Source organism: Triturus cristatus, chromosome 10 (assembly GCF_964204655.1).
Source record: "Triturus cristatus chromosome 10, aTriCri1.1, whole genome shotgun sequence".
NCBI lineage: Eukaryota > Metazoa > Chordata > Amphibia > Caudata > Salamandridae > Triturus > Triturus cristatus.
The window spans coordinates 1,070,851,664-1,071,140,021 of NC_140593.1; positions in this window are offsets into that span (position 1 = coordinate 1,070,851,664).

A 288,358-nucleotide genomic window follows, 5' to 3' on the forward strand; every position below is an offset into this window, starting at 1 on the left:
GGGCCCCAGGCTGGGGTCCGGAGAGCACCAGCACCCCCGGTGGGGCGTGTGCTTCCCGCGGCCCAGCGCCACTACTGAGGTGCTGCGTATGCTGGAGGTGGGAGAGTGACTTGCCCGGCCTGGAGTACGCTTCACCAGGCCTGCAGACGTGACGGGGAGGCCCTTGCGGGAGGACTGCTGCTGCACTGTTCATCCTGACCAGCAGCAGGCAGCATGCTGCCTGGCCCTCAGCCGCATCCTCCTGTACCCACGAAGAGAGGGTAGTTGGACTTGGGTAGCCCAAACAACTATTAAATGCCGCAACCAGCCGCTGCTGCCAGAGGGGACTTTGTGTCCAGGACACACTTGTTTGCCCTATAGGAGGAGGGTCCGCAGCCACTGAGGCTGAGCTATAATGTCTGCTCCCTGGACTCTGAGGAATTGGTGGTTTAAATTTAAGTTTCACCCATTTGGGACTATTAGTCATATCCAATATCCTGTAATATCGAAATAGCTAAAATGTAACATCTTGCAGCCTCAGAACAAGTGGTGTTGCAGCTGTTTTATCTGTTACAGCTCTTGTATTTTAATTGATGGCAAAAAGAAAGGCGACGGAGGGAGGGGATGGGGGACACGCAGGGAGTAACTGTGTCCTGGATGGTATAGATAGTATTCTGGTTGAATGTGAGGGAATTTTAGAAATAGAGGCAGAAGGGGTAGAGGCTGCTGTTTGTGCTTCCAATAGTCCATACAAGCTCTGGTACAATACACACCATTCCAAAGATGTTCTCAAAGTCGAGGGCTAAGACGAAGGTAAAGAGTAACTTGGCACCTACGACAAAAGTGATAAAATCATACTTAGAATCAGCAGTTACATTTTACTCTGATACACATTTGCAAAACATGACCGATCCGATAATTGTATGTAGCAATCGTTTTGCTCCTCTGCAGAGCCCTAATGAAATAGGCGAGTGTTGCGCTGATGATTCCCCCTCTATCCAAACGAATAATATTCCAGTGTGTACCCAAGCATGTATGACTCTGTTAGCGATTTTATAAAAGAGGTCAATGTTTTGAAATCTATGATTGGTGACCTTATGGGAATGTTGAAGGAGTTATTGGCAATTAATAAACTGGCCTCGTGCATCCTGAAGTCCAGACTAGCCTGTTAAATACACGCGCTGTCAGGGAAAAACATGACCAAATTTTGTGTGGCTTCAGGAGGTTCCAGTTACAGCAACAAGTTCTAAGCAGCACAGGAGCAAAAGTGTCTAGCATATAGGGTCAGGAATGAGGCTTGCCGGTCCAATTCTAGAAACCCAATTGTGCCGGGTGGGGGGTATTATGGCAGGCAGGGGAGGGGCAAGTTCGCGGAATCTCAGAAAAGCACTGACGTAGAGCACAGACCCCCCCAATCTGGTATCCAAGATCTAAAAACCCCGGGAAAGTGTTAATGACCAATGTTTCAAAATTAGCTCCACGAAAAGGTTATGAGGGTGAGGATTCTGTGAAGAATAAGGTGACCCAATGGATACGGCAGGTGAGAGGATGTAGGTCCCTAATTAGAGAGGATATCATTAGAATCAGAAGACGTGTGGTTCCACATTCCCCCGCTGATTGCATAGAGTTGATCCTGGTCAATGAAAGGCTGGCTGAGAACTTGATAGCCTTAAAGTTTAGAACCTGTCCCCCTGCTCCTTCAGCTATACCATTTAGGCACAGTCCACCACCTGAAGATCAGTCTCAAGTGGCTAATAGCCAACTAAAGCGATTGGCACTTGAGTTACTCTTGGGAGAAATTGATTGACTCGCAGGGCGAAGTGGATGGCTTGCTGGCGACTTGCAGAGTACCAACAAAGAAACATCATTAGAACCCTGCATGCTACCACTGGCCACCTTAAACTCTCTAGAGCAACTGGGAATGGATAGTTCCATCTGGACAAAAATAATATGAAGTTGCACTTAGGTCAGGCCAGTTCCACCTCAGAAAATGTATTATCAAACAATCCATATAGAGCTTGCAGCCCTGAAGGTAATATTGCAGAGAGCCACATATTGCAAACCTCCAATAATTTATTGCAAAGGGTAACAACACCACAACTCTCGATGATCTCATCGAACAACCCAGATGTCATGGGAATTCACCTCAAGAACCACACTGACAACACCATTGAAATGTATGATGTCTACGTGAGAGGTACCAGGGGGGAGACCCTCAGTGACTATTGCAAAACTGGAGGAGGTTCTGGGTAAGAGGAACCCTATTCCCTTCCTAATAATAGCAGGTGATTTTAACTTTATATTCAAACAGCTTGATGGGGAAGAGATAGATGAAGTGCAGGAGGAAGAAAAGCAGTGGATGGTCCCCATATTGGACATGAAACCAGTAAAAAGGTGGACACAAATAGTACTCCAAGTCAAAGCCATGACTATGGTGTTTAGTCTTAGGGCAGCAAATGGCAGGACCAAATCCGATAAATTGGGTGCAAATACGTTTGATAGACTAGGGGGCCAAAGCTATATCGATTACATCCTGCTGGACTTGAGGCTCTGGCAAAAGGTAATAAATATGGCTGTAGGAGAAACAATTGATGACCACCATAATACCCTCTGCCTAACAATGCTATCATTGAGGGGTGTAGCACCTGCAATGCCAAAGACCCAGTGGTTGGCAACTAAAGAGGTACGGCCAACTAATGACATGCGCCGCCTAAAATGGCATAAATTAACCACCGATCGTGATAAGCTCCAGAGCCTACAGAGTGAGCTGTCGGCTGCTACAGTAGAAGTTGCAGCACTAGAGGCAACCAAGGAAGGGAGGTTGGCAGAAATGATCACTCATTGACGCCTTTTTATCACTACTTTACAGTTGCAAAACATAAGAAGAACCCATTGCCCACCAAATAGAGTGCACAGACATGGTATAACAAGGCTTGCAGGTACTCCAGATCCTTATTAATATGAGCAGTTAAACAAGGGGACATAAAGGGAATGAAAAAAACTAGAAAAGCATACAAATTACAACTTAGGAAAGCTAAGAGGGACTGGGACGAAGATAGGTGGCAGTCCCTTAAGGAAGCATGCTAGGCTAAGGACAGCAAAATGTTTTGGTCAATGGTGGTGTGGGGTAACCAGACAGGTCCTTTAGAATTAGAAAATCATATCTCTTCCTCAGTTTGGTATACCCACTTTCCACACTGTACACTGACCAAGAAGCTTCAAATTCTGTGGCCTCACAACCTAGAAGACATACCCAAACCAACAGGTTTTTTTTTCACTATGAAGGACATATTGACTGCAATCAGCACAATATTTCCAGTTCAAAGCACCAGGCCCTGATGGGATACCTGGTGATCTTTTACTTTGGGATACTCCAGGTTGGACGCAATATATGTACATATTATTTAATGATATAGCCAAACGTGGAGATGAGTGGAAGTTGTGCCATTGGTCAAAAAGGTGATACGTCCTCCCCTTGCAGTCATAGGCCAAGCAGCTTAATAGATTTGATTCAGAAAGTCTTCAGCAGGGCACTCCTACACAAAATACAGGCATGGGCCAATGAAATAGAAATCTTATCCCCACACCATGCATGTTTTAGAGAGAAAACAGGGACCGTTGATCAGGTGTCCGTTTTATCTTACTTTGTTGGAAAGTAGTGATAATTGGGAACAGTAGTTTGTATGGTACCTTTATAGATCTTAAGACGGCATTTGACCTTGTCCCTAGGCAGAACTTGTGGCAAACCCTACCCTCAGGGACTTAGATATGCCAGAGGAAATTGTATCTTTGTTGATTCGTCTGCATAAAGGAAATTTTGCCAGGGTACGCTGGGGTTTGCAAGGTCAGCTCACTGACCCATTCGCTGTTAATAGAGGTGTGCGTCAAGATTGTATCCAGGCTTCTATGCTTTTTTTCCCTATTTATTAATAATGTTGTGCAATTTCTCACAGCAAAATCAACAGACACACCTTTGCTGGGGGGGAGTAGTAGCTCTCCTTTTTGCAGATGACACATTGCTGGTGTTGAAAAAACACAGAAAGGGCTACAACGGCTTCTAAACCATTTCAAATAATTTTGTGATGCCAAAGGTTTAATAATAAATACAACTAAAACCAAGTCCATGGCCTTGAACCCCCACAAATCTTATCGGGTTTATCCCAGGCTTGGAGGAACGCAGCTTGAGAGAGTTCGCGATTTTGATTACTTAGGCCTAAAGTTATCAGATAATCTGGCATAGAAATCTCACATTTCTAAGATGGTTCTGAAACATAAGCAGTTGATTGGGAATTTGGGAAGAGAACACCGTTTATCCCACACTAAACCGATTGTGCCGGCTTTGCAAGTCTATGAGGCCAACATAGAGAGTTCTCTGATGTATGGGGCAGAACTAAGGGCCCTGGACCATGTAGAGGAGCTCAGTAGCTCAGATGCTAAATTTCTTAGGAGCCTAGGAATGCTACCCCAGAGTACTCCTCTCCATCCGCTTATGCTAGACAAGGGCAGACACTCTTTTGTTTCGAAAGCTAGATTGTGCCCCTTGCTGTTTTGGTTAAGGATTAAGTCGACTCCTGAAATGTTGCCATATGCCCATGCTTTGGAGGATGTAAAATGCAGGGATACTGCCAATAAAATCAGTTGGTTAAGAGGCTTTAAGAACTTGTTCACAGCTATTGGTTTGGGGAATTAAATGACCCCTTTTTACTCCCCTGGAAATTTGAAGTAAAGGATGACTACTGGGAGTATGTAATTCAGGGGGAATTGAGCAGTAGGGTATGGGGTAAGCTTGCCCTAGATTTTATGGCCCAGAAACTGGATCGCTCCCTGGATGGTTATCTGGATTTTATAGAACATCTCATGGACTGGACATTATACATCCAGTTTAGGTTTGTCACCCGGCCCCTGCATGATTTTACTAGAAAATGGAATAGTGGTACTGAGACGACACACAGTTGCCTGGGCTGTAAAAATCAACATGAGACTATAGCCCATGTAATGTTTGCATGTCCACTGTGCGTGTTGCCAAGAAAAAACTGGCCTACTCCTATTTGCAAGTAAGTGGGAACTGACAACTACAGGACTGCACTCAGGATCTTGAAGTCCGATGCCAGGCTGTTGTTCGTATGTGTGGTGGCAAAGTTCCTGGGTCAAATGTGGGGCATCAGAAGCAGGGCTCAGAGGGTGAATGACAATTGATCCCATACAATGATCTTTAACAGTCAGAGGACCCCTAGCAATGGAGGGAGGTGGTTTTTATGGACAGATTGGAAGTATTCTGCTGTAGCTTTTCTATCACTATTTTGTATACAAAATTTCTGATTACCATGATGTTACACAGCTGGGGGGTATTGGAGAACGGAAGTTAATAAGTGTGAAACCCAATATATTTATTATAAAATGTTTTATTGATTGAATATATATCTTACGTATGGCCACTAACTTAAATAATACTGCTGCTCATTTGTATTGATTTTATTAGGCTCGCAATTAATATATGCGCTTTATTGAATTTTTGTATGACACAATTTTTATATTGCAATGGAACTTTTATGACAAGATGTCAAAATAAAGTATTACTAATGCTACATTATGTGAATTTGAGTATATGACAGTCTTACAATGGTGGTGTGATGCTACATCACTGGCATTTGCTAGAGACTTTATAAAAGAAGAAACCCCAAAGGAGGGACAATGCCATACTTTTCTTTTTTCCTTGCGAGAGGATGCTATACTGATTGGTTACTGAGTTTTTGTCCTACTTTGGACTGCCTTGCTGATGCTACAGTCGGTAGCTGATGGACTGAAACCTTCTTTGCCGAACCGTTTTCATTCTTAATTTCCTCCATTTCCTTGTCTTCTGCTAATGGATTCACCCATAATGGACTTTAAATCTGAACCTTTCCCCTTCAGTGTAGGATTTAAGTTGTTAGACAAACTATCTATCCTTCTGCCTTAATGGTAGTGGGACTCTGTAACTCTGTGTAACTGATCTTTATAATCATCTAATAAAGCCTTGCCTAAATGTTAGGTGCTTTAATACAAGCAGTGATATTCTTAAATTAAATTCTCGAAAGGCTCTTTAATAAATAACATAATTAATCTAATATATGTCTGAGTCTATTATGAAGTCCTGTTGGTTCTCCCATTTAAACTGTGCTATTTTACAAATGTTTTAAATGTATTGTGAGGAGAATCAGCGAGCTCTGTCAGAGCATCAAGTATTACTTCTTTCGTTCTGTGTTGCTATTGCAGAGCGTTCGGTCTACATAAGTCTTGCTTGACTCAACTTCTTCAGGAGCTTGAGTCTTCCCGTTGCTATTCATTATTTCTACAGCATGGTTTTAAGAACGATGTACCTAAATCTGATCTCACATTTATGAGTTGGGTGTCAATTAATGGTCCTCATTGGAAAGCTAACATGGTGATTTGGCTACCCTAATTTCCACCCCTCCTATTGGCGGAGAAAGATTCATCAGAGTATCATTGACTCTGTAGTGAATGGGAATGCTGCAGATTGTCTAATCATAAAGGGCCAGGACGTTTAGATTAGTAAGGAGAGTGAGGGTATAACAAAGTTTTTACCACGCTTGTGCTGCAACACTTACCATGCGTGGTAAAGGTATGAGTGTTAGAGACCATGTGGAAAAAGGCATGTGAGGTAAAGGCATGCATTGTATCGTCATACAACCATACTGCTGGTCACAATAATACACCTACTGTTTCACAAAAAATTTGAATCAGCTAGGACATCAAAGTGCAAGTCAGAAGCACATGAAAACAGCAAACCTCACACTGTTATACTCAAAGTAAACACAGGTTTATGGAAATCACAATGCGCATCATATGGAAGAATAGGGGAACGAAAATAGGGCACATGCAGAATGAGCAGTACAATACAGAAACCCACAGATTACAGGACTCATGCTGATTGGGTATATCGTGTATGACTCCATACACCTCAGCAAAGAGCACCTCAAGCAGAAATACCCTACTGTTTTCAGAGAAGATGATGTGCATGTTTAGTACAACCAACTGGTGTGAAAGACGAAAGAGAGCGAAGGTGACTGGTGGTGAAAGTAGACTTCAGCACCAGACATCTTGGTGACATGGTGAAAAAAGGTCTCCATCGAGGCTTTTCAGATAAATATTGTTAAACTGAACTGATATCATAGAGATTGGGGTTCTACCATGTGTATCAAAATATTAATTGCTGTCACACAAATCCTAATTTTGGCATGTGTAACAGCACACCAAAACAATTCAATTATAAAGCGGCAGAGATTGCTCTTTTAGTAAATTACCATTTGTTAACATTGGTAGGATTGTTTCTGAATTTATCATCAACTCACAATAGGTTTCCCACCCAAGTTCAGATTGCCCACAGTACTTAAATCGGTGTAATTTACAGTTTTCCGCATATGGGAGGTAGAGTGCAGTGCAGTTTTTTTCGTTGAAGTAATGTACACCTGACCATGTACACCACTGGGCCTATAACTGGTGGCCAGGTTTTCTCAAATGTAAGCGAGCCAAGTACACATAAAGCCTGTATCCGGTTTCTGGTGCCCTGTGATCTATTTTGCGAATACAGAGTAGTCAAAGGCAGGACAAAATCCATATGAAGAACATTTCTCTGGTTAAAGTTTCAGTGTTGTGTTCTAGCAGGACCAACATCCTCGCAGAGACCCAGAAACAGAAAATGGGGGGGGGGGGGGGGGGTGTCAAAAATTAGTTCCTACTGTCGGACCAATAGAGGTGGACTAATTGAAATTCAATGGCTATACCATAAAATGGGGCCGTAGACCTGCTTGACCACCCGGTGGATGAGGAATTTCTTTTACTCTTTTGGTCTGCCCACCACTATCAACCGAATAGGAATATTTCATTCTGCGAGCTGGAAGTAAATATTGCATAATGTTTGACATTACAATTCTATAGATAAACACAAGATCCACCTTCAAGATGGCCGGTCATGCTCCGACAAGAAATCAAGGTCACCTTAATAACTTCTTCATTTCATTAGGTATGCTTGAAATCAAGAATTTATGGGGAAAAGATCGATCCTTTTAATTTTCAGCAGTTGTCGGGGTGTGGCTTACACAGAGAAATTATTGGTAAGTTATAAAGGGCTGAATGTGGCTGGTCGGCAATGAACTATGCTGTTTAGCAAACTACCCGTTGAAAGATTGGTTTATTTATTTAATGATGATTTTGTGTAAAACATACATCACATACGTTTTGGCTACCCAGCAGCTTTTATTCCTATACCGTACCTCTAACTGTGGAAATATTTTCTTTTAACTTTGAAATAACATAGGTCCTATGAGACTAATCGAAAAAATAGGTTCTTTCATAAACTTTAGTTTTGTTCTTTTAGACAGTTTATTAAATCTCTGAGATAATTCAGAACGCATGGTAGTGTGGTGAATGGAAGCTTTGAAAATATATCATTTTTGTAATATTGACAGAAGTACATCCTGACTCCCCCATGTTACCGCATCAATTTGCCTACAGTCTTCTCTGGGTTTCTGAAGTGTTTCAAGGTTGTACCGTTTCCACACCCATTCATTCCTTGCTCCCTGTGTTGGAATTGCATAACATTAGGTATAATGGCGTTTTTTGCTAATTGAACCCCTAACCACAATATTGAGGACTAGCTCATTTCAAAATGCCATCTCTCAACCAAAAGGCTAGAAAGATTTAAATCATTAAGAGTTGCTCTGGCGGAAGATCTCCTGATTCACTGTGGCTCTGCTGCTCCTAAGCAAGGAAGATTGATCGAAAGGCTGATTCCAATCACTCAAGCAGAGATCAATGCTGCCTCTGGATGTTCAGAAGCGATCAGGTTTGGCGACACCTTCAAGGTGCCAAAATCATTCATAGCTCGCCTTAATCACCTTTTGCTCTGATGTTGGTGCTGACTGCTTGGATGACTTCAATAATGGGACAGGCAGTATAAAAATACAGTCTATTCCAAAGAGGATCAATATCAGAGCTCTCAAGCTTTCCTGATTACTTTTCAGTAGTTCACACTGTCTAAGTTTTGAATTCTGGGTGTTGTAGCACTGAGTTTTTAATGGGATAATTAGGACTGCAGGCATTAGAATGTGCAGAAAAAATCTGGACCGAGGGTGCTACTCGCCCATGGAATTGGGAACTTGACCACCCTGTAATGTTTAGATTACTGTGAACATACTGAGGACAGGTCAAGCTGAAGTTAGCTGTTGAGGAACGGCTTTCTTATTACAAACAGACAACATTGCAGTAGTCCAAGCTAACAAATGCAACAAAGAAGACACTCCTTTCCTCTACATGAAGAAAGAGAATTTCAAAGTAACCATGTCTACTGTTCATATGAAAATCTTGAAGGAGAGCTATTTATGTATGCAGATAAACTAAAGGTCTTACTTGAATTCTACTGCTTGCATATTAAAAGATGACCTCAAAGTGTGTATGTACAATGACAGCAATAAAACAGATGTGCACTGCCACTGCCCTTATCTCTCTAACTTAATTATGTTTACATGGAAAACTGCATGTAAAATTCCACCTCTTACATATGATTTTTCCCTGGAGAATCTTCACGTTTCCTAGAGAGTTTGCAGACCAAATGGAACTAAATCCCTCACGAGAACCAGCAGCTCTTAAAGCATATCTAGTGGCTAGAGATAAATACATATTAAGGGGCTCATTACCATGGCAGGCGGTAGTGTTCGACCGCCATGCATGCGGCGGTCCTGCATACACAATTATGATGGGACCGCCACCGCTGTGGTCGGATTCCGCACCCTGAACATTGCGGCGGTGGCTGCTGACAGCAGCACCGCCGCAATGTGAAAAAGAGCATGTTGTGCATTTGACTGCACTACGTGGCAGGCACTACACTGTGCCTGCTCTTGGTGCAGTTAATTGTAGGGGGCCAGTGCACCCACACCTCCCCCCAACACAAGGGGGGCCCGCAACAGGCCCCGTAAGACATTCTCCGCCAGCCTTTCAAAGGCGGTTCAACCGCCACGGAAAGGCTGGCTTCCGCCAGCATCATAATTGTGCCGGCGGAGCTTGCTAGGCTCCGCCCCCATTGTGAGCATGCTGACCACTCTGCCAGTCAATCATGACGATTGCTACCGGCGAAAAAGCGTCGGATGGAACTTTCCGTCCGCCGCGATACCCACCGCCATCATAATGTGGCGGGGGTAAATCTCATGACGATGGTGGAACGATCGCCACTGCCGGCCCGGCAAATTGGGTTTGCACTTGACTTTAAAAATTGTTTCTTCAAGATGGAATAGCTATTTCTACCTTCAATACAAATTTGAAATGGTAAAATGCTCTACCTTGTAATAATACTTTGGCAGTGTCAACACTACTAAGATCGCTTTTCCCAAAGGATACAGGAACCCATCATGGTGATGTTGTAATTGCGCAGTGTCTCTGTAACAATTATGACATGACCCTGAGGAAACTAGATGATTACTTCTCATATAGGCACCCCCATTTAATATATTTTTCTTTTGCCAACCATTGTCACTAAGTACTTCACTTGAATTGGTTTAATTGAGTTTTCCTGCAACTCTGAGTCGCCATCCAGTTGTCAAAAGAATGCCGAGGACTAACGAACAGTGTGCCACGTGATGTTAAGTCATTTGTTAGACTTAAACAAGCTGGGGAATATCATAGACTAGTGCGGGCCTTTAATTTAAGATTGAGCTTAGAAGTTCTCTCCAGTTATTTAAGACTGCAATCATTAAGCATAGTAATAACTGATTGCTTTTATTGGTCCTTTCCAACTAAGCCACCACATGTTGTCAACATTGGAACACACTCATTGTATCAACCACAAAAAACACGACAAATTAATTGACCACGCTTGGGTGAGCAAATTAGGATGATGCACCTCTCTGCAAGGAGGTGTACCAACCAACTGAGCAACCAGTGACATCAACTCGCAAAGTGCAGCAGCACTACATGACATTCATTACACACAATATTAATACACACATGAACACACAGCACACTACACAATAACACAGGGGCATGTGCCATCTAATCCACTTTGATTTCAATGACTTGACAGGAGGAGTACCATCACCAGTGAACCTCATTACAAAAATGTGAGCTTTGATGAAACAAAAGCAAAGGTACCAAAGTCAATAAAATGTTAGTAAGCACAGTCCTGGGCACACACGGTGAGGGTATTTGCAATATAACATTCAGTATCGATGCGTTATATAAATGCAGTGGTCTACATCAGTATAAGTTCAAAAATGTTTTTTTATATTTCAACAACAACTATGTTGAACACAATAAACCAGCCGACACGTGTTTCGTCACTGGGAGAGGTCCTGTGACTCATCAGGGCTATACAGCGATAGCATCTGGAGATGTACTGGACCCCAGAAACCAGTGATACTTCCAACTAGGTTGGGGGCGAGCGGGAGACGGGAGCAACTAGGCAGACAGGTGCTGGATAATGCGCCATGCTGGAATCGAGGGTAGGAAGTGGGGGGCCACGGGCTGTGGGTGAGCCGACAGCGTATATGACGCTAAGGCTAGGGCGAGTACGCCACAGCGCTTGGAAGGTGGATGGAACCTCGTGTAACAGGAGGAGGCTGTCCAGTGTCCGGTGGTGTTGTAGGTAGCAAGGAGCTGAGCAAGCGGTGGGTGGGGTGCGAAAAGTAGCCCGGGCAGGTGCCTGAGGTCCGGATCGATGAGTGTTGAGACACGGCTCCAGTGTCCCCTCAACACTCATCGATCTGGACCTCAGGCGCCTGAATTATCCTGCAAGCGTACGACCCGGCATCGCCCAACGTTTCCCGCACCCGGGCTACTTTTCGCACCCCGCCCGCCGCTTGCTCGGCTCCTTGCTACCTACTACACCGCCAGGCACTGGACAGCCTCCTCCTGTTACACCAGGTTCCATCCACCTTCCAAGCACCGTGGCGTACCTGCCCCAGCCTTAGCTTCATATACGCCGTCGGCTCACCCACAGCCTGCGACCCCCCACTTCCTACTCTCGATTCCAGCGTGGCACATTATCCAGCGCCTGTCTGCCTAGTTGCTCCCGTCTCCTGCTCGCCCCCAACCGGGTTGGAAGTATCACCGGTTTCTGGGGTCCAGCACATCTCCAGATGCTATCGCTTTATAGCCCTGATGAGTCACGGGACCTCTCCCAGTGACAAAACACGTGCCGGCTGGTTTATTGTGTTCAACATAGTCGTTGTTGAAATATAAAAAAACTTTTTTGAACTAATACTGATGTCGACCACTGCATTTATATAACGCATCAATACTGAATGTTTTATTGCAAATACCCATACCGCGTGTGCCTAGGACTGTGCTTACTTTACATTGTGGATCCTGCGATTCACACATTCCCCGGGGGTTATCGGGTTACTCCCCTGACCTGGTAGCACCGCACCAATACAGGTCTATAGTTAGTAAACGCAATAGCCTGAGCGCCACTTTCCTGACTTAACTAAAACCCCCAGCCTAACCTTCAAAATGTCATTTTTAGTTGCCAACCAAACATACAAACTATGGCGGGTATATCAGGGTCACAGTTCTAAGTTGCTGGGGGCACAGGTTCATATGGCCATGTATTGCCATTAAATGCCTAGTGCAGCTTCATACTCACAGATTCAGCCTCATGTGTCAAATTACAGCCACAGTATGCCCAAATATAGCCATAAAACACCTCACAGTTTGCGCAAAGAAACCAGTCCCAGCAAATGCACAAATGGATGTTTTTGAGTAACCACAGTCTTTCTTGTTAGAGACTTTCTGCTGCAATGATGGCCCCCAGGAAAAGCATGTCTCAGGCCAGTCTTTCCCCGGGAGATTTTGTGCTGGGAAAACAAGACATGGGTGGGGATAGGCATGTGGGAGAAGGGGCGGGGTTTTTGGGATTAGGTTATAAGGGTCAGGAGAGGCATAGTCTGCCTCTTTCAGACTCTCTGCATCACCGGGGGAGGGAGTAAAAGGGGGAAAAAAATTGTCTTACCTGCTTGGGCCCGGTGAGCCCTGCCTGCTCCTTCCGACTTTGTTGCTGAATAGCAGGCATTAGGCAGTGCTTGGGATGCACGTCTATCCTGATAGTGTGTCGGTGCGGGCGCTTTGCTGTCTGCCGCAGAGGTAAGGACTGCGCTGCATACATTAGGAGCAGCCGGCCATCAGGATCTTTTGCGGCCCAGGGTTTTAGCGGAAGCGTGGGTGGGGGTGCAGAGACAGAATATCGAATCACAAATATCGAGTTGTGCAAATATCGAGTAGTAAATATCGTGGGTCAGAAATATCGACAGCAGGAATATCGTGGTCAAAAATATCGACTTAAGGTAAGTAATATCGATTTTTAAAATATCAAAGTGTTTAATATCGTTTGCCAAAATATCGTTTTTAAAAATATTGTTTGTTTATTAATGTTATGTATTTTAGTACATATTTTATATGTATGTGTTGTATTTGTTTTGTATAAGAATGTTTTGTATTTTAATATATGTGTTACATTTTTAGTAGTTATTAAATATTTGTTTATTTGAATTTTGCATTTTTAGTTCTGTAGTGGGTTGTGGGTTTTTCGGGGAATAGGGTGGGAAGGAATTTAATTATATTAAATGTATTGATTATTTTTTATTTATTAATACTTGTTTAGTTGAGATGTTATAGTGTTAAATGTGTCAAGTAATTTATTATTAATTAATTCATAATTGGTTGTTAATTAATTTTACTTAATTAACTGGTAATTGATTATGGTAATTGTGTAATTAATTTTAGGTGCGTATTGTGGTGTTTATAGGTGTTAAGGGTGGGAAGTAATTTATTTTTATTTGATGAATTAATAATGTGATGCTAATTCATTTTAATTAATTAATTGGTAATTAATTATGGTACTTGTGTAATTAATTTTAGATGTGTGTTTTGGTGTTTATAGCAGTAATGGGTGGGAAGTAATTTTTATTTATTTAATTAATATATAGTTGTCAATTAATGTTAATTATTTGAAATGTATTTTGGGTAATTGTTTATTTTTTGTCTGTTGTTTTTACTTTTAAAGGAGTAAAGAGTGGGCATTAAATACATTTTAATTACTTTATCATTAGTTGGTAATAGTAATAGTTTTTAATTTATAAATACGTTTTAATTGCGTTTTATTATTGTAAAGTTTAATTTTGATGTGTTGTGGATATCATAGTGTTAAAGTGTGTGTAGTCAATTAATGTTTATAAGTTTATTTATTAATAATATTTTTAACATTGATTATTAATAATGTTAATTTGGGGGGGAAATTATTAACATGTTGAAGTGTTTTGTTATGGGTGTGGTGTTAAAGGGTAGGAAATATAATAAATACATTTACGTATTCATTAATTTATTTGTTTGTAAATATTTTCTAGTTTAAAAGATGTTTTTTAAATAAATGTATTTATTATTTTATATTGTATATTATTTGTAGTTTTTTATATGTAATTAATATTATAGTATTTTTTCATTTTATATATTTAATACATATGATTTTTCATTTCGAAATATTATTTATTTATTTTTATGATTTTTTTTGTAATTTTTAATGTTTTTTATTTTTATTTTAACAGTGTGAATAGTAATTTTTGTTACTTCGCTATCCAACACTTTCCCTAATGTTGCACTCACTAGAGTGGTAATAGTAATTTTTAACCTCTTAGGTATCCAGTACTTTCCCTATGGTTGCACTCACTGGAGTGGGAGTAGTAATTTTTGCCTCTCCGCTATCCAAAACTTTCTCTACTGTTGCACTCACTGGCCTGGGAATAGTAATTTTTGCCCCTCCGGTATCCAACACTTTCCCTACTGTTGCACTCACTGGAGTTGGAATAGTGATTTTTATACCTCTGCTATCCAACACTTTCCCTACTGTTGCACACTTTTGGAGTGGGCATAGTATTTTTTTCCCCACCGCTATATAACACTTTCCCTACTGTTGCTCTTCCTGGAGTGGGAATAGTATTTATTTTGTACCCCTCTGCTATCCAACACTTTCTCTATTGTTGCATTCAGTGGAGAGGTAATAGTAATTTTTACCCCTCCACTATCCAACACTTTCCCTACTGTTGCACTCTTTGGAGTGGGAATAGTCATTTCCCCCCCTCCTCTATTCAACACTTTCCCTACTGTTGCTCTGCCTGGAGTGGCAATAGTATTTTTTACCCCTCTACTAGCCAACACTTTCCCTACTGTTGCACCCTTTGGAGTGGGAATAGTAATTTGTACTCCTCCGCTATCCAACACTTTCCCTACTGCTGCATTCTTTGGAGTGGGATTAGTTATTTTTCTCCCCTCCACTATCCAACACTTTCTCTACTGTTGCTCTCACTGGAGTGGCAATAGTAATTTTTACCCCTCGGCTATCCAAAACTTTCCCTACTGTTGCACTCACTGGAGTTGGAATAGTAAATTTAATTATGTTGTTATCCAACACTTTACTTACTGTTGCAGGAAATGTATGTGTCAATATTTTTTAATAGTTTAATGTTTTAATTTATGATAGTATTTTTTTATATTTTAAATTATTGATATATATATATATCTTATTTTGTATAATTTTGAAGTTTTAAAATAAATGAAAGAAAATATCCTATTAATTATTTTAAAGCAAATATATATACATATATATATATGTCTAAATTATTATGTTTGTGTGTTTATCTTTTTTTAATTAAGTTTATTTGTTATATTTTGTTAAAATGTATATTAAGGTGCCGATTCCGATCCGTTAAAAAATATTTCCGGCCGACTCAAATCTGTATTTTTTCCGTACGGATCGTACAAGTCACGTCCGACCCGTGAAGTACGATTCGTACGGGAAAAAGTATGTACAGATCGGCCCGCTCCGTACGAATCGTAGCGGTAAAAGTTGTACGAGACGTACCCGGACACTTTTGCGTACGATTCGTAAAATGACAGTCCGAACGTGCAAGTACGATCCGGACCGGCTATCCGATTTACGAATCGTACGGAAAACAGCCCGTACACAGGGAATGACTTCACCCGCTACGAGGCGAAGTTTGTACGACTCGTAGCCCGGGAAAAGTTGTTCCCGGGGTACGAGTTGTACAGGCCCCCCCGTATGTATGCACCGTACCCCCACCCCCGTATATATGTACCGTACCCCCACCCCCCGTATGTACGCACCGTACCCCCACCCTCATATGTACGCACCGTACCCCCACCCCTGTATGTACGCACCATACCCCCACCCCCCGTATGTACGCACCGTACCCGCACCCCCGTATGTAAGCACCGTACCCCCACCACCCCCACCCCCTGTATGTACGCACCGTACCCCCACCCCCGTATGTACGCACTGTACCCCCACCCACGTATGTACGCACCGTACCCCCAGCACTACGCGGTGGGGGTACGGTGCATACATACGTGGGTGGGGGTACAGTGCGTACATACGGGGGGTGGGGGTATGGTGCGTACATACGGGGGGTGTGGGTATGGTGCATACATATGGGGTGGGGGTACGGTGCGTACATACGGGGGTGGGGGTACGGTGCGTACATACGGGGGTGGGGGTACGGTGCGTACATACGGGGGTGGGGGTACGGTGCGTATATACGGGGGTGGGGGTATGGTGCGTACATATGAGGGGTGAGGGTACCGTGCCTACATACTAGGGTGGGGGTACGGTGAGTACATACGGGGGGTGGGGGTACGTTGCGTACATACGGGAGTGGGGGTGGGGGGGCTATATGACTCGTACCCCTGGGGAATCAGCTTTTACAGCGGTTTTTGGCTCCCGTAAAAAAAGAGCCGGACGGAGTGCCGTAGGGACGGATCGTACTTGCTGGTCCTTAAAACACTGCCTGACTCCATACGGACGTCGCGTACGCGCGGTCCAGGATCAAAATAGTAGGTATTTTTTTGCCGTACAGTGTTTTGTACGAATCGTACGGAAATGCTATTTCTGTACGAATCGTACTTGCTGGTTTGTACGGTGGATTTCCCGGGTACGAGTCGTATGGAGAATACGCTCCGTACGACCATTCGTACCCGGGTTTTACAGGATTGGAATCAGCACCTAAATGTAATTTATTTTGTTAAAATTAATATTTAATATATTGAATATATTTTATTTTATTTTATATATATATTTAAATCGATATATTTTACATCTATATTTTTTACATCAATATTTTTGATTCAATATTTTTTTACTTAACAGTTTAGGTATGGGAGTTGATACTCTGGTAGTCTATATATTTTTTCAATATTTTGAACATCGATATTTATGTCATTGATATTCTATCAGTGAACCGTGGGTGGGCCTAGCGGTGTGGGAGCTGCCGTCGCGGCATGCCTCCTCTATCTGGGCAGTGTAGGCAAGGGTGGCGCTGGAAGCGCCAGAGCGCAGGTCTAATTACGTGCGTGGAGCAGCAGCGTCCCAGCTCGGCTGCAGGTTTCAGCATCCACTGGCCCAATGACGTCTCAGGTGGGACAGGCCAATTTGTAGAGAGCCCAAGGGGGAGGACAGAGACACAGCCCGGCAGGGCAAGGTTGCAGACCAGCTGGACCTGCCCAAAAATGTTGCTGGGAGGGAGGGACCAGAGACAGAGGTCCCTTCAGAACCTGTTCTAGGGACACCGATGGGACCCAGGGCCAAGGGCCCCACCCCCAAAAAATTAAAGAGCACATCGGGTGCCCCCCCCAGGAGAGTGAAGGGGGCAGTGTGGAGGTCGACGCTCCCGTGGAAGTGCCTGCCTCGGGGGCAAGGGGCATTTGAGGACTGGGACACAGGCCAGCAGATGGGCAACTGTGGACATTGAGGCCCAGATAAGAGAACAGCGCCGTTTCACTCAGGAGACGGGTGCCTGCTGGGAAAAGATGTGCAGGGAGCGCAAAGGGAAGAGTTGTCCAGGGAGCGGGTGCAGATGGGCAAGAATGGTGGTGGGCTGAAGGCAGGACCAGTGCGGGTTGCGTGCCACTGGTTATGAGTTCCAGCAGTGGGGGCCGAGAGGGAGGACTGGCAGCCAGCTTTTGCGGCTTAGGGGCCCGGTGATGCACACAACTCTCCTGATTAGTGCAGCCAGGGGGGGACTAGCACGGTTGGCGACAGAGACTGACAGACAGGAGGCAATACCAGAGATGAGGGTCAGAAGAGGCGGGGGTCAGCTGCAGCCAACCCTACCCCGAGGGATCACACACCTTGACCCACTCAGGCCTATGGGTTTCCACAGACCACTGATGCGTGTGGGCGAACCAAAGTGGATGGAGTGTGACAGGCTGAGTGCAATGAGGTTGACTTCGAGGATGCTCTGTGTTGGATTATTATGAGAGTGACGAGTGGAAGGAAGATGAGTAGTGTGAGGATTAGGAGGTGGGCAGGCTGGAGACTAGCGGCATGAGCAAAGGGCTTGCAACCTGTATGTCAGTTGTCTTGCAGCAGTCAAGAGCAGACAAGAGAGGCGCCAAAGTGAAGAGCAGTGATGGAAAACGCCGGAAGGAAAAAGTAGGGGTGGAGACATTGCCTTCAGGTACAGGGGAATGGTGGTCTGTGTGGGGTTCTGGAGAGTCACAGAAGGGGGCGCCAAAGTGGTGGTCTGTGAGAGATGGTGACGGGTGGTTACAGAAGGGAAGAACAAAGTGAAGAAGGCTTTGCAAGGGAAGGAGTCATGCAAACGCGTGAGTGGGAGGAAGGCCGCTGAAAAGAAAAGGTGGCTGTCAGATAGTTCAGCAGAGTCTGAAGGGGGTAAGGGTTATACGGGTTCAGAGGATGATGAGCACAAGAGACTCCCATACATGGGGCTGGCGATGCCACTTGGGTCCCGTTTGTTCGACGAGACTAAGAACAGAATATAGAAACACGAATATGTAGATATTTTTAAACTTTTGCATAGGGACATTACGGCTAAAGAGGGATCTAAGGAAGAGGAATGGCAACTTACGAGACGTCCCAGAGTACCAATTAACATGGAGAACTGGACGTCGACTTTTCTGATCTATGAAATTATTTATTGTGAGAAGCATGGAGAAAGGGTGGTAGCCTGGTTCAAATATATGGACATAATTAGAAAGGCCCAAATGCATTTCAGGGGTTTCGCATGGCTTAGCTACGACAAAGAGTTACGGGCGAGGCTGAACCTAAACCTGGACAATCCCTGGGAGAGGTGGACTCTGAACTCTGGATGCAGTGGATGTTGTCCACTCAGTTTTCAACTTCCACACATACGGCTAGTAGATTACCTGTTACATATCGGCCTTTTCAGTCCAAGCCCACCCCGCAGGGGGCAGGTAACACCCCAAAACAATCAGGAACCAATGTTGGGGCGTGTTGAAATTATAACAAGGGGTTCTGTTCTCGTCACCCATGCAAGATTAAGCACAAGTGTTTTAAATGTTGGGGCAGACACCCAGCCAACAGTGGAAGGGGTCCCGGGGGAGGGGCCAGCAGAGGCACCCTGTAACAAAAGGCAACTACTCCCATTAAAGTCGAATCTTTAAAGTCTTGGCTTTCGATCTGTCTAGAGCAGGGGGATGCCTTGCGGCTTGAATTGGGGTTCATGGAGGGTTTTCAGATTGGGTATCAAAGTCCTAGGGGAGGCAGGTAGGATGACAATTTGCAGTCAGCCAGGGATTTCCTGGAAGCTGTGGCATCTAAGCTGGCCAAGGAGGTGGCGGAGGGGAGGATATCAGGACCTTATACTGAATGGCCAATGGCGGAATTTATTGTCTGAGTTGGCAAAATACGACATCAAGGGGCCGATTCCGATCCTGTATTTATTTTTTTTCGTACGACTCGTATCCGTAATTTTTTCCGTACGAATCGTACAAGTCCCGTCCGACCCGTGAAGTACGATTCATACGGAAAAAATACATACAGATCGTCCCGATCCGTACGAATCGGATCGGGAAAAGTTGTACGAGATGGACCCGGACACTTTTCCGTACGAATCGTAAAAATACAGTCCGACCGCACAAGTACGATCCGGACCGGCTTTCCAATTTTCGATTCGTACGGAAAACGTCCCGTACACGGGGAATGCCTTTACCCGCTACGAAGCGAACTTTGTACCACTCGTATCCCGGGAAAAGTTGTTCCCCGGGTGCGAGTCGTACAGGGGTATGAGTCGTACAGGCCCCCAATGCATATGTACGCACCTTACAACAACATCGCGTATGTACGGTGCATACTCCAACATCGCATATGTACGCACCTTACAACAACATCGCATATGTACGCACCGTACATATGCACTGTTGGTACGCACCGTACACACGCACTGTTGGTACGCACCATACATACGCACTGTTGGGGTACGCACCGTACATACGCACTTTTGGGGTACGCACCGTACATACACAACGCATGGGGGTGTATGCCTGTATGACTCATACCCCTGGGGACTCTGCTTTTACGGCTGTTTTTGGCTCCCGTAAGAAAAGAGCCATACGGAGTGCCATAGGGACAAATCGTACTTGCTGGACTGGAAACCGCTGCTTAAATACGTCTGGACGTCGCGTACAGGCTGTTATGGGTCATATTATTATTTTTTTTTTACTCTTACGGTCTTTTGTACGATTCGTACAGAAATAGGCTTCCTAGGTTGTACGGAAAGTTTACCGGGTACGAGTCGTACGAAGAAAACGCTCCGTACAACGATTCGTACAGCCTTTTTCCAGGATTGGAATCGGCCCCCAAGTTGGTATTTTGTTTACTACCCATACACCCTGAGGATTTTCAGTTGTTGGGCATGTAGTTTGGAGGGGCTCTCTACATGGACAAGGTGTTGCCGATGGGTTGTGCTATCTCCTGTGCACTGTTTGAAGCTTTCAGTACATTCCTGCAATGGGCTTTTAAGAAATGTAGAGGCCATAGGGAGGTGTCGCACTATCTGGATGATTTTCTGTTTGAGGGACGGAAGGATTCGGGTGAGTATCTGAAGGTGCTGCAACATTTCCAAACGATGGCCTACTGGTTTGGGGTGCCTTTGGCACGTGAAAAGACAGAGGGTCCACTGGTGGTGTTGACTTTTCTGGGCATTGAATTGGATACGGTTCAGATGGTAGCAAGATTGCCATAGGCTAAGGTATGGGGGATTCAGCGTTTCTTGTTGGAGGTGATGGGCGAGCGCAGGATTGAGCTCTGGGAAGTACGGAAGTTGCTTGGGTTTTTTAATTTTGCTAGCCGTGTTGTATATGCGGGTCAGACTTTTTGCAGGTGTCTGGGCATGGCCATGTCTGGGGTAATTTTGCCCCACCACATGATTAGGATTCCCATGGCAGTCAAGGCTGACTTGGGGGTGTGGATGAAATGTTTGGAATACTCATATATTTCCTGGATGAGAACACAGTTTGGCAGATTTAGATATTTTCTGATGGGGCTGGTGCGTACGGTGTTGGTCTCTTTTGGGATGGACGATGGTGTGCTGAGTGCTGGCCTGAGCATTGGTTGAGTCAAGGGCGCAGCACCTTTTTGAACTTTTTTCCTATGCTGGTTGCACTGCAGGTGTGGGCGGGTAGCTGGCAAACAGGGCAGTGCTTTTTCCCATTGGCAACATGACGGTAGTGGAGTTAGTTAACAGGCAAAGGGCAAGGGTCCTTTGGTGCTGTGTTTGTTGAGACGTTTTATGCTGACATTATCTTCAAGGCTAAGCATGTATCGGGAGTGCAGAGTGGCAGTGTGGATTCTTCATCTCGTTTTCAGTGGCAACACTTCCGAACCTTGGCGCCTGGGGCGGATACCGTCAAGACGCCGATGCCAGAAGATGTTTGGGAGATGGGCAAGTGAGGGTCCTCAGTCTGGTTGTGGGATCATTGGCTGCATCCACCAAGAAGAGTTACGGGATGGCATGGAGCGAGTTCTGGGCTTTCGAAAGAAATGTGCCACAAGGCTGTGACAAGGACCGAGAGGAGGTTTAAAGGAGAGTGTGACACTTTGTTCTTTTCTGTATTGACAAGGATTTGTTGCCAAGGTCGGATTGGGATCACAATTTGGGCCGGGCACTGACGAAAAAAGCGTCCCACAATCGCAGGGCGCGGGCCACATTCACAGGGCGTGGCCCACATCTGTGAGTGTACCCTTTAATTAAATACACAAGGAATGTTTGTGGGAGGATATTGTTCTTGGGAAGGACACAGGGCAAAGGTGACAATGTCCTACAAGCTGAGCAACTAAAAAACAGCGAGGCCCCTTTCTATTACAAAATTATTCCCCAGCCCTCCAGCGCAGGAGCACCTGAAAAGCAGCGAGGCCCCTTTCTACAAAAAAATTATTCCCCAGCCCTCCAGCGCAGGAGCACCTGAAAAACAGTGAGTCCCCTTTCTATTAAAAAATTATTCCTCAGACCTCCAGCGCAGGAGCACTTGAAAAGCAGCGAGGCCCCTTTCTATTAAAAAATTATTCCCCAGCCCTCCAGGGCAGGAGCACCTGAAAAACAGCGATGCCCCTTTCTACTACAAAATTGCTCCCCAGCCCTCCAGCGCAGGAGCATCTGAAAACAGTGAGGTCTCTTTCTATTAAAAAAATGATTCCCCAGCCCTCCAGCGCAGGAGCATCTGAAAACAGAGAGGCCCCTTTCTACTACAAAATGATTCCCCAGCCCTCCAGCGCAGGAGCATCTGAAAACAGTGAGGCCCCTTTCTACTACAAAATTAAGCCCCAGCCCTCCAGCACAGGAGCACCTGAAAAACAGTGAGGCCCCTTTCTACTACAAAATTACTCCCCAGCCCTCCAGCGCAGGACCACCCAAAAAGCAGCAAGGCCCCTTTCTATTAAAAAAAGTATTCCCCAGCCCTCCAGGGCAGGAGCATCTGAAAACAGTGAGGCCCTTTTCTACTACAAAATGATTCCCCAGTCCTCCAGGGCAGGAGCACCTGAAAAACAGTGATGCCCCTTTCTATTAAAAAGATTATTCCCCAGCCCTCCAGGGCAGGAGCATCTGAAAACAGTGAGGCCCTTTTCTACTACAAAATGATTCCCCAGCCCTCCAGGGCAGGAGCACCTGAAAAACAGCGAGGCCCCCAACTCTTTGTAAATTACTCAGCCCTCCCCAGCCCTTCACTGCCTCAGAGCAATGGCCTGACAGGAGAGGGGATGAAGCAAAAAACACAGCTGCTGGGCCATCCTTGGGGATGGTGGGAGGCTAAGGTGAAGATGGTGCGAGTTCCCAACATCACCTGGCCCCCACAGCAAGACCCATTCTTCCTTGCCCACTATGCCCTGAATGAGAAGGGCCGTGGGCGAGGTGTTAATGCAAACACTGTTTCAGGGCTGTGTCGGCCCCAGGGGGGCCGAAGTGAAAATGGTTCAATGGCCTGAGCAACAGCTGCACCCCTGGGAGGCCGATTCTTGCACAGACTCACCCCTCCCCAGCCCATCATCAGCGTGATTGCTTGGCAGGGCAGGGGGTCAAGGAGAGGCCACAGCTGGTAATCGCTGAATGGCCGCCCAGCAAAGCTGCTTTCCTCTCCCTGTCAGTGCTCTCTGTGGACTGGTAAGGGGGGAAAAATGGCCCACAGAGTGCACTGAGACACCAACCCTTCAGCCCATGCCCGAGTGCCCACATTGCCAATCCGCCGCTGTTTGTCGCCTACCACTATCGGGGCAAGTTAGCTGGGGTTTCATTCTATGGCAAGCTGCATTGGGGTTTTGACCCTGCAGGAGATGAGATTTTAGGCCGGATGTTGCAAGGCTGGGGCATACAAAGGGGTGGGGGGAGGGTGGCATCGAGGGATGCTATCATGTTTGACTTGTTTGGGGATCTGTTGGTGATTTTGCTTGCCTGTTGTTACAGGGTATTTGAGGTGGCTGTTTTTTGGCTTTGCATGGTTTGGATGCTCTTTTTTGGGGGTTTTCGAGTTTCAGAGTTGTTGGGGTCACCGAGGGCGGTGAAGTATTGCACAATGAAGTATGCTCTGATCCAGGGCTGTTGGGGATATAGTTGCGCAGATCTTAGATCAATCAGCAGGGTAGGGGAGATGGATGTGGTTTTGTAAAGTGGGAGTGAGACAGTGTGCCCTGTTCAGGAGTGGCAACGTTTACAGGCTTGGCAATGGTACAAGGGGGCAGACCTAAGTCTGCTTTTTAGCTATTGGCGGTGCTGCATATGGGGTTGCGTCAGCTCAGGAAAGACCCTGCTGCCTTTGGGACACACTCCTTTCGGATAGGAGCAGCGACTGCGGCAGCGAATCTGGGGTGGGACTGGGATCGGATACATAGGATCGCAGGTGGAGGTCAATTTGTTGTAAGCCCTATGTTGGGAAATAAATTCAGTTTTGCTGTGTAACTTGTCAAGGGGGGGGGTGTATTGACAGTGGTCTGTGTGGATGCCAGACCTAATGTTTTTTCTCTTTCGATGCTGGTTGTGTGAGCGGCCCAGGGTCCAAGACTGTGACCTGGATTATGAGATATTCCTTTGTGCGTTGGGCAGCCAAGTATGCGGACCAACACATATACAGCAGGAATTTGGGCTTGCACAGCATCTGGCATGAAGTGTTGTGGTGGGGGAAAAGTGGAATGCGATGGGGTAATTTGCTGCCTTGGTTAATGAAATTGGTTCTGCAGAGGGGCAGTCCGGATATGCTTTGGATTCACTTTGGGGAAAACGATCTGGTGCAGTTCTTAAAACACATGCAGCTGGATCTTGAAGCCATCAAACAGAACTTTGCTGACACTTGTAGTGCGTGGACTGAATTTGTGCCACGCCAGGTCTGGCGGGGGGCGTTAAGGCATGCAGCAATATATTAGGCTCGCCATAAGCTTAACAGAGCGATGAGAGTTTGCTGCATGGGGATGAAGAGTTACGGTGATCTCATTGGGGCATTCAAGAAGAGAAGACATGTTTGTTTTGGGACGGTGGAGAGTCACGTGCGGGCTTATCCAGATCCTTGGGGAAGAAGAGCAGAGCACAGGTGAAAACTCAGTGTGCGGTACCTTGTCGAGTGAGGAGAGAGTTCACGGAAGGGTGTTTGGGAGATGAAAGAAAGAGAGCCTGGGGAGACAGCAAGAATGTAATGATTGGATCAGGGAAGGATGGAACACGGTATGACGTTTTGGGGGAATGGAAGTTGGTTTAAGATGCGAATGGCCGTGGGATATATATGTGGGACATGGCGTGTTTGCAACGTTGATGTTATTGTTGAATAAAGTTTAATGAGTTTGCAACCATGTCCTAAAAAATTGCGTTTTACGCTAATGATGGGTCATGAGTGTTTTGTTAATGCACAACGAACTACTGAGCTGAGTGCAAAAAATAATTATAAATGTCTTTCTTGGATATGTGAAAGAGGAGCTGTAAGAGGGTGAGGCAGGCAGCCAGAGCAGAGCAATTTTTGATTTCCCTGTTTGTATCATTAACGGGTGAATTAATGAGGGGGCTTTTCCAGGAATCAAAAGCACATATCCATCAGAACACATTTAACAAAACTGATAGCAAAACAGAACTAATGGATACCAAAATACATTTAATAATAGACATAGTGATAACAACTTCTAACTAACACCATCTGTAGACCGTCATGTTGGTGATTTAACTAGACAAACATAGCGCCTTCTTATTGTCTGTTTCATTAATTGAGATCTGCAATTTTTAAGAATCTGAGCACTGCAGAGAGATCTTATTCCGCAGTAATTAATGGATTTCAATGGCAGCCATTTTGTGAAATTATTTTGTTACAGAATATGCAGTTACCGTGTTTGTTCATTATTTCTTCATATGTTGACAGGCAAGCCCTGGTCATTAACTTTGGCATTTTCTGGTCACGCTTCGCTTTTTCTCATTATCTCTTTCAGTTCAAGATGGTTGACAGTGCCTCATCATTAGTTCGCAGTGATAATAGCAGCAGTGTAGATAGAATTGTTCAAAGGGCAGGGCTTGGACAAAGTGACCAATCTAAAATTACTCGGTTCACATAATGAACATAAACCTTTAGGCAAGTGCACAGGGATACCAATAAATCAGATTCATTAGCACTATTGCCTTTACCAGAATGGCCTTCTCATTTGCAGCAATTGTAGCAAAAATATGCTTCCTCTGGGCTTTCATAGAACAGCCCAGTGCATTATGGGAGTGATACTGCTGGCTTGCATTTATGATAACTGATTGTTTGAAGTTAAAAAGCAAAACTCATCAGCTGTCTCATCAAAAGTACTGTTCTAATTTCCCGGTGGTGGTAATGGTAGGGAGTCGGGCTGTTTTCTGGCACCCTTGTAAGAAAGACATTAGTGTATATCGAGCCCCATAGGTAGAGCTTGAAGTGTTTCAAAATCTCAAAAACGCTTATGCTTTGTGGGTAGCAAGAGGAATGGGTTACAATTCTTGGGCTGTGAGTTATAGCACCTCAAAGATAAATTGCATGTTATGGAATGCAACCAGTTACAGCACTAGTTTTGCAAATCCCGGCATGCACACTCTCAACAAGCGTTGTCATGTAAATCAACAGGCTCTTTCTTTTGCATGAGTTCACTGGCTAAACTGCCTGTCTATACTGGATATCAACCTCACCAAAAACCAGTGTGGGTCTTAAAGAGGGGAGCAATGAGTTGACGCTACAGTTCTATTAAACACAAAAGTCTCAGTTTCCTCAAGCTTCCGGTTCTTTGCCCCTCTGTGTCATTATCAGTTAGATATAAGCCTCAATGCCATTATTCATCAATAACTGAATTGATAACTGAAGAGTAATTAAAAATGTAATGAGCATCTATCTGCTTGTTATATGACGTGGAATTATTTAAAATCTTGAATCATACAATTGCTCTAAAAAACTATTTTTAGCATGCCAAGGAAATCGAATTTGGTCTACATCTTCAGAAACATTCCTACCTTACTAGTAGAAGAGTAAAAAGAAAATGAAAGGGACAACTAAGAAGTAAACTGTCTATCGTGGTTGACACTCAAATATGTGGTCAACCTGAGGAAGTGTAAATACAGTGGGAAACATCTAACCACTAAAGCCTTGAAAACTGATGAAACTCTTAATTAATAGTGCAACCAGAGTTTGTCTATAAATGAATGTTGATGATACTCAAGTCCGCATCTGTTTGGACAACTCAGAGTCACACCAACATTCCAAAATGACTTAACCACACATTCCATTGGATGGAAGAACATTTCCTCTGTTTGAATGGAGTTAAAACAGAGATCCAGGTATTAGGTGGACAGGGCCATTATTACATCTCGTTTTAATACCCCAAGAGCCTGGGTTCCCTGCCATTCACTTATCAGAAAGTAAGAAAAGTAAGGACATGTTTTAATTCAGACCTATAAGTTGCTTCACAAGCAAGTTAACAATCTAGATAATTGTCTTAGCCTTCACATGTCCATGGTCAGGAAGGTCCTGCAGTAATGTAGACGAATCTTTGAGTGAAAGTGACAAAGTTCCCATTAATCAGAATGTTGGACTACTGTATTGTTACACCTGTGCAATGCTCTTAGCAGAGGTGACTAGCTTTCAGGTTAAGATGGTGCTCTCATTGCACAAACCAAAGCATTACAAGCATACATTAGATGATTGATCAAATAGATCCAATTAAGGGAATCAAGCAAAGTAAAAAACAAACAAAATAATAGAAAATAGTGAATAGTAAGCTGTGTGCTCAGTGCTGAGATTCTAATGAAATATTTGTATACATTAATGTACGTGTACAGTTTTTTAAGGCCAATAGTATATTGTAATCCAAATCATCAGCAGTTGTTTCAGTGATGATTTTCAACAGAAAGATTACATTTCCAGCAAACAGTTGAATACAATTTCCTTGTAGGTCACATAGACATTTGTTTCATCAAAAATGCGGAAATTATTTCCAACAATGTTTCTGAGCACAGACCTCAAATTATTGAACAACAAAGCTGTTAAGTGGTTGTTCTCAATAATACAAGGTCTATTCCAGTGATATTTAGTTAAATATGTTTTTGAATTTCAAGGACTGTACACTTACATTAGTATTTTTTTAATTAGATTATTAGATTACTTGCAGTCAGAATGCCTCTTATTTGTTACCATTTTCTATTATTTTGTTTGGTTTTGATTTTGATTGATTCCCTTCATTCGATCTATTCGACCAATCAACTAATGTATGTACGAGAGGTTATCTAAATCAGCTTTTTCAGGATTTTTTGTTTTCTTGAATTATGTACCTATCTCCTCAGGGAATATTAAGTTGTCCTATTGTGTGTTAAATTCTGGTCAGTTCAGAACTTTCTGCTTAAGGTTGCCCATCCAAAATTTGTCAAGTTGTTTCTTGTGATGTGAGTTCCTTTTTGGATCATATATAGTAAAGGCATTTACAACACATTGTAATGTATTTGTTCCGTTATTTTGTGGTGTGGTCAGTGTCAGTGGCTACTAATTTTGTCCCTGATGTTTGCTTCTTGTAGTTGGAATTCCATTGGCTCTCCTGCTGGTTGTCTTTGCTTAGCTCTTCTTCCACCCACAATGACAGGGAAGGTTTGGTGGCTTGCTCATCTACTTCTTCTTAATATTTGTGTTCAAACAACACCTTTAAATTTGGAAAGAAGCTTTTTGACTTATGTGTCTTTTTCCTCTTAAAAGGGACACTGTTAGGGAGACACATAACATAATGTAATAATAAGTGCAGAGTGGGACTATGGCCAATGGGAGGAGTTGCCCTTTCTCCAAGCCATCAAGACAGTAACTTGATAGGCCTTCACAGTGTCCAGTCCTTGACAGTGATGTGGTCTATACAGGGTTCCAAGAAAGATAACTGACTGATTGAAGCCAAACCCCTCCTTTACTTCTACAAACGTGCATGTGGGGCTGTCCTTGCAAACTCCCCACTAACATCGATTGTAATCCCAAATTAAAATCAAAATCACAAGACATATTAGACCAAGTCAAGTCAAGTCAAGTCAAAACCACTTTATTCGATTAGTTAAAATCATAAAAGTGTGCTACACAAGTATATATATAAAATCTTACAAATCACAAATATAAATAAAAACATTCCAGTTAAAAAATTTCATGGTCGACCATAATCATCTTAATTACTTAGTGCAGGTTCAGTTTCCTAATGTTAGATGGGGTCCACATCTTGTAATAATTTTAATCTAACCCTCCTTTCTCTGACAGCTGCTACTAAAAAGCTGGCAACACAAAACATGGTTAAAGGACACTCGTGCAAGCTTAAAAACAATAAAGCAGGCTTATACTGTGTAAAATTCCTACTTTTTAACAGAGGAATAATATACTTTTTCCTGGCGTATTTAAAAAATGGGCAAAAGAGCATAAAGTGCGTAGTGTCTTGCGGAGAAAAGTCATCAACACTTGCACGGGGCAACATCTTCTAATCTATTCCAACCAACCACATCCCATAGTACTATATGTATTTGGTTGAACCGCAGTTTGGTCAACAGCCATCTATGAAAAGGATTGGAAACTATTGTAAGGTATAATGACAACCCTGAAGACTGGGATACCAGGACATGTCCCCTAACAGAGGGTTTACGAAGTTCATCTTCTTCCCGCTCGGCCTCCCTTAATTTCTTAAAATTAGTTTTTACCCACTCAAGATCTGCCTTACATAAAGTTTCTGGGTTAAAAAAGATTTCAGGTCTCCCAATGTAGGCAGATAACGACTCTATATTAGACAACCATTTAATTTTATTCATGTTGTCGAGTCGAGTACAGTCCTTTAGGATTTTACGATTTAAAGTAAGATTCGGGTTTAGCCATATTTTAATCCATAGCAGCAGAGGGGCTAATTTGATCATATCTGCTATGTAACCAATCCCGAGTTCCAAATGGACTGAGTAAGAAGCGGTTGATTGAGGGAGGCCAAGGAGAGAGCGCAAAAATTTATTTTCCTCCGTTTGGATCACGTCGTGTTTAATGTAACCCCAGATTGACGCCCCATACCTTACAATGGAAATAGTTTTAGCTTTATAGACTGTTAGTATTGCCTCTGTCGGCTTTCCTCCCAGCCTCTTTGCAAACCCAAGTACTGCCGCAGATGAATTTATCGCGGAGTTTACCTTTATTGAGAGCTGAGGGGTCCATGAGCCTTTATCATCAAAGACTACTCCCAAGTAAGTGAATGCCTTCACTCTTGAGATTTCAGCTCCCTTGCAGAAAAAAGGCTTAACTTTATTTTTTGCTTGCCCTAACGACATAACATGAGATTTGCCGTTGTTAACCACCAAATCCAGGTTATGCATAAAGTCCCCAAATGAGTCCAACAGTCTTTGAAGTGCCAGGGGGGTCCTGGCCAGCAGGACAGCATCATCCGCGTATAGGAGGACCGGAATCGGGGTACCTCCCATACGCGGAATGTCCTGCGTTGCTGCCAGCAGGTTTTGCTCCAAGTCATTTATGTATAAGGTGAACAACATGGGAGCTAAAATGCATCCCTGTCGAACCCCTCTGCTGGACTTAAAACTAGACGTACACTTCCCATCAGTCGACATCCTTATCGATGCGTTCAGATCTTTGTGTAGCTCTGAAAGAAAATACACAAGTGGTGGATCAAGTCCCTTCTCCAGGAGCATTGTCCACAGCTTTGACCTATTTACAAGATCAAAGGCCGTGGACAAATCCATAAATCCCAGATAAATGGAGCCCCCGGCCGCCCTAGTATATTTAGCTGTTATTAATAGGAGGTTCAAACACTGATCCTCCGTGCTCCGGCCGGCTCTAAAACCGTATTGTGCGTCTGACAGGATGTTATTATCCGAGGCCCACTTCGTAATCCTAGCAAGTATAACCTTCCCCAGGATTTTATGGAGGAGTCTATCAGGGATATGGGCCTGTAGCATCTAGGGTCAGCCCTTTGGCCTTTCTTGAACACCGGTATTAAAATGGAACGAGACCAGGATTTAGGGAAACCCACACTAGCCGAGGTATTAAATACGTTAGTTAGTATATTGGCCCAAAACACCGGATTGGCCTTATACAAATCGGTGGGTACTCCGTCAGGGCCAGGAGCCTTCTTTCCTGCGGAGTCTTCAATCGCTTTAATAACCTCTCCTATGTAAAACCTGACTGGTGTAATGGTGGAACCCGGGGCGAGCCCAGCAAAGGTTTCTAAGTCGAGGTGGCTACCATATATGTTTTTAAAATGACTCAACCAGTCCTCCTCTGCTATATTAGTTTCCAACATGCCATTTTTAATGTTGGAAAAAAGAGGGGTATTGATAATTGACCAAAATTTCGCACTATCTTTTAAGGTTGCTTTATCCATAAGATCGGCCCAGGCATTTTGTTTAATTTCTTTTTTCCGCACCAGCAGTGCTTTTTTATAGTCGCTTCTTAACTGCGACACCAGGATTTTATTCCTCGGACAAGCCTGAAGCGCTTTTTTGAGATTATTATGAGCTTTGGTACAATTGTGATCAAACCAGCCAACAACTACATTCTACTAATTTTGTCCCTGATGTTTGCTTCTTGTAGTCGGAATTCCATTGGCTCTCCTGCTGGTTGTCTTTGCTTAGCTCTTCTTCCACCCACAATGACAGGGAAGGTTTGGTGGCTTGCTCATCTACTTCTTCTTAATATTTGTGTTCAAACAACACCTTTAAATTTGGAAAGAAGCTTTTTGACTTATGTGTCTTTTTCCTCTTAAAAGGGACACTGTTAGGGAGACACATAACATAATGTAATAATAAGTGCAGAGTGGGACTATGGCCAATGGGAGGAGTTGCCCTTTCTCCAAGCCATCAAGACAGTAACTTGATAGGCCTTCACAGTGTCCAGTCCTTGACAGTGATGTGGTCTATACAGGGTTCCAAGAAAGATAACTGACTGATTGAAGCCAAACCCCTCCTTTACTTCTACAAACGTGCATGTGGGGCTGTCCTTGCAAACTCCCCACTAACATCGATTGTAATCCCAAATTAAAATCAAAATCACAAGACATATTAGACCAAAAGTTATAATGACCTTCATAACTTTGCCCTACGTTTCGTTCCGGCAAGAAACCTTCCATTGTCAAATATGCAACTTATCCAGCCACAAAAACGTTTCACAACAAAAGCATGGAGGTATGGCCGGGGCATCCACGCCCCAAACTCTAGGATGCCTTTAACCCTCAACTGAAAGCAGTGTTGCCACATACTTTTTAGAAAGCTCATGAAAATGGACTCTTTGGAATGGAAATATTTAATATCTGGTTTCGTGAAGAACAGTGTTAGGGTAATAAAAAATAGGGGTACTTTATCCCAACTTCAAATCAGTTGGACAGTATCTTCTCTATCAACTCCTGTAAGGACATTCACGCTTCCTTCAGTGCTCTGTAGTACCTCGAGTACTTTTCAAAACTCCTAAATAAAAAAATAAACTAAACATTTGGTCTTCACCCAACATCATCTCAACCTCCTTTCTCCCCTCTTACTCAACCATGCAATCACTCATCCCCTGATGAGATATGTTTTTATATTTTTTTCGTAAAGGACTTAATGGCATATATGAATGTAAAAATAAAAAACCTTTATCAAAGAATCCATTGTGGTAGTGTTCTGTTTCAGATCAAGCTAAGGTGGCTTAGAAGATACTAAAATAGTTAGAACAAAGTACCTCGGAACTTAGGGGGTCATTAGCATTGCAGGCTCCCTTTTCCGCCCGGTAGGCAATCCGACTGGCGGAAAAGCGGAGGACGGTCTTTCCGCCTGCCAAATGCCCCTGTTGGACCCCCGCCACATTAGCATGGCGAGGGGCACCGCGGCGGACGTAAAGACCGTCGGACGCTTTTCTGCCGGTCGGAAAAGGGAGCTAATATGGTGAGGGTGCCTTGCAGGCACCGCCATCCATATTAGCATGGGCAACCTTAAAGGCCTTTCCATGGCAGCGATGCCACCATGGAAAGGCCGGCGGAGATTGCTTTGGGGGCCCGTTACGGGTCCCCGGGGGATTGAGGGGGGTGTGTTGGGTTGCACTTGGGCGGTACCTATGTTACCCCCCTACATTGGAATACACAAGGTGGCAGGCACCGCGCGGTGCCTGTCATGTTGTGCATGCCAATGCACAACATGCATCTTGAACATTGTGGCGGGTGCTGCTTGAAGCACCGCCCACCACAATGTTCAAAATGCGGGATGCGACCACCAGGGTGGTGGTCGCATCCTAATAGGCACAGAGGGACTGCCGCACCCCTGGCAGTTGGTCCCGCATACCGTTACGGTGGCGGGCGGACTTTGTCCACCCGCCATCGTAATGGTGCCCTTCATTTTTTATCCCTTTGGCAGAAACAAAGATGTCTTGTGTTTTTTCCACTATAAGAAAAAGTCCTCCTGGTTCTTCCTCTCACAATGAACTGCCTTTCCAGATTCTAAGGTAGTCATTCAAAGTACTGCAGTAATTCCAGGTACAAAAAATCCTGGTACAAATTACATCAGTGCTTGTGCTTTGCAGTAGTTTTGCTTCAAATTTACTGATCAGCGCGTAAAATATATAAATATAAGTATTTGCGCCGCTGTTTTGTTTGACTTTTTTCTAACTTTTGCACATTTGTTGATAAATGAGAGCACAATGTGTGCAAGCACAACTTGCACTCTGTTTTAAATTGGGGTAGTGGAAAAATTTGCATAAAATCTTTTGCACTCACTTTGGTCCTTCTTTGCGGCTCAACCTAAAGTCCCAGGTCACTAGAAATATATTATCCAAAAAGATAATCTATGGGCACATGGATATAAAGAGGTGTGATCAGAAGTAGTGGAGATGCCTTATCTATCTTATAATGAATAAAATAAAAAAAACATAACTTTACCATTTAATCTAAGCAAAATTACCTAATCCCCTTTTAAAGAACAGAGAATTGATGAAGTAAGTAAAACATGGGGGATTGAGGAAAATGGACAAGGGGGCACTGGGGCAAGGGGGTAGGAATTATAAACAGGGGAGATTAAAGGAGACGGGGAAAGGAACCACTGTGGCCTTGAAAAAAATGTGAGGAGAATGGGAAGTGCAACTCGGAGGTAGGGGAGGGGCAGGAGAAGGGATTGAGTAAAAATGTTAAAAAAATTAAAGAGATGCATGCAGGATGGTGTATGAGGGCTCCATGGCAGGGGGTCTGCGGTACAGGTGATATTAAGAGAGAAGTTGAAATGAACCATAACAAGTTAATAAAAAGAGAAAGGGGTGTGAGGGCTTGGGAGGAAAGCACCTAATTAAAACAAAGAAAGAGAGCTCAGAGGGTGAGCCAGCAGATAAAAGCAAAAAATAGGAGAGAGGCAGGATGCTGATAAACACAGATGAAAAAATTATCTTACAGCAAGAAGGACTTTTACCTTGATCGGTTAGTCAGCCAAGTAAATACTATTCAAGTTTGGAAGTTAGATTAAATTTCTTACACCCAAAGGGTTAGTCAGAACTGGCTTAGTCAGGTTTAGTTTCATATATATTCAAGCTGCCACCTACAAATACCTTCAGGTAGGAGATATGAAGGTTTTACCTAATGCAAACAATAGGATGGCAATGGTCGGAGGCACACCAACTAATTGACAAAGCTTTTGCTAATAATCGACTAATCTACACATGTATGCTGACTATACATCACAATTGTCATTATCTGTCGAAGAAATGGACTAAACACAATCAGCACATTTTTATTGGTGTGACAGCACCCCCACAAATATTAATGAGGAGTTCATTCCCACTCATCCGTGGTTATTGATATGTTATCAATGGTTTATGAGGTTTTGACCATAATAATACATTGTGCTTTTAACTCCATGCATACATTACACACACATGTTGTGACCAATTCACAAAGATTCTATTATGTGTTAATTGCACTTACTCATAGCACAATGCTTGTAAAATGGGCCCATAGACACTAACTTTACGTCCACACTCGGAAATTCCAGCCCAGAGGCGGAGCTTCCGGGCCGGAGGTGGGGATTCCGGCCAGTGGCGGAGATTTAGCCATGGCCAAAATCTCCACCTCTGGGCCGGAAGCTCCGCCTCTGGCCCGGAAGCCCCACCTCCAGCCCGGAAGCTCCGCCTCCCGGCCGGAATTTCCGGCCCAAGTGCGGACGTAAAGTTAGTAGTCGTAAATCCATTCTGTGAATACCAAAAGTGGTAAGTGCATTCTGTGAATACCAAAAGCAGTAAGTGCATTCTGTGAATACCAAAATGGTAGTAAGTTTGGGATTTTGTCTTAAGTTAGTTCTGTGAATCGGGCCCTAGGATTTTAACTTCATCCACACATGGTTATTGAGGTTTTGACATCCCAAATTGATGTGTTTTGGGAATTTAGCCTCATTCACAAATTTCCATGTAGTTTAAAGGTCTACCACTGATTCACTGTTGGATAAATGTGTTATCTGGTTCACAGAGAAAGGGTTGCAGCCATAGGATTGTATCAAAGAACGAATTGATTCGTCTCTATGTAGGATTTTACGAGATGCTACTGAAAGATAATTGTGACAGTTATTACTCTCTAATTGGTGCACTGTTTTTAATATTGTTAATGAGCCCTAGTAAGCATATCAGTAGTTGTAGTAAATCTATTTTATTCCAGCTCCAGAAATATCCACAATAAAAGCTCAAAGTGTAATGACCAAAAGTCATCAGCTTCACATATAGCAAGTATTTCTGGTAGAAATGCTGACAGGATGTATGCCAATTCCTTGTACAATTTCCAGAAATTAAGATTCAGCTGAATAAGTTAAATAGGGTTACTTACCATAGATCTATAAGCCACCTCCTTCCTGTTCATAAGGTAACTCTCTAGTAGACTTCTCTCCCCAAAGTATAAATCTGTAAAACTTAAAGTTTCTTTTGATGTTGATCTCTGCTTTGTACCACAAGTCTACACAACAAGAATGCTTGCTACCTTCTACACTTCAGGCTCCTTCTATGTGTACTCTCTTGAGAAAGACACAGCAAATATTTGCATTAGTTTGTGCATTTTGCTTATCTATGCTTAATTTGGCCTCAAATCCAAGTCTGAACTGGTTTCTGGGCCAGTACTAGCTCCAGTAACCCAAAACTGTGCATCTGCTGCAACAGCACCTTAAAGACGTGAGGCACTGTTTCCCATGTCAAGGAAAGTATACAGAGCCAAAGTATCATCTTGGTTTTTGGATCTTGTGTTTTCCAGACCAGATGACCACTATTCCAACTCAACAACTCCCACTCTGCCGACTGGCATTGCCTTCCATCCACACTCATGTTTATATCCATTGTCAAGATAGATCCAATGACCATCATGATTCCTTTCTTTGGAAGCACCGGAGTCTGTACCTTTACAATGAACCAGACCGTAGGAAGGTCACCCCCTCCTTTCCCGCTCAGTGTGTGGGCTCTAGACTACAGAACATGCTTAAAACGTGTTTGCACACTCCATCACATCTTCCCTTCTTCTCCTTTTCTCTCATACCCTTCAGGACTCTCTTTGAAGCCATCTTGTGGTGGAGCAGGAACCATATGACTTCACCAATGCATTAGTGAATGAATAAACAGTATTACTTGCAGCGAAGTGGCATCTTGCATAGAACTTCTGTGAAAGTTTTGCTCAGTAAAGACGTTTGCAAGGAACCTGCTCATTCACTGGGTAAAAATAGCAGAAACTACCTATTTGGCTTAAACCACAACAAAGTGTACTTGTCTTTCAACAGTGATGTCAGTGCATTAGTTGAATGTGGCACCTCTGGGCAGAAGCTGTTAACAGCGAAGCTATCGACATGCAGTTAACAAATGACATGCAATTAACAGATCCATGATTACTGAGGCACAGTATTTCTACCAGTTACCAAAAGCAACCATTAACCTGAAAAAGAGACTGAAGTGACCACTACATCAATCCTCAATGCATTAGAAGGGCAAAACGATAAATCTCAGTTTAGAAGAATAAAAATGAGAAAGTATTTTTCGATGATGCTCAGCCACAATTGTTTTCTTTGGGCAAGTCTTAAAATGTCTAGTATTTGTAATTACAGTAGTGCCTTGCAATTTTCCCTCGTGCATTCTGTCAGGTCAGTCCTTTACCGGAGGGAAATATGGGGTAAAGGTCCAGTATATACAGAATAAACATGTGATTCCCCATTTTGAAGTTATGCTTATTTTCACTTAAATCCCCAACTGTACCGACTAGGACTTAATCACTATACGAAATGTGAAAATATATTTTATAGAAGATTTCTATTTAGACCAAGGTGCCAATTACGATCCGGTAAAAAATGTCCCCGTACGACTCGTATCCGGTCTTTCTACCGTACGAATCGTACAAGTGCCGTACGAACTGGCAATCACGATTCGCATGGTAAAAAGTCCATACGAACCGCACTGGGAATCATTCCCCACACGTCCTCGGGTCGGAAAATGTGTCCGACACGTCATCGGACGATTTACCTTACAAACGTGAAAAGCCAAGTCCGACCGAGGAATCACGATCCATCCCGTGCGTCCGAGCTTACAACCGTATGGAAAAAACACCGTCCGCACCGAACTCCTATAACAACCATGGAGACATGTGCCCGCATACGCGCCCAACACTCCCCCCAGCCCCCGTACGTCCGACACGTACCCCCGTGTATGTATACCCCCACCCGTCTAGGTACACCCCAGTACGTTCGAGTCGTACCCCCACCCCTGTACGTGTCGTACCACCGTCTATGTACACCCCAGTACGTTCGAGTCCTACCCCCACCCCTGTACGTGTCGCACCACCGTGTACCTACACCCCAGTACGTTCCAGTCGTACCCCCACCCCAGTACGTGTCGTACCACCGTCTATGTACACCCCAGTACGTTCCAGTCGTACCCCCACCCCTGTACGTGTCATACCCCTGTGTACCTACACCCCAGCACGTTCCAGTCGTACCCCCACCCCAGTACGTGTCGTACCACCGTCTATGTACACCCCAGTACGTTCGAGTCCTACCCCCACCCCAGTACGTGTCGTACCACCGTCTATGTACACCCCAGTACGTTCCAGTCGTACCCCCACCCCTGTACGTGTCATACCCCCGTGTACCTACACCCCAGTACGTTCCAGTCGTACCCCCACCCCAGTACGTTCCAGTCGTACCCCCACCCCAGTACGTGTCGTACCACCGTCTATGTACACCCCAGTACGTTCGAGTCCTACCCCCACCCCAGTACGTGTCGTACCATCGTCTATGTACACCCCAGTACGTTCGAGTCCTACCCCCACCCCTGTATGTGTCGCACCACCGTGTACCTACACCCCAGTACGTTCCAGTCGTACCCCCACCCCAGTACGTGTCGTACCACCGTCTATGTACACCCCTGTACGTTCCAGTCGTACCCCCACCCCAGTACGTGTCGTACCACTGTCTATGTACACCCCAGTACGTTCCAGTCGTACCCCCACCCCAGTAGGTGTCGTACCACCGTCTATGTACACCCCAGTACATTCCAGTCGTACCCCCACCCCAGTACGTGTCGTACCACCGTCTATGTACACCCCAGTACGTTCGAGTCCTACCCCCACCCCTGTACGTGTCGCACCACCGTCTATGTACACCCCAGTACGTTCCGGTCCTACCCCCAACACAACCTCCTAAGTACGGAGCGCACCCCAGGCCCCAACATCACAACCGCATGTACGAGTCGTACCAACCCACACACAAGGACAGCACCGTACAACCAAATGGCCCATCTACACACCGTACACACGCTCAAAACGCACGTACACAACCAGGACAAAACAAAACAACACAAGAAGACACTATTCGAATGGCACAAAGCCACTAAACATGGCCAACAAACACTACAAATACACCTTCACTGACCTGCAACTGCCAAAGACAAACAGAGGGCCAAAACACCACCACTACTTATAACACACCCACCCAAAATTCAAACACTGCCACACCCACCCATGGACCAATAAAAAGGGCCCACACACACAAACCATGAGCCTTTGCAACAGACTCACTGCTGCCAGACACCACAGAACCATACAACAAGCTACACCACACCTTACACTTGCACACCTTCACACAACCACCCTCACAAACACCCCCTCATCACATTCACACACACACACACACAACCATCCACACACCCCCCCCAACATCCACACCCCCCCCCCACCATCCCCACCCACACCCCTCACCATGCCCACTACCAAGAATCCAAAGTTCAGTAACCGAGAGTTGGAGGTCCTTGTTGATCAAATCCTCAGAGTCGAGCCACAGATCTTTGGAACATTGGTCAGAAACACCAGCCTGGCAGCAAAAACAGCCATGTGGCAGACCATCGTCGATGCTGTGAATGCTGTTGCGGACACCAGAAGGACCAGGCAGGAATGCCAGAACAGGTGGTACGATCTGCGGAGGAGGGTCAGAGCCAAGAGGCAGGGGGAACACGACCAGGCCAACGCCACCGGAGGAGGGCCCTCCCGCAGACCCATACAGTACCATCCCTGGGAGGAGAGGGTGATGGCCATACTGCCGGTGGAGGCAGTCGAAGGATTAGAAGGACTCCGAGACCCGGGTGAGTACACAAACAACGCACCTCACATGGGGGGAACGGTATCCACAACAAAAATCACTAACAGGCACGCAACCACCACAAGCCATCGCATTACTCAACCACACTCCATGAGCACGCACATGCCACTGCTGCCACCATGCCCCATGCACCCAGCTGGACAATGTCAAGTCACAGAAGACAACAACACATGACACGGTAACCCGGATGGCGGGAGGCTGGGCCCCAAAAATCACATAGTGCGACTCCGAAGCAGACAACAATGCACTCTGCCCATATGGCCTAGGTCACAGCCAGACAAACAGTGTGTCCCAACACAGGAATGACTTGCCAGCAAATGGCGGACGCCTTGCATCAACACATGGGGGTGAAGGCACTGTTTTGCACATGACAGCAGCTAATGAACAGCCAACATTGTGAAAGAGTGGCAGCACACACCACCACAGCAGCAGCGCACAGACACACATCACACCCAATGGGTGCCTGGAGATCAGAAACAAACTCACATCAACAAGCCAAGGGCCACTCAAAGATCTGCTAACAGTGTGTGCCCAGGAAGCTGGGCTGAGGTGACAGAGGGTGACACACAGAGGGAGGGAGAGGGGGACAGAGAGGGAGGGAGAGGGGGACAGAGAGGGAGGGAGAGGGGGACAGAGAGGGAGGGAGACACAGGGAGACGGACAGAGGGAGGAGGCTGACACACAGAGGGAGGGAGAGGGTGACAGAGAGGGAGGGAGAGGGGGACAGAGAGGGAGGGAGAGGGGGACAGAGAGGGAGGGAGACACAGGGAGACGGACAGAGGGAGGAGGCTGACACACAGAGGGAGGGAGAGGGTGACAGAGAGGGAGGGAGAGGGGGACAGAGAGGGAGGAAGAGGGGGACAGAGAGGGAGGGAGACACAGGGAGAGCAAATCAGCCGTGTGGTGTGTGGGAATGTCTGCTCGTCAGCAGGTAGACTGCGTGCATGTAGCCAAGGGTGGCCCGTGCCAGAACCCCCCCTCTTCTCCATGGCAAAACACAGGGCCATGTCACAACCTGTGCACGAGCACAATGACAGCTACCTGCATCACATAAGTGTGTGGAACAACTCCATGTGCACATGTACAGTGCTACACGGAAGGCGCCAATGCATGGCTCGCAACACCTGCCCACTCCACTGCTGACTGCAGTCACACTTGACGCAGCAAGTAAGACTGTGCCACACATAGTTAAAGGGGCCAAAGTGGTGCCCAAGGGACACACCCATGCACAAGTGCACTGTGAGTGGAATGCAAGACAGATCCTAATTCCAAGAGGAAATGTGCCAACTTTGGAAATGATGAAACATGGATGTTGCATGGACCAAAATTAACATTGTCTCTCTCACACACAGGTCAACGTCGTTGTGCACCCCCCAACACTGGGGGGGAACACTCACAGGACCCGGATCTGCAGGAGCCCGATCCCACCGGCAGCGACCACTCTCACCACTCTGTGGACGACCCCGACCGACCTGGCCCCTCTGGTGTCCAACCGCCTGCAGCACCTGCGTCAGGTACAACTGTGCCAACCACCACCCCCACTCCTGCCACATCCCAGGAGACACCCAGGATCCCTGCCCCAACACCACAATGCAGCCAGGCTGGCCAGGAGGGACACGGTGTCCCGGGCACCCAGGAGGAGGCAGGCGACAACGCCAATGCCACCCCTCAGGGGTCCCGGAGACCCGATGTGCCCACAAGGGCAGGCCAGGCGCAAGTGGGCAGGGGTGGTGGGAGTGGAGGACGGCGGAGGCACGAGCCTGACCAGTTGGCTGGGGATCCGGTATTTTCCCATGTCCGTAACATCCTGGACTCATACCGGCAGGACACCACGGGCATGGCCCAGGTTGTGTCCACCCTCAATGAGATCAAGGGGAGCCTCGATGAGATAAAGACCCAGCAGGCCCAGCAACATGCGGAGCTACATGCCTGTCTACTGGTACACCAACGGAGGATGGAGGACAGACAGGCTGAGCAAGTGACGGCATTCCAGGGGATTCACGCTACACTCCGTCGGATGGCCGACAACATGGCCGACCCTCCCTGTGCCAGAAGGCGGAGAACATCACCACCCACAGGGAGGGATCAGGAGGAGGAGGAGGAGGAAACATCCGACGGAGCATCCCAGATGTCGTCACGGCCTGCTGCTGAGGTTCCCCGCAGGAGGCCGGGTCGTCCACGGAAAGGACCGTGAGGGTCGGCGCTACATCACCATCTCCCAGGACACCTGGCCTGGCACCTGGCCCACTGGAGCAACAGCATCACAGCATCAAGAGACATTCTCTGTCACATGGCCCTGCTGGTCACTGGCTGACCAATGTTGACAAAGACTGTGGCATGGACTCTGAGGACATCCAATGGCAAGGACACCAACTCCCCTACTGAACTTTGGATTCCAAATTCCCGGAAAGACACTCACTTTGTTGTCCCCCCCCCCCCAATAATAAATCACACTATGAAGAGTAGATGCCTGCTGGTAGCATTATTACCTAACATGTGTCTTGTAAAGTCAAAACATGCCTGAGTCATCTTTTGTCTTCAACCACCCACACCCTGGGGCCTGAGTCTGGCACAGGACACATGGGTCACAGTGTATTAGGCAAGACAGACATGGAGCACCATACACACCCGTGATGGGCCCAACCAGCTGAGGGGGTTACCGAACAACCGTGCTGACACACACATTGAGTACAGCAACAGTCATGCGCAGAGGTCAGGGATCCAGTCCAGTGTCCTGGGGGGCACCCAGGTATGTGTAGACAGGTGGCAGAAACATGTCCTGCAAGCTTGAGTCCGGTGGATGCAGAGAATGGGGGCCTGGCCAACATTGGATGCATGGGGATGGCACATGTCACAATACCCACACAGTCATGGACATCATGCCCAATACACAGTCTCAGCCCACACACACAGCTTGCATCTTGCCACTCGACACATTGACACATAGCCACAATCAGGGAATACCATGCCAGACAAGCAGGATGCACCGTGGCAACACACCAGCATTGACTGAGAAGAGGCACCTTGGAGGCATAGGGACACCTTTATTAGTCATGTATTCGGGATTGCAGAGGCAACTCGAAGTACACATGAACACATCATGTGGAGTAACATGTGGGTCCAACACTGGCACCCCCCTTCAGCAGCACACATGCGTGTTCGCCATGGAACTGGCACACAAGCGTCGGCTAACAGCTAAATACCCACAGCTGCACACGGAGAGCCTGCCATACACCATAGATCCGCGGATGTCGAAGTCCCACACCATGTCAAGCCAATGCTAACCGAATGTGTCCGAGGGCAGTGTCACACACATTGATGCCATCATCACAATCCCCTATCCCATCACTGATGACTGTCAACCAGGCAGACCATCTATTCAGGTGTACACAGCTGCATGTCGTGTCCCATGGGGATGCGACATGGCTGCAGAGGAACCAAACACCAACAGGGGCAGTGTGCACACATCGTGAACAACTGCCACACCCAATACACCCCAGATGCATCCCTTACCCCATGGAGACTTCCAAACGTGTCCGTGCCTGTAACGCTGAGTCAGCCCACGATGTCATGTCCATGAGGAATAGCAGTGCCACAACAATGCAACCAGCAGACGGCATGCGCAGGTACCTGGGGAAGAGAGACACACAAGAAGTCAGCCACAAAAAGCACAGCCACTTGCATGTGCATTTACTCGACACATGTATGGATGACAACATGCTAGGTCACAATTATGACTGAGGAAGTACAACCATCACTGGCACCATCACTCCAGTGACACACCCACACACACCTCTGACTCACGTGCCATACATGCAGGTGGAGACACACATCACAACGCATGCCACACGGGGACCAATGCGTGCACACTCAGACACTGGTACTCACCACTATGCAAAGAAGTCGCGTATGAGCCGAGTCCGGATGTCCTCTTGCGGCTCCACATCCTCCACATCACTAGCCCCATTGCCAAGCCCTTCGTCCTCCATGGGTGGATGGTCCTCGTCATGTTGATTCAGGATGAGTGGCACTGCTCTTTCAACTGCCATGTTGTGCAGCATGCAGCAGACCATGAAGATCTTGCAGACCTTCGCCGGGGCATATGGGAGTGCGCCGCCGGTCTTGTGGAGGCACCTGAATCGGCTCTTCAGCATGCCAAACGTCCTCTCTATTACTCGCCTTGTCCGGCCATGGGCGGTGTTGTAGCGGAGCTGGGCCGGCGTGATGGGGTTGCGGAGAGGTGTGAGCAGCCAAGGCATGTTGGGATAGCCAGCGTCCCCTACATGGAAAGCACATGGTCATCGTTAGAAGTGGTGAAGCGGTCGTGCTGGTAGGCTATACTGAATACAGGACAGACAGACTGTACCCACCAACAACACATGCCCGTTCGTTGCGCAGCTGCATCATCATATCAGGCATCCCGCTACGCCTCATGATGTAGGCATCGTGTGCTGATCCTGGAAAACGAGCACAGACATGTGAAATCACTATGTTGGACAGACACACCACAAGGGCATTGATGGAGTGGTAGTGCTTCCGATTGCGGTATGCCACCTCCCGTGCGTGTGGTGGTACCAAAGCTACATGTGTCCCATCTATGGACCCAATGACATGGGGCATCCCTCCCAGGGCATAGAATCCACGCTTGACCTCAGTCATCTGTTCAGGGGTTGGGAACTTGATGAAGTCATCCAGGTGAATCAACATGGCCTCTAAGAAATCATGCAGCACACCACTGAACGTGCTCTGGGACATGCCACCAACATGAGCTATGGTATTTTGAAAGGTACCCGTGGCAAGAAAATGTAGGGCAGCCATTACCTTCAGCTGGGGTGTCAGTGCCGTGGGATACCTGTGCTGCGGTTGCAGGTGTGGTGCCAGTCTCGCCGTCAACTCCAGAATCAACGGTTGGGTGAAGCGGTAGAGCCGGATGCTGTCATTCTCCTGCATGGCAGCCAAGTCTGGAATTCTTCGGGCAAGAGGCGGCGCTCTGCAGTAATTTGGAAGTGACAACGAAGAGTGAGTGCACTACGACAACAACTCATGTGTACTGAGCACATGTTAATCTGGCAATACACACATGCTACATAGGGAGTCAGGTATGTGCTACATGGCCAGGACACGTATGGATGCAAGGTGACACTCCTTCAAAGACCCAGCTACACACGGAGATTGAGAACCTCCCCATGCCACGCCATGGGAATAGCTGTGTCCCAGTGCAAGTGAACAGCCAGACGCAACACAGGAGTGACATACGCCCACACATCAGCAGCAGTAGGATGCCGATTGCAGAGATTGGTAGCGGAACACTGGAGCCACAGGTCACATGACATTACACTAGGCCAGCCCACACACCTTGCCATGAAGGTGCACATGTCATGACTCACCACACATACCTTGTGAGGATGCTGACATGTCCTTGTCACGCTACTCCGTGTCCCATGCATACATGTGCACCTCACATCCGATACCACATGTGGCATGGTGTGCGGAACAGTGTGCAATGACAATCTACACACAGACACATGTTGGTTGCTGCAACGGCTGCAGCTTTTGAGGGTGCTCCAACATCAACCTGATGGGAAGCCCCCACACATACATGACATAGTCACATTGTGCACCGTGGGTAGTGACAAGTCAGGTGTCATAACCCCTGTACCGGGCATCAGGGGACACTTCCGTGTGGTGGTGTCCGTGCCATGCCAGTGACGCTCACCCCAAGTGCGCAGTACGACATGCACACATGTCAAAGGAGTCAAGGGCATGCCTGGCACACATCGCACCATCACACAGTACATCTGTACACATCTCATCATACATCTGGTGCCTTCTCGACTCAGGAGTAATGTTCCACATCACAGGCCTTTCACACCTGTGCCCCACACATGTAGTGATGCACAGACGATGCCTCGATGTCAATTAATGGACAAGTATGTCCATCCATGGACAAGTATGTCCTCCCTATCCCTACCTGTGTGCCGCCTGTCACCACTGTGATGTGTGAATACCGCTGTACTGCTGCAAAGAGGGCCTGTGTACGTTCCCATATCACTATGGGAGTGCTGCCGTATGTGTACCCATCGTGATGGCGAGCGTACAGGCATGTGTACGGCCCGTACCACTACGAGTACGCATACGCGAGGCCACCCATACTGATAGGGAGCGTACAGGCGTGTGTACGCTCCCTATCAGTATGGGTGGCCTCGCGTATGCGTACTCGTAGTGATAGGGAGCGTACAGGCATGTGTACGCTCCCTATCAGTATGGGTGGCCTCGCGTATGCGTACTCGTAGTGATAGGGAGCGTACAGGCGTGTGTACGGCCCGTACCACTACGAGTACGCATACGCGAGGCCACCCATACTGATAGTGAACGTAGTCACGCGTGTACGGGCCGTTGCAATGCATTTGGGGTGCCCTAGGGCCCCGGAACGCACCGTACCTGTGTGTGGAGCTCAAAATTACATAGGGGACACATGAGGGACAAGTATTAAGGCCTACATGCATGCTGGTTGTCATGGAGACCAAGTTCAAAATTCGAATTTCTTCTGGAAGGTGAACAGCAGAAGTCAGTTGGAATAAAAATACTTTGTTGCAATGTGTTTGTGGAGCTGACATCATGCAGGAGAATGAAACCGATAGAGTACACACAGACTGCTAGGTTTGAAGGGATTGGTGGAAACATAGGATGCAAATGTGAGTGACCAATCACTCTGTACTCCTGTGCATGAGACAGGGCAGAAAGGCACATATAAGGCAGCCAGGTCCCATGAGGGAGTACTTGCCTGCACATCTTTGAATTCGTCGACCCAGCTGCTGCTACTGATTCCCTGGAACCATGTCAAGGGCTGTGGAGAGGTCACAGCCATTCACCCTGGAGGAGAACATGGCATTGCTGGATGTGATCCTCCCACAGTACCCCATGCTGTATGGGCGACCAGGGTATCAGGTGAGTGCATAGGACACTGGCACAGACTGTCCCTATGTTGTGACTGTGACTTCTGGCATTGTGTCCTGGTGTGACACACATGCCATGTTCTGTTGGGGGGGTCCCAGGGGGGGGGGATGCCTGATGTCTCCCAGCAGTGCCCTGAGACAGGAGGGGTGTGTGCCTATCACTAACAGCAGTGCCCTGAGACAGGAGGGGTGGGTACAGAGTGCTCCCAGCAGTGCCCTGAGACAGGAGGGGTGTGTGCCTATCACTAACAGCAGTGCCCTGAGACAGGAGGGGTGGGTACAGAGTGCTCCCAGCAGTGCCCTGAGACAGGAGGGGTGTGTGCCTATCACTAACAGCAGTGCCCTGAGACAGGAGGGGTGGGTACAGAGTGCTCCCAGCAGTGCCCTGAGACAGGAGGGGTGGGTACAGTGTGCTCCCAGCAGTGCCCTGAGACAGGAGGGGTGTGTGCCTATCACTACCAGCAGTGCCCTGAGACAGGAGGGGTGGGTGTGATGCACAGTGTGAGCCTTGATCATTGATTGTGACATTGCCATCATTCCACCTGTGTACCCACTATGGCACGTACCGCTTTTTCCCTCACCAGAGGATCATGTCCCTATGACAAAGGTGCAATGCGTTGGCTGCATGACATGCCTTGTTGTTACCAGCTAATTTGTTATCAAATGTCTCTCTGTGACATGTGGCTGGTGTATTGATGTGGTGTCACTTGTTCTTCCTCACAGGTAGGCGCCACTGCCAAGGAGCAGATCTGGCTGACCGCCGTCAGTGCCGTGAGGGGTGTGGATGGTCGGAGGCGGAGCCTGTCCCAGGTGAGGAAACGCTGGCAGGATATCCGGTGCTGGACGCGGAGGATTGCACGGGTCCTGCTGGAGGACTCACCTGAGAGCCACAAGAACCGCGGCCGCCGCCGTCTGAGCCACCTCCACAGGCGTGTGCTGCCGGTGGTCTTTCCAGACTTGGATAGGCGCTTACAGGCGAAGCAGCAGCCGGAAGGGGGTAGGTACATGTGTGTTTGTTGTGTGTCACCGGCATTTGTAAGGGCACAGTAGCATGAATTCACTGCCAGGGTTTAAAGGTGCTGTGCAGATCCATTTTGCCCCAGTATAGCGCTGCGCCCCTGCCACCCTTCCCCTCCTTGCAATGTGTTCCCTGGTCTGTGTGTAGTCACTCCTTCACAAGGTAATGTAGGCTGGCGCTTTGTCCACGAGAACTATGCCTGTAGCATCATGTGTGGGGGTGGTGTGTAACAGGTTTTGGGACCTTGGCTGTGCCCTGTCAAGTTCACTGCATGTGGGTTCCATGTCAGTTGGCACTGATGCTGACTCCAGACATGGGAGTTGGTCTCTCATGTGTCATGCCTTACAGCGCGCATGTCCTATGTAGTGGCCTGTGACATGATGTGCATGAGTGTGCGATACGCATAGTGCAGGGATGGTGGCGTGGGTTGCAGTCATTACCATTCAGGAGCATGGAGTTGCGTGGCCACTACTGTCCCCTGGGGCACCTTTTCATCGGTGTTGTATGTGTCATCATAAACGTGGACACTCTCAGTGTCCACAGCGTAGGTTGTGCTCTGTGCCATTGTCCCCTGGCACCATGTATATAGACGTGCTATTTTGTACAGGTGTCCACTGTGCAGCCTGACCTGAATGTCCTTCTTCATACTCACAGTTGCTAGTGCCTGTGTGTCTTGTTATACTCATCTGAGGATGGGCACTGGTACCTCATTATTTGTACAGGCGCACCTTGGCTGTTTGGCGTCCAATCTTGCATTTTGCCTGCCCCTGTGTTTATCACCCAGACTATGAGATGTTGGTGCCACCTGTGTCTCAACTATTTGCCTCGTGTAGGGGGTGGTTGGGGCGGGCAAAACCTATATGTCAAATCCAGATTTCTACTTGCTGGGTCTGGGCAGTGTGTGATGTTTGTCTGGACACACACGCAAGGTGCAGTGACCGAGTGATGTTGTGCATGTTTTCAGCATTACCTATGCAGCATGTGTCTCAAGTTCATGGATATGGTCCCTGGTCATCGGTATTTTCGCCAACGCTGTGTGGTGCAGATGCAGTGCTGGATTGTCCCCAGGGCCTGGGTGCTATGTCAGACTCCGTTTCCTGTCTTTAGCTATTGTCTCATGCTCTCCATGGTATTTCAGTGGCATGGTGGCTCAACCAACTGTGTGTTTCATGCCCTACATCGGTACCTTGTTTAGTAGATGTTAGGGATCTTCCTTTTCAGGCTATGCAATGTTACCTATGTAGATTGGACTCATGTGACAGATGTGTACAGGTGTCTGATTAATTTCTGTCTCTCCACCCTGCCCACAGCATCGTCGGGGGACACAGAGGGAGACATGGACACAGACCAGGCGGAGGGACCGAGCACCAGTGCCAGCCGTGACATCGGGGCTGGCACATCGAGTGGGACAGAGGCGGAGGATAGTGCGGCCGAGGACCTGTCGACTGGCACATCAGAATACGAAGCTGACAGGTCCGAGGAGGATGTCTCCGAGTGGGCGGAGGCTGCACCAGCAGCTGACAGCGGAACAACACCTCGCACCGCCCCCTCAGTTCCCATCAGCCGCCTCCCACTTGCTCGTGTCCCTTCCCAGCGTGCCCGGTCACCGCATGTCTCCTTCATGCCAGGCACCGCACCCCCTGCCCCTGTCTCCACTGCTGCCGCCAATGCTGAGTCTGTGGACATCCAGCGGCAACTGCAGGTTGGTCAGGCTGCGATCCTTAATGTCCTCCATGCCCACGGGCAAACCCTCAACAACATCGAGGCATACTTGGAGGGCATTCATTCATCGCAGGCTGACCAACGCAACTTGCTGAGGTCCATAGACTCCACACTGACTGCAGCAGTGGGTCTCCTGCAGCGCGACCTCCCCCCACCTACCCCTGCCCCATCCACACTTCCCACTCCCATGCCTGTCCCACGTACACCCAGACGTCGGCATACACCCACATCAACAGACACAGGCACCACACCAGCAGGGAAGGTCCACCGCACTCCTCCTGACACGCACACACAGGGTGAGGTAGGCACACCCACTGGGTCGGGGGGCAAACGTGTGACACGCAGCCATAGTGGGAGTCCGCATTCCACCCAGTCCACTCCCTCCAAATCCCCTCCCCTCAGCTCTCCTGGCCACATCTCCCCCAAGGACTCCTTCATGGCCGCTCTGTCCCTGGGCCCCACAGTGACACCACCCCGCAAGCGGTCAAGGAAGTCCTCGGTCAGGGTGGTTGATTCTCCCCCCCTGTCTACACCCTCCCCCGGTGGTGCTGCGACCCATCCCTCTGACCCCCCCCCTCCTTGGGGCCTGTGGATCCTTCGGGTGCAGGGGAATCCCTGGAGGACCTTGCAAAGGTGTGTAGTGCCATCCTGGCCTCCGCCTTTGGCCCTGCCCCACCCCCTGTGGTGGAGTCCTCCATCCCTGCACCCACAACGCCTCCCCTTTGCCCTGATGTCCCTGCGGTGCCTGTTGCTTCCCCCCCCCCTGATGCCCTCACCCCTGTGGAAGACGATGGCATGTAACTGTGCAGGCAAGGTAGGGGACACGCATCCCACTGTGTCCCCCATCCAGCTGAGACTCATTGACTGCCCTATGGGCTTTGTGAATATTGAACTGCCTGCGATCCACGGACATTGTGCTCATGCTGAATAAAGCTTAATTTTCTTTTCATTATAACACTACTGCTATGCTGGTATTGGTGTTGGTGGGGCTGCTACATGGTTTTGGGTGGTGTTTATGTGTTGGGTGTGTGGGATATGTAGTAGTGTGCTGCTCATTGGGGGGACCCTGGGATCTGTGTGCCATCACAAGGTGTTAGCTAACTTTCTTTGTTCATGTAAGCAGTTACTGCATGGTGCAATTGTCCCAGGGTGTATTCCTTCCTCTGTGTACCCTGATATCTTCCCTGCAGGGTGTTCCCAATGTTTAGCGCAGAGCTGTGTCTACATGAGCTGTGTGTGTGACGGAGCCCTTCTACTTTGGCCATGCATGCAGGGCCATGTCTCCACCTGCAACATTCGTGGCATCCTTGGTCATCACTGTACTTGTGTGTGGAGTCTGTTGACATGAGTTCATGGGGACATGTTCCCTTGTAGGCAGTATGCATGTGGGTACTTCCAGCCTCACACACATGTGTTGCACACCTCCTGTCTCTGGGCACTGCTGGGAGTGATAGGCGCACACCCCTCCTGTCTCTGGGCACTGCTGGGAGGACTCTGCACACACCCCTCCTGCGTCTGGGCACTGCTGGGAGGACTCTGCACACACACCTCCTGTCTCAGGGCACTGCTGGGAGTGATAGGCCACACCCCTTCTGTCTCAGGGCACTGCTGGGAGGACTCCACACCCACCCCTCCTGTCTCAGGGCACTGCTGGGAGGACTCCACACCCACCCCTCCTGTCTCAGGGCACTGCTGGGAGGACTCTGCACACACACCTCCTATTTCTGGATATGTATGCTTGGAACATACACGGTGGGGGTACGCTCCATGCATTCGAGGTGAGGGTACGGGTCGTACTTACACTGTTGGGGTGGGGGTACGGTACGTACATACGCGGTTGGGGTGGGGGTACGCTCCATGCATACGCGGGTGAGGGTACGGGTCGTACTTACACTGTTGGGGTGGGGGTACGCTCCATGCATACGAGGGTGAGGGTATGGGTCGTACTTACACTGTTGGGGTGGGGGTACGCTCCATGCATACGAGGGTGAGGGTACGGGTCGTACTTACACTGTTGGGGTGGGGGTACGCTCCATGCATACGCGGGTGAGGGTACGGGTCGTACTTACACTGTTGGGGTGGGGGTACGCTCCATGCATACGAGGGTGAGGGTACGGGTCGTACTTACACTGTTGGGGTGGGGGTACGCTCCATGCATACGAGGGTGAGGGTACGGGTCGTACTTACACTGTTGGGGTGGGGGTACGCTCCATGCATACGAGGGTGAGGGTACGGGTCGTACTTACACTGTTGGGGTGGGGGTACGGAACGTACATACGCGGTTGGGGTGGGGGTACGCTCCATGCATACGCGGGTGAGGGTACGGGTCGTACTTACACTGTTGGGGTGGGGGTACGCTCCATGCATACGAGGGTGAGGGTACGGGTCGTACTTACACTGTTGGGGTGGGGGTACGCTCCATGCATACGAGGGTGAGGGTACGGGTCGTACTTACACTGTTGGGGTGGGGGTACGCTCCATGCATACGCGGGTGAGGGTACGTGTCGTACTTACACTGTTGGGGTGGGGGTACGCTCCATGCATACGAGGGTGAGGGTACGGGTCGTACTTACACTGTTGGGGTGGGGGTACGCTCCATGGATACGAGGGTGAGGGTACGGGTCGTACTTACACTGTTGGGGTGGGGGTACGGTACGTACATACGCGGTTGGGGTGGGGGTACGCTCCATGCATACGCGGGTGAGGGTACGGGTCGTACTTACACTGTTGGGGTGGGGGTACGCTCCATGCATACGAGGGTGAGGGTACGGGTCGTACTTACACTGTTGGGGTGGGAGTACGCTCCATGCATACGAGGGTGAGGGTACGGGTCGTACTTACACTGTTGGGGTGGGTGTACGCTCCATGCATACGCGGGTGAGGGTACGGGTCGTACTTACACTGTTGGGGTGGGGGTACGCTCCATGCATACGAGGGTGAGGGTACGGGTCGTACTTACACTGTTGGGGTGGGGGTACGCTCCATGCATACGAGGGTGAGGGTACGGGTCGTACTTACACTGTTGGGGTGGGGGGTACGGTACGTACATACGCGGTTGGGGTGGGGGTACGCTCCATGCATACGAGGGTGAGGGTACGGGTCGTACTTACACTGTTGGGGTGGGGTACGCTCCATGCATACGAGGGTGAGGGTACGGGTCGTACTTACACTGTTGGGGTGGGGGTACGCTCCATGCATACGAGGGTGAGGGTACGGGTCGTACTTACACTGTTGGGGTGGGGGTACGGTACGTACATACGCGGTTGGGGTGGGGGTACGCTCCATGCATACGCGGGTGAGGGTACGGGTCGTACTTACACTGTTGGGGTGGGGGTACGCTCCATGCATACGCGGGTGAGGGTACGGGTCGTACTAACACTGTTGGGGTGGGGGTACGCTCCATGCATACGAGGGTGAGGGTACGAGTCGTACTTACACTGGTGGGGTGGGTGTACGTTCCATGCATAGGGGGGGTGGGGGTAGTGTCCGTACATCTCCATCCCCACGCTATGTGATGCTTGTGCGGGCCGTACCCAGGCCTTTGCCACGTGGGTACGATCCGTCCCGCCATTGTTGGGGTGACGTGGGTGTGGGCGTGGTACGTCTCGTACCCACGCTCTTGAGGCGTGGGTACGGGACGTACCGGTCTGGTTGTGTTGCCGGTTCGCGTGGTGACGGACTTCCATTGTGGCGGTCGCTGGCTTAGCTGGACACGCCCCCACCCCCTCGTAGTGACCAGGGCATGGGTGTCAGGTATGTCCTGGGCATGTGTGGTGTGTGACTTTGGTGGGGGTTTTGTGGCCTGCGCTGGTCCTGCCACCCCCACCCGCCCCCACTTTCCCCCCTCCCTTAGTTGTTCTGACCTTCTGCGGCGTCTGCGTCGGAACCTGTAGAGGAGGTGGACTGCTATGAGGGCCGGGATGACACGTAGGTTCGGGTCCATGTCTGTCCGTCGCGTACGGGTCCTCCTTGTTTGCGTCGTCCTGTGTGTCCGTCGCGTACTGGTCCTCCTTGATCGCGGAGTCCTGTCTGTCCGTCGCGTACTGGTGGTCCTTGTTCGCGTCGTCCTGATTTCCCGGCAGTTTTTGGCAGCCGGAAAATATTCACCGTGCGGGATGACGTCGGTGCGATTCGTGATTCCTGGTTCGTGAATGGCAGGCTGCGAGCGTCCCGACGTCAGGTCGGCCCTTTCCCGGATCGCATTGGTAGGTTTATTTTGTTCGGTCGGGCTTTTTTACGAATCGTACGGAAATGGTGTTCCGTGCGAATCGTAATTCCTTGTTTGTAAATTTTGACGACCGGGTACGCGTCGGACGGAGAATTTGCTCCGTCCGACGGTTCGTACCCGGTTTTTACCGGATCGTGATCGGCACCCAAATATGCTGCCACTGCATCCACCCATCATTTGAAGTCACAGGTAGTCAATGCATGCATGGAATGAAAAAGTCTTAGATTTGTTGGTGAATTTATTTCTTCCCCTACCAAAGGTACTCAAATGATCATAATTCCCTGCAAAAACTATCTGTACACCACAGTTTCCTGTGAAATTGTGTGCAATTACTATAAGAAATATTGGTGCGTTGCTTTGCAAGATACACCAAGGAGCAGGTAAATTGAATACTGAGCAAGAATCACTTTGGGAAACGACCTTGGGATTGTGAGGTTGATTCTTAAATGTATTTGGACCTGTTAGTCAAACCATCAAGTCTAGTTTCTTAGTGCAGAATGCTCTTTCCTATTCAGGGAAGTAGGTTTTGAAATCATAAATGGATTTATTCAAAATATGTGAGCAAACCTTTTCCTCAGGATGACAAATGCCCTGAAAGTAACACTTTTCCCAGCCTCACAATGGTCAGAATCCTCTCAGGAACTGGAGTAAATCCATTTCATGGGGTGTGCTATGGGTTGGTGGGAGAGGCAGCACTCTCCAGTGATGGTGCAGGGATAAGGATTACACCACAGGGTAATATAAATATCCTGTGGAGAAAAACAAGAAATAACCATGTTCTCATAGGTGAAAATGGAATTTCAAATTATTTACATAATTACACCTGGAAAGCAACGACTGGTGCACGTGTCTACACGTGACCTTGAAATATTTTGTTAATCCCTAAAATTTGTAATTTTTCATCCCTGTGACGTTGTAAACCTTCTCATGCAGACTCGTTCAATTCTTTCTGAATGAGGCCTGTAACTACTCCTCCCAACAGCCGTCTGTGTATTGTTTGAATTGTGCTTTAAATATTATTTTCTGTAAAATTAACTTCTCAGATCTTGCTCTCTGTACATGAGAAATTCCATCTAGGGTGGACCCTCAGCTCTTTTCATTTAGTGTACACTTGCTTATGGTCCATGCTCCAAGGCCTGCATTATCAGCCTTTAAGGACATTGGTTGAAATTGAATACACGCTCAACTCAGTGACACCCACACTATTGAAATGACTCTCACTAGAACAAGGTAGGCTTTCTGGCATGCAGCTGAAGCTATATTTTTATCAAAAGTGCTCACAGAGAGTTTAAATATGTATAAACTGATAGGCTGCAGCGGGCACTGATAATGCAACCTTTAAAGTATTTACCTTTCCCCTATTGCTTGAACTGTTGTTTCAGGGTGGTTATATATGTTTTCACTGAAACCACAGGTTTCAGGGACAATATGATTTGGAATTAGCATTTAAAAAACCTTGGAAATTCACGGAAAAAACACAGGGTACAGGAACTTTAAAGTTAGGCAGACTTTTCACTTGTACAAAACTTGTGAAATTCATCCGTTATAGTTAGCTGAGCTGACTGCAACTTGCGCCCCGCAATGCACTTTATATAAAAATGAATATACCCCATCCCCAGGGGCATGGCCATGACATTGGGGACCGTGGGAGGAGCCTAAAGGCCCCGCAGTCCCTGCTGGCTCCCTGAATCCTGCGGGAACCTGCATTGCTTTTGAGCAGAGGGAGCTGCAAACATGCAGCTCCCTCTGCCCAAAAGCAATTCCGCAACGCTTCATGGAAGCGAGAGCTTTTTTCCTGCTCTCGCTTCCATGAAGTGGACCAGAGTTTGCTATGGCTTGGCGGGAGCCCAGCAAACTGCAATGTCCCAGAGGTGGGCACCCCAGGACATAGCTGGAGCCGGCCCTGAGGGGGTGGAGGGCCTTAGGGCCAATGCCTGCTCCCCGAAGGGGGCCGCGCGGCCCCCCTCCAATAATATTTAAGCCCTAGGGAGGTGATGGTCCCTGGGGATATGTGGGGGTGCTCTATCCCCACACACTTTATTTTGGAATATAGCCCTGGGAAGGTGGTGGTCCCCGGGGCTCCGTGGGAGGGCTGGAGTCCCCCAAGCATCTTTTGAATTTAGCCCCTGCGAGGAGGCGGTCCCCAAGGCTGCGGGGGGCCGCATGGCCCCCCTGCATTTAAGATAATTAGCCCTGGGAAGGGGGCAGTCCCCGGGGCTGCATGGGGTGGCAGGAGCACCCCCATGGATTTGTTTTTCCAAATAAATTTCCCAGGAAGTGGCGGTACCCAGGGCTGTGGGTGGGCCTCGCAGCCCCCCACCGCATTGGGTGTTTAAGCCCTGGGGAGGTGGCGGTCCCCGGGGCTGCAGGGGGGCCCCGCTGGCACCCACAACATTATTTTTGATTGCCCCTGGGACCTGGCCCACCTGGGGGCTTAAAGAAAAGGAAGCGCAGGCTTGCGCTTCGGTTTTTTATCAAAGTTTTGGCCGGATTCACGGATCCAACGCGAATCCTGCAGAAACATTTGTTTTTTAAATGCTTTTTTTGGCCCTGGGGTTTCCTGCAGGAACCCCTGAGCAGGCCTAGGGGGGCAGGATATTTCTACCCTTCCCCCCTTTTCTTGTTTTTTAATGCTTTTTTTTTTTACCTTTTTTCTTGCAATTCGGTTCAGCCGAGTCACAAGATGTCTTCCAACACTTTCTGGTTTGAAGCATTGGCAGCCAATCAGATATGAATGAATAGCTAAATTTGTATTTTATGTAAGCATTACGTCACCAGAAAGTAAGTGCCCACGCATGGCAAAGCGTGGACTTTCCTATTTGCGAGAGGGGTGTGGCTCATGGAAAAAGATGGAACACATTTGCTTATGCACCTCTGCCACTTTAGAAACATAGATGCACAACCATAATCCAGTCTGCATCCAGGAGGGATATCCCTTGGAAGGTTTCAAAGGATCTCATACCAGAGCATCCCAAAGGAGAAACTCCAGACTGCAGCCCGATGTGGTAGTCCCAAGCCACTCTCAAAAGAAAGGGCGCAAAGCTCTTGAAGAGACGTAAAGAGTACAGTAGGCATCACACTCCCAATGTTTCTGTAGAGGCACACTGCACTTCCCCTCACCCTGGAGGCACCCAAAGGTATGTCAGAATACTTGTTGTTCCCGGGTCACCGAGTTATAGTACACATCACTGGAACCGAGGCTGCGCGCCTCCACTTTAATATAGCAGCTTGTTCTGTCAATAGAATAAGTGGCTGATTAAAACCTAAAAAACGAACCCTTGATGTAATCCGGATGGAGATTGGGAAGATGCAATTATTTGGTAAATATTAAAGAATGCACTATATAATACATACATTTACCATTACAGGTACAGCGAAATTAATTGATTTGCCATGAGTGACAATATTTTAGGTCAAAGCTGGGATTAGAAATGAGGTCTCTTGGTTTCAAGGTCAGACACTCAGCTACCTTGACTAGACTACCTTTTGTAACAATTATCTACTTGCAGCCACCACCAATACACATTTCTTTGACTTGGCAGTGGCAAAGATACATATAATCCATAAACTAATGAACGTTCATAGGAACATTTCAGGAAGATAGTCGATCAAGGTACTAATAACTCCAGGGGGTAAAGAAAAGGACACTGGCACCTAACCCCTGGGGTATAGGGCAATCTTCTTCCTCTCACTCACAGATATACCTATCAATGTATCGGCCTGACCAGACACACCTAGGAAGAGAGTGCATGAGCAATGTTGTAACTGAAGGAAATTGGGGCACATAAAGTTCACATTTAGTAATGCCAAAATGGTTTATATCAGAAAGGACTTACAAATGTATCAATCTGCTTCAGGAATTCTTCAATCAATGCCTGCCTGTAACCACTAATCTTATAGTATGTTTGGAGGAAAGCTAAACTGTTGTTAGTTAGCTGAGCGTATGTCAGTTGAACCCAGGAAAATAGGGTGCAGTGCCTCCACTTGTTAGCTGCCTTGTAGCTGGAACATCAAATGCCAGGATTCTTGAGTGTTGTGCCTGGAATATGTTGAGTCTAGAAAGAGATCTTATACAGACACGTTTCAGTCGGTAATCATGGCGTTGTGGACTAAAGGAGAGATTCTGATTTATCATGTCCCGAACACCTTAAGAAATTGATTAACAGATATTATTTCAGTTTTCAACCAGGATGATGTATCCATTTGATGATAAACAAAGGAATGAAGTGTCAATAGTTCTCAAATTGTATTGCTAAGATAGCAATGGTTAGTGTATTGGCCCTGAGGAAGCGACCTTGATGTCATGTAACACGCGTTGGCCAGTTTTGTTTGTCTAAAATAAGAATAAAAGATTTGAAGAGAAAACTCTGTCGTACATGATCGCTTCATCTTTAGGCCTCAAACCAAGTCTGTTGCTCCAATAAATGCCAGCCTGTACCCACTAATCTTCTAGCAAGATTCGAGAAAAGCTGAGCTGTTGTTAGTTATTTGAGTGTAAGTCAGTCGACCCCAAGAAAAAAGGGTGCCTTGTCTTCTATTTGCGTCTGCCCTGCAGATCACCCATCCAATGCTGGAAATCTTGAGTGTTGTGCCTGGTAGATGTTGAGTCTAGAAAGAGAAAGAGCAAGGAAGAGTAACAGAGATAGTTCTATCAAGTTGAAACCTCAGTGCAGAAAGAGGTTTTCCTAGATGCTATCGCATTTGGTCACATATGTGGTTTTCTAGACTCTAGAAGGCCTAAATCATAAATTTGGTACTACATATACACCCACTCTACTTGCAGGTGTAGATATACTTCTTTTTGCAATTCACCACTTCTGATTGGAATTATTATGAAAAGCTGCGCCTGGCAGAGGCAAATATTTTTCTCATTGGGAAGAGCCCTTTCCCTACAGCCTCACCAAATGTGGGGGTGGCAAATCTCCAACCATTAAAAAAGTTGTTAAACAAAGTTGCTGAATTGAGTTATGCCATTTTAATGCCGACGAATACTAAAACTAAGGTAGAGATACTTTTTTCTACTCATTTTTTGCATAATAAATGTTGTGTTCATTTTTGTCACTAAACTGATTACATTTATCTGCTCCTGTGATGTCATTCCATTCTAGTGAGGAGTCCCAGGTTCACTGACAAAATAGAGACCCTCAAAATATCCCCATACCTAAACATAGAGACCAAAATATCGATGGCAAAAATATCGTCATCCTATATTTATAATGGTAAGTACAAAAATATCGGGGGGAAATATTGTTGTAACAAATATCGTTGTATTAAATATTGTTTTTTAAATGTATATAAATTAAAACAATAAATATTAAATATGTTAAATAGTAACATTAATTAGAAAAATAAAATAGATTTAATATATGTTTTAATAGATATAATAAACTTAATTAAAAAAGGTAAACACACATATATAATTAATATATATAAAAATATATACATAAATCTACTTAAAGAAAATTATTAAACTAATCATTTTAATTTATATTATAATTTCACATTTGTTTACTACTATAAAAGTATAACAAATATATATATATATATGTACACATATACCAATAACATAAAATCTTTAAAAAACAAACCATTCTAATTAAATTAAAAAAGAAAACAACTTAACATTTAGCAAAAATATTTTACACATTAAAATATCATTTTAAATAAATAAAAACATAATTATATACATTTTAGCAATAGAAAATAAATTATAAAATGTAACATTTAATACATATACTGTTCCCACTACAACTTATACAAAACGAGTCAAACCATTATAGTAAATATATAAACGTTTACTACACCCACTTCACGCATTGCAAAAATAATAAAACTGAGTAAAATTTACAAATCTCTCTCCAGTAAATGCAACAGTAGCGAAAGTGTTGGATTGCGGCTAGGTAAAATTTACTATTCCCACTCCAGCCAGTGCAACAGTAGACAAATTGTTGGAGTGCAAATGGGTAATAGTTACTATTCCCACTCCAGTCACTACACCGGTAGGGAAAGTGTTGGATTACGAATGGGTAAAATTTACTATTCCCACTCCAGTCAGTACAACAGTAGGGAAAGTGCTGGATAGCAGAGGAGTAAAATGTACTATTCCCACTCCAGTCAGTACAACAGTAGGGAAAGTGCCAGATAGCAGAGAGGTAAAATGTACTATTCCCACTCCAGCCAGTACAACAGTAGGGAAAGTGCTGGATAGCAGAGGGGTAAAATGTACTATTCCCACTCCAGTCAGTACAACAGTAGCGAAAGTGTTGGATAGCAGAGAGGTAAAATGTACTATTACCACTCTAGTCAGTACAACAGTAGGGAAAGTTTTGAATTGCGGATGGGTAAAATGTACTATTCCCACTTTAGTCACTACACCAGTAGGGAAAGTGTTGAATAGCAGAACGGTAAAAAGTACTATTCCCACTCCAATAAGTGCAACAGTAGGGAAAGTGTTGGATTGCAGAGCGATAACTAGTTTGACGTCTTACTTGACAACAATTTGTTGTTATTCTATTTACAATCTTCCAAAATTCCTTTTTTATATTGTTAAGCCTCCTCTCTTTTCCTTTCTGCATTTCGGCATTTCATTAAAATTGGAATGTGTTTCCTTATACTCCATTTACTATCAGTTGTCTTTACATAATTCATTGTTTTATCTTACTTCATATATCTGTGAGCTTGACACTGTGAAGATGATTTCTCTTTTCTTCCTAAAACAAACAGCCTGGACAACCTCTATCGTGCTATGTCATTTCCTGATAAAAATGTTCAAACTTAAAAATGGAAATGCTACTTTTAAATCATCCCAAAATAACTTCCCCCTCCCATCCACCCCAAACAAAATTTAGAATGCTGAAATTGATTTACATAGAACAAGCTTTCGCCAAATCCTAGGTAGACTTACCAAATGTCACCAACTGCTATTGGTGAATCAAACATTTATTTCCTCTGGAAGTCTTAAGTTAAAACTCCATGATGCCGTTTTGATGACTATAATATATCTGTAATATATGTGCCAATCACCAGGTAAGGGGAAGTGAAAACTGCAAAATGGCCCCCACGCTATGGGAGAAGTCTCCCATGGCATCGAAATCATTGCTTTTTTTAATTCTTTGGGATTTTGCTTTTGAAAATACAAAATACAAAAAAATATTGTTTTTTTTCTGTATGGCTCCGTGACGGAGCCCTTCTTCAAATTTTCCATGCATTAACATGAACACCTTGTGACGGATGTTTCTGCCAATTCAAGAGATGTCCACGGGGGCATCGGATTTCTCTAAATTTGGCAGACGGGTACTCCGTCAGGGCATCGGAGTACTTTATTTCGTCACCCTGATGGAGTGAATCCTGTCCGCTGAACTCTTAATCGGGCCCTAAGTCATTTACTAGAGACATTCTATTCATAAGGACTGTCTGCCAGCATACATTTTTAAAAACGCAGAAAAAAACATTACACAGATAAGCTGGAAAACAGATGACATGGTGACGCACATGTAGCTTTAGTAAAATACATGCTTTCACCTTTAAAGGGAATAGAAATCTGCAATTGCACTATGTTGCTATGGCGGCCGACTACACTTCAAGGACTAACCGCAATAATAGAACAATGATTATCTAATACTTAGAAGAACATTTCCTAAAGAGAGTGTGTGTGTCTGCGCGCGTGCATGCCTGTGTGTGTCTGGTGTATTATTATTATTATTATGCACAATCATAGAGGCTCCAGTGGCCTAGGACAGCTGGTATTGATTTGAGACCTCTGCATTCCTGGCAGCAAACTGTGAGGCTTATTTACAAGGCCCTTGTGCCACCCGTAGGTCACTTTTCCCATGTTAAAAATGACGCAAAAGTGGTGCAAGGGGCCAGCAAATAAGCCCCTCTATGCCTTCAGTGCCTCTGCTTGTGCGGCTGAGGCACTGAAGGCAAACGAAAATGGCAAGTGGTGCGATGGTTGTTTGACACTGAGCAGATTTTATTTCTGTTTTTCTGAAAAAAGCTCCAGTTTGAAAGAGGTATTAAAAAAAAAAAAGGCAATGGCTCTGAAATGCAGGGAGTTTTCTTCCTAGGTGTCATGGCTATCTATTATTGCTTTTCAACCGTCTGGGACAATCATAACATCCAGGGCAAACTCATGCAGGCAAATTCACTGACAACCTTCCCTGCCCTAAATAGGGCGGGATGACTGACCCTGAAATCAGGTGGACATATTTCCAAGTCAAGGGTTCCCCGTAGCTGAGATAGCTGAGGCTCTCCATGTGGAGACCCTGCATTTCCCCAACTCTAAATGAGGTTGGGGATCACATTTTTGTTGCGGGAACCACCGATTTACAGTGGTTATTCCTTTCTGCTAGAATCTAAGAATGTCACATTACTTTACCAGGATGGAATGACAATCCTGTACTTTAAATGGCTAAATATACCAAGCTAAATAATAGAAGCACTAAGGGGCATATCAACAAGGGCTTTATCTCTGCTTTTTTGGCTTTACAAGCCAAAAAAGCAGAGATAAAACTAGTACCCTATCAACAACAGGGTGCTAGCATGCAAATTTGCATGTTAGCACCCTTTTACTCTACGCTTCCCCTTGCATCTCTAATGAGATGCAAAAGGGGCGTTCCAGAGTAAAATAATAGGAGAAATGTCGCTAAGCGACATTTCTCCTATTATCAAGAATATCGCTAACCCTGTTAGAGACAAAAAAAGCAGCGCTAACCGCGGTTAACGCTGCTTTTTTACGTCTGGTATTTATCTGACTTAGCCATGATATCCTATGGAAGGAGGATATCATGGCTAAGTTTGCCTGTCCCTATCAACAAGCTAACGTGAGATTATCGCTGGGTTTCCAGCGATAATCTCACGTTAGCCTGTTAGCGTGAGGATTTTTATCGCTATTGAGATAAGCGTTGCTAATAGCATGCTATCTCAGCGATAAAAATTCACGCTAGCCAGTGATAATTATCTTAGCGCTATGTGCGCTTAGAGATAATTATCGCCGGATGTTGTTGATATGCCCCCATCTTGTGTTAATAGAAGTAGAAATAGGATACTGAATAGAGAGCATTTATATTTAGTAAAACTAGAGTCTGAGAAACTGAAGAACGGAAGTCTAAATCCAACAAATGACCCTGCCTGCATTTAAAATCAAGAAGAGTTTTGGAGGGACATGGATGGAGGGTGGGGTGGGGGGCGGTCCCAAAGGCTAAACTGACCAGTGGAGCTCCTCCCCTTTGTTTCTGGTTTGGAGAAACGGTTTTTGCAGTTTATGCCACCAGATCTGCTTTGTTCTTACTCGCTTGGTGACACCTGCCAGAGCAACTTTACCGCTCTGCCAAATCTTGCTTCAGGAGCTGCCCAGAGTGCAAGAGAGCTCAGAGCAACGAGGAACAGAACTTGTCTAGGTGGACGCCAAGATGACTGGCTGATCGCTTTCTCTGATGCCAAAAAGACAGCTGAGGAAGTCCGCAAGAAGTGAGGTGGAAAACACACTTATACTGCTAGTACCTAGCTTCTACCACCACTCCTAGATTAGTTGTGCGGCACTGTGCTAATGGCGCCCAGGATACATGAGTGATGGTGCCTTGATGATTGTATAGAGGACAGTAGTCCACTGGAACATATGGCAGTTTGGAAATATTCACCGTGTAGATTTTGGTGACTCGGATGTATGACGTAACAACGCGAGTCATTACAACGCGTGCAGTTACATCGCATTCGTTACAACGACTGCGATGTTACTACGCTATGCCATTACAACGCAAGTCTTTACATCGACTTGCGCTAGATGGTGTGCTAACATTAGAAAAGCGTAATTTACTATTCCAACTCCAGTCCACTTAACAGTAGGGAAGGTGTTGGGATAGTAAACTACACTATTTGTAATGTTAGCACGCCATCTAGCGCAAGTCGATGTAAAGACTTGCGTTGTAATGGCATCGCGTGGTTACATCGCGTTCGTTGTAACGACCGCGATGTAACAGCATCGCGTTGTACTGAATGCGATGTAAACAATGTTTCCCGGTGACGCTGGCCCTACCTGGAGAGACGCTTCACACAGCCGCCCAGGATACATGAGTGATGGTGCCTTGATGATTGTACAGAGGACAGTGGTCCACTGGGGCATGTGGCAGTTTGGAAATATTCACCGTGTAGATTTTGGTGACGCTGGCCCTACCTGGAGAGACGCTTCACACAGTGCAACTGAAGCACTGCGCCAACCTTACGCCATCGGATGCGTCACGCATCTGTTTATTCCTGCGCCATGATGCGCCGCATTGTAAATGCGGCGCATCATGTGTGGCGCAAGGGTAAACTTGCGTGACGCATCATTCCTGGCGCATCCTTGCTGATTTGCAGGGATGCGCCAGGAAACATAAATCTGCCCCTTCATACTTTACAGTGGGTTCTGCTAAAGGATTGTACAACATAATAATGGGCTATAACCAATTCCTATAACTTCCACACCAACCAAGTGTCTTAGCACAATTGCTAAATTGTTACATTTGTGGGGCGCTCTATCACAGTGGCTACAGTTCCCACAATACTACAGTGACCTAGCAGGAAATGAAAACTCATGCACGAGAATCCGCACAGGTGCGGTTTCACTAATTGGCTTATGTGAGCAGTCTCTAAATGCATACCTGCCAACTTACAAATGAATGTCACCATGTGAGGAGGGGACGGGGCCTCGTGCCCAAAGCTACCTAAGAGGCACTCTGCCTCTCACCAAGGCACCCCCGCCTCTACTTGAAAAATAAAAACAAAGGGTAATTGACACATGTGATTTCAGCTCCTCACAGTGTGACTGTGTGAACGGAGCCGAAATCGTGTGAGGCACTGTGTGACTTGGCAGGTATGTAAATGCAGGAACTTGCAGGTGAGTTCAGTTCATATCTTGAAAATGTGCTGATGGAGGCAATTGCCACTCCTTGTGACATGTAGCTCTGTCCCTACAACTCAAGATACAGGGGCATATGTACAAGGTAAGTGGCGGAGCATGTCGTTATCCCTCTTGGCTTAAACGACACGCTCCACCACTTCTGAAACGCATGGCCGCACCATATTTACAAGAATATGGTGCAGCCCTGCGTTTCCCCCTGCGCTGCCGCTAAGTTTTGCACCATAGTGCAAGGGTGTCTGCGTGCAGGGGAAGATTGTTTATGTACAATCTTGAAATGCCGTTTAGTAACTTCTATGTGTGCTGCTTAATGTAGCATATACAGAAATTGCAAAACAGCCTTTTTAAAAAATGATTGTTTATGTGCAGAAAGGGGGACCTTCCTGTACATAAACAATCATTGGGCTGTTGCTATTTTCATATGTGCTGCACAATGCAGCGCACATGAAAACAGCAAAAAAGGGGGGAAATTAAACATTTCTCCTCACTTCACCAGGTTAAGACCAGTTTTACCCTGGTCTTAATTCTAGCACTGCCTCCTATTTACACCTCCCTTGTAAATACTAGGCAGCTTCAGAATCAATGGGTGTTGAGGTGGAAGCCCACCGCAACACCCATTGCCCTCCCCTTACACACTAAGCATAGCAGGAAAGGGTGCCTTATTTACACGGCAGCATTAAGCTACGTTAAGTGGCTTAATGCTGCCTTATAAATAAGGTGAAGCCCCTATAGCCTCAGGAACGTCGAAAAAAGTGACGTTCCTGGGGCGATTGGGGCTTGTACATATGCCCCACAGTCTCTTAACACGGCCTTGTGTTTACCTGTTCACAGTGGCGACTGACACGGATCGGCGGTGAGGGGGCAGGGGGGTACAGGGGGGAACTTACTACCTCGCCGCATCGTCCCTCCGCTCAGGAACAGGAAGCACCCAGGCTCCCATAAGCCATTCACAATGCTGAAATGCAGCGTTGTGATTGGTCTGAGCGCCTTGGTTTGGCACTCAGACGGGGACTGGGAGCCTGGGCATGTTCTCCATCCAGGCTGTAATGCAGCCTGGGTGGAGAACACACAAAGTGCTCATGACTGTTTGGTCAGCCCGAGACGGTCGGCCAAACATTCATGCGCACTAACTGAGTGCCCACCACTCCTCCCCCTGCTTCTTTGTCAGCTGAGCAGCCTAGTCCCGCCCGCAAAGCTGCTGCAGCAGGAACAAATAAAATAATATGAACATCGAGTTATTATCATTTCATTTTTCCTTTATTTACACTATGAAAAGTAGTGGAGCAACGCTCCTCCGCCTTAGTGAAGGAGCTGCCACTGCCTGCCCAGGAGAACGCAGCTCAGCAATGTGTTTTTTGCAATACACTCTTCACCATCACATGGACTGGCACCTCTGTCAGTGGCTGAAGAGTCAGGGTGGATGCCACCCTGACTCTTGAATCTTAGCACTGAAGAAGCAGCATGATAGGCCTTGGAAATGGTGGCCCCTCTTCAGCAGTTGTAGCCTCCAGGACGTTGTGAGGTTCTCTGCTGTGGCAGTGCTGGCATCTTCGTCCGGACAATGTCAGGGCAGCAGCAGAACCATAGACGTTTTAAGGAATGGCCAAAGTGGGCCCTGGCCCAGGGCCCCAGCCTTTCAGCCCCCCCCCCCCATAGAACCAACTCTATTTTGCAGAGGCTTGCCCTTATGACCTTGAATAATTCTTAAACAGGTTGTTTTAAATACCTTTCTCTTTTAGTTTATTTTTAATGTGGGTGATGTTTAAGAGTATATTAGGGACATTTTTGCAGAGAAATACTGTATTTATGTTTCATGCAACAGCCATAAAAAAGTCTCTTTTAGATAAAAACAGGACCTCACATGTTAGAAATGGGCGGGTGTCACAGAGATTATTTGTAGTAATGTTAGTGAGCTGATGCTGTGTAACACTATTAAAATGAAATGTATACATGGAGTATTTGGAGGAGTGCACACTGCCAGTGACCTGGCCAAAGAGGGATGAATTAGCCCAAATTGGATCATAAATTCAAAGCAGTTTGAACAGGGGCCCCAAAATGTGTTTAGCCCAGGGCCCCCAAAAGCCTTAATATGGCCCTGAACAGAACAGGTCTCTTGGGTTGCTACAGGATGACGGATGGCACGGTGTCAATCAGGGGTTTGTTGTTTCACACATGCTCAGAGGCTGGGTGCACCCTCACCGCCCAGATTAGCACCATTTACACTGCTCATCGGTGTGCTACTTGCACCCAAACCACAGCTATGGTATATGGTCTGTGGAAAGCACTTGTAGAGCGCTCATTCGCCATAGCATTATAGTTCTAAGAAGGTTTCATGTGACATTGAGACTGCCGCCTGGTGCTCCACCGTGCCTTATGATCACCAAGCTGTTAAACTAGAAAGACCAGGATACAGGCCATGTCATGATTTTCTATCATGATTTTCCTGGACTACACATGCTCATTGCAACAACAATGGGAATCCTACGACCATGTCAAGCAGAAACTCAATGACGTGTAGCTCCAGTACATGTTCCTCTATCCGGCAAAGTTAAGGGTTATCCGCGACTCCAATGCTCACTTCTTCAATATTCCTGAGACGGTATGGGACTGGCTGATGGAACAGCACCTTCTGAAATGTAATCAGGCCCCATGGTGGGTTCTGCCTGGCCGCAGACCTCAAAAGGCCCCTGGGTGGCCTGGATGGGACCGTAAGGTGACATTCAAGACGCCCCTTTGGAGAGGCAACTGGCTAGCACATTCAGCACGACTGGAGGGTTTTCATTCTTGGGACCTTATCTGAATATCTAAAGTAGAGGATGTCTGGTTAGGGGCTCAAATGAAGTCCTTTCAAGAGATCCAACCGTAATTTGATTCACACAAATACCGCGTTTATTGCTGTCTACAACTGTGACATTCCCTCTCGGACCACCAGGAGTCTCTCTCAAATACTCCTGAACGTAGTTCACTTGAGAAAAAGATACTCATGGGCCCTTTCGGGAAAGAGGGGATGTCTCAGGTTTCTAAATCATTGGATATCAACTCACCTAATCTCATGTTGGGTCTGAAGGCATGCTGGCAGGGGTGGTTAGGCTCACTAGCTGATAGTGACTGGAGAGATGCTTGATTGGCCCCACATTTCCTTTTCATTTGAATGAGATTGTGCCTTATTCAATGCAAACACCACCATCTTACCTACCTTACACCCCATCAGCTGTGGCGGCCCACAAACTCCCTGGACCTAAATTCTTCTTATTCAATATGGTTAGAGGCTCCCCAGTTATATGACCGTATTGCCAAATAATCTTTGCCACACTATCAGGGCTCTTTGGCAATCACACTCTAAGGTATCCTTGAAGATCTAGGGTGTGCCCATGGTGATGGCATCTTGGTGAGGATTGGAACTGCAATTGTGAAAAGAGTAGGCACAGGAGCTCTGCAGATCCTTCCTCCTTGGCTGAATGGCATTCTGGAACGGACTGGCATGAGAAACAGGAGAAGCCCATATATGGGGCAAGACGATATCCTCAGAAGCATGTAGAAATCTAGACATAATGGTGGTCTTATTATGGCCTGGAATTAGTGGGATTGAATATTGTAAAATATGCTGCATCCATAAGCATGGACAGCTATATTATAAAAGCATTGTTTGCATAGTTTTGCTGTGGTTAAAAAAGCCAGTGACATTTGTTTGAAATAAAAGAGTATAAAGTGCTTCTGATAGGTCAATTAAAACCATTGCTCCTACTCTACCCTTATCCACATCAATGCCCAGGTAGCAAGATTGCAAGAGTGCTGTTGGATTCCACAAACTCTGATACTGTGAATACAAAATCTTCTCTAGGATTTTACTCGAGAAGGTGAGCCGTGAGTATTTGATGGTATCTCCAGATTCAGAGCAGGGCTTTTCAAACGCTACTGCCTCTCCTCATTCAGGGTCAGGTACACTCTTCCATTCTTTGAGCAGGCAGTTAGACTTCTAGGCACTGGACACAACCTCAGGTCTCCAGCATGTGCACAGATTTAAGATGCTATCACCCCCTTCATGTGGGAAACTAGCTGCCAGGCAGACACTAGCCCTGGATCACACCAGCTCTTTGAGTACCATGCAGAGCACCCTTATCCTTGGTCAAGAACAACTTTGACCTGGAGCAAAGTGGGGTGGTTTGGGTCCCATCTTTATGCTTGTCTTCCAGACCAAAAATGTTGATTCACAAACAAACCGTTTGCAGTGGTTCCTTTTCATTGTTTCATTTCCTGGCTTGAGTGCAGACACAGCCTTTATTTAAGGTGATGGCTCTCACAGTAGTGAGTTATTATGCTGGTTCCAAGAAAACGTTTCCCAAAACATGAGCACAATGAATTGTGAAGATTATGTACCCGACTGCCAACAACCTCTCCTAAGTAGCACTCAGGAAAGACAAAAGGTCAGGCCCTGCCTAGTAATTCTTTAGCCTTCACAACAGAAACAGCTGACTCACGCCTACTCCACTACTATATACTAAACAGCAGTACTCAAAAATTACTACATGCACAAGCAATCTTAGGACATGGACATGTGAAAAGAAATGAGGTGGCTCTATCGGCTAATTCTGAGATCTCGCAAGAGATATTTCAGGCAACAAGGTGCCTATACTACTTCCCCTTGAATTTATCGCACAAGTCACCAATGATGAAATTGGGGTAAATCAGTAAGTCCCAATAAGAGTTCCATACACAATTCAAAAGAATTGCAACCCATGAAAAATATTGCCTTTTCAAAGTAAGTTGTTTCAAGATTTGTTTATTGCCCATGGTTCCTGTAGGCAGCAGTTTTTTATTTGCCCTAAACATACCTCATACAATTTTTTTTCTACCAGGACACTGTTTCCCTCTGATGCCATGGCAGTATCAATATCTGATATTTTTACAGGAAGCCCACAATATTCTGCTTCAGGGAGGCGGAGTTTGGGGCTGGCCAAGATGGCTGCTTCCTGTTAGAGCTCTCTGATGGCTCCAGCCCTGCCTGCTCCCTCCATTCTTGCACCCCGGGTGCTTACAGATGTTGCATTTGTTGTGGGCGACTGTACTGTAAGCTCTGTTTCTCTGTGGGACCAGTTTTGACACTGAGAGCAGAGTTGTGATGGCCACATGGGACTGCAGCCTATCGCATGACACAGTCCCGACCATCCCATTCCCCTGGCAGAGACCTGCTCCTCCATTCCTACCTTGGGGTCTGTCTGGCGGCTGATCAGGAGACCCACCAAAGGGTTTTTTGCCCTCCAGCCACATCTGTCCAGTGACTGCACGGTGCTGGAGGGAGACCAGCAGTAACAGCGCAGAAAGGCGGTGGTCTGATGACCTTGCTGCGAGGCCTTGAGTGGCGTGCCGGCTCCCAGAGCACCACTGAGGCCTGTGAGGGAGTGGGTCCACTTCTCCCTGCTTTGTGCTCATGTGGCCCACCTGCCGGAGCTGACTAGAGCCCCAAAGGCCATAGACTACATATACAGCTGTATAATGGCATTTATACGGGTACAATTGACCAATTTTTTAAACGCTCTACTGCTATACTGGAGAAAGAAATTGCTATAGTTGAAAAACGCCTTTCATTAGATATAATTACAGGCAAGCGATCTTCTCTTGGGAAAATTAGTGAGGCAGCTTCCCCTATTTCGCTTTCCCTTATAGATTCTGATAGCAATGTTGCTAATATTGATCCTGTGCCTATAACTGTTCCTGAGACCCAAATAGGGGAGATGTCGGAGGTGGGTCAAGATAGTTCACTTATCACTGTCCACGATAACCTGCTTAACGGTGAAACTACCATTTTGTTAGATCAGTCTAGAGGGAACTCAGGTCTCTCGGACTCACCTAATTTAAATCTTAGTAAGGAGCAAGTGAATTCCCCCCCCATTTTACAGCTTTCTCCCTTACAGAATCCTGGGAAACGCAAAAGGCTAGATTTTCCCTACTTAGCTGAACATAATGAGAGGGTGGGAAGCACTATTGATTCTTCTACTCGGCTGCGCAACACTAACGTGGTGGGTCAATTCGAAGATCATAATACCACTGTTAGTATTGTAGAAGGTATACTCCTGGCAAAGATAGAGTTATTAATGAAGTCCTTGCTTTTACCGCTATTAGAAAGGACAAGATTATTGAATGAAAAAATGGACTCTCTGGATAGGCTGTTTAAAGAGAATATAGCACCATTAAACAAAAAGTTAGACAGTCCCATCCCTAAAGGTGTGACCACCAGTGCTCCGTCACCACCGAAATCCCCACCGAAATCCAAACCGATAAATAAAAAAAAAGCAGGGATGTCAAGTACAAAGGCGGGATCTCGTATGTTAAAATCCCCGAAACCAACCTCAGTATCGGCCGTTAAGACGACTGTTATCTCTGGGGTTACACCTAGACAGAAGGCCATAAAACTACCCCAGCCCAAGAAAACACCTAGCAGTCATGGACATAATCCTCGGCCATTTTCTAAACCTATCCCGAGGAAACATTGTGTTAATCTCCCCCCGGAGTCACGGCCCTATACCATCATTTTAACCGGGGTGGCTCCATTAGTTGAAGGTAAAAGTGAAACACACATGGACCTCCACAATAAGGTAACATTTTGGCTTAACAAAAATCGCCCGCTTCCACCCAATACGTATTCTGAAATTCTTAATGTTAGAAGGGTGGATTGGATAGGTTATGGTAAGAAAGATCTTGAAGGGGACTGTGTGGTGATTAATTTTAGAGAATCATGGGTGGCTAATTTTATTGGCAGAGAACCTAGATTTGGAAGAGTTGGGGATGTGCAAACTTTATTGCTGAATTATTTTTATCCCGCTTTTTGCACAAGCGGTCCCCACACCCCACCTCAATATTCTAGAAGAGACAGGCCAAGAGGGAGATTTCATTTAGACACTCCAGCTTATCCTTTGTTTTGTCCACAACTCACAAACCGGTTTGCTCCGCTGACCGGCTTGGAAGATGTGGATTGACTTGATAATCCAATGCTGAATCCAGTGCGGAGTGAAGTTGTACCGAGTTCCCCTAGCCCTGTTCCACCTCTTAGGGCTGTGACGGCAACAGGGTTGAGTGGTAATTCCAAAGGGGAGGAAGATGGGGCAAAACCTTTGAATCCCATATATAGTCCTCTAGCACTGGAGGAGACTATTAACCTACCCAACAACCTGCTGAAAGATACAAGTAATATTCTCACAGTCCTGTCATGGAACATAGCGGGATTGTCTGGGAAAATGTCCGAAGCTGACTGGGGCTCTTTTGTGGATTCTTTCGATGTTATTATGTTTCAGGAAAGTTGGTCAACTGTTGCCATTTTTCGGGTTGGTTATCTCAATTATTATAAACCAGCCTGTAAAGGACCAAAAGGTCGTCCCTCAGGTGGTTTGGTTATTTGGATCAGGCAATCTCTAGCCCTTATAATCGAAGAAATTCCTACTTTAAGTAATGATATCCTTGCCTTGAAATTGTCTGGCAAAAATAAAGAGGTTTTTTCTCTGATTAATATATATGCAAGAGGGCTACCTGGCGGTAAGCCTGCGAGAGCAGTCAGTGATCTAGACTGCTTATTAAACACCATTTCTAGCGATAATTGTACAATGGTGGCTGGTGATTTTAATTGTTCATTTGAACCCTTTCCTAATCTTGATAATGAAGGATATGGGGAATCTGATCAAATCTGGAATATTCCACCATTATCTATCCCCCCCATCAAAAAGGTTACCGAGGCAGCAATGCAGTGGCTAGGTCTTTGTCTTGAATGGGATCTGCGTGCAGCTAACGGTAGAACTAAATCAGATTCAATGGGAAAGGTCACTTTTGACAATTCCAAGTATTCGAGTCGTATTGACTACTTCTTAATAAAGATAAAATTCTGGAAAATCCTAGAGGATATGGAAGTAGTCAAAAGATCTGAAAGCGACCATAACCCTCTGGCAATTAAACTAATACTGAAAGAGGGTTTCAGATTGGATTCTGCGTCTACTACTGTTACAGCTGAGGCTGTTCTTACGAATGACTGTAGAAGAGTACGCTGGACTAGGCTTATAGACAACCCTACCGTGTTAGAAAGGATTGCGGAGGAGGTCTCAGTAGCCACTAATCTGATGGTACCGATACTTAACGAAGGTACCTCCCCGGAAGAAATAGGGATGATCCATGAGACATTGTTTAATAAGATAAAAACTTTTTTCAACGAACTCACAAAAGGAGGGAAAAATAGTCTAGTACCAGCTAGGACTAAATGGTACGATAAATCTTGTCGGTTAGCACATAGCACCTTAATAGATGCTATTAAATTGAAGTCAGCCATTGATATTAGGCTAGCCAGGGTCAACTACAAGAAAACACTTAAAGTGGCAAAAACCAACTGGGATGAACAGCGTTGGTTAGATTTATATCAAGCATGCACCTCATCTAACCAACAAAAATTTTGGGAGGTTGTGAGGTGGGGTGGGACTGGGGACTCGAAAACACCTGTTAACCACGTGTCTGCAGAACAATGGGTCAAACATTACGCGACGCAGTTTAGTGACACGGTACGGATCTCCCAACATTGGGAAGATGCCAGTGTTCAGACTGCGCCGCCTTTACTTGACCACGTTGTTTTTACAGAATTGGATACTGTAGCTGCGCTTAAACAAGTTCAGAACGGTAAGGCTCCTGGTATGGACTGTGTCCCCGCGGACCTTTTTAAGTATGATCAGGTGCATTGGGTTCCGTATATAACCACCCTAGCAAATGCGATAGCCAGAGGGTTGGAGATTCCAAATTCATGGAAAGGGGCAGAGATCCTTCCCGTGTATAAAAAAGGAGACAAAACTAATGCAGGAAACTACCGTCCAATTAGTCTTATCGATGCCCTTCAAAAAATTGTGGCTAGAATGCTTTTAGGAAAAATTGACACTTGGATGGTCGAAGTTGACATTCTTTCCCCACTACAAGCTGGTTTTAGGGCTTATATTAGCACAGTTGACCAGATCTTAAGATTCGTTATGATCTATTGGAAAACTGTGTTTCTGAAAGGCGGCAGGATTTACGCTGCATTTGTGGACCTCAAATCAGCGTTCGATTTGGTCCCCAGAGGAAAGATGTGGGCTGCACTGAGAAAGATGGGTGTTCCTCCTGCGCTCTTAGAACTTACCATCAGGATGCATGAGGGAAACTTTGCTAGAGTAAGGTGGGGTCGTCAGGGCCAGGTTACTGAAACCTTCCCGGTGACTCGTGGAGTGAGACAGGGCTGCGTCCTGGCCCCTACCCTTTTTATACTTTTTATTAATCAAGTGGTTAAGTTTCTCTCAGATACTCCTACAGACGCCCCATCGTTGGGGGGGAGTAAATTCCCCCTTTTAATATTTGCGGATGATACACTCATACTGGCCAAAACTCAGAAGGGTTTGCAGGTTGCTATAGATAAATTTGTGGATTTCTGCAAAGAGAACGATTTAGAAATTAACATTAATAAAACCAAATTTATGGTCTTCACGAAGAAAAAAGCACAGAGGGGCAATGTCATTATGAACGGGTCAACCCTGGAACAGGTTGAAGTTATGACCTATCTCGGTGTTACAATGGATTATAGATTACGCTGGAAAGAGCAAATAACAGCGCTTAGCTTGAAACTAATGCGCTTGTCCGGTTGTTTGGTGAAGGAGCAGCGGAGCTCTCTGACCAAAAGGGTGCTGCCCGCCCTCAAAATATATAGTGCAAAAATTAGTTCTGCCATATTATATGGGGCGGATATTTGGGGCTATGTAGACCTGGCTGTCCTTGATAGGATACAAAACAAATTCCTCCGAAATTTAGTTAGTCTTCCGCCATCAACACCAACTCTGCCATTATTGATGGACATGGGGCTCCATTCATTCAAACATCAAGCCCAGTATAGGTTGGTGGCGTTATGGAGACGAATATGGTCTACACCGGAACTTGCCATGTTCGCCCGAGAACTTCAGGATGTTAGATCACAGCAGGGGGCTGGTGATATCCCTTGGTTTAAGTCTATTAGAAACACTCTTTTTGGAATGGGTCTCCCACTGTTGTGGTCTGAGCCGGGCTCCCATATCTTTCCTTCTAAGAAAGATTTTAAATCTCTCTTTTGGTCTATGGTTAAGGATGATTACGTTGCTCTTTCGGAGAAACCGAACTTGACTGGTTTGTTTCTGCTATATAAAATAGTTCCCCATATAGAGTGTTTCTGGGATACAATAGTTAAAACCACTGATAGGAAACTTTACTTTCAGTTCCGTCTTGGTACATTGCCTTTACGGTCCTTTACCAGTGGTTGGCAGAAGCCGGCGACCCCATTTTGCCCATGTTGTATAATCCATAAAGAAACAATAGGTCACTTCTTGTTCGTTTGTAATGCTTATCGTGAACCACGATATAAGTGGCTAAAACCTATTTGCCATAGACTAAAGACCAGGTCGAGCAGAGAAGCCCTATTCATCTTAAGAACTAATACTTCTGAATGTTTCTCAATCGGAATGGCTAAATTTCTTGGATGGGCTTGGTTACTAAGATCAAAGATAGTTTGTAACACCTTGTTATGAACATCTTATACATTGTGTTACTTTGCTAGATTGTGTCCCTGACCAGTATTGATGTTGTATTTTTTTAATTGTATTTGTATAATAATAATTTTCCCTTTCCGTCTTTATGTACACATCTAATTTAATTGAGGTCTTAAGTGTTTTTATATTGTATATAATGTTATTGATCACGTAATATTGTTATTAATTGTAAATATCTTGTCTTTTATGAAGAATATTCGAAATAAAGACGTTAAAACTGGAACTGACATATACAGCTGGGAATGCTCCCTCACCACCGGGGCCCATAGGTTCCTTAATCACCACCGGGCAAGCAGTATGAGTGGGCTCCTGCTCCTCCGTAATGTGTGGCCCGCACATCTGCAATTAAGTTGATCCTTGGGGTCCATAGGCGAGACCTCCGCTGGATTGTTCTCCCAGAGCATTAGGGGGACCCGCATACTGGACCCCCCTCCCTTTTGGAGGCTCCATTGCCTTTGCCTTTTGGGGTGCATACACATGGAGGCGGAAGTCCTTCGTGTCACCTTGTTCATCTGGATGATACTCCTCTCCTTTTGGTTCCCGGTAAACAGTGTAGTGTAGATATCCTGGCCTACGACCACATTTACCTGCAAATAGTCTCTCCTCTGCCAGTGACACGTGGTGCCCCCTGGCTTAACGCTGACTCTATTGGGGGTTCCCAGTTAGCGTGCAAGACTCGCTCTTTGTGTCATATCCCTCTTGTCTATCTTAGAAGACACGCCAGCCAAGCTCCCAACACTGTCATTCTATCATCCTGACCATGACAAACCAAGGGACTCCAAGGCTGCTGGGTGACAACCATTTGATGCAGCCGATCTGCATGTCATCTTGGAAGCAGTAAAGCCATCTGCTCCATTTTTCTGAGGTCGTCCAAAGGTTGCAACCTGCCTCGCAACACGCCCCTATGATTTTCTCCAACAAAAACATGGATACTCTTCTCAAAGAAATCTCGACCATTGGCACTACCCTCTCTATGATGGATGCAAAGATGACAAATGTGGCAAAAGATGTCCCCGATACATTCACACCTGGACAAGGTGGATCATCGGTTGGATGAGATGGAATCTCACCACACCCACTTATTGCACAGCGTGCCTGCACTTTAAATTGACAGACCCGGAAAAGAGGGCACGAAGAGACAACTTCCAAAGATTCTGGAGGTCCACCCTCTCCACATGTATGAATGCCTAGAATTTCAGAGGGCCCACTGGGTCAGGTCCCATCGGGCCTCTCATTCCAACACCCTGTGACCAATAATAGCCTGTTCGCTCTGCCACTAACACACTTGAGCCATCCTTGTGGCAACCAGGAAGCTACCTGAACCTGAACGTATTGATGGAAGCCACGTCTACTTCTCAGCTGACATTTCCGCAACTAACAATGGTCTGCATAATAGGTAGGGATCTTGTGATGCCAGCAACAGGGGAGAGACATTACCATATCATTTGCCTGAGGGTGTCTTGTCATTCATTGTTCATTATTCATTGTACATTGACTGTTATCCCTTACACTCTGTTCTATTCTCATTGTACCTTCTGTTTCTTCCAGATTGTCTCTCTCTCGGGTGGAATCCTTCAAACCCAAACTGGAATGGGTGCGCTCTCTCATCAGCAGTGGCAAATCTGTCCACAACCAAGATGAAGCCTTTTCCTGAAGTAGTTGCTCAAAAAAATGTGCTGTGGCCATCATTATAAGGATGAGCCTCCAGTGTAAACATTAAGGGTGGGCGGTATATCCACTCTGCCAGTGGAGTTTCCCGAGATTTTGCTACTCCGTGCTCTGCTTTGACAGCGGAGTTTGGCAAAAACCCTGCTAACCACCGTGGCATGGGGGAGTTTACTAGCACCCACCCTTGGCATTTGCAATTATGGCCATAACAGTGCTGCTTCGTGCCAGGGCTCAACAAAGTCAACATTCGATCGGTGCCTCCTATTTACAAAGCGAGATTGGGATTAGTCATGTGGCTACCAGAGAATTATTACCCTGATTTCCATACTGTCCATTCTGCTTGTCACTTGCAATTGCCTACCTGTCTTCTCCCTTGGACCTCCCGTCCGGTCGCGCTCTTTCCTCCTCCGCTTCATTGCCTCATCCACTCATACCCTGCCACCGCCTCGTTGAGAGTGCTTCGGAAGTAATGTAATGTGCAGGGGTGCACTACTGCAATTTTCATTATTAGCGCCTTTCTTTACGTATTTGACACAATATATAGCTATGAGTGATTGGCACAAAAGGAATAGGAGAATGAGGGACCACTTGAAGTTCTTTCAGTCTCCCCTCCGTACAAGGCTGGTGTCTGTTCCTACCTTGCTAATACAGCACTATGTATACAGATATACATATTAGGCCAAAAAAGTATGTAAATAAATGTGGCTTCTATCGTTCAGCATGGCACCCGCTAACTTCAGCCGCGCTAGACCTGCTGCTGAACCACCCAGGCGGTACTCTCGTCAAGTGCAGGTCATGTGTTGCCATAGCAGGCTGTAATGAGAGAAGAATAGGTCAGACATACCATTCCTCTGCATGGCAGGAAAACAGAATTACTCGGCCCAGTGAGGTGCAAGAAAACACCACTGAATGCCCCTCAGGCCTCGGCACGGGCGAGACCCTTTTCGGCGCACTGCTGACTTTTCCAGGACCTAACCTATATGAATTACATGCTGGCTCCTTCTGTATGTGGCTGACTTGGGGCCCTGCAGTGAGCTGCACCCAGCGGTTATCTGCCTTCAGGTGGCACAGGTAATGGATCGTGCGTTCGTCACTGCAACAGACGGGTTCGGTGGTATTGCAGGTGTAGATGCCCATGGCTCCACGACGCTTGGGCACTTCAGCCCCTCTTATGCAAGGGGAGCTCCTGCGGGTCCCACAGGCGTCCCCCAGGCCGAGAAGCACACTGGGCAGCACCATAACGACTCCCGCACCTCACTTGATAGCCAGTTCTCCTGAGTGCGTGGGTAGCGGGACAGTTCCCAGCTCCCTGGGCAGTCAGGTCTCTGCACCAGGAGCTCAGCTGACACAGCACTCTCTGGAACATGGTAGAGCAGGAGCAGGTAACCGGGCAAGAAGGTAAGAGATCTGGAAGTCGCGCTGATGGGTATATCGAGCCATACATCAGATGCATGGGTATAAATAGATTACTAAAATGAGCAGTTGTGTTATGTTAACACGAACCCAGTGGTGAGAATGCTGATGCACACGGAGGGAGCAAGTGCAAGGATTGGTAAGTCACTTCAAGTTTGCCGGGTTTAAGGAAGGGGAATAATTGTTAATTATTAGCTGAAACATTGCACCTGCACAAGACTTCGCTGGTGCCTTGGCCTAGAGAGTGATTACAAAGGGGATAAACGTGACATCGAGAGCTCCACACCCTTCAGCTCTGGCAGAGCACACACCTCAGGGCTGAGTGCAGGAATTTCACAAGCAAAAACACAGTGACAGGAAAAGCCGGTAACTCTGCCAGCTGGCGGAATTTCCCAGTAACTCCGCGGAATTCCGCAGGGTGGAACTCCGCAAGCTCTGCCCAGGCCTGGTAAAATTATTAAAATCTGGACAGATGAGGAAGTTCGCTGGTTACTGGTCAAACTACTGATTCTGGATAGGACGATCATTGTAGACTCCATGTATGCTCCCACTACAGATAAACCCCATTTTCTGGCACATTTTTCCAGACTTCTGTTCCTCCTTGGCAAGACACCTGTGCTTTTAGGTGGGTACTGGCACTTAGCGCAGGACTTGATTCTGGATAGGACTTAGTGTGGGGATGGGAATAACCAAAATGACAGGGCCCTACTCGGCGATCTCATGTGGGACCACACACTAGTCTAGCACTTATTGCATCCAAGCACCAGGGAATTCACATTCTTTTCCTGTCCCCATGGGACCCAGTATCATGTAGACTACTATCTACTGGGAAACAACCTTTACAACGCAGTCATTACATTGCACTACCTTTACAACACAGTCATTACAACACAACATCCTTTACATCGCATGTCATTACAACGCAGCCATTACATTGCATATCACTACAACGCATGTCATTACAACACATCTCACTATAACGTAGGCATTACATCGCATGTCATTACAATGCATACCATTACAACGCATAGTGCCCCTACACTATCCAACACTTACCCTACTGTTGCAATCACTGGAGTTAGAATAGTATTTTGTACCCCTACACTATCCAACACTCGCCTTAAATGCAACGTAATGATATGCGTTGTAATGGTATGATGCGATGTAATGGAATGCGTTATAAATGTAGTTTCTAACAATGTGTTGTAATGGCATGCGATGTAAAATAATGCATTGTAATGGATGTTGCGATGTAAAAACTGCGTTGTAAATGTTTGCGTTGTAACGTCATACATTCCTATCCACTGTATGACCAGTTGCTGCAGCACATCCCACACTGCGAGACCCTGGAGGCAGGCCTAGCAGACCATGGCTTGGTTCTCCTGGGCCTTGAAAATGAGTGCACTGTGCTGCCCCGAGCCAATACAGATGTTTGCCTACAGGTCACCCGAGAATAAGGAAAAACTGTGATCGAACATTTGTTCATATCTCTCTCCGAATACGAGGGCTTGGTGGAGTCACGCTGGGTGCAATGGGCACCTACTGAAGCCACTCTCCACGGGAGAATGATGGCTGACTTTGCAATGGTCAAGTGTACAGAGTGATGCGATCTCCATGTTTTAGAAAGAACTGAATGTACCCTTACGTTCTACTACATGTCCTCACCTTTGTCGAACCTCCAAAGACAACTGGAGCTTGCCAAAATCCATCTGAAATCAGATTTTCCAAGGCAGTTAAGGACTTAGTTAAGTTGCAAGGGCCATGGTAAGATCATGGAGAAAAGGTGGATCGACTTTTGGCCAAGCAGCTGAAACAGAGAGAATCCTTCCTAGCTATCGATGCCATCCGCGACTTGACTCGGAACCTATTTGCACACCCCAACAATATTGTGAATTGTTTCTCTTCCTACTATGCCTCCCTCCAGAAGGCATACCCGAGAGCTACGCCTCCACATTTGAGCGCTTTCTTGGACCCTTTGCAACTCCCTGTGTTATCACAAGGGGCGATCACCACTCTCAGGGCCTAACAGCAGGAGGAAGTGGCTGACATTACGCTGGCCTTCCCGAAGACTCTCCAGGTGAAGATGGGTTCCCGGGGTAGTACTATAAAGCGTGGAAGGAGTTCCTAGTTCCACAGGAGTCCCATGAAATGGAAGCCCATGGCTCTTTGGGAGATATAACAAACAAGGCCACTATTGTCCTCCTACCTAAGTCCAATTGGATTGTGCCAGCTACAGAACAATATCTCTACTTATTGTGGATTTGAAGATCATGGCTAAAGTACTGGTGATAAGCCTCGGCAAGGTTATCTCCCAACGTATCCACGAGTCTCAGGTCAGCTATGTTCCAGGATGCAGCTGACCTTTTAATGGCAATCAAAGGATGGCCCATCTGAGCTTTTAGCGCTCCTGCTAGTTGCTGAAAAACTGTTTTACTATGTGGACTGGCACAATCCCTTTCATCTCTTGTCCCACATTTGGTTGTGGGAGAACTTTGTACAAAAGGTTTGCCTTCTATACCATCTGACCATGAGGGAGGTCCTATGTAGAGGCTTTCTGTCAGACCTTTTCCCCGGTTAGTCAGGCTCAGGACATTGATGGTATCCCAACTGATGCAGGAGAGGTTACAGCCCTCCTTTACACAAATGACATCTTGAGCCTCATTTGTGCTTCCATAGCAATGTTTATCATTGGAGATCTCTCTCAGTTGTCGGGCTACAAAATCAACTAGTCAAAGTGCAAGGGGCTTTCTTCATCCCGATCCAATATGGCTGACTGGATTTCGTGGCTATAAAATGAGGTAGGTTTCTGTGGGGCTCTGTTACCTGGGTTTCAGAATCAATGCAGGTCTGTCTCGTATGGTGGAGGAAGACCACCTCCCATTGATAGAGCACAGAAAGTCAGATTTCCTGAGGTGATCACACCTTAATCTCTCCCTCTGAGGAAAGGTACAGACACTTAAAGTGATCGCTCTTCGAGTCCATAGCAAGCTACTGGCAGGCGTAGAGGTGGACATAAGATCCTATATTTGAAGTAAACACAAACCAAGACTAGAAGCGCCCCATCTATGAGCTGACATGACAGTTAAGGGCTTGCAGGTACCACCATATACAATCGTGCAGTCTCGCCTTTCATTTATTGCAGCTGACTGTATACCTGGGCCCACCTCAGAAAGGTCCACACTTCTCTCTGCTAGTATATCTGATCAGATTGTGGCCTCCAAACCCTGTCTGTGCAACAGTGGAGGTGTCTTGGAAGGTGGCTCATAAACTTCTGAATGTCCCACTGTTTCTGCATCATAAAGCCCTGCTTTGGCACAAAGCGGCCCTCTGTATTAGAGGGAAACCATTCTACTGCAGCAGCGGCCGGGATGACTCACGGGTAAAGGGGTGGGCAGGGACTTGCTGCGGGGGGGAGGGGGCCGCACGGAGGCTTGTGATTGCGGCAGGGAGGGAAATGTTCCCTCCTGCTGGGAATGAGACCTACGCTTTCATTCAGAAGAAACCTAGCTGTAATGTACTTGTGCCTTCCAAGGAGACATTCTTCTGAACGTTGCTGCACTGATAGCAAAAAGGAACGCTGAGAATCAGGGTGTGTCATCAGGAAGTCCATACAAACAGCAGCACCTGGCATGACTCGCGGATAGGGGGAGTAGCGGAGGGGGAGTAGCGGGGGGTCGTGCGGAGGGTCGTGATGCAGAAGGGAAGGAAAAAATAAAATAAAATAAAAATCACTTACCTTGCCGCCTGCATCGCAAATTGCGATGCAGCGCGCGCTACGAAATTCGTTTTATTTATTTAATTGTTTACTTACCTCCAATTATCCATATTCCGGTTTTTAGTACCCCCCACCCTGCCCCTCCCCCGCCCCGCCTTTCCGCCCCACGGAACACCCTCCACGGGCTGCGGCTGTAAAGTGCTCAACTTTTCTGTTGCTTTGGGGATGATATAAGGGTGTCCTAATGTGCTTGATGGCACACCTGTCCATAAATGATGTTATCTCAACTGAGCTAAATGGAATCCCATCATCAGTTAAGACTTCACCAGGGATTCCCTCTCTCGTGAAGACTTCCTGAAAAGATTTGATAACGCACTTGGTAGTGGGTTCGCTAACCAGTTTCACTTCAACCCACATGGACATATGATCAATAATGACAATGAAATATCTTAAATGATTGGTAGGATGTGATACGGTCCCAGGAAATCCACCCCTACGCGCTGCTATGGTCTACTACACAGTATTATCGAGTCAGACAAAACATTGATCTTCAAGACTTTGTCACTCAGAAGACATTTGGAGTCCCGTCTCACAAACTCTTCAATTCCACTATCCATCTTAGGCCACCAAAATTCCTCCCTTTATTTCCTCTTAGTCACAGTTGAACCCAAGTGACCGGAATTTGCCAGTTCCTAAATTCTTTGGTGAAAGCACAAAGGTGGAATAAGTTTACCACCTTGTATCAACTTGCCCCCTTTTACAGATAATTTGTCAGAGACTTTCCAAAACGCTTGCAAACCCTCTGATAAACTTCTCTCTTTTGGCCAACCAGACTCGACCCAGTGTATGACTTCTCGCAACACCACATGTTCGTCAACAGCTTTCATCCATTCCTCATCACTCTTGCAAATTCCAACGTCACCGACATGGGCTATAAAACATTCCTCAATTTCTGACTCCCATTCGTACTCGCCAGAGACTTCAATGGGGAGCCTCGAAAGACAATCAGCCCTAGTGTTGCAGCCACCAGGTATGTATTCTCCCGAAAAAGAGAATTCCAGTATTCTGGCAGACAATCTGGCAATTCTGGCAGTAGAACATTTCAACTTCTTCCCCGAAAGAATATCGACTGGGGAGCAATGATCAGTTTGCAAAACAAAAGGCCTTCCCCACAGGTAAGCTCGAAATTTCTCCACATACCACACGCACACCAACAATTCCTTTTCAATAACGGAATATTTGTGGTCTGGTTGACGCAAAGTCCAAGAGGCAAAGCCTATGGTGCTCTCACGATTACCATTCAATTGTGTCAGTACCGCTCCCAGCCGATAATCACATGCATCCACTGTTACAACAGTTTTTCTCCCTTCCACAAACGATTGTAGGGCAGGTGCTGAGATTATTTGTTGTTCGACATTTTCAAATGTACTCTGACATTATTCGGGCCAGACAAACTCTGCCCCCTTTTTAAGCAAGACCATGAAACATTATGTGACAATTTCAAAATTATGTATACGTTTGGCATAAAATTCACATAGACCTAGAAAGGACAACAATTGGTCTTTGTTTTTCAGTTCTGAAGCATCCACAATGCTTTTGACCAAGCTGGGTTTGGGTTTGACCCCACAATCTGAGGATACATGTCCAAGGTACCCAATTTCCCTGGTTTTAAGAGTTCATTTGTCTTACCGTAAGGTTGCACCCCTTCTACCCAATACACTGAGGACATCATTTAAGGTACAGTCATGTTCCTCTTTGGTGTTTGAGAAAATCAAAATGTCATCTTGAAAAATTGCAACATTTGCTATACCTGCAAACATATCAGACATTAACTTTTGAAAGACTGCTGCAGCGGAGGCTAAGCCAAAAGGCATCCTGCAGAATTGAAACGCTCCATCTGTAGTTACAAACACAGTTAAATGGTGAGAAGATTCATCAAGTTCAACTTGGTGGTAGGCTGATCTTTAAATCCAGCTTGCTAAACCAACTGGCCTGCCAAGTTTCGTGACTAAATCCTCAATTCTGGGTAAAGGGTAATTGTCCACCCATATGGAGCTGTTGACGCTTCTTAAGTCCACACACATATGAAGTTTGTCTGACTTCTTCTTCACTAAAACGATGGGAGATAACCATGAGGTAGCCTCGGTCTTTTCAATAATACCCTAGGCACACATATCCCTCAGCATTGCGGAAAGATCCTCTCTTACACTAAGAGGTATATTGCGTAATTTGTGTTTCAGCGGAGATGCATCTTGCTTTACCATATAACTTACTCCATTGTATTAATAATTGATGCAGTTCTTTCATTGCTGGTCTCCCAAGCCGTGGCAATCAGACATGAATATTGTGCTATAGAGTTGCTCTCCTAAATATGTGCTGCTTTTATTGTATGAGTTTTTAATATTGGATTACATTGATTGTACTAAATTTTGTCACGCTGTGTTATGTTCAGTTTCCATAGTGTGACGCGTATGACTTTTGTCCATCTCTGTGTTAGTTCTATGTACCTGTCTAAATTCTTTGTCAACACTTTCCTCTGTTTGAGCTTTACTGATTGCACATTTTCTTGCATTGCAACATACAAAATTCCTGCCCTTCAACCTTGTGTTCAATTGATGCACATATCCTATATCTTCTTTCATATTACCAGATACTGTATATGTATCCAATTTCTGTGCATAACGCTCAAGCGGCAAACGTGTTATAAGAAGTGAGGGTCAATTTCACAAAAGTATTATATGGTGTTTGAAAATTTTGAATTTAGGCTCTGGTGTATATTTATAGGGGAGCAAATCTTCTCAAAAAGGTGAGGCAGAAGGTGTGGGTGATGTGGGGTGCCAATAAATTAGGGAGTTTTGAGGGCATTCACTAAGATTTGGCAGGCTAATTTTCACCCAGAATACTTTGAGAGATTTACAAAGTCCCTATGCAGGGTGGGAAGGTGGCAGAAACAACTCCACCATCGGTTGAGGTCAAAGTGAAGGGTTTCTCCAATGGAACAATATTTCCCACATGCAGAAAAACATGATTCCCAAGTATAAACACTTTTGTGCTTTATGTTTATGTTTAAATGATCACCTGTTACTTGTATTTGTGTATATATGCCTTGTGGCCTATTTACATGTATATTTACTACTATCCACAGGTGTATCTCAACACTTCTTAGCTGTTCACCATTTCCAAGTGTAGATTTACACTTAAGTGAAGTCTTCCATGTCTCCAGTGCCTCAGTTCAGGAGGTGAAGCCTCATACAACTGGAACTACAAGTGCAAAGTTTCTACTGGTAATTAATTGTGCATACACAGGTGGAGATTTCTGCCAGCCTGGTGGAGATATCGCTAAGGAAAGGTGTAATGAAAAATTAATAAATCTTGTACTGTGTAGTCTGCAATTATATCATTTCAGAAGGCATGTTGATGTTATCAGTAATGTGATAAAATATTTTATGAGTTAGTGATGCAATATGTGAGGTAATAAGCAGTGCATGATGAGGGTGAGAGTTATAGTTACTTTAAAAAACTATAACTGCTGAATATCAGTGTGTTATTTAGTTTTAAATGTTATGTTTAAACTGACATTTTCACCTAATTATAATGTCATATTAACCTTTGTTTTCTTCAGTGAATTTCAGTTTTTTGTTAATGCAAAGTAAGATATTATTTACATACATAGTTATAATGTCACTTTAACCTTCGTTTTTGTCAGTGAATTTCTAGTTTTTTTTAACGTAAAGTAATATTTTATCACCATAGGAAATTAAGCCAACCACCAGCCTCAGGGTTGCCCGCAGGCCCAGCACCCAACCCCTGATAGCTGGCCACCCCCCATTGCGCACAGTCTTCGGCTGTGGTGCTATGGGTTAGCAGCAGGGCCAACAGCCCACGAATAGCCAACCCACAACAGTCACTTATGCCCTCTTTTTTTTTTTTAATGGTTGCCATGGTCCCGCTGTGCTCTTCCGGAAGCCAGCGTTCACCCATGCTCCAGTGGGACTTATGCAGGAGTAGGTAGATGCCACTAGCTCCAAAGAGAGTCTTGCAGAATCACAGCATCCTGATTTCTTTTTTTTTATTTGGCCCCAAGGCGTCTCTGTCCTGCCCCTTATACCATATTTTTTTAATTTTCAGGATATGGGGACCCAGTTCAGTGTCCTGAAATGGCAGCCGCAACATTTCCCCTCATGTTGCACCAACAATCAGAGCATGAGCTCCTGCAGGTCTCGTGGGAGGAGACGACCAAATTGCTCTATTATTTGCCCAAGAGACTCTGGCAAGTGTCCTGCAAACCAAACCATCTAGATATACAAATATTTTAAATCTTAATTTTTCAAAAACTACTGTACAGATTTACACCAAATGAAAAAAAAAGCACGCTTTCTGGATAAAGATCTAGCTTTCTGCCAAATTTGGTGTGATTCCGTTCAGCCGTTTACCTATGGAAATTGCATGGAGAAATAAAGTTTTGGGACCCCACTTGTTCCGGACCTTTACTTTGCAGATCACCCGAAACTTTCAAGGAAGGAGCTGATGTGGATTAACGCTTTTTGGGAACGTGTTGTAAAGATACCTCAAACGGCTCCAAAGTTAATAGCAAATCAAAAAATCCACTTGCTATGGTAACAAGGCCGTGAATAAATCTACCCAGTGGCAACCTCAAATTTGCTGCTGTTATAACAGTAGTGTGAAATTGAAGGGGGGAAATCCCAGTTTAGTGCTTCGCAATCTGCATGCTACAATGGCCTTGCACAGGGAAATAAATCTGCTGACGGAGCCTTATGTAACTTCAAACATAATTGAGAAAAAACAATTGTCCCAGGTAATTGATTGTTCCTATAATCTGTCTACAAGCAGTGACTACAAAATCGATGTAACTGGAAAAACAAAATACATGTTCTACTTCAAGTCAATAAGATGAGGAAAGAGAGGCACATTCGCTGTGTTTCAGACTAATGCACTTGCTTGAGTTTAAAGAAACTGCAGTGCTTGGAATGAAGGATGTTATTTTGTGACGCCATATTGAAAGGGAGCTCTCAGTATGCAATTACATCAAATACTAAAGGATGTTTACAATTGTTTGCATTCGTTTTATAACTTAAACACACCGACTGTTGTAATGAGGCATGAAAAAGCCAATGTAATAACCTATTGCAGAGTATGAGAAGGTGGTGTCTGGTCAGCACAGTTAATGCAAAAACGACAGCGTTTGTGCAGCAGGAGGGTAATTAATGTCATTATTCACATCCTCAGTTCAGAGTTTGCATTCTGGATTTACACTTCGCATATTGGTTTCACTTTTCACACAAATTATGCTCATTCCAAGGTTTCTTTTTTCTTATAAACGTGCTTCATAGTTTTGCAAACACCAAGACAAAACAAACATGTACACCACTATTATCGCACTAGAGCCACAGCACACAAGCTACATTCCAAGGTTAAACATTCAGACCATAGTATTCCCACCATGGCCTCCAAATCTCCCCATGCTTTTGAGGGCAGCATCCTGCAGCATAAATTGGTTTCTCCTGCTGGGCACACCAGTCCACATCCGACCTCCACTCCGTCAAGGACGGGACCTGTAAAGAATTCCACGTATGGGCAATATCACGCTGGGCCACCAGAGAAGAGACTCCAATAAATTTCCATTCCACCAGCAGACTGTCAAGATCATCCAGTATGCCCTATAGGGCCACCTTTGGGGAAAATCCAGGGTCGATCCAGCACCGACAAGAGTTTTTGAATTCTCCGCTGCCATTAATGGACTATCAGAGGCAGGCCCAGACCACATGATAAAAGCCTGCATTGGACGCAGATGAGCACAAGCAGTTGGGTTCGGGCATCCTACCGGAACGATGGCGTCACATCGGGGTCAAGTAAGACAAGTGAAGATAATGGAGCGGAATCAGTCTAAATTGTGTGGAGATAGACAGCACCCTTGGGACAATTCTAGTGTCTCTCCAATCTGTATCATCCAAATCCCGACCCACCCCTCACAACTTAGTTTAAGTGCATCAAATTGACTTAGGACGTTAATGATCAGAGAGTGGGAAACTTGGGAGATGGCTCCCAGGACAATCTGCCAGTAATCAATTTAGCCTCAATGGGGCTGTACTCAGAGACATCGATATCTGAGGACGTTAGCAGCGAGGACATGGCAAAGCTGCAAATATTTGTGAAATTGCATCCGGGTAAGGTGATAACAGTCCTGCAATGCCTGGAACATCAGTATATGATCCCCCGCTTACACATCTCCCTGAACCATAAAGCCTATACTATCCTATGTTTGGAAGCCCGCCAGGCGCACTGTGTGACCTGACCACCTGCTTTTCCATGGAACAGTCAGCAGCGTTAGTTTACGGTCAAAGCCAAGGAGATGGAGTGAAGATCACCACACAAGAAGACCGCCCAGGTATTATATGGGAGGGACTGAGGCATTAATGCACCATATAATATAACCATGTCATTATCAAGGCCCAACCGGGAGAGTTTGCCGCTGTAGGCTAGATTGTCCTAGCTGCCGCTAAGCCACTCATTAATAATGGTAAGTTGCAAGGTCCTATAATAACAGTGAAGGTCAACCATTCCTAAACCTCATTCATAGGTTTCTCCTCACACCATTTCATCCAAGTACTAGCTGGAGGAAATTGTTTTTGCAAAGCAGTATAGTAAGAGTACCATGATGTTAGAAAGACAATCTCATTAATAGTTAAGTAGCGCTTCCAAACTCAATGGGTTGTGTCCCCCTGGGCACTACTTGGAATCCTCAAAAAAGGCTTCTATTGTTCATGTCACTATTTTTCCAAAAAGAAGTTTTAATCCACGTTGTCGTGGATTAAAACTTCTTTTTGGGAAAAATAGTAATTGAGTTTGGAAGCGCTACTCATCTATTAATACAATTGACGTTTTTGAACGGAAGACGCCACCCCAGGAGCACACAACAACTTTTAAAACCTCTACAAATACTTTACGTTAAAATGGGTAGTGCGCGCGCAATAAATTTAGTTAGAAAGACAATCGCAAACACACTCTCATTTGCTATTCCCCACTACATGGCAATGAACTGGCAATCAAATAAAACATGCATTTTCAATGCTAAAAGGCCAGGCCGGTAACTGAAAGTGCCACTTCTGTCACAGGCGAGTTTAGACACTTAGGGCCCCATTCACAAAGGTGAACTTAGACTTAAGTCTAAGTTTACTACTTTCTACTTTTTGGTATTCACAAAGGTAAGTTACTACAGGTAACTTTACTACTAGTAAACATACTACTAGTAAAATTACTAGTAGTACAGTTACTACTAGTAAAATTACTTGTAGTGAAGCTACTAGGAGCAACTTACCTTTGTGAATACCAAGTAGTAGACCTAGGCTTAAGTCTAAGTTAACTACTTAAGTCTAAGCTTACTACTTTTTGGTATTCAAAAATATGTTACTACTAGTAACTTTACTACTAGTACGGTTACTAGTAGTAAAATAACTAATAGCAAAATTACTAGTAGTAACTTACCTTTGTGTATTCCCCAAAAAGTATTAAACCTAGACCTAAGTCTAAGTTCACCTTTGTGAATCGGGACAAGAGTATATCATTACAGATACTCATCTGACAATTATCCTTGCACTCATACACTCATTAATCCTCCTACTGCCTCTATCCAGCATTCACACACTCACCCATCCACAATAAAACACATACAAAAGCGTAACAAGCATATGCCAGATAAAGTAGAATAAAAGTTTTTAAAAAAAGCATGCTACCGCCTAAACTGTATGCTTTCAATAAAAAACTAAAATTTAATTTAGCAGCATACGACCATCTTGCAATGATACCGTACAAAGTGCATGGTTGTTTTCAAGTTCCAACATGACAGCCACATTTAGGAGCAATATGTTGTCCATCTTAGAATGATAACAAGGGTACTTTATGGACAATAAAAAAGATGGCTGTCCAGTTTAGAAGCAACATCCTTGACGGATGTGTCATATTGCAGATGAAAAGAACAGCAAGTGAGTGGTTCAGAAGCATTTTCCGTGGAGCTGCAGTACATTCTAAAAAATAATAATAATAAAATTTAAAAAAAGATAAAAAAGGACAGCGACCCACAAAAATAGAAGATGGAACAATATTGGACTGTCCCACCAACAGTGGCACTGATTCACACTCATGATCAGGCAGTGGTACACATGTGAAAATGTCATCATTCATAATGGCAATGAAGCCAACGGCTGAAATGGACTGGCCCATTGCCCCTTTCTTTATGCTGTCATGCATGGAAGAAGAGTGGGAATGGCACTTGAACAGACCAATAGCAGAAGGGGCCTGACCCAAAGCTACTACTTTTATGTATGTGTAGTATTTATATGTATGTGTGTATATTTTATTTATTTATATTTATTACATGAATCTGGCAGACAGCAAAACCTTTCTGGTCATCCTAAGGGGTCTCGCAAGGATAATCACAGTGCAAATCCTCTACTCTCAGGTTTTGTCAAACAGAGTGATCAACGACATAATATATCCCTTGCCTACAAAAGTAATGAGTGAGATACCAAGGAACAAAATACTTGTCTGCATGTATACAGGATATAATAACAATCCGCTAACAAGGCCTATCGACTTCAACATCTGCTTTTTTATAGTAAATCATTCAGGTCTGCTGCCTTTGTCATACATTTTAATAATAACTCAATGGTATGCCATCTGCTATAACATTTCCCATTCAAACAAATCAAGCCTATATCCTTTAAAATTGGCTAATCACCAGCCGACTGTGTTGATCATAAGCTTTCCAACAAAGCTACCATGAGACATGCAGTCATAAAATTAGAAGTTATACAAAAATACAGTTAATAAAACAATATGAAAACAGCGGCAGGCTCTCCAGGAGGGCGGGAGAGAGTTGCCCCCACCCGCTGCTTGCCGCGCGTGAAAAAATAAATTGGCAACAAAATATTTTATTGCCATTTAATTTTTTTCCCGATGTGCACGCCACAGTGCCCTGGGCCTTGAACCAAAAGACATGAGGGCAGCGTCCTCTGCTTCCGATTGGCAGCATGCAGGACAGGAGCTGTGGCTGGCTGGATGCTTCAAAGTGCGCATGTCAGTTTGGCCAGCTGTCTTGCAACAGCCAGCCTTACATGCACACTTTGAAGCTCTCCATCTAAGGCTGTCTTAGACAGCTGGTTGGAGAGGAAGCACAGGCCTCCAGAGCCAGAAGGAGCGTACGCGCCAATGTGCTCCATTGTCAAAGGTTTGACCAACACCTAAACTCTTGCCTAGTAGGATAATCTGTGAGATTCTATACAACAAACATCTGTCTTCTTCCTTTGCCAAAGTGTAAAACCAATGCACCTCTAAAGCATACGTCTTTAGCATATGCTTTTCACAAATAATCGGTCAGGTATACTTCAGTTTCTTTTAACTTTTTATAATAAACACCTCAGAGCTATGGCAGCTAAGATAACTTTTCCCAGTAAACCAACTCAGGTCTATAGCCTCTATCATTTCTGTAAGAAAGCACCTGAGCATCCACACAATTGTATGAATCACACGGAAGCGTTTAAAGGTTGAAGCAGCGAGGTTTATTCCAAGTCATCACCTCCGAGGTCATTTCAATCATGCCAACCCAACCATCGCAACGTTCCCACCCCAAGCCCCACATACTTGAAACATAACAATCCACGCGATCTCCACGAGCGTGAAAGAAACGCTCGTGAAGGTCACGCTGCACATAAGATATGGTTAATATATACGTAACAATTTCCTTGTCACCATAAGCAATTCAGGCTACAGTTTTGAGCATAAAGCTAACATTTAAAATATTTCCAAAATGACACCTGACGAAACAAAACACCCCTCCCTTCTAAGAGGGGTCAACAAAGAGTACCACAGTGCACATATTATACCCCAGGGTTTTGACAGATTGATAAGAATCTGTGAGATTCCATGCAACAAAATACCGTTCTATAGGATTAAACATACTGCAATAGTAAGCCATCCTTACATGCTTATTAACTTAAAATATGCTTTACATAATAAAATCCCTAGGCATATTTTGTCATAAGTTTAAATATTAAATGGATCAAGTCTGTAGCTTGATCACTGAATTGGCACACTAACCAAACCCTTCGTGGTGTATGGAGCGTAAGCATTCACAGAGCACAAAAAGTACAACACAATCACCCTTTTTCAGCAGAAACACACAACCTCTGTCCAATCAAATGCTGAAATTCAGAAAAAAATGTGGGCATGGGCCAAAGCCCCTCTCTCAGTAGAATGCTCTTTTCCTATTGATCGCATAATGTCTAGCGACAGTTGCCCTGTCAAGCCAGACTTAAAAATTTACCTGATATGGTTCTCAAATGGCATTTCACATGGCAATTTTCATGTCTGATTTTATAGAAGAATCTGTAATGATGTCCTCAGTACAAAGTAAAGAAATTAAATGAAAGAAAAGGAGCTCCACAGGGCTTCATTGGGTTAATGGGGGTTTGTATATATTTTCAGGGCAGAAACAAAAAAATGGTGAGTAATAATTCTGGAATTCAGTTTAAATAAGGAAAAATCACTGGACGTGTCACCACCAACCCTTTCTGGTTCAGAGCTCATAGGCCTAGATTATGAATGCCCCTGAGGGGTTAGCGTTAATTATTGCACCCAATAAAATCCAACACCCCAGGATTCTTCATTTATTGTGTTCAATCATTTTTGCCTATTATGAGTTCAACCCTCTAAAATGAAACATAACATGTAGATTCTGGTGCTTTTATGACTTACAATATGCGTATTTACAGGGCCTTTCCCCATGTTAAATTCCAGCAGGTGTAACCTGCCAAAATGTAACTAGAGTGCAGTCTTTGTCACACTCAGTAATTACCAGGTGCGATAAGGTTTTCACAACTCAAATTTTCTGGCCCACTTTAAATCAGGGTCCAGGTCTTTACAAGTTTCTTGTAGATAAAGAGCAAAGAGAAGCACACAAAGAATCGCATATAATATCCAACAAATGACGAATCTTTCACAGGCCCAATGTGGAGGATTCTTCTTTATTATTTCCAAAGATGAAGGATACACACAGCCTCAGCCACCGTGTTTCACCCCAACGGGCTTCCTCAGGGCTAAATACAGGACAAAAACGCTCGATAGACCATGAACTGGTATCCGCTCTTCTATCTTCAACTTAGTACTAAAAAAATTATTTTTCTTCTTTAAACAAATGTCCAAGTCTTGGGCAAATTAATACTCCAATGGACAAGAATAACTGTCTTTAGAGGAGCTCAGGAAAGCGCACCAGTATACACCGAGCTCAGGCTGTCATCACCTAGCAAAGCAAACACAGTCGGATTGACGAGTAATCAAATCCTTCCCGGATCTTTACAAGTTTCTTAGCAGCAATGATAGCCGTCCCCAAATATGTATCCAGAGCTTTCCCTAATGCTGGTGTAAGGATATTTTCACCCTTGGCAATTTGCCATTTAGGAACTTTTGTTGATCCATAATTTGTGAGCAATATTAGATGTTTGCAGGTGCAATCTGCTACACTGTATGGCAGACTGGTGCCCCCCTCTACTGTTGACACCTTAATAATATATTTTAGAACTGGTTCCTTATTCATTCCTAATGTGCCGCTGATACTTGTCTCGGTATCTCTTCGGAGATCAACCTTGATGTTGACAGATATCTGCTCTTCATTGATCTTTATGGAGGATGCTCCTCTGGACAATAAGAATTTGGTTATGAAATGGGTGCAGGGTTTTTTGGGGCATGCAAGATGAGTTAGGAAGATTGTTGGGAGGGTTGGGCCTTACAGGTTGGTGTTGTGCCCCAGTTGACTGAGGTCTATGCCTTAGCCATGCAGATTGACACTGGTGCCTGTTTGATGTGCTGTATAATCTGTATGGGTAAAGCATGTTATGTGCAACTTCCTCCTAGGACACAAAAAGATGTTTCCTATGTGACTTTGCATGGCTTGGAGAGATGCTTTCCTCTCTTTCAAGAAACAGGTCTACACCTCCATCAACTTTGGTGTTTGTGCCTGCTGAGATTCAATATTGCATAGCGGCTCCACAATTTGATGACTATTCCCTTGCACAGATGATTAGGTTACCATCTGAGAGGTTTTGGGAGGAAGATTAATGATTGAGGAGAAGTCCTCCCTATCAGGTTTTTTTTCTCCCTCAGTAGACGAAAAGAAGACAGGAACTGCACCTGAGTTGGAGTGTGGAAGAAGGGAGTCAACTGATGTAGGCTGAGGAGAGTCATGCTTAGCCAATGCAAGCACTCATGTTTTATTAACTGTTGACTGGGCACTTGCATTCCGTAGTGCAGTGTTGTGTAAATTAGCAATGAAGGAACCCTCGCGGCTCCTGATGGACATCGCTGAACTGTGACGTAAGCGTTGAAGCATAGCGAAGTGAATGCAAGCTTAGAATGTTGAGTTTGCGGTTACACACAGAAGAATACAGATGTGTTATACTAAGCTCTGTGTGTAGCATAGTCATTGGTGAGAGGCCGGGCTGGGGAGGATGCTACACATAGGAGATGTCTATGAGGAGACACTGCTGGTGGGCCTTAAGGTGTTTTTGAAATGTTTTCCTGTGTGGGATCAACAATCTCCTCCTCGTCTTGAGCTACTGTGGCAGTTGACATGGCAGCTTGGAGGATGGAATGGTATTCAACCAGAATTGTACATGGTTCTCAACTTGTGGTTGGTAAGGCACCATCATCAGTCTCTTCATCCTCAGGAGCTAAAAGTACATGATGATTAGAATATTAACTTACACATTAGAGACTGTATTTCTGAAACTGGAGAGAATATACAATATTTGTGATCACTGGATAAAAAAGACATTTTAGTCACGCGCTTCCTTACCTAGTAGTTATTATGGTTCTTAAAAGGAAAGTAAATTACAGTTAGTGTCAGAATGCACTAATTGAACTCCTATCCAATGGGAGTGAAGAACAGTTCCACTCTCCACCATATTCATGGTCAGCAATTCACAACATTCACATTTAGAATATGATAGCAATAGTTGTCCCTAGAAAAGAAACATGGGGCAAGGGAGAAAACAGAGACACTGGATACCACCACTACAACTCTTCACTTCATCAGGGCTATCATCTGCTCGGTCCAAGAGGATCATCTAAAAACACCATTACACCTTCAAGATCTCTTGAAGATTTATTGGTAGCACTATCTATGATATATGACAAACCTTCAGAATACCTCTAAACATAAGTCTCTCCAAGGTATTGGTGCAACTCTGGTTATTCCTTGAAATGAAACATAAACATATTTTACAAGCGTAACATTGCATGTGTTTCAAATAACAATTTCTCCCTCTTTCAACTACATTTTGTTCTTGATTTACATTCTCTCTAGTGTTTTAAGCACATTTAGGTTGTTTCTGAAACTTTAACTTATACAAACATTGGTAGGATAGTATAGATTGTATTCACACTAATGAATCACTCTCTTAAGTATGTACCCCTATCTTAGATACAAATATACACATCATGAAGTCCCAACAATCTCTCCATATGTTGAGGACACTTCCCTTTCCTTTAGAACAGTTAGAATTCTTAAAGGAACAGAGGAATGTTTAATGTATAAACAAGCAAGCTTTTTATCGTAAAGCACTCCTTCCTACCGAATGAAAATTCATTTTTAAACATACAACCTAATTTCTTGGAATTCTTCTCTGTATTCATCTTTATGATTTCTCTAGCACTCTCAAGTGAAAAGAGTCTTAAGACGTTCATAGCAGAATGTCTGGTAGCAAGGTTCTGGCTGCAGCAACAACACATCTAGATTGTCTAGCAAGGATGCTCTGGACCACCAGCACATATGCTCAATGAGCCAGCTTCACAAGGGTAACCATTTTGAGTAATTTACACATTTGAGTAAATGGCTCACACAATCTGTGTGCAAATTACTACAAAAAAATCAGTAATAATTCCAGCACCACACACGGCCAACCATTGGTACTGCAACACCCACTCATAGAAAATATTGAAGGTAGAGAATTAAAATAAAACCTGTTAGGATATACTGTCAAGTACAATTATTTAAAAAACATAAATACATATATTTTAATGTTAAAAACTATATATAAAACTAGCACATATTTATTATTTATTATAAAACATTGTAATACCCCTTTTGATTTAAGAAATGAATGTAACTTTTTTTATTAAAACATAAGTAGATGAATTGTAATTATTGTGTGCATCACTTTTAATAACTATTAATGCATAATAAATGTATATATTTAGGTGGGAATTTATTTTTTAATATAAACTTCAGAAAAATAATTTTAATTTAATATATTTCTGTTATTTAAAGAGCTGATGGAAATTTAAGTTAATAGCGCTAGAGCTATTGTTCTAGTTAGACCAAATATATAAAAACATTTTTTGTTAATATTAAATATAAAAATATGTTTAATATTTATTTTTGAGTTAAAGTGAAAGAAATGTATGCTTTCCTATGCTTTGCAATGCATAGATCTCTGCCCCAACTATGGACGCCCCACTTGTAAAGTATAGGGAAAATAAAAAATAAAACATTATTTCAAAAATAAATATTTCAAATAATTTCATGACAACTATTAATTTAAATTAATTCATATTGGTGTTAAAGGGTGAGAAGCCAGTACTTAAAATAACTTTAGATTCTGGAAAAACCAAGACTTTCAAAGCTCTAGATTATGGCAGTATCAGTTATTTAACCCTGTGTTTGGTTGGGATAAATTCAGATGTGAGCCGTGGTTGAAACTTTGCACAGGAGATGGCACTGCTGCTTCCGTGCATGACACCAATGGACTTGAAATGAAGACTTCAAAAAAAAAGTGTGCATTAAAAATAACTCTAATCTAAATAAATATATAAAAGGGAGAGCTAAGCTCTGTGTGAGAGAAAAGTGTGGGATGCATGCTTATATGTCAGTATAAATGCATATGTATGTATGTGGTATTTGTATATTGGGAACCCAGTCTGAAAGCCATTAGAGCAGTTTACAAGTACAAAGGTAAGCATACAGTGTAAACAAGTGACAGGAGGGTTAGCTGTTTATTGGATTGTGACTACATTGCGATTTTGTGTTCTTCAAAGGGGTATGCCTTCAATTCTTTCCCACATTTGTAGAAGTGTTAGTTCATTCTTAAGGCTACAGGGATGTTGTTTCTGATCATGTATGTATGTGGTAAAGGTCTGCTACCTTATTTGTTTAATGTTTACACCTATTCAGGTTTTAATTTGTAAACTATTAGGTGCCATGGCACTGACCAGGAGGCCACTGCCATCTCTGCCAAATCAACTACTAACCATCTCTCTCACCTGCAAGTGCCACAGTTCAGATTATTCCAGGTCCCCAAAATTAAAGGCATGGCTGGGGAGACAGGTATTAGCAATTTTTTATGTATGTTGTATTCATAAACAACTGTTGTTCTTCTCATCTCTAAATTAGATGAGCAGAGCCGCCTTATGGCAGACTGTCCTAAGTGTTGCGTTTACAATTATGTGCCGGTGCCAAGCACCGGAAACCAATTAAGTGCAGGTGCTGAGCACCGAAAAACACTGGCTCAAATTAAACACTGCACTTAAAGGTCTCTAGATTGATGGTGGCCTAGCTGCAGTTGTGCCACGGGGAGGGAGAGAGTGTGACACGAATATGGAGTAGACATAAAGGTGCCGATTACGATCCTGGAAAAACCGTGTACGAACCGTCGGTCGGAGCGTTTTCTCTGTCCGACTCGTACCCGGTTGTAAAACTTTACAAACATGGAAGTACGATTCGCACGTAAACACCATTTCCGTACGAATCGTAAAAAACACCGTCCAACGAAAATATACATACGAATGTGATCCGGGAATGCTCCGACGTGACGTCGGGACGCTTACAGGCAGCGTTTCACGACCCAGGAAGTACGATTCGACCCGACAGCAGTCCGGACGGCAATATTTTCACGGCACCCAAAAAGTGCCGGAAAAGCGAAGTACGCCGCGAAACAACCAGAATAGGGGACCCGGTACGTGCCGTACCCCCCCCCAGCCCCCGTACGTACGCGCCTAACCACCCCCCAGCCCCCGTGAGTACGTGCCTAACCACCCCCCCAGCCCCCGTATGTACGCGCCTAACCACCCCCCCAGCCGCGATGAGTACGCGCCGAACCCCCCGTGTATGTACACCCGTGTACGTGTCGAACCCCGCGTACGGTAAAAAGACCGGATACGAGTCGTACGGGGAAAAAGTTTCCAGGATCCTAATCGGCACCCAAATAGAGTTACCTATTAGGATGGGATTCCCTGCATGTCTGGATGCATTGTGGAAGGAACACGTGTGTCTTGACAGTGAGTCAGAGAAAGGATCCAGGTGTGCCACCAGGAACAGTCACTCTCACCTGAATCTTGGAGAACTTCTCCTTCACCCTGCCCTCCCTTCCTGTTGCTGTCTGTCTTCAGGTCCCTAGTGGTGCAAAGTATTGACAAAGACTGCCAATTGTTGCCACTGAGGGTCTATGGAGGCAGAAAACGTAGTTCGCTTTAATGACCTGCAACAACCGTAACTAAAAGGTCTGTCTCCTCATCAGAAAAGACCTTAGGTGGAGCTGGCCACATTCTGGAGTGTGGAACTATATATTGGCATTAACAAATTCATGCATACCTGGTGTGGTCTGGATTGATGGGTTTGGTGGATTAATGTAAAACAGGTGAGTTTGATTGAACTCAAATGAACGTTGTTTACCGAGTGTGACTTTTCCATAGTGGAGATGCAGATATCCACCTCCGCAGTGGAAATCTCTTCCTATAGGCGTAGATCAGAATTCCAGCCATAAAGTTACTATACGTAAAGACAGAAAGAATTGTAAATCACCAGCATATAAATGAAATGCCAAATTAAAAGAAGAATAACAGAGAGAGAAGAGACTGTTAATGTTAATGCTGCTTAAAAGCTTCAGTATGCCATCTGCTTTCTGGGAGGTTGTGGGTGTCCCTCAAGAATCCTGGTGTTAGAGTCCACTGAACGACAGTTAAATGGAGAAGCTACCCTGAACTGGTTGGTAGTAAATCTTCTTGAATACATTTGAAGGACACTTACCTCTAAATGTTCCTTTTTGGAGGAAAAGGGGGAAAGGAAGTAGTAGAGAGGTGTACATACAGAAAACCAGAGAGTCCTGACCAACGCATTAAGGGCCTCATGTAGGTAGCCAAATACCGGTCGGTAACGGCCGATTTTCGGTAAATATGCCGTTACCGACCGGTATTCAGACAAGTGAGATGTAGGAGTCCAAAAACCACTTTTCGGTAAATATGAGGCGGTAAATACCGATTCATATTTACCGAATTCCAAAATACCGAATCAGACTTACCGAATACATAATTAACGATTCGGTAAACATGAAGGGGTAAATATGAAGTGGTAAAATTTAAAATGACATGTAGGAGCACGCGGTAATTAAGAAATCCAGGAAAATCGGTAAATAAGAGTCGGTAATTAACACGGATTGAAAGCAGGTGGTAACCATCAACAATGCATATAGGCAAACCCAAAATGCAACAGCGTGGACAACATGGCCGCCATGTACGTCATTGCAAGGCGCCTACGTCTACAGGCAGCAGGACTGAGGGTGTGGCGACGGGAGGAACAAATCTACAGACAGCGCATCACACTATTCCAGCTGACTGATGCAGAGATACATGAGAGGTACAGGCTACACCCCGAAACCATCATGGACTTAATCAGGGACCTTCACCCACTCCTGGACCAGCCAATAAGAAGGGCGCACGCCATACCCCCACATGTGCAGGTGCTCTGCAGCCTACATCTGTTGGCATCCGGCAGTTATCAGGTGGTGATAGCTGCGGTGGGTGGGGTATCCCAGAGTTGCCTGTCACGTTTCTTCAGGAAGTTCCTGGATGCCATGATGCAGAGAATGCACCACTACATAAGCTTCCCAAACACACAGGCTGCACTGCAGAAAACAAAAACAGACTTTTATCACATGGCACAGTTCCCCCATGTCATCGGCTGTATTGATGGTACACACATCCCAATCTGTCCACCAGCTGATACAGAGCACATCTACAGGAACAGGAAGTCCACCCACTCCATCAATGTGCAGGTGATCTGTGATGCAGGGAACATCATCACAGATATTGTTGCAAAGTTTCCTGGGAGCACCCACGACTCTTACATCTTCCAGAATAGTGGGATCTACACACGACTGAGTGCCGGAGAATTCGGAGAGGGATACCTGCTAGGTAAGTAACAGTGACGCCCCTTGAAACCTGCAAATCATAGTGTATAGAGGCATGTTACTGATGGTTCCCTTTTACTCATCCAGGCGACAGTGCATATGCATGCCGGTCATTCATCCTCACTCCCTACCTACACCCAGCAACCCAGAGTGAGAGACGATACAACGTGGCACATAAAACAACACGCAATGTGGTGGAGCGCACGTTTGGACTACTGAAGAGCAGGTTCCGCTGCCTGCACAAGAGCGGAGGCGCACGCCAGTACAAACCCATCACCTGCTGCAAGATTATTGCCACTTGTGCAATGCTGCACAACCTTGCCACGAAAAAAGGTACAGATGTGGAACTAACATATTTTGAGGACAACGAGGATGAGTCAGGCCAGCCAGAGGGCAACGCAGCTAGAGTGCCAACTGCAATCGATGGGAGAGAGAGACGGGCAGAGATCACATGCAACTATTTCTGAGTAAGTGAGGGGACACAGCGAGTTGTGAGAAATACTGACGTAGTTTTAATGTGGCACCACGCCATGAACACATGAACAGGCCAATCAGGCAATATACCATCTATACAAGGAGTATGTCCAGGGTTACGTCACCCAATGGGAAGTGGCTTAGCAGGGCTACATCAATGTTTGCGCATACGCGCTGCAGTGGTGGATTGCACGGCCTGTGCATCCTCACTAGAGCCAACCCCAAGCCGCCTGCTGCTCCTGCGTGCTTCTGGGACGGGGGGTGTGATGCTGCTGCTGGTGTCGATGCTCTCCGCAGCATCCCCTGCAGCAGTTGTCGACGCCTGACTAGTCAATAGCACCCCTAGTGCACTTGTCACCTGCACCATCCCCCGAGACAGGTCGCTGCAGCACTGTGTTAGGCCCTCCTGCATCGTCACAGAGCGCCGGCACAGTAGAGAAGTCGCAGTTGCCAGACGGTTGAGTGCCCTGCTGGTAGTGTCCCTTCTCTGGCGTTCCCGGCGCCGTGCTTCGATGTCAGCATCTAATTTGCTGCACAACTGCTGGATTGACTGGGACATGTCCCGAATGCCCGCAGCCATGCCGCTAATGTTACTGTCCATGTTGACTAATGTTGTCCTCATCACCCGCATGTGCCTCTGGACTGACATGACTGCCTTTGATTGCAGGCGCTGTTGCTTCAACATTTGGCCCTCGAGACCCAAGAAGACACCATGGCCGTCAGTGGGTGCTGGTGGACTCTGGACACGCGACCTGCGGCGCCCTCTTGCTCCCGTCTGGGCTGCCTGTGAGGTGTGGGGCACAGTGGCATGGCTCCCTTCCTGGGGCCCGGTGCGGTCTTCTGGGCCCATGCTGTCGTCTGACGAGGTGTCTAAGGCTCGTAGCCTGGCTGCTGGACGCCTCCTCATTCTCACACCTGCAAGCGGAGATGTGGCCGGTGAATCGAACATGAGTGGCGATGCTGGCTCTGGTTGTGGTGATGCTGGCTCTGGTTGTGGTGATGCTGGCTCTCGGTGAGGTGATGCTGGCTCTGGGTGCGGCGAGGCTGGCTGTGTTGGTGGTGCGGCTGCCAGTGGGCCTGCTCCCTGGTCTGAACTGGTGCTGGCTAGAGGTGATACTTGTGGCCGGTGTGCCGTCTCTCCTGCAGCATGCCCTGTCCTGCATGATGTCACATCTGTGGACAGAAATACAACATTGGCTCAGTGTCCCCGAAGGGCTGCATTGCAAGCGTCACAATAAAACATTTCACATTCCAATATGTCCTCTGACTCCTTGTGCCTCGAGTGCGTGACATGCCTTGTTGCCCTGTAACATTTACGTCATGGTTAGTGTTGCCCTGACTACATCTCCCGGAATGCATTGCCTGTCTGCACTGACACGTGTGGACTGCAGTGTGATTCTCGTTTCACAATGGGGGATGTGGGATTGGGGTAGGGGGGGCTACATTGCTGTGCTTTCGTCTTACCTTGGTGTGTTGCGGCTCTGGCAGAGCTGTCGGCGTCCCCAAGACCCACGACGCTCTCCTGCTGGATTGTGGCCGCCACCAGCTCCTCCAGTTCGGTGAGGGCAGGTGCCCTGTTGGTTCCACCTCCGGTCTGGCTGGCCTCCTTCTGGATGTCGCCCATCTTCCTCTTGGTTACAATCCTCAGGTCATACCAGCGCTTATTGAGGACCTCAATGTCCCTGTGGGTCACTCCCACAGCATTGACCTGCGCCTGGATGGCCAGCCATATGTTGCGCTTTTCCGCCTCAGGCACTTGCAGGGATTGCCTTCCAAACAGCTTCTGGTGCTGCTTCACCACCTCCTCCACCAGCACCTGGAGTTCCTTGGGGCTAAATTTCAGCTTCCTCCTCCTTTCCCCTCCGTCTTTCTGTGTTCTCTGGCTGGACATGCTGTTCGTTTACCCGCTCGCACATGCAACGGCTCCCTGCCTCTCCTCTGCACTCCAAGCCTCTCCAGGGTCGGCTAATTATGTACACCTGCCTGGGTGTGGCCACTTCGGCTAATTCTGTACACCTGCCTGGGTGTGGGCACTTCCTGGTTGGGTGGGCTGTCGTTGCACAGGATTAGCTGTTTCGTCAAGTCATGTGATTTTATTTACCGAATCCGTACATACCGATTCGGTATTTTCCGATTCGGTAAATACCACCTCGGTATTTTCCGATTGGGTAAATACCACCTCGGTATTTTCCGATTCGGTAAATACCACCTCGGTATTTACCGATTCGGTGAATTCCGATTCGTGATTACCGAATGTTACCGAATCGGTAACTGTTACCGAATTTTTACCTACATATAACTTACCGATTCTAATTTACCGATTCGGTACGGCTCGGTATTTAAGAACCGGTAAAATTTATTTACCTACATGAGGCCCTTAGTTTCTGTGTATAAGAGAGGCTAAGAGGAAGAAAAGGAATTAATGAAAGGAACTGCGCAGAAACCATTTTAAGAATTGGTGGAAAACCAAGAGCCAGAGTGAGACCAAAACAATGAGAGTGAAGAGAATAGCAGCTGGTACACAGTATCAAAAGCAGCTGTAATGGAGCCGTGCCTTTAGCTCCTAATTATTCTTATGTTTGCCTCTAAGGTTAACCTAAGAAATTCCAAGTGGCATCCTTAGTGGTATCGTTTCAATCCAAGGAGAAATAGAGTAAGCGTTGTTGGTAAACAGTTCAGGGTTCCGTGGCATACCCTGATGATCCACAGTCCTTCATTATTGTTAATTAGTGTGTCACTGATTTATTGGGCTGCCTAGATTTCCAGCTCAGAGATGTGAAGTGCCTCGTGAGCCAAAATCCACCCACAAGATGAAAGGTTCAATGATTGACTTTGCATTTCATCCCACTTACCACTGTGAGCTGAATCAACTGTGACATGGTGGTACACACACACAGTCCACTGCAGTCCATTGTGGGCAGAAAACAGGCCACCCCAGTGGAACATTTTCTAGTATATTAGTAAGAACCTAAAGGCCACAGTTAAGCAGTTCAGCTACCACTGGATCCAGTCTGCACTTTGGGGACACCACTTCCGCTTTGCACCTCAAAAACTAAAACTTCTGCAAAATAGCTTCAGTCTGCCTGAATGCTACTCTTCTTTCAAGTGGACTTCAAGCACGCCATTCTATTCACCAGCTGATCTTTGTCTATCATAGAAACAAAATTCACCCCTGGAATAACTGGTGCATGCCTTACTGATACATCTTCACCCATATCCATAATCTTTAAGATAAAGTCACAGAGAAGAACCATGACTGCTTGTTTCATATTAAAGTTTCTGACTAAAGTCAATAGCTGACTCTGTGGCTTCATAAGGAAGACCTCTCTTTCGTGTTCATGTGCAGTGTCATTCAGGGGCAGATTTATCAACACTTTGCAGCATTGCAAAGTCAACAAACGGGATGTAGGCTTGTTCAAATTGTTGATTTGTTATTTACTTTCAGTGCGAACAATTATTTGCTCTGGAAAGTTGCTGAAAAGTAGCGCAATGTAGCGCTTGAACTACTTTGGCCCTAATTAGGATGTCGGTTGGAGTTGCCTCCGATCGACCTCCCTGCAGTTTCTGAAGTGACCGACCTCGTGTCAGTGGTCTCAAACCACTATTATGATGCTACCATTAACCACCACAGGGGCAGCCCTAACCACCTGAACCAGGGGCAATCAATATTTAATCCAAACAATGGTTCAGAATGTTCATAAAATTATCGGAGCACAAACATATATAAACAATCAATGAAACAAAAATTGAGTGTATAGCGGTGGACACACCGAAATACAAGGAAAGAGAGAGAAGGGCCCATATAAGAATTTTTTGGGGGAAAAACATACACAATTTATTCAATAAAATGTGTCAAGAGGCTCAGAATTGTAAGCTGGTACATATAACATTTAGTAAACATACATAACCAGACAAGTGGCAGACGAGGAGAAATTACATAAAAGCAGGAGTTTCGGGGTAACACCAGAACTACAACAAACAAAACAATGTGTCTTCCATTAATTGCGGCCACAATTGCGTAGACGGCGTTTCGACCTTTGTCATTAGTACATGGTCATCTTCAGGACATAAAATTAACTGAGCATCCCAATAAACAGTCTGTAAAATACAGAAATTACATGATAGCATTTATTTAGCTACTTATTCTTAAAAATAGGCCAGAAAAGTGATAAGGATCTTAAGAAAGTGTGCTTTCCTAAAACCGCTAAGAAAACTTAAGAAAGGGGAAGGGGAAGAAACCCTCACACCACACCCAATTTGTGGTAACAAAAAGTGTGTTAATGTTGAACCGTGCACAAAGAAAAACTAAAAACCAAGATAAGAAATTGTGCCACTCAAGTTAAAAACGTAAAAAACGTCAATCCTTTCAAGAATCAAAGTGCATTTGTGCATTCTATTTCAGCACAACACTTACTTACAATTATATACGGAAGGGCAAGCAGAGTAGATATCAATGCTTTTTCTAAAAAATCTATGAAAAAGAAATCTATAAGTCTCATATTTGTTAATGTGACTTATAACATGGTGAATCAAAATATATTGAAGTCACTTATTTATTATTTGAAATAAGTTTTCAATGTATCTCTGCTCATTAAATCACCTTCGTGGCTGTAAAATATATATATATAAGGCATGGGTCAAAAGCTCATGGCTCGGTTCAAGGTTTAAATCACAACAAACGAGTTTACCAAACCCGTTAATGTTTGTTGTAGTTCCGTGGTTACCCCGAAACTCCTGCTTTTATGTAATTTCTCTTTGTCTGCCACTTGTCTGGTTATGTATGTTTACTAAATGTTAAATGTGCCAGCTTACAATTCTGAGCCTCTTGACACATTTTATTGAATACATTTTGTGTGTTTTTCAAAAAAGATTTTCTTGTATGGGCCCTTCTCTCTCTTTCCTTGTATTTCGGTGTGTGCACCGCTATACACACAGTCTTTGTTTCAGTAATTGTTTATATATGTTTGTGCTACGATACTTTTATGAACATTCTGAACCATTGTTTGGATTAAATATTATGATGCTACAGCACATGGTGTGGTTGCAAACTCCCATTTCCCTATGGGAGTTTGCGAGACAGTCAGAAACTGGCCGCAGCACAAGCTCCCATAGAGAAATGGGAGCTATTGTAAATCCCTGAACCGTTTGGCAGTTACCTCAAACATAGGCTGCAGAGAGATAGCTAGATAACTAAAGGACGGAAAGAGGGGACCCCCGGCCCAAACTGTGTATCTCCTGCAGTCTTCAAACTCAAGCCAGACCTTTGGGCTGAAATCCTGGCGCCAGTGTTTACTGAGGTTAGGAGTATACAAATTATTCCTGAGTCTTGGAAGGGGTCAATTATATCTCATATAGTCAAAGGGGGAAATAGATCACTTCCGGGAAACTATCGGCTCATAACATTGATGGACGTTGAGGCTAAATACTTCGCCGGAACTTCCTGGAGGAGTTGACGTCATGGTCCTCAAGCAATAACATAATTCCGTACAATCACACTGGGTGTATAAAATCGACCGGCACAATCACAAATATATTTGCAATTTCTTTACTCATGGATGCGGCTCGCACATCAAAATTTCCTTTATACTTGTGTTTTATTGACTTTAAATCAGCCTTTGATTGTGTCGACCGGGGGAAATTATGGCAGAAACTAGCAAACCGGGGTATACCGCAGAATCTTTTACAAATGTTGATAATGCTCCATACTGATACATGGGTTCAAGTTAAAATAGGAGCTGGCACACATCTCTCTCGAAAAATTCTAACTACCCATGGCCTAAACAAGGCTGTGTTTTGGCGCCAACCTTATTTAACCTTTTCCTGGCGGACCTGATGGAAATGTAGCAATCATGCAACCCCCATCCCCCGAAGCCAGGGGCAAATTCAATATCATCTTTTCTTTACGCCAATGACGTGGTACTGGTGAGTCGCACTCGGGTGGGGCTCCAACGACTTCTCGATACAATGTCTACTTACTCGCAAACCAATGGCCTGCAGATTACGGGAAAACGAGAACAATGTGTTATAACGTTAAGAAGACACAAGCACAGGCTTGGTTTATGGGTAAAGAGCCGTTGAAAAATACAGCCGAATACAAATATCTCAGAGTAATCATAGATAATAAAGGGAACTATTTTGCACAGAAGGAGGCAATCAAAAAGAAAGGCCTGGTTTTAGCTACAGCTTTTAAAAATTTGAAGAAAAAGGTTGCGGGACCGGTTTTGTCGCCCCTATTGGAAGTCATAAGAGCAAAATTCCTTCCAACACTTACATATGGAAGTGAGGCTTTAAGAGGGCAGGATGCAACAATGTTGGACAACGTAGTCTCCCAAGCTTATAGGATTGTATTTTCCTTGCCAAGTTACACCTCCCAGGCTCAGATAAGGCTTGAATTCGGACTTGTCGAGCAATCACTAGCCAGGCACTGCTCATATATAACATGCTGGAATAAAATTAGGAAAGCTGAATTGAATACATTAAATTATATGCTGTGGGATGAGTTACAGAATTGTCATATATCACCAGGCAGAGAGTATCTGCAAAAGTCTCTCGAGCATACAGGTCTCGTCCAGCTTTGGGAAATGTCAACTGACCAACAGGCCTTTAAACGTTTAGTAAAGAAGTCTCTTAAAATTCAATCAGCAACAGGAGATAAAGCTAGACTAGCTCAAAGGGCACATGGGTGGATGACACTAAACAATTATAAGTCCGTCTCCCCACAAGACTACTTCGCCACTGGCTATCCAGTTTTTATTAAGCAGCAGTTTTTAAGATATCGGCTGGGGTTGCTACCAGCCAAAGAACATACGACTCCCTGGCAACGTGGTAGTCTATCTGTCACTTGTCGCCTCTGTGGGAGCTGCAAGGAGGATCTTTTGCATTTGGTTTGTTCCTGCAATATTGTAAGGGAAGAAAGAAAACAACTGTTAACAAAAGCTTTCAACCAAAGAGGAATACGAACAAAAAGACAGGCTATTTTAGCCTGCTTCGATCCAGGGGACTCTCAACTAAATTGCAGTTTTGTCAAATTTCTACTGAAAGTGGAGCAAAGACTTAAAGAATATGAAAATCATTCAGCGTTTTTGACATAAGAGGCAATTTAACTGGTATACCAAACAATTAGAAGCAAATCAGAGTCCCCACAACATTTACTAGGGGTTGAACTATTGACTCTAACTGAACCCCCTTAAGGACAACCAATGAATTTAAATGTTCTTGACCTACGTTTGCCTCCTACCATTAGAAATATTTGGATACTACAGATTTTATTTTCAAACTTTGCCTCATAATGCATCTCGGGTTTTATTATGTATATATAAGTTACTATCAAATGTCAATATTAAATTGGTAGTCCGTTAAGGGCGAATTTTAATCTATTGGCATATACACGAATTGAAATGTTTCCGCGTATCGGCATTTTCAAATCTTAAATTGAAATTACTAGACTTCTTTTTAATTTGTTATATTTGATAAATGAAGATTTTTTTAATGATTTTAACTTACTATGTAAATATATATTCTGTAAATATTGCAAGGGTTTTAAGCAACCAAGCAATTGTTCAAATAAAAACCTTAAACCGTAAACCAGTGGAACATTTTCTAAAATATTATAAAGAACCTAATGGCTACAGTTAAGCTGTTCAGCTACCGCTGGATCCAGTCCGCGCTTTGGGGACACCACTTCCACTTTGCACCCCAAAAAGTAAAACTGCTGCAAAATAGCTTCAGTCTGCCTGAATGCTACTCTTCTTTCAAGTGGACTTCAAGCACACCATTCTATTCACCAGCTGATCTTTGTCCATCATAGAAACAAAATTTACCCCTGGAATAACTGGTGCATACCGTCATTACTGATAAATCTTCAACTATATCCATAATCTTTAAGATAAAGTCACACAGAAGAATCCATGACTGCTTGTTTCATATTAAAGTTTCTGACTAAAGTCAATAGCTGACTCTGTGGCTTGATAAGGAAGACCTCTCTTTCGTGTCCATGTGTAGTATCATTCAGGGGCAGATTTATCAACACTTTGCACTACTGCAAAGGCAACAAACGGGATTTAGACTTGTTAAAATTGTTGATTTGTTATTTACTTTCAATGCAAAAAATTATTTGCTCTGGAAAGTTGCTGAAAAGTAGCGCAATGTAGCGCTTGAACTACTTTGGCCCTAATTAGGATGTCGGTTGGAGTTGCCTCCGATCGACCTCCCTGCAGTTTTAAAGTGACCGACCTCGTGTCAGTAGTTTCAAACCACAATTATGATGCTGCCGCACATGGTGTGGTTGCAAACTCCCATTTCCCTATGGGTGCTTGCGAGACGGTCGGAAACTGGCCTCAGCACAAGCTCCCATAGAGAAATGGGAGTTACTGTAAATCCCTGCACCGTTTGGCAGTTACCTCAACCTTAGGCGGCAGAGAGATAGGGGTCCTGCTAGGGATCCCCCTAAGTTGCTCTGACAGGCTTTCAATGTTGCACAAGGAAAGCCTGTCGGAAACCAACATCATAAGTCCGAAGGCGAAAACGCCATCCGTAAGGTATTGTGTTTGGTTTCCGACTGGCCGAAGGGCTCCTTGAGCCTGTCGGAAACCAGCCAGACTGACCGACCAGTTTGGATTTCGACCGCTGTAATCGTAATACGGCAGTTGGAATCCAAACCAAGGATGTTGGTAGGTAAGCCTCCTATCGACCGACATCCTAATTAGGGCCTTTTTGTTTTTTTGCATCAAGGGGTGTTGCATGAGTGGTGCATGGGCGTTCCCACACTACCCCTCATGTTTTTGACACAAAGTCGTAGCTCCCATAATTGGTAGACGGGTCTTTGCACCAAAAACAAATACTTACTCGAGGCAGTCGCTAATTTGGAACAAGGTTTTTATTTTAAATTATTTTATATTTTCGAATCGGGCTATTCCTCTGCTTCTCCCTTTACCCTTATCCTCCTGTAGCTCACCTTTCTTTCTCCACCTCTCACCTCGACTGCAACCCCCTTGTATCCAGTGCTTAATTTGAGCCAGGGTTTTCCGGTGCTCAGCACCGGCACTTGATTGTCAAAACCAGGTCTTGTATCAGTCTGCCACATGGTTGCACTGTTAAAAATTACTATTGACTGCCGCCCAAGCCTTTCATATAGCCTTGGGGGCATAGAGTAGGCAAAGTTGGCATAATTTTGAAAGAGTGACGATTAGTTATTGTGCTGGTACTGCCATTGGCAGCGCTGGCAGGGGCAGTGTGTGGTGCAAGCTGAAGGCCTCCTAACGAGGGCGGCTGGCACTTCTTTTTTTACAAGTTAAGCACTGCTTGTATCCCTCTCGCTCGCCCTGCAGCCTTCTCTTATTTCTGCCCCAGAGTTAAGGATTGGATTTCTTTTCTTCATTACTTTCTCTTTTAGTGACAAATGTAAACACAAGTATGCAGCTGCACTAAAATCAATCTGTGCATCCACACAGTACCTCTGCCCAGACTCCACTGCCCCACCCCCACAGCTCTTCAAGGCTGAGATTGCGAGAGAGCTTCTGAGGGAAGAGGCTGGAATGATAAACGCTGCAATGAAAGAAGAGGGGGAGGACTTCAAATCCTTTCCATCTCACTGATCAGGTGCTTGACTTTTGAGAACATGTGCCTGATGCTTCTTTAATGTCCCTTAACTGAAGCGAAAAACTGTAATTACAGGGCAGGGGAGTGCAGAGAGAAATTCAGGCAGAGGGCACGATCCATCTCTGCTGCGGACACAGCACAGTTTAGAGCCTCCGTGAAGCAGAGCTGAGCTGTCTTCAGCTCCTCTCAGAGAGCGCTAAAGCTTACAGCTGAGCAGTCTTCAGCTCACTCAGGGTGCGCTAAAGCTTAAAGCAGAGCAGCCTTCGGCTATCTCAGAGAGTGCTAAAGTTTATAGCTGAGCAGTCTTCGGCTATTCTCAGAGAGTGCAAAAGCTTACAGCTGAGCAGTCTTCGACTTCTCTCAGAGAGCGCTAAAGCTTACAGCTGTGCAGTTTTCGGCTTCTCTCGGAGAGCTCTAAAACTTACAGCTGAGCAGTCTTCATCTCTGTTCAGAGAGCGCTAAAGATTACAGCTGAGCAATCTTCGGCTCCTTTCAGAGAGCGCTAAAGCTCACAGCTGAGCAGTCTTCGGCTTCTCTCAGAGAGCGCTAAAGCTTACAGCTGAGCAGTCTTCAGCTCTGTTCAGAGAGCGCTAAAACTTACAGCTGAGCAGTCTTCATCTATGTTCAGAGAGCGCTAAAGCTTACAGCTGAGCAGTCTTCGGCTTCTCTCAGAGAGTGCTAAAGCTTACAGCTGAGCAGTCTTCGGCTTCTCTCAGAGAGCGCTAAAGCTTACAGCTGAGCAGTCTTCGGCTTCTCTCAGAGAGCGCTAAAGCTTACAGCTGAGCAGTCTTCAGCTCTGTTCAGAGAGCGCTAAAACTTACAGCTGAGCAGTCTTCAGCTCTGTTCAGAGAGCGCTAAAGCTTACAGCTGAGCAGTCTTCGGCTTCTCTCAGAGAGTGCTAAAGCTTACAGCTGAGCAGTCTTCGGCTTCTCTCAGAGAGCGCTAAAGCTTATAGCTGAGCAGTCTTCAGCTCTGTTCAGAGAATGCTAAAGCTTACAGCTGAGCCTTCTTCAGCTCCTCTCAGAGAGCGCTAAAGCTTACAGCTGAGCAGTCTTCAGCTACTCTCAGAGAGCGCTAAAGCTTACAATACAACTGAGCAGTTTTCATCCATTCTCAGAGAGCGCTAAAGCTTACAGCTGAGCAATCTTCGGCTCCTTTCAGAGAGCGCTAAAGCTTACAGCTGAGCAGTCTTCGGCTTCTCTCAGAGAGCGCTAAAGCTTACAGCTGAGCAGTCTTCAGCTCTGTTCAGAGAGCGCTAAAACTTACAGCTGAGCAGTCTTCATCTCTGTTCAGAGAGCGCTAAAGCTTACAGCTGAGTAGTCTTCGGCTTCGCTCAGAGAGCGCTAAAGCTTACAGCTGAGCAGTCTTCGGCTCTGTTCAGAGAGCGCTAAAACTTACAGCTGAGCAGTCTTCATCTCTGTTCAGAGAGCGCTAAAGCTTACAGCTGAGCAGTCTTCGGCTTCTCTCAGAGAGCGCTAAAGCTTACAGCTGAGCAGCCTTCTGCTCGTTCAGGGTGCGCTAAAGCTTAAAGCAGAGCAGCCTTCGGCTTCTCTCCGAGAGTGCTAAAGAGTACAGCTGAGCAGTCTTCGGCTATTTTCAGAGAGCGATAAAACTTACTGCTGAGCAGTCTTTAGCTCGTCTCAAAGAGCGCTAAAGCTTTACTGCTGAGCAGTCATCAACTTCACTCAGAGAGTGCCCAAGCGTACTGCTATGCAGTCTGCAGCTGCTCTTATCCTCTCAGAGAGCACTAAGCTTACAGCTGAGCTGTCTTCAGCTCCTCTCAGAGAGCACTAAAGTTTAAAGCTGAGCAGTCATCAACTTCACTGAGAGAGTGCCAAAGCTTACAGCTAAGCAGTGTTCATCTCCTCTCAGAGAGCACTAAAGCTTACAGCTGAGCAGTCTTCAGCTCCTCTCAGAGAGCGCTTAAGCTTTACAGCTGAGCAGTCATCAACTTCACTCAGAGAGCGCCAAAGCGTACAGCTAAGCAGTCTTCAGCTCCTTTCATCCTCTCAGAGAGAGCTAAAGCTTACAGCTGAGTTGTCTTCAGCTCCAATCAGGGAACAATAAAGCTTACAGCTGAGTAGTCTTCAGCACCTCTCAGAGAGCGGTAAAGTTTAAAGCTGAGCAGTCATCAACTTCACTCAGAGAGCGCCAAAGCTTACAGCTAAGCAGTCTTCTATTCCTCTCAAGCTCTCAGAGAGTGCTAAAGCTTACAGCTGAGCAGTGTTCATCTCCGCTCAGAGAGCACTAAAGCTTACAGCTGAGCAGTCTTCAGCTCCTCTCAGAGAGCGCTAAAACTTACAGCTGAGCAGTCTTCATCTCTGTTCAGAGAGCGCTAAAGATTACAGCTGAGCAATCTTCGGCTCCTTTCAGAGAGCGCTAAAGCTCACAGCTGAGCAGTCTTCGGCTTCTCTCAGAGAGCGCTAAAGCTTACAGCTGAGCAGTCTTCAGCTCTGTTCAGAGAGCGCTAAAACTTACAGCTGAGCAGTCTTCATCTATGTTCAGAGAGCGCTAAAGCTTACAGCTGAGCAGTCTTCGGCTTCTCTCAGAGAGTGCTAAAGCTTACAGCTGAGCAGTCTTCGGCTTCTCTCAGAGAGCGCTAAAGCTTACAGCTGAGCAGTCTTCGGCTTCTCTCAGAGAGCGCTAAAGCTTACAGCTGAGCAGTCTTCAGCTCTGTTCAGAGAGCGCTAAAACTTACAGCTGAGCAGTCTTCAGCTCTGTTCAGAGAGCGCTAAAGCTTACAGCTGAGCAGTCTTCGGCTTCTCTCAGAGAGTGCTAAAGCTTACAGCTGAGCAGTCTTCGGCTTCTCTCAGAGAGCGCTAAAGCTTATAGCTGAGCAGCCTTCAGCTCTGTTCAGAGAATGCTAAAGCTTACAGCTGAGCTCTCTTCATCTCTGTTCAGAGAGCGCTAAAGATTACAGCTGAGCAATCTTCGGCTCCTTTCAGAGAGCGCTAAAGCTTACAGCTGAGCAGTCTTCGGCTTCTCTCAGAGAGCGCTAAAGCTTACAGCTGAGCAGTCTTCAGCTCTGTTCAGAGAGCGCTAAAACTTACAGCTGAGCAGTCTTCATCTCTGTTCAGAGAGCGCTGAAGCTTACAGCTGAGCAGTCTTAGGCTTCTCTCAGAGAGCGCTAAAGCTTACAGCTGAGCAGTCTTCGGCTTCTCTCAGAGAGCGCTAAAGCTTCCAGCTGAGCAGTCTTCAGCTCTGTTCAGAGAGCGCTAAAACTTACAGCTGAGCAGTCTTCAGCTCTGTTCAGAGAGCGCTAAAGCTTACAGCTGAGCAGTCTTCGGCTTCTCTCAGAGAGTGCTAAAGCTTACAGCTGAGCAGTCTTCGGCTTCTCTCAGAGAGCGCTAAAGCTTATAGCTGAGCAGTCTTCAGCTCTGTTCAGAGAATGCTAAAGCTTACAGCTGAGCCTTCTTCAGCTCCTCTCAGAGAGCGCTAAAGCTTACAGCTGAGCAGTCTTCAGCTACTCTCAGAGAGCGCTAAAGCTTACAATACAACTGAGCAGTTTTCATCCATTCTCAGAGAGCGCTAAAGCTTACAGCTGAGCAATCTTCGGCTCCTTTCAGAGAGCGCTAAAGCTTACAGCTGAGCAGTCTTCGGCTTCTCTCAGAGAGCGCTAAAGCTTACAGCTGAGCAGTCTTCAGCTCTGTTCAGAGAGCGCTAAAACTTACAGCTGAGCAGTCTTCATCTCTGTTCAGAGAGCGCTAAAGCTTACAGCTGAGCAGTCTTCGGCTTCTCTCAGAGAGCGCTAAAGCTTACAGCTGAGCAGTCTTCAGCTCTGTTCAGAGAGCGCTAAAACTTACAGCTGAGCAGTCTTCATCTCTGTTCAGAGAGCGCTAAAGCTTACAGCTGAGCAGTCTTCGGCTTCTCTCAGAGAGCGCTAAAGCTTACAGCTGAGCAGCCTTCTGCTCGTTCAGGGTGCGCTAAAGCTTAAAGCAGAGCAGCCTTCGGCTTCTCTCCGAGAGTGCTAAAGAGTACAGCTGAGCAGTCTTCGGCTATTTTCAGAGAGCGATAAAACTTACTGCTGAGCAGTCTTTAGCTCGTCTCAAAGAGCGCTAAAGCTTTACTGCTGAGCAGTCATCAACTTCACTCAGAGAGTGCCCAAGCGTACTGCTATGCAGTCTGCAGCTGCTCTCATCCTCTCAGAGAGCACTAAGCTTACAGCTGAGCTGTCTTCAGCTCCTCTCAGAGAGCACTAAAGTTTAAAGCTGAGCAGTCATCAACTTCACTGAGAGAGTGCCAAAGCTTACAGCTAAGCAGTGTTCATCTCCTCTCAGAGAGCACTAAAGCTTACAGCTGAGCAGTCTTCAGCTCCTCTCAGAGAGCGCTTAAGCTTTACAGCTGAGCAGTCATCAACTTCACTCAGAGAGCGCCAAAGCGTACAGCTAAGCAGTCTTCAGCTCCTTTCATCCTCTCAGAGAGAGCTAAAGCTTACAGCTGAGTTGTCTTCAGCTCCAATCAGGGAACACTAAAGCTTACAGCTGAGTAGTCTTCAGCACCTCTCAGAGAGCGGTAAAGTTTAAAGCTGAGCAGTCATCAACTTCACTCAGAGAGCGCCAAAGCTTACAGCTAAGCAGTCTTCTATTCCTCTCAAGCTCTCAGAGAGTGCTAAAGCTTACAGCTGAGCAGTGTTCATCTCCGCTCAGAGAGCACTAAAGCTTACAGCTGAGCAGTCTTCAGCTCCTCTCAGAGAGCGCTAAAGCTTTACAGCTGTGCAGTCATCAACTTCGCACAGAGAGTGCAAAAACTTACAGCTAAGCAGTCTTCTATTCCTCTCAAGCTCTCAGAGAGTGCTAAAGCTTACAGCTGAGCAGTGTTCATCTCCACTCAGAGAGCACTAAAGCTTACAGCTGAGCAGTCTTCAGCTCCTCTCAGAGAGCGCTAAAGCTTTACAGCTGTGCAGTCATCAACTTCGCACAGAGAGTGCAAAAACTTACAGCTAAGCAGTCTTCTATTCCTCTCATGCTCTCAGAGAGCACTAAAGTTTACAAATGAGTTGTCTTCAGCTCCGATCAGAGAACGCTAAAGCTTACAGCCCAGCAGTCTTCAGCACCTCTGAGAGAGTGCTAGAGCTTAAAGCTGAGCAGTCTTCAGCTCCTCTCAGAGAGCACCAAAGTTTATGCCTGAGCTGTCTGGGACTCAGATGGATAGTTTACAGTGTCTAACTTGTAAAAAAACACACAGATGCAGGGGCCCATAGCTTCTCTTAGGAGTCCGCCGCAGACCACACCGAATGCCAGAGTTGTTTGCCTTCCATCTTTTCTCTTCTTCTCTACTACAACCCTGTCTTCTCTCTCCTCTTCTCACCTCGAAAAGAACCACCCTTGTCTGCTCCAGGCTCTCAGTCTCCCTCTCTCAGTCTCCCTCTCTCCCTCTTGCTCAGTCTTGCTCTTTCTCTCATTCTCAGTCACTCATTCCGTCCTTCTCGTTCTCTCTCTCTCTTTCTGTCTCTGTCTCTTTCTCTCTTTCACTCAGTCTCGGGAAATTTGTCAAGGGGGAGCTGAGAAAAAGGGGGAATCCAAAAACATGTTTTCCCCTCGCAACTGCCACATGAAGTTTTGAACAGCGATACAGAGAACACAGTGAACAGAATGGCATCAAATTTGCCAGAAAGCTAGATCTTTACTCAGAAAATATGCTTTTTGTGATTGCATGTAGATCTGATCAGCTGGTTTAGAGAAATTAATGTTTAAAAAATAGTAATATCTAGCACCCTGGGACTCCAAAGTGACTCCTGTAAGAGAAAATGTAAAAAAAGCAGTCTGATTGACTGGACCCACTGGACCGAGACCAGTCCTGTGAAATTAAGAGCTGTGAGGCTGTTGTCCTTAAGGGCAGGCTGTGGGAGCGGCGAGCAAAGAGGTAGACTCCGCCGCTCCCCAGCCTTTTATTCCAATCCTAATCAGGCCAGGCCGATTCTGACCGGCCTAGCGTTGATGCGACCCGTGCCCCGGAAGTGAATACAATCACTTCCGGGGCACACACCAACAACCCGTAGGCCAACCTTTGGTGGGGCGTGCCTGTCGCGTCACCATTGCGGGCGACAGGCCCACCCCTGTCTGGTTATCAGGGGCCGGCACGACCACCATACATGCGGCGTGTCCGATGCCGGCCCCGCTTTCCTAGAATCCCCCGGGGTCGGGAGAGAAAAAACTACAAAAAAGGCAAATTTGGGGTAGGGATCTGTAGGACATCGTCCACCTGGCAGGGGTTGGTTGCCCATGTGGGATATGGTGCATGGCTTGGCTGCAATCTAGGCCCTGCAACCAACCTTATAAGACGCATGGCTGAAGGCTGTGTGCAGTGGGACCTTGCCCACCACAAGGGAGTTGCACGCATTGCCTGTACGAAGGCCAGGACCTGCAGACAACCCAATGATGCGCACGGCTGAAGAATAGACCACATTTATTATAATTTGCATAAAAAAGAATACACATTATATTGTTGAAAGTAATTTTAAAAGTAATACTAAAATATTTGTATAATCTCAATGTGAAATGAAATTAAATGAATGAAATGAAATGAATACAGATTTATAAAGCGCATGGCTGCCCTTGAGCGTCCCAGCGCTGAGTAATACACTAAACCACTACCCCAGGACACCAGGAGGGACCTACAGAGGGAAAAGATGAGTCTTCAATGTTTTACGGAATTTTGTCAGGTTGGGTTCTTTACGCAGAGCCGTTGGTAAAGTATTCCAGAGTAGACCCGCATTAATGGAAAAGCGACGTCCACCCGTTTTCACCTTTTTTGCTCTGGGTATCACTACAAGGATCCCAACTTCAGAGCGAAGGGCGCAAGTAGGTTTATAGGAGCGAATCAAATCTCTAAGAATGGGGGGGCCGGAACCTTGTAAAGCCTTAAACACTATGCAGAGGGATTTGAATTTGATGCGTGCTCTAATTGGTAGCCAGTGCAAGGCCTTCAAAGCAGGCCGAGCTGAAGAGCTTTTGGCTGTACCAGTGAGCATCCGCGCGGCTGCATTCTGTGCTCTTTGGAGCACATTCAAAGTGGATTCAGGTGCCGCCAGGAAGAGGGCATTGCTATAGTCCAGCCTCGAGAGCACCAATCCCTGGACCAAAAGTCTCCTAGAATTATCAGGAAGAAGCGGCAGAATTTTCCGGGCTGACCGGAGCAGCCCGTAGCACGTCCCTGCCACTCGCTTGGCTTGAGTAATCAAAGACAGCTCAGGTTCCAGCCATACCCCAAGACTTTTTATAGTGCCCTTGGGGGCCGGAGGGGCTCCCAAACTGGCCGGCCATTTGGGCAGTGACGAGCACAGATTGCCAAGAAGCATTAGCTCCGTTTTTGACCCATTCAGTTTTTAGCCGGGAGTCTGACATCCATGCCATGATGTTGGTAAGGCAAGCAGCGAACTTCACCCCCTGACTTTCCGATAGAGACAGGGAAACAATCAATTGAGTGTCATCTGCATAAGTTGCCATCGTCACACCAAAAGGTGCCACAACCTCCTCCAGCGGGGCCATATAGACGTTAAAAAGTGTGGGGCTCAACGAGGAGCCCTGCGGGACTCCACACTGGAGGGGAATAGGCAGGGATCTAAAATCGCCGTCGCAGACCTGATAGAAACGATCACTCAAGTATGACTGAAGCCACTGGAGGGCCAAGCCTCCTACTCCAATCTTTCCCAGACGGTGGATCAGGATATTATGGTCCACCGTATCGAAAGCCGCGCTTAGATCCAGGAGGACCATCGCGGCGGAGCCTCCCGAATCTAAGATACATCTGCCTTCTTCCACCATCGCTAACAAGGCCGCGTCAGTTCCCTGACCTGGGCGAAAGCCAGTCTGCGTCCGGCCTAGTAGATTGTTAGCTTCCAGGAAGCCGGAGAGCTGGCGATTAACAAACTTCTCGGCGATCTTATTCAAGCAAGGCAGGAGTGAGATGGGGCGGTAATTTGCCAGATCAGTAGGGTCAAGGTCAGGCTTTTTCAAGAGTGCCTTGACAATTGCCTGCTTCCAGCTGGGTGGGACAATGCCATGAGTGAAGGAGGCATTCAAAAGGTCAATTGCAGGACCAACAATAGGATCCACACATTGTTTGAGGATCCGAATGGGCATGGGATCCAGCGGGGAGCCACTCTTCAGAGCCGAAAGCTCCTCACAGAAGGCCTCCCTTGAAATGGGGGAGATTGTATCTAGTCCCTTCACACCTAAAACCCCCTTGGGGGCTGCTGTGCTCATATTTCCTAAACTAGGGGGAAGGCTAGCTAGGATGTTCCGTATTTTGGTGTAAAAAAACTGAGCCAGCTGATTGCATTTGTTGGAGTTCTCCGCCTGAGAGGTTGGGGAGGTGGGAACCGTAATAAGCTCTTTGAAAATCTTATAGGTTTCCCTAGAAGAGTTGCCTGCCTTGTTTATTTGCTCCTCAAAGTAGGCGGCCTTAGTAGATATACGTGCAGCTTTGTATGATCTCATGGCTTCACGATAATTGTCTTTACTATTGGCGGCCCAGTCCTTCCGCCATTCCCGTTCAAGCCTTTTGCAGTTCTTCCTCATCAACCCCAGCTCTGGGGTGTACCAGGATGACTTGAGGCTGTTATTTTTATTTGTGCACTTTTTGACGGGCAGAACCGCATCTAACGCGTGGCGTAGCCAATCATGGAAAGCAGTGTCGGCCTCCAAAGGCCCACAACCAGGGGGGGGGAGTGGACTCAGCGAGGGTACGTAAGAGGCTGTCAGTAGGAAGTTGGGACCAAATTCTCTTATAGATAGGGGGAGTCTTCTGAAGCCGAGAGCGAAAAGGGTCCAAGCTGACATTAAGCTCCCCTACCACCAGGAAATGGTCCGACCAAGGCAAGGAAAGAGGGGAACCTATTTGAAGGTGCGCAATGTTTGAAAACACACAGTCCAACAAGTGACCCTTCACATGCGTGGGTTCCAAGTTGTGTAAATTGAGATTAGCTGTTCTAAATTCCGATCTAAGGTCATTTACACTCTTATCTTCCTGCAGGTCGAAATGGAGATTAAGATCCCCCAAAAGCACAAAGTAGGAGGAGGATGCCGTAAGGACGGGGACATAGTCCAAAATTGAGCTGGCAAATTGTTTAATCGTCCCGGGGGGGCGATAGACCAACAATCCAGCTAAAGAGTAATTAGGAGAAAGCTGTATGTGAAAGTGACCGCTTTCAGCGTCTAGAATAGGACCTCTGACTACTCTACACGAAAACTTGTCCCTATAAATGATGGCTAAACCACCTCCTTTTCCTTGCGGTCTATGGAGGCAGTGAATCGAGTAGCCGGGAGGAAGAGAGTTAACTAGGTCAAAGTCTGAGGAGTCTGACATCCAAGTTTCAGTGAGATATAAGATATCTAAACTAGTGTCTTGAATCAGCTCAGAGATTTGAGTAGAATGCTTAGGTAAGGATCTACAATTAAGTAGTCCTAATTTGAAAGGGTCCTTCACAGGGGTTTTGTTACCACTCTCCTGGTTTCTAAGGGAGGGGCAGTACTCACAGGGTATGAAAAGGGCATCAGGTCTAATTCCGTGTGTGCAATAACGTGAGTCGGTCGGCTTTAGCATGAGTAAGTCTGTTTTTGAGTATTTAGTAAAGTTACCTGTGGAGACCGGCAGGGTCCCTGGTCCAAGGTCCGTTCTGGCCCGGCGCGCCATCGGCGCGCCCGCTGCGCCCGCCGGCTGCGCGGACGGGAATTCGCCGCCATTTGTGAAGCGCGAGGGGCAGGAAACGCCCTCGCACTAGACTGCCAACCGAGCAACCGCCTCACCAAAGATGGCGGATGCGTCCGGTCGCGCTAGTTGGCAGTCGAACAAAAGCCCCAGAGCCCTAAAAGCAGCTCAAAGATGCCCCTTAGTCCCTCAAAACATAAGTAGCAGCAACAGAGTAAAAAAATACAATTTTTTAAAAGCAACAATCATGTAGTTAAAAACGATCCCAATAATTTAAAAAAAGGTAATTTTCAGCTCTCTAAGGTGTTGACAATTCAAGCGTAACTCCCAGTGAGTGCGAGGGAGCAGCCAGTGTATAATGTGATAGGCATACATATATTAGTATATTAGTAATAGTAACAATAATATTATTTAAGACACAAATGAAAGAAACATTAAGCAAACGGGAAAAAGTAAAAAGTAAGTTAGAAATTAAAGGGCTAAGGGATTTGGGAAAGGAAATATGTGTGTGTGTGTATGTTATTTGTATGTGTATGAGTGAATGTAAGGATTTAGGACTTCTTAAAACTGTGTGTGTGTGTGTGTGTGTGTGCGTGTGTGTGTGTGTGTGTGTGTGTATGCGTGTGTTTGTGCATGTGTTGTGTGTGTGGTGTGTGTGGTACATGTGTGTACATGTATAAAATGATTTAGGGCATTAGGAGTGCAGTAACATATAGCAAAAGAAAAAAGGCAATGGAGAGTTAACCCCCATTTTACAAGAACAAATGGTGTTTTGATGGTCTTGCATTTCCACCACCTGAAAAGGATCAGACAGTGATAATTGAAAAAAGCTGTTTTGAGGTTCACTTTTGCGCAAACAGAGATAGAAATTGCTTTACCCTCCAATTGAAAGGAAACATTTATTTTTTATGTATATATAAATACCTACCCGCTAATTAGTATAGTATCATTCACAGACTCTCTCTGTAAAGTTATGTCTACACTTGTTTTACGCATAACTTGTCTCTGACCCCTACGTTCACTTGAACCACACACCAGTGACCCAGATACCTAGGTGGGGAATTATCATTCAGAGTCCTTCTCTCTTTTTTCGGGTTATTCACATAGTCTCTTGGTAGCCTTTATTATTTACACCGACCCCACTATTAGACCCATAGACAGCTTTAGACTCTCTTTGCTCCCTTAGGCACCCCTATGTTTCTTCTATGTCTACATCTGTGGTCTGGACGATGAGACATACGAGCAGTTAATTGTTACTCCTTCACGCTATCTCTATATTTTTCTTCTATTGCAGATATATGTATGCCATTAATATATACATCCCTTGCTTGTATCTCTTAATTTTTTCGTTTGTATTTAATTCCAGCACTATTGTCAAGCTGTGGTTGTCTATGTCTATGATGACATAGCTGAGGTTGCCCTGACAACTGCACAGAAACGTACTTATGTGGGGGAACAACCTTTACAACGCAACTTTACAACGCAACTTTTACAACGCACTACCATTACAACGAAACTGTTACAACGCGAGTGCATTGACAATGCAGGACATTACAACCCAAGTCTTTACATCGACTTGCACTAGATGGCGTGCTAACATTAAAAATAGTGTAGTTTACTGTCCCAACACCTTCCCTACTGTTACGTGGACTGGAGTTGGAATAGTAAATTACACTTTTTTAATGTTAGCACGCCATCTAGTGCAAGTCGATGTAAAGACTTGCGTTGTAATGTCCTACGTTGTCAATGCACTCGCGTTGTAAAACTTTTGTTGTAACAGCATGCGTTGTAACAGCATGCGTTGTAACGTCATACATCCACTTATGTGTCACAACAGTGTGTTTTAGACGTAGTGAACAAGGCGGCTTGCCGTCGAAACACGTCTTGCTTTTTGCTTGGATTAAACTCTACTTTTTTGCCATTACTTCACGGAGTCTGTGCCTGACTGTTTTGCTACCGCCGGGATTGGGATTTAATACATATAAATACATGTATAAATAATTATGGTGTCCTACTTGACTCCACGGCACTCTGGTGCGAGTTAGTAAAGTTGAATTTATTCCCTTGCTCTTTGGCAAAGAAAGTCACGTCAATACTTTTCAATGCTTTCCAGCACCTTGGTTACAAATCTGACCATGACTCACATTATTCCTTTCAACAAAACATATAACAACATGCCGCATGGTAATGCGCTGAAAATCAAGCACCACCAGCGATTAGGCTGCCTGAGGTAAACAGGGAATATATATATATATATATATATATATATATATATATATATATATATATTCACTGGAAAAAAACAAAGGTAACAGGGACGTATTAGTTAGGAATTAGCATTTTAAAAAACCTTAGAAATTTACTGAAAAAATGAAGGTTACAGGGATGTTACAGTTAGGGTCAGATTTCACTCGTACAAAACCAGTGAAATTCAACGGTTATAGTTAGCTGAGGTAACTATAACTCGCGCCCCCGCAATGCACTGCTTATGACTTCACATATTACATCACTCATGACATGGTCAGTGAGATCACTGATGACACTACTGATGACAGTGATGTCAGCCACATGGCCCCGTCTCCTGAGGCCAATTTCGGCCCGGGCTAGGCCTTTATATTTTTTATTTAGGAAAGGGCAGGGGGGCCACGTGGCTAACTAAAATGTTACTTTAGCCTTTGTTTTTGCTCAGTGAATATATATATGTAATTTCAATATAATTACTGCAGTGTAATGTATCGTAATCCATCACATTGCTGCAACTGATATTTGTATTAAGTTTATGAAAAAACTTTCAACTAATTTCTCAGACCCCACTCAGGAGGCCACAGAGCAGACAGGGGCTACTAAGCCTCAACTGTGGTGGTTGGAGTGTTCACCACTGGTGTCCTTGTGCCCTTCCTACTACCTCTCTGCTACCTGGGCCCAGTACAACCCTTTCTGCACCTGGCACTCAGGATATCGAGGGAGAGCAGTCATTGGTATATCAGGGAGGTACTGTGGGTGGACTGAGCACTCAACTATCAATCAACAAACACAAAAACTTCCAGCCCAATGTTTGTCTTTTCAGGAACATAAAGTACTTTCAATCACACTGTAGCACTAACTACCACACAGTCCAATTTGTTATACAAGATAGTATTGAGTAGTTGGGGCGGCCTACTTTCATATCTGATGTGGGGGCATAGTGGTGAGGGAAGATACCTCAAGGCCGCCAGGTTGGCTCAGCATGGGCTGTACCGGGTCCTGTACCGGCCCAGCTCAATCATGTGACGTAGCCCTGATTGAACCTACGACGAACATGTAAGCTGAGGACCTCGACTGAGCCAAAGGTACTGCAACTTGTAACGTCTTCCAGGAACCGGTGGTGAGGCACCTGGAAGATCCTCTGTCACACAGGTCACCCCCTGCTCCCGCTAAGGCAGTCAGCTCCCTCTGGGAGTCCATTAGTCACCAGGGACACATTTGGCCTCTCTCCTCTGAACAGTCTCTCCTCCTGCTGGGTCAGGCATATTCCTTCCCTCTATCAGGGGGGCGGGCAGGTTTCTAGATGCTTCAGGCAAATCCACAGCTCCCCCAGCAGAATGTGCAGAGTTTAGGTGATTTATCCTCATCTCTCAGAGACTGGCTATTAGGCAGACACCAACCCTGGTTGCACAGCATTATTCGGAGTGTTCTGAAGAAAGCTCCCTTTTCTGGTCATATTGGACTTTAAACTGATCCTGGAGTGGTTTGAGTCCCACTTTCATTCTTCTCTTCTGGACATGCAACATGGATCCACTGTCCCACACTGCAGAACCAGTTTGAGGTGGTTCTTCTATCAAGTGTCCTCCTCAGGCTGGTTGGTCCCCAGACACAGACTTTGTATGGAGTGGTGCTTCTCACAATAAGTAGCACTGGTCCTGTCTCCAATCTGGAGCACCCACAACATAGGCACAATGAAGTTTGAGGTTTCTGTGCCTGGCTTTCATCTGCCTAACTGAAGGTGTAATCTGGGACAGACAAAATGGCAGGCCTGACCTAGAAACCGTCCTCACCTCACACAATATAAACTGTAGTTCCACACCTCCCCCTAACCAAAAAAGAAAAAGACAGTGCTTAGGAAGACCAAACAGCAGCTTGTTGCTAACATTCGCCCTCAAGTAATTTTGAAAGTTTGCCAAGTGTCCATTCTCCTTACTTAATTGACTGGATCTCCTCTTTCCAGTCACATGAATGCAGGAATTAAACTTCCATTGTCTGGGAGAACAGCCCTTAAACTCCACCGTGTGCTATCCAGAAAAGATAATAACACAAGCCTTATTTCTCATTCTCCCTCTCAGCCAGTCTATCTCTACACGTATTATATGTGCTACACATGTGCACAACCTTTTCTTATACGTTGATGCCAGTTCTGGGTACACATAATAGTGACATTTTACACCAGTTGGAACATTAAGCATCACTCCCTGTGGCTCAGATGAAAAATAGCTGGTCACACTATCCAGCAACATTCTCCAGCAACATCAACCCCTCATAAGACCTCTGCCACAAGGTCTCGGAATTCTTCTGTACCAAAATCACTTGCATATACAGCAAATTCGACCCTTAACCAGACCCAGTTACAGTTGAAACTCAACTTCCCATCACTGCCAATGAATGAACCGTGACCTCATGACCTGCCATCACCACTGTCAAAACCCCTGCTACCATAAAGACCATCCACTCGGGGATCCATCTGACCCTTGACCCCCACTACACCTTCACTAAAAGACTCCTACCAATCAGTGAAGCACTAACATCCATCCTCAATGCCTCTATTGACTCAGACACATTCCTGGATACCTGGAAACATACCACCATCATGCCCCTGCTCCAGAAACCATCTGCTGACCAGCCATGCTTTCCAACTACAGACCTATCTACTCTTACCATACCCAGCAGAGGTCTTAGCGAAACTAATCAACCAACATCTCACTGACAACCTCAGCAAACACTAGCTCCTCAATACAATGCAGTTTGGATTCAGGCCCAACCACAGTACAGAAACAGAACTCATTGCCACCACAGATAACATCCGGATGATCCTTGACAGAGGAGATACAGGTGCCCTCATTCTCGTGGACCTCTCTGCGGCATTTGATACAGCTTCACACCCTATCCTCATCAGGGGTCTGCAGGAGATAGGTATCCAAGGACCTGCTCTCCACTGAATCTGCTCCTTTGTAACGGATAGAATAAAAGCTGTCTGCCTGGCACCTTACTCTACAGAATCCCGCAAAGTCATCTGTGGAGCCCCTCAAGGTTCATCACTCAGCCCTATCCTCTTTAGTACATACATTATACCTCTGCCCAATGTTATCCGTGCACATCACATTAACATCCTCTCCTATGTAGACGACACACAGCTCATACTCTTCCTCTTGGACAAGACCCTCAACACAAGAAACAAGTTTTCTGCCTGCATGACCAAAGTCGCTAAATGGATGAAAGCCATCTGTCTCAAATTTAACATAGACAAGACAGAAGTAGTGATCTTTGGTAAGGACATCTCACCATTAGACTCCAACACGTCGCCAGCTGAGCTCGGACCCACACCCAGAACCCATTCCAGGAACCTTGGAATAATCATTGACAGCAAATTACACATGACTGCACAAGTAAACGATGTCACTGCATCCTGCTTCCACACCCTGAAGATGCTGAGGAAGATCTTCAAGTAGCTCCCAAGCAGCCTAAGAAAAACTGTCACTCACGCCCTACTCACCAGCAAGTTAGGTTATGGGAACACCCTCTATGCCGGGATCAGAATGTAACTCACTAGAAGACTACAGACCACCCAGACCTCTGGAGCCAGATTCATCCTCAAGCTCCCACTCAGAACTCACATTACATACCTCAGCGCACCACACTGACTTCCAAAACACACACATGCTCAATTCAAACTCCTCACACACACATTCAAAGCACTCCACAACTAAGGTCCCACCTACCTGAACAATCGCCCTCCTTTCCCAACCATCCAGACGCCTCCACTCTGCAGGAATCCTACTCACCAACATCCCACACAGAACCAGATCAGGAAGACAAATGTTCTCTTACATTATTCCTAATGCATGGTTTGACCCCCTGCTCCACATCAAAGCCTCCTCCTCTTTTCTTGAATTCCACATGAGGCTGAAAGGCCTGGCTTTTCAATTACCAACCTACCATAAGTAGGGCTAGGTAGACACACCTACTCAGCGCCAGGATACCCTTGTGGGTTATAATGCGCTTTACAACTACACTTAACAAAACATAAAACTTTATGAATTCTTCTAAAACAGGACATACTGCCACTACCACTTTATGTGCTATACCAATACAAGGGCAGTAGTCCTCTGGCTATAATAAGTGCATGTGTGGTGTGCAGTTCCAGGTCACAGGCCAGGTACTGGACCTCACGTAGTCAGGTGCAAGCTTGGGCCTCTTTGCACATGCTTATTTTAACATGACACTAGAATCAAAATAGAAGTCAGGATGCAAATATGCGTACAGTTGGGCACATAGGTCAGCGGAAAATGTGCTTATATCATACATGAAGCTTTCCCATACAACACCATTACAATGCCATACTAGATTTTAGATATAACTGCACAGTATGTGAGGCAATTGAAGATAATACAGTGGTTAACCATGTTGTAGGTAGCTGACAGGTGAAGCAGCATTTATGCCAAAGTATATTCTTCTTCCAAAGCAGAGAGGTGATCTCCTCAGATTTCCATCAATACCGACTCTGTTTCTTTTGCAGTGCTGAAAGTGGAGGATATCTGTGGCCTCCATGTACTCATGGAACTGTTTGGTCAAACACCCCCTCGTTGCTCTGGATCGGTAGGTTAGCAATGAGGCGGTAGTTAGGCAAGTGGCTGGGGTTAGCATTTTGGCATTTTCATTATTGCAGTCATTTTGATGGGTCTTTAGAGTCCTAGCATTATGCCCTTTGAAGCATTATTCTTTTATCCAGTGTCTCGACCGAGTGTCCTGATGCACTAATGATGGCAGAACATAGTTGTATCTACTGAGTGGAATCCTTGATTTAGCTCATCTTCTTCCCCACATGGAATATGTGGATTTGTTCAAAGGGTGCAAGGATGCTTCTCGTGAGGGTGGGAGAGTCTGTGACACAAGATGTTTCTAGGCTGTCAAATATCTTTGCACAGATATCTGTCACTTTTGCTATGAAAAGCCTTTGGCTTGAGACCACATGGATAGTCTTTAGGTGTTTTGTGTATGTTGTTTCCTTGACCATAAAGAAGTTAAATAAAGTGTTTGCCGCCTCTAGGGGTTTGTCTGTGAAGTGAGTTTTATTGGTGACTTTAATATGGAATGGTAATTTTGTGGTGTTTCTTGCAGTGGGTTCTTTCTGACTATCTTGGATTTCTGTTGCATTAGCTCTGGTGTCCTTCTACTCACTTCAGTGTTGTCAATTCACCACATAACAATATATTGACCCCTTGCAACTACTTTTCTGTTTCTTCTTCTTTTCCTGGGGGCATGCACGCTTATCTAGTGTGGAATTAATTGTATCGAAAAGTGAGGACAAGATTCATTGACAGAGCTATAAGTGGGGTTGAAGCCCGTTTGTGATACCTTCCTAATGACCTTTAAGAGGAGCTCTCTTGTTATTTAGAAAGATCTAAGAAAATAATCAAATCGGAGGTGGGCATTGTTTATGTGTCATCCATGTTAATAATTTCAGAGAACTCTTGGTCCTTTCTGGCCACCTTTGTGAAGAGTGTGCTACTTGTGCTGAATGATCTAAGAATACCAACGGCCCAATTCACAAAGTTAAATATTCACATGTATATTCACTCCCAAGTATATTTACTCCTACCCCTGGGTATAACTCTTCACTTTTTTTCAATTCACCTTTACCGAGTGAAGATTCGCACCTATGTGTAGACTTACCTGTCACCACACCCTCAAATCATGGGATGAATCCTTCTGCAATAGAATGTACAAGTGTTAAGTTACTACTAGTAACTTTGCACCTGTAGGTGGAGATGTCTACAACTGTGGTGGAAATCTCCATATGGCAAAATATAGGGAAAATTATGAAAATATATTTTTCTTTAAAAAAAATATTGAAAATATTCATTGAACTCTTTACAAATATTATATTAAAAAATGATCCTCTCACTAACATTTTATTAAATATTTAGTACATCTTGTTAAAAGTTATGTTAGTTTAAATTCCTGCAGATTTTGTAATAAACATTTAAAAGTTTCATTTATTTTTTAACTATGTTTATTATTACATTTTAAAATGATTATTAATCAAAAATGTACATAATTGTATTCCCTAATAAAACATCTATCCATCTAAATATCTATATCTGTATCTAGTTACTCCAAGGCTGGGCTGGAGTGCAAATTCACCTGTTTTACCATCCTTAGGGCTGTAGTAAGCTTAGAAATGCAGTTTGTGGAAAGCAATGGTCTAAAGGCCCGATTATGAGTTTGGCAACCTTACCGCCATACCGCCACGGCAGCTGTCCCAAGACAGCCTGAGTGGTTGTCTCCCACCCTCTGTATTACGATTTCACCGCTGGCCCAGCGGCGGTGTTTCTGAGAGTGGGGACTTTTTCATATGTGTTGGTCCACATGTGTATATTTTGACTGCACAAGTTTTAAATGTACACATATGCATGACACATGTGAAAAAATATCTTCTACCATTGCTGGAGTCTGGACCATATATTCCAGTCAAGTCAATGGGTAAGTACTGCAAAATGGACTTACCTGGATTTCAGCGCCAACAGGGTTGTTTTCTTCAGGGTCAAGATGCTTCTATGAAGGGGGACCTGGAGGAAGGGATCCACGTGGGAAACTGAAGGGAAGAATAGGAAATGGGGGAGTATGTACCCCAATTCCTTCAATTCCGCCGACTCGAAGCAAGCGGTCTTCCTGCCACAGTCGGCTCAACAGAGAGCCAACTCGTAATTCCAATGGTGGTGAACTTGTCTGTACCGCCCTCTGACAGCTGCTTTTCTCATGCGGCCATTGAGGCGGCTGGCAAATGGCTGGCGGTGCTGCTCCAGCGTATCTTTCGTTCTGCAAACCACCAACATCATAATATGGTGGGCAGGCCTCAAAACAGGGCAGCAGGGTCTCCGATGCTGTTTCAACCGTGGTTCCCTTACCACCAAACATAATGTGACCCGTAATTGTTTGTGGGCATGTGTGTGCATTAACATGTTTCTCCCCTCCACCCATACATAAACAACCCTCTCTCCATCTCATTTAGTAGTAGATAGTCCCGTTTTTCTATCACTCTCCATGTTCCCTCTAAAATGTACTACTGAGACGTATACCTATGTGAATAGAGATCTACACCACTGTGTCAGAGATCTCTGATCAGAAAAGATGGGATAGGCAGACATCTAGGTCTCCTGCCTTACGTTTGTGAATTGCATTTTATAGTATGTGAGAGACGTCACGTGCTACACTATGCAGTGTGTGATTTGGCCTCCTTGTGTTTTTGTACAGATCAGTGCCACGTTTTTTGCATTTTATACTCCACCATAGATCAACAATCACCGCAATGATAATTCCAAAACAGTATAATTGCATGATGGACACCAGATGAAGAAACAAAGGAGGACGGTGATGTTGCAACCCTGCTGTCGGGATATCACGTCAACAGCACGAGTGCCATGCCCATTTTGGCGAAACGGAAGTCATTCGCCCTACATGGAAATGAGATGCTGGACGCAGAGCAGTATTGGTGATGAAGGACACAGCAAGGAGGCTGTTAGGTAATGTATGAGGAGGTTACAGTGGATGGTGCACCTATGAGTATTTCTGATTACCAGGTTATAATAAATACTGTGACACAAGTGGTAGTCCCCCTACAGTGTTACGTCAACTCATTTTTCTTACACAACTTTAGCGTCAACTCATTTTTCTTACACAACTTTAGCGTGGTTTGGTTACTTGTATTTACAAACCTGCCCACTCACACGGTGACATCGTGTGTCACACGCTTTCTACTCCCTTAACACAGTCACACGGTGAGGAGCTGAAATCACACAGTGGAAGGAAAGAAGAGCTGGAAACCACTGCCTTTCCTGCTTGTCTTTGGAGGCAGTAAGCAGCCAATGTCCATTAAGGGGTGGTGTGAAAACACCCAAGGGCATTGGCGACAACATCAGCAACCCCTTTGTTTTATGTGGTGGAGGGGGGGTGGTAGTGGGCAGAGTGCCTTTTAGGTAAGTCTCTGCACGAACCCTCGCCCCCTCTTCACACCGTGAAATTTATTTTAAGTCGACAGGTCTGCATTTATCACAAATTGCATTTCCGAAGGCCTGGGTGTGCTTGTCTGATGTATAAAAGCCTGGAAGCGGCCCTGCTCCATCACTTCACCTCCCCCTCACCACAGCATGATTTCTCTTCCTCCCGCCGCTTTTGTATAACTGCAAACAGTTATTTTTAGCATGTCGAGAGTTTATTCCACAGCTACAATTTCTGGCCTGAATAGCTAGGGACAGTAGGCAGGGGTCAAGGGCAAGAGAAGACGACTAAAGGGCAGTGAGAAAGAGCGCGCCTGCGGTCAGGGTTTTCCACTTAAAACCCATGCTGCGCTTCGGCGTCTCTGGCGTTTCCCGCTCTCTCAATCAGCTTCACTTGGCCCAGCAGAAACCTTTGCTGCCGGGCCTGCCAGCCACGCGGTCGGATGCTAGAATCATCATGATGCTGAGGTGAAAGGTGACCCCTGGAGACTCTCCCTAATTAGAGACCAGCAGGGGGCTCTCTGTGGAGGCAAGCGCCTCTCTGTGGATGGAGGGGGGCTCTCTGTGGAGGCAGGGGGCTCTCAGCGGATGCAGGGGGCTCTCAGCGGATGCAGGGGGCTCTCTGTGGAGGCAGGGGGTTCTCAGCGTATGCAGGGGGCTCTCTGTGGAGGCAGGGGGCTCTCAGCGGATGAAGGGGGCTCTCTGTGGTGGCAGGGGGCTCTCCGCGGATGCAGGGGGCTCTCTGTGGAGGCCGGGGGGGCTCTCTGTGGAAACAGGGGGCTCTCTGTGGATGCAGGGGCCTCTCTGCGGAGGCAGGGGCCTCTCTGTGGATGCAGGAGGCCTCTCTGTGGAGGCAGGGGCCTCTCTGTGGATGCAGGGGGCTCTCCGCGGATGCGGAGGGCTCTCTGTGGAGGCAGGGGGCTCTCTGCGGAGGCACGGGCCTCTCTGTGGATGCAGGGGGCTCTCAGCGGATGCAGGGGGCTCTCAGTGGATGCAGGGGGCTCTCTCTGGAGGCAGGCGCCTCTCTGGATGCAGGGGGGCTCTCTGTGGAGGCAGGGGGCTCTCAGCGGATGCAGGGGGCTCTCTGTGGAGGCAGGGGGCTCTCAGCGGATGCAGGGGGCTCTCTGTGGAGGCAGGCGCCTCTCTGGATGCAGGGGGGCTCTCTGTGGAGGCAGTGGGCTCTCAGCGGATGCAGGGGGCTCTCTGTGGAGGTAGGGGGCTCTCTGTGGAGGCAGGCGCCTCTCTGTGGATGCAGGGGGCGCTCTCAGCGGATGCAGGGGGCTCTCTGCGGAGGCAGGGGGCTCTCTGTGGAGGCAGGGGCCTCTCTGTGGAGGCAGGCCCTGTCAGGGGGCTCTCTGTGGAGGCAGGGACCTCTCTGTGGAGGCAGGGGGCTCTCTGCGGATGCAGGGGCCTCTCTGCGGAGGCAGGGGCCTCTCTGTGGATGCTGGAGGGCTCTCTGTGGAGGCAGGGGGCTCTCAGCGGATGCGTCGGTAGCACACTGCAATGCTCCGTGCGAGAAACACTTTTTAATTAACTGAGATCGGGGTTCCAAGTGATGAATGAAAGGTCACTCTTGTAACTACCGTTCTCGCTCTCTCCTGTTGCTGGGGTTGCCCTGTGTCACCCCAATACTAGTAAATGACATCTATAGCTACATGTACAGTATGTCACGTGTCCCTCAAAGAACTCAAGGACAGTCTGATAAAACCTTCACTATTCTCCTTAAAAATGCACCTGCTGGCAGAATTGCATTCAGTAAACAGTATATATTATGGGGCATTTTCATAAACTATATTTTACAGTACGTTCTCTAGTACTACAATATTACTACAAACAAACTAAAAATGCTATTCACAAACCTATGCGCGGAGTTCACGGCTCCACCTCGCCTATATGTTTTTGTGCGGATCCTTCACACATGTAAGTATACATTTTAGTAGTAATGGTTGGAGGGACCAGGCAGAGTGGCTGGAAAATGGGGAACTGTGATTCACAAAATGGACTTCTAAAGTTGCTGGAGCTAAAAAGGGACACGAAACAGTAGTAAATTACTCCCGCTCAGAGCTGTAGTAAGTCCAGCTGTAGTAAGTCCAGCACCACACATGGCCAACCACTGGCACTGCAACACTCTCCCATAGAAAATAAAGGAGGTGGGGACTTAAAATAAAACGACATAGGAAATAATGTTAAATTAAATTAAATTATTTAAAATACTTATAAATATAAATACATATTATATAATGTTGAAAACCAGTACACATTATTAATTTAATTATAACATATAAAAAAAAATCCATTTAAAAATTCATGTAACAATAAATTGTTTTAAATACAATTAAATTACTTTCAATTAATTCTATACATCACTTTTATTAATGATTAATGCATAGTATATATTTTTTTTACTCTAGGTGGGAATTTAATTTTTAATCTAAACTCTGCTTGCCAGGATTGCTGGCTCTGTGCATACCTGTGTTGAATTAATTTACTGATATGTGATCTGTTTATTTATAGCAATCGAAAAATTCGAAATGAAAGTGGTGCATGCTGCGGAAACTGCAGAAATGAAAAAGTTAGCTTTGAAATTGAAGGCACTGGCCTATGCCCTGTTGGCAAATGAGTTGCCATGCATTTAATCCTGGAACTCAGAGAAAGATTCACAGTCTTGATGTCTGATCGAGATTTCCTCGGTTTTTACCTTGTGTTTGCCCAGTGCCCGGCAGGACTACTCGCACTGTCAATAATAAAAAAGGTAATAATAAGAATAATATTTTTCTTTTTTAGGTAGTGCTTTCTTTATACCATGCATCTGATGTCTAATCAACGTTAACTGGATATATTGCTATTTCTGAAATTTCATGGTACTTTATTGACCTTGGAAGGATGGAAGGCTGAGTCTGATTCAAACTTGTGACCTTCAAACCACGGCAGATGTCAATGACAAGCGCTAGCTCACTGGGTTGTCTTTCTGGCACTGTTGTACACACTCTACACAATCACGTATATAGCAGGAGGTAGCAGTGCTTTAGTCCTTCCTTAGAGAAGCCATTAGATAGGCAGGTGCGTAGGCCATAACAATACTGGCTGAACTTACCCAATGGTAGATCCACCAATATCTGTGATTCAATGGTACAGCTAATATGTCTAATAGGTAAAACAAAACTTTACATTTAAAATAGTCCCTTAATCCCACAATGTGTCATAGCAAACAACAGGAATCTAAAGCATGCAGTTGTTTCAGCAGCAGCTGGGTAGAACAATTTGTTGAAAAGAGAATCAGGCAAAATTCACCTTTTTCCAATTTGTTGCCAGAAGCCCTCGATAAGACACTTCAATGCTCACCAGCTACAGGTCAATCTCCCTACGACCATACCAAGGTCGTAGAGAAAATCATCAACAGACGCCTCACAGAATACCTCAACGACCACCAACTCCTCAACACCACTCAGTCTTATTTGAAATCCAATCACTGCATGAAAACTGCCCTCATGCCCACCATGGATGACAAACGCATGACTCTGGATGGAGGAGGCACAGTAGCTCTCATCCTCCTAGACCTATCCACATGATCTGTTCTCCCACCCCATTCTCATCAACACTACACAACATTGGAATCCAAGGACACGTACAACAATGGATCTGCTCCTTCCTGACTGGAAGGACCCAGTCAGTCAGCTTGGCACCATTCTCCTCAGATGCCCATGACCTTGTCTGCAGAGTTCTGCAAGGATCATTCCTGAACCCGACCCTCTTTAATGCATACATCATCTCTCTAGCCAGCATCATCCACTTTCATGATATCAACATCCTCTCCTATGTCCACAAAATGCACCTCATTCTCTCTCTCACGGACAAGACGCCCAGTACCCGGATCAAGTTCACGGCCTGCCTGACATCGCAGAGTGGAAGAAGATCAACTGTCTAAAGCTGAACACTGACAAGACCGAAATCATGATCTTGGGGAAGAGCACTTCACAGTTGGGACTCCACCTGATGGCAACAGAGCTAGGACTGACACCCTATCCCACCATCCATCCCAAGAACCTCAGGATCATCATCAACAGCAAACTAGAAATGACAACCCAAGTCAATACCGCCATCCCCTCAAGCTTGTTTACCCTGAAGATGCTGAAGAAGATTTTCAAATGGCTCCCAATCAACACCAGGAAAACTGTCACATACTGCCTGGTCACAAGCAAGCTGGACTAAGGGAACACCCTCTATGCCGGGATCAACAGAAAAACTCATTAGACGGCTGCAGATTATTCAGAATCACATTCAGCCTCCAACTTCGCACTCACATCACACCACACCTGAAGGAGGACCACTGCCACCCCAAGCACAAAGAAGCACAATTCAAACTCCATACCCACACTTTGAAGGCACTAGCTAACAGTGGCCCAGCATACCTCAACAATCACATCTGCTTTCACAAATCATCCAGACAACTCCCTCGTTCAGACTCTCATGTATACGATAAGCCAGATCCGACGGTCGATTCTTCTCCTAAATTGCTCCTAATGTGTCGAATGACCTGGCATTACACATAGGAGCCTCCTCCTCACTGAAGGCCTGACTTTTTGAGTAGTCCCACTAGGCCCTAGGCTTAGCTAAGCTCATACCTGCTCAGCCCCAGGAGGATACCCTCCCTGGTGATACTGTGCTCTACAAATCTGCAAAACATAATATGTGAAATTGGGACAAACTCAGCCCAAATCAAGTCCCTGGTGAACTTGACAAAAAGGTCAGATTGTTTTCCTGAAAATAAAAATGCCCTCCATAGAGCTGCCCACCCATCTTTGGATGGCAAAAGTGGGCCAATGATGCGTGGAGTCCCCATATTCTGATTGGCTGCAAGCAACCAATCAGAATTAGGCACAGAATATGTTTTTATTATGCTGGCATAGTTTACATATTTTCGGAAATTTCATGTTACACTTGTGTGAAATTCCCAAAATTATTCCATTACACCGCATCACATAATTAAGTGGCATTTATGATTTTTTTTTACCACAAGCGCAGTGTAAATGTCATGAACGGGCTAAATGTGAGTGGCTGTTACTCGTGCCACTTGTGTTTTTTTAGCTATTTTGTTACCATGAAATGTGCTCTTGCATCAAAAATTGACTCAATGACATATTTTGCATTAAAATACAGAGATAAATGATGGATTTGCATTTCGCTCACTTACTGGAAAGCAAATTACACAAATCTCACACACCCCTAATCAGAACGGTGCTTGCACATGGCACCCTTTTAACTCTCATATTAGAGTTGAGAGTTAGGACTAGTTTTAATTAGCCAGTTGCTGATTTATAGTGGTGCATTATACCAGGCCGCTACCAAGAAGCTTATTGCATGCAGGTATGTATGTGGTATTTCTATAGCACAAAGCTATCAAAAGGGCTGTGGAGCACTATACAGGGTCAAAGATAAGCATAAACTCAATGAGTGATCGAACAGGTGGCTCGTTTCTGGATGTGTAATGTATTGCGATGTAGTGTTTTTTTTAAAGAGAAGCGTCTTCAGCTCTTTTCTAAATTGCGACACTGTTGGGGCGGTCCTGATGGATCCAAGGGTGTTGTTCCAGATCCTTGGTGCATAGATGGAAAAGACCTGGTGCCTTTCTGCGGAACCACTGGATTACATGGATGTTGTACCATAGGACCATACTAGCTTGAATTGTGGTTGGCCATAGTGCTGACTTTTATAGGTGCAGTAACTAAATGTCGTTCCTAGGTGACATTTTGATGCCTTGAATCAGTGCTGCGTTACAGTCATATTAGTACCACATGTTTGTTACTAGTTGCTATACAACTCAATGATCCTTCATTAACATGGCAAAACATGCAGTAGAAATGGAGCTGCTCTCTGACCTTCTTGTACATCTCTTGGCTTTTGGGTGCCTTGTATTGTTGCATGCTGTGAAGTGCTTAGTAGTCTTGTTTTGTCATATCATAGTTTTAACCTAGAAGTACTTGCAGTTTTTGTTTATCAATGACTTTTTAACAGTCTTTCATTTTTATTTACTTGTAGAACAATGGGTGGATGATGCCAGGGTTCATGGCAAAAGTGGTCAAGACCCAATTTCGTGGTTGGCACGTGCCTCTCAAATGGCTAAACCCAAGAGCCACTGGTTTGAAGACATAAATTTCAGTTTGGAGACTGGTCTGTGCGTAATAGTCGTTAATTGTATCTAGAATAATGAATTCCATATCAGATCTGCTTTTCACAATATAATGTGTTATTTTTATTTTTATTTTCCAAAGTGCCAGTAGATAAAGGATAGCCGACACTTGTTTTGCCCGAGGGCTTTTTCAAGGCAAAGGTTTGTCTCGTTTGTAGTTGATCAATTGTCATAAAAAATGAGAAATCGCACCAGTCTCTGCGGTCCCGAAAACTCATATGAGTTGTCTACTAGCACTTTGGAAAATAAAAATAAAAATAGCACCTTATATTGTGAAAAGCAGATCTGATATGGAATTCATTATTCGAGATACTATTAATGACTATTAGGCACAGACGAGTCTTTCATTTTTGTTGCAAAATCTATGACATAGTGCCTGCACTTTGTTTTATGCTTCCCGCAGTATATATAACGTTTTATTTTTAGCAGGAACAGTGCTGCATACTTGCAGTTTTTGCTAAGTTAGTTTCCAGATCTATCTTTTTCAGCAGCCAGCAATCACTTATTTTGTCATTATTATGTGTCCATGTTTAGTGCTTTTGTAACTGATTCTCATTAGTTACCCTGCAAGGGTTTTCTGCAGGCATGCATTATTGCTGGCTACAAGACTGCAGCATTTACCCTTTAAATATCCATAGTATTTAACCCATTCATTCATCCATCCATCCAGGCACTCATTCATTCATCCAACAATTGATGTATTGATATACTCAGACACTCAACATTCCACACAAGCACAGACACACTTTCCAATCATTGTAGAACCTATATGTGAAACATATGGGTGGCTAAACTGCATGCACGTACCCATGCTTACTAAAATGTCATCCATGCTACGATAACATGATCCAAACATGTTGTTGGACTTTTACTAGTTGTTAAAATTCAACATTGTATGCCCTGTATTGACCCTGAAGTATACCTTGGAATTTTATACATTCAAGAAAGTGTCTTTCATTGAGTACACCTAGATGAAACGCGCAAATCATTTACGTCTGGTATAAAGCTAATGCAGACAAATAAAAGGATGTCTTCGTATATAAAAAATGTTGTTGAAAGGAAAACCTATTATGTGTAATGGAGCTTCCAGTGTATGAATCACTCTTATTCATCGGTTTGTTTGTACAAAAAGCAAAATATATTTGAATGAACACATTAATATTTGATTTGGCATGATGCCTTTCAGTGGCACAGTCAAATACTTTGTGTACACAACGAGTTTACACAGAGGTTGATTCAAATTAAGCTAGAGTCATGTTCAATTCAATAGCTCACAATCTGCTTCTGTTTGCACATTCTGGCTTGTCGTTCTGAATGCCTCTCCTTTTTTCTTGTTTTTTTTTCATAGTGTGGAGCTTTAAAGTTCCTTCTGTTCTTTTAAACCTTTGTGAACAGTATCAAACTTTTGGATCAACCTAGCCTCCTTATTGCCTTATTGGTCAGTCTATTTTCAGCTGCATCAATAAGTGCCAAAGCCCAAAGATTGAAAGATAATTTTTTATTGTTTCAAGTCATTTAAAACCATCACAATATAAAAACAATAATCTGCTTTAAAATAACACAGTGCAAAAACAAATTATATAGCTTGTTCAACTCATACATTTAGCAACCCATAACAGCCATGATTAGTCGGCCGCGCAATAGAGGCGATTGACCAAAGTGCCACTGCAACCAACTTGAATTCATTATGACAGTACTCTGGTTGTTGGATTCTTTTGCGGAGCAGTGTGGGTAATCCGAAACCACCCCCAACTGATTAGACTTTGTCCAATGACAGGTACAATAGTATCTTGGTGGACGCGCTGCACGCGGGCCAAAAACTGAGGGGAAACATCATGCTTTAGAAAAAATAAGGTGCTACTGCAGCTTCATACTAAATCCATTTTTGGCTATGGTCTGAATATCTCTTTATGAAGATGAAGAGTCGAGGAATAAAGTGAGGTCCAGCTAGAATGGTTCGGTTTGAGCCAGAGGGAACCCATTGCAGCCTCACTTGCATGCCTACCACGTGGCGAGTTCAAAGGTACAGGTAGTTTAAACATTCCCCTGCTTAACGACTCTCCAGCGGTAGATTCAGAGGGCCATATTATCAAGAACGGCGATAACATTATCCCCGCTTTAGCAGCAGGAAACTGCCGCTAAAGCGGCGATAAGGGGCTTGATATTATTCCCTAGAGAATTCCAATAGAAGCCCAGGTTCTGGTGGGAAGGACATCAAACCTGGGCTTCTATTGGAATTCTCAAGGGCATATTATCAAGCCCCTTAGTTTCCTGCCGTTAAAGCGGCAAAAATGTTATCGCCGTTCTTTATAATACGGCCCAGATGCTTCAGTGCTTCTCTAAGGAAGTTCACACATCTTACTAATAGCTACAGATTCACACCATTCATACAGTGATGGCTGTGTAGCATTGTCTTATGCCGAGTTTGCCGAACAATGGTTTCAGCCAATAGCATTTTACATTTTTCAAGGCAGGGGACATGCCTCTATTGTAGGACAGACTTTCCTTCTTGTAATTGTATAAGTGGCAGTTGTGTTCCACTGATCCAGTTAAACAACTAAATGTGTGGCCTTATAGGGGAATTAAACTGCATCTCAGCTGCAGAAGATCTCTTTTAATGGCCAATTTCATGGGGCTGGTTAAATATGTTGCCTTCTCCGGCTCTCGATACAGAGACTTGCATACATGGGCGTGGGATTTTTGAGAAAGTTTGTTTGTAATCAATTTCAGACTGTATCTTCATTGTTTTAACCAACAGTTTTACAGGGAGTTTCAGGGTTAAGTTAAGCTTAAAGATATTTGGCACATCAAGGGCTTCCATTGCCTCCTTCAAGTAGGGTTCCCACATGAATATTTGGATACCTCGCCCTTTCTTTTCTTTCAGGGACCCTGGAGGTGCGGCTATCAGCTCCATATAATATCCCAAAAACCAGGCCTTCGACATTATAGATTGCTTATGGAGACCAAATTCCAGCCATATCTGTGAAGATAGTACAGTGTTCGGAAGATTGAATATACAGACGTCTGTAACATCTTGTTTGCGTTTTGTCGAGCCAAGAAGAGATGTGATCTTTAAAAATCAATGAGCCATACGGGAGCGTTGGTATAAGTTTGGCGCTGATTACTTTACAGATGCCTTTTAAATCTGGACCGCTCATCTTAGATGCCCAGATATTTTAGGCTTGTCACTTGTACCAGGACCACATTGTTCATTGAAATTTGGCAGCACATCTGTTTCTGACTCCACTAGCCATGATTTTTGTTTTGGCGTAGTTGACTTTTAGTTTGATTTCCACACAATAAAGAGTGAGGGCCGCCAATGATCACTGCAGTGTGATTAAATTGTAAAGTATCATCAGCGCACTGAAGGCACTGTATGTGGGGGTCAGCAAATTTAGGTGGAAAAGCATGTGCAGACATCAGAGTTTTATTTCTGTCCACCAAATAAAGATTGAACAGTAGTGGAGCAAGGATAGAGTCTTGTTTTACCCCTAAGGTGGTCCTGATTTTGTGAGTTTTGACTCTATTAGATGTACTTTTTACCTTTAGCCGGATTCCCATGTATAGACTTGTAATGGCTCTTAATAGATAATATCAGCCTCCGTGTCTTTAATAAAATCATGATTTTCTACCCACCCAGGCTGTGGAAAATCTGAATTATCCGAGATACCCCAGTTAGACAGCTTCTGCCACAGTCTCCCACTGTCCACTTTGTCGAAAGCAGTTTTAAAATCAGTTGAAGCAACTCACAACGGAAAGGCCTTTTTGCTGTTTGCAGCTTTGATCAAAGAAAAGAAGATTATCAGATTATCTTCGGTGCCATGCCCTACCCTAAAGCCTGATTGAGTGATGGGTATTAGGGCCTGAGCATTGGACCTCTCCTCTAACTCATTGTTTAGGGTTTTGTGAAGCATTTGCCTCCCACATCAAGTAGAGCAATGAGCTAGAAGTTAGATGGCCTATCGCATGCGCCTTTTTAATGAATTGGGGTGAGTATGGCACCTCTCCAACTGTCAAACACTGCATTCTTCCACAAGCAATTTTTGAAGAGGGGCTAAGCAGTGTTGCCCTCTCTCCTGTGGGAGCTTTAAATATTCTCGTAGGCAAGCTGTTTAGGCCCGGGGCTCCAGCAGCTCAAAAAGAGGCCATCGATTTTTGAGACGGCAATATCTTACCCCAATAGAGAAGATTCTTATTAGAATGGTCGACTAATTCTTCCGCTGGTTTGCCCTGACCACACTCTTCTTTTTCAGTGTTGTATATGTTCACAAGTTTGCTGAGAAGCCCATGGCTAGTCCTTTTAAATATTGGCACGCTAAAAACCAAGGCCGGGTAGTCTTGATTCTGCCTCACGGCTCTTTAATACACAATGAGGCACTCTATACGCCTTTATCTCCTCTCAGTTTTTTTCAAATCTGCTTTTTTCCCCTGTCACTGTTTTTCCATCGTTCTCTTCAAATTTCAGCACTCACTTTCTGCCTTTCTCTCCTTTGTTCTAGGTTAAAGTTCAATAATGGAAAAATAAGCTCCAGTCCACAAACTGAGTGCTGGTGGGCCCCAGCTGCAGCCACCGACTCATATTAGTGACTGCCAAGGAGTCACTTAGATCTAGAGAGCAATATATTCTGTAAACTTGTCCTAAATGAAAGTCAGGGTTGGATGGAGTCACATACCATTTTATCCCTCACCCAAGGAGTATTTAGAGGCGGGTAGACTTCCTTGACTTATGTGAGCCCTCAGTTTGGTCCTCAGAAATGGCTTTGAGTTAAGCTAAAGATAGTGGGCCTATTGATGAACATATTTCCATCTGCAGGAAATTACAAACGTATTCCTGGTGGGCATAAAGGCATTACAACTGCAGAGTTCTCCACCACGAGTGCAGAGAAATCCACAGTAATCGATGTCTCTCAAGAGGTGTCAAGAGAGTGTTCTAAGGCATGGATTGCCTGGAAGTTTGGGAGCGACCACAAACTTATTTTTGGGGGGCAGTTCCAAGTTTCAATCCAAATCTTTTCCACCTTGGAAATGGTCAAAGGTTTACTCTATCCATGGCAGGAGTACCTCTGCCTCCAAAATCAGAAGACAAACTGATTCTCCGCCCAAATTTTCTGGGGTTTTTGGGGAAGAGCAATTTCCATGGGGAGAAATGTTTATCCACGGAGAAAAAAAAGTGCATTTGCACAGTAACCTTTGTTCCCCATGTCTGCAATTCTATTCTTAGTATAATTCTTCACAGCCAGATTAGAAGCCTTGGTAATTGTCACATGACATGCTCTGTGGTGCTCCTGGAAACTACTGAGAGTGGTGTTGAATGGGAACAAAATGTAAACATACATTCAGGCGGGGAAGAAATTCCCCACCTATGGTTTTACGTTTTATTGTGAGTTGGGCTCCATCACTACAACATACTAGTAAAACCTCTGTAAAAATGCTGCATGCAAGATTTGTACGACCTTGGGGTAAAAGTTTCGACATGCATCAGGAGTTACCGAAAGGTATAGTTTGTTGGTACCAGCTCTTTTCAATCTGTATATTAACAATCATTCAAATCATTCAAAAACAGAATCGGAATTATAAATTAGGAATTCAGTGCAACTGGACGAAACAAGCAGAAAAAGTCTTGAATGCCAATGGAATCAAATGGCATGCACGGAAGGTGAAATACCATACTACTGTTTGAGCACTTCAGGTCCCAGAGGCCATCACAGCTCTCTGGAATAGGGAGGAGGCGGAGATGCTGTCCAGAAGCCCTACCCGATAAACCACCTTTATACCTATAACCCCTCGGGATGCCATACTGCTGGTAGGGGACTTAAGTTCCCAGAGGCAATAACTGCTGCCTGGAAGAGGGCAGAGGAGGAGGGGCTGTACAGAAGTCCTGCACTATAAAGCACCTTCATCCCTCACGCCGAGTGGGCCTTCCACGTCTCAACACTAACGTATGTGAATACTATGATCAACTAAAAAAACAAGCTTCTCTATTGATTGCATAAAAAATGAAATTTCAACATTTCTGACACATATTATATTTTGGTGGTACCAAGGATTGGGTGGGTGGGGGTTCTTGGGTCCTTTAAATCAGAGCTTTTGTGGAGAATGTGGAATTGTCAACTGAAAGTATACTAGCACTGCTCAGGGTCTATCTTTCCCATACATGGAAATCTGACTACACCCAGTGTAGTAAAACGTTTAACGTTAGGCTACTTTCACTGTCATCTTAACCCTGAACCATGGAGATAGATTCCTTACCCAAGCCCCAATGCCCATTTACCCGACACTTAATGCCAATTTTTTCCCTTGGATTTTCAAATCTGCGAGAGAACCACTGATGCCATTCCATTTCCCTAGATTTAATTACTTCGAGCCGCAATGATTTACGCCGAGAAGTGACCTACCTTTAATAGAGTTGATAGAATCTAAAAATAAAGCAACTTCCAGGTCTAGGACCAGGGTGGATTGCATTTCATGTAGCAATGAGGGCCCTCCCCATCTCAAAGCCTCTTCTGACTCAATAACCTCCATTCCTATTTGCAATGTAGTGAGCCTAAAATATAAGTTAGGAGATAGCACTTGAGAAGAATTCATATACAGATTTGAGATAAGTCTATTCCAAGAGACTCTGCGGAAGAAGAATGCTTTTAGATGCGGTTAGATGCGTTTTTGTATACAAGTGATAAACTCTTTAGTCGGAAAAGCATCGGGTGGGTTGATAATCTGGCTTAAAATCTCTTTGATGTGCATTATTCAATAGTTATCTACTGGTTTTCTTGGTATCCAAGGTTAACACTTACTACTTCTCTAGGGTTGCCCCTTCTCTTAATTAACATTTATAATAGAGGAGTTAGACATCAGAGTGAATCAGCAACACTTAATCTACTTGACAACTTAGTGCCCCCCCTCATGAACACACACTATGTTATTATTGTTGGCAACATTAACTTGACCTTTGACCCACTGCTGTTATCTGGGACCTGGCGGTTGATGAGTATGCACTCTGGGGAGTTGCAGATTTGGTTGTCCATTCTAAAATTCAACTAACCCGGGCAACCTTCCGAATGGTCGACTTTTCTCTCTCATACGGCTTGAGTGCTTGTAATGCTCCAGAACACTCAGTTCATAGGTAGAGAACAGAGCGAACATGATCCTTTGCATCTTAGCACCCAGGGTCTGCGGTCTGTCCACCGACTCTTAGGACGGTCCCAGGCTGCTGACGTTTTGGCCATAGTCATCAAGCAGTGGAACGTCAAATGGAACACGATGAGCACTTTCCACGATGTTATCTCAAGACTGCATGTTGTGGTCGCTAACTACCTGGGCATGATGACGGAAAACTTGGGTAACCCAAACACTGTCTTTCTTATTCTGAACATGCTATTTTTGGAATTTATGGATTTCTTCCAGGAAGAATATAAATTGACTAAAAGAACCCCTAGGTTTCAGGTGTGATTCACTTCAGACTACAGAGTTGCCAAGGTAACCCTTATTACTGCTGTAAAGCAAGGTGGGAGGACCAAGATCGCTGAACCCGGAGCCCTATTTAAGAAAAATATAAGATCAGCGAAATCTAACTGGGTAAGGGGGATGTGGGATGTCTTCCTTGAAGCAGCTAAAAATAAAGATGTTAAAGCTTCTTGGCAAGTAGTTAGACATGGCAGCCACCATCTCACTAGAACCCCAGAGGTTTACATCTATCTGAGCAAGTGGATAGTCCATTTTGAATCATTATATTCCTCACCAACTTATCTCTGTCCTCCTATCACGGTGGATGACTCATGTCAGCTCCAGGGACCACTGGTTCCCTTATTGTGTTTTGTGTGGACAAGTTGCTGCTTAGAGGCAGGATTAGGCCTTTGGGTTAGATAAAATCCCGGAAAATATGTTTCATTCCAATCCTAGTATTTTGGTCCACTATATTAAGTTAGTCTTGAATGCGATTGCCGCCAGAGCCCCAATCCAAGCTATGTGGAAGGAGGCTGAGATTAATCCTGTTTTTAAAAAAGGAAGCCGCAATCCCTCTGGTAACCCATTAGTCTGTTGCCTAATCTCTAAAATATTTTTTGTAAGTAGGTGCTTACGAGTTTAACTACCAGGATAATGACCCACAATATCTTTAGTCATCTTTAGGCAAGGTTTAGAATAAACCTGGAACTACGGATCAGGTTTTCTATTTTCTTTTGATCAAATGGAAGATGGTTGACATTATTGGGGGTGACCTTTTTGTTGCCTTCATTGACCGTTGAGAAACCTTTGGCCTGATCCCCAGACCTAGATTATGGGAAGTGCTGGAAAGCATGGCTATTCCAAGGTGCGTCTTGAAGATCATATCCAACTGCATGAGGATTAATATGGACAAATATGGTGGGGCCAAATGGTGACCTCACTAACAAAATCCACATTAATAAAGGAGTTTGCTAAAGGCAGTTTTTTGGTCAAACCCTTTTTCTTCTGTTTATTAATTATTGCATATGTTTTCTATCTAATTGCCCAAATGATTCTCCTATCCGAGCTGGCCAGAAGATCCCGGTGCTACTTTTCGACTATGATTCCCTTCTTATTCCAAAAATGTCAGCTGGGTTTCAAACACTTTTAGGTAGATTCTCCTTATTTTACTACAGGCTAGTAATTAATCAGCAGAAAACAACATTTATGGCCTAAAACAAATGTAATAATTACAGGAGGAATATCACTTTGGGCAAGAACATTCTTGAGAGAGTCAAAGAATCTGACTACCTAGGTGTCTGCTTCGAACTCATAGCAGTCACAAATCTCAAAGAACTCCTTTTTGATTATGCATAGAGCATCTGTTATATTAAGGTTTCCTCAAAGTCTATCCTTCTTCACAATTTCCCGAGGAATTGAAATGTATAACACTCAAGTAATAAACACTGCTCATTACAGCACAGAGCTCTGAGGTCATTGTGATTTGGTAAAGTTAGGGGTGGCTGAGAATAACTTTATATGGTGTCTCTTAAACTTAGGGAGGTGTACCCCATTACTGCCCCTTATACTAGATCTCACTCTTAACCCTATCATAAAGCGTGCTAGGCTAAGGCCTGCTCTGTACTGTCTTTGAATTTGGAACAACACTGAGTTGAAGCCATACAGAGGCGGTCTCATAGATACTACCAGTTGCCCCAGTAGTCATAAAATCTCTTGGCTGAATCATGTTAAACATCTTTAGATCAACCTTGGTATGAGTAATTGTTGGTACAACCCATCTTCTATTGGACCTGTCCTGACTGCCACTGCCAAAAAAAGGTACTGGGCTCTATTTATTGTACAAAGCGAATCATCTGAAGCTCACTCTTGATAGTCATCCCAGAAATGTCTTCCTTCTTCAAAATGTGTTCAGGTTTGAGGATTTTCATGATTATGTTAATCCTCTGCATGGGAGATCGCTTTACATGAAGTTTAGATAAGGCGTCTTGCCAATTGACACTTTTACTTCGTCTTGGCTGCCCACTGTTGACAAGTCAAAGCTGTGCCCAGTCTGCTGTTAATTCGATGAAAGAGAGGAACACTTGCATTCCTTCTGCCCTTCCTTCCATAAAGCTATAGCAAGATGGGAATGCACCTAGATGTCGGTCTCTGGGACCAAGAGATCGAGTGAATGTTTTAAGAATTGGTGGTTGTTGCAGTTTCCAAGTTCTTCCACGTTGGATGGCTGATAAGATCACAAACATTGTTAAATATATTGTACCGTTCACACAGTGTTTTTAGATGTTATGACACTGTGTGGATAGATTTTTATCTGCGGTTTTAAAGACGACTTATTTTCTCACCTGAGAGCAAAATGGCTTAAAACAATTTGCAAGCAGCAGGGATCACACATTTATGGTGAAGCTCTACCTATCCTTAGATTGGACCCCAGACCGGTGATTGCTTGCTCATTAGCAAAATTCCTGGGCCATATGTGGGCAACTAGGAGGAAAAGGTAGTTCCATATTCTCCCATCTGTTTTACTAGTTTTAACCTGTTTTTAATCTGATTGTTCATATTTTATTCATAGCACTTAACAGTCTCGAGTGTAGTGCACTCTTAGATCGCAGGCAGCATAGCGGATAGTGGACCATGTTGTTCATTTTGAATAGATAGAGGATTTTGTTGTCTTGGTCTTGTATTGTGCACTATGTGGCTAATCTATATATTTATTGTACTGTAGGTTATTGCTCGACTGACATTTTTAGTATGTTATGAAAGATGTTTTTTTAGATTTTATTCTATTTATATGAGCTGTATTGCATTTGCACTTTTATGGTCCGTTGACCGAAATCACGTTTTCTATAGACTACTTACATATTGTGGTAGTACAGTATTGTTTTAAAATCTTTGTGTGTTATGTGAATGGCTTTTATTATTCAAACTGAAAATAAACTTGAATCACCTGGAATGTGAAATGATTTGAAATTCAAGTGCAAGAACTCTAAAATCAGAGTTTGGTGTAGCAAAAGAGGTCATACCAAAACATAACAGCTGGCCAATTTGCATGAAATGTAAAACATTTAGGTTATGTCTACATGTAACATCTAAGGGGCCGATTACGATCTCGTGAGGTAAGCCCTCCAAACGACTCAGTTCTGGAAGGCTTTCCGAAAGAATTGTGCTCCTGGAAACCAACCGAACGAGTGCGATGCATCCGTATGCTGACAGACTCGGTTCGCTCGGACTCCCATTGAATTCAATGGGAGCCTGTGTACCCAACGTGAACACAGCCTTGCATTGGAAAAAGGGGTGGGTGGGGAAAAGCGTGCACCCTGTGGCGGGCACTCCATGGTGCCTGCAACACTGCATGGAAAGGAGGGACCCATGGGAACCCCCACGGGCCCGATTCGGGGGGCCCCTGGTGAGGGGGGCCTGCCACAGCCCCCCGAAGTCCAATATCCACAGCTGTTTCATCCCGACAAAACAGAGTTGGTGCGGCTGTCAGACTCATGTATCATACTCGCTCGTTCAGAAGCTGGCCCCTTTTAGCTGCACGATGCAGCTCTGAACGACTCGGACTGACTGATTTGGGTTCGGAACCGATTTGGTTGTCGCGGGTGGCTTACTCGCATCGTAATTGGTTGTTCGGATAGGGGAACAATTCTTTCAGAAACAGAGGCTCCGAATCGGATTGTTTTTAGCGAACCCCATTTGGAGCCCTTCCGAACGAGATCATTATCGGCCTCTAAGATGGAAAACTCACATAGTGTGCCGCTTCAAGTAGGCTGAAATAGGCGTGAAGGTAGTCCTTAGGCTATGTGGATATAACTTCAAAGTTGGAAGGATTGCTGATTGCATCCCTGAGATCTGTACCAAGAGGTTACTGGCAGACAAATTTGGAACGCTGGAAATTTTATTCTAGAAGCGTTTTTTTTGCCCTTAATTATGAGTGCCAGCACCAGTCAGACACCTCTCCAAACTAATGTTGCATGTGTGTCTAACAGTCATATTTTTCAGCCAATTAATTTCAGCAGGTCAAACCTGGTGAAATGTATTAGGCTAAAAATACTGTGTAAATATCAGGACATGCACATTTTGGTTTGGCAAGCACCAAAATCCTCCTTTTCAAGGGAGACATATGTAATTGCCATTATAAGTCAAATCTGCCAAATAACAAAACCCATGGTTTTGTTATTTATCAGATGTGATAACTAACAATACAACTACCAAGGACTCGCAATTGAGGCCTTAGTATTCTGCATTGCATGTCATTCATCCTGATGGAACCTGTCATAGTTCATGAGAACAACACCAAATAATGTGTTCTCAAGGCTTACCAGGGCCCTGTCTATTGCACACAACTTTGGTTTTTGCTCACACTTAACTAATTATGGGCCACATGTATGAATGTTTGAAATTGTGAGTTCCTAATTGAGGTTCCATGCGAATTGCTATTAGGAAGTCACAATTTCAAATGTATTAAACTCTTTAGAATTTCATTTACGATTCCTAGTGGGTCGCAAATAGACCTACCTCATTAATATTCATGAGGTAGGTCGCAATTTGTGACCCATTGGGAATCGCTAAAAATCCAGGAATGATGGACTGCTGGGGACAGTAGACCACTATGTCTGTGTTTCCTTTGAAATAAAGTAACTTTATTTCCTTAAATGCAGCCTGTTTTTCTTAAAGGAAAACCGAATGCGTTTCAAAAAATAAAATGAAAGATTTCAGTTTCACTTTTTAAGTGTGGGCAGGGGTCCGTGGCACCACTGTCTGCTTTTAAATAATGTTTTTGTATACATTTACAAAGAGGAAGGAGTCCCTTGGGGACCCCATCCCATTTGCGAATGGGCTACCACCAAATTGAATTTGGTGGTAAAAAGCAAATGTTTTGCAATTGATTTTCAGTCGCAAAACATTCGTACATTCCACTGCAAGTTTACATTAGAAAGGGACGCCCTTAATACGCCCCTTCCTAATAGCGAATCGCTAACCCATTTTGCGATTCTGTAATAGGTTACCGAATCATGAAATAGGGTTTTGTACATAGGAAAATGCTTCTTTTTGGTCACAAGTCTCTTTAAACTTTCAACAAGTTTGATTTCATTACTAGGAATAGTTTTCTATAACTAGATTTATGTTCGTTGAAGCACAATATGAATAGGAAGACAGATGTGCCCTGAAGACGTTATTCAAAATGGGAAGAAATGTGTTGGCTGATCTATCATAAATAAGTCACCCTTACAGTGTCCCTTGTAACCCCCACAAGGATGGGTGCCTAATGCAGTACAAACCATCACACTGTATAGTTGCCATGGTATGCCTTTAGAGTGACTAAGCAAAAGACATCAATTGTTCTTTTTGCACTTAAAGTGACTAAGGCCTAGATTTATGAAGATTTACAAAGCCATTTAAAAAATGTTAACAGGCCAAATTACTATTTTGGCCCATGAAAAAATACTAAATGGCCCTTTCAGATGCACAATGGGCCAAAACTGGTCACAATTTGCGATTTCTACCTAGTAGAAATCACAAATTGCGACTGCGATTTAGGAATTGCAAATAGTTATCGTCTATCTGCGATTCCTAAAGCACATGTACCTAGCATTTCCTGAATGCGAATCGGGCATAGGCAATTTCTATTACCATCAACTTGAAGTCGATGGTAACCATGTACAAAATTCAAAAATGCATTTTTTAATGTGACATGAAGCGCACATAGGCCCCCAGGGCACATGTGCGCTTACATGTGCACTAGGAAATTCAGGGTGCCTCCAGGGGTCTTAAGCCCAGAGGCACCCTGGCTTCGTATTTCTTAAATTGTGATTTCCTATTAGGAAATCGTAATTTAGGAAATGCAAACCATTTCCTATTTTTGGCCATAGGCCTTAATGCAATGGCATTTCCTATTTGCGATTCCCTAATAGCGATTCCTACTTTGTAGGAATCGCTTTTAGGGAATCGCAAATTTAGTACTTATTCTTTTGCATTTCTTAAATAGCGATTCCTACAGAGTCGCTATTTAAGAAATGCAAATGGGAAGCTTTGTTCTTCTGCGCCTTTATTCTCAAATGTTTTGACTTAGTGGGGTATCTAAGTTCACCATGTAAAGGTCTACGGATAATTAAAACTCTTAAATTATATCTTTGCTTGAAAAAATACTAACAAAAAGAATCAAGATTATTTAAAAAATCTAATTTAGTGCTGAAATCAGATTTTTGATAACTTGCATGCCAAAGTACATTTATAAAAATGTACTTTATTCTCCCTGATCAAATACTGGGTTTAAATTTGTTTTGAGGCTCATAAAATCACCAGATACCCGATACACAGTGACAGGGTCGGACCCGCCAATAGGCCAATCACGCAGTGCCTGATGGGCAAGTCAGACAGATCTGTGTGTGGGATGTTTTTTTATGCCCAGGTGGGCTGTTTTTTCCTATTGATTTCCCTGCTATTACCACTATTACCATGATCATTGCCTGCAGCAAACACAAATGCATGCAATCTCCCAGACCTTGCAGAATACCCATACAGAGATGTACTTACAACAAGTTCGAAACTGGCCTGATTTTGCAAATGTGGGTTCCTTTTTAGGTCTCGCCTGAGCCAGCGCATGCGCTGTCTCAAGCGAGACATTTAGTAGGCGGGTTTTGGAAGTGCTACCCACAGGCAGCCGGCAAACAGCTTGCTGTTACGCGCACCAGCGCGCGCAGTCGGCAGCTTTCAGCGCCGGAGGTGCCATCTGGACCCTGAATTACTTTCACTTTTGCAGCTCGCGTGTTTGCCGTTGCACGCACGCGCGTGCGCACCCCTGCTTTCACTTTTGCCGTCTCGTTATGAATGTGTTGCCACAGTCAGTGGCATCTTTAAAGGGGATTATTATTTATAGGGCAAACAAGGGGCCACATCTAAGTGTTGGGGGCACCAACAACTGAAAATCGTGATTAATATGTACACATGAGAAATAAATATATTTCTTCTCACAAACAAAAGCACATATAGTCTTTTAAACTTTTTAAGCAGACTATGAATTAAAACTTCCTGAGGTATGTGGAAGGGGTAGTGGTCTTCCGATTGTCTCGGTCACCACACATTTTCTTCTGCAGTCTCTCGATCAGACACTTGGCTCTTTTTTTCTTCAGATATCCTTCTTAATCCCTACATTTGCATAACTCACATCTGATCTCTCTCCTCTTTGGCACACATTTTCACTCTCTCCTGCACACATGTCCTTGCAGCTCCTTCCCCACGCACAACTTACCAACTCACCTGTAAATACCGTCTCTTTTTTAACTTTCGCTGTGTTAATATTTCGACAGATGTATAAATTATTCACACCCTTTTGTATACCATCACATTTAAAATTGGCACAAATGACTATTGCGCTATGCACTCTGTAGATGTGCCAATGATTGTATGAGCATTTATTTTGAACCCCTTCATGACCCACTGACGTGCATTGTAAGAAGTTCACACTGAGAACTCACACAAACATCTAGAAAAAACTCCTTTCACAGCACACTATACTCGAACAACATGTTACATGAAAATCCTAGAGAAAGGCATCTTGGAAAAATCAAATACTTTTTAAGGGAATTCAAGAGTAAATAAAATGTATAATGCAAACAAGAAGATCATCGCTTTACCCAGGATGAGAGGACAGTGTGGTGCCGATCACGATCCTGCAAAAACCGGGTACAAACCGTCGGACGGAGCACAATCTCCGCCCGACGCGTACCCGGTCGTCAACTTTCACAAACAAGGAATTACGATTCGCACGGGTACACCATCACCGTACGAATCGTAAAAAAGCCCGACCCAACCAAAAAACACCTACCAATGTGATCCGGGAAAGCGCCGACCTGACGTCGGGACGCTCGCAGCCAGCCATTCACGACCCAGGAATCACGATTCGCACCGACGTCACCCCGCACGGTGAATATTTTGCGGCAGCCAAAAACTGCCGGGAAATCAGGACGACGCGAACAAGGACCACCAGTACGCGACGGACACACAGGACGACGCGAACAAGGAGGACCAGTACGTGACGGACACACAGGACGACGCCACCAAGGAGGACCCGTACGCGACAGGACGACGCGATCAAGGAGGACCCGTACGCGACAGGACGACGCGAGCAAGGAGTACCAGTACGCGACGGACAGACATGGACCCGAACCTACGAGTCATCCCTGCCCTCATAGCAGTACACCTCCTCTACAGGTTACGACGCAGACGCCGCAGAAGGTCAGAATAACTAAGGGAGGGGGGAAAGTGGGGTGGGGTGGGGGTGGCACGACCAGGGCAGGCCACAAAACAACCACATAAGTCACACACCACACATGGCCTGGACATACCTGACTCCCATGCCCTGGTCACCACGAGGGGGTGGGGGCGTGTCCTGATAAGCCAGCGACCGCCACAACGGAAGTCCGTCACCACGCGAACCGGCAACACAACCAGACAGGTACGTCCCGTACCCACGCCTGAAGAGCGTGGGTACGAGTCGGACCACGCCCACACACGTCACCCCAACAATGGCGGGACGGATCGCACCCACGTGGCAAAGGCCTGGGTACGGGCCGCACAAACATCACATAGCGTGGGGACGGATATGTACGGACCCTACCCCCAACCCGTATGCAAGGAGCGTACCCCCCAGCCCAACAGTGTAAGTACGACCCGTACCCCCACCCGCGTATGCATGGAGCGTACCCCCCAGCCCAACAGTGTAAGTACGACTCGAACCCTCACCCGCGTATGCAAGGAGCGTACCCCCCAGCCCAACAGTGTAAATACGACCCGTACCCCCACCCGCGTATGCATGGAGCGTACCCCCCAGCCCAACAGTGTAAGTACGACCCGTACCCCCACCCGCGTATGCATGGAGCGTACCCCCCATGCCAACAGTGTAAGTACGACCCGTACCCCCACCCGCGTATGCATGGAGCGTACCCCCCAGCCCAACAGTGTAAGTACGACTCGAACCCTCACCCGCGTATGCAAGGAGCGTACCCCCCAGCCCAACAGTGTAAGTACGACCCGTACCCCCACCCGCGTATGCATGGAGCGTACCCCCCAGCCCAACAGTGTAAGTACGACCCGTACCCCCACCCGCGTATGCATGGAGCGTACCCCCCATGCCAACAGTGTAAGTACGACCCGTACCCCCACCCGCGTATGCATGGAGCGTACCCCCCAGCCCAACAGTGTAAGTACGACTCGAACCCTCACCCGCGTATGCAAGGAGCGTACCCCCCAGCCCAACAGTGTAAGTACGACCCGTACCCCCACCCGCGTATGCATGGAGCGTACCCCCCAGCCCAACAGTGTAAGTACGACCCGTACCCCCACCCGCGTATGCATGGAGCATACCCCCCTTGCCAACAGTGTAAGTACGACCCGTACCCCCACCCGCGTATGCATGGAGCGTACCCCCCAGCCCAACAGTGTAAGTACGACCCGTACCCCCACCCGCGTATGCATGGAGCGTACCCCCCAGCCCAACAGTGTAAGTACGACCCGTACCCCCACCCGCGTATGCATGGAGCGTACCCCCCATGCCAACAGTGTAAGTACGACTCGAACCCTCACCCGCGTATGCAAGGAGCGTACCCCCCAGCCCAACAGTGTAAGTACGACCCGTACCCCCACCCGCGTATGCATGGAGCGTACCCCCACCACACCAGTGTAAGTAGACTCGTACCCTCACCTCGAATGCATTGAGCGTACCCCCACCGTGTATGTTCCAAGCGTACATATCCTGAAATCGGAGGTGTGTGTGCAGAGTCCACCCAGCAGTGCCCTGAGACAGGAGGGGTGTGTGCAGAGTCCTCCCAGCAGTGCCCTGAGACAGGAGGGGTGGGTGCCTATCACTCCCAGCAGTGCCCTGAGACAGGAGGGGTGTGTGCAGAGTCCTCCCAGCAGTGCCCTGAGACAGGAGGGGTGGGTGCCTATCACTCCCAGCAGTGCCCTGAGACAGGAGGGGTGGGTGTGGAGTCCTCCCAGCAGTGCCCTGAGACAGGAGGGGTGTAACACATGTGTGTGAGGTCAGAATTATCCACATGCATACTGGCTACAAGGGAACATGTCCCCATGAACTCATGTCAACAGACTCCACACACAAGTACAGTGATCACCAAGGATGCCACGATTGTTGCAGGTGGACACATGGCCCTGCATGCATGGCCAAAGTAGAAGGGCTCCGTCACACACACAGCTCATGTAGACACAGCTCTGCGCTAAACATTGGGAACACCCTGCAGGGAAGAAAGCTGGGTACACAGAGGAAGGAATACACCCTGGGACAAGTGCACCATGCAGTAACTGCTTACATGAACAAAGAAAGTTAGCCAACACCTTGTGATGGCACACAGATCCCAGGGTCCCACCAATGAGCAGTACACTACTACACATCCCACACACCAAAACCCTTACACACCACCCAAAACCATGTAGCAGCCCCACCAACACCAATACCAGCATAGCAGTAGTGTGATAATGAAAATAAAAGTAAGCTTTATTCAGCATGAGCACAATGTCCGTGGATCGCAGGCAGTTCAATCTTCACAAAGCCCATAGGGCAGTCAATGATTCTCAGCTGGATGGGGGACACAGTGGGATGCGTGTCCCCTACCTTGCCTGCACAGTCAAATGGCATCGTCTTCCACACTGGTGAGGGCATCAGGGGGGGGGGAAGCAACAGGCACCGCAGGGACATCAGGGCAAAGGGGCGGCGTTGTGGGTGCAGGGATGGAGGACTCCACCACAGGGGGTGGGGCAGGGCCAAAGGCGGAGGCCAGGATGGCACTACACACCTTTGCAAGGTCCTCCAGGGAGTCCCCTGCACCCGAAGGGACCTCAGGCCCCAAGGAGGGGGGGGGGGTCAGAGGGATGGGTCGCAGCGCCACTGGGGGAGGGTGGAGACAGGGGGGGAGACTCAACCACCCTGACCGGGGACCTCCTTGACCGCTTGCGTGGTGGTGTAACCGTGGGGCTCAGGGACAGAGCGGCCATGAAGGAGTCCTTGGGGGAGATGTGGCCAGGAGAGCTGAGGGGAGGGGATTTGGAGGGAGTGGACTGGGTGGAATGCGGACTCCCACTATGGCTGCGTGTCACACGTTTGCCCCCCGACCCAGTGGGTGTGCCTACCTCACCCTGTGTGTGCGTGTCAGGAGGAGTGCGGTGGACCTTCCCTGCTGGTGTGGTGCCCGTGTCCGTTGATGTGGGTGCATGCCGACGTCTGGGTGTACGTGGGACAGGCATGGGAGTGGGAAGTGTGGATGGGGCAGGGGTAGGTGGGGGGAGGTCGCGCTGCAGGAGACCCACTGCTGCAGTCAGTGTGGAGTCGATGGACCTCAGCAAGTTGCGTTGGTCAGCCTGCGATGAATAAATGCCCTCCAAGAAAGCCTCGATGTTGGTGAGGGTGTTGCCGTGGGCATGGAGGACATTAAGGATCGCAGCCTGACCAACCTGCAGTTGCCGCTGGATGTCCACAGACTCTGCATTGGCGGCAGCAGTGGAGACAGGGGCAGGGGGTGCGGTGCCTGGCAGGAAGGAGACATGCTGTGACCGGGCACGCTGGGAAGGGACACGAGCAAGTGGGAGGCGGCTGATGGAAACTGAGGGGGCGGTGCGAGGTGTTGTTCCGCTGTCAGCTGCTGGTGCAGCCTCCGCCCACTCGGAGACATCGTCCTCGGACCTGTCAGCTTCGTAGTCTGATGTGCCAGTCGACAGGTCCTCGGCCACACTCTCCTCCGCCTCTGTCCCACTCGATGTGCCAGACCCGATGTCACGGCTGGCACTGGTGCTCGGTCCCTCCGCCTGGTCTGTGTCCATGTCTCCCTCTGTGTCCCCCGACGATGCTGTGGGCAGGGTGGAGAGACAGAAATTAATCAGACACCTGTACACATCTGTCACATGAGTCCAATCTACATAGGTAACATTGCATAGCCTGAAAAGGAAGATCCCTAACATCTACTGAACAGGGTACCGATGTAGGGCATGAAACACACAGTTGGTTGAGCCACCATGCCACTGAAATACCATGGAGAGCATGAGACAATAGCTAAAGACAGGAAACGGAGTCTGACATAGCACCCAGGCCCTGGGGACAATCCAGCACTGCATCTGCACCACACAGCGTTGGCGAAAATACCGATGACCAGGGACCATATCCATGAACTTGAGACACATGCTGCATAGGTAATGCTGAAAACATGCCCAACATGACTCGGTCACTGCACATTGCGTGTGTGTCCAGACACATCACACACTGCCCAGACCCGGCAAGTGGAAATCAGGATTTGACACATAGGCATTGCCCGCCCCAACAAGACCCTACACGAGGCAAATTGTTGAGACACAGGTGGCACCAACATCTCATAGTCTGGGTGATACACACAGGGGCAGGCAAAAAGCAAGATTGGACGCCAAACAGCCAAGGTGCGCCTGTACAAATAATGAGGTACCAGTGCCCATCCTCAGATGATTATAACAAGACACACAGGCACTGGCAACTGTGAGTATGAAGAAGGACAATCAGGTTAGGCTGCACAGTGGACACCTGTACAAAATAGCACGTCTATATACATGGTGACAGGGGACAATGGCACAGAGCACAACCTACGCTGTAGACACTGAGATTGGCCACGTTTATGATGACACATACACCACTGAGGAAAAGGTGCCCCAGGGGACAGTAGTGGGCACGCAAATACATGCTACTGAATGGTAATGACTGCAACACACGTCACCATCCCTGCACTATGTGTATCGCACACTCATGCACATCATGTCACAGGCCACTACATAGGACATGCGCGCTGTAAGGCATGACACATGAGAGACCAACTCCCATGTCTGGAGTCAGCATCAGTGCCAACTGACATGGAACCCACATGCAGTGAACTTGACAGTGCACAGGCAAGGTCCCACAACCTGTTACACACCACCCCCACACATGATGCTACAGTCATTGTTCTCGTGGACAAAGCGCCACCCTACATTACCTTGTGAAGGAGTGACTACACACAGACCAGGGAGCACATTGCAAGGAGGGGAAGGGTGGCAGGGGCACAGCGCTATACTGGGGCAAACAGGATCTGCACAGCACCCTTAAACCCTGCCAGTGAATTCATGGTACTGTGCCCTTACAAATGCCGGTGACACACAACAAACACACATGTACCTACCCCCTTCCGGCTGCTGCATCGCCTGTAAGCGCCTCTCCAGGTCTGGAAAGACCACCGGCAGCACACGCCTGTGGAGGTGGCTCAGACGGCGGCGGCCGCGGTTCTTGTGGCTCTCAGGTGAGTCCCCCAGGAGGAGCCGTGCAATCCTCCGCGTCCAGCACCGGATATCCTGCCAGCGTTTCCTCACCTGGGGCAGGCTCCGCCTCCGACCATCCACACCCCTCACGGCACTGACGGCGGTCAGCCAGATCTGCTCCTTGGCAGTGGCGCCTACCTGTGAGGAGGAACAAGTGACACCACATCAATACACCAGCCACATGTCACAGAGAGACATATGGGTACAAATTAGCTGGTTACAACAAGGCATGTCATGCAGCCAACGCATTGCACCTTTGTCATAGGGACATCATCCCCTGGTGAGGGAAAAAGCAGTACGTGCCACAGTGGGTACACAGGTGGAATGATGGCAATGTCACAATCAATGATCAAGGCTCACACTGTGCATCACACCCACCCCTCCTGTCTCAGGGCACTGCTGTGAGTGATAGGCCCCCACCCCTCCTGTCTCAGGGCACTGCTGTGAGTGATAGGCCCCCACCCCTCCTGTCTCAGGGCACTGCTGGGAGACATCAGGCACCCCCCCCCTGGGACCCCCCCGACAGTACATGGCATGTGTGTTACACCTGGACGCAATGGCAGAAGTCACAGTCACAACATAGGGACAGTCTGTGGCAGTGGCCTATGCACTCACCTGATACCCTGGTCGCCCATACAGCATGGAGTACTGTGGGAGGATCACATCCAGCAGAGCCATGTTCTCCTCCAGGGTGAATGGCTGTGTCCTCTCCACAGCCCTTGACATGGTTCCAGGGAATCAGTCGCAGCAGCTGGGTCGACGAATGCAAAGATGTGCAGGCAAGTGCTCCCTCATGGGACCTGGCTGCCTTATATGTGCCCTTCTGCCCAGTCTCATGCACAGGAGTACAGAGTGATTGGTCACTCACATTTGCATCCTATGTTTCCACCAATCACTTCAAACCTAGCAGTCTGTGGGTTCTCTATCGGTTTCATTCTCCTGCATGATGTCAGCCCCACAAACACATTGCAACAAAGTAGAAGAATTCCAACTGACTTCTGCTGTGCACCTTCCAGAACAATTTCGAATTTTGAACTTGGTCTCCATGACAACCAGCATGCATGTAGGCCTTAATACTTGTCCCCTATGTAATTTGGAGCATCACACACAGGTACGATGCGTTTCGGGGCCCTAGGGCACCCCAAATGCATGGCAACGGCCCGTACATGCATGCCTACGCTCTCCATCACTATGGGTCTGCACGCGTATGCGTACCCGTAGTGTTACGGACCGTACACACGCATGTACGCTCTCTATCACTATGGGTCTGCACGCGTATGCGTACCCGTAGTGTTACGGACCGTACACACGCATGTACGCTCTCTATCACTATGGGTCTGCACGCGTATGCGTACCCGTAGTGTTACGGACCGTACACACGCATGTACGCTCTCTATCACTATGGGTCTGCACGCGTATGCGTACTCCTAGTGATAGTGAGCGTAGATGCGAGTGTACGGTCCGTACCACTACGGGTACGCATACGCGTGCAGACCCATAGTGATATTGAGCGTAGATGCGAGTGTACGGTCCGTACCACTACGGGTACGCATACGCGTGCAGACCCATAGTGATAGTGAGCGTAGATGCGAGTGTACGGTCCGTACCACTACGGGTACGCATACGCGTGCAGACCCATAGTGATATTGAGCGTAGATGCGAGTGTACGGTCCGTACCACTACGGGTACGCATACGCGTGCAGACCCATAGTGATAGTGAGCGTAGATGCGAGTGTACGGTCCGTACCACTACGGGTACGCATACGCGTGCAGACCCATAGTGATATTGAGCGTAGATGCGAGTGTACGGTCCGTACCACTACGGGTACGCATACGCGTGCAGACCCATAGTGATAGTGAGCGTAGATGCGAGTGTACGGTCCGTACCACTACGGGTACGCATACGCGTGCAGACCCATAGTGATAGGGCCGTACACACGCATCTACGCTCACTATCACTATGGGTCTGCACGCGTATGCGTACCCGTAGTGCTACGGACCGTACAAATGCCTGTACGCTCGCCATCACGATGGGTACACATACGGCAGCACTCCCACAGTGATTTGGGAACATGCACAGGCCCTCTCAGCAGCAGTACGGCGGTTTTTACACATCACTGTGGTGATAGGCGACACACATGTAGGAATAGGGCGGACATACTTGTCCATGGATGGACATACTTGTCCAGGAATGGACATCAAGGCATCGTCTGTGCATTACTACATGTGTGGGGCACAGGTGTCACAGGCTGTGATGTGGAACATGCCTCCTGAGTGGAGAAGGCACCAGATGTATGATGAGATGTGTACATGTGTACTGTGTGAGGGTGCAATGTGTGCCAGGCATGCCCTTGACTCCTTTGACATGTGTGCATGTGGGACTGCGCACTTGGGGTGAGCGTCACTGGCATGGCACGGACACCAACACACGGAAGTGTCCCATGATGCCCGGTACAGGGGTCATGACACATGACTTGTCACTACCCACAGTGCACAATGTGACTATGTCATATATGTGTCCTGGATTTACATCAGGTTGATGTTGTAGCACCCTCAAAAGCTGCAGCCGTTGCAGCAACCAACATGTGGCTGTGTGTAGATTGTCATTGCACACTGTTCCCAACACCATGCCACATGTGTTATCGGATGTGAGGTGCACATGTATGCATGGGACACGGAGTAGCGTGACAAGGCCATGTCAGCAAACTCACAAGGAATGTGTGGTGAGTCATGACATGTGCACCTTCATGGCAAGGTGTGTGGGCTGGACTAGTGTAATGTCATGTGACCTGTGGCTCCAGTGTCCCGCTACCAGTCTCTGCAATCGGCATCACACTTCTGCTGATGTGTGGGTGTATGTCACTCCTGTCTTGCGTCGGGCAGTGCACTTGCACTGGGACACAGCTATTTCCATGGCGTGGCATGGGGAGGTTCTCAATCACCGTGTGTAGCTGGGTCTTGGAAGGAGTGTCACCTTGCATCCATACGTGTCCTGGGCATGTAGCACATGCCTGACTCCCTATGTGGCATGTGTGTATTGCCAGATTTACATGTGCTCAGTAGACATGAGTTGTTCTCGTAGTGCACTCACTCTTCCTTGTCACTTCCAAATTACTGCAGAGCGCCTCCTGTTGCCCGAAGAATTCCAGACTTGGCTACCATGCAGGAGAATGACAGGATCCGGCTCTACCGCTTCACCCAACCGTTGATTCTGGAGCTGACGGCGAGACTGGCACCACACCTGCAACCGCAGCACAGGTATCCTACGGCACTGACACCCCAGCTGAAGGTAATGGCTGCCCTACATTTTCTGGCCACGGGTACCTTCCAAAATACCATAGCTCATGTTGGTGGCATGTCCCAGAGCATGTTCAGCGGTGTGCTGCATGATTTCTTGGAGGCCATGTTGATTCACCTTGATGACTTCATCAAGTTCCCAACCCCTGAACAGATGACTGAGGTCAAGCGTGGATTCTATGCCCTGGGAGGGATGCCCCATGTCATTGGGTCCATAGATGGGACACATGTAGGTTTGGTACCACCACACGCACGGGAGGTGGCGTACCGCAATCGGAAGCACTACCACTCCATCAATGCCCTTGTGGTGTGTCTGTCCAATATGGTGATTTCACATGTCTGTGCTCGTTTCCCAGGATCAGCACACGATGCCTACATCATGAGGCGTAGCGGGATGCCTGATATGATGATGCAGCTGCGCAACGAACGGGCATGTGTTGTTGGTGGGTACAGTCTGTCTGTCCTGTATTCTGTATAGCCGACCAGCACGACCGCTACACCAGTTCTAACGATGTCCATGTGCTTCCCATGTAGGGGACGCTGGCTATCCCAACATGCCTTGGCTGCTGACACCTCTCCGCAACCCCATCACGCCGGCCCAGCTCCGCTATAACACCGCCCATGGCCGGACAAGGCGAGTGATAGAGAGGACGTTTGGCATGCTGAAGAGCCGATTCCGGTGCCTCCACAAGACCGGCGGTGCACTCCCTTATGCCCCGGCGAAGGTCTGCAAGATCTTCATGGTCTGCTGCATGCTGCACAACATGGCAGTTGAAAGAGCTGTGCCACTCATCCTGAATCAACATGACGAGGACCATCCACCCGTGGAGGACGAAGGGCTTGGCAATGGGGCTAGTGATGTGGAGGATGTGGAGCCGCAAGAGGACATCCGGACTCGGCTCATACGCGACTTCTTTGCTTAGTGGTGAGTACCAGGGTCTGAGTGTGCACGCATTGGTCCCCGTGTGGCATGCGTTGTGATGTGTGTCTCCACCTGCATGTATGGCACGTGGGTCAGAGGTGTGTGTGGGTGTGTCACTGGAGTGATGGTGGCAGTGATGGTAGTATTTCCCCAGTCATAATTGTGACCTAGCATGTTGTCATCCATACATGTGTCGAGTAACTGCACATGCAAGTGGCTGTGCTTTTTGTGGCTGACTTCTTGTGTGTCTCTCTTCCCCAGGTACCTGCGCATGCCGTTTGCTGGTTGCATTGTTGTGGCACTGCTATTCCTCATGGATATGACATCGTGGGCTGACTCAGCGTTACAGGCACGGACACGTTTGGAAGTCTCCATGGGGTAAGGGATGCATCTGGGGTGTATTGGGTGTGGCAGTTGTTCACGATGTGTGCACACTGGCCCGGTTGGGGTTTGGTTCCTCTGCAGACATGTGGCATCCCCATGGGACACGACATGCAGCTGGGTACACCTGAATAGATGGGCTGCCTGGTTGTCAGTCATCAGTGATGGGATAGTGGATTGTGATGATGGCATCAATGTGTGTGACACTGCCCTCGGACATATACGGTTAACATTGTCTTGACATGGCGTGGGACTTCCACATCAGCGGATGTATGGTGTATGGCAGGCTCTCCGTGAGCAGCTGTGGGTGTTTAGCTGTTAGCCGACGCTTGTGTGCCAGTTCCCTGGCTATCACGCATTTGTGCTGCAGAAGGGGGGTGCCAGTGTTGGAGCCACATGTTACTCCACATGATGTGTTCATGTGTACTTCAAGTTGCCTCTGCAATCCCAAAAACATGACTAATAAAGGTGTCCCTATGCCTCCAAGGTGCCTCTTCTCAGTCAATGCTGGTGTGTTGGCACGGTGCATCCTGCATGTCTGGCATGGTATTCCCTGATTGTGGCTATGTGTCAATGTTTCGAGTGGCAAGATGCAAGCTGTGTGTGTGTGCTGAGACTGTGTATTGGGCATGATGTCCATGACTGTGTGGGTATTGTGACATGTGCCATCCCCATGCATCCAACGTTGTCCATGACCCCATTCTCTGCATCCACCGGACTCAAGCTTGCAGGACATGGTTCTGCCACCTGTCTACACATACCTGGGTGCCCCCCAGGACACGGGCCAGGATCCCTGACCTCTGCGCATGACTGTTGCTGTACTCAATGTGTCTGTCAGCACGGTTGTTCGGCCACCCCCTCAGCTGGTTCTGACCATCACGGGTGTGTATGGTGCTCCATGTCTGCCTTGCCTAATAAACTGTGACCCATGTGTCCTGTGCCAGACTCAGGCCCCAGGGTGTGGATGGTTGAAGTGAACAGATGACTCAGGCATGTTTGGACTGTACAAGACACATGTTAGGTAATAATGCTACCAGCAGGCATCTACTCTTAATAGTGTGATTTATTATTGGGGGGGGGGGGGACAAAGTGAGGGGCTTTCCGGGATTAGGGAATCCAAAGTTCAGTAGGGGAGTTGGTGTCCTTGCCATTGGAAATCCTCAGAGTCCATGCCACAGTCTTTGTCAACATTGGTCAGCCAGTGACCAGCAGGGCCATGTGGCAGAGAATGTCTCTTGATGCTGTGATGCTGTTGCTCCAGTGGGCCAGGTGCCAGGCCAGGTGTCCTGGGAGATGGTGATGTAGCAGCCACCCTCACGGTCCTTTCCGTGGACGACCCGGCCTCCTGCGGGGAACCTCAGCAGCAGGCCGTGACGACGTCTGGGATGCTCCGTCGGATGTTTCCTCCTCCTCCTCATGATCCCTCCCTGTGGGTGGTGATGTTCTCCGCCTTCTGGCACAGGGAGGGTCGGCCATGGTGTCGGCCATCCGACGGAGTTCAGCGTGAATCCCCTGGGACGCCGTCACTTGCTCAGCCTGTCTGTCCTCCATCCTCCGTTGGTGTAGCTGTAGACAGGCTATTAGCTCCGCATGTTGCTGGGCCTGCTGGACCTTGATCCCCTCGAGGATGGACACGACCTGGGCCATGCCCGTGGTGTCCTGCCGGTATGAGTCCAGGATGTTACGGACATGGGAAAATACCGGATCCCCAGCCAACTGGTCAGGCTCGCGCCTCCGCCGTCCTCCACTCCCACCACCCCTGCCCACTTGCGTCTGGCCTGCACTTGTGGGCACATCGGGTCTCCGGGACCCCTGAGGGGTGGCATTGGCGTTGTCGCCTGCCTCCTCCTGGGTGCCCGGGACACCGTGTCCCTCCTGGCGAGCCTGGCTGCATTGTGGTGTTGGGGCAGGGATCCTGGGTGTCTCCTGGGATGTGGCAGGAGTGGGGGTGGTGGTTGGCACGGTTGTACCTGACGCAGGTGCTGCAGGTGGTTGGACACCAGAGGGGCCAGGTCGGTCGGGGTCGTCCGCAGAGTGGTGAGAGTGGTCGCTGCCGGTGGGATCGGTCTCCTGCAGATCCGGGTCCTGTGAGTGTTCCCCCCCAGTGTTGGGGGGTGCAGCACGACGTTGACCTGTGTGTGAGAGAGAAAATGTTAATTTTGGTCCATGCAACATCCATGTTTCATCCGTTTCAAAGTTGGCACATTTCCTCTTGGAATTAGGATCTGTCTTGCATTCCACTCACAGTGCACTTGTGCATGGGTGTGTCCCTTGGGCACCAATTTGGCCCCTTTAACTATGTGTGGCACAGTCTTACTTGCTGCGTCAAGTGTGACTGCAGTCAGCAGTGGAGTGTGCAGGTGTGGCGAGCCATGCATTTGCGCCTTCCTTGTAGCACTGTACATGTGCACATGGAGTGGATCCACACACTCATATGATGCAGGTGGCTGTCCTTGTGCTCGTGTACAGGTTGTGACATGGCCCTGCGTTTTGCCATGATGAAGAGGGGGGGTTCTGGCACTGGCCACCCTTGTCTACATGCACGCAGTCCACCTGCTGACGAGCAGACATTCCCGCACACCAAAGGACTGATTTGCTATCCCTGTGTCTCCCTCCTTCTCTGTCCCCCTCTCCCTCCCTCTCTGTCCCCCTCTCCCTCCCTCTCTGTCCCCCTCTCCCTCCCTCTCTGTCCCCCTCTCCCTCCCTCTGTGTGTCAGCCTCCTCCCTCTGTCCGTCTTCCTGTGTCTCCCTCCCTCTCTGTCCCCCTCTCCCTCCCTCTCTGTCCCCCTCTCCCTCCCTCTCTGTCCCCCTCTCCCTCCCTCTCTGTCCCCCTCTCCCTCCCTCTGTGTGTCAGCCTCCTCCCTCTGTCCGTCTTCCTGTGTCTCCCTCCCTCTCTGTCCCCCTCTCCCTCCCTCTCTGTCCCCCTCTCCCTCCCTCTCTGTCCCCCTCTCCCTCCCTCTCTGTCCTCCTCTCCCTCCCTCTCTGTCCCCCTCTCCCTCCCTCTCTGTCCCCCTCTCCCTCCCTCTGTGTGTCAGCCTCCTCCCTCTGTCCGTCTTCCTGTGTCTCCCTCACTCTCTGTCCCCCTCTCCCTCCCTCTCTGTCCCCCTCTCCCTCCCTCTCTGTCCCCCTCTCCCTCCCTCTCTGTCCCCCTCTCCCTCCCTCTGTGTGTCAGCCTCCTCCCTCTGTCCGTCTTCCTGTGTCTCCCTCCCTCTCTGTCCCCCTCTCCCTCCCTCTCTGTCCCCCTCTCCCTCCCTCTCTGTCCCCCTCTCCCTCCCTCTGTGTGTCAGCCTCCTCCCTCCCTCCGTGTGTCAGCCTCCTCCCTCTGTCCGTCTCCCTCCCTCTCAGTCCCCCTCTCCCTCCCTCTGTGTCCCCCTCTCCCTCCCTCCGTGTGTCACCCTCTGTCACCTTGGCCCAGCTTCCTGGGCACACACTGTTAGCAGATCTTTGAGTGGCCCTTGGCCTGTTGATGTGAGTTTGTTTCTGATCTCCAGGCACCCATTTTGTCTGCTGTGTGTCTGTGCGCTGCTGCTGTGGTGGTGTGTGCTGCCACTCTTTCACAATGTTGGCTGTTCATTAGCTGCTGTCATGTGCAAAACAGTGCCTTCACCACCATGTGTTGATGCAAGGCGTCCGCCATTTGCTGGCAAGTCATTCCTGTGTTGGGACACAGTGTTTGTCTGGCTGTGACCTAGGCCATATGGGCAGAGGGCATTGTTGTCTGCTTTGGAGTCGCACTATGTGATTTTTGGTGCCCAGCCTCCCGCCATCCGGGTTACCGTGTCATGTGTTGTTGTCTTCTGTGGCCTGTGACTTGACATTGTCCAGCTGGGTGCATGGGGCATGGTGGCAGCAGTGGCATGTGCCTGCTCATGGAGTGTGGTTGAGTCATGCGATGGCTTGTGGTGGTTGCGTGCCTGTTAGTAATTTTGGTTGTGGTTGCAGTTCCCCCCATGTGAGGTGCGTTGTTTGTGTACTCACCCGGGTCTCGGAGTCCTTCTACTCCTTCAACTGCCTCCACCGGCAGTATGGCCATCACCCTCTCCTCCCAGGGATGGTACTGTACGGCTCTGCGGGAGGGTCCTCCTCCGGTGGCGTTGGCCTGGTCGTGTTCCTCCTGCCTCTTGGCTCTGACCCTCCTCCGCAGATCGAACCACCTGTTCTGGCAATCCTGCTTGGTCCTCCTGGTGTCCGCAACAGCATTCACAGCATCGACGATGGTCTGCCACATGGCTGTTTTGGCTGCCTGGCTGGTGCTTCTGACCAATGTTCCAAAGATCTGTGGCTCGACTCTGAGGATTTGATCAACAAGGACCTCCAACTCTCGGTGACTGAACTTTGGATTCTTGGTAGTGGGCATGGTGAGGGGTGTGGGTGGGGATGGTGTGGGTGTGTGGGGTGTGTGGATGTTGGGGGGGGGTGTGGATGGTTGTGTGTGTGTGTGAATGTGATGAGAGGGTGTTTGTGAGGGTGGTCGTGTGAAGGTGTGAAAGTGTAAGGTGTGGTGTAGCTTGTAGTCTGGTTCTGTGGTGTCTGGCAGCAGTGAGTCTGTTGCAAAGGCTCATGGTTTGTGTGTGTGGGCCCTTTTTATTGGTCCATGGGTGGGTGTGGCAGTTTTTGAATTTTGGGTGGGTGTGTTATAAGGAGTGGTGGTGTATTGGGCCTCTGTTTGTTTTTGGCAGTTGCAGGTCAGTGATTGGGTTATTTTAGTGGTTGTTGGCCATGTTTAGTGGCTGTGTGCCTTTCGAATGGTGTATTCTTGTGTTGTTTTATTTTGTCCTGGTTGTGTACGTGCGTTTTGAGCGTGTGTACGGTGTGTACATGGCCCATTTGGTTGTACGATTATGTCCTTGTGTGTGGCTTTGTACGACTCGTACATGCGGTTGTGATGTTGGGGCATGGGGTGCGCTCCGTACTTAGGAGGTTGTGTTGGGGGTGCGCCAGGAACTACTGGGGTGTAGGTTCACGGTGGTACGTCACGTACTGGGGTGGGGGTACGACTGGAACGTACTGGGGTGTAGGTACACGGGGGTATGACACGTACTGGGGTGGGGGTACGACTGGAACGTACTGGGGTGTACATAGACGGTGGTACGACACGTACAGGGGGGGGTGTACATTGACGGTGGTACGACACGTACAGGGGGGGGTGTACATTGACGGTGGTACGACACGTACTGGGGTGGGGGTACGACTGGAACGTACTGGGGTGTAGGTACACGGGGGTTTGACACTTACTGGGGTGGGGGTGGGGCTCGAACGTACTGGGGTGTACATAGACGGTGGTACGACACGTACAGGGGTGGGGGGGTGTACATTGACGGTGGTACGACACGTACAGGGGGGGGGTGTACATTGACGGTGGTACGACACGTACTGGGGTGGGGGTACGACTGGAACGTACTGGGGTGTAGGTACACGGGGGTATGACACGTACTGGGGTGGGGGTACGACTGGAACGTACTGGGGTGTACATAGACGGTGGTACGACACGTACAGGGGTGGGGGGGTGTACATTGACGGTGGTACGACACGTACAGGGGGGGGTGTACATTGACGGTGGTACGACACGTACAGGGGTGGGGGGGTGTACATTGACGGTGGTACGACACGTACAGGGGGGGTGTACATTGACGGTGGTACGACACGTACAGGGGGGGTGTACATTGACGGTGGTACGACACGTACTGGGGTGGGGGTACGACTGGAACGTACTGGGGTGTAGGTACACGGGGGTATGACACGTACTGGGGTGGGGGTACGACTGGAACGTACTGGGGTGTACATAGACGGTGGTACGACACGTACAGGGGTGGGGGGGTGTACATTGACGGTGGTACGACACGTACAGGGGTGGGGGTGTGGCTCGAACGTACTGGGGTGTAGGTACACGGGGGGTACGACACGTACTGGGGTGGGGGTGCGACTGGAACGTACTGGGGTGTACATAGACGGTGGTACGACACGTACAGGGGTGGGGGGGTGTACATTGACGGTGGTACGACACGTACTGGGGTGGGGGTACGACTGGAACGTACTGGGGTGTACCTAGACGGGTGGGGGTATACATATACGGGGGGTACGTGTCGGACGTACGGGGGCTGGGGGGAGTGTTGGGCGCGTATGCGGGCACATGTCTCCATGGTTGCTATGGGTGTTCGGTGCGGACGGTGTTTTTTCCATACGGTTGTACGCTCGGACGCACGGGATGGATCGTGATTCCTCGGTCGGACTTGGATTTTTACGTTTGTAAGGTAAATCGTCCGAGGACGTGTCGGACACATTTTCCGACCCGAGGACGTGTGGGGAATGATTCCCAGTGCGGTTCGTATGGACTTTTTACCATGCGAATCGTGATTGCCAGTTCGTACGGCACTTGTACGATTCGTACGGTAATAAGACCCGATACGAGTCGCACGGGGGAATTTTTTACCGGATCGTGATCGGCACCTGTATGTTTTTGCGTGCCAAAGCTCTCACTTGGTGGTCCGGCACAAGGGGGTTGGGGGGCAGGGCAATTACAGCTGGGGCACTGGCCCCACCAGACCCCATCCACCCCTCCCAGTGCGGAGGCAATAGACTCGGTCATTATTTATAAATATAAGCATTACTCACAAAAAATAATATATTATTTGCTGGAAAGTAGTGAGGATGCTTCACACCTGTTTGTGGAAGACTCTTTTTTCAGGGCAGAGATGCAAGACATTGGGCTGAGAAGAAACCGCCACTCTCTGCTTTCAGTAGCAAATTATATTTTTGGAGCTGGGATCAACACCTAGAAATTGACATGACTGCAGGTGTATGAAGGACAGAAGCTTATGAGCAACACTAGTAAGCGTGTGTATTTATGTGTGTGTGTGTGTGTGTGTGTGTGTGTATATATATATGTATATATATATATATAATTTACAGATGACCACAGCAGCAGTTAATTACTAATTAAATATACTTTAAAAATGACTGTTATCTGCTGTCCCAGTCATTCTTATAGCTTTAGGGGTGTGTAATAGTCTGATTGTCACACTTGTAAGACCGTGATCATTAGTGGTTGTGTTGTTACTATCCTTGGCAGCATGGCAGGAGCAATATGTGCTGCAAGCTGCAGTGGACACCTACCGAGAGCCCTGGCACTTGTTCTTTTACAAAATATATTTCTAAGTGTATATGTATGTGTATATGTGTGTATGTATGTATATATGCAAGTGTAAGTATCATGGAAGGATGTGGGTGTTCCTTTTCCCCCTTTTGTGCCACAATTCCTGAAGTTTCGAAAGTACTATTGCTTCATCGATCTTTTGACCGTGAGGTGACGCAGAGCCACCTGAGAACACAGGGATGGCATGTCGAAATCTCCCATAAATGCCACATGATTTGTATTTACTTTAAAATGTGTGCTGCTTTTATTTAAATAATGTCATTTGCCGCTGACGCTGATGGCGCCACATGTTCTTATGTATCCGAGTGCATTTTGTTTTTACCTCACAGTATGTATGTTGGCCGCTTGGCACGTAAGAATACCCCTCCGAAATATGTTTTTTTATAAAGTGCTCCGAAGGTGGACTCAGGGTAGTCCTTGGGGTAGATGAAATAAATAGCAGTTGGGTGTTAACATTAGTGGGGTGGGGGAGTGGTTGAGGTATGTGAGTTGATGCAGATGTTTATTGCAATTCTTCATGCTGATGTTTGGTGGGATTAATAAAATACAGATGAATGCAGATATTCTGAACCCTTTCCATGTTACAAGCAATAGGCAGTTCTCGGGCACAGCCTCCTTGTCCTAGCCTCATCGCAGCCCTGGGCCCTTTGTGTAGCAAACCACTCACTGGTGTTGTTTGAAGACCTAAACCTTTCCATCAAATAAAAAACAAGCATTGGCATAGCCAATAGATCTCGCCTTTGGGACCTTATAAGTATTTAGTCATGCAACAGTTGATGTTGTTGCACCAAGGATATTGTGCTGCATAACTAAATACTTATAAGGTCCCAAAAGCGAGACCTATTGGCTATGCCAATGCTTGTTTAGATGTGTGGTTCGCTGATGGGGGACGCTTTTATTTTAGTGCCCATCCTATTTTTTGTTTGAATCCAACCCTGCACACTGATGGCTGCAGTTAATAACTAAACTCTCCAGGGGACAATGATTTGGCATCAGAGCATTGTAAGGCAGGGGTGTTGTCATTAACTGCTCGCTTATGAGGCTGTATCCATCTGGGACGGGAATAGTTGGCAGAACAAAGGACAGCCTTCACACTACCGCCTTAGACTTGAAGGTACCAAATGGAGTGGAAATAATCAGCCCCCATTCCTTACCAAGGCCCTTCTAGAGTTTCAGACTCGATTCCCAGCAGGAGGAAGAAACAGTTTTTGGCCCCGACAGGCGAAAGAGATCTGATGAGAAGATGGACATGGATTAAGGAGACCCAGTACCACTTTAGATAGAACAACAGGTCATGTCTTGTCATGTCATGCCATTTTAATACATGTTATAAGGCACACTGTTGCACATAGTTATCCTAGCGCTGCCCAGTCAATAGATGGAGTTAAAACCCAGAGGAGACATAAAAATAAAAGATTGTGAATGAGTCAGGTCTTAAGTCCCTTTCTGAATGCAAGATGACTAATTTTGCCACTTATTCAAGAAAGCATCAAATTACATTTCTTTGCTGCTGGAACACTGAAAGCACGGCCACCTACCCTACATTTTTATACTTTTGGCCAAGGGCACCACGGAATTTTTGAAGGTTTTGGGGTGGACTGTAATGAGTCAATTTAGTTTGCAAGTATTTGGATCCTTGTCATGTGAGGGCTCTAAGAGTAATACATAAACTTGTGAGTAAGATCCTCTCATAAATGGGAAGCCAGTGCATTGGTTTAATGCCAAGGACTTCTGGCAACTTCTGAATAATATGCCCCAAGCTACCAAATTTAATTGCATCTGGAGTGTTGCCACCAAGAACATTGTGAGACTTTAAGACACTGCAGTAATCCAACCTAACCAAAATGATTGCTTGTACAACACTCTTCTGGCCAGCCATCATAGAATGGCCAGTTGATTCAAATGATAGAAACAGGAGGAAGTCATCTTTGTATTGTATGATTTGAATTATCTATGATGACTCCCAGATGTTTTACCTCCATAAATGGGCTGTGGGATTACCTAAACTGCACAGGCCAACAATCCTTAGACCAGATATGAGAGGATCCACCCAGAAAAGGAACTTGCCTTTGGTCTGAGTTAGGTTATCAGGCATTGCCTGACATCCAATAGGCAACATCTGTCAGGCCAGATTTTGTAAGACCCCTTGCACAGTCCAGGTGAAAGGACAGGCTCATGTCAGCTGGGCAGGTGCTAAAAAGCAAGCCAAATTACCGAGTTAGTCACAAAAGAGGGGCATCACAGATGTTAAACAGTGTAGGGCGAAAGGATGACCCCTATGGCACGCCCTGTTTCACCGATTTAAAAGCTGATTGGAAGAAGGTGATCTTGACTTATGTCTTACAAAGAGGATCTAATCCAAGCCAATATCTGCTTCATGTAGCCTTGCAATCAGCATGACGCGAGAGAGTGTGTGAAAGGATGTAGAAAGGCCCAACAAAGTAAGGGCCATTCTGTCACCCTCAAACTTATTCCGTCAATTTCAGCCCCCCTGCAGCGGATTCTATGCTTTGCTGTACCCTAGAGCCTGTTTTCTTCATAAACTCTGACACAAACCTGTTTACATATTTTTTCAAGTACTTGTTAATGGGAACACGAAGCAGGGAAACTGAAAACCATTGGATAAGCAGATGTTTTTTGCACTTATCCTTCAGTATTCTTATGTAAGCATCCTGCTCTGCGGCTGCCTCTCGCTCATCTGTGTCTCCACTTGCTCCTGGCAATAATAGAAATGGGCAATTAAAAATATGAGACTGACAATAATATTTGTGGATCAGTCAATGATTATTTTGAAATATTGAAAGAGAAGATTAGGAGGCCACATAAATCACACGAATGATAACTATGCAGACCACAACAATTCTAGATTAGATATATTATCCGAATGACCTGGCACACGCAGAAGAGTAAGCATGAAAAAATATCATTATTTATCAGAGACAATCATTAATGATGCGATTACCAAGGACATGTAATTAAGGCCCTGGTATTCTGCATTGCATCTCATGCCTCATAAAGGAATCCGGCATAGCTCATAAGAAGCTGTTCACAAACCTAAAACAAACAGCTATGCTGTACCTGTGGGCAAGAAAGAAGTTAACAAAACAAACCTTATTGACGTTTGCTTGAAGAAGGTTGCTCGCATTAAAATTTTCAACGCTGTTTTTTCACTTTCCCACCTTTTTTTATCAAACCAGAGGACCTTGAGGCAAAAAAAATGTCAAGCATGGTTGAAACAGTTCAGAAAGGATCTGTCGAAGTAGGCTTTAGGAACAACCCTTGTCAACTCCAAGGCCAAAGCCAATGCAAGCTTTTTGTAGTAAGTTCTGAAACTTGAGTATATTTTATCAATTTAAACTACAACAATGAGCAAAGACACCTCATTCGAGTAAAGCTGAATCAGTCCCTGCGAAAGGCAGCCTCTGAAAGAGAAAGACTAGGTCTGAAGATAATAACATTTGCTATTGTGACCCCCGCCTTCTGTAACAGAAACTGTAATGCACCTTCTTCTCATAAGCTGTTTCCTGCAAGGAAGAACAAAACCTTTTGGAAGCTCCTGCCATCCTTTCAGCAGGCGGAAGAACTAGAAAAATGACAGCTCTGTAAGCTCTTATTGACATAAAAAGCCAGACAAACTTGAAACTGTATATATTCACTGAAAAAAACAAATGTTAAAGTGACTCTATAGTTAGGTGAAAACTTCAGTGCCAATGTAATGTTTTAAAATAAAAGAAATCACTGAAATTCACCAGCTAATGTTAGTGTATATGTTACAGTCAAAGTGTGAAATCCCGCATTCTATAGAATGCCTAGGTAATGTATAGGATGCCTGAAAATGCCTGAAAATCTAACGTCAAAGTATGAAATGATTGATATTTTATACATTCACTAGGCATTGTATACTTTGCCGGATTGTCTGCCGGCAAAGTATATAATACGCCTAATCCCGCCATTTTATTCCCGCCCGGCAATGTGTGAAATCCGGCATTCTATAGAATGACTAGGTAATGTATCGAATGCCTGAAAATCGAACGTCAAAATATGAAATGATTGATATTTTATACATTGCCTAGGCATTGTATACTTTGCTGGATTGTCTGCCGGCAAAGTATATAATAGACCTAATCCCAGAGACAGCACAAGTTATCAGCAAGCGAGGGGCAGAGACAGCACAAGTTGCCAGCAAGCGAGGGGCAGAGACAGCACAAGTTGCCATCAAGTGAGGGGCAGAGACAGCACAAGTAACCAGGAAAAGAGCAGGTGGAAGCCGTGCGGTGGTGTGGGGAGCGACCTGCCTGCAAGCAGGGTCAGAAGTCTGGTATAACATCCGGCTGAGGTTCCACAGACGCTCTGCCGTCATCCTTTCCCGTGGTTCTTGTATCACCATGTCGGAAGGGAGTGTAGTGCCAAGACAGGAATCATGCCATGCTGACATGCAATGACGGTTCTGCGATGAATTATCTCAAGTAAGAGCCAATGCTGCTAAAAACTGTGTTTTCCTAACCGAAACCAGTTACCAAAAGTTAGTTGACGATGTGAAAAAGGCTAAGACGACCATTAAGAAGGAACCATGGGACTATTGGCTGGTGAAACACTATGACGTAATGATGGTCGAGAATGCAACTAAGTTGATCTATCCTGTTAAAGAAGGTATGAGTGCTATTCAGTTTTACGTCGTGGACTCCGAGTTATTTGACGTACTTCATAAGGTCCATTTGGCTATTGGTCATGGAGGACGGGACAGGATGTTGAAAGAACTTTCACCCAAGTATAAGAACATTACCCGTCATGATATTGAGCTGTACATTCACCTTTGTGAGCCTTGCCAGAAGAAGCAAAAAGGTGTTAAAAAAGGTGTTGTGGTCAAGCCAATGGTTTTTTCTGAATTCAACTCCCGTTGTCAGGTCGATCTCATTGATTTTCAGTCCCATCCTGACAGAGAGTACAAGTTTATAATGGTGTACCAAGATCATCTCACTAAGTTTGTAGTTCTCAGGGCTCTGAAATCAAAGAGAGCGGATGAAGTAGCCTACAAGCTCGTCGACATATTTACGTTGCTTGGTGCTCCAATGATTCAACAGTCCGATAACGGCAGGGAATTTGCAAAGAATGTGGTAAGCAGCCTAAAGGAGTATTGGCCCACCTTGAAGATCGTCCATGGTAAGCTGCGCCACTCACAAAGTCAGGGGAGCGTCGAAAGAGCTAATCAGGACATTGAAAATATGCTGTGTGCTTGGATGCATGATGAAAAAACTAGCTGCTGGAGTGAAGGATTGCGGTTCTTCCAATTTATGAATAACAGAGCTTTTCATTCTGGGATTAAGAGGTCACCATACGAAGCTCTGTTTGGCTGCAAAGCTAGAGTAGGTCTCTCGACGTCGTCCCTGCCTGACGACGTTTTACAAGACGTAGAGACTGAGGAAGAGCTTGAAAAAATAATAGAGAGCGTACAAACAACACAACAGCAGGAAGAAAGACGAGATGAATCAATGCAAGAGGCACAGCTCCCTGCAGAAGACATAGATGAGAATGCAATCCATGATAGAGGAAACCAAAACAGTGATGAAGCCATGGTTATCGAAGAGCCTTCCATTTCCGTGGTTACCGAAAATCCTTCTTCGTCCGCTATCTGTTACGTCTGCTTTAAAGAAACCAGCGGTGCTCATACATGTCGAAAGTGTGGCCGAAACGTTCATGCCATCTGTGGACATTCTCCTAAAGACGATGACGGCGACGAAGTAGAAGGTTATGGGGTTAGCATTTTGTGCAATGTTTGCTTCAATATTGAGAAAGCTATCCAAAGTAAAATGGAATCGAAATCGAACCTTGAGATTCAGGCCCAAAAAATGAAAAGGGATTCTGACAAAAAAATTCCTCCTGTGCCTTTGGGTGCCACTGTGCGAGTTCTGATTCCCGACGTCGACAAAGGGCGGGGTGACTCACGCAATCTCTTGGCAGTTGTTATGAACATGACGGAAGATGGCTTTTACCGACTTGGAACTGCACAAGGAATCTTGAAGCAACTCTACGCCAGATCACAATTCACCGTATGTCCAAAGAACTTAATGAGAATTGAAGACGTTCCTGACCACAAAATACCTGTCCGATCTGCAGCTACTTCTCAGTCCACAGGAAGCGGCCAAGGATTTGTCAGGTGTATGTGCAAGACGAAATGCCAAAATATGAGGTGCCTTTGTGTGAAAAAGAATATTAAGTGCAATTCAAAATGTCACTCTAGCCTTCCCTGCTGCAACAAGTAGGTCATGCCAGTTCTGCTTTGTGTTTCACCGGTAACAATATTCTGTTCGCATTCTTCTTTAAGTCGTGAAATGTATGTACAAGATCAAAGTGCCAAAATAGAAGGTGTTTTGTGCTGCAACAAGTAGGTCATGCCAGTTCTGCTTTGTGTTTTACCGGTAAGAATATTCTGTTCGTATTCTGTAGGTCATGCCAGTTCTGCTTTGTGTTTCACCAGTAACAATATTCTGTTCGCATTCTTCTTTAAGTCGTGAAATGTATGTACAAGATCAAAGTGCTGAAATATAAGGTGTTTTTGTGTGAAGAATAAAAGTGAGTACAATTCCACGTGTTACTCCGGCCTTTCTTAGTGTAACAAGTACTTCAATCTCAGTTCTGCTTTCATTGTTTTCCGGTAAGAATATCCGGTGCTTTATTTCGTAGCTTTGTTCTTTCAGCTTCAAATGCGTATTAATTAATAAAGGCTTCTCATCTTGTGCCCTTTTAACACTTTGCGTAAATGGTACTGGTCATTCTGTATAATGCCTAGAAATCTCGTCTTGTGCCCTTTTAACACTTTGCGTAAATGGTACTGGTCATTCTGTATAATGCCTAGGAATTGTATAGAATGCCTAGGAAAAGTATGTAACATTTTCACCAAAAACTTATATTTCATAGTTTGCTGAAAACCATCAGGCATTCTATACATTACCTAGGCATTCTATACAATATCGGGATTTCACACTTTGAATGTAACATATATAGTAACTATAACACATACACCAAGGTAACTATAACTCGCGCCCCCGCCATGCACAGTCTTCTCATCAATTATGCTATTTCAAATCTTGCAGTGATATTTTGAATTATGTTTTAGAACATGTCACAAGTGATGTAATATGTGGGACTACTAACTGTGCTCTGAATGTTTGAATAGAACAAGATATTAAGCATTAGTCAGTATGCAAAGTTAATTAGCACAACAAGATTCAAGGTTGTCCTGGTGTTCGACCTGTCGGCCTTAGGGTGGTTTTGCCTTCAATGTTATGCCTCACCTCCTCCATTTTTGCTGACTTTATTTTTGTTGGCCTTAGGACTCTGCACACTTTACTACTGCTAACCAGTGCTAAAATGCTTGTTCTCTCTGCTTAAAACATGGTAACATTGGCTTGTACCCAATTGACATATTTAATTTACTTAGACATCCCTAGAAAATTGGCATTATATGTGCCGAGGGCCTGTAAATTAAATGCTACTAGTAGGCCAGCAGCACTGACTGTGCAACCCACTCAAGTAGCCCTTTAAACATGTCTCAGTCCTGCTACTGCAGAACTTGTGTGTGCAGTTTGAAACTGCCATGTTGACTTGGCATTTAAACCGTTTTGCCAAGCCTTAAACTCCCCTTTAATTACATATAAGGTAAGCCCTAGTTAGCCCATCTGGGCAGGGTGCTGTGTAATCAAAAGGTTGGATTTGCACTTTTAGGTGTTACATGTCCTGGTAGTGAAAAACTTCCAAATTTGTTTTTCACTACTGTAAGGCCTATCACTCCTAGAGGATAACATTGGAATTCCCTTATTACATTTTAGAGGTGTAATTTCCAAATGGGAAGAGATAACAAGTTCATGCTTGGTGTCTCAGAAATTGGAATTAAAAATCCTAACTTATGAGGAAGTAGGATTTTAAATTACAATTTTGGAAATGGCACTTTAAAACAATGTGGCATTATCCTGCCCCTAGCCCTTATGTGCCTGTTTTGGGTCTTTGAGAATATCTGTAATGGCAAGGGCCCCATCGGACACTCCTTTCTGCAGCTTTGTGGAGGACTATCCGGAGTCTCCACGGTTCCACAGAAGCAATCGTACTTCGTGATCTATTTTATGAAAGAAGACCTGGGGCATCGGAAATGGTGTCTTTTAGGGTATGGATGCATGCTTGCCTGAAAGGAATGGAAATATGGCTACGAGGTAATCCGAATATGTAAAGGGCAATTTGCAGCTGTAAGGAATGCTTGAGAGCCGATACTGGATTTCATTGATGGAATCACTGGCAGCTTTGTGATGAGCTGTGAAGTGCCAAAATACCTGGGAATATTCATTACAGATTGCTGCTAAAAACTTTAATTTACCTGAAGGCACATTGCTAATTTTTATTCTGACTTTCCTGGAGCTGACTTTTTATCAGCTAATCAGTAGCCCTGATGCATTTTATGGGAGCTGTCAATAAGTTAAAATGTTGGGGTACTTCAGTTTCATTTTCACATTAATTTTCAAAGAAAATATTAATGTACTGAAAGACCTTACTATAAAAGCAGTTTCTGATTGGACAACTGAGCTCTGAAGTGCGTGCTTTTAATTGTAATTGTATTTACATTGCGCTTACTATCCCTGAGGAGGGTGTTGAAGGGACAATTATGTACAAAAATTGCATTGTGTATGGTCTGGGTATTACTAAAATCTATATTTTGGAAGTTGAGCCTTAATTTATATGTCGCTACCTGACGGTGAAGGACCTAAAAAAACGTACCAAATATTTTGTTTTTAGCCACACCTTTGACCCACCCAAGCGCTCACACTCTCAGGGCCCTACAGCCCCCCCAGACATGACTCAAGTCAACAACAGCAGCAAACTAATATAACCAGAGCCAGATTTTGCTAAAATTAAAGCAGGTGTTTTCATAATGGTAAAAATAAAACCTTTTTAGGAAAACAATGTGAAAGTAGATTAAGGGGCCACTTCCTCCCTGGAATTAAGGAAAGCGTGCTACTTAGAGCTCACAGTTCATCATTAATGATTGTAAGTGGAATGTTTTGATTATGATGAATGATGTTCAGCAACATCCGGTTCCATGTAGCTGTAAAAGCCAGGACATCAGAATCCCAAAAAATACAGTATGGTTTTCCTCGAATGCCGTGCGCTAAAGTTGCAGCGCATGCATTACAGCCATAATACCCAGGGCCACTAGGATTATGCGATTGTGCAACTGCAGCGATTTTCACATAATTATAGATTTGTCACATAGTCAACCATCTGCCACATGAGCTGATGATTTTAACAAAAGAAATGTGTTTATAGCTCAACCGGTTCACTAGTTACTAAAAAGCAGCGACATGTTGCTGTGCAGTAGAGTGCCCTTTGCAAAGCGGGACTGGTCACTGTTTTGTTGCTTATTGCTATATTTGGGTGTTAAACTAGTATTTATAAGGTGCAACCACAGATTGACCGTCTCTCTGGAAAAAAGCAAGCACACCCATCACATTAGTTCAGAAAGGTGTTATCATCCAAATAAGTTTTGCCAAAATATGTTTCATTTGTGAAAAAGTACCATTGTGAATTTTTGGGTGATTTTTTTGGGAGACTTTTTGTTTGAACTCTGTAGTAAGCCTCTGATTCCAAACCACAGTCACCCACAAACCTTTTGGTTTGCTAAACAATGTTTAATATTGTTTCCCCATCATGTAAATGATTTACAGTGGGGATTGGGGACGTTTATTGTTGTCGAGGATGAGGAGTACCTGGTTCTAGAAATTTTTGTCAGGAGGGGGTCCTCACGCCTACAAATTTTTGAGAGGTGGGTCTTGGCATCAAAGAGTTTGAAGACCTCTGCTCTAGTGCCAAAGGTATAGCACCCCTTGGGGGCAAGGTAGGTACTCCCCCTGCAAGTGGGAAGATACAGGGATTATCATAGTTGATAGAGTAGCCAGGGTGATCTCCAAAAATCTGGAAGATTTGTAACACTCTGTCCAAGGACAACATGGGCTGCAAGAGGTACAGCAGCACGTCCTCCACATATAATATGGACTCCTGCCTGTCCACCCAGCTGCTCACCCCCGTATCAATGGGTCGTAGCGGACCCAAGCATCTTACAGCTCGAGCGCCAGCGCAAAAATAATTGGTGACAGTGGACAATCCTATCTAGTACCCTTGCCGTGACAGTGTGTTGTTGACCCTCATTCCCATTACAGGCCCAGTGTACAGAAGCCAAACCCATCCAAAATACCCAGGGCCGAATCCCAAGTGGCTAAGGACTGCAAATAGATAATTCCATTCTATGCTATCAAATGCCAATCTTGCTTCTAAAGATTACTGCTGGGTCAGCGCACACATCTTTTGTTATGTTATGTTATAAGGGTCTTATAGCACACGCTAATACCAAACAATGTGTCTTTGGCACTAGTATTTGAAAAACCAGAGCACGGAAATGGATAAAGGTGTGGAGAAAGTAACAGAATTAAGAACCAGTTGTCTAAGGAGATTCATTTAGGATGCAGATTTAAAAAGCCAGGTTTCTAAGTCCTTCCTAAACTTTAGAAGATTGGATTAAAATCTCAATTGGTTGGGACGCAAGTTCCACCATTTTGTAGCAGTGTGTGAGAAAGTTTTACCCCCCAAGGGGCTTATCTTTTTCTATGAACTTGTACTTTCTTTTTTGGCTCTACTAGACCGTAAAGTACAAGTGGGAGAGTACCGTTTGAAAGTGTCTTGAAAAATGAAGGGCCATCTAAATATAGTCCCTTGTGGACCGAGCAAAGTGCTTTAAACTGGATGTGTGCCCGGATAGAGAGCCAATGGAGATCCCTGATAGAGTTGGTTACTGATCAAAACTTAGGAACATTCAACAGGACTTTTGCAGCCACGTTCTGTAGGGTTTGAAGTTTATTGAGAACTTGAGTTTGAGCTCCTACAAAAAAGGCATTACTGTAATCAATTTTTGAGACCACAAGTGATAAGATTACTGTTTTTCTCATCTCCATTGGAAGATATGGTAGATTTTTTTTTTTTTAAATCTACAGCATGAATAAACAGGACAAAGATACCTGATTTATTATATGAAGTACATCATACAGGTATCTCAGATTGAGTCTAGTCCCTCTATGCGGCATGAAACCAGATTGATCCAGGTGAATCACCGAAGTGATCACCCTGCAGAGCTGAGTTGCCAACACTCTGGCTAATATTTTGGCTTCGACATTAAGTAGAGAGAGGGGCCTATAGGACACACAGTCAGCTGTTAGTTTATTCTTTTTTAGGACCACCACGATGATCGCCATATTCTGGTAAAGTGGCAATTCCCCCTGCTTTAATGCATACGGAAACATTGAAGTCTGCTGGCCATAGCTTTATAGAGTTCGACAGGGAGCCCTTTCGGGCCCACCACCTTCCCGGACTGCAGGTCTCTCAATTCTTTAGCTATTTCATCCACCGTGAGATCACTGTCAAAAGCCACCCTGTCTTCTTCAGACAGGGGATGGACACGAATGCCTTAAGAAATTCAACACAGTTCATGTCTGTAATATTGAAAGTTGAGGCATGTACCTCCTCAAAGTAGGATGCGAATGCATCCGCAATGTCAGTGCTGCTCCTCCCCACCTCCCCTGCACCATCATGTATCTCCAGTACTCAGTTGCTGCCTTGATATCTTTTCTGAAGCCACACCAATAATTTACCTGCCTTGTTCCCCACATCATATAATCGACACTGAATAGCCAGTGCATTGGCCCGAGCCACATTCTCTGCCAGCTCTCGAAACTCACTCGGTTTGAGGTGAAGCCGGTGAACAAGTTCCCAATCTTCTCGGTGAGGAGATGGATCTCCAATTCGTAGATGTCCCATTCAAGCTTATCCAGGCATACCTGCTGTGCCCTCCTATTTTCCACAATCATGAAAATAACACTTGGCTAACTCTCTAAGTTGTCACCACAGGGCTTTGTCCTTCAAGTACCAGGGATTGACTTGCTGGATGGCATCCTCACAGGGCGCCAGCCTGTAAAATATTACCCCCTCTAGAGAGTGGTCTGAAATGCACTGCACTTTGTGCATCGCATTCTGAAATCGATGTGCATGTAGATGTTGCATAAAGAGAAAATCTAACCGGGAGAAGCTGTCATGCCCCGCTGAGAAGTAGGTGTACTGACACTCAGGTGGGTTATGTTCGCGCCAAAGGTCCACGAAACCTGATGATTCCATAAACGCTGGCAGGGGACTGGCCTTCCCCTCACGTCCCACCTGCCTCGCCATGTTGAGCCCAGGGACAGCTACTGCATTTCTGTCCCCCTCCAGGCTATGGATGCCTGGTGGCATATTTAGTACCAGGGTGCCGAGATCAGAAAGTGTCAGTTCATGGAGTTGCGGTGGGATATAGACCGAATAAATGTTTAAGGTAAGTCCCTCCCAACTACCCGACTGTGTCACAAATCTGCTAGATAGATTGCAGCATGTACGCACGGAACGAAGGGCCTAGAATCTGCTGTATAGCCCGCATGCGCTGACAGAGAGTCGCCATATCTGTCCAGAGCCTTGTAGTGATTGCCCATGAGGTGCGTCTCCTGCAATAGTATTATGTCAGGGGATTGCCTCTTCAAATATTTCAATATCATAGTCCTCTTAATCTTACTCCCCAGCCCATTTGCATTCTGAGTTAATACATGTAGGGTCACATGTATGAAAATAGCATTTTGAGACTGCCAAATAGTGATTTTTAAGGAATCTCTATTTGGTAAACGCAAAATTCAATGTAACAAAACAGACAGGAAATAGCGATTCCCTAACTGCGATTTCGTAAAAATCGCAAACGCAACTAGGGAATCGCTATTTGTAATTGTGACTCCAGTCGTTCCTATGATCTTGCATTACCTACATTGTGATTACCTAATTGGTAATCCCAAATTAGGTAATGCAAAGGCAAGGGTACCTAGTGGCCTATGGCACCCCTGAAGCACCCCTAAAAAAAGGTGCACAGGTAAGGCACACACATGCCCTACGGGCACGTGTGTGATGCATGGCACTTTGAAAAATGCAGTTTTGTCCATTTTTCAAAGTTTGCAAATGATTATCAGCAACTTGAAGTGTATGGTAATAGTGTTTCCTAAATACACAGTTTTCATTTAGGAAAGGCTTTTTACATGTGCATTAGGGAGTCGCAAATTGCGATTCCCTGTTTGCATTCGCAATTTAGGTAATCGCTATTTTTTGCGATTACCTAAATTGGAAATGCTAAAGCCTTTCCTACATTCAGAAAGGCCATTTTTCATTCACAAATTGGTGAATTTAGCGATTCGCACCATTTGCGCTTGCAAAATAGCTTCTTATCATGCAGCATTTCTAGCACCAAAGAGGAACTAGATTGACACTTAGAGTGTACCTTTCTGACCTGGGGGTTATACAGTGACTAGAGCCCCAACCACAATTTCAGGCATCCTCAACAGCTCCTGCACAGAACAGCACTATAAAACTGTTGGAAATAAGCAACTACAAATTCAAAAAAACAAAGATCATGAGGTACCCCAACTCCCCCCTCCAAGCCCCCTTGCAAAGCAGGCTCAGAATTGCCCACCAACTCAAGAGTCAGACTACCTGCTACCCCATCAACAACATAGTCAAATCACAGGTGTGGCTTGAAGGCGCCTATGGAAAGAAATTAGTAAACACATAACATCCCTTTTTCAATACCATAAGCAGTCCGTGTCCCATGGTTTGGATGCTGCAGCGGGCTAAGTTACAGGGCCCCATCACACCTGGGGTCGCAGCCCCATGGTGCAGTCTTAGACAGTCTTGCAACGAGCAATGTATGGAAGTCCAGACTTCGCTCATCATTGTGTGCAGTGTCCACTCATCAGTTACCCCTACTGACCGACAGTTCCTCCTGCTTCAGCTGGAGATCCAGATGCTCTGCATGGGTAGTGCCCAGTTCGTTATGTTGGCATCCCTCCTGCCTCTTTCCCTCCATCCTCCTGGGGCCCACCAGTACTCCAACCAATCCCAAGCCTCCTCTGGCGTCGCAAAGTGCCAGGCCCTGCCCTCTGCGATAACTTAGAGCCTAGCTGGGAACAACATCATATATTTCAGTTGGATCACTGATAGAATATCGACAACAGAAATGTCGACCTACAAAAATATTGTGACAAAATTTCGACCTCCTATCTACATAATGGTAAGTACAAAAATATTGGGGAAAAAATATTGTTGCTAAAAATATCGTTTTTATAATGTTTAAAAAATAATGTAAAATAAATACAAAAATACATAAAATGTAAAAAATAGCTAGAATTAATATTTTTTTTAACAATTATAAGTAATAAATATATTATATAATAAATATAACATAATATAAATATATTTACAGATAATATATATATATATTTACTTAATAATATTAATAAATAATTATTTTAATAAATTATAAAAGTTTAGAAACATATTAAGAATAGAAAATACATATATATATATATATATATATATATACAAACACCTGTAAAATAAAAATAAAAACAAAATATATATATAATAAATTTAAATATTAAAATATTTTACTTTTTTAAAAACTAAATTTTACACTACAATAACTGCAACAGTAGTGAAAATGTTGAATAGCGGAGTGGATAAAATTACTATTCACACTCCAGGGAGTGCAACAGCAGGGAAAGTGTTGGATAGTGGAGGGGAATGATTTACTATTCCCACTTCAGCGAGTACAACAGTAGGGAAAGTGTTGGATAGCGGAGGGGAATAATTTACAATTCCCCCTCCAGGGAGTGCAACAGTAGGGAAAGTGTTGGATACCAGAGGGGAATAATTTACTATTCCCACTCCAGCAAATTAATTAGCATTAATTAACAAACAATAAATTAATTTAAAATAATTTACCTCCCACCATATTCCTCTATAAATGACACCACCAATGTCGTAAAACATGACACAATTATCATCATTAATTAACAATTAATTACTCAATTAATTACAATTAACAAGCAAATTATAAACAATTATTAATAAATTCATTCACACAATTAACACGATAAAACAACATTAAATAAATATTATATAAAAAATATTAAAACATGTATTAAAATTAAATTACTTCCCACCCTACTCCCCTGTCAACCCACAACCCGCTCCTACAAAAATGACACAATTAACACAATTAACAATAAATTAATAAAACTTAATAACCAATTATTTAACTAATTAACTAATTAATAATAAATCATTTATAAATAATAATAAATAACATTTATTAATTACCTTATTATAATTAAATTACTTCCCACCCTAGTCCCCTATAAATCCACAACACGCTACAGAACTAAAGCACAAATGTAATTATTATTCAATTTATTATAATTAAATTACTTCCCACCCTATTCCCCTATAAACCCACAACCCGCTATGGAACTAAAACACAAAATGCATGCTATTTTTCTCCTCTTTCTCTCTGTTCTAGTCCCTGTCCCTCCCTTTCTTCTCTTGCCCATACGAGCACAGTGGATGGGGGCGGCCAACCTACAGGAACTGTTCTACAAACTAATCCAGCCAATTTGTGCTGCCCTGTAACAACAAGCGATGCAGAGTACATGTTATATGTTATATGTTAAATGTCATATGTTGTAAAAAAGAAAGAAAATAATAAAAAATATACTGAAATAAAAAATAAAAAAAAATTCACACATACATTTAAAAAAAAGCAATACTCATACACAAAAATTAGATCACATACTTTTATAATACATACTAAAATACATCACACTAATATAAAAATCGATATTATAAACAACAATATTTTTACTAATGATATTACTGACTTTGTTAAAAAAATAAAACGATATTTCTTACCTTACTGTCGATTTTCTGGACCACGATATTCTTGCAGTCGATATTCTTGCATCACGTTATTTGCAACTTGAAATTATGGTAGGTCGATATTTGCAAATCGATATTCTGTCTGTGCACCATTTCGGTTCTGATGCTCAAAGTGCTTTTTTTAACCTCCACAAAACCGCAATGTTGCCTCTGCACTTGCAGCTTGAAGTTTGGAAAGAAGTGTATTGTGGCATTTTCAAATTTCACATCGCTGTGAGTATGGGCTGCCTGTAGGATGGGTTTGGGGTCTCTGTGGCTGAACACTCTCACAACCCAGTCAACCAACAACCCAATTTCTCACATGCACCAATATTAAGGAGGAAGGGATGCAGGTTCACCGAAACATATCCGCAGCCCTCTCTCAGGATAAGCCTGAGAAAGACCATGGGTAATTAGAAGTTAATCCAGGGACTACCTTGAACCAAGGTTTCTATCAGCGCTACTTGTAAATTCTAGCTTGCACACAATTCTGTGTTTCAGTTTCAACTCCTACCTCTCCAGCCTCCTATTTTCAGCCGCTTCGCCTTCTCTTCAAATCAGCACCAACATTCCACTGATTACATCACAGGTGATTCAGCGCTGGCTGACACTATCACATTCCTTTACAACGGTAATCACACAGGCATCTGTACAACTGTTAAATCGAGCAGAATAATGACCTTGAGAAATGCAACTGCAAAGTAAACAAATGCTGCAGTAATACTGAAGCATCAAGGGGCCGATTCTGATCCGGGTCGGAAAGCACTCCGACCGAGTCGGATCCGGAGTGTTTTCCGACCGAGCCGGACCCCTACAGTCCGACCGAACAAATACGATGCGTACGTATGCTGTCGGACTCGGTTCGGTCAGACTCCCATAGAAGTCAATGGGAGCTGGTCGTACGACGCGTACATGGACTCCCATTGACTGAATGGGTACGTGTCGAACAAGTGTGCCCCCTACAGTGGGTACGCATCAGTGCCACCCGCACCGTACATGCCTGTGTTGGGAAGACCTATAGGTCTCCCCCTGTGTCCGAGTCGTAGGGCTGCGGGGGTCAGGGGGTCCGAGGCGGACCCCCAAAGTCCGACTCCGGGAGCTTTTGCGAGCTGGACACTCCAGCTCGCACAAGTTGTCCGACGCGTGCATCGTACTGGCTCGGTTGTAAATCGCAACCATTGCACGCCACGGTTAGCTTCCGGCCGGGACGTACAGAGCGGTTCGGACCTGGAAACGACTCGGTTGGTGATTTTCATGTAGCTCACATCGTACTTGCTCGCTCGTACAGCTGTACAAGTCGGATATGGCTCGTTGTTTTTCCGGCCGAACCCGATTCGGTGCCCTTCCGATCAGAGTCGGCCCCCAAATAGTGTACCAGCATTCCACCAGCAGTAAACAGTTACTCCTACATAAGTACCAAACTTTGTCGTCCTCCACATAGGAACAACACTTATTTCCAACACTCCTGATTTAGGAGAGGAAAGTCACAATTCCTTGAGCAAAAAGTATGCAGTTTTAGCTTTCTCCAACTTATATTGTGCTTCACTGCACTTCAGGTTAAAGGTAATGTATGTGTTTCCAAATGTTGGCATGTATGCAAGGCTTTTAGAACACTAGACTATAAAAGTCCAGCACAACAAGCAAAAATGTCATCTGAAAATATCAGACATCAAATTAAACAAGTAATGACATTAGGATCCATTTGGAACACTGCAGAGCGAATTATTTTCAGAACATTTCCGTATATGTCAAAAACAAACCTACCAGCAGCTGTGGTCAATGGAGGACCCCTTATGTTATGCACGGCTCTCATAGGCAGCCTCTATCATTTATTTGAGTTTCTGAGGACCATTCCATTTTACGGGTCGCAAATTGAGACGTTTTGCGACTTGCAAAATGGAATTTACAACAGTATCTCAGACACTCTTTGTGATTCCTAATGGGGTCGCCAAAGACCTACCTCAATAATATTAATGAGGTAGGTCACAATTTGTGAACCCTTAGGATTCTCACTTATCACAGGGATGGTGGCCTGCTGGGGACAGCAGACTGCATGTCCGTGTTTGCTTTTTAATTAAAGCAATGTTTTTTTTCAAATGTAGCCCATTTCCTTAAAGGAAAACGGCATGCGTTTAAAAGAAAATAATGAAAAGTTTTCTTTTCATTTTTTAAGGGTATGCAATGGTCCTAGAGAACACTACCTGCTCTTAAAAAATATTTTCGCATACGTTCACAAAGTGGAAGGGGTCAACTGGGAACCCCTTCCCGTTTCTGACTGGCTTACCACCTACTTGAAGTAGGTAGTAACTGTGATTGTTTTGTGACCGCATTTCCTGTGGCAAAACAATCGTACATACCAGTGCAATCTGTGTGTAAAGGGACACCTTTGGCATGCCCCTTCCTAATAGTGAATTGCAAACCCTATTTGGCGAGTCAGCAATAGGTTACTGAGTCGCAAAATAAGGTTTGTACATACCAAGCCCTTTTTAGCAGTCGCAAATGGACCAATTTCCCATTTGCAACCGCTGAAAAGGGTTGTACATCTGGCCCTGAATGTCTTAACTTACTGCTATTACGTAGTAACAGTTGATAACAAAACTTGTTACCCATTGCTGCTACATATAAAGGCCTTTCAGGCTAGACTGACAGGGCTCCCTGAGAGCTTGTTAGAGCAGCGCTGATTATCTGCTTCGAACAAAAGTGGGAAGCACAGCTGCGGGAGAGGGAAAGGAAGGCAGGGGGAAAGTGGTTGGGGTAACTCATGTTATTTTAAATCTTTGCTACAGGGATACATTACAGTGGTAATGTTATCTATGGCTCCCCAATTACTTCTTTGCCACTGTGTAGCAGTTGAAAGCAGCGGCATATGATTTTGGAGGCCATACATAACATAAAATTATGGATGGATAAAAAGCGAATTACAAGGATGTTTTTCAACTCGAGGTTCAGAGTGGCATCACAGACAATTAAGTTTTGCTCTCATTGTCTATTTCATGTCGCTCAGAACCCTTCAGTGGAAAACATTCTCGTAATTTACTATTACCCATCTATAATTCCATATGCTATGTATGGCTCTCATAGAGACCTTCTATTATTTATTTAATTTTCTGAAAGTCATTACTCCATGTTAGAACATTGGAATTTGGAGCACTCCATTGTGGACAATGGAGTGCTCCATGCTTCTACAGGCCGGTATAGGCCCGCAGAGCAACATTCCACTGTTTTACATAAGCCTCTCGAAGCTCGAGGGGATTTAAATCTCCTCGAGCTTCGAGAAGCCTTTGTCTAATTTGTAAGAACATTCTGCCCTCTAGTGGCAGAATGTTCTAATAGCCTTATAGCCCTGCGTAGCAGGGCTATACCGCTATTAAAGTCCCGCTGCTTTTGTTAAAGTCCCTCGCCTTCGGCTCGGGCCTTTAACGCTGCAGCGGGCCTTTAATAGCCGGTATAGCCCGCTACGGCGGGCTATAAGTCTATACTATGCTATCACAATAGTTGATAATAAAACTGGTTATCAACTGTTGTGATGTCATAAAGGCATCACAGGCCAGGCTAGCTGGCCTCCCTAAGAGCCTTTCAATGGACCACTGCGTGCATGCTTTGACTAAAGGCAGAAAGCACAGCTGCAGCAGGGGGAGGAGGCAGGGAAGGAAGTGGGTTTTTATTTAAGAATAGCAGGTAAAACATTTATTTTTCACATTTGTGTGAGGGAGGAGAGGGCAGGTGATGTATAGCTCTACCATTCTCCTCTGCCTCTGCGCAGTAGTTGAAGGCAGAGGTAGATGATTTTTTGCCATACATACCATACAATTATAGATGGGTAAAAAGTGAATTGAAGGGTTTTTTTTCTCCTCCGGGGTTCTGAGTGACATCATAGACAGCTCGAGCATCGCTCACGTTGTCTATTTGACTTTTGTCAGAAACCCTAGGTAAAAAACACCCCCGTGATTCACTGTTACCCATCTATATTTCTATATGTTACTTGTAAACTGCATATGGCACCAGAATCCGCAAAGCTGTATTTCTGCGTTTTCTGTACATAGCACTGAACGTCTATGAGACTCCATTATCCTTCGCCTCTTCCAGGCACCTTAACCACCCCTGGAAACAAACACAACTGATGAAAACTGAGACAATGTCACGAGCCCAGGAAGAGATGGAGGATTAAATGCAGCAGTGGCTTTGAGCCATTCAGCCGAGGACCCGATGGCCCTCCCAGGAGCGCCTGCACACCTTTCACAAAACATCTCCATCGATTTGACAGCGAATAAGAGAAACTACATTATTAAAAACAAACAGAAGCGAATCTGCAGCTGCACCAGAGAAAGCAATCAGGTAACACAGGCTTCCACGCAGTCCTGCTGGTTAAGCCGGTTCATGGTTTTGCTAAATCTCCTGCCAGCCACCTGCTCCGGCTGCTGCTGCTGTCATCACACAACCCAGTCAAGGTTGTATAGTTTCAGGGATTGCTGCACACAAATGGGCACAGGACTGTTCCCCGCAATCACTGCTGCATCCTCACAACCAACCACACACTGCACAATGTCCCAAAAACATTTTGTAGGAGTACGCAGTGCTCTGTGGGATCACTGCCTACTTAAAAAAATAAAAATAAACTGTATTACCAACTGTTCTCTCTTTTTTTATTTAAACAGAGGATAAGAAGATAGGGAGAGAATGTGACCGAACGGGCTAGGGCGGCCCATCTCATATCTGGGTAACTGGGTCAAAGTCCCGGCAATAATGCTCTACATCCTGTGATTCTGGGCAAATCACTTAATCTCCCCTTGCCCAACAAAAAAAGGAATGTGTGCGTGTGTAACATAACTGTTGTCAATGTAAAGCGCTATGATGGCTTCAGGACAAGTTTGTGTATATTTCCTCTAATAAAAACAGTTTGCAATAAAAAAAAAAAGAGATTGCTTTATTTAAAATCAATCACAGTGGTCTTGCTGACCCCAGGATGCCATTATCCCTGTGATGGCAGAGAATACTAGTCGGTCACAATTAGTGACCTACCTCATTAATATTCATGTGATAGGTCCAATTGCGACCCACTATGATTGGGTATTTCGTGAACCAACCTGTTAGTACATTGGTTGGTTTGTAAAATATCGTTGGATTCGCTAAAAGGCTGTGCACAAATTACCGCCACTTTTAGCGAACACTATATATGTACATCTGACTCTTGTTGTGCTTAAACATCAGGTGCAGACAGCTGTGTAAAACATGCAGTGCATACTGTTAAATTCATGGAGTAACTACTCAGTCTTTTATCCTTCTAAAATCGATAGATTTAGTACTATTGAACTGGACAATTTTAATAACTATGCAAGCGTCAAAAACAATTCATTTGTGTGACCAGCACTTTACCCAAATTTCACTGCATCCGCCACTCATCCCACTAAGCAACTGAAAGGATGACCTTGCTTTTAGAAAGTAAAACGCTGATTTTTCCAACACCCTGATGGAAAATCCCCTCAGGGATTTTGGTGAATAGCTCCAGACAGGAATTTCTTCTGATGTTACCAAAACTATCACATGTTCTAACTTCCGGAATCCTATGACTCTTCTTCGAGGAGTTACACTTGACCCAATTAGACGGCCAAGTCTTCAGTCAGATCTGCATTATTGGCCGGGGTTTTCAATGGTTCATGGGTTAGAAATCAATGTTATGCAACCTGAAATACATGGAAAGAACATTTTAATGCCGCACTTCTAGTTCTTTTATTCACACTATAGACTAAGAAATGCACAGCCATTCATGAATATTGTAGGAACACGGGGTACATTCAGGGCCAGACTGGCAGTAGCAGGCACCAGACATTTCCCCGGTTGGCCGACAGGATGGGGCCCGGTTTGGGGCCAATGGGGGGCTGTTTTTGATACCGGGGCTGGCAATGTCGGCCCCCTGTAACAAAACCAGCAGAAACTAGCCCTAGCAAAGAGCTGGGCTGCAACACAACCCCCATCCCCCCCTTGGGGGCGGCTGAGCAGTTTGCCAGGGCCAGTTCCGGTTCCCAGTACGGCCCTCGATACATTTACTTTCATTTGTGCTGGTGCTCATGTGAAGAACCGGCTTTTGAGTTGGGTTTGCAGACTTATATAATGTATAGTAAATAGGTTATACGTTGCTGTGTCCTATTGAGTTCTGCGTACCACGTGGTAAAGGCATCTGTGTGGTAAAGACCTGCATTGTAAAGGCATGCGTGGTAAAGGCTTGTGTGTGGTAAAAGGCATTGCGTGGTTAAGGATGCGTGGTAAAGGCATGTGTTGTTCCTTTTTACATCATTTTCTTAACATTCTGTTTCCTCCTGCACCTCTTAAAACCATCTATCCTTCGTTATTTTTGTAAGTACCAACTTTAAAATATCACTCTTCTAAACTTAAACCCCAGAAACGAAATTCATGATTCAGGTGTTTGTTCTTCTTTTAGAGCTGCTGTAAAATATTTGAATGCTGGCTTAATAAAAGATGAAAGATAGGGAGATGACAGTGAGCTAAGCCTCCTCCCTGGCATGCACATTTTTCCGTCCCCACCTTTTTAGGTCTCGCTGAGCCCAGCGCATGCGCTGGCTCGGAGAGACATTTTGTAGATGAGTTTTCAAAGTGCTGCTGGCTGGCCTAGCGTTTGCGTTCACGCGATTGTGCACTCGCGAACCGCCAGCCTTCAGCAGCACTTTGAAAACTGTGCTTTAGCGTGTCATCGCGATCGCTTTCGCTTTCAGAGCGATCGCGATGACTTTGACGGCCGCGCAGCTTTACTTTTACTGCCGCGCGGCCAATGCTTGTTTGTTTTATCTCGTCTGCAGTCCACCAGCCTAAATATGGAGGTATGTTCTTGTGACACATTTTAACATCTCCTGTATTGTGCTTTCATAATACAGTGGTGAAAGGCATTTGCACGTGACAGTACACTATTTGCAACCCAAGCCATCTAATAGTGTCAGGGAAAACATGTTTTGTAACCAGGCTCAGTGCCTTTACGTGAGCCTGTCTCCTGGGTCGGGGGTCACACACCTCAGAGGGGAGGTCTTGACTACCTACCTATCTTAACAGTTTGCTGCGGGCGGGCACCTGGTTGGCTCACATATTCCTGCGAAGTCCTAAAGCAGTCCCCCACACACGGTGGCATTCATTGGTAAATTAGCAGGTATGTGATCATCAGATTAAAGTAGAACCGTGAAGAATTGGACGCAGTTTTAATGCCATAAGTAGATAAAAACCCCAAGCTAATTTACACGATTTCTTGCTTTTTCCATGCAAAAAAGGCTGAGTTAATATTTCCGAGTTCTCATCCTATAAACGGATCTTCTGTGGTTCAAAAATATCTATTAATAGCCACCCCCGCTGCAGATGTGTAATTGTATTCCATTGCGTGACACTTAAATAGATATGGCCCTCTAAGGCGCCCCATGTTCCCGCCACAGCCTGAATAGCTCCTTTGACATAAAACAGTGTGTCACTGTGTTATCTTGTGCAGGAAAGCCACGGTTCATTGCCTTCTGCATCAGAGGACGCGTGCGGGACCCCGCGCCTCTAACAGGCTGATTGAAAGAAGTGCTGATGAGGTTAAGTGCGTCATACGTTCAGCGGCTGCACACACACATTGGACAGATGGTAATTGTGATGGGAGTTGTCGACTCGCCCCCCCTTCACACCCTGCGATTAAATCCTCTGTCTGGAGGCCACGCGCAGATCACCACAGACGCTGATCCCGCTTTGTGGTGGAAGTGTCTGCCCAAAATAGAGGCAGTGATATGTGTTTTGTAAAGTTTCTCAAACGTTTTCATTGACATGACGTAACCCACGTTAGACAGCATTGCGGCCCTGCAACCTCCATTCTCAACATTACTCAGTTATGATTCACATCACATGTTGTCTTCTGTTAAACGTGCAGGTGCCATTAACAACCAAGGGTAACCCTTGAAGGGTATCCCTTGAAGAGTTGTCTAAGAGACTTTAAAGGGTTGTGCGAACTTCTCAAGGGGAGAGCCGCCGGGCTCTTTCCGTCTGCTTTTTGGGGCCACCTTGCTCCTGAACCAACACATATGTACTTAATTAAAAGCAGAACTGGCCTCATGGACGTCAGTTCACCAAAATGCCACGGGTAGCGGAAATGACAATATACACCCTTTGACCTTATTGACATCAAAGAAAATCACATCATGGGACCTTGACCCTGAATTTTCCCCAGAAAGTGATGTCACTTGACCTGAACCCGGATGATATCACAATAATTGACATCACTGAAGCTACATTATAAACATGTAATTAAATAAGGGATACAGTACCCCCTGCCCTGCATCATAAGGATATTGCAAGTCACAGAGGAGTTACATAACCATAAAGAGGAACAAGGCCAAAGGATAAGTTCCTTTAAAATGTTATAGAGCTCTGAAGTGACTTGCAGCATGCTTATCATGTACGCCAGGGTGTATTTTATCCCATATAATACATGGTCACACCATCACCTGTCCCACAAACCATTTCAATCTTTGGTGTGTAGCTATTTCATATGAAAAAGAGATGTTTGCAAACACAAGAATAACAAGCATTTGCAATGCAATAGGTCTCGCATTTACGCGAGTTTGAGCTATTGACATTGTAAATGACAATGCCTTTCATTTATGTTTTGGTTTTTAAAACATAAATAAAAGGCATTGTCATTTACAATGCCAATAGCTTAAACTCGTGTAAATGCGAGACCTATTGCATTGCAAATGCTTGTTGAATGAAGCCACCATTTTTAGGATACGGTTCCACATCTTTGGACATAAACCAGTAGGGCAGACCATGTTTTCCCAGACCCTATTAATATCATCAAAGGGATCCCAGTACGAGCTGGTCCCAATCAGAGCACTTTTCACATTCAGTACATTTTGATTTCCCAAAGGAAAACATATGATCTCCGTGAACACAAAAAGGAATATTCAGGTGTGGGTACATTGCTGTGAATATTTTCTCTCCCTGCTAACCTCGTGTAATATGCAAGTCGCGAGGCCAACTCAGCCCTTCATCTTCCTAGGTTGAGAAGTCAGGTGGCTACAACGCCTGAAATATAATATGGTGCAATATAACATGGTGCTGCTGATGCATAATCAGAATGCGCGCGGAGGACTGCTTGCTCTCTTCAAAAGGCAAAAGGAGAGGATGTATATTTACGATGACGTCCTGCCTTTGGCAACCAGTCAAGGGCTCGGATTTATGAGGCTGGCTCGGGATCTCGGCACAAATATCAACGCTTCCTCCGCATTTTAGGCAAGGCGGCCAATAAGTCACCCCCACACTGCTAGCTTGCACTTTTCTGCATCCAGTTAATTCACTCAGTCCTGTGGTTCAAAATATACAGTTACTTAAACAGATTAAATATAATATTGGAAAGTTTTAAAAATTCAGTTACAGTCCTGCAGAGGAGAAACCCTGAACGGGTATTTACGTCAGGGGAAAGAGAGGGGGGGTCATGGGTGAGCAAGGTGCACATAAGTCAACATGTTCCTGTGAAGGTTCATTAATGTGCAACTTTTTACTTTACAGCTTTGCTGCTGAGATAAATCTCTGGGCTTCACTTCTTTGATTCCACCTCTTACTTGTGGGAGGGAACTGGGAAATGGACAGCAGTTTTTGCACTGGTATTAGTGTTTTAATGCACCTATTAATGCGAAAATTCCTTTTTATTTTATTTAGTCTCAAACGATAATTATTTGACCTATGAACTTGAAATGGAATGCACTTAAAACGTGTCTCAGAATTACTGAGGCAGCACTTTTCGCCGTGACAACCTTCAGGGAGAGACTGTGCTAAAGTTGTGGCAGAATTGCCCTACTTTCTTTTAGATTTGGGGGCAGATTTATGTTTCCTGGCGCATCCCTGCAAATCAGCAGGGATGCGCCAGGAAAGATGCGTCACGCAAGTTTACCCTTGCGCCACCACAGATGCGCCGCATTTACAATGCAGGGCATCATGGCACAAGGATAAACAGATGCGTGACGCATCTGATGGCATAAGGGCGGCGCATTGCTGGAGTTGTGTCGCAAGCACGACGCAACTCCAGCAATGCTCAGGGGCTGCCCATACCGAACATGCTGCGTCATGCCTTACGCCTGCTTCAAGCAGGCGCAGGGTTTTGACGCAGCAGCGTCGGAAAAGTGACTCAGTGAAATCTTGTAGATTTCACTGCGTCACTTTACAGAGGCTTTTTCCGACGGAACGCCCACCCTGCATACATTAAACCTGACACAGGTTTAATGTAGCTCAGGGCTTTACAACGTGACGCATCTCCCTAGATGCGTCACGTTATAAATAAGGCGCAACATGGCGCATGGTTTACGCCGCCTCTGCGTCACAGAAGTGATGCAACGGCGGCGTAAATGTCTCGCAAGGGGCTTGTAAATCTGCCTCTTGGTTTCTATTTTCAACAAAACCCTATCAAATGAAATTGAGTCTGCACAAGGTTAGGGATGGAGCATGACTGTTGCTTTAAACCCCTGGTCACTAGTCTGCTTCTGCCACCATACTGCTATTAACCTCAGTTCCATTGGCGCTCTTCCCCTCTGTGTCAGAAGGGTAGATCCACTTCATTGGTTTTAGATTTGAAGATCTCATCCGTGTGAGGATCTGTAATTGATTCTTCTGTGAATTTCTTCTGCCTGTTCTCCAGCATTGGTGACCTCTTTGTTGTCCCCAGCTTTTTCACACCGGTGTGGCCTGAGGTAAGTCATCTGTTTCAGCCCCATTGATTTTGTGTGATATTTCTAAACCTTTTCTTCGTTTATTGAGCACAGCAATAACATACGTGTGAACTAGACTTTAATAGGCCATCGCTGCACCACCTTCAGCGCTGGTGACTCCTGGTGTCACAATCTCTATTGGCTTTGCCACACCTGGCAGCGGGCAAGGGAAATACTGCATATCACTCCTTTAATATTCTATTGTAAGAAATGTATTTGAAATGCATTTGTTATTGAGTATTTGCAACTGTGTTGACCTTATTTGGGCTGTGTTTCCCATAGAGGTCCTTCTCATATGCTATGGGCCCGATTCACAGAACTAACTTAAGACAAAATCCTAAACTTACTACCATTTTGGTATTCACAGAAGGCACTTACTCATTTTGGTATTCACAGAAGGCACTTACTCATTTCGGTATTCACAGAAGTTAGGAGTCCTAAAGTTAGGACTCCTAAATGCCTTCTGTGAATACCGAAAGTCTTAAAATTAGGATTTTTCTCAGTTTAGGAGTCCTAAAGTTAGTAGTCCTAACTTTACTACTCATAAACTGAGAAAAATCCTAATTTTAAGACTTTCGGTATTCACAGAAGGCATTTAGGAGTCCTAAAGTTAGGAGTCCTAACTTTACTACTACTAAATTGAGAAAAATCCTAATTTTAAGACTTTAGGTATTCACAGAAGGCATTTAGGAGTCCTAAAGTTAGGAGTACTAACTTTACTACTCCTAAACTGAACTGAGAAAAATCCTAATTTTAAGACGTTCGGTATTCACAGAAGGCATTTAGGAGTCCTAACGTTAGGAGTCCTAACTTTACTACTCATAAACTGAGGAAAATCCTAATTTTAAGACTTTCGGTATTCACAGAAGGCATTTAGGAGTCCTAAAGTTAGGTGTCCTAACTTTACTACTCCTAAACTGAGAAAATCCTAATTTTAAGACTTTCGGTATTCACAGAAGGCATTTAGGAGTCCTAACGTTAGGACTCCTAACTTCTATGTATACTGAAATGAGAAAGTGCCTTCTGTGAATACCAAAATGGTAGTAAGTTTAGGATTTTGTCTTAAATTAGTTCTGTGAATCGGGCCCTATGTTTCTATTTAGATACATTTTTGCCCATTCATTTCTTTTTTCTGCTACATGGCCGGCCCCTACTGGCACAGAAATATTTCATGCACTGGCATTTTAATTGAAGACATGATATGGTCACTACAGTGACCGGCATGCATTGCTTTTGTAAAATACATTCAGCATTGGAGCAATTTACTAACTATAGATCCTATATCTGCCCACATACGCTTATGGCTTGCACCCGGGACACCTGTTCAAGGGAGAATCGAGGATGCTATTGTGCAGTTAGCAGTCAGATTGTTTGGTGGGTGCCATAAGATATATATACTTGCGTGGATTCTGTCGCAGTTTATTTTCATGTAAATTTGAGATTATGATGAGACAGTAGTTATGAAGGGCCTGGTATGTTTTGCCAAGATTCGTAATTAGAAGAGGAAGGATCGATAAAGCAACCTATATTTTGGAAACTTGCATTTTAAAGTTCATGGCTTTAAATATTGGCTTCTCTGTTGCCTGAGCAATTACTGACAACCTGACCTGGCCTTCTAGTCGTTACAGACTTGGCACATCCCATTCTGAAGATGCACACTCTTATGATGAGTCTGTCTCTAGCCAGAGAAATTCAGACGTCATGCAAAAGAGGTAAATGTTCTTTAAATCTAAACATGAGTTCTCAGAGGGTCCAGGAGCCTTGAATTTTCAACTCTGTCGATATTGTGAATAACGGTTCTCAACCGCCCAGAGATACTAACATTCTGTTATTACTTTGACCCCCATGTATAGAGGTAGAATGCTAGCTGAATAAATGACCTAATGGCGTTTTGGAGAATGCACAAAAAGATGATTAAACTAATTGTAATCATAATTGTAATGTCACTAATTCAGACAATGATAATGCAATGATTCCAATACTTTATGCTTTGGTCCTGACCTTTCAAAAATACTAATTATGTCCATTGCCCTGGCCCCTTAAGACAGGAGCATCCCAAAACTTGTGTTGGATATCCTTAATCTAGCTAGACAAAATGCTCTATATCATTTCATACTTTGCAAACACAACAAAATGATGGACGGAGTGCTGAAACGTTTTAAACACTCACCACTAGTCAAGAGATCTGGGTTAAATAAATATTTCTTTTGCTCACCATGCCACCCCAGTTTGGACCCAGCCATAGGCAAATCAGTCTTGAACCTGCTCCTAATGGGCACAGTCCAGACCGAACTGCCAGGCCAGGTCCTCCCTGCACCAGAAAGAACCATCCTGGGACTGGTTTCAGGGTATCACGCCTCATCAGCCGGGCTAGCTTGAATCCAGTGGCACAGCGAGCAAGGGACCCACGTCTGGAAATACCCTCGGCCACTTACGGAAAACATAGCAAACAATAAGATGATGGATGAAGGATGAAGTGCTGAAACTTTTCAAACATGCAAAATGATACCCTTGGCCACTTAGGGCGAACATAGCAAACACAACAAGATGATGGATGGAGTGCTGAAGCTTTTCAAACACTCACCCCCAGTCAAGAGATCTGGGTTAAATGTAGGTTCTTTTGCTCACCACGCCATTCCCGTTTGGACCCAGCCATTGGCAAATCAGTCTTGACACTGCTCCCCTTGGGAACAGTCCAGCCGGAACTGCCAGGCCAGGTCCTGCCTTGACCGGAACCAGGCTTCCTGGGACCGGTTTTGGGGATCAGCCCTCACCAATCAGATTAGCTTGAATCCAGTGGCATAGAGTGCAAGGGCAGCACATCTGGACATACTCATGGCAACTTAGGGCAAACATAGCAAATATAACAAGAGGATGGACAAAGTGCTGACACGTTTCAAGCATCAAAGAGTTCTGGGTTAAATGAATTGTTCTTTTGCTCACCATGCCATACCAGTTTGGACCTAGCCATATGAAAATTAGTCTTGACCCTGATCCCCATAGGAATAGTTTATCCTGAACTGCCAGGCCAGGTCCTCCCTGGTCTGGAAACAAGCATCCTAGGACCGGTTTCAGGGGATCATCCCTCGTCAACCAGATTAGTTGAAGCCAGTGGCACAGTGTGCAAGGGGCCCACGTCTGGGCATTCCCTTAGCTAATTTTTCATAATTAAGGGATTGAATTGTACTGTTTCATTCGTATCCTTATCCCCTTACTTATTTTTGATATGTTGTGTGGTTATACAATACCTTATGATGTTATTTCTCTGCTTAACATATCCCATTGTTCTTTTTTATTACAGCCTTTTTATCTCTCTTTTGGTTGTCTTCGTTTCCCGCTATATGTTGCACCGTCCTTCCTGCTCTATGTCTCCCATTGTGGATTGGACGTGATATCTTTGCCATTTGGTTCCCCCCCCCCATCCTCATCAAAGTTTTGTTAGGTATGTTCCCCTTTTTTGTTGTTTGTTAGACCTATTTCTTTTTTCTAGGGCTAGAGTTACACTATTTTATTTTCTTTGTTTCCTTTTCACTTTCCTCTCCTCTCTCTTTTTCCTTTCTTATTTTGAATTTCTTACATTTCCTCACCTTTCCTAGGCAGATATTTTCCTCACCACTCATATGGCTCTGTTATATCCTCTCTCAAATTGTTGTCTGATTCTAATCTTCAATTTGTTCTCTCGCAATGGTTTTGACAATTGTCTCCTGGAATGTCTGAGATTTGAACTCCCCAATTAAAAGACAAGTCCTCAATCATTTGTCAAAGATTAATGCACACATAGCTTTCCATCAAGAATCCCATATCTCTGACACTAAATCTATGAAATTGCAGAAGGAGTGAGTGAGTGAAGTTTTCTTCTCACCTGACACTATGAAAAAGCATGGAGTTGTGATACTGTGTCACAAGTCCTTAAATGTTCAGTTGGTATATCAGGAAAAAGATGAGGAGTGAAGGTGGGTATTACTCAAATTGTGCATTGAAAAGATGCTGATTGTTTTTCCCAAAGTATATGGTCCTAATGGTCTTGAGTGTCAATTTTGGTCCTTGATTTCACAGAAGCTTCTGCAGTACCCAGACGACAATCTAGTTCTTGCTGGGGACTGCAACTTACCTGCTGACCCTTTCCTTGACAGACACTCCTTATCCCATTACATGCCAAACAAAGTGCAAAAAACATTTGTACAAGCTCTTCAAAGGCGTTATCTTACTGATGCTTGCCGACTATGCAACACCAATTTAAGGGAGTATACTTTTTTGCCCCAGTTCACCATACACAATCCTGAATCGACAATGTTTTGATCTCACACCATCTCAGTCATTCCTTACATTCAGTAGATATTGGTTCCATTTTGATGTCTCATCATGCTCTGGTATCGGTGCATTTTGACATCTTTCCCAAATCCCCCTCTCCTAAATGTTGGAGATTCAATAACTCATTAATATTGGAGGCCATTTTTACCTCCTCTTTCACTATCTTTGCTGAAGAATATTTTCTCTTTAATGAGACAGGGGGACATTCCCTTTCACACTGTTTGGGACGCCTTTAAAGACTCAGCCTGAGACTTCATCATTGAAATCGTTTCTAAATAAAGGCTGCTGTCTCAAACACAGTCTAAACAAATTCTTGGAGAAAGTAAACACCTAGAGCATTCTCATTACACTTTTCCTTGACATCAGTCTCTAAATCAACTCATTGAAGCCAAACTCCAGTTTAACAAGGGTTCTACTGACAGTAATGCTTCTTATCTTCTCAAATCTAGTGCTAAATACTACGTAGGTCAAAATAAGTCTGGAAAGTTACTAATCAATTATCTTAAAATTAAGCAAAACAAACTACTCATTGAATCAATTATTGATGATACTGGTTCCACTCATTGCAAAGACCCGGACATTCGAGCTCAATTCCAGCAATTCTACACTACTTTTTACACACATCGGAATGTCTCCCCTCTGAACCTGACATTTTAAGGCTCCGGTACTGGCTTTCTCCAAAGTAGATTTTCCTTCTGCAGAGACTGACATTACTTTAACAGAACTTCAGCTTGCACTGCTCTCCCTTAAAAAGGACAACGCTCCCGGGCCTGATAGCTTTATGGCTGAGTTTTACATAGTTTTTCGTATTACTTCTCCCCAAACTTTGTATGTTAATTTACTCCTTTGCTGATTCGGCCTCCTCATCTGGCTCTTTTTTAAAAGCCTTCATCTGCCTAACTCTCCAAAAGAAGGGAAAGACATTTCTGCAACAATTATCAACCCATTTCTTTAATTAACTTACATTATAAGATTTTCTCTAAATCATTAACCTTCCGGTTGGAGTCGCTTCTCCCCGACCTTTTGGTAAGGAGAAATCCGGTTTTGTCAAGGGTAGATATCTGTTGGATAATACTAGTTAATTTTTTTACATTATTTCTAATTCCACATGATTGTCTGACTCTATGGTGGCCATTTCCTTAGATGCCAAGAAGGCTTTTGATCACGTTATTTGGTCTTTCCTATTTTATACTTTAGCCTGGTTTGGTTTTGGCCTGGAAATCGCATCTTTAATTTCTCTCCTTTATACCTCTCCCAAGGCGGCCATTTGTGTTAATGGCTTGACCTCCCCCTGTTTCACTCTACTCAGAGGAATTCGCCAGGGTTGTCCTCTCTCACCCTTTCTTCGCTCTAGAACCAGCTTTGTCTAGAATCCGCCAGAATGCAGACATACATGGTTTCATCAACAACTCTCAACAAGTTAAATTAGCTGCATATGCTGATGACATTTTATCATTTATCTTTCAACCCCATTCCTCACTTCCTTCTTTTACGTCAGAAGTTTCCTCTTTTACCTCTGTTTCTAGTTATAAATTGTACACCAACAAATGTAAAATGTTGCCCTTTAACAAATTCACCTTCCATCATGATTTCTCCTCTAATTGTTCAAGGCAATCCACAAAATTTAAATATCTTGTTCTCCAATTCACTCCATTCCTCACCTCTTCCATTTCTATTAATATTGACACCTGCATTCAGAAAATCTCTTCCCTAACCAATAGATGGCATCCTCTCCATTTGTCTTGGTGGGGTCGCCTCAACACCATTAAGATGATGCTGGTTCCCATCATCCTCTTTACCCTTTCTGATATTCCCCTATAAATCCCTCTTAAGTCATGCAAGAAATTGCATTCAATATTATCTACCTTTCTTTGGAAAAACAAAAAACCTTTTATGTCAATACTCAAGTTAAAGCAGCCTAAAGCTGAAGGTGGAGTGAAACTCCCCGATTTTCCTAAGTATCAGAAATCCTTTCTATTAAGGCAATCCTTCAAATGGACTGCACCCTCCCCACTATATACTCCACTGTGGGTCTATTTAAAATGGGAGTTTCTATCCCTTTTTTCATTCTTAGAATACTTAACTCTCACACAAAAACGTTCCACTACTATTATCAAAAACACCTGTAAATTATTAGCTTGTTTCATTTCCTATTCCCCACAGATTTACACTCCTTTCTTAATTCTACTATTTGGTATAACCAATAAATTGAATTGAAGAACCTTTCTATTTATTGGCATTCTTGGAGAGCTAAAGGGCTCCTTTGAGTTCATCAACTGTTTTATCAGGACTCGATCTTAAGGTCGCGCATATACCGGCAGCACGCGTGTGCTGCTCACTCTGCGAAGCATGCAGTAACGGACTATGGAGTGGAAGCTCCGCCCTCTCCCGCCCATCTTTTCATTGGCTTGTGTCTTTGTCCTTTCTAAATGCTGCCTTCCGATTGGTTTATAGGCTGTTAGTCCCTCCTTATAACGGCCATGTCGTCATTTGTATGCTTCCATGGTTACTGGCCCCTTTACTTCGAAGGTTGCATGGTATGTGTTATTTAGATTGTGAGTACTATTTTCTTCCCATGCCTTCCCAACAGCCCACCCGCCCGCACTTCCGTTGTTCCTGCCTTCTCGCCATCTTGCCCCCCCGCCTGCCCGAACTCCCATTTGCAATGCAATAGGTCTTGCGTAAATGCGAGTCCTATTGCATTGCAAATGCTTGTTTTTGCTCTTCTCTCTCTCTTTTCTACTGGGTTCTATTCACCGTGGCTCGCGCATGCTCCGTTTGCATATCCTATTATTCACATGGATTGCCACAGTGTTTTAATTGTTCTGGATTCCTCTCTGCCTCTCTTCTATTTTAGTCTTCTCTCTGCCTTCTACGCCCCCTGGCCCCCTCCCCTTTCTGCCCTTTGCTGGCTCTTAACTTCTCGTTACTTTCATCTGAAAATTTAAAGTTTTAGAAGTTTCTCCCAAGCAGTGGCAGATCCCTCCTGCCTCCCGACACTAGATGTCTGAGCCTTCCGGCCATACATCCCACAGGCGCTCTCTCCCTGTAGACAGAGGATCAGTCGGTCTCAGCAGAACCTTTTTAGTCCCGGGAGGCCAGTGTGTCTCAGACCCTGCAGCATATTGTCTCTGCATCCCTTGGGGCAGATTGTGTTTATCCCAGGAGGACAGTCTGTCTCTATTTCTGTAGGGCAGTCTGTGCAGGAAGGAACAGATGTGACTGTCTCTCTCCCAAGACAGCAGCCTGTCTCTATTCCTGGTCACCTATTCACCTGCAGTGGTGAATACACAGCTGTCTAGAAGACCCGCTACAGTTCTGCACCTGTGCACTGGAGTGCTCTCGCCTTCGGATACTTTCACCCTACGGATGCGGTCTCTTTCTAGCTGTGTGGTTTAAACAGCAGGACTGAGAGGAGGACTCGTATTCCGTAAACCCCACCTGCCCCAAGGATTTAGGAGCAGTCTCCTGACCTCCACATCACTTGCGGATCCGCAAGGAGACAGCAGCAACTCCCTGCTGGCGAAACACTCTGAGACAGCCTGAGGGCATGGAATACCTGGGGCAGTGTACTCCCAAGAGCGCCCTCTGATGACACTGCCCCAGTAACAGTCTGTATACCACACATGCAGGGCTGTATCCCTCTCTGCTTAGGACGAGAACCGTCTCTTCCTACCTTTCTCTCTCTAGGCTGTTTTCACATCACTGCCTCTTGAATTCTCTCTCTGTTCTCCCTTCTGTAGGAGCAACCTAGGTACTGCGCTGTCTTTAGAGACTCTATTTTCCCGTATCCAGAAACAGTATCTTTCTACCACTGTGTTCAAAGAGCCTGTCTTTTCTCTTATGTCTAAAAGCAGCACTTCTCTTTCCTCTCTCTTTCCCTCAAACCCCTGTGTTTAGCAGCGCTGTCTATCCGCTATGCATGGACGCCGCCTTTCTTAACTTCTACCATCGAAAACCAGTCGTTCTCTTTCTTTATAAGCAGTCGCTCTTTACCCTGGGCCATGTCCATTCTCTATCCACAGTCTTAACCTTGCCTCCCACTGTTTCAAGAAAATGATAAGTTTGCCACACTCTCCAAAAGCACCCCCTCTCTAGAACTGTCTCTGATCCCCCGTGTCCCGTGTCCTTACATGGTATCATTCGTATCTAGGAAAGAGTATTGATTCCTTTCTCTGGAGCTGTCTATATTGACTCCTGTCTCAGAAAAATGTCTCATTTTGCAGAGAAGTCTTCTTCTACCTCTCTCTGTTTACCTGTCTCTACACAGGGTCTTTATCCTGGCCTGTTTCTACAAGCAGTCTCCACACAGCCCTGCCTGTTGCAGTAATCTGCTACTGTATTTCACTGGAAAAGGGAGCAGATTGGCTCATGGCCGGATGTCTTCTGGTACCTGGATGAAAACACATCCTTGCTGTGAGTTGTCCCAGCTGTCTGTAGCTCCAGGCAGGGTGAAAGTCTCTTGCTGCAGCTTGTGAAAGAGCCTGGGTTTGCTGGCTGCCAGAACAGCTTGTTTACAACAATCTCTACCACTAAAATCCAGAACCGTCTCGCGACCTTAGATCTACCAAGCCTGCACTTCTGCTCCTAGACTCCACAGCACGCTCTACACCTGAAATATGTGCCATTCTCTACTCTTAGAATAAACTGCAGTGTGTGTCCACCTGGAATCCAAACGGTCTCTTTCCTGGAACCCACAAGTCTCCATAGTTTGATTGTCAGTAGTCTATCTCTTGCCATGCAAGCGGTCTCTGTTGTTGGATTTGACCTGGCACTCTCTTTTTTTGGAATTGACCATCGTCTCTACAATTGGATTTCTCCAGCAGTATATGCTATTGGCTTTCTCCAGCAGTCTCTGGTTTCAGATTACCCAGTAGTATATGTTACTGGCTTTCTTCAGCAGTCTTTGATCTTGGATTGCCCATCAGTGTCTGGTCTTTGATTTCTGTAGCAGTATTTTTCAAAGATTTCCCATAGTCCTCTTTTTCCATGGATTTGCCAGCAGTTTCTGATCTTGGATTTGCTCTCAACAGTCTCTGTTCCTGGATTTCCCTGTAGCTCGTTCTCTTGGATTGCACAACAATATCTGTCCACGGATTTACACAGTGGTCTCTGTCCTGGTTATATTTATCCTGGATGTCCATTGAAGCTTCTACCCCTGGAGGCACGGTCCTGTCTTGGATGTCACCAACGGCTGCCATTGCCAGTTTTCTAAGGCCATCTTTTCACCCTGTGCAGTCTTAAGCCCCCTTTCCCAGAGTCACCTGCAGTCAAGGGTCTTTCCTCAAATTAAAGTCAGATTTCTGCTGGGGCTGCACACTCAATGATCTCAGGTGCGATTAACGAGTCACTGTACCCACAGGGACCCTTTTTCAGTAGCTTGAGGGTCTCTGCTGTGATCACCAGGAGGTCTCTGCTTAGATCACACAGACAGGGTAATCTATGGGGATATGATTCCAGAATAAGAGGTCTCTACTGTAATCTCACAAGAGGTTTCTTCTGAGATCATACTGGCAGTCTCTGTTGCAATCACTCAGTTAGGAAGTCTCTTTTGTGAACACAGCCAGGTGATCTGTGCTGAAATTCCTCAAGTGTTTTCCACTACGATAACTCTCCCAGGGCTTCTTTGAGGGGACAGACTTGCTGCAGCCCGAGAGTCACTTTCAGATCAAACAGGTGTTTTCCTTCTAAGTGACCCCTAGGTGCAGAGGATGGGCAGCTGGGGATTGGACGGGTTTCCATTTCTTCTTGGGGTTCTGACTGCACCTTTGTTATCAGAGAGGGCCCAACCAGTACCACCAGGCCTCAGAGATTACTACTTGCAGGAGATCCCAACTCGAGATCACAACTACGCATACCCAGACCCAGACGGGCCAAGCACAGAAACAGACCAGTGGGAGGAGGGGGGCCTAGTGAAGGAGAAATGGAGGAAAGGGAGAAACGGCCAGCGGTGGAAGATGGCAATCCAGTGGTGGGTGAGCAAGAACTCGAGGAGAGGGGCGAGGAGGAGGAGAACTGGAAGACCCAGACCCCCAGCAAAAAGAAACCAAACAAAGGAGTCAAGAGCGACACGAAACAACCAAAACCACATCAGGGGATGCCAGGTGAGTACCCAATGCACAGGAAAGTTTTAAAGCATGGGTAAAGTGAGCTATTGTCCAGAGACCGCATCTTCCAGCGGTCCTCTTCTAACATGATCAGGACAGACAGAAGTCCCAAAATAATAGCAGTGTGAATAAAAATGGATTCTTTTTAGGTCTTGCCTGCTACAGCTGGTGCTTGTGAGACATTGTTCTAAAAAAAAAAAAGGGCTTGGAGCCCGCCCATTGCTTACCATTTGATGGCTTCATTGGTACTTTATTTTGCTGGCACCTGATTGGTCAATGCATGTCGATTTAGTTTCTCCTCCATGGTGTGGAGCACGGACCAAGAACTTCTTTTTGATCAGTGTCTTTTCACTGCTCACACTGCGATTTATATACTTTTTTCTTTCTTCTTCCACATCGTCTTTTTTTTGCTTGCTCCCCTTTACCCCTCTCGCGTCAGTATGCATATCACCACACAACCACCACCCCCTAACACCACCACCCATTCACCACCAACCTACCACCACCCCACGACCTCGATCATCCCACCACCAACTTTCCACCACCTTATCTCAACCAGCAGCCTGCCATTAAGACAACCATCCCCACTACCCTACCACCACCACCCTACCACCACCCCACCACCCTCACCCCAAAGACCAATCCACCACCCTACAACCACCACTACCCTACCACCATTCTAACCACCACCCTAACAGCCACCATCCTACTCTAATCACCACCCTAATATGACCAACACCACCACCATCCCACCACCTTAACCATCACCCTAACCATCACCACCACCACCTTAACCGTTCACCACCCTAGCCACCACCAATCTAACCACCCTACTACCACCACCCTGCCACCACAACCCCCTTAAACCACCTCCTAGTACCACTACAAACCCCACCACCTAGCACTACAGTGCCTACCACTTTAACTTTAAGCACCACCACCACCCTAACCACCACCTTACCCTTACTACCATCACGCTAACCACCACCATCTTAAGTACTACCACAACCTTACCTTAACTACCACCCTAGTCTAATCACCTCCACCGCCCTACCCACCACCTTAAATCACCACATTCCTAACCATCACCAGCAACCTAACTTCCACCACCTTCACCACCATCACCACTACCCACCACCACCACCCTACCATCTTCACCTCCATCACCACACTATTCATCACTATCCTAACTACCACCACCGGACCATCATCATCCTCACCACCATCACCACCACCCCTCCTCACCTCCATGCTCACAACCACTACCCTCATCACCACCCTCCTCACTACCCTCACCAACACCTCACCATCCTTACCACCCTCATCACCACCCTCCTCACTACCCTCACCAACACCTCACCACCTTCACCACCCTTACCACCCTCATCACCACTGCCCTTACCAGCCATGCCACCATCATCTCACTAACACCACCTTCACTGCCACCACCTTCAGCACCCTCACTACCCCCACACTCGGTACCCTCACCATCACCCTCAATACCACCACCTCCACCACTATAACCGTCACCACTGCTTCGACTACACTCACCTCCACCACTATAACCTCCCTACCCTAATCACCTCAATCCTTTTACTCAATATGGCTCTCAATTTCTGTAGAAGCTCTTTATGTTTTTAACAACCATTTTCAACTCATTACGTGGTTGTTGTCTTCATGGAAAGTTGTGACCTATGCTTGCAATTGTTTACTCTTGAGTAACTTATTTCCGCTTGAAACTTTGCATCTAGGTATCTAGTAAAGCTAAGTCATAAAAGATTAAGAAACATTTACATGTTGCCTATAGCCATCTATCGACCTGTTAGCCTTATCTATAGAAATTGATATGGGAACGGTTACCAACTCTATGGTAGATTGTTGCTTTTGACCCTAGGGTGATTACTTGCAAGATAGATTCATATTTTCATAAACGTCATTGCTGATTGCCTTGTGCATTTTAATTGTTATGCAGTGGGAAAAGATGAAAACGTAGTGTTCTTCGCATTACGTGCCATCCTTTTAATCAAGCAACCTACAAACTCAGTCAGTCGTGCGTCAAAGATTGGCTGTGTGGGCATGTGTTATTTCAGTATCTTCGGGGCAGATTGACAAGCCCCTTGCGCCACTTTTGCATCATTTTTCCCATGTTAAAAATGACGCAAAAGTGGCGCAAGGGGCTTGTAAATCTGCCCCTTAATTTAATGATCACAGAATAGCTGTGCAAATAAAATGTACTATTGGCTTGAAATCACTGTAGTCTGAAAACATAATTAAACACAAAAGGATGACAAAAAATAGGAAGCGCTAAAGAATGAAAAGAAAAAACATTGTCAAAGTAAAGTATTGTTCCACCAACCCTGGCAATGAAGTTAACTTCTGTTTTTTAAGGTGCACATGCCCATGTGATCGGGAAACAATTCTGTCATTTAAAGTGCAAGAGTCAGAGGCTGAAGTGGGCTGACCCACTGACCCCTACTGTATTTTCAGGTGGATGAAGCCACATTTAAATGACCAGAGGTTTCCTCGAAGCACGCTATACATAGGTCTAGCCAAGAATAATGAGCGAGCCATTTAAAATCATTTTATGGACCCCTGCCTATACTGATGGCCATATTGCAATGGCAGACGAGCCCGCACAACACCATCAAATAAAACAACATTACAAATAACAACAGCTAAATACATTTTAAACAAACTCTTAATTACGAGATCAATGCTTTACCCTTGGGCATGGACAAGTGATGCTCTAAATGCTGTCAGCCATTTGCAGCTGGAACTAATGGCAGCTGTATGCTCTCCTCTGCAAAACAGCACCCACTCGCCACAGGGAACATGGGCCATTTTCATTTGAAATGTATAAAATTCCCTTACACCAGAGCTGCAAGCCCCCGGGAGGTACCAGGCTGTAAACTCAGCACCAGAAGGTGTAAGTAGGGGTGTATGAAGTTAACACAATTCATTTTTATGTACTTATGCAAAATTTTGGAAATCTACATGAAATTGCACGTAATTGTGCCAAATACAGAAATTGGCCCAAATCGCAATTAATATTTTAGACGTGACTTTGCATTTTGTGCTTAACAAAGTGCAAAAACACTATTGCTACAAACAGCAGCCACTCTACTTCTGTTCTTTTTAATTGTTCCCATACACTTGTATTATTTTTAGGTCGAGTCTAGCGGCAGCGCGCATGCACTGCTTGCTCTGCGAGGCATACAATAGTTGAGTATGCTGTGGAAGTCTCGCCTTCTCTCCGCCCATATTTTTGATTGGCTGGTGTCATTGTCCTTGGTAAATGCTGGTTTCTGATTGATAATGAGGCTTGTTAGTCCCTCCTTGTTACTGCCCAGTCGACATTTGTTACCTCCCATGAGGACTGGATCTTTTACTTGTGGCATTACACGGTCTCCTTCATAAGTCGGTAAGCACTATTTTTTTTATTTGCAGTGTGGTCCTCTTACACTTTAGCGGACGTGCTTGTTTATTTAATTAATTTGCCGTGCAGGCCGAAAGGGAGCATTTCTACTCACTAATCTAACATACAATTGCAATGCAATAGGTCTCGCATTTACACGAGTTTCAGCTATTGACATTGCAAATAACAATGACTATTATTTTTGTTTGCGTTTTTAATTCATAAATAAAAGGCATTGTCATTTACAATGCCAATAGCTTAAACTTGCGTAAATGTGAGGCCTATAGCATTGCAAATGCTTGTTTCTTTAACGCAAGCTCAGGCACTGCGACGGAAGGCAGACGTTGTCTTTCTACAGGAGTCGCACCTTATGGAAGCCGCAAAGATGCGGAAGAAATGGAGAGGTCAGATAATCTCTACAAATTATTTGACGTTTGTCAGGAGGGTGACAATCTGGATTAGAAGTGGAGTTCCGTTTGCAGTACTAGACAAAAGGGTAGACACACAGGGCAGGTTTGTTTTCTTACATTGCACATTAGACGGTGTGCCTGTTATTTTGGGGATTGTGTATGCTCCAAATTTCGATCAAAACAAATATTTCCTGGGACTAAACTCGATACTGGCAGGTTGGGAGGCATACCCTTGGAATATAGAGGGAGATTGCAATGCTGTTATGGATATTAGTCCTGAACGGTCACACCCGTCCCTGCATCGGCATGGTGGCAAGTAAACAGGCAGAAGCGCTGCGCAGCTGGGTGGATGGCTGGTCCCTGTGCGATGTATGGAGGCAAAAGAATCAATTAAATAAAGAACACTCTTTCTACTCCCCTGTGCATCAATTGCATACCAGAATAGACAGGTTCATATGCTCCTGCTCCATTGCAGATCAGGTAACCCACACCACTTACTTGGCGAATACTTTTTCTGATCACAATCCATTAGAGACTGCCCTTACCTGGGGTAGAATACCCACCCCGCTACCTACATGGATAGACAGGCTCATATGCTCCTGCTCCATTGCAGATCAGGTAACCCACACCACTTACTTGGCGAATACTTTTTCTGATCACAATCCATTAGAGACTGCCCTTACCTGGGGTAGAATACCCACCCCGCTACCTACATGGATAGACAGGCTCATATGCTCCTGCTCCATTGCAGATCAGGTAACCCACACCACTTACTTGGCAAATACTTTTTCTGATCACAATCCATTAGAGACTGCCCTTACCTGGGGTAGAATACCCACCCCGCTACCTACATGGATAGACAGGCTCATATGCTCCTGCTCCATTGCAGATCAGGTAACCCACACCACTTACTTGGCAAATACTTTTTCTGAACACAATCCATTAGAGACTGCCCTTACCTGGGGTAGAATACCCACCCCGCTACCTACAAGGAAACTCTCGCCTCAAATGTTGGAGGATACAGTGTTTCGTAGTACGCTCTCCAATACACTTACAAATTATTTTTCTGAAAACAAAAATGCTGTGTCCACAATACTAATCGAATGGGACGCGCTGAAGACAGTCAATAGAGGAACGGCACTTAGTGCCACAGTGGGAGCGAGGCAAGAGGTACATAGGAACCTGTAATCAGTCGAGGACATTATAACAGTGCTTGAACAAGAGGCGGCAAACGATCCCACTAAGCAGGCTTCATTGCAGGAGGCATGCATCCAACATGCGGAGCTGTTAGAAACTCTTAGACTAATTGACTATAGGACCTACACTCAAATAAAACACTCTGATGCGGATAAATCGGGTACCCTCTTAGCAAAACTCCTGAGAAATGACCCGCCCACCACCGTCATCATTCACATTAGCACACCCGGGGGTAATACAGTATGCACGCATTAATGGAACCTTTAGCACGTACTATGAAATGCTATATAGTAGGCCGCCGCCATTGGATGAGACCCAAATAGACAAATTCCTCACAGATTTACCCTACCCACAAGCACCAGCGGACATGCAGGGTACTTTAGCAGGACCCATTACTAGGGCGGAAATAAAAGCAGTCATCAATGGGTTCTCGTGTAATAAAGCGCCGGGGCTGGATGGACTGCCGGTGGAATTCTTCAAAACTTATTTGGAGATATTACTGCCGCTGTTGGAGGAGTTTTACAACCAGTCGCTTGAATTAGGCCACCTCCCCTGCTCTACCGTCCAAGCTTTGGTGGTATCACTGCCAAAGCCAAGAAGGGGTATGTCTGACATGGCGGGCTACCGTCCTTTATCGTTATTGTCCACCGAATACAAAATCTAGTAAAATTCTGGCAAATAGAATTCAACCCTACTTAAACATGCTAATCCACAGTGATCAATGTGGATTTATGCCGGCACGAAGCACGTCACTAAACATACTAAGGCTACATCATATTATGTCGACAGACTTAACACACTACCAGCGGACCAGTTGCATTGCACTGGACATGAGGCAGGCATTTGACACGTTATCATGGGAGTACATGTTCAAAGCTATTGCACGATTTGGTTTGCCCCCTGATTATATCAAATGGATACGATTACTGTACGAGGCCCCAACGGCGAGGGTTAGGTCTTGAAAACACATTTCATGGGAATATTGCATTCACAGAGGCACACGCCAAGGTTGCCCCCTGTCCCCAATAATATTTGTCTTGGCACTGGAGCCATTGGCTCTTCGACTAAGGCAGGAGGCTACTCATTGTGGCATACCAAGAGGTACATCTACGCACCTGATTTATGCGTATGCGGAGTTGCGGACGACTTAATCATCTACACAACAGATCTACTGAGGGGGCTGGACCCGATTCCAGGAACCTTTGCTGATTTCGAAAAGATATCTGGCTCAGCAATTAATGAGGCAAAATCAAACGCCTTCTTTTTTTCAAGACCAACCACTCCCGGACAGTATTAATTTTGGGAGGCTTTCTCTATCGACGGCATCACACACTTTTCAATATTTGGGCATCAATATATATCGCTCCCATGCGGACATGCTGGAGGGTAACCTTGGCAAGGCTATTAAGGGAATACGGTCACAAGTAGCTTTTTGGACTATGTTGCCTATCTCGGAAATGGGCCCAGTGGCAGTGTCTAAGATGGTTGTGCTCCCACGCCTCCTATATTATTTTACAAATCTACCGATGATAGTACCTACAATTATTTTTAACACACTAGACACTATCCTATTGGACCTCATCTGGGGAACGGGTCACCGTAGAATAAGCCTCAAGAAAATTCAAATAGACACTAAGGGGGGTGCCTTGGGTGCACCAGATTTTAGAGCCTATTATTATGCGTGCCAATTGCAGTGGCTGTCTCCTGGATGGCAGGGCGTAACTTGCAAGAGATCAGTTACACTACAAGACACAGCGAGCAGGGCCGGCTACACACCCTATTGCTGCAGCAAAGCAAAACCCGTTTGGCACTACCGCCCTTATTACAGACCGCACTGACCTGCTGGAAGAAAGCTCTGAAATACACGTCCAGTTGTGGTCCTTATGCAGGCAATATCCCATTGGTTAGGATTCCACTGGCGAACAGCAGGCTTATGAAGCAAACACTCGGACCATGGTTGGATGCAGGGGTGGAAGCGATAGGGGCACTCTTCGGCGGAGAAACCCTCATGGACCATGATCATTTTGTACAAGAAACCGGGGCTCCCAACACGTTATATATGACACTTGCAGTGCTAATACATTGTGTTAAGAAACTCTGGTCTCCTCATTGGGAAGAACCCCAGATGCACAAATTAGTTAAATCTCTTTACTATATGGGGCAGGGGAGCCACCTTATCACGTAAAGCTCAACCTTGACACCCTTCGGGCGCAGTGGGTGGTAGATGTGGGAAGGGACCTCAAAGACAGGAAGTGGGCAGACATTTTAGAATACCCAAGGAGGATACCCCATAATACAAAATTCAAGTTCATACAATGCATGATCCTACACAGAGCGTACCTGACACAACATACACTAGAGACACATCACTGCCCCAGATGCAAAGTGTTCGAGGCAGACCTAATACATATGCTGTGGGCATGCCCGCATCTTGGAGAGTTCTGGGCTGGGAATAAACATATAGTGGAAGAGACTATGCAACTCTCCATCAGTGGTGCGGCGCTGGAATGCTTATTGGGCCTCCGTAGACGCACGAAAACACAGAAGGTCCAGCTTCGCTTTTTAAACTTGGCGCTCCTAGTGGGTAAGAGATCCATTACCATGCGCTGGAAATCAGCTAAACCCCCTGCACTACACACATGGCCCTGTGAGCTAACAAGATGGGTGGGAGCTGAAAGCGCTGCCTGCGCAGAGAGGAAACCCGGGGGCTCCGAAAAAATCCAATATTACTGGATTGGTAAACAATGCTAGAAGCCCTTAAAGAAAACCAAACCAGAACAAAATGTTCTAGACAGAGTGTGCACTACCTAATACACTCAAAAATGCGTGTGTATCAACAAATCTTTAATGCTAATGTTCATAAAAAGGAAACAGTGAATACAATGTTCAGCACATTTGTACAAAAATGAATCTCAATAAACAGCGAGATGTATCCGTCATACTGTGATACTTCTTGTCAGTCTTTTTATTTTCTCAAGAAGTGTAGATCCAAATCAAAATTAAGCTTCAAAGTCCATTCAATGGAACATAAATAACATAGATAAACTCATTCCCCAATCCCAATGCATTTCGGGTGTATCCTGCACCCTTCTTCAGGGGCTATCTACAAACAAATATATCCAATTATAACTCAATATTTCATGGCTTTAAACATATATATAACAGAGTGATAGACCCATGCTTCCGGGAAGGTTCATAAAATTCATCATGAAATGAACAGATCAATAGATTGCAGTGAAAGTTATTGTAGCGCAAAGCAATACCGTAGTAACACAGCCTGAAAAAAGTAAATAAGAACAGGAAAAGGAAAATGGAAAATGAAGATACCAAGTCCACCAGAACACCCTCAAACGTGTGTAACTGCTCCCCAGACTATTCTAATGTGATCTACCAAAAATTAATAAAAGTGCCTATAGAAAAATTCAAATTATCTACCTTACTGGAGACCACCTCGAATCTAAAACAGACTCAGGTGAAATAACTGGCTCTACGGTGCAGTAATGCCAGTGGAATCGAATACAAGAGATCTAGGGTTAAAATAATAATATGAATTAGTAAAAGGCACAGAAAGAAATGTGTCGTGGAATGACCAGAAGACATGTCTAAATGGTGACAAAACGAAACTCACAAGGCGTCCAAAAATGCCGAAAACAATCTGAGTGCTTCCCGTTAGAAAAGTATACACAACGTGCCGGTCCGGACACTGAGCGTGATTCTGTCAATGGCCCCATCTATCGTATCTACCCCCGTTAAGAATGACTCACCGGAATAGCTTCCTAACCAGACTGCGATGATAAATTTATCACTTGGTTAATGCCAAACGTAAGTGGCTGCCAAACATGCGCCTCGCGAGTCGCGGATTCGAATACTCTATATCACGCCAAACGTAAATCACGTGGCGTGCTTATACTAAAAATAAGTGAAGGACAAGCCTATGCGAAACCCTACAAATGAGGGCGGCGATGTTGATGGAATGAAAGTAACTGTAGTTTAAGTGTTCACCAAAACAAAGTGCAAAAACTAAGAAAGGATGAAACAGATATTCAAAAAGAACAAAGAAAAAGTGAAAGAACACATAAAGTAGTGATTTTGTATTGCCCAGCATATAACACGTAGCGTACTGAAGCAAAAGACAAATCTAAATGAAACCCTATGCAAAAGGGCGGCCATATTACAAAAGTGAATGGGAAATATTCTAACTGACTACTATACAGGCGCTATTCAAAACCAAGTACAGATGAGGAAAATAGGTAGCGGAAAAGGAAGAAATAGAGAAACTGTGAAGTAATGATCTTGTTAAAAACAAGCAGCAGTGGCAATGAGTAAATCAATGAATAATAAGTCGGAAACTTACTATGTTATCATAATAACAACATGACTTGAATGAATAGTATAGTGGTGATGGTATCCAAATGCCTGGGAAAGCGAGATTGCACTATATATATTTTCTTTAAAGGTTAATCAACCCTCACACATCATTAGTAACAATAACATCCAATCAAGCTATATACAAAGATGTGTAAACAAAAAGGGTGCTCTGAAATATCACAATATATATCTTGTGCATAAAAATGCATACAAATGATCATCTCGATCTAATTCAAAGCACGTATTGACATTGTTATTGAGTTTATGAGAACGATCACCATCCCAACAAATTCCTATGGTAAACATGAACGATCATTACATGTTAATGCTCAGCCTTTTATACTGTTCAAATGGATGATTCATACCAATGTGCTCAAAATGAAATTTCAAACTATAAAATATTAGAAGCATAAAATAAGACTATAATCATCGAAGCAGTGTGACAGGTATCGCCTTACTGAGTAAAGTATCTATTGATCACAATATGAGAGATTCCTTAGCTTACTTAATATGTTGCCCTACAGGAAACAAGAACGCTCTAGTTTGTCATTCAAACCCTTAGGACTCATGCTATCTAAATATCTAATCCAAAATGTCTCCCTCTGGGTAATATATTTTGACAAATATCTATCATTGCGATTCTCAACAACTTCTAGCACAGTGAATCTTAATTGAGCGATTGTATGATGTGCATCTCCCCAATGACTTGCTAAAGGCGAACTCAACGTTCTAGTTCTGATTCTACTTTTGTGCTCTGTTATACGAGTTCGCAAGGATTTCTCAGTCTTCCCCACATAATACATGCCACATGGACATCGTATTGTGTAGATTACGTTTTGCGTCTTGCAGTTGGCTGTAAAGTGCAGTTTGATGGGTTTACCTGACCAGGTGTGTGAGATAGATATGCCTGTGATCACATTATTACAATGGGAACAATTATTACATTTCAACATCCCTTTGTGTTGATGGGTTTCATGTGTTTCTTTCTTCTTCAGTAACTCTCTAAGGTTGTTGGAGCGTTTGTATGCGAATATAGGACGATCCTTAAAAAGGTTACCAAAATCGGGTTCTATCTGTAACAGGTCCCATCTATTAAGGATCACTTTCCTAATAGCAGGTGATTGGGTTGAGAATGTGGACACAAATACTTCTCTTTTCTCTGTAGGTTTCACTCGCTTTTCTAATAACATAGGTCTACAGAACTCTTCTAATCTGGATACTGATGCTTCCAATATTTCATTGGGGTAACCCCTTTCCAAAACACATTGTTTTGCGACTTCCAATGTCTCCTTTGCTATGACTGGATTAGATGTAATGTGTTTAATCCTGAGAAATTGAGAGAAAGGAAGATGTCTTTTTAAGGACACAGGATGGAAACTGTCAAACAATAATGTGTTGTTACAATCAGTGGGTTTTTAAACACCTTAGTGGTGATTATTGTATCTTGTAGCTCAATGTTAACATCCAGGTATGGTATTGTTTGCCTATCCAGTGTAAACGTAAACTGAATCCTAGGATTGATGTCATTAAGAGACACTAACTTTCTTACCAGCTCATCTTTAGCTCCTTGCCACATGATAACGATATCATCAATATATCACCGATATATGATGAGATGATCAGTCCATGATGTATCATTGAGTATGTTCTCCTGTTCAAACTTCATCATGTAAGTGTTTGCATAACTGGGTGCCCCTGCAAAACCCATGGAAGTACCATTGGTTTGTAGGAAGTATCTATCCTGCCATTTAAAATAACTGTTAAATAAACAGAACTGTAAGATTTTCAAAATAAATTTTTTATTGGCGGGTATTTCCTCTTGTTGTACAGGTCCCATTCAATGGCTTCGATACCTTCCGCATGGGGTATGGAGGTGTATAAGGATACAACATCCACAGTTCCTAATCACATCTCTTTTCCAGCTGGTAAAGTAAGATCACTCAGCAGTTTTAGAAAATGAGTTGTTTCTTGCACATAAGTAGGTCCTGATTGTACAAAAGTTTGTAGAAAAGTGTCTAAATAGTAACCTAGTGGTTCATGAATTGAGCTGCACCCTGACACAATGGGGCGAAACGGTGGATCTCGAAGACTCTTATGTATTTTGGGCAGCATGTATATAACTGGCCTATGTGGGAACTTAGAGTACAAGAAATCGAAAGTTTTGTCATTGATCCAACCCATACCTTTAGCATGAGATAGGATTTTGAAAAGAGTAGATTGAAATTCTGGGGTGGGATCCTGATTACGTGGTAGATACGTAGACTCATCAGCTAACATCTCGTTAACTTTGGTCTCATAGAAAATACAGTCCATGACCACTAAGGCGCCACCCTTGTCTGCTGAAGAAAACACTAAAGGCATTAATGCTGATGATATTCCTGACACTCCACACACGCAGTAGGCAGTGGTGTGATAAGGTTGTGCACGGTTATTATACAGCAGACGGAAGGGGGGGTCAATGTATGAACCAATTATAACGGAATGATAATAATTCTGGAATGTGATGAGATTTTGAGATTTGGACATAGGCAGCCAGAGCCCAGGGTGGGGGGGGGGAATGGGTGGGAGGGTGTTGAAGGTTCATAGCTTGCGATTATTGCAAACACATATTATTATCATAATGATCAGTTAGGTTGCATATTAATATTTGAGGCTCTGTCACCGATTCGATCAAACATGGGGATGCAATGTTATTGTATGCAAAGCCTACGTGAATGATGTCAAATGTATAAAAGACGAACCATATTGGATTGGATTGGAATCTTGCAAAAATCAATAAAGTTTGTTATAAAAAAAAAACTTTTTCTTCTTCTATTATTTCATCACCTATGCCATTAGCTACTCTTTTACCTATGCATCATAAGGTTTCCCTCATCTAATCCCACTTACTCAATACGCCCATTATTAGACCAAGGTCTAATACAGAACTTGCAAGTGAAAAGGACCTTTCTATTACTTTACCCATATCTACTTGGAATCAGATTTGGATTAAAATTTGGAAACCCTTAAGTGCAGCCAACACCACGCAAACACTTGTTTTTATCTACAATCGACTCTTCCTGACATTGGAGGCCCCTCATAAGATCAACCAGGATATCCTGCATACCCGCTGGACTTGCTCTGCCCAACTGGCTGACTTGTAACACTTACTTTTCACTTCCCCCCCATGTTCCTACATTTTAGTCACAAGTTTGGCACCAGATTAATTCTATTTTTCATGGTAATGTCCCTTTTTCTACTGCTAATATATTTTTAGGAAGTGTATCCAATGACTGGTTCAATGCATTATCTAACATGCAAATACTAGACCTATTATTAGCAATTGTTTTCCAGCAAATAACCCGCAATTGGAAAGACTCCACTCAGTTACCTTCAAAAGCTTGGTGGAATGCAGTTTGTCACAATCACCAATTGGATACTGCATATATGCACCCCTTGTCCCTTCTTTTAAAACTAAAGGACCCTTGGGCGCCTGTTACTCAATTCCTTGATTATTCTGTCATTGCGACCTGTGCCCCTCCATCTCACGCCCAGGAAGTTCTTCAGCCTCCCTGACTTCCTCTTTCTGACCATATGATTTTTCTATGTTTCCTTTGTTATTTATTTTGATATGCATTTTTGGCATATTACCCAGACAGTACTTCTTATGCATTCTGTGCCTCTGCCTCATTTCTCCTTCCTCCCTTCCCCCTAATATTTGGTTGCTTTGTATTATTCAAATGCATTGTTATTTCACGCTCAATAAACTCACTTTTAAAACTTAGGAGCATATTATCAAGAAACAGAGTTAAAATTATCGGCGCTTTAGTGGCAGAAAACTGCCGCTAAAACGGCGATAATGGGCTTGATAATATGCCCTTGAGAATTCCCATAGAAGCCCATGTTTTGGTGTCAACATGGGCTTCTATTGGAATTCTCAAGGGCATATTATCGCCGCTTTAGCGGCAGTTTTCTGCCGCTAAAGCGGTGATAATTTTAACTCCGTGCTTGATAATATGCCCCATGAAACTTTTAATTGTGGTGTTATGTTCCTTTGTTATTGTGTTATGTTTAGTTGTTTACTTTAGAAATGCCAACAAATGCTGCTACATTTCCAGCCAAACGCAGCCTTGCCTTCAAAGTTCCCGTGACTAGCAACCATTTACCACTTTCTACGGTGGTAAGATAATGCTGTTTCCAGGACCCTTCAGGGTATCCATTTTCATACACTTGAATTTAGAGCTCAGACTAATACACAGTGGTGAGGTACTGTGATCTCTCTCAGTGACATGAATAAACGCGATAAGATTGTGGCTTGTATATCTACAGTAGGAGTGAAAAATAACACAAAAATAAAAAAATAAACCTCTGCAATATTAATGACTCTGACTTATCATGGATATTGGAAAACCCTGAACTAAAACATGCACCAATATGTAGAAGTAAAAGGCAGCTATTTTGGGTGTCCCCGAAACTAAATGAATTAAGGGGCATATTATCAAGACAGGCGATAAAATTATCGCCGCTTTAGCGGCAGAAAACTGCCGCTAAAACGGAGATAATGGGCTTGATAATATGCTCTATGGAATTCCAATTGAAGCTCATGTTAGATGTGAAGGACATCTAACATGGGCTTCAATTGGAATGCCCCTAAATTCCTCCCCTTAGTAGGGAGTCGAGATGAGTGACGTAATTAGCAAATATAATGAAAAATCTGCGTAAATCGCCATGCAAAAACATTAGGGGGAACCAAGGGGTCAGCTTGGCAGCAGAAATGCTGCTAAACTATCGGAGGTGTGTTTATAACTATGAAGGTGGTAATGGTAAAGTGTAAAGCGGCAGGAAAGGGTGGCATAATTAAGACATCAAAAATGGCCGCAAAGTAGAACAAACACGAGGATCCTTTCCTACAGGTCTTGCCTAGACACATTCAGGGTTCTTTTCTCACTATATAATGCCACCTATGCAAGATGGGGACGAGACCGGGCCGTGGCTCCCCGTGAGGGAGTCATGACTAACCCTGGCCGTAGTTCGCGAAGTAGCGCTATGCGTAGCTACGCAAAGTGCACTTCGCACTACGCGAGCTACGCGTAGCACTTCGCGAACTGCGTAGTACCCTGTTCGCACTGTGCCAGATGCCGTTTTCAATGATTGCACAGTGCGGACAAGCATCCGGCACTGTGCAATCATTGAAAACGGCATCTTGCACAGTGCGAGCTGTAGTTTTCTGCCGCTCGAGTAGATTTTTACTAGAGTGGCAGCTTTCTCAACGTGAACTGGTAGTTTCTCATCGCGAGCAGTCGCGAGCATACGCGACTACTCGCAATGAGAAACCTGATCTCCCCGCGTTGAGAATCTCACCAGGAGGTTTATTTTCCACACTCGCGATCGCCAACTTGATGTTGCTGATCGCGAACGAGGAAAAAGTCTCTCTGGGATGTCATTTTGCTTGCTCGCGGTCGCCAACTTGACGTTGAGGACCGCGAGCAAGCAAAAAATGACCGCTGCACGACGCAATGCTACGCTACGCGTGTTTGAACTGTGCTACATGCAATTCGCGTAGTGCGAAGTAGCGCAAACTTCGCAAACTACGCCAGCGTAGCGTAGTGCTTTGCCCAGGCTTAGTCATGACACTCAGCCCAATCAGCAAACAGATCCTGCAGCATTTCAAAACGCCACATCTTATGGCCAAAACTGTCCATATCCGGCCTGCTCGATTGCAGTGAGTACTCAAAGACGCTAAAGGGGGCTTACCCAGTGTTTTCGTTGTTTTTCTTATTCTAATCATCAGTTTTATGATACTGATGATTATTACTATTGTTCTTATTATTATTACTTGCATTGTTTGCATTCTGACAAAATGGTGGCCACAGCTCAAGGTATCTCTAGGCCTTAAATATAAATATCAAAGTTTTTTCCATACTTTAGCTCAGGCATTCAGGAAGCCAGCTCAGAACACTAATAGAAGTTGATTTTTGTGCTTCGAATCCTCTAACTAAGTGCACCGATTCACAGAAGAAAAGCACTAACGTACCCACCTAATAAGATTTTTAATGCGCCACATTAACGGAGAGTTGGAAATGTAAGTTATGACAGTCAGACAGTGTGTGCATCTCTTGCTTGTATGCATCACTTCAGTGTGTGCATCACTTGCATTCAATGTATGCATCACTTCACTGTGTGCATCTCTTGCTTGTATGCATCACTTCAGTGTGTGCATCAATTGCTATCTATGTATGCATCACTTCAGTGTGTGCATCACTTGCATTCAATGTATGCATCACTTCAGTGTGTGCATCTCTTGCTTGTATGCATCACTTCAGTGTGTGCATCAATTGCTTTCTATGTATGCATCACTTCAGTGTGTGCATCTCTTGCTTGTATGCATCACTTCAGTGTGTGCATCAATTGCTTTCTATGTATGCATCACTTCAGTGTGTGCATCACTTGCATTCAATGTATGCATCACTTCAGTGTGTGCATCTCTTGCTTGTATGCATCACTTCAGTGCGTGCATCAATTGCTTTCTATGTATGCATCACTTCAGTGTGTGCATCATTTGCATTCAATGTATGCATCACTTCAGTGTATGCATCACTTGCATTCAATGTATGCATCCCTTCAGTGTGTGCATCACTTGCATTCAATGTATGCATCACTTCAGTGTGTGCATTTCTTGCTTGTATGCATCACTTCAGTATGTGCATCAATTGCTTTCTATGTATGAATCACTTCAGTGTGTGCATCACCTGCTTTCAATGTATGCATCCCTTCAGTGTGTGCGTCACTTGCATTCAATGTATGCATCACTTCAGTGTGTGCATCACTTGCTTTCTCTATATGCATTACGTCAGTGTGTGCATCTCTTGCTTGTATGCATCACTTCAGTGTGTGCATCAATTATTTTTTATGTATGCATCACTTCAGTGTGTGCATCACTTGCTTTCAATGTATGCATCACTTCAGTGTGTGCATCACTTGCATTCAATGTATGCATCACTTCAGTGTGTGCATCACTTGCTTTCTCTATGTGCATCACTTCATTGTGTGCATTGCTTGCATTCAACGTATGCATCACTTCAGTGTGTGCATCACTTGCTTTCTCTATGTGCATCACTTCAGTGTGTGCATCACTTGCATTCAATGTATGCATCACTTCAGTGTGTGCATCACTTGCTTTCAATGTATGCATCACTTCAGTGTGTGCATCACTTGCTTTCTCTATGTGCATCACTTCAGTGTGTGCATCGCTTGCTTTCAATGTATGCATCACTTCAGTGTGTGCATCACTTGCTTTCTCTATGTGCATCACTTCAGTGTGTGCATCACTTGCATTCAACGTATGCATCACTTCAGTGTGTGCATCACTTGCTTTCTCTATGTGCATCACTTCAGTGTGTGCATCACTTGCATTCAATGTATGCATCACTTCAGTGTGTGCATCACTTGCTTTCAATGTATGCATCACTTCAGTGTGTGCATCACTTGCTTTCTCTATGTGCATCACTTCAGTGTGTGCATCACTTGCATTCAACGTATGCATCACTTCAGTGTGTGCATCACTTGCTTTCTCTATGTGCATCACTTCAGTGTGTGCATCACTTGCATTCAATGTATGCATCACTTCAGTGTGTGCATCACTTGCTTTCAATGTATGCATCACTTCAGTGTGTGCATCACTTGCTTTCTCTATGTGCATCACTTCAGTGTGTGCATCACTTGCATTCAACGTATGCATCACTTCAGTGTGTGCATCACTTGCTTTCTCTATGTGCATCACTTCAGTGTGTGCATCACTTGCATTCAATGTATGCATCACTTCAGTGTGTGCATCACTTGCTTTCAATGTATGCATCACTTCAGTGTGTGCATCACTTGCTTTCTCTATGTGCATCACTTCAGTGTGTGCATCACTTGCTTTCTATTCTCCGAAAGAGCCAAGAGGATGGTGGAAATGGTTGGTGGTAGATGTGTTAAGTAAAAAACACATAACATAAATGTACATTCATTTGTTGCCTAAAACATTGACAAACAGGTCGGCTTGAATGAGTTTCATAAATTATATTTCAATTTTTATATCTCATCATAGACTTTAAAATATGCCCCTTATCAACTATGACAGACTCGGATTAACATAATCCGAGGCTTGTCAGCCAGTGCAGTCTAGGATTAACAATAGCATTGGAACACCATGCAAATGACAGATAGTGTGCTACATCAGTGCCAAATAACAATAGCAATATCACTGTTACAGCCCTTTCTGTGACATCACTTCCTGTGCCATGACTCTATGTGATATACCAACACATTTCCTGTGCTAATTAGTCCCTTTACGTATGTTGTTTAGTGATTGCACCTTGTGTGGTACCCAACTAAAGCATTAAGCAGGCTAGCAACAATTTCTACACGTTGTACGAAGGTGACTAGGTGTTTAATGCAACACTAGCCTATAATACGTCTGCCATGTTATTCCATTCCATAACAAATATTATCCAGGAAATTATGCCTTTGTGTGACTCAATAACAGGTATAACCCGAAATCCTTCAAATCACTTTTTGGAGTCATCAATCAAGGAACGTGGCCACAACTGTATTCCCATGTAATTCTCTTTTCACAATGCGGATAGAAATGTTGGGTCGCACAAGGAGGGAAATGAGCAGCCAGCACGCATAAAGAGAATAATCTTTCACCATTCCATTTAGTTTCATTCTCACTCTTGTTCATCTCAGCCTCCTGAACCACAAGATGTCTAAGAACAGAATAGACATTAGTGAATAAGTACATAAAGAATAAATGCATATTTTTATTTGAAGCAATTTTCACCTTGCCAATACAGGTCCGAAATTAGCAAGAAAGACAAAAGGTAACAATCAGTAACTAGTCATCTCAGTGATGTATTTTGTCCCTACTGTGCAAGACCACGAGGATCTGAATTGAATAAATTCCCCCGCGAGGCGCGAAGAAATGAACAGGAGTCATTGCACAGACAAATTCATGAAAGTATTTTTTGCATAAAATTTTTGCTTGAATCCAAGACATATTCCATGTGATAATGAAAAAAAATACCATAAAAGAAATCACAAACTTTAAGACGGTAAGGCTGATTCGCAAAGTCTTTTTCCTACAGTAAGTTTAATTTTTTGTGCAACTAAACGGATCTTATGGAAAAAAAATATTTTCTATTTTAAATACTTTGGGGCAGATTTACAAGCCCCTTGAGCCACTTTTGCGTCACATTTAACATGGGAAAAGTGGCGCAAGGGGCTTGTAAATCTGCCCCTTAGGACCTTATGTAAAGTTATGCAGACGGGATACAAGTGCATTACCCCCAGGTCCCTCCGTCCTCGACACCGTCATGGACAAGTGAGATGTAACTATCTCACTGACAGAAAAAGAACGAAGGAATGCTAGACCTACCCTTCCCCCTCCCACTGGGAGTACTTAAGGAGTACCGTCCCAGCATTCCTCCTGTTCTTTTTCTGTCATCCTGACAGTGTGAGGACGCGGCAGGAGCGGGGGCGCTCCTGCCTTCTTTCTGGATATTGCGTTGTGGCTGCTGGTTCTTACCTGGTGCCGGCGGCCCTTCGTTGTTGGCCTCTCCCTCCCTGCTGGGCTTGGGGGGAGTGGCGCGGGCCTCTCCATTTCCGTAAACCTCGCGGCGGTGTAATACCGCGTTAGTTTCATCTTGGCCCGATGGCCGCCTCTCCTGGCCTGCCGGGCTTGCTGGGGGGCGCGGCCGAGCTGCTCCTCTGGATTGGTTGGAGCTGCTTCCCCGGCCGGAAGTCGTCATGCCTGACTTCCGGTTTTTGATCGTGTGGACGTAAGTCAGGCGCCTCGAGGTTACCGGCTTTGGGAAACTCGTTATAACGAGCGTTTGGGGTGAGTACCGCATAGCGGTTGTTATCTCTGGCGATTTTGCTGTTGTTGGTGTGTTCTTTACGATGGGAAAGCATTCCAGGAAAAGACATCACCGGGAGAGGTCTTCCTCTTCTTCTAGTGCTTCCAGGTCTCCCTCACCTGCCAGGTCCAGGCGCCGTGATGCTGGTGCTGATGCGCATATTAAGCGCTTGATCAGGGAAACCTTGACTGAGATGGGTGATGTTGGTTCCCGTCGCAGGTGTCCTGCTCCTGTTTCTTCGGCCTCTAGTGGCGATGAGTCTGCTGGTTTGGGGGATGAAGAGTTGAAGGGCAAATATGTGGACAAGGATGCTATGACCATTATTGTGCAGCATGTTAAAGAGAACATGGGGTTCCCTGACGGGGACACGCCTAGTACCTCTAGGGGCCCTTTGTTGCGACAATTTCAGAGTGCTGCCACTGTCGATGTACCTGTCCATCCCTTCATCAAGGATGTTTTGGAGCGCGAATGGGCTGATCCTGATCGCATTCTGATTCCACGATTCATGACGAAACTCTATCCTCTGCAGGATATGGCTACTGAACTGCCTGATTCAATTCCTATTGACTCGTTTGTGGCTAGTTTGGTGGGGCGTACTTCCCTTGCTGAAGATGCTGTACTAAAGGATCCGGTTGACAAGAAGGCGGATGTGGCGCTCCGTAAGGTGTATTCTGGCTCCCACTTGGCCTTGAGGGCGGGCATCTACGGGACTTATGTGTCGCAGTCCCTGTTGTCTGACCTGAAGTCTCTCTATCAGTCTATGGATAATGCCACGGACTGTTCTGGTTTGCTGGAGCAAATTGAGCGTCAGGTGGAGCTGCTGTCTGATGTCTCCTTTGACGTTGTGCGTGCTTCTGCTCTGTCCGGGGGGGCTTGTGTGGCTGCTCGTCGCAGTCTTGTCCTTAAGGACTGGAAGACTGACTCTGCGCAGAAAGCGTGCGCTTTGAGGTTGCCCTTTCAGGGTACAATGTTGTTTGGGGGGAGTTGGAGGCGAAATTGCACAAATTGTTTAAGGAAAAGAAGCATTCTTCTTCTTTTAAAGTCTCTGCTACTGCTCCTGTCCCTTCTAAACCCAAATCTTTCTTTCGCCCTGCTTCTCGTAGGCAGTTTGTGAGAGGCCAGGGTAGGTTTACTTCTGGCCGTGGTCGGGACCGTAAGGCTAAGTCCCCTCCTCCTGCCAAGCCACGTTCCTGACTCTTTGGCGGTGGTTCCCGGGTTGTTGGTTGGAGGGCGGCTGCGCTTCTTCCTGGACGCCTGGGTTCAGTCTTGTTCCGACGTCTGGGTGTTGGACATCATTCGCCAGGGTTATGTTCTGGAGTTTACGGCTCCTCCTCCAGACTCGGGTGTTCGGCCGACTCCTTGGCCTTCGAGTCGTGTGAAGCGGTCTCATCTTTCTCTCGGGATTCTGAACCTTCTTCGGAAGGGTGCCATTCAGGTGGTTCCTCCGTTGGAGACAGGGTTAGGTATCTATTCCCTGGTATTTCTGGTTCCAAAGAACACGGGGGGTTTCCGCTTGATTTTGGATCTGCGGGTTATGAACAAATGGGTGGCCAAGATTCCTTTCCGCATGGAGACCTTGCAGAGGGTGATTCCATTGGTGCTGCCGGGTCACTTCATGTGTACCCTTTGATCTTCAGGATGCGTATTACCATGTCTCGGTCCATCCTCGTTCCCGCAGGTTTCTGCGGTTTTGTGTTCAGGGGCGTCATTACCAGTTCATGGTGTTGCCATTCGGTCTCCGGTCAGCGCCAAGGGTGTTTACGAAGGTGGTGGCGCCTTTGGTTGCGTGGCTTCATCTCCAAGGGGTGATGGTGTACCCCTATTTAGACGACTGGTTGATTCATGCTCCATCTCGGGTCCTGTTGCTGGAGGCCAGGGAGGTGGTGTGCTCGGCGTTGCGGGCCCATGGTTTTCTGATCAACTTGCCCAAATGTCAGCTGACGCCGTCACAGGACATGGTTTTCATTGGGGCCCGCTTCCGTTCGGATCTGAACCGTGTGTTCCTCCCCGAGCCTCGGGTTGTGACGTTGGTGTCCCTTGCTCGTCGTTTCCGGGTGGGGGGTGCCTTTCCGGTGCGCCTTTGGTTGCGTCTTATGGGTCTGATGGCGGCGACAGTATTTACGGTGGCCTGGGCACGTTTTCATCTGCGCCCCCTTTGGGTGTACCTCCTGTCTCTCTGGGATCCCCTGTCCCGCGACTTGGATGTTCTTATTCCTGTGTCTCCGGTGGTCCTCCCGGTTCTTCTTTGGTGGTCTGTGAGGGATCATCTGTCTTTGGGTCTGCCCCTGCAGTCTTCTCCTTCTCTGGTCTTGACGTCGGATGCCAGCGCCTTGGGTTGGGGGGCGACCTTGGGGTCTCGCTCCCTTCAAGGTCGTTGGTCCCTCCTGGAGAGCCGCCGGTCGTCCATCTGGAGAGAGCTCACGGCGGTGTCCCGAGCTGTGATGGGTTTTCAGGATCTGTTGCTCGGTCGGAACGTGTTGGTGCGGTCCGACAATATGGTGACGGTGGCTTATCTGAATCATCAAGGGGGGATTCGTTCGGCTTCCTTGAATGCGATAGTGGTGCCCCTGTTTTGTTGGGCGGAGGGCCATCTGCTGTCTCTGACGGCGGTTCATCTTCGGGGAGTGGACAACTTTGTGGCGGATGCCCTGAGTCGGTGCTTTCCGGATTCTCTGGAGTTGTCTCTCACCCCGGTTGCGTTTCGGCTTGTGTGCGGGAGGTTTGGGCGTCCCTTTCTGGACCTCTTTGCCTCCCGGCACAATGCTCAGCTCCCTCGGTTTTGCTCCCGGTTTCTGCAGGAGGGTTGCTGGGGGGTGGACGCTCTGTCTCTCCCGTGGCCGTCGCGTCTCCTCTATGCCTTCCCCCCCCTGGCTCTGGTTCCAAGGTTTCTGGCCCGTTTGTGTCAGGAGGATCGGGAGGTGGTGGCGGTCCTGCCGTTTTGGCCTCGGAGGTCTTGGTTTCCAACGGTGCGTCTTTTGGCGGTGCAGGGTCCCTGGTTTCTTCCCCTGTCTCCGTCTCCACTTCGGTCTTCCCCGTGCCTGTCGCTTCTCCGGTTGCGGTTGTCGGTGTGGAAGTTGAGAGGCAGGGTTGGAGACGGCGCGGTTTCCCGGAACATTTAGCGGTGGCTCTTCAGCGTTCCCGGCGGCCTTCTACCCTTAAGGCTTATGATAGGCATTGGGGTAATTTTGATCGTTGGTGTTCGGCGTTGGGGGTCTCCCCTTTGTTCTGTTCCTTGCAGGTTGTCCTTCAATTTTTGTGAGAAGGTTTCGAGAAGGGTTTGGCTGTGTCTACTCTGCGGGCCCAGTGGGCCGCTGTTCGGGCTTTTCGTTCCCCGTGGGGGAACCTTTCGGATATTGAAGACTTGGTTTCTCGTCTTCTACGCAGTTTTACTGTTTCTCGGCCTGTTCCTCGTCCTTCTTTTCCCCTGTGGGATTTACCTTTGGTCCTGCGAGTTTTGATCGGTCCTCCTTTTGAGCCTTTGGATGTGGTGGATTTAAAATTTCTCACTCTCAAGGTGGTTTTCCTGGTGGCTGTCACCTCTGCTCGTCGTCTTGGGGAGTTGGGAGCCTTGATGGCGTGGCCTCCTTTTCTTTCCTTCACGGAGGAGGGTGTGGTGCTCCGACTGGATTCTTCTTTTGTGCCGAAGGTTTCTTCGCAATTTCACAGGTGTCAGGAGTTGGTTTTACCTGCCCTGGGCTCTGTTTTGGATTCTCCTGGTGGTCCCCAGTGGTCTTTGTTGGATGTGTGCAGGGCTTTGCGCATTTATCTGGACCGTATGGCGGTTTTTCGCAAGTCGGACTCCCTTTTTGTCTCCTTTCGTGCGGCTTCGCTTGGGAGTAAGGCTTCTTCTGTGTCCATCGGCCGTTGGCTGAAGCAAGTCATTTCCTTGGCCTACTCTCTGTCTGGTTCTCCTCCTCCTTTGGGGGTTCAGGGTCGTTCTACGAGAGGGGTGGCTGCTTCTTGGGCGGAGGTTCAGGGTGTTCCTCTCTCTGAGATTTGTAGGGCTGCCACGTGGGCCTCTTCCAATACTTTCATCAGGCATTATCGCCTCCTCAATCTGTTGGGGGATGATGGAGGTTTTGCATTGGGGGTGTTGAGCTCTGTTCGCTCCTAAATGTTTTTTTCTACTTTTTTCCAATAAATCTCTGGGTTTGTTTGCTATCCTGGTGGTTTGTTGTGTTTTCTGGTATGAATGCCGGGGTTTGCTTTGGTATTTCTCACTTGTCCATGACGGTGTCGAGGACGGAGGGACCTGGGGGTAATGTCCTATTACTTACCGGTAATCTTCATTACTCCGGGTCCCGTAGTCCTCGACACCGTCATGACTTCCCTCCCTCCCTCCCTGTCTGCCGGCCTTCATTGGGGCTTGGTATTTCAGGAGGAATGCTGGGACGGTACTCCTTAAGTACTCCCAGTGGGAGGGGGAAGGGTAGGTCCAGCATTCCTTCGTTCTTTTTCTGTCAGTGAGATAGTTACATCTCACTTGTCCATGACGGTGTCGAGGACTACGGGGCCCGGAGTAATGAAGATTACCGGTAAGTAATAGGACATTATAGCCTATGGCATTTGTAATAGGGCAGAGGGGATATCCAACATGTTTTGATGTGGCGGACAAAGACGGGCAGTTCTTGTCTACTGAAACACAATCGGCATGAGAGACATGGGTGGCTCTCATTAGAGAACCTCTCTATTTTTTACCACAAGTGAATGGTTTAGCTATTAGCCTGAACAGGATGGTCGAGGAGTGGTTACAATGAGCGGTGCATTTTGATGGCCACTCACAGAAGTTCTGAGAGAGATGTTATGGGCTACCCGTACAACTTTCAATACAGTGGCAAACTTAACTCCAAGTTGTCGAAGGTTAGGTTGGCTGGGAAAAAGGTGCACCAGGAATGGCTGAAGAGCAGGTGCAAAGAGGATACTACTTTGGGTAATAAAGTAAATAGATGAGATACAGAACATCACAAGAACAGGTTTGATTGTAGGCATGGTTCAAAAGGTGAGTTTGATGTGATGCTGACAGAATTTGCATGGGAAAACCCAAATAATGTAAGAAGAGGTTTCTGGTCAGTAGGACCCTTTCAGGACCACAGAAGCCAGGTCAAATGTGTGGAGGCCTTTAGAATAAAAGTTTATCCTGCACTTTGGAATTGTTTGTGCAACATAATAATTGATTTCTCATAAGTAAGTTAAAAGTGACCAAACTCACAAATTGTTGCCATATTCCTTATGCAAGCAACATATTTTCCCCAATTTGCTCAGTTTTCCTTTGTTTGCAAGCAAAATATTTGTGTTTTTCTAATACAATGTTTATTAGAATCCCAAAATGTTGTTCGAGCACCTTTACTGACATCTCATAGACATCTGAGTTCTCCCCCCACTATTTCTGACATTATTCTCCTCCAGAGTCTCATAAATGTTTCTTCCTTTTACTCCTAAATTATGAATAATAAAGGACAACTTGTATAGCGCACGGCTACTGCAAAGAGTGTACAGGCATTCTGCACGCAAAACCATCGCTACAGAGTATATTTCAGCTAATTATTCTTGTTTAAAGAGCCATGTTTTCAGTTATTATGAAGTAACACCTCTTATTTCCCGGCCCCTGAAAAGGTCTCTCCTCCATTGGCCACTAAATAAGGATCCAAGGGGCATATTTACAAAGAAGTGACAGAGCGCTGCTTTAGCCTTCTTGGCTATACGACACGCTCCGCCACTTCTGAAACGCAGGGCTGCACTGTATTTACAACAATGTGGTGCAGCCCTGCATTTCCCCTTGCACTAGCGCTAATTTCAGCTGCCTATCGCCAATGCAGGCCCTCTTGCACCATAGTGCAAGGGTGCCTGTGCTGGGGGGAATGATTGTTTATGTGCAGGAATGTGTTTCTTCCTGCATATAAACAATCTTAAATGTCGATTTGTAATTTCTATGTGAGCTGCTTTGTGCAGCACACATAGAAGTTGCCACTCGTCATTTTTAAAATGATTGTTTATGTGCAAGAAGGAACACCTTCCTGCAAATAAACAATCATGCATGGCATTTTGCTGTTTCTTTGTGTGCTGCACAATGCAGCACACGTTGAAACAGCAAAAACGAGGAGAAAGAAAGCATTTCTCCTCGTTTCGCCATGTTAAGAACAGGTTTTTTTTTGGTCTTAATTTTGGCGCTGCCTCCTATTTATGCCACCCTTCTAAATAGGGGAGCCTCAAAATCAATGGGTGTTGTAGTAGAACGCCCGCTGCAACACCCATTGCCCACCCCTTTCACGATAATCATAGCGTGAAAGGGTGTCTTATTTACAAGGCAGCGTTAAGTCACGTTAAGTGGTTTCACACTGACTTGTAAATAAGGCAAATCCCATATCGTCACAGGAATGTCTTTAAAAGTGACGTTCCTGTGGCAATAGGGGCTTTTAAATATGCCCCTAAAGGGTTTTTAGGCAGAAATGGAACTATATGAGTCTTTCATAGACTTAGTCCAACATTATTCATAAAACCTACAAGATTTTAAAGTTAATGAAGAAATATAATCAGAAGATTATACCTTCTAAATACAATAAATACAACTTAGTAATATATACAAATGATAAAAAATTAATGAGATAGCTATTGTCTCAAATGTGAAGAGGCCCCAAACATAGCAACATGAGACTGATGTTCTATAAGTGGTGGACATATCCTGTTTGATACGTTTGATAGATAATTGTACTGTACAGAACTGCTATGACATCTTTCCAGTCTACTATGATTGCACACAAAATTCCACCAGCTTTGAATAGTAATATTATCTGTAGACTTCCAGTTGGGCGTAACAATATGTATGGCAACTGAAATCAGAAGATCAAAGACTCAGCCGGCTTTTCTGCACATAGATGTGATAGACATCAGAAAAGAGGGAGTGGCCTAGCTCTTACATACTGAAATACTTTAGTGGTAAAAGTAGATATGGTTCCCTCAACGGTATGCGAGGCAGTCAGTTTCAATATAATGCTTTCAAATCATCATTCGTTTAAGGGGATCCTTCTCTATCGCCCTTCTGGCCCTAGGGGAGACTTTTTATCAATGATGGGAAATCTACTTGAACCCGCCGCAGGTGAATCGAGTTTCCCTATTTTAGGGGACATTAACTTTCATTTAGAGGCCACAGATGATGAGGACTCTATATCCCTTATTACCGAGTTAGATTCTATAGCACTTTATCAAAAAGCTAGCAGCTCTACTCATATGGCCGGACACATTCTCGATGGCCTATTCACAAATAATGAGCAGATTACGATAAAGGAGGTCCTTCCCCTGACTTGGTCTGATCATCATGCAGTACTATTTGATATTTGTATGTATCCTGCATCCCACTTCCCCATATACTAGGCCAGACACCCCTAAACATCTTAGATCTTGGAGTGGTTTAGGCCATGCTCTTTCTAGACAGCATTTATCTAATACTCAGCCAGAACTTACCTTAGATCCAGAGCTGGCCACTACAAACTATACGGACTGGCTTCAAAACGCCTTTGCTAAATTAGTCCCTTATAAAACAGCTTCCAAAAACAGAAAAACTCCCTCGGACCCTTGGTTTTCTGAGGCTGGAGAAACAACGGTGCAGGAAACAAGAGAGGTGTTTGCGCCTGGAGTATGACAGACAGGAGAAATTCTTTATAAGCTAGCATTAGCTAACTATAAACGCCTCTTAAAAAAGGAAAGAGTAGTTATTATACAAGAGAAATAGAAACTGCGCAAGACTCCACTAAACAACTATTTCGGGTGGTGTCCAAACTGGCGGCGCCATCAAGTAGCCATGCTAATGTAGCAACTCAAGCATTTTGTGACTCCATAGCCCTAAGCTTTCAGGCTAACGTGGATCAAATTTACTCTAATTTCAATGCCCCTGTCGATGTTACGAGTCAGTTGGATCTGACCAATGAGGTACTAGATAGTTTCTCCTTTAGGGAATTTGGGTCAGTTTCTGCGAAACAGATAACTGAGCTGGTGAGCATTGCTAAATCAGGCTCACCGTTTGATCTGTGTCCTCCTTCTGTTCTGAAACTGATTCCAGACCTTATAGGTATTAGCCTGGCAATAATTTTTAACTCTATGTTTAGCTCATGTATCTACCCCTCCCAATGGAAAAAGGCCTCCATTCTCCCACTGTTAAAAAAACCTAACCTGGACCAGCGGATACCAATAAGTACCGACCAATTGTGCGTCTGCCGTTCCCTGCTAAACTTGCTGAGAAAATTATGAAAGTTCAATTAGTCCAATACATCTATGAAAATTGGCTATTGGATGAAACACAATTTGGTTTTTGAAAAGACCATAATACGGAGACCGCACTCATCAAAGCTACTGATCAGATGAGGTTTGTTCTGGACAAAGGAGGAGCGGCTGTCCTTGTGCTACTGGATTTATCAGCAGCATTTGACACGGTTGATCATGGGTTGTTGTTCAACCGTGTCTCTGCGCTAGGCATTGTGAACAAGGCAAAATCCCTTTTGACCTCTTTTTTATTGAAACTTACTCAATTAGTCAGCTTGGGTGATTTTGCCTCCCAAGTATTTTCACTACCGTGTGGAGTTCCAAGGTGTCTTCCATTAGTCCCACGTTGTTTAACATTTACGTTACCGACTTAGCACAGGTGATTACATCTTTTGGGTTAGCTCTAATGTCATATGTAGATGACACCCAATTAGTGCTCTCCGTTCATAAGAACAGGGATACTGTTTCTGCTAATTTTAATATTTGGCATGCTGGCCATCAGTGCGTGGATGTAAACACACTGCCTCAAATTGAATTCGTCCAAGACAGAGGTTATGGTCTTTGGAAATTCATCTCCTGTTTGGTCTCCTGGCTGGTGGTGGGATAGATTGGGATCACCCCCAATCCTGGTTACTAAAGCCAAGAACTTGGATGTCATTCTAGATGACAAGCTGTCTTTTAAATGCCATGTTAATGAAGTGGTTTCCTCATCCTTCTATGTTCTTAGAATGGTGAGGAAACTGTTCCCTTTTGTTCCGATTGATGCCAGGAGAAAGATAATGTCCACTTTGGTAATGTCCAAAGCTGATTACTGTAACAGTTTATTGATTAATGCACAGGAAAAGGTTCTTAGTAGACTATAGCTGGTGCAAAATGCAGCTGCCAGGATGCCATCAGGCATTCTGAAATTTAAATCCATCTCTAAGGTCTCTAAAACAACTTCATTGGTTGCCTATAAGAATCAGAACAAAATGTAAAGCACTGTGCATTGCCTATAAGGCCAGTTGTGGAATTCCCTTCCCTCTCAGATCAGAGCCAGTCCTCCTCTATTGTCATTTAGGAAACAAATAAAAATGTGGCTCTTCAATGAGTAGGCTTTTTGATCCAGGCCATGGCCCTGCCTTCTGGAGCACTTAGCGCTGAGACTCCTATGGGTATTTGTGTGCTTTATAAGTTGTTTTAACATAACATAACTAATTTATCGGTAGACGAGACCTTATGCATGCTACCCAGAAAGAGCACTTCATGCCAAAGAGGTAAAAGAGTTGGAGTTGTAGCATTAATTTTGTCCCTACGTTGAGACCAAAAATTTGATACCACTGGATAAGAAAAATATATGGACATATGTTCCTGGATGTGAATTGCTTTGCCAGCATGTGTCTTGTTCGATAAGTTTAGCCTTGGCAATTTGAACAGGAGCATAAAAATAATCTGTTATGAAAAATATAAAGTTTGTGTTAAACTAGCAGTGCATGCAGTGGAATTTCTGTTTAACCAAATGTTATACCACAAAGAGATAGGCTATACAGAATGTAAGTCAGATTCCCACAAAGCTTCAGTAGTAGTTTTTGGTCTATTCTGGTTAGGCATTCTAATCCACTTTGGGGTGTGCGTTCGACTAAATCGGATGAGGAAGGAAAACAGTATGGAAGGGAGTGAATGAAGTGTATTGTGTGAAATCAGTTGGAATTATGGTTGCCAACTCATTTTTAGATATACTGAGGTAGAGAGTGTGCTGAATGGATGTACAGAGCCTAAGTGGAAGAGTTGTGAAAAGAGGAGTTAGAGCCTGATTTAGATTTCGGCAGATGGGTTACTCGATCACAATGGTGGCGGATATCCCATCTACTAAAATATTAATCCCATCATATCCTATGAGATTTATATTTCGGGGGATTGTATATCCAATACTGTTGTGACGGAGTAACCCTCCTGCCAAAATCTAAATCAGGCCTTTGTTTCTCGACATTTTCCATCATAAAGTCATCCTGTTCTCCTTAAGCCATTTGTGGTGAAAAATGTATCTATTTAGGAAATGATTGATGGGAGCAGGGTGAGAAACTAAAATTGGCTTCAAGAAGGAGCACGCATGTGATACAGTTACTGGCAGCCGAAATGTAGGAGGTTTAGCTATGAAAAGAATATGTTTGTGCGTAAAAGAATATCTCCTTTTCTCATAGCACATTCCAGGTTTAACCATAATTTATGAGTGGTATCGGTAGAATGAGACAGACAACACTGTATTTGCTTAATACCAAAACCCTTAATATGGTAAGTAATAAAGTCTGGGAAATTGACTCCATTGGAAAGTTTTAATTTCTGGAAAGAGATTCTCGGCCATTAACCACTGCATAGAAATTCGGAGAGAATTTTGTCAATAGAGCCAAAAAAACACCTGAGGGATCTTAACAGGCAACATCATTTGAAATAAATTGATAATAGGGAGGAGCATCTTTTTAATAGTATCTAAGTGACCCCACCATAAGAAAAATAATGGAGACCATTTCTGGGAAGAACAGCAAAGCTTAGAGAACAAGGCTTCTGAAAAAGCTTTGCGAGTGTCCCTGAGGTTGCTACCATACCAAATTCCCAAACATTTAATTTTAATTGAGTCCAAGAAAGGCCTGCCTCAATAAATGGTTGTTTGATACAATATTTATTTAATGGCATTACTTTAGACGTATCTATAATTTATAGCCCGAAGCGTCAGAGTAAAAATTAAGTTCTTGGAAGAATGCAGGGATAGATCTCTCTGGGTGAAAAAGAAATAGATGGATGCTATATGCATAAGCAGTGAATTCAATGTGAGTGTCCTTAACTCGAAAACCGAAAACAATTGCATGGCTTGTTGGCTCTATTTTCGTTTTTTCACTATGGTCCATGGTGCCCGTGCTATGGGGTTTGCCAACATTTTCACTCTTATATCTTTGGAACATACTCTGATCAATGCATTTCACAAGGTAGCATTTCACATAAACATAGTAGATCAGAGGCATCAATCTCACTCAGTCGGGTATAATCAAATATTAACCTTATATGAATATTAACCGTATATGAATATTAAAAATAGTTGTTGCATCGCTCACACATGCATTGAATCCTTAGTATGTATATGCAATTAATTGTTTACTGTACAATTCATAGAATTAGCAATCCTTGTACAAGAGTCAGTCTCTAATTTCCTTGTTATGCATGGCTTTCATAGGCATCATAAAAACCTGCAAGGCTGACAGGCTTGCATGTCTTTTTAGACCAGAGTGTTCTTCAATTTGTGGGGCGCGCCCCCCCCCCCCCCGTGGGCACCACACCATCTCAGGGGGGGCACACACTCCACCCTAAAATCTTACCTTTGTTCGTATTCCACTGTCCCGCATTGCAAGCCTTCACCCATTTCAAATAGGGATTTTTTATTGGAGAACTCCGGTAACAGAGGGTTGGAGGGGGGAGGTCGGGGAAGTCGATGTTTTTGTCATGTTAGGAGCTAACGAGCTAACCGTCCCAGGAGGGGGTTAATTTGTAGAGCAGAAATGCTTCAGCTGCAGTGGGAGGTAGGAAGTCTCCTCTGCTAAAACCAAAAGCAAACGAACAGACAGTCCTGTTCCTTCACATTTGATTTCATAGCAGGGGAGACTCCTTGCCTCCCACTGCAGCTGAAATTACTGTTTGTTCCTTGCTCTCAGTTTTAGCAGAGGAGATGTCCTGCGCCCACTGCAGCTGAAGCATTTCAACTCCATGAATTTAACCCCGTCCTGGGAGGGTTAGCTCTTCTCGGAAAGTAGACAAAGTTTCTTTTAAAATTACACCGGCAGGCGCGCACCACCCACAGGGCTAAAAGGGCGTCAAGTTGCCAAAAGATAAATGCCAGCCAGCCATGCATTGTTCAAACAGCCTGTAATTTGCTTGTCTTGACACTAAATATGGTTATAAATAAAGAAGTATGTATTCATTTGTAATGTGACTTTTCTGTCTTTGTTCCCTTTTATTATCAGTTATGGATCATTCAGACAGCCTGAGAACACAATTAAAAGTGCTTTCTATTTATATTTTCTGTTCAAAGCATGCACAGACAAGTGCTGACAATACCACTTTAGGTGACTGCTTATTTTTGTACCGCCTGGGACATCAAAATAATGAGCTGGCAACCCTAATCATAAAACTGGAAGTTTGTTGCAAGATCAGCACATTTATTTCCTCCACCCTGATCCCTGGTTAATGCCATAATAGCAATAGTTTAACATATTTGAAGCCCTAATGCTGCTGTCAGTATCATGCTGAGCTACTTCAAGTGTCTGGGAATACACCTTGCATTCAGACAACTCGCTCCTCATTCTCGCCCTTCACTTTCACGCTCGCCCTGCACTCACAGCGATCACAATGCCCTCACACTGATCCAGATGCACTCACACCATTCACCCGCTTACCCTGCACTCACAGTGATCACTCTGCACTCACAATGCACTTGCGTTGTTCACCCTCTACCAGTGGCGGAGGGTGACATTTGAAAGTGGTGAGGCGTAAAATGATTCTCAACCTTCAGCGTAGCTAGCGAGCGTAGCGAGCAAGCCCAAACAACCTACGGGAGGTTCGGGGGGTTCTTCCCCCGAGAAAATTTTGAAAAAAGAGTGGAAAAATGGTGCATTTTCAAGCAAATTTGAGAAAGCAGGAAGGTTAATAAGGCAATTATGAAAGTGCAGTTATTACAGTAATAAAGAGATGTCATATAACATAGGTAGCTGCTTAGTCAGTATAACCACAGAGCTTCATAACAGACTTTGAGATATAATGCATTTCTGAGTACCTCACAGATGTTTTTTATTTAACAAACAACTAAACTGGTCTCAAACTAGCAGCATTCAACATATCTTTACTTTTTGTATCTAAAATCAGCACGTTTGTCCTTAAGAGCAGCAAACTTTTCAATAACTTGAACGTTAAAGTCTGAGATATTTTGAACTAGCTTGCTCTCTATAGAGAGCATTGCCAAAGCATTTAGTCTTTCCTCAAGCATGGTGTACCTCAGGAATGTCTTAATCCTCTTTAAGGCGGAAAAAGATCGTTCTGCCTCTGCTGTTGTCATAGGAGTGGTAATGACAACTTTTAGTAAAGCCACTGTCTCTGTAAATCTCTCCATATTAAGTTTATGAATTAAAGCCAGCAAAGACCTGGCATCTTTGGCCTTCCGGTACACAGGCATTGAGTACAGTACAGTCAACTCAGTTTTGAGGTCCTCTTGGTTCAGCATAGGATAAGCTTCCACAGCCTCCTGCAGAGCATGCTCTGGGAAGGATTCAATATTTTGCAAAGTATTCACTTTCCAATAATGCAGCACTCACCAAATGTTTTGTGAAAGCAAAACTTTCTTGTGCATGCACAATTACAATGTCACATATCTCCTTTGCATTTCGGACCAGAGTGGTGATGTTTTTCCTGTGGTTTGAAAAAGTAGAAGCCTCTGGCAGTTTGCTGTCTAAATTGTCAACCTCATCTCTCACTTTGCTTATGCGTTCAACAAACATAGCGGTATTTCTTTTCACAGAGACAGTATCTATCTCTCGTGCTTGTAACTGATTGTATAAATTCTCGACAGCTGACATTCTGTCTTGAAATAAAAACAGAAAGAACTGAAACTCTCTATCTTTTAGTGTTCTAGCAAAGCTACGGGCTTCACTGTAAGTTTTGAAATCAAAGGTTTCATTGGCTTCTATGGCTTCAAAACATTTCACAAGGTCCTCCCTATGTTGATAAATTAGTTGGACTGTATGTATGTTAAAGTTCCAACGAGTTGAGGATCCCCTTGGAACCCTTTTGTCCAAAATCTCCTGAAGTGCTTCTGTTCTTTTTGGGGAACGTGAGAAGAATGCTGCCTCCTACATCCCAAAAGAAAATTTGTGTCTCGGAGATCTTTGATACTGCCTGTTGCATAATAAGATTAAGTTGGTGGGCGTAACAGTGCACATAATGAGCATAAGGATACACATCTCTAATTCTTTTCTGTACTCCACCAAGGCTTCCACTCATTACGGACGCACCATCATAGCTTTGTGCAATAATTTTTTTTTTGATGCACCTCTGGAAAAATGAAGTTCAGTTGATGCAGTATAGCTGCAGTAATGGTTTCTGCAGTAGAGTCTCTTAAATGAGTGAAACCATAGAACCTCTCCACAACATTATTGTCATTGTCCAGGTACCAAAAGACTAATACGGACTGTGTTTGTGAGGCCACATCAGTGGTGTCATCAGCCTGAATAGCCACAAAGTCTGTGTTTTGCAACTCTTCGACAATATGGCTTCTCATAATTTCTAGCATACACTCAAGGAGTTCATTTTGTATAGTTTTAGAGGTGCCCTTAAAGACTGTAGCACTTGCTAAATGTGCTTCCTTTTCCTTGTCTATGCTTGCTATTAAATCCACAATGCCTTTGAATATTCCAGGATTTGGGGAACCTTCTGATTCATCATGGCCTTGCAATGCCAGCTCGAAAGCACCGCAGAAACGAATGCAATCAATTATTTTTGATAGTATGTGTCTATTCCTATCAACTGCTTCATTGTGTTTCTGTATTGTTTGGCAGTATGCATTGTTTATGTGCTGCTCAATCAGTGTGTCTCCCAACATTCCCAGTCTCGTCAGGTTTTCCATATGCTTTCTTGTGTGTGCATACTTCTTTATTTTTTCAGACAGATGCTTCAAGTCTATCACTCCTTCTCTTGTCCAAGGAAAATCACCATTAAACAGCAAACAGGGGTAGCAGAACAGTTTGTTTCTTGATGGGCACCCTGTAAGCCAATCAGCTTTTATGTACCAGGTGTTTGAGAATGTACGTTTGTAAGATTTTCCTCTGTCCTGGGTAACTTGTTGTAGTTGTAGGTCAGGCCGATCAGGTCCTAATCTCTTTATATGTAGTTTCTCTTCTAGAGGCCGTGCATGGAATGACCGTGTAATTAATTGTTCTACCGTATTCATCATGCCGATGCTGTCCTTACCAATATGAAAGAAGCCTGTCAATAGTCAAAGTACAACGGATAAGATTTGGTGCAATAATATCAAATTTCAGTATAAATACATATATCTTGTGCATTATCGCAATATATCTCCAACAGCTCCCCTTTGGACAACAGGACTTTTAAAAATACAGCCTTACTGCCTGCTGCCTCTGTGTGCCATAGTGGTTGCTGAAGGCACTGAAACAGACACTGTTTGAGGGCCTTGAACAAGGCAAGGAATATATAGTGCCTTTAACAACCGTTACTGCCCAAAGCACAGGGCTAAGGCTCAGTATTAGTAAATTCCATCCACTGAGGGTACAATGTTCAGAATGTGCACCCACCCCAACCACCATGTAGAGTGACCACAAACATAGTCCTAACTCCAATCTAAAAAACAATATCATCAGTTTCCTTACCTTTAACACTGTTGTTTGCTGGGTCGTAGCGGGGATGAAAGAGCAGCAAAGGAGGTTGGGGCCTCTTGTTCTTCGTCCAAAAATTGCCAAAAAATTAGGTAAAGGTTCAGGTTGTCAGGCTTTACCAGGTGCTGAAAATAAAAATTTATTTTTGAAAGATTGGGGTAATCAAAGAAAGACTGGGGTGGAAAAACACAACGCTACAATTTGTACCTTGCAGTTTGCATTCAGCTCTTAGATGACAGTTAACAGCTCACTGTTGTATGTTAGGATTTTAACTTACAAACTGCAAGTAACAAAATGATCTCTCTGACAAATGCAGTGACTCACTGACCTATTTACATCATGTGCATTTTGTGATCTGCATCAGGTACATGTTCCGGCTGGGGTGCTGAAGTCTCCTGAAGCCTAAAGAACAGCCATTTTAATACTAACACTGGGGGTTTACAGCTCAGAGGGTGATTAAAAAGCATTGGTTCGTTCTGTCCACAGGGGCAAAATGAAGTTTCCTGACCCCATTTAGGTGGTCAAACACAGTCGTAGTTTCAATGACTATTTGATACAGGCTTATAGACCATCCACAGCTAATCAGACCCTCAATGTCCAATGGGGATTAGGACAGCACACATGTGGTAATTGTGCATCTTGTGACACTTAACAGCAAATTCATAATTCATGGTTCTCAGTCATGTTTATTGAAATTCTATTCAAACTGTACAAACAGCAATTGCTTATACTATATTTTGTGTCCTGGCCAACTAGTACAAATATCAAACAACAGACAAAGTACACCCCGCAATTTCACAACACTGAAGCAGGAGTCGCAGCAAGATACTAAATGCTCTGCCGGTAACTGATTAAATCCAAACAGAAACAGGACACGGGTAAATGATTTGACCTGGCAAGTGATCGATGTCATCCGAACCGAGGACTATCTAGAGTTGGAGAAGTTATCCCGATTCTGAATAAAAAGGATGCCTTTGCATGGAAATGGCAGACTCATCATACAAAATAAACAAAATAGATGCTCTTAACGGCATGACTTTTCTGAGAATTAAGTGGTGGAGCATCTCTCCTGCTATGAATGCCATCTATTTGCATTGTGTGTTACCATTGAGTACATCATACTTCAATCTGCTTTTCTGTACATACTTTATTTCAAAATATGTGCATTATCCGTCATCCGCACATAACCATTACCGTAATCGGACCTTTTCCAACAACAATTTTGTTTTGTTTTTGTCTTTTGCGTGGGAAAGCTGCTATGCTCTTTCACCACTGTACATCAGCCCTTTATGATAGCTTGGAGGTTGAGTGCATTTGCTCCTGAAGTGCCAGAGCCATCATCCCAGTACAGAGAGTCACTCTGGCCCTGCTGTGACTGCTGCAGGGAGAACCTCTCAGAAGCTGAATTCAATCAAGTTATTGTCCTCAAGATGCTTCGTGCTCTCGCAAATAGGATTGGAAAAACCCCCGTTAACGGGGAACAAACTTTGCATCTGACAAGAGGGCCAAAGTCAGTCCGTCTACATATTGGTCCAGTCCAGGGCCGGACTGGGAACCAAAACCGGCCCTGGCAAAGTGCTCGGCCGGCCCCCCACCCCTCCCCCGGGCTTGGGGGTGCCGCCGAGCTCTTTGCCAGGGCCGGTTTTCGGCCGATTTTGTTACAGGGCCGATTTATGCTGCAAAAACGGCCCTGTAACAAAAACGGCCCCCAGGGACCCAAAACTGGCCCCCACCTGTACGGCGCACCGGGGGTTTGCCCGGTGCCCGCTACGGCCAGTCCGGGCCTGGTCCAGTCTGGGGCCTTACCGCACCCCACATTTAGTTAAACATCAGTTTCACAAAGGGGTATCTCTACTGCATTTACATTCACACACTGCCTTGGAACACGCGGTGTGAGCTGGGCACTTGTGAACGTGCAGAAAGTGCTTCACCAGCAGCTGTCTGTGGCTTTGGTAGCCCGAGAGACAGATGACACCTTCAAAACAGGGAATATCACCTTTAAGCTTTGGAAAAATAATGAAGATTTTGAAAGACACAAGCCCGCCCCTCTCCCTTCACGGCCTCTACCCTCCACCTGAATGACCATCAGAATCCTTGCTGATCAAAATCCAGAGACAGAACTAGAAAAATACATTGACCCGAGCGATCAACTCGAGCAGAAACCTGCAGATACAGGCGAGATATGAATTCTGTTTTGTTTCTAAGGTTAATTACAGTGTGAGGAGGAGGACCCTGAAAGGTAAAACAAGGAAGGGTGTCACACAGTTCTTAATGAAGATGAGTGCACATGGATCTTAAGGCAACTTAGGAAAGACAAAAAATAACTACACTAATACTCTTTTTCTTAAATTTGCATTGTCCAGCCATTCCCAGTAATGAATTAGCATGTCTGCTGCATGCTTCTGTGTACTGCTGAAGTTTCAGGAGCCACTGGTCTTGACACAAGCATTGAAGGGACGATGGGGTGAGCACGAATATATGTCGTTACTACGCATTCCGTTGCAACGCATGCCTTTACCACGCATGCGTTACAACGGAATGTTTTTTCTACGCATTGCCTTTACCTCGATTTTTCTTTTACCCCGCTTTTTCTTTTTGGGGGGGGAGACCCCCCCCCAAGCCCCCTTTCTTCTTTTTTTTGCCTTTTTCTTAGGTCTTTGCCGACACTAAAAAAGGACTGACGCATTTTTTCAGATGAGGAAGAAGTTGTTCCGTGATGACGTTGCTTGCGTGGTAAAGATGGTCGTTGAAGCATTACGCGTTGTGAAGACGTTTACGAGGTAAGTGTACCGTTGTAAACGTAACGCGTAGAAAATGCTTCGTGGTAAAGGCTGTTTCCCGGTGAGCTCCATTAGAAGCTAAATTGCACATTCAGTCAGCTCATGCTATTTAACTGACAGCACTTTTCAAGTTAAGATTTTAAACGCCTATATATCATTACAAAAATTAAACTACAGGTCCCAGAATGCAAAGTGATGTAACGTCCCGCTGTCTCGTCGTCGTCATTGAATTGTCTCGTTCGTTCATTGAATGTGTCGTTCCAGCGTCTATCTGCCTTTTAGAATGGAGCCCACTTGCGTTTTGGCGGCAGCTGCTTTTCGCTCTTGTGCATATTTGTCGCCAGCGATTCGAATGTATGCAGTCGCAAACAGCGAGACTACAGTGACGATTAACAGAAAATTAAAGGCAAATATTTTGCAATTGGAATAATGTGGTTAATGCAGTATTACAGGCTACAAAATTAGCGCACTTTATCGTGTGATGAGATCTGTAGAAATGAGAATGAACACTTATTGGGAAATTCTTAAATTGAGATTCACGAGGTCACCTGTGCCCAAACTCATTTTCTAGAAGCTGAAAAGTATGACATACATAATCTTCTTAACTGATCTTTTTCAAGCTAAATGAATATGGATTTCTGCTTCTAGCTGATCATATGTGAAAGCTGTTTTAAGGGTTGTGACTGAACAGATTGCGTTTGTGTGAAAATGTTTGCTGCTGTTGAAATTATCAGCCACGGAGCTTTAATCGAATGTCCACCTACCGTCAACAGTTAAAAAAAATGGTGAATTGCTTGGCACCATCAAAAAATTAGATATGGGGCCCACACAGCCTTCCAAGCCAAGAAGCACACTTTGGGGCAGATTTATGAACCCTGTGCGTCACTTTTGCGCCGCCGTTGCGTCACTTTTGTGACGCAGCGGCGGCGCAAAGCCAGCGCCATGCTGCGGCAGATTTACAACGTGACATATCTAGGGAGATGCGTCACGTTGTAAAGCTTGCGCCACATGTGGGCGTACTTTCACAGGGGGGGGGGGCGTTCCGGCGCAGGAACGCCTCCGAAAAGTGGCTGAGTGAAATCTACAAGATTTCACTCAGTCACTTTTCCGGCCATGCTGCGTCAATTCCCTGCGCCTGCTTGAAGCAGGCGTAAGGATTAACGCAGCATTGTACCGATAGGGCAAACCCGAGCCTTGCTGGAGCTGCGTCGCGCTTGCGACGCAACTCCAGCAATGCGCCGCCCTTCCGCCATCAGATGCGTCACGCATCTGTTTATCCTTGCGCCACGATGCGCTGCATTGTAAATGCGGCGCATCTATTGTGGCGCAAGGGTAAACTTGCGTGACACATCTTCCCTTGCGCATCCATGCTGATTTGCAGGGATGCGCCAGGGAACATAAATCTGCCCCTTAATGTCCACGGAGGGGCCTGACTTCTGCTGAGATGGAGGGGGCAGTTATTCCATACTAAATAGTCACGGTATTCCAGGGAGTTACTGTGGGTGAGACCTGACCTAGAGTCGTTTTTATTGCAGAATCAGTTTCAGAAGATCAGGAAAGTAGATGTGCCCTGGTTACCTTAGGAAACATCACAGCCCTTTTGGTCAAACTTCGCCGTAAAGGTCCATTGACTTTGTTGTACTGCGGCCCTCGTGTTAGGTGAAGAAATATCACAACGTATATTTACTCGCTTTGAACATGAATACAATTACAATTAAACTGGTATACAAAATAACTAAACTGCAAACCAAACACTTACAATAGCAAGTCTTACGCCGTACTCATATGCATAAAACAACATGACTCAGCGTGGAATTTCAAGACACTACCACACGAGCCATGTTGTTGGTATCATCTCTAGTTTTATATGTCAGAATATGTAAATACAACTATAAGTGAGCACATTAATCATACTCGAGTAAAGTGGCTAGAATGAAGCGACCCATGTGCCTTGTTTTGATTTAAACTGTTAGTGTTCTGCGGTGTCCGTAAAGAGGCGCCCGTGTAACTAACAATGGTGTAAGTGCAGTAAAACTTCCAACTACCAGTCAATTTACACAAGTTCCTGATGGGACGGCGCAGCGTTTCCTACGCACCAGATCAGCACGATGGAGAGCTCCTCTTGAGGTTCTCCTTTACATTTTAATAGACAAGCTGGCCACAAACACTGCTAATTGGAAGACCACCCCCATAGTACTTTCCAATGTTTTCAGACATACACCAATATCAGCTATGCAGCATCTTCTCTTCTACTACAGAAATTGTTGAGATGCGTGGGTAAACACATTACAGAAGCTGTACGTGTATGTGGTAAGTATAAAAACTGCGCAGCAACTCCACTCCTGTTACAGAGTTGTGTAAGGGGACGTGGCGCACGTTACAACTGCCATGCTTGACTGGCGTGGCAGGAATAACATTGCCCAGCAACTTCACTCCTGCTAGAGATGGGTAAACTGCATGCACACACACAACAAATGCTGTACTTTGTACCTACCACCATTGATAGCAAGGGCATAAACTAGGAGTCACCCACAAAACACCCTAGCTAGCTGCTAGAATGCTATGTAGTAATGTTGCAAAATGTGCCTTGGTTTTTCACCACGGAAATATATCGCGAGTGGTTAAGGGCAAACCTCATGGCACCCCCATTGATATGAACTACTCGTCCGTGTTATTTGTGCGTGCAGCGTGAATACTATTTACAGCTTTATCCCCTGAATGAAAGTACTACATAATCTAAGTTGAAAAACACAGGACTGGCGTTAGTTGCTGCACTTGACTTTTTTTTTATTTGTGCATATTTTTATAGCGCGAACTTGACCCGAAGGTATTGGAGCGCTTTACATGAGCACCGTATTTACATTACACATTCAGGCATGGGGAGATTATTGCCAGAATCACAGGATGTGGACGCGACCTCGAGGCTCGAACTCTAGTTTCCAGCACCAAAGTCGGCAGCGTAGCCGACGGACCACATCCTCTCCCCATTCACATTCGGCCACTTACCAGTTATACCAGTGTTCTGTTCTGAGTTAAGGCCTTGGGGGAACAGAGCTTGAAGTTTGTGTAGTAGACAAATATAGACACACCGGCGGCACGAGGTCTACCGTCTGTGAGGTACGACGACGGCTCGTGACTCTGACTCTGTGACTCGTGTGGCAGCACTGGCGTGGTGACGTGCCGACAGCGAGCGTAGAGGTCGGGAAATGGCCAATCACTACTGCATGGCTTTGCTTCACATAAACCAGCGACAGTGTGATTGGCTTGGCTAAGAGCAGGGTTACTCCCTGCCAATAATGAGACCCGGGGGCTGCGGTATGAAGAAGCACCCTCGACTCCCTCGCCACTGTCTGAGTCGCTAGGGGAGGAGGGAAGGTACTACTGTGTGTGCATGTGCGCATGTTCGGGCCAGTCATAAAAATTACTAGCCCAAAAATTGACATGCGCACACTGCTGCTGGACTGCTGCGCTATTTCCGTGCTCAGTCACTCACTGCCGCAGCCCCGCCCCCCCACTCTTCAGCGCCGTCCAGATTGAGTCAGGCTTGTCCCAGTAGAGTTGTAGAGCGTTGAACAGAGTGCGAGTGCGCTCAGTGCACCGCTGAGAGATTTGTTTTTCTAAATTTAATGTTAGCGTGTGACGGTCGTCCATGTGCTTAGTGGGGCAACGCCCCAACACCCCCAATGGACGCACCGCCACTGCCCTGTACCTCACCCTGCAGTCACACAAGCACACTCCTCAACCTGCACTCATGGGACACTTCACTCACCTGTCCCCCTCTCTGCTCAATCTGCAATCTCACTCAAATAAGCCCATCACTAACCATACATTCAATCGTCACACTCTGCACTTACATCCGCATCCAAATTCATATGGTCACCTCACTCACCCTCACTCACCCTGCAGTCTCTTACTGCAGTCTCTTACCCTACTCTCACATTGTTGCATGGCTTACAGAGCACTCACATGGGCACTCCTGCCACCCACACAGCACAGAGGTTTAATGTGCCTGCTACAAAGAACATGTACCATGCAGATAAAAGAACTGAGTGTGAGTAAACAATGAGTAGTGCTACAAAAAATGAAATGTTTGCCAGAAAGGTGCTATAGAGAAATGAGGTGCATTGTTAATGAGTGGTACTGAGGAAATTCATGGTGAAGGAGGAAATGGGGGAGTAGGCTCCAAAAAAGACTGTTGCACTGTGTGCGACCAGTGCTAGGGCCAGCCCTGGCTGGGAGTGTTAGCCCCCACCCGAAGTTTGGGTTTAGTTGCGCCCCTGTACACCAGTATGAACATGTCGTACCCCATCAAGGTTTTCATCCTAAAGTACAAAAGGACACATTTACATGCCCTGCAATCCAGCCTTTCGGGGGGCCCCTTGCTAGAGACAGCTCTGTTTTTGCAGTGATGGCCTGCAATAATACCTAAACAGATTCTTGTAAATACCGTTTTGTTTAATTTCTTTTTAATGTAATTGATGTGAGAGAGTCTATTACTATTTGCAGAGAAATGTGCTTGTTTCATGCAACAACCATAAAAATGTTTATTTTTAGATCAAAACGGGTCCTCACATATGAGAAATTGGAGGATGTCACAGATATTCTCTGTGAAATTAGTGGGTTGCTGCTTTATTACAACAGTGAAGATACACATCACTATCTCTGAATATTAGATGCAAATCTTTTAGAATTTCGACCATAGTGCCTGTGCACCGTTAGAAGCCTGGCTAAAGAGGGTATGGCAGAGCAGAAAGTGAATCATTTAAACTCAAAGCCTTTCTGAACATGAGCCCCCAAAATAGTTTTGGCCCAGGGCACCCAACATCCTTAACATGTCCCTGCCACCACAAAGTCTGTCAGACAACATTGCTCTGAAGTAAAATAGGCAACATTTGCTTTAAACATAATCCCAACGTGTCCTAAACCACCACTGCTTCAGGCAAGCAACTTATCATACCACTAAGGAATTCTCAATCAGGCGTTCGTTCAGCGCCCTCTCTGTGGACTTTCAACTTTGTCTCCAGATCCATAACAAGTTGGTGGGCAATTATCCCATTATAATGCTGCCCAAAACGTTTGTTAATGATTTCTAGAGAAGAATTGTTTCTCGGGTACCAGCTCTGAGCTAGGGAGTGCTCGAAAAATCTAACACTGTCTACCTTACAGTCACTGTTTTGGCTGAAAATGTCTGCAGAATATTCAGCTTTGAGAGAAACTGTTATCAAAACTCTCTTGCCTTTTAGTTCGTCCTATTTATGTGAGATTGGGTTCTCAGCATTTCTAGTATTAAAGACTAAGTAGCGTTCAAGACTGGATGTGGAGCACAACCTGAGGATGGCAGAAGCAAAAATCCATCCACAGATTGACCGTCTCTGTGGTGAAAAACAGGCACACCTGTCACATTTATGTTGGTGGTGTTATTATCAATCTATGTCATGTGTAAAAAAAAGAATCCTAGTAAAAACAATTTGCGCAATTTTTATCTTGGAAAATTGTGTTTTGAGCTGTGTAATAAGCCTCTGTCATTTCACCACACCCACTCACAAACCTGTAGTTTACTAAACACTCTTATTGTGTTGAACATTATTTACTTGATATGGCCCGGGATATGCGCGTCGCAGTTGATTATGTAGTGTACCAGATTCAGGAAATTTCTGTCAGGTGGTGGGGGGGCAGCATCTAAAAACATTCAGCTGAGGGGTTCAACCTACAAAAGTTTGAAGACCTCTGGTTTAGACTGAAAGCAGAAAGCATAAGTGCAGAAGGGGTAAGAAAGGCAGGGAAGGTGGTGAGAGTTGGTTAAGGACAGCCAGTATGGAAGTTTTTATGTCTTTTGGGTCTGGTCGGTGGGGGAGAGGTCATGTTACGTATGGCTCCACCATTACTACTCGACCCTCGCATAGCAGTTGAAAGCAGGGGGAGATGATTGTGGGGGCCGTGAATAACATAAAATTATAGCTGTGTAACTGTGACTTGCGGGAGTGTTCTTCACCTCGGCATTCTGAGTGTCATCATAGATAACTTGAGCTTTCCTTATGCTGTCTATTTGATGCCACCCAGAACCCCTAAGTGAAAAACATCCCAGTACTTCATTGCTACCCATGTATAATTCTAAATGTTATGCATGAATTCCATTGGAAGCCTCTGTTTACACCAGATGCTAAATCTGGTATTTTATTGCTGTGACGTAGCATCAGTTGATAACAAAGCTCGGTACATACCGTTACTATATCACTGTTACTTCCAGTCCAGGCTGAAGGACTCTCTGAGAGTCTATCATGCAGCACTGCTTGTATGATTTGACTGAAAGCAGAAGGTACAGCTGGAGGAGGAGGAAAGAAGGCAGGGAAAGTTGTAGGGGGTTGGTTAGGGTAACATATTGTTTTCACATTTGAGACAGGGAGGAGATGCCATAATGTTTATAGACCCCACATTACTCCTTTGCCTCAGAGGCAGAAGATTAAAATGATAGATCAGTAACTGTGAGTTAAGGGGATGTTCTTCACCCCAGGATTCTGCGTGACATCATAGACAACTTGAGCTTTACTCTTCTTGTCTATTCGATTTATTTGTGTTGAAATTTTTTATTGTGTTTTTATAAGACGAATACATCAGAGCATATACAACAATGAATAAAGAGAAAATAAATTCATGTTGAAAGGAATAGTGGAAAAAGATACTGATGAATAAATACGATATAAATATGCATTTAAATAAATAAATACTAGTTAATGCAACAATGAGATCAAGACATAGAATGATATATAATAAAAATAAGTTATGAGGAAAAGAAGAGGGGGAAGACCTAGAAAATAAAAAGTGCAGAAAAAATAAATAAGTAAAACGAAGAAAAAATAATTGGGTCAAGACAAAAGAACACATCAACGGATGAAGCAAGGATGGAGAAAGCAAAAAAGAAGAAATAAACAATGGACAGAAAAGAGTAAAAGCTGATTAATGTGCTTGGGTAGAAGTGGAGGCAGGGGGTTCAGCAGCATTTGATTTAAGAAATGGAGACCAAATTCGGAGAAAAATGTCAGCTTGGTCCTGAAGGTTATAAATTGTGCGTTCATGGGAAGCAGTTTGCATCATTGCCACCAACCAATCTTCCTGAGAGGGAGGTAAAGATGATTTCCAATGACGCAGTATACATATTTTGGCAGTAGCAAGTGAGGTATGAAAAAGGCGGAGTTGTGGTTTCGTGAGCTTTGGGGAGTGACGTAAATCATGCAAGAAAATGTTAGTTGGTGTGAGTGGCAATTTTAAGGGCATAGTGGAGTTCAAAGTAGCACCAATAAAAGTCCAATAGGATTGGATACTAGGACATTCACAAATGATATGAGTAATATCACAACCTGAATTGGAACATCTCCAGCAATTAGAATGAGAAAGAAGACCAGCTTGGTGTAATTTGACTGGGGACCAATGCCAATCATGCAGAATTTTAAAAAGACAAAATTTGAGCCTTGATTCTCGAGCTCCCTTATTTAAACTCTCCAGAAGCAAATCCCATTCAGTATCAGAAAAGGAGATTGAGAGGCGAGATTGCCATTTACGCTGAAGATCGTGTGAAAGAGTTTTAGAAAAAAGATGAGACGAAAAATTTTTGTATATACCAGAAGTAACACCTTTAAATTTCCCCCAGATGTGCAAATAGGATAATATAGGGGAGTCTTGCAGAAGCCACGGTGGTGATCCCATATGGGTCTTCAAACATTGCTGAAGCTGAAGGTATTTGGAAGAACGATGAAGGGGAAGATCAAATTCTACACTAAGCTGAGAGAATGGCTTAAAATCCCCATCATGCAGAAGTTGATCCGGACAGAGGATACCTGCAGCTCGCCATTCAGGCCAGGATAACATACGACCATTGATACGGATACCCGAGTTATTCCAAAGGGGAGCCTTAATATGGATTCTTGGATTTGAGCCTAACAATCTATGACTTCTCTGCCAGGATTTATGCATGGCAGATAATATCGGATTTTTTGGGTCAAGACGACTAGTGCCACTACCATACAGAGGAGTAAGATTCGATTCTGAGGATAGAAGATGTCGTTCTATTTGAACCCATTGTGGTAAGTCTTTGATACCAGGTAAAAAATATGAGATTTGGGAAATATGTAACGCCAAAGAGTAGTGTTCAATGGATGGAAGGCCAATTCCACCAGATAACTGGTGAGCCTTTAACTTAGCTATAGCAAGGCGAGGCTTAGCGGTACCCCAAATGAAAGTTTTAATCTGGGCATCTACTGATCGAAGTAAAGATAAGGGGATCTGTAGGGGAAGCATACCTAAAATGTATATAAACCTCGGAAGAGTAACCATTTTAACAGCCTGGGTTCTACCCCAAAGAGAAAGACCCAAAGCCTTCCATTTATCAAAATCCCGTTGCATTTGGGAGACAAGAGGAGACAAATTATCTGCAACCATATCGTGCAACCCTTTATTAACGAGGACACCCAAGTATTTAAGGCGTGAAGGTTGCCAGTGAAAAGGAAATCCATAAATGGCTGCTTTTGTGGTACCGTTAGAGATGGGTAAAGCCTCACTCTTGTCCCAATTAATCTTGTAACCTGAAAAGGAAGAGAAATCATTAATAATTTGAAGAAGAGAAGGGATCGACCGAGGAAGACGAGTAAGGGTGAGTAAAATATCGTCAGCATACAGGTATATTTTGGAATGTCCAATTGGGAGGGGGACACCAGAGACCACATCAGATTGACGAATGGTAGCAGCCAAAGGCTCCATAGCCAGAAGAAACAGAAGGGGGGATAGTGGACAACCTTGGCGTGTCCGTCTCTCAATCGTAAAGGTGTCAGACAGAAACCCACCACAATTTACCTGGGCAGAAGGGTGATCGTATAGTAAGCGTACCTTATCAATAAATTTCGTACCTAAACCAAATCTATCCATGACCTTGAAGAGATAATTCCATTTGATGCGGTCGAACGCTTTTTCTGCGTCAAGTGAAAGGGCTAACGCATCTTCCGTAAGATGTTTAGCCGACCACAGAGCGTGGGCCAGAGAACGCAGATGGTTCCGGGAAGAACGTCCCGGAACAAAGCCTACTTGAGAATGGTGTATCAAAGAAGGCAAGACTTTACGCAAACGAGATGCAAGAATACTAGCCAAGATTTTAATATCAGAGTTCAACAGAGAAATGGGACGATAACTACTGCAAAGCTGGGGATCTTTACCTGGCTTCGGAAGCACAACAATAATAGCCTTGTTAGAAAGGGGTCCTAGTGAAGATGCACTGTCCGCCTCCTGGAATGCGGCATGTAGAGTGTCAATAATATTATGACCTGCCCATCGATAAAATTCAGGAGGAAATCCATCCTCTCCAGGGGCCTTGTGGTAGGGCAGGGCAGCGGCCGCACTAGAAACCTCATCCCTGGTTATTTCACCCTCGAGAATGGCTCTGCCATCCGCCGAAAGAGAAGGAAGATGCACCTTTGCAAGAAATGCTGTCATCTTATCCGAATCCATTCGATTATCAGAAGTATAAAGGGATTCGTAAAAGGAGGCGAACTCATTAACAATGTCTTGAGGCTTTGTGCACAAGTGCCCTTGCGCAGATCTAATGGCCGGAATGGCCATAGACGCCTCCCTCTGACGCAACTGCGCAGCTAGTAACCTTCCCGCCTTTTCCCCTTGCTCGTAATGACGACCTTTAATTTTCTGTAAAGCGTATTCCGCTTTAGATGTAAAAAGACTATTTAAAGCCATGCGGGCTTGCTCAAGTGATTTACGATTTTGTAAGGACGGAGATGTGGTGTACAGGCGAGAATAGGTTTCTATGTCATGTTCGAGCTCAACTTGTCTCTTTGCATTTTGCTTATTAGCGATTGCTGCATCACGCATTAATTGTCCCCTCAAAGTAGCCTTCGCCGCAGCCCAAAGAGTCCTGCTGGAGGCCACAGACCCCTGATTAATAGAAAGATAATTTTGAAGGTGTGATTGCAGTTGGGATTTACCAGTAGGAGTCCTGTGGCGTTGGATATTCATTCGCCAGGGCTTACGTCCAGGCCTAGAAAGTCCCAAATCAAGGGAAAGGAGAACCGGAGAATGGTCAGACAAGGCTGCTTCCAGGATGCAGGAATCTGTAACCAATTGAACTGCGTTATGTGAGATGAGGAAATAATCAAGACGAGAAAATGTACCATGAGCCGATGAAAAGAAAGTATATTCCTTATCCGTTGGATGACTGAAACGCCAATGGTCAACCAACCCAATATCTGATATGATGTCCCCTAACAAATCTCTATCTGACGCATTGCCCCTATCTAATGGGCCAGTTTTGTCTAGAATGGAGTCTTGCGTTACATTCCAGTCTCCGCCAATCAAATATTGCGATGCATTAATCTCGAGCAGCAGGCGGGATATATGAAGAAAGAATGTTTTTTTGGTACCCGTGGGGGCATAAACAGACCCTACACAAATGTGACACTCTCCAATTTTGAGTTTAGCAAATACATAGCGGCCATTTACATCTGACCATGTTTTAGAGACAGTGACCGGAAGGGATTTGCGAAGGAGGATTGCAACTCCACACTTGCGGAGGGGGCCTGCGTCTGTGGAATCATCTTGCTGGATGCTGCTATGGATAACCTTACCCACCCAGTCTCTACAAAGTTTATCTGATTCTAGAGCATCCAAATGGGTCTCTTGAAGCAAGGCCACATCTACATGTTTAGTCTGGAGATAAGAGAGTACTTTCTTTCGTTTTATGTAATGGGTGAGGCCATGTACATTCCAAGTAATTGCATTAAGAGAATGTGCTTGTGCCATATTAGAATAAAGCAATAATCAGAAACAGGAGAATGAAGCACAAAACAACGTGTTGAACCAGACAAAGGAAAAAGGAAAGGAAATGACAAAAAGAGGGGGAAACAGAAAGAAAATAAGCGGAAACGATACTCTGAATTAGGTGAGATACATAAAGGAAACAATAAAAGGAGTAATGAAGAAAGGAGATGAGATTTAGAGAAGCGATACAATAATACAGAAAACTATAAAAGATTGAATAATAGCAAGTAGAGAACAAGAAACCGTAAACTGTTACCTGCGGGTCTGGGCACACTAGAGCGCCGCCGTGGGAAAAGACCCCACAGAAAGAGAGAGAAGATTAGGAAGGTAGTAATAATATAGACGGAAAGCCCAGAAGAGCATTGTAAAAAAGGACATAAGTACAATAGAAGAGTAGAAAGAACAAAATAGAAATTGAGAAGCAACATTACTTAAAAAGAGAGATCTAATAATAATTAGATATAAAGTAACCTAAGAGCATAAGGCATATCATGCGCATATCAAAAAAGCATGGATCAACATACATGCGTGCAAATAGAATAATACAACTATAATCAAACAATTAGACGCCAAAGCACCCAAGTAACTTGCAAAATCAGTTAAAAAATATGCAGTAAATTGTAACATGGAGAGCAATAAGTACAGGAAGAAAAAAGAGTAAAATTATAAAGCAGAGAAATAACAGAAGGCAGAGTGAGAGAGAGAGGAAATAAAGTAGGAAGCTAGTGAAAAAGAGATGAAAAAAGGCAAGCAAATATTATAAGAACAGCAAAATATGTCAAAAATGTGGTAATTATCCTCGCCAAGGTACTGGCCAACCGGCTGGTTGGCGTGGTGGGCGATTTGGTCCACCAAGACCAATCTGGCTTTATACCCCATCGCAACACGGCTCTTAATCTGCGACGCTTGCATGGGGTGCTCGCGCGTGTCCCGTTTGTGCGGGAGCCGGCCATCTTGGCGTCCTTGGACGCCACCATGGCGTTTGACACGCTTGAATGGCCATACATCTGGGCGATGCTGGCGAAATTTGGATTTGGACCGGGATTCATTAGCTGGGTCAAATTGTTGTATTCGGGCCCATTGGCGCAGGTGGTGGTGAATGGGCGAGTCTCGGCCCCCTTTGCGCTGGGGCGGGGCACGCGTCAGGGTTGCCCCTTGTCACCGCTCCTGTTTGCATTGGCCTTGGAGCCCTTGGCGGAGTGGCTGCGGTGGCACCCCTCCATCCGTGGTCTCCGCTGGACCCCCGAGCATGAGGACCGCGTGTCCCTCAACGCCGATGATATCCTTTTGTATCTCGCCTCCCCGCGTAACTCGCTGATTGTCCTGGTTGATGTTTTGCGCTCCTTCGGTCGTAACTCAGGCCTTGTCATCAACTGGGCGAAATCCTGCGTGTATGTGCTCTCCGGGGAGGCTCCGGCCCTACCACGGGACTGCCCGATCCAGATTGCTTCCCAGGGGTTCCGGTACCTGGGTATATATATTACTCTAGACCCGGAGGCCCGCTACGAGCGGAACTTGCTGCCCCCCCTCCAGCGCTTGCGGGAGGACGTTGCGCGCTGGCGGCGTCTTCCGCTTTCGCCGCTTGGCCGAGCGGCCTTGTTTAAGATGATGTCCTTGCCGCGCTTTCTGTATGCGCTTCAGAATACTATGGACTTGGTTCCGGCGCGCTACTTCCGTGAGGTGGAGGGCCTGCAGCGGCGCCTGTTCTGGGACGGGAGGCCGCGTATTGCTCTGGCTAAATTGACGCTCCCGTGGTACGATGGGGGGGTTGCCCTCCCGGACATTAAACGGTATTACTGGGCCTCCCAGCTAGCTGCGATTAATCATGGCCTTTACGGGCCCGCCCTGAACCCGGCATTTGAAATGGACAAGATGCTCCTGCCCGGTGGCGACTACAATCGAGCGCTCTACTCTGGCGCGCCCGACTCCCGTCTGACGGGACCGACGCGTGTCATGGTGCGTGTCTGGCACGCGGCTAATGCAGCGATGGGGTGGAAGGACCGTTTGACCCGGGCGACACCGCTATATGCGTCTGAGAGGTTGGGCTCCCTGTGGACATCGAAGGGCTTCGAGAAGTGGGACACGATCGGAATCAGCACAGTGGGTGACCTCTGGACAAGGGGTGGATTCAAAACTTTTGAGACGCTGCGGACGGAATTTCAGCTGCAAGGCAGTGAGTACTTTCGGTACTTACAAGTCCGCCACGCGCTGGGCTCCGTCTTCCCTGATGTCGCGTCCATTCCGGAGTCTTCCCCCCTGGAGGACAGAGTGCTGGATGGCCATGTCCCAGACAGCACGATCTCCCTTATATATAAAAAACTGATCAACGACAGATCGTGCCTGCTGACTAGTCTCCGCGAGGCCTGGGTTGCCGACGGGCTGGAACTGGACGACGAGGACTGGATTTCCGCGGTGGCCTCTCCGAAGGAGGTGGCCATCCCGGCTCGCCTTCGCTTCGTCCAGCTTAAGATCCTCCACCGGGTTTACGTGACGGGGCCAAGGCTTCTACGTATGGGCTTTGTTGGTGACGGATTGTGTAAGCGTGGCTGTGGTGCCTTGGCAACTTTCATGCATATTCTGTGGGAATGCCCACAGGTGGAGCGATTCTGGCGTGGTGTGCATGAGGTCCTGCGTGTGGTGACGCGTGTTGCGCTGTTGCCTGAAGCGAGGAGATGCTTGCTGAATGTGTGGGAACCAAATGACTATTCGGTCCCGCAGACGCGGTGGGTGACTCTGGGATACATGATAGCTAAGCGTGACATTGCTCAATTGTGGGGATCCCAGAGGCCCCCGGCGGTGTCGGCCTGGAAAGAACACATGGATTGGTGTATGTTTCGTGAAAAGGTGGTGTATGTTGCGAGGGGTAAGCCTGGGGCGTGGGTGAAAATCTGGGGCCCCTGGAACGCCTATCGCGGGGGTATTTGTGAGCCGCCACTGCTACCGGCCGCCTCACCAGCTCCGTCCCCTTAGCCGACCCCCTCCCCCAGCCGCGGGCATGTGGTCCCCTGTCCCTGATCTATTCCCATTCCCCTCTTCAGAGTTTGGCTGCTGGTTGGGATCCCCCACTTAAGGAGCACGTGCCGTCACTTTGGATGGCGGGTTGCCTTGCGGGTGTGGTTTTTTGTGTTGTTCTGTTTTGAAAAAAGGAAACCGTATTGTGGGCTAGGAGTCATGGGGCCTGCGCTATTGATATCTCCTGATTTACCGATCTGCACCGCCAAGAGACTCTTACTGTAGGTATGTCATATGCTTCTGCCACTCTAGCGGCCGGCCGGATGGTTGTAGGCCCCTTACTTGTAACCCTTTTTAACATGTAATAAACGGTTTCAAAAAAAAAAAAAAAAAAAAATGTGGTAATTGATTAACAATAGAAACAAGACTCACAAGAAAAAGGAGTCTACAGTTAATTACCACTAGGACTGGAGATAACTATTTCCACGGGAGAAAGAATTATTCAGTCCGCATCTGAAGGAGTTTTAAGAGGAGAACGGGACTTGTCTCTCTGCAAGTCTTGTGGGAATGTAGCAGCCGAAACCGATTGTAATGCAGATTTCCTATCTTCTTGTGAGCGATGAAGTCGTTCAAGATCCCGAGGCCGAGGGCTACTGGGAGGGCGCCTGTTACGATCTGACATTGGAGTAGAAGACTTAGAGGGTGATTGGGACGGAACTTGCTGTGAAGATGTAGTGAGAACCTCCATATCTTGAGGGTGAAGGCAGTCCAAAAATTGCTGAAGATGCTCTGGGTCAAAAAAGTCCTTGGAGACTCCATCTTTGGTAACGCGAAAACGTGCAGGCTCAAATAGACCATACTTGATGTCTAACTGACGTAGTTGAGGTCGCATGGAGAGAAAGGCTTTCCGCCGCTCATTGGTTTCCTTGGAGAAATCAGCTGCCATATGGATGCGATGGCCTTCGAAAGAGAAGGAGCCTTGAAGCCGAGCAGCCGACAGTAATTGTCTTGTTTGTTCATGACGAAGAAAACAGGCAATGATGGGCCGTGGGCGCGCAGCAGGATCACCACGTGGAGGGCCAATTCTATGAGCCCGCTGTATCTCCAGAGGTGGATTGAAAGAAATGCCAGTCAGCTTTGGAAGTATACGACACAGAAATGCACTGGAACTCTGCCCTTCAATGCGCTCTGGAAAGCCAAAAAAACGAACGTTGTCCCTCCTACTTCTGTCCTCCAAATCAATAAGTTTGCTATGGAAGAATAAAAGGTCCCGGTCTTTATTTGGAAGGGAGTCCAATCGATTCTCCACTGCCTGAACTCTAGAGTCAAGGGATTCAATCTTCGCATGAAAGCTGGTGATTTCAGTTTTAATTGATTTAGTCTCCTCAGCTAATGACGTAATTGTAAGGTTCATGTCATCTAATCGACGACTAACCTCAGATATTTCATGCAGAATACGTTGTAGAGTTGACGCCGACGCCTGCCCACCATTAGAGGCCGAAGCCTGAGGTGAAGCGGAAGGGGAGGAGGCATTGCCTTTTGTTGGCATGTTGGTGGACTGTTTAAGAGCTTCTGCAAAAAGAAGTGGTTTAGAGGACTTATTTCCTTGCTTAGGAGCAGACATTTGAGGAGAATATTTGATAGAAACTTTGAAAATACGTGAAGACGTCTTGCCGTTAGACAATGCTTATATATGAAAACAAAAAAAAACAGTGAAGTACCAAGACATGCAAAAGCAATACAATAACTGTATATGTATGGTGATAAAATGCTAATTACCCCAAAAAGAGCTTATGTCGCAATGCCAGTCACTGAAATGCAAAAGTACATCATATAGAGGGGAAATCACTGCTTAGTGACCCCCAAAACCATAAGCATAGTATTATTACATTTGTGAATATATTGTTAACTGTCGCTGTGCTCAAAGGCGCATAAATAGAACTGAGATAAAATGAAACAACATATGCGCGCTTATGACAATGGTAAACACAATTGTATTTACAGCGAAGTAAACAAGACTGCAAAATGCAGAGGAGTCATGGCCCATAACAGAGCATACACAACCTGACTGAAAAGGCTGACGAGGACACTATAATGACATTGAAATAAGGCACACTATTATGTGAGTCACACAAATTGCGCTAGAAAGAGCCATTTCCATGAAGCACCAGTCGTTATCCAAGTCAAAGGGCGCGAAACTGCAACTGTAACAAAGGTGAGACCACTCATAGAAGGGTGAAAAGGTTGAGCTTGGAAGTTCAGTTTGGTGTGATGAATCGTGAATCGCACTTGCTAGAGGGCCGCTAACCTTGCAGAGGATGAGGCGCAAAATGACTGGATGAGGTGAGTGACAAAAGCACCACAACAAAATTGTAGAAGGAGTTAATCCTACCAGTAGCAGACCATCAGCACGACAAGAACCATGACTCCTGTCAGGTAATACTTCTGAAGGAAATATTGCAGCAGACAAAATTGAAGGAGGCGCGGCTTCATGAGGAGGCAGGTATTCAACAATAATAGCGAAGGCGTGACTTCATGAGGAAGGCGCTCGACAACAGCAGCGAAGGCGCGGCCTCATGAGGAGGCGGGCGCTCGACATCAACAACGAAGGCGCGACCTCGTAAGGAAGCAAGCGCTCCTCAGCGACAACAAAGGCGCGGCCTCATGAGGGGGCAGGCGCTCTTCGTAAGCAACAGAGGCGCGGCTTCAAGGGGAAGATGAGGCGGCCGAAGGAAGTACGTCAGGCAGACTGCGTAGGGCATGCAGCGCCACACAACCTCGTCGAGACGGACACCACCAGGGAGACTTCGCCGTCACATCGCTGAAACACGCCCAAATCGTGCCCACCACCTTCCGGCTGCCACAGGTCACATGAATAGGACTCCAAAGCCGATGTGGGGTGAGAAATTTCCGTTAAGAGGCCATCCCGTGGCGGAGCTCACTCGTCAGGCGGCCATCTTCCTGCGTGGCCAGACCACGCCCCCCTGTCTATTCGATTTAACCCAGTTTATAATTCACAGGTACTCAACTATAATCCTACACATTACAGGTGACTTTGACGTTTCTAGACACCTATACTAAAGAAATGGCATAGAGCTCAACTGTAATAACGTATTACAGTCGGGTTCTGATGTCATAATGCCTGCGGCCAGGGTGAAAGGAAGGTCATGGCGCATATTTTCAGCTGCAATTTTAACAACACATAGAAAGCTGACTTTTCCTTTGCATTATCTGCTTTTCTAATACAAATAATGATCAGTGGAAAAGTGATATTTATGACAACGTGTTCATTTTTTGCACAGTGAAGGTCTTTACAGGAAAAACAGAATGAATAGCCATTTTCTGCACATGCTGAGCATTAGGACTTTTTAATCTGACTTACATTAAACTGATTCTTATGTGGCTAGGTAAGATGGCTGACTTTACAAGAAGCACGTCCAAATGTTTATCATGCATTATCCTGCGGTATAGTGGTGGTGCTCTGCTGATCTGGAGACTCATAGCTGCCCTGGAAAAGATACCTGTAGCTGTGGGAGTTTGTTGTGGTGTGGATCTACTGGAGGACTGGTAAGGAAAGGCAGAGCACTCTCTGGCAGCCATTTTCCTGCCGCTGGCTGAATGGATGCTGTGGTTGGCGAGGCCTGCTTTTGGAGTGTGACTCCACTTGAGCTCCTGTGTGACCCTGGATGAACAGGGCCCCCCACTAGTGGTGGAGGAGGGGGGGCGACTCAGATTCAGAGTCCTGGGCTTTGCAGTGAGAGAAGTGACAGTCTGTGCAGGTCAGAGAAAGGCCCATCCCCTTTCAGGAGATGTCCTGTGCATAGGCCTGGTGACAGAAGGCTATACTGGCAGTGGCCATGCTGGGTCTCTAGGAGGGGCCCTTGGCAACTGGTAGCCTGGTGGAAGAGTGGTACATTGCATGTTAACGGGACTGAAATGCTGCACAGGACAATGATGATCACCGCCAGCCATGAGGAATCCTTGAGAGTGTGTGAACCTTCAGTGTGAGAGGGTAGGGGGGCACTGTCAGCCTCAAAACTGTTCCCCCCCTCTTTCACTTATGGGTGATCACCCAGCTGTCACAAAACCGTGCTCAAACTCCAAGAATGCAGGGGAATTACCACCATGGCTGTTAGGGGAAGCACGGGTAGGGAGCAAGACGTCACGCCCAAGACAAAACATTTTTTTGTGTGTTCTGAAGAGATGCGGTGACCTTTGCCCCCGTAGTCGTGTATCCCATCATTTCCTTGCGTGAGCAGTGCTTCTTAAAACCACGACTGTGATTGAGGACCGGGTGAAGAGGGTTGGTGGAATTGCCTGTTGGCTTGACTGGCTGGGTAAAGCCTGTTTCCAGGCAAAGAGAAAAAAATTTACGAGATGGTGAAGTACAAAATATAGAAAAAATAACGAAGAAACACCATCATGCTGTACACTACCACACAGGGCCTCCTGCAAAGGGTAACATGACACACTGAGGCATAGAGCTTGGAGGAACCAGAGGCAGCCATGGAGGAAACCCCAACTTCTGGCAGCCACAAAAAGGCTCAAGAGTGGTCTCGAGGGGAATACGACGGCTGTCTTATTGCGGCAAACTTGCTGGCAGACAGACCTACACAAAATTCAAGAATGGGAACAAACAGTAGAGGGCTTGGTAACCGAGTTGCAAAGACAGCAAGTGGCTAAAATTACCACCCTTACCGCCATCTTGGAAAACATGGTGGAAGAGGCTGAGAATTGCTTGTGTATCAACGCTTCTTTGACTTCCTGGATGGAGCAGAGAGGGAATCCAAGGAATGGATCCGCCTTGAGATGAGACCACCGGATTTGTTGAATTTGTTTACAGTAGAGAGCGTGCATAGAGCACTGATGGTGTCGCCCCCTCCTCGGGCCTACCACCCTGCTAGTTTGGATATTTAAGTATAGAGATATCGGCTGTATTCTCATGGCGGCAAGGACAACCAGGGCGGCTGAAATATTTACGAAAAACACTACAGTGCATTCTATCTAGATTAAACAAAAAAAATGACGAAAAGGAAATCCTATCTGAAGGTGAAACAAGTACCTGCTGCTTCTCCTAATGGGACTTTGGGTCATTGGTCAGGGGAAAAGTCACTTTTTTGAGTGACTGAAAGTGGTCTAGATATGGCTTGAATTCTTGGGTAAGACAGAACTGGTAGGATGCAGAGACCTTCAGTCCCGACGCAAGTTAAAGATAGGAAGAAATGGAAGCAGACCACATTAGCAGACATCAAGAGGTCACCAAAGAGCTCAACATAAGAACTGCAGAGTGGTAGTCCAAGAAGACAGGACCATGGCAAGAGAGGAGAAGGAGACGCCCTTAGGGGATATCAGAGCTTAGGTAAACAAATTGGAGTTAGGATCAAATCTGGCTGAAAAAGAAATGTAATGGGACTGGGGCTAAAAGGTGCTGGGAGGGTACTCTACTTTGAGTAGAATGGGAAATGAACAAGAGCCAAGGGACTTTACTGCTGGGTGACTGCCGTGCCGAGAACTCTGTCGTTATTCGACTGCTTGATTTATGACTATGATTATGTCCACAGTGAGTGGCATGATATTTGACCGTGTGCGAGTGGGGAAGAAATGGATCTGGTGAAAACAACTTTACACCTCACTTTGAACGAGGTGACAGTACACTACACACCTAGAAAATACCTGCAGGTAACTAGAGCTGGCAGGGTCTCTCCCTAGAGGCTGTCCCGCTCATATGCAGGGGCCTTGAGCCGGATAGATACTGCCTGTAAATTTCTGGACAGTTTAGGTTTACTTCCTGGGTTTTTAGCCTGATAGTAGGGGAAGCGTTGGAGTAGTGCGAATAGTGCATAATCACTCAACTTAGTTGAGAGACTCAGTGACACAGTTGGGGTGGCCAACAGTTGTGGGTTATTGTGTCTGATCTTGGAGGGGCAGTGTGGTGGGGTTTTACTTTGTTCATTTTGTGGTTATGAACTGTGACGTGAGATATAATTTGGTTTGACTGGCCACACGGTGTGAAGGTAACTGCATGCCATCATTGCCAGGGCAAGGAAGTGAAGATAGAAAAAAAAGCTATACAGGTTTCCTCCTATTTGAGACAATATAAGGTCCAGTTAAGATTGAGGTCAATAAACTGGCCACAAAATGGAGAGGGCACATGTTTGCTGCTACATACCCGAATTATGCACATTAGTGAATACATGGATAGCGGGAAGGGTCTCCTTTAAGCCCTGAGAACGGATTGTGGACCTGATGGGGCGCTAGCTGGTGGTGGATGGGCTCCTCAAGGGTTTTAAGGTCTGTTTATTTAAATATTTCCCCTTAATTGGAATGATAGATCGTATTTTCTTGAATTTATGAAAGTAGTAGCCCTTTTTGAACCCTAGACTAATATGGGCTGGGGGTTTTAACTGTGTGTTGGACTGGAAGTAGGATAAGCCCAGACCTGGTGTGGAGAAGACCCTGAGAAAAGCTATGCCAGGTTTTGACTTGGTTGAGATATGGAGACTTCAACACCTGTTAGATAAAGCCTATTCCTATTATTAATCCGTGCAGGAGGCCCACAGACAAATAGATTATGTGCTGGGATGCAGGGAAGACATTGCAATATTCAGTAATTCATAATTTCTAAATAGATTTCATCAGACCATTCACCATTAGTTGTCATTTTGAGGCCCACGTGGTGTAAGTGTTGTCTAACGGGCCTTAGTGGGACACATGAGAAAATATCCATAATTATATTTCTAAAATAATCATGAAACTACTCATAGTTGAGCCATTTAGTGGGAAGCATATGAAGTGTCATGGGGAATGCATTGCCCAGACATTTGGAGTTAAGCAGCAGCTGAAGAGGTCTCTGGAAGAACTAGAAAAGAGAAAGGCAAAACAGGATAAATTGGTAACAACAGACCCTGCTCCAGTGTAGCAACAGATAGACACGATGCGACAGGCGGAGGATACATGTGCATGACTCCATAGATATACATTCCCGCGACACAGACAGAGATTGTTACAGAAAGGGGATTAATCGAGACACCTATTGGATTGGTTACTATGGAGAACGAGACCACCAACACAGATACTGACCCTGGGTTGGGAGTGGGGTCCCGATACAGTGGCAAGGGACAGCATTAACAAAGCATGTAGGACATATTTGATGGAAAGCTTCTTCCTGACCGGCAGTATGCTGGTGGAGGATATTGAAGGGAACTTGTAAGAAATAAACTTACTGTGCCTAACTTTTGAACAAAGATCATGTCTGGAGGCTCTTCTGGGGCAGTGAGAGTTGAAACTTGCTCTGGAGAGTATGCAAAAAGGCAAAATGCCAGGAGCGGGTGGCTTCCCAGTGGATTTTTATCATGTAATGTTAGCATTTATACTTTATAGGGGATAGAGGTATCTGTAGAGGCATGGGAAAGAGGATTGCTGCCCCCCGCCTAGAGAAGCAGTGATAGTGCTAATTCCTAAGGAAGGCAGGGATCCAACCCTGTTGAAGTCATATAGACCCCTGTCTGTACCCAATGGGGATGTTAAGCTCTTGAGTAAGTTTCTAGATTTTAGACTTCTCAGAGTTATAGGCTTCCTGATTGATGATGATCAGAAGTGGTTTATCCCTAGAAGAAGCACTAATTTTAATAGATGGAAGCTCACAGACATTATCCAGTCGCTGGTTACTTCGGAAGATGATTATGCATAGGCATCTCTAGATCTAGAACATGCCTTTGACACCACGAATTGGCAGTATATGTCGCTGGTCCTGACATGTATTGGTTTGGGGACTATGAGTTACACTGTTGTACACAGACCCCATGGGTAGAGTACGGGTCATAGAAATAATATCGGACTCTTGGGCACTGAAGAGGGGAACCCAGCATGGGGGCCATTTGTTGCCCCTGCTAATTGTACTGGCGATATTGTCTCTTGCTTGAAGTTTGTGGGTAAAGCTTCATCCGTGGGCCATCAATGTGGGTGATGTGACCCACATCATATCGTTATGTGCGGATGACGCTTTGGTGTATCTGAATAAACCACTTAGTTGATTCCCGTCTGCTGGATGCATTAGAATCATTTTGAGGGGTGACTGGATTACATACGAACTGCAATAAGTCCCGCCTGTTTACCCTGGGGTGATGAGGGCACTTTGGAGAATGCCTCTCCGAGAATTTGGGACTAGAATGGGACAGCAACAGTTTCAGGTATTTGATAGTATGGGTGTCACTGTGCCTACTAGCCCAATACTCTCTCAATGTGAGAAGAATAGCGGAGAGCTTAATCACTCAATTTATTTCTGCAAAACACTACCCTTTCCATTATTATAGGTCATATCTCAGTGGTGAAAATTGTGTTTTTACCCTGTTGCCTCTATGTGTTGCAGAATACTATTTGGTCTATACTGGTGAGAGTGTTCTTCCGCCTGGCTAGCTGATAGCAGCCCTTTGGAAGGGATAAATGGGGTCCTGTGGACCCCCAGACATCCCCTTGCAGGTGGGTGCAGTCACTCACTGCACTCGCTTGCAAGGTGATCTGTAATCCCCCTTAAAAGTGCAGGCAGTTTGCCCGATGCACAGTAAAACATGATACGGCTGCTTCAAAGCCGCTCTGCATTTTATTTGAATGCACTGCCCCCAGGGCAGCACAAGTTCACAGCTCCCGTTGGGGGCAGCACATTCAATGTTATATAGCTCGCTCTCCTTGTTAGCGCCTGATGCACCTTTTGAAAGGGACGCCTGGCGCTAACAAGGGAAATGCGCTGCATTCTATAATACAGCCCCTGGTCATGATGGCACTAGATGGAGGTAAGATTTTCCAAATTGTTGTGGCATTTTAATGATAAAGCAAAACTCAATAAAAATTATTTAGGCGAAAAAATTATTCTAACATTGTTCTGCAAAAATCACCCAACACCTCACCCATGGAACGCCCCTTTCACGCAAAGTGTTGCGTGTAAAGATGCCAGATTTACAAGGGCAGGAAAAGCCACCCAGGGTGGCTTTTCCTGTCCTTGTAAATATGGGGCAGCAAAATACACCGCCAATGCATCACAAAAAGTGAAGCACCGGCAACGAAAGGGGCTTGTAAAGAAGTCCCTTAGTTTCTATCTCAAAAGTTACTACAAATACAGCTACCCGTATTGCTGCAAAGTGGGAGACTATTTGCAAATGTTTACTGGCCACCTTCCGTATGTGGGCGTAAAACTGGTACTAATGAACTGAATGAAACTTTTGTCCTGACAGTGTTAGCCTGTGCATTTGGTCCTCTCCTGCCGCATATCTGGTGGTCTTGATAATGAGGAATACAATTCTGCCTGTCATAAGGATATTGCAAGCCACCTCAGAGTCTGATTACCTTATAAAAGAACTCTGCCTTCGGCCTCCTTGCTCTATATGGTCATAGAACTCTTCAGTGGCTTGCAATATGTTTATAATGTGCAGCTTGGGGTAGGCATTCAGCTTTTCAGGGTGTGGCCAGCACCTAAGCCCAAGGTGCTTTTGTTCACCCGGACCCATCACACGGTTACACCAACATATTTCTCCTAATATTGTTTTAATTATGCAGATATATGAACTCAGGATTGCATATTTATTAAAAAAGCTGGAATATGCACATCCTGGCGTTGTAGTTGATCAGAAGGAGAAATGAGGAGAAGGGGCATAGTTTTGCCTAAAAATAGACAATGTTGGATGTGGCGAACAATGTATGGTACAAAGCAAACATTTTCAGAAACAATCATTTAAATGCTGGACTGAAAAATTGGCTTACTTAATTTCAACGTGTTCCCTCCCCATATATTGCAATGTAAAACATTGGAAGGTTTCTGAAAAATACTTAGTTTACATTCTCACACTTCCCACTTATCTTGAAAAGGCCATGAGACCTCAATCAAAGATGTTAAAACACTATTGCTGGTGATTTAACAGCCTCTGGCATGTCTCGCCTACAATGTTTGCTTTTGTGTTGTCAGCGCAGTGATAGGATTTTGTGGAATATTATTCCCCAGTGTCACAAAAACTGTATGTGCCCCTCCACTATGGCGGGCAGCATTGCCCCACTGCTTTTAACCATTGCAAATAAAGGTAACAAAATGATAATAACTTTGAGTTATGAGCATTTTATGTTTCTGTGCTGCTTTGCAGGCAGGTGGGTGGGCAGGGCTGCTCAGCTCTTGGAGCAGGGCAGGGGAGGAGTGATTTGCCCACTCCTAAGCACACATGACTGTTTGGCGGCCCTCCGGACCAGCCAAACAGTCATGCGCACTTTCCCCGTTCACCGTGCAGGCTGCCTTACAGCCTGCGTGGAGAACATGCCCTGGCCCCCATTCTCTGGCTGAGCGGCGAACCACGATGGTCAGACAAATCACAATGCTGCATTTCAGCGTTGTGATTGGTCAGGGGAGCCTGACTGTGCTTTCTGTTCCTGTTGTCTGACAGAGGAGAGACGCGGGACCCGGTGGCAAGGTCAGTGTTTATTGTTTTTTAAATAATTTACATTGCGAGAGTGTTCCCCTTTTTCTCAACCCCCTGCGCCCACCCCGCCACCTGCGAGCTGTACCGGTCGCAACTGATATATGCATTATTGTATTTTCAATGGCGCTAAGTCAAATGATGCAAATATCTGTTGGCAAAGCCAATAAGTTTGGCTTGTGTTTTTCAGTTCTGACTAATATATTAAAAAAGCCTGCAGCACGAAAAAGCGAAAGATAGAAACAATACATTGTTGCTTTCTGCATATAATTAATATATAAGATAAATGATTTGATGTGTGTTGGCTACATAAACATTTGAGATGTAGAATAGTACCATCGGCATGTACATAAAATGAGGCAGAGTAAGGCAGACTGAAGGCTAAACAGCAATAGCATGAAGCAAGCGTGAAATAGTCCTCTGAGTGGAGCCAAAGCTATTTGGATTTTAAGGAATTAGTAACAATATGTCATCAAGACCTAAAAAGGGCTATGCGATGAGGCAACATTTAAAAAAGGGAACACCAAGGAATGAAATTTATGGGAAAAAATTGAAAAAGACCAACATAGCCTAAAGTGTGAGGACAGTGCTAACTGTTCTCCAAAGTGGATGAGCAGTGCTACATTTGAGCCGGTGATTGCAGGTGGGGCTGACCAGCACCTATTTTTGGGTACCTGCACTATCTTGAACCCATCAGACAAGAGAGAGATAAACACAAAAGGGGGAAAGAAGAGGGAAGAGAAAGACGGAAACACAGTGGCATAGGGTAGAAGGAGGGGTGAAAAAGATGGTGCAAGAGTGAGTGCGAGTGGCGAGGAGTGTCTGGTGATGGGTGAAAGATGCATGGGGGAGATCAAGACTTCACACCCTTGGTATTCAGCAACACAACCTTCTGCAGCACTGGCAGCAGCGTGTAGGGAAACGCTTTGGCCCCAAGGCTTATTATTTTACAAATTAAACACTATTCAATCTAGTTCTGACTAAGAAATTCCTCTGCTGTGACAATGCCCTTGCAATTCAGCACTGAGTTCCTAGGGTGGGCGGAATCTTAGTGTGGTAAAACGTAGAATGAGAGTTATCATCACATTTAGAAGCCCAGTGCGCAACAACGAAAAGATGGGGGCTACTTACTCCCAGTAAGGCCAAGACGTGATACATCCACATGGCCCCTAATAATGTAGTGACCATTCGCCACTGATTTGCCCTGGTGATACCCTCTAATAATATCTAATGTAAGGCAACCCAAAGCCTCCATCATGCTATTTTTGGGTCTTGCTAGAGTTCAGTGTGAGTGCTAGTGCAGGCATCCTTCTATATTGTCTAAGTGGTGCAAGTGATGGTAGTGCGAGTACAGGTTGGAGGATGATTTCTTTGTGTGGAATTCTTTGTTTTGGATTAAATTTGAAAGACCGAGGACCTGCTGATGGCTTTATCCAGACTTCTTGTACCTAGGGCAGATGTGCCCTGACCAGGTGTGCTTCTTGTGAATTATAGTCCATTGTCTCATTGCTCTGGTGTATGGTAATATCCAACCTTCTGCCATTCTGAAGAGCATTTACCTGTTGTGTCCCCAAACCCGATGTCTCCATATTTCAGATATTTTCTATTTGCAGCTATGCATTGGTTTTATGATCATAATCCACAGACTTAGGGGGCCATTTAGAGTTTGTCAGAGGCATATACCGAAAGAAAATGCATGGCCTGCCAAACTTGCAGCTTGCCATCACTTTTAGAGGGAGGTGAAGCACCAGGCTTGAAGGAGCAGAGCAACAGACCTCTAGCAGAAGAAGCCTTTGACTGGTTACTTGTTTGCCATAAAGGCCTCAGAAAATGTATGTCCCAGGGACATTTTCTTCCATGGGGTTCCAGGGAAAGGGGATAAGACCCCCTCACACAGGGAGAAAGCTCCCAGTGTATCAGGGTCTTTGATATTTTGATTTTCATTGCCAAATTCCATCTTTGGTGTTTGTTACTGATAGCTTGAGAGATCAGAATGGTGTTTGCACTGTGCAAACTTGGTGCAAGCTCGAAACTTCGCTATGTCCGCTTGGTTGGATCTTTGTCTCAAACTGATACTGTAATCATCAATTCAGCTACCTATTCGTGATGCAGATTTTGTCAAACAGTAACCACAAAGAGGGTAGATTTGCAAAACATGAAGGGTTATTAACAAATTAGTAAAGTTACAATTAAAATCGAATCAGAATAATCATAAATCGATAATCACCGAAATAGTATATGTGAATTTAATCCAGGGATACCAAAAGGGCAAATGCGAGAACAAGTCATTAAAAGTCAGCATATGCAAAGTTAGATCAATTCCATTCCCATGAATAGAAACTCCTTAATGCTAAGCTAAGGTGGCGAGCAAACCGGAGAAATTTAGAAGCAGCAGGTGTCAGCAAATCTAGCATCACAAATAGAACCAAATGAAGGTTCCAATCAAGAAAATGAGAAATGTACTTGCTCTATAAAGTAGCTCTATGATCAGAAATATAAGGAGCATTGGGTCTCGAGAGAAGAAAGGGTGCATCCGCCTGCAAAGATGGACAGGGGATAGTCAAATTAACTTGGACCTGTGCCACACAATTACAAATGGAAAAGTTGCATCGCATAAGTTCTCACAAGATATGAACCAATGAAATTTACACATTCACAGTGGGCTCAGTGTCCGCCTCCTTCCAATTAATTAGGCAGCACCCGATTCCAATCCCACAGCCTTTGGAGGTATCAGACAAAGGGAGGACTTTTTCTCCTGTGACTCCTTCACTTCCCAGTTGCAAAAACATTCAATTAATTAGGTTCCTACCAACGACCTTCACACAAACTTTAGTAACAACATTTCAGACTAACAAGATCATGGTAGTTCTGGGTGCCTGAAACAAGAGAAATATTATGTACAACAAGCAAAAATACAACAATTCATTAAAATGTAGTCAGTTATTCTAAGGCTTACCATGACTCACACATCAACAAACGACTCACCTCCTACACCCGAACCGCCAGCCTCGCTTCGCTGACCTCGCCCTCGCCACCATTCCACGCATCCACCAAACGACCAACGGCGGCAGATCATTCTCCCACCTCGCCGCCAAGACATGAAACACCCTCCCCATCCACCTGCGACAGACCCAGGACCTGATGTCCTTCAGGAGACTCCTCAAGACCTGGCTGTTCGAGCAGTAGCAGCACCCCCCCCCCCTTAGCGCCTTTAGACCCTCACAGGTGAGTAGTGGGCGCTACAAATGCCCTGATTGATTGACTCACGCTAACTTAATATGAATATACTCTAATTACAGTTAATCATTATGTAAAACGTATTCCTTATTGTCAATCTAAATGCAAAATATCATGTAGATATAATGAAAGCATTGGCTATACGTGTTATATGTATGTTGTTAAAAGAAACATAGTGACGCTGCATCACCATTACACAAATAATTTTGCCAAGTGGGAGCGTGTACATCAACATGGTACATGCTCAGCACATGATTTGTGTGGTTGCACGGAAGTCACAGAGAATTTGCAGGTGGTCCTCTGTCAGGACAACAGCCAGTTGCGGCCAGCATGGTTCGCGGGTCGGGGGTCGTGCACGGAGGGGGCTCGCACGCAGGGCGTGTTTAATTTAATAATAAAAAATATATATAATTAAACATACCTTTCAGCCGGCCGGGTCCCGCGTCTTCTCTCCTCCTGCTCACGGAAGGTACAGGAAACAGAAGCAGGCAGCCAGGCTCCCTCACCTTAGCCACTCACAACACTGCAAGCAGTGCTGTGATTGGTTGGGCCGCCGCCCAATCAGGGGCTTATGGGGAAGCCATTTACTCCATGCAGGCTGCAATGCAGCCTGCATGGAGAAGGGCAGAGTGTGCATGACTGGTTTGGGTGGCCTCAGGGGGCCGACTAAACAGTCTTTGCGCACTCAGGAGTGGGCAGGCACACCACTCCTCCCCTGCCCTGCTCTCAGATCAGCCCTGCCCACCCGACTGCCGGCAACCAAATATAAAATGGTAATAACTGAAAGTTATTGCCATTTTATGTTTCTGCTTCTCGCACTGTGAGAAAGCAGTGGGATGACGCTCCTCCACCCTAGTGGAGGAGCCGCTCCTGATAGCGGTAGCCATATCCTCCGTCAACATGGTAAACCGGTGGACCGCCAGGCATACGTTAAATGACTTCCTTCATTCTTTGGTTCTTGGCTTTGTGACAGAAATAGCAATGTTAAGCTAATAGAAGCCAACAGAGAAGCACCAAACATAGGTGGACCAAGATCTAAGAATGGCACCATGGTAAAGTGGAGGTGCTTCCAGAAAGGGCAGGATGCCCAGGAAATGAATTATCTGTTGTTTGTAAAAGCACAAAATAACTTTTTAGAAAGCAGAAAATAACTTTTTAGAACAAAAAAAGAGTGTTTAGAAAACAGGACGTGCTGATAGACTGTAAGAGGCTGCGGAATGATGGTAAATGTAAATTTAGCTTCATGAGAGATAAGGAGATGGTAGTGCTGGTGGACATGGGATCGGCAACCAGGCATTTCACAACAAGAGCCCTGTGGCTTGAAAGGTGTTGATGCTCAGGCGATGACCAATGAGACCCTTGAGTCCAGGACAGGAAGTGTGGCACACTAGTATCATAGGGGTGTCCAAAGCTGGGAATCTTTGCTTCCATCCACTTGTCATCTTCATTAACTTGTTTAAGTCTAACTTTAGCAAACCTAGGTTATGGGGAAGGGAATTCCTACAAAACCTATTTTTAACTCAAAAATTCTCACCTTAATTTGTTTTGTGGTAAACGTTTCACCAGTGAACCAGTGCAAAATCAACAAACTTCGCAAAGGTGTAAGTTTAGGAACTTTGCACAGTTTTAACAGTAGGAAATAATATTTGCAGATCCCAACCCAAAAGCAGTTGCTCCATGGAAATGGAATGAGGAGTTGGCAGTGTTTGTATTTTGCATGTATCTTGCAAGTGTTGTGCTCTTTGAAGTTAGAACACAAATGGCTTGTGGAGAGGAGCCCTAGTGAATCAGTAGTGCTAGTGTGTGTGCCATTCACAATGTGATTTGTGCGGGTTAAGTAGGACGTGGAAAGTGTCGCGTCACAGCAGACGCAGCTCCTGCAAAATGAACCATGTGATAAGACACATGGAGTCCACTATTTTTAGCATTTGCAAAGCAACAGCATCATTTTCATTAATGTCACTTCCTACTTCTTGAGCTTCCTCATTTGTTGTCTATCATTCCCACAGAAACTTTTATTTAACAGAAAATAGCCCTGCAACAAGGTCATCAGCAACACACCATCACAAATGATGTAAATAATGCATTAAGATAATAGATCACATAACTGGTACTAATAAAAGGATACATAGTCTAACGCGCTCAAAATGAGGGTGCTGATTAACAAATATAATTAAAAGAGAAAATGAACTGAGGTAGACTTTGCAATTTTAATAGAATAAATTACTTATTTAGAAATGTGTGTACACTATAAAAGAACATAGAAATGTAACATAAGGCTCATATAGCAATATTAGGTATTACAAAGATGCAAAGAAAGAGATGCGAGTTGGGACATATTATTAATGTTGTCTTTCATTATTGGTTCTCGACTTTTTCCTAATAATTAGCTTGACAATCAGTTGTCACCTGGAGTCTAAGGTAGAGTTCCTTTGTCAGAAGCAGCAAAGAAAGGCCTTTGTTTTGTGTCACGGAGCAAAACCTGTTGTTTACCCCTGACAATTGAGCAGGCCTGAACATGTCCATAAGATAAAATAAGATAGGATAAGATAAGATAAGATAAGGTAAGATAAGGTAAGATAAGATAAGATAAGGTAAGGTAAGGTAGTGTCAGATAAGATAAGATAAGAAATGATAAGATAAGATAAGATAAGGTAAGGTAAGGTAAGGTAAGGTCAGATAAGATAAGATAAGATAAGATAAAATAAGATAAGATAAGGTAAGGTAAGGTCAGATAAGATAAGATAAGATAAGATAAGATAAGATAAGATAAGATAAGATAAGATAAGATAAGATAAGGTAAGTTAAGGTAAGGTAAAGTGACATGAGGTGACATTACTTAAAATAAAAAATAAAATTGCAAAAATGAATATAAGACAGCACATACCATACCTACATAACATAAGGTAACAAGGCGCTAACAGCTTGACTGCTCCTCTGACCGCTGGACGAACCTCTGCCCCATTGATTATTTTATTGCTGCCTGTTTACCCTCTCTGAGGGCCATTGCTGCAGTCAGTTTATGTACACAATGGCTGTACCTGGCCCCTTGGGACTCGAGCTGAGTCCTCCAATTGCGTGGGAAGTCAATTTATCAGCAAAGCCACCTGCACAAAGGCACAGCTGTTCATTCCACAGTCATCATTTCCCAACCTGCATTGAGCACTGCCAGGGACCCTTTCAGTGCAGGGTCATCAGTGCGGTGCCCCAGTGGCGGGGGCACGCAGCATCCTCCCTTTTCAAGAGGCTGCCAGCCTGTGGCGAGGAGCCAGTCACCTTTGACCCGTCTGAAAAAAGTCCACTGCATTCACTGGACGGTCTCTCACAATGGTAACATAAATAATGGATGCATAATGAAGAACGGAAGCTACTTATCTGTAGAGATTCAAGGTGCCCTGGCCGTCATGTGCTTCCAGCGATAGTATTCAAGCCTCACCAGGGGCTGATGCATTCCTTTGAAATGTCACCTTTTCATACAACCTTTGGAAGCCGTTTTATATTTTCAGTTGTGTGTTTTCTGTATTTGCATTCTCCGCCGTCCAGTGGACTCTGTCTTCCTTCAATGCGAATGAAGCTCAGATTTTATTAGAAAAGCATCTTTCAGTGATTTTAGCTAAAGCTTGAGGTATGAAGTGCATTCTGGGTAACAAATAACATTTCCTGGGGGGAGGGGGGAGACGAGGGGAGGGGAAGGGAAGGTTCCATGGCCCGCTCGGCCCTCCCCAGGAAGGGAATATGCTGAAAATTAATTCTACCCCCATGGTGGGCCGACTCACCAAAACATTTCAACAAAAAAAACATGTTGGCTAAAGGCGAAAATATTTATGTAGTCTCCAAAAACACATATTGCCTTAGTAGTCCTTGACTCTGAAGGGAACTACTTTAAAATGCAGAAGTACTCCTTCTGAGGCGGTGGAATACCATCACTCACAGTGAATTTAGCCAAAGGCTGAAGTAGGCTGTCCCATTTCCCCATACTGTATGCTGTAGTAGGCCAATGGCAATTGTCAAGGCCACAACAATAGACCACTGGATGAAGAGGGCTAACTGAAAGTCCTCGTAAAATATATAGAACAGCAAAGTTAGGCAATGGCTGTAGAGGGCTGACTCATTGCCCCATGCTATAGTTGCCTGAAGACAAATTTGAATGAAATAAGATGACCAATGGATGAAAAATAAATATATAAAATCATACTTATATTGAATAGCACTGTTCCGAGTATAAAGATCCCTTGATTGTGCAAATATGGAAAGCAGCCGGGTAGTCTGTTTTTCAGCTTTATTATGTAAAAATGAGCACCTAGCACTTTAAATAATGGGAGAAAACTATGGTATGTCATGTGATCAAGGACCGGAGAGGTTTGAAACGCGTCATGGCAGCTAAGCACTAACAAAGGAATAAAGAAATATGCACTGATAAAGTGGAGTTTGTGCCTTTTTCATGGAAAAACGGGGAACCGATTGGAGAAAGGAGTGAGAAAGATTGGTCCAAGACGGCTTCATTGGAGTACACGAACCCCCTCTCACGTAGGGCAATTCAGCAGGAAGCCAAGTCTGGTGGGAACCGGAAGGAAACTCTCCTGGAGGAGAAAGCTGAATCAGCCCCCGGATAGAGGGACGCAACCTACCGATCGAGGCTGAGCGGTGGACTAGTGTCGGGCGATCCCGGGAACACAAGCGGAAGCCCTGTAGGAGGAACAGCCCAGGATTATCCGGTGAGAGGTGTGCTTAACGATTATACGCTAAAGTTACGGCAGAACGTGGAAGGGAGGAGGCAGCAGAAGAAATGTTTTCCGATATGGCTTGTGCTCCATTGCAGCCTCAGACTAGCGGGAACGGCAATATCAGTAGCGGAGGCAACATTACTCTAAAACAAAGGTACAAGAAACTAGAAAAACGAATGCGCGCAGAACAAGCAAAATGGTGGGAACATAAGTCCCTTTCTAGATATCTGGAAGTCGGTAGAATCCCACGTGGCTTACGCATTATGTCAGCCCCAAGCTACGATAGCCCTAACCCAAAAATGTTACGAGAGTGGGGCGAGTGCAACTTAGAATCCTCACGAAGGCTGGTAGAGATTTTAGTGAAATACGCTGACATTGACAGAAAAAGCCTATTGGAGCAAATTGATGAACTGAACCAACAAATAAATCAGGTAGAAACAAATGAAACAACATCTAGAATGAGAGATGACATGTTGGCAAGACTAAAAAAAAGAAGAAATAATTAAAAAATGAAAAACATTTAAATTCCAAAGGGATAAAAATGACTACGACCAAGGTCAAATATTTACTTTCTCAAGGAAGTATGACGCAGTAAAGGCAGCACAAAAGGGAGACACAAGAAGAAATGTCCATGTACCTGTGGCAGGTACAAGCAGAGAATGACTAACTACACCTTCAGTGTTAGACTTGAGCTCCTCCATGGAGACAGAGTCGGAAACAGAGCTCCGCACGGGATTAATGGAAGGGGCAAGACAACAGATGAGAAAACGCTCGATAGGGAAGGAATTGGATTTTTTTAAGAGAAGCAAGAAGACAAACCCTAAGCCCCAGGAAAGAAAGATCCAAATCCGACAAAGGAAAAACAAAAAACAACGAGAGAGAACGACAAGACTCCAAAACAAATGCAAACAAAAAGAAGAACAACAGGGGTTGGCGCCACTAGCAATCCCAGCATTGGAAAATGCCAATTCAGTCATCAATCTTTCTACTATCAATTTGGACGTAGCAGAGCGACAGTTGCTGACATTGGGGCTCACATATTGCTCATAAAGTAACTTTGATTATCGCCAAACGTGTGTGGATATATACAAATTTATCCGAAAACTAAAGCTACAAAAATATCATCTTTTGAGGCAAGACAAGAACAAGGCGGGTACATCACAGGAATCAGCATACAACACCGCGAGCGCACTAACAGCTTCAGATGTTAGTTTGATATGTGAACTCCAAGAAAAGCAAATGGAAGATGCAGAATCAACATATATTGAGTCAATGCAACAACTAATGCTACAACAAGGGGTCAATGTCAACATAGCGCCAAATACAACATTTAAGCCAAAATCTAAATTCACCCCAGTTCTAATAGAGACTCCATTGACCCATTCAATGAAATCTTAATAAAAGAAGTGAGGACTCTGCACTATAAAACCCAAGCTAAGAGGAAAAAGCAGAATGCGTATCAACTGAAATATCAGCAACTAATCAAAAAACTGCGTGACAATGAAACAGTGGTAGTGCATAATTCGGACAAAGGCGGAAATGTGGTCATCTGGCCAAAAACTAGGGGTGGGCGGAATTTGCGAAATTCACTTTCGCAAATTATTGAGAAAATGTTAAAAATCTCCGCAAACATGCGGAAATATCGCGAAGATGCGGACGTTTTTTTCCCGCCCGTTCGCGGTATTTTCTGCGTGGTCGCGGCTCGCCAACTTACCCATGCGGTTGCTCGCAGGCGCGGCCTTCTTGTTTTCACTTGAGTCGCGGTGCATGATCGCGAGAAGAAAGACGTGATCGCGCGACGCATGACGTTACTGTGGGCGTGAACTGCCGCGAGACAGCGCAAATGGCTACCAACAATCCAACATCTCGTGGAGAACGCGACCGGATCGGGAAAACTTGTCGGCGAATGCGGGGATTCAGGTAAGGCGATCGCGCGAACGCGAGAATGTATTATTTTACAGCGCGAGCAAGAAACAAATTATCGCTAAGCTGCGGAATGCGGAAATTTTGACGTTTTCGCGCTTTCCGCGGAACGCGAAAATGCCAAATTATCGCAATTTCCGCGAACGGAACGGAATTTTGGCCCAGGCCTACCAAAAACCTAATATTTGGAAGAGGCCTTAAAACAACTAGGTGATCGCGCCTGATACAAAATAAGTAACAGAATGACTATCAAAACAGCGCAAAATGAACTATATGGAAAGTTACTGGCCTGGAAAAGCAGTGGCTTAATCAACCATGATGAATTAAAATTCCTGGAAAATGACCACCCAGTATTGCCGGTATTATACTTTATCCCTAAAATTCACAAGGATAGTACCAACCCTCCTGGCCGACCAATAATTTCTGCTATACAAAGCCTCACAGAAAATGTTTCGGTGTACATAGATTCATTCTTACAAGAACAAGTGAAAGTATTACCACCGTACATACAGGATACTACAGACTTCCTGAGGCAACTACATGGATTCCAATGGCAAGAAGATTATCTATTGATTCCCATGGATGTGTGTAATTTATACACATCAATACACCATTTAGATGGGATAAAAGCACTGGAACATTTCCTAGGAAAGAGACCTATAGAGTTCCACACCCACAACAAAATGCTAATTGATTTAACTAAGTTTTGTTTGCATAACAATTTTTTTTTTTTTTAAAGCAGTTGTACCATCAAGTGAGGGGCGTAGCAATGGGCGCGAGTTTTTCGCCCAGCTACATCTGCCTCCATATGGGATGGTGGGAGGAGGTTGTTGTAAAAAAACAAATATGCGGAAATATGGAACAACAAAATTATCAAGTGGGTTTCTTTTTATTGATGATCTTTTTATGATCTGGCAGGGGGATAAAATGAGTGCTGAAGAATTCATCGATGAGTTGAATGTAAATGATGTTAACATTCAACTCACATATACCATCAGCGAAAGTACAATAAGTTTCCTAGATGTGGAAGTTTATGTTTCAAATAACATTTTAGAAACACGTCTTCACCGCAAACCCACATCTGGGAATACTATCCTGCACTCAAGTAGTTTTCACCCAAAGCATACAATTCTCAGCATACCCTATGGGGAGATGCTAAGAAGTAGAAGAATATGCAGTAATGAGTCAGACTTAATAAGAGCACAGAGTGAATGCAAGTCTCGCTTTTTAGCAAGAGGGTATAAAGAGAAAATAATAGAGGACGCAATAAGTCGAACACGATCTAAAAAACGGGAAGATCTACTCTTTAAACCATCTGCCAGTAAAAACAAAAAAGCAAACAGTTTGATCACAGAAAGCAGCCCACGCCTAATCCTCACATACAACAAACAAAAGGATAGCTTGAGGAGAATTGTCAAAAACAACTGGCATTTAGTGTAAAATGACCCAATAATTGGAGAGAAAATGCCAGCTATTCCCTTAATAACATATAGGAAAGCGCCGAGCACGGGAGACTACATAGTCAGCAGTAGTCCAGAAATATCAAAGAGCACTAACTGACTGTCCAACCGCAAAGGATTTGTTTGTTGTTCACTGTGCAGGACATGCAAATGGGGTGAGAGCAAGACCTCATTTTCAACAACATTCAAGGATAGACCTACAGTCATAAACAAATTCTTGACATGTAGATCAGAGTTCGCCGTGTATGTGTTGGAGCGCTCTTGTGGAATGTGGTATGTGGGAAGCACAAAACTTTAGGTCCACAAGAGGATCTTCCAGCACATGCGTGCTATCACCAACAAAGATATGAATTATCCGGTGGCCCGCCACTTTGAAGCGGTCCATGCTATCAGTTCGGACCATTTAAAGTATTGTGCAATTGACAGCATCCCCCCACCAAGGAGAGGAGGAAACAAGGAGGCTATGCTAAGGCGGCTCGAAACTAAATATATCCTTGAACTAGACAGTAAAACCCCGCATGGATTAAATACGACAGAAGATCTACACACCTGGTTATAACCGTAGTTATGCAAGTTGAGAGTAGCAGTATCTGATGTCAGTTGATACATAATAAGAAATGATGAGAACAGAATTTTATCTATTAAGATTTTAGGATAAGGAAAGCTAAAATTCCCCCCCCCCCTCCCACCCTAGAAAATAAGATATTTTTCTTTGTTTGTAGTTGTAATACATGGGCTCATGTAACAACACAAAATTGTTTTCACAAACAGCACTTGATATACGTGAATGTCAATAGGCATTAGCACTTTTAAAAGCAATTTAAAAGCATTATTTGCACATACGGGTTATCAGGAACAAGCCAATTGTAAATAAACTCTATGATGTTTACACATGAACGCATAATTTGCACAGAAATTCATATGAAATCATGATTTTATCATATTTTGGGCACATCTTTTTTTTTTTAAACAATGTATTTATACAGTTTTTAGAACCTAAATGTGTATTTTGCACAGGGTTAGAGATGTTTTGCTTTGAGCTTATTAATCATGATTTTAAGTTACACATAATATAGTATGAACTGTGACTGAAATATTAGCGTGTGTAAAGCAATAGATAAGCGTATTGCTGCAATGTATTTATACAGATATAAAAACAAACATAGGTTTTATAAAATGTAAATTCACACATTATGTGTTGATGCTTTTACATACTTATATTGAATAGCACTGTTCCGAGTATAAAGATCCCTTGATTGTGCAAATATGGAAAACAGCCGGGTAGTCTGTTTTTCAGCTTTATTATGTAAAAAATGAGCACCTAGCACTTTAAATAATGGGAGAAAACTATGGTATGTCATGTGATCTAGGACCCGAGAGGCTTGAAACGCGTCATGGCGGCTATGTACTAACAAAGGAATAAAGAAATATGCACTGATAAAGTGGAGTTTGTGCCTTTTTCATGGAAAAACGGGGAACCAATTGGAGAAAGGAGTGAGAAAGATTGGTCCAAGACGGCTTCATTGGAGTACACGAACCCCCTCTCGCGTAGGGCAATTCAGCAGGAAGCCAAGTCTGGTGTGAACCGGAAGAAAACTCTCCTGGAGGAGAAAGCTGAATCAGCCCCCGGATAGAGGGACGCAACCTACCGATCGAGGCTGAGCAGTGGACTGGTGTCGGGCGAATCCCAGGAACACAAGCGGAAGCCCTGTAGGAGGAACGGCCCAGGATTATCCGGTGAGAGGTGTGCTTAACGATTATATGCTAAAGTTACGGCAGAACGTGGAAGGGAGGAGGCAGCAGAAGAAATGTTTTCCGATATGGCTTGTGCTCCATTGCAGCCTCAGACTAGCGGGAACGGCAATATCAGTAGCGGAGGCAACATTACTCTAAAACAAAGGTACAAGAAACTAGATAAACGAATGCGCGCAGAACAAGCAAAATGGTGGGAACATAAGTCCCTTTCTAGATATCTGGAAGTCGGCAAAATCCCACGTGGCTTACGCATTATGTCAGCCCCAAGCTACGATAGCCCTAACCCAAAAATGTTACGAGAGTGTAGCGAGTGCAACTTAGAATCCTCACGAAGGGCCCGATTCACAGAACAAACTTAAGACAAAATCCTAAACTTTGTACCATTTTGGTATTCACAGAATGCACTTACTACTTCTGGTATTCACAGAATGAACTTACTACTTTTGCGATTCACAGAATAAACTTACTACTTTTGGTATTCACAGAATGGATTTACGACTACTAACTTTACGTCCGCACTCGGGCCGGAAATTCCGGCCCGGAGGCGGAGCTTCCGGCCCGGAGGCGGGGCTTCCGGCCCGGAGGCGGAGCTTTCGGGCTGGAGGCGGAGCTTCCGGTCCGGAGGCGGAGCTTCCGGCCCAGAGGTGGAGATTTTGCCCATGACTAAATCTCCGCCACTGGCCGGAATCCCCACCTCTGGGCCGGAAGCTTCGCCTCCGGCCCGGAAGTCCCGCCTCTGGCTGGAAGTCCCGCCTCCGGGCTGGAAGCTCCGCCCCCGGTCCAGAATTTCCGGCCCGAGTGCGGACGTAAAGTTAGTAGTCGTAAATCCATTCTGTGAATACCAAAAGTAGTAAGTTTATTCTGTGAATCGCAAAAGTAGTAAGTGCATTCTGTGAATACCAAAAGTAGTAAGTTTAGGATTTTGTCTTAAGTTAATTCTATGAATCGGGCCCGAAGGCTGGTAGAGATTTTAGTGAAATACGCTGACATTGACAGAAAAAGCCTATTGGAGCAAATTGATGAACTGAACCAACAAATAAATCAGGTAGAAACAAATGAAACAACATCTAGAATGAAAGATGACATGTTGGCAAGACTAAAAAAAGAAGAAGAAATAATTAAAAAATGAAAAACATTTAAATTTCAAAGGGATAAAAATGACTACGACCAAGGTCTAATATTTACCTTCTCAAGGAAGTATGACGCAGTAAAGGCAGCACAAAAGGGAGACACAAGAAGAAATGTTCATGTACCTGTGGCAGGTACAAGCAGGGAATTACTTGGAGTTCGTGCCTTTTCCATGGAAAACCGGGGAACCGATTGGAGAAAGGAGTGAGAAATATATATATAAGTTGGGGGATTAAGTCCCCTTGAATCCTGAGGTCCCCTGGCGGCCAACTAGCCCACCAGGTACCTCCAGTATGCGCCAGGGAGCTGCCTTGCAGAGAGGTCTTCAGAGGCCACACCCCTTTTTACAACACTCTGCAACGCAGCTCCGTGGTGCTGAGTGGAGGTACCTGGTGGGCTATTTGTCCCCTAGGGGACCTCTGGATTGAAGAAGAATTAATTCTCCAACTTAAAACACGCCACAGGGCGTGTTTGCACAGTATCACCTCAGGCCCCGCACCCTACCTTCACCACTGTGCAAACGCGCCCCGTGGCGCGTTTTAAGTTGGGAGATTAAGTCCCCTTGAATCCTGAGGTCTCCTGGCGGCCAACTAGCCCACCAGGTACCTCCAGTAAGCGCCAGGGACCTGCATTGCAGAGATGTGTAAAAAGGGGCGTGGCCTCATTACACCTCTCTGTAACGCACCCCCCTGGTGCATACTGGAGGTTCCTGGTGGGCTAGTTGGCCCCCAGGGACCCCCAGTATTGAAGGGAAATTTGTTCCCCCTCTGCAAACGCGCCAGGGGGCGCGTTTGCAGAGTGGTGTAAGGAGGGGGTGTGGCCTCCGTCCCGATCCTTATTTTTTTCCCCCCTCTGTTTTTTAGCCCCCCTTCTTTTTCTTTTTCTTTTGGCCCTGGGGACCCCATCCCTCAGGGCCTGCCCCCAATTTAGAATTTTTTTTTTTTTTTTTAAACGGGAAGGGGGCCGCGTGGCCCCCCCTCCCCAGGCCATCCCCCGGGGCATAGCCCTTTTTAAAAAAAAATATTTTTGCCACCTATGGCCCCAGGGACCCCATTCCCCGGGGCCATTTAAAAAAAAAAAAATTGGGGGAGGGGGGCCGCGTGGCCCCCTCCCGGGCCACTTATGGCCCCGGGGACCCCATCCCCCGGGGCCTGGCCTCCGTTGGTGGCCGTAGGGGGGTCCCCAATCTCCCCACGGCCCCGCTGGCTCCCCACGTCCTGCGGGAGCCAGCATTGCTTTTCCACATGGGGAGCAGCTAACAGGTTTCCTGCTCTCTCTTCCAAATACCAAAGCAGTTTGCTATGGCAGGGCGGGAGCCGCGAGGCTCCCACCCTGCCATAGCAAACAGCAGTGTCCCGGGGGTGGGCACCCCGGGACACTGCAGGAGCCGGCCCTGGGGGGTGGCGGTCCCCAGGGCCATCATTGGCTCCAGGGGGGGCCGCGTGGCCCCCCCCATTTAAGTTAAAGCCCCGGGGGGTGGTGGTCCCCGGGGCTTGGGGGTCCGTAACGGACCCCCTATTTTACATAATTAGTGCCCCGGGGAGGTGGCGGTCCCCGGGGCATGTGGGGAGGCTCGAGCCCCCCCCCCCACACAGGTTTAAAAAAAAAAAAAAATTTAAAAGCCCCGGGGGTGGCGGTCCCCGGTGCTGCGGGGGGGGCATGAGCCCCCCACATACATTTACATAAGCCCTGGGGGTGGTGGTCCCTGGGGGGCCCCTCTGGGCCCCCCATTATAAAACCATATTGCCCGCGGGACTTGGCCCCCCCGGGGGCTAAATCTAAATGAAGCGCGGGAGACCGCGCTTCGTTTTTTTTTTCGTTAGCGGGATGCGCGATTTAAAAAAAAAAATAATTTTTTTTTTGGCCTTGGGGGTCCTTGTGGCACCCCCTGAGCAGGTCTAGGGGGTCAGGGTGTTTTCTACCCTGCCCCCTTGTTGCTTTTTGCGTCTTTGTTTTTGTGCTTTCTTGTGCCTCAGTTCTACCGAGGCACAAGATGGCTGCCAACACTTCCTGATTCAGAGTGTTGGCAGCCAATTAGCATTCAGCTCGTACTCGGGAGGGTTCGGGGAGGGTGCGTGGAGGATCCACGGATCCTCCGCGGCCATAGATATCACTAACTTTTTTACCTTAATTTTCTCAGGAACTACTGAACAGATTCACACCATTTATGCAAAAGGCACGAGTCTGAACTGAGGACTACCTCTTTGCCAAATTTGGTGTCATTCCGTTCAGCGGTTCGGTCTGTAGCTGCGACAACAGATCCTATGGGAAATTGCATGGGGAAAACGTGTTTTGGGACCCCCCTTTTTTCTCGGCCCCCGCTTGATGAATCACTGCAAAACTTTTAGGGTAGGAGCGGAGCGGAGCTGGCCAAAAGTTTGGAAAAATTTTGCGAAGATTCGCCAATCGGCGCCAAAGATATTCTCAATAGAATGTTGCGGATTTCCTATGGAAAAAAGGTCCTAACTATAACTATCTACTGGCGACCACCAGTAGATTATATATATATATATATATATATATATATATATATATATATATATATAATCTCTAAGGAAAGACCACTTTACTGGAAAGCAAGTCACGAGGACACAGCGGGGAACATGTCGGGAGACTTATATTCACTGGTACAGCTTGGCATGATGCATTTCGGCGTGTCAGCCTTCTTCAGACGCCACTGTTGCCACACCATCACCTCCTCTCTCCTTTGTAGTTCCTCTGGCGCTCCCATTGGTGGGAGATCAGCTGACCCTGCTGCAAAAGGATCCTGCAGACAAATGTGAGCCTACAGTTCCCAGCGTGCATCTGGTTGGGTAAGTGCGGCAGCTGGATCTGATGTTTTTGAAATAGTTGCTAAAGTTTGCCTTGCCAAGGAGGGGCCGTGTAGCAGCAGGTGAGGATGTATTGTTGGTGTTTAAAGTGCTCCCTCCAGTCCGCTACGTCCGAGCCTCAAAATAGAAACAAACCGGGCTGTGTGTGTATATATATTTACAGAGAAGTTAGTCAGTAACTGAAGTAAGATGACCCATTGCCTCATTCTGTAGCAGGCCAAATATGATTTATGCCCCCTGGAGGTTGGCCTCACGGTTCTGGGGGGGCCGACCACCTCAAAAAAATTGGCCAGTAACCCAGTAGGATTTCAGGTTGAGGATCGCAAGCGCAGCCGCGATTCTTGAGCAGGAATCCATGGGGGAGGGGCACTATTGGAAAGGGGTCACTCTCTCCTTCCAGTTGTGCACCATATGTCAATCTTCCTGCCCGAGGGGCTGCAGAAAGTCATTAGGAGTGACCAAAAAACAAATTGGCCACCAGATTTTCCATTCCCTGGTGGGCCTTGCTCAGACCAGATCAGTCACCCTGGGTAAGGGAAACTGTTTATGCCACCTCGAGTGTTTGACTCATGCCCAGGAACACCAACACCCTACCCAGAAAAATTCCATGGCAGCCTTTTGATTGTTGCTAAGAAATTGCAGCTCAGCTGCAGTCTGAGCTGAAAACCTTTTGGGAGTGGCATTGCTGGAAAGGGGAGAGCTCTACCTTTCCATAAAAGACTCTCCCATTTTTGGGGAGGTGCGCTGGACGGACAAACCACATCAGTTGATTGTAGCACCACTCACCTGTTGCTGGCACCCAAGTAGTGTTGCTAGGTGGGTGAATGACATCACGTGCCCTACGGCATGCTTCCATCATTGATGGTGGTGGGGGTGACATGGAGGGGACCATCCCACTGGAATCAAGCTATCCTGGCTGTCCATCAACTGTTGTTTTTGCATTTGTCACCCTGAGTGGGAAGGGTATGCCCAGACGTGGGTCCCTTGCTCTCCATGCCACTGGATTCAAGCTATCCTGGCTGAAGAGGGGTGAAACCCCGAAACCGGTCCTAGGATGCTTGTTTCCAGTTCAGGGAGGACCTGGCTTGGCAGTTCGGGCTGGACTGTTCCTATGAGGCACAGGGTCAAGACTGATTTGCATATGGCTGGGTTCAAACTGGAACGGCATGGTGAGCAAAAAAACGATGGGTTTAGGTCCAGATCTCTGTACTGGGGTGAATGTATGACATTGTTCTGCATTCTGTCCATCAACTGATTTTTTTTGAGGGGATTCCATACCAGGTATTTTTTTATTTGCGGGACGCGTCTAGTGCGAGCAATGAAGGTTACACTAGCATCCTCACATAGGGTGAGATGTGCACGCCCTACGCATTACCAAGGTAATGCAGAAGACATGCACGTCTCTGTTGAACTGTATTTTAAAATGACCCACATGACTCCATTTTGTGTTGCCATGCTCTCGGCAACCTGATGAAGAATTGCTTTCCACGTCCCTGTTGAAACTTGCCCAACCCTCCCTGCTCCTTGTGGTCGAGCCGATTTCGAGAAGCTGCCTGTTTGCTTTACCCCCCAGTTGTCCCAGAGACTCAGCCACATCCTGTCCATTGTTGGTAACTCAACCTGTCACGACCAGCTGCCCTGTGACCACACCAACTGATAGAGGAAGCATGAGGCTGTGCACTGTGACCACACCAACTAATAGAGGAAGCACGAGGCTGTGCCCCATGACCACACCAGTTGGGCAAGGAAGCACGGGGCTGTGGACATTGTGCAATCAGAGAACAGATGTCCCCTGACCACGATTGCACCACAAGACTGACGAAGAACTTGTCAGAATGAGGAACTTATCAAAATGTGGAACTGTGTATTGTACAAATGGGCGTGGCTAGCACTATAAATATGTGTGAGCTGTGGAGTAAAACAGCAGTCTCCGTAGAATTGTCTTTGTACCATTCTGGGACCTCTGTCCTTAGCTCGAGCTAATAAATAACTTACTTCCCTCCACGGCTGGTTGTCCTGGTCTCTTTGGTAATGTATGATTTGAGCAAGAAGAACCCGTAGATTTTAAGGTGTCCCCTGCACCACTGGCTTTGACTCTCCTAGTGGGGGGTCTCCAAAAAGCCGGTTCTACAATCTGGCGCCTAACGTGGGGCGTCTTCGGTGGTCGTGAGGGGTTCGTGATTGAATTCCAAGGGTGGCGCGCCACTACATTGGCTGAAAATTGTCTTTGTGGGCCCGAGGTCTCCGATTGCGTGATTCCTCCCTCCAGTGGGCTACCTGACTGCGGCCCCGACTGACGCCCCAGTTCTGGTTCCTAGTCTTTGGAGATCGAGACCTTTGTGACACTTGCCGTGTGACGAAGATTAACGGTCAGGTAAGAGTGGGAGTGGCCCACTTCTTTGGTGAATTGTATTTTGATTTTGGTATTTGATTCGACTTTTGCAAAAGCCGAAGCCAAGGGGCAAGCACAGTTATAAGCTGTAAATATTCGATTGTACCCTTTGACGTTTGGATACAGGATACACATCTAGAGATGCCTGGACTTAGTAAATTCCAGAAATGGTGTTGTTGTTATTGTACACAGGACTCCGCATTGGAGGAATCTTGTCCGATTCCTCCTTTGGGGACCCCTAATCATGAAGTCTATGCTAAACATGGTGTTGGCCCGATTATATTTTCTTCACTTTGGCACAAGTATACAAAGGGTAATACTGAATTGCAATGGCCAATATATGGTAGTTTTGAGCCTCCTGTATTAGATAATTTAAAGGAGAAATTGTTTCAGAGAAAAGTTAGACCTGCAATGCTTGATTGCTTTCGGGTTTGGCGCAAGGAGTCCAAACAGAAAGAAATCAAACTCAAAAAGAACGAAGATAAAAATAATGCGTATGAGTGTGATTCAGAAAGCCCAGAATCATGATAATCAAAGAACAGAAGAGGGTATAGTAATACATGATAGATTAAATAGAATGCAGATAGATGGATGTTACGTTACAAAAAAGGCCTGGACAAGGAGGATGAGTCTCTCATGGCCTCCATGTTGAACACCCCTCCCCCTTATACTTCCGCCATGTATCCGGCCCTTGATCCCACCCAATTGACCCCCGCTACTGTTCCAGTTGTTGCCCCTGCCCATGCCTCGGTCCATCCGATACCTCAGCCACTCGTTCCCAACGCCCCGACTGTTCAGGCCACCGCACCAATGCAAGTCCACCCTTCCTGGGACTGGGTTTTTGTCCCACTAGGATTGCCAAGGACAAGAGAAGGGACCCGTGCCTATTCCTGTTGACCAGAAGGGACCATATGTTCATGTTACAACACTGGGCTCTACGGAAAAATTCTTGGTCGACACTGGTGCAACCAAAAGTTCTATTGCTAGGTCCAAAGTCCCTGGGGCCCCCTTGTCTGTCGCGAATAACATTTCTGAAGGGTTTTCTGGCACCCCAGTATCTAGCCCCATTTCACAACCACTGGAACTAACGATAGGACCCTACACAGTTGATTCCCCTTTGGTTTTGACTTCCACATGTGGCGAAAATTTGTTGGGTTTAGATCTATTAAAAAAGATTACATGCAACAATATACTGTTCTCCTGATGGGGTTTACATCACTATGGGTCCCCCCACCACACACCCAGTATATTTAGCCTCCTCAGAACCAATTCCCCAGGTACTTCAGAATGTCCCTCCTGATCTTTGGGCCCAAGGTGATACTGATGTTGGCCTTTTGTCCATACCCCCCTTTTCTGTTACCCTGAAGGAAAATGCTCGCCCTCCCCGACTTCCCCAATACAAAATACCCAAAGAAGGGGAAAGGGCATTACTCCAGATCATTTCTGAACTTGTTGACAAGGATGTAGTTGAAGAGACAAGAGGAAATGTGTGCAATGGCCC